Below are 288,358 nucleotides of genomic sequence, written 5' to 3' on the forward strand. Positions count from 1 at the left end.
TCAGAGGGTTGTTAGTCCGCTAGTGGATAAACAAGATCTTATATCACCTGTTCCAATTTTAACAAGATACAAGAAAGAAAGTGGTATGAAGGCATTTGCTAAGAAAAAGGTGGTCGACCCCAGATTGCCTGATGATAGACGTTCTAGCCAAATCAATGTCTTGTCAACATCCAAGCTTTGTGTTCGCCTAAATTCTCTTCATTATGCCATTTTCCATCTGAATGTGCTGAAGGATAGCATTCGAGAACGCTGGGCACAAAAGAAACCTCAGGAAATGTTATGGCAGGGCGAAGCTCAGTTGACTGTGATCTCAAGCCAAGGCATGTTACTGCTAACAGACCAATGGGTGTACTTTCAACAGCTTTTGATGGCACCAGAAAAAGATTAATGCAACCATTGATAAAATATGCGAGTTCACAGGCATGAAAATAATCTTTTGGGATATGAAGGAATCCTTTATCGATGGTTTGTACAAAAACAGTGTCTCACAAGCACGGATGGATATGGTGCTTCAAGGCCTTGATTCGGTGCTGGTAGAACTATGTGATGTTATTGTGGATCCATTGAGAGATAAAGTTGTTAGTGCCCACATTGCAGCTTTTGACTTCTAGGTTCTATGCATAAAAAGCAGAGTCCCTGTAGGAATTATATCTTAACCAAATGCTTCATCCAAGAGAAAATGAGTGGCTGTTGAGAAAATAAAGCTCAAGACAGTCAGAGTTTAGTATTGAAGCTGTTTATTGGTTTGATGCTAATCAAGGTTGCTGTGATATGTAATGACAGAAGCAAGCTTCATCTTTTTAAAACTATTTAGGTTCCTAACAGCTGTACAAATGTCTGAAGAGATCATGAATCTAAGCAGAAAACGCTTCAAGATACATAGGTTCTGTTTTGACATCTACAGCAGTTTCGTAGCGCGCTACGAAACTGCTGTAGAATGCTGTTTTGTGGAAAAACAATGAATTTTGATGATGAGGTCAGCGAATGTTAAAAAGAAGGTCTCAAACACAGGAGGGAGATCATACATGGATTTCATAACAGCTCAAACAGTGACAGGTGTAGGTCTTGAAGGGAAAATAAAATATTTTGTTTATTTTCATAAAGTTTTCTCAAAGGCACTTTATGACCGAGCTACTAGGGTATTGGTAGGGTTACCAGAATGTTCGGTTGGTACACCTGTTTGGTCCACGGAGCATCCAGATCATATGGCATATGGTGATTATGCGTTGTCATTAAAGGTTTAAAGAGTTTGGAGCGTGGTATTTAAATGATGAAGGAAAATGGGAGACAGAGACCGTTAAAATAGGAACACATCTTTTGGTCAATTAATGAGCCATCAACGCTTTCAAGCATCCAAAGTCAGTATTCATTGCATCTGTAGCTCAGCTATCTTAACCCAAGCAGCAAAAGAACATGTGTCAAAAGCCAGAAAAGCATCATGCTACGAGGAGCAAAGATTGTGGATTTTGATTAAATGAAAACCATTTGTAATTTCAGTTTAGCCATGATGTAATTAATAAATTAGTTATGCACTAGATAGGGATAGTGAATAGCCACCTTCGAAGCTCCCCTCATGCTGGAGGAGGAAGCTGGAGGTGGATAAGTTTGTTTGCCTATAAAGGGATCAGATTAGGATGTAGAAAGGGTTGGACATTTTATACAAAAACAGAGTTGTTTTGGGCCGTTGTAAGACTTATGACAGTAATAGAAAAACAGTGTTGATTTCTTCTCAAGATTCTCGATGGATTATTGTGTTCAAATGTAATGGTGGTGTTTTATATCATATGTTATTTTACAGCCTTGTTATAGTACAATCACTCAGAATTCATATCCTATGCTCTGACTTCCTGTGTATTTAGCAAGCTGTGGTTTTGATGGAATATGTTTGGACATGTAATGCAAAGAGCCTTGACTTCCATGAAATGACTTTGTTTCACTTGTTCACTTAGTGTATGAGACTCCATAGCCCAATGAGAACCAGTTTGATATGTTTCCAACCAGCTTTTGCTTTCATGAATGAATAAAGAGTTAGCCATCTATTGTAGTGAAGGATTTTATCAAGAGTTTGTGAGAGAGCCCTCTCTGATCAAAGAGGCTAATCTTTGATCTAAAGTTAGGTTGAAAGAGTTACATGAAATCTTGCTTGGTTGCAGCCCTCAGTAGTGATTTTGTGATAACATTTTGGTGCGTCTGCCGGGAGCTTAAGATTGAATTTCTGAAGGTAGCAGGAGTTCAAATGATTTTCGAGGCTGCAAAACTACCTTGGCGACTCCATTGTTGAAGAATTCAAGGTTTATATATTTATGGTGATTCCACTGGAGTTATGAAAGACCCAGAAGCTGCCCTTCTTTGTTCAAGGTATGCATGCATAGATTTCTCAGGAATTCATGGTTTCCCAAATTATTTTCCCAAGGATGCATACTTTCTAAGGAATGGTCCAAAATTCAACGGGGAGGATTTAAGTTTAACCTTGAATCATATATCAGATTTTTGTGAATTTACACAGCTTCTTAGATTTAAACATGAGGATGTTTGCATTATGTTATTCTATGATTCACTTCAAGGGAAATGCAAACAGTGGGTTGAATGCTTGCCTGCCGAATCCATTAAGTCATTTCAAGACCTTTGGCTCATGTTTTTGGAGGAATGGGCAGATAGGATAGAGGAGGTGGCAGACTCTCCCTCAGTTGAAGGTTTTAAACAATGGAATAATGATCACAATAAAGAAGAAACAAATGAATCTTTTTCTTTGTCCTTATCCTCATATCTGAAATCCTTTGACTGCAAGTCAGAGGATAAGATGAAATTTTTTGATGAATTTGCCAAAGATATTGAGAAAGAAATTGAAGGTTTAGAAGGACAAATTCAGGCATACAGTTTTCATGATCATGATTATTATTCTCAAACGTTTTCTGTGACAGAGCGCAAGGAGACTATGCTGCTTCCATTCTCTTTTACGATTGAGGAACTGAGCACTGTGGTTGAAGATCAGTTTGCACAGTTGGAAAGTTTCAAGGAAGGACAAGCTGATCATGTGTTCTGGGATCCTATAGCTGATTACATGGAAGAGTTTTACTCTCCAGTGTTTCAGTTTTCCTATGAAGATCAGAGACTATTTCAGTGGCAGCGGTCTTTACACTATCAAATTGGCTCTGAAATTCGATACAGTCAGAGAAAATTTCAGTGGCAGAGGTCATTACACTGTCATATTGGATCTGAACTCCGATACAGTCAAAGAAATCAAATAGCAGATAAGACAAATGATTGGCTGCATTGGAAATTTCACATTGATTGAGCTGAAGAAGTTGAAATGGTTAGGGTAGGTAGGTAGAGGTAAATGCAAATAAGCTCAAGGTTAACTGAGCATTTTTCTTTCTCAGTAGATATAGTTTTCTTTCTCCTACAGTCATGCTTGTCAAGCAAATTTTAGTTTGTCAAAAATGGATAAGGCACTAGAGCTGCATGTTCTTAGTGTACCTCAAGGGCACACTATCCCAAGTGGAGCCACTGTTATCACTGAAAATGCTGTTGTCAAAATTTTTTTAGCCTAGCTTAAAGACAGGGTGTTTTCGTAGCGCCAGAATTCTTTTTAGCAGTTTTGCAGCGCTACCTGTTTGAGTGGTTTCGTAGCGTGCTACGAAACTGGGGATTTGTTCGAGTTTTCAGTGGAGGCCCGAATCATAGCATGCCTATTGTACACTGGCTACAACTGCTGTAGATGAGGTTGATCTGCTTAAAAGGTCTAATGTCAGATTTTTCAGATGAGATTGAAGATATCAAGGTTTACAAGGTTGTTCGTGTATTAGTTCTTTCATGTGATTGTATCTGCCAGAGGCAAAGCAACGGTTACTTCTGGCAAGTTGAAGGTACATAACCATTGCCACACTAGCAGATATGAACTGGGGAATATAGGATGTTTGGTTTTTGTCCTTGCAGACATCAAAAGCTTGGTTGTCACGACATATTCCCATATTGTAGCAAGTTAAAGCATGAACAACAATGTATGTTCAGACCTTACAGTTGCCCTTACGTGGATTCTGAATGCTCAGTTGCTGGGGACATTCCAACGCTTGTGACTCATTTGGGAAATGATCACAAGGTAAACATGCACAATGGCTGCACCTTCAATCATCAATATGTAAAACCTAATCCTTATAAGGTGGAAAATGCAACATGAATGCTGACGGTTTTCAGCTGTTTTGGTCAACAATTCTGTCTTCTCTTTGTAGCATTCCAGCTTAGAATAGCCCCTGTGTATATGGCCTTTTTGTGCTTTATGGGTGATGATTATGAAGGAAAAATTTGGCGTGGGGGCAAATGGACAAAAGCTGTGTTGGTGATGGAAGGGCCAGCCTATTGATTCCAGTTAAAGGGAATGTTAAGGAGCGCATTTCCTGGAGTTGATGTAGAACTTTCAAATTATCCCTCCACCATTATCGAAGTGCGTGTTCAGCAAGTTGTGCCAGTGTTACAAATAGGCAGCATTGTGTTTATTTCTGCAGGGGATCACGTTTTTCTTAGACTGGGATACACAGCACCTCCTTCTTGGTATTATTCTCTGAAATAAAAATGTTTTGGAGCTATTGTAACTACCTGGCTTATGCGAAATGCATTGCAGTCGTTTCTTCAAGGCACACGGGCTTTTAAAATGACTGATATAAATGAAAATGTCGTGAATATTATTAAGCACGTTGGTTCATTATTAATGTACATATTGAAGACATGAAAGTGCTCTTATGAAATGCAGCGATTAATGCCAAGTGTCAAGTAGTTTTATAAAGATTTGATTGCCACAAGGCCGCCATGGTTAGTGACACTGGGATAGAGATGTGGCACAAAGGCTGGAATGATATTAACTGATGTCGTTAAAAGATGAGTGTGCATTGAATAAACACAGAAGGAAGGTTGGATTTGGAGGAGAGATAGAATGGCGCTTTTATAGTTTGCAAGGATTAGTTCAGGGTTTTCCAGAATCCGTCTTTCGGGCAAATTGTTGATATTGATGAATATTTTACAGGTAAGAGAGTATCATAAAATCGCTGCTGTCGTCGTGTTGCTCAGGTGCGCGCTGTACATTCCATTCTGTGGAAGTTAATCAGATCAGAGGGTTTTTGTTTAGGTCCTTCGATCTCGTGAAACGCCTCTGGTTAGAGTTCTTTCAGATAGGGAAAAATGAGGCTCGTTTTTGGGGGTTTCAATTGTGGATTGAATCGTGCAGAAGTTGTGAATTTTGATCTTGCAGATTGGTCACCACATGGTGGGTTTGCAGTGGAATTGTATTGGTTGTATCACAAGTTTGCAGTTTTGTTGCATGACGAGTTGTTATATGCTGTGGTTCGTGTAATCAATACTGAGCGCAATCATAGAGAACAATTTTGGAAAAAGGATGTTGCATCTGTACTAACAGTAGCTAAGAGCCTTGATTAGCATTTGTTGAAACTTGTTTCATCTGTGTGTCAAGATGGCCAGGTGTATGATAACTACAAACAACAGATGATGCCCTACCAGGTTGAAACAATATCTGGTATGTTGATTATGCGGTGGATAAACGTGCAACTTGCTAGAATCTCAGAATAGATTGAACGAACAATTCAGCAAGAGAAATGGGAGCCTTCATTATCTCAACATCGACATGGTAATTCTATTGTTGAAGTCTACAGAATTATGGAAGAGACAGTGGATCAGTTTTTCAGTTTACAACTGCCTATGAGGGTTCCGCAGCTAAATGGTCTCGTCAGTGGTCTTGACAATGCACTACAAGCCTACACTCAGAGGGTTGTTAGTCCGCTAGTGGATAAACAAGATCTTATATCACCTGTTCCAATTTTAACAAGATACAAGAAAGAAAGTTGTATGAAGGCATTTGCTAAGAAAAAGGTGGTCGACCCCAGATTGCCTGATGATAGACGTTCTAGCCAAATCAATGTCTTGTAAACATCCAAGCTTTGTGTTCGCCTAAATTCTCTTCATTATGCCATTTTCCATCTGAATGTGCTGAAGGATAGCATTCGAGAACGCTGGGCACAAAAGAAACCTCAGGAAATGTTATGGCAGGGCGAAGCTCAGTCGACTATGATCTCAAGCCAAGGCATGTTACTGCTAACAGACCAATGGGTGTACTTTCAACAGCTTTTGATGGCACCAGAAAAAGATTAATGCAACCATTGATAAAATATGCGAGTTCACAGGCATGAAAATAATCTTTTGGGATATGAAGGAATCCTTTATCGATGGTTTGTACAAAAACAGTGTCTCACAAGCACGGATGGATATGGTGCTTCAAGGCCTTGATTCGGTGCTGGTAGAACTATGTGATGTTATTGTGGATCCATTGAGAGATAAAGTTGTTAGTGCCCACATTGCAGCTTTTGACTTCTAGGTTCTATGCATAAAAAGCAGAGTCCCTGTAGGAATTATATCTTAACCGAATGCTTCATCCAAGAGAAAATGAGTGGCTGTTGAGAAAATAAAGCTCAAGACAGTCAGAGTTTAGTATTGAAGCTGTTTATTGGTTTGATGCTAATCAAGGTTGCTGTGATATGTAATGAAAGAAGCAATCTTCATCTTTTTAAAACTATTTAGGTTCCTAACAGCTGTACAAATGTCTGAAGAGATCATGAATCTAAGCAGAAAACGCTTCAAGATACATAGGTTCTGTTTTGACATCTACAGCAGTTTCGTAGCGCGCTACGAAACTGCTGTAGAATGCTGTTTTGTGGAAAAACAATGAATTTTGATGATGAGGTCAGCGAATGTTAAAAAGAAGGTCTCAAACACAGGAGGGAGATCATACATGGATTTCATAACAGCTCAAACAGTGACAGGTGTAGGTCTTGAAGGGAAAATAAAATATTTTGTTTATTTTCATAAAGTTTTCTCAAAGGCACTTTATGACCGAGCTACTAGGGTATTGGTAGGGTTACCAGAATGTTCGGTTGGTACACCTGTTTGGTCCACGGAGCATCCAGATCATATGGCATATGGTGATTATGCGTTGTCATTAAAGGTTTAAAGAGTTTGGAGCGTGGTATTTAAATGATGAAGGAAAATGGGAGACAGAGACCGTTAAAATAGGAACACATCTTTTGGTCAATTAATGAGCCATCAGCGCTTTCAAGCATCCAAAGTCAGTATTCATTGCATCTGTAGCTCAGCTATCTTAACCCAAGCAGCAAAAGAACATGTGTCAAAAGCCAGAAAGGCATCATGCTACGAGGAGCAAAGATTGTGGATTTTGATTAAGTGAAAACCATTTGTAATTTCAGTTTAGCCATGATGTAATTAATAAATTAGTTATGCACTAGATAGGGATAGTGAATAGCCACCTTCGAAGCTCCCCTCATGCTGGAGGAGGAAGCTGGAGGTGGATAAGTTTGTTTGCCTATGAAGGGATCAGAGGAGGATGTAGAAAGGGTTGGACATTTTATACAAAAACAGAGTTGTTTTGGGCCATTGTAAGACTTATGACAGTAATAGAAAAACAGTGTTGATTTCTTCTCAAGATTCTCGATGGATTATTGTGTTCAAATGTAATGGTGGTGTTTTATATCATATGTTATTTTACAACCTTGTTATAGTACAATCACTCAGAATTCATATCCTATGCTCTGACTTCCTGTGTATTTAGCAAGCTGTGGTTTTGATGGAATATGTTTGGACATGTAATGCAAAGAGCCTTGACTTCCATGAAATGACTTTGTTTCACTTGTTCACTTAGTGTATGAGACTCCATAGCCCAATGAGAACCAGTTTGATATGTTTCCAACCAGCTTTTGCTTTCATGAATGAATAAAGAGTTAGCCATCTATTGTAGTGAAGGATTTTATCAAGAGTTTGTGAGAGAGCCCTCTCTGATCAAAGAGGCTAATCTTTGATCTAAAGTTAGGTTGAAAGAGTTACATGAAATCTTGCTTGGTTGCAGCCCTCAGTAGTGATTTTGTGATAACATTTTGGTGCGTCTGCCGGGAGCTTAAGATTGAATTTCTGAAGGTAGCAGGAGTTCAAATGATTTTCGAGGCTGCAAAACTACCTTGGCGACTCCATTGTTGAAGAATTCAAGGTTTATATATTTATGGTGATTCCACTGGAGTTATGAAAGACCCAGAAGCTGCCCTTCTTTGTTCAAGGTATGCATGCATAGATTTCTCAGGAATTCATGGTTTCCCAAATTATTTTCCCAAGGATGCATACTTTCTAAGGAATGGTCCAAAATTCAACGGGGAGGATTTAAGTTTAACCTTGAATCATATATCAGATTTTTGTGAATTTACACAGCTTCTTAGAGTTAAACATGAGGATGTTTGCATTATGTTATTCTATGATTCACTTCAAGGGAAATGCAAACAGTGGGTTGAATGCTTGCCTGCCGAATCCATTAAGTCATTTCAAGACCTTTGGCTCATGTTTTTGGAGGAATGGGCAGATAGGATAGAGGAGGTGGCAGACTCTCCCTCAGTTGAAGGTTTTAAACAATGGAATAATGATCACAATAAAGAAGAAACAAATGAATCTTTTTCTTTGTCCTTATCCTCATATCTGAAATCCTTTGACTGCAAGTCAGAGGATAAGATGAAATTTTTTGATGAATTTGCCAAAGATATTGAGAAAGAAATTGAAGGTTTAGAAGGACAAATTCAGGCATACAGTTTTCATGATCATGATTATTATTCTCAAAAGTTTTCTGTGACAAAGCGCAAGGAGACTATGCTGCTTCCATTCTCTTTTACGATTGAGGAACTGAGCACTGTGGTTGAAGATCAGTTTGCACAGTTGGAAAGTTTCAAGGAAGGACAAGCTGATCATGTGTTCTGGGATCCTATAGCTGATTACATGGAAGAGTTTTACTCTCCAGTGTTTCAGTTTTCCTATGAAGATCAGAGACTATTTCAGTGGCAGCGGTCTTTACACTATCACATTGGCTCTGAAATCCGATACAGTCAGAGAAAATTTCAGTGGCAGCGGTCATTACACTGTCATATTGGATCTGAACTCCGATGCAGTCAAAGAAATCAAATATCAGATAAGACAAATGATTGGCTGCATTGGAAATTTCACATTGATTGAGCTGAAGAAGTTGAAATGGTTAGGGTAGGTAGGTAGAGGTAAATGCAAATAAGCTCAAGGTTAACTGAGCATTTTTCTTTCTCAGTAGATATAGTTTTCTTTCTCCTACAGTCATGCTTGTCAAGCAAATTTTAGTTTGTCAAAAATGGATAAGGCACTGGAGCTGCATGTTCTTAGTGTACCTCAAGGGCACACTATCCCAAGTGGAGCCACTGTTATCACTGAAAATGCTGTTGTCAAAATTTTTTTAGCCTAGCTTAAAGACAGGGTGTTTTCGCAGCGCCAGAATTCTTTTTAGCAGTTTCGCAGCGCTACCTGTTTGAGTGGTTTCGTAGCGTGCTACGAAACTGGGGATTTGTTCGAGTTTTCAGTGGAGGCCCGAATCATAGCATGCCTATTGTACACTGGCTACAACTGCTGTAGATGAGGTTGATCTGCTTAAAAGGTCTAATGTCAGATTTTTCAGATGAGATTGAAGATATCAAGGTTTACAAGGTTGTTCGTGTATTAGTTCTTCCGTGTGATTGTATCTGCCAGAGGCAAAGCAACGGTTACTTCTGGCAAGTTGAAGGTACATAACCATTGCCACACTAGCGGATATGAACTGGGGAATATAGGATGTTTGGTTTTTGTCCTTGCAGACATCAAAAGCTTGGTTGTCACGACATATTCCCATATTGTAGCAAGTTAAAGCATGAACAACAATGTATGTTCAGACCTTTCAGTTTCCCTTATGCAGATTCTGAGTGCTCAGTTGCTGGGGACATTCCAGCGCTTGTGACTCATTTGAGAAATGATCACAAGGTAAACATGCACAATGGCTGCACCTTCAATCATCAATATGTAAAACCTAATCCTTATAAGGTGGAAAATGCAACATGAATGCTGACGGTTTTCAGCTGTTTTGGTCAACAATTCTGTCTTCTCTTTGTAGCATTCCAGCTTAGAATAGCCCCTGTGTATATGGCCTTTTTGTGCTTTATGGGTGATGATAATGAAGGAAAAATTTGGCGTGGGGGCAAATGGACAAAAGCTGTGTTGGTGATGGAAGGGCCAGCCTATTGATTCCAGTTAAAGGGAATGTTAAGGAGCGCATTTCCTGGAGTTGATGTAGAACTTTCAAATTATCCCTCCACCATTATCGAAGTGCATGTTCAGCAAGTTGTGCCAGTGTTACAAATAGGCAGCATTGTGTTTATTTCTGCAGGGGATCACGTTTTTCTTAGACTGGGATACACAACACCTCCTTCTTGGTATTATTCTCTGAAATAAAAATGTTTTGGAGCTATTGTAACTACCTGGCTTATGCGAAATGCATTGCAGTCGTTTCTTCAAGGCACACGGGCTTTTAAAATGACTGATATAAATGAAAATGTCATGAATATTATTAAGCACGTTGGTTCATTATTAATGTACATATTGAAGACATGAAAGTGCTCTTATGAAATGCAGCGATTAATGCCAAGTGTCAAGTAGTTTTATAAAGATTTGATTGCCACAAGGCCGCCATGGTTAGTGACACTGGGATAGAGATGTGGCACAAAGGCTGGAATGATATTAACTGATGTCGTTAAAAGATGAGTGCGCATTGAATAAACACAGAAGGAAGGTTGGATTTGGAGGAGAGATAGAATGGCGCTTTTATAGTTTGCAAGGATTAGTTCAGGGTTTTCCAGAATCCGTCTTTCGGGCAAATTGTTGATATTGATGAATATTTTACAGGTAAGAGAGTATCATAAAATCGCTGCTGTCGTCGTGTTGCTCAGGTGCGCGCTGTACATTCCATTCTGTGGAAGTTAATCAGATCAGAGGGTTTTTGTTTAGGTCCTTCGATCTCGTGAAACGCCTCTGGTTAGAGTTCTTTCAGATAGGGAAAAATGAGGCTCGTTTTTGGGGGTTTCAATTGTGGATTGAATCGTGCAGAAGTTGTGAATTTTGATCTTGCAGATTGGTCACCACATGGTGGGTTTGCAGTGGAATTGTATTGGTTGTATCACAAGTTTGCAGTTTTGTTGCATGACGAGTTGTTATATGCTGTGGTTCGTGTAATCAATACTGAGCGCAATCATAGAGAACAATTTTGGAAAAAGGATGTTGCATCTGTACTAACAGCAGCTGAGAGCCTTGATTAGCATTTGTTGAAACTTGTTTCATCTGTGTGTCAAGATGGCCAGGTGTATGATAACTACAAACAACAGATGATGCCCTACCAGGTTGAAACAATATCTGGTATGTTGATTATGCGGTGGATAAACGTGCAACTTGCTAGAATCTCAGAATAGATTGAACGAACAATTCAGCAAGAGAAATGGGAGCCTTCATTATCTCAACATCGACATGGTAATTCTATTGTTGAAGTCTACAGAATTATGGAAGAGACAGTGGATCAGTTTTTCAGTTTACAACTGCCTATGAGGGTTCCGCAGCTAAATGGTCTCGTCAGTGGTCTTGACAATGCACTACAAGCCTACACTCAGAGGGTTGTTAGTCCGCTAGTGGATAAACAAGATCTTATACCACCTGTTCCAATTTTAACAAGATACAAGAAAGAAAGTGGTATGAAGGCATTTGCTAAGAAAAAGGTGGTCGACCCCAGATTGCCTGATGATAGACGTTCTAGCCAAATCAATGTCTTGTCAACATCCAAGCTTTGTGTTCGCCTAAATTCTCTTCATTATGCCATTTTCCATCTGAATGTGCTGAAGGATAGCATTCGAGAACGCTGGGCACAAAAGAAACCTCAGGAAATGTTATGGCAGGGCGAAGCTCAGTCGACTGTGATCTCAAGCCAAGGCATGTTACTGCTAACAGACCAATGGGTGTACTTTCAACAGCTTTTGATGGCACCAGAAAAAGATTAATGCAACCATTGATAAAATATGCGAGTTCACAGGCATGAAAATAATCTTTTGGGATATGAAGGAATCCTTTATCGATGGTTTGTACAAAAACAGTGTCTCACAAGCACGGATGGATATGGTGCTTCAAGGCCTTGATTCGGTGCTGGTAGAACTATGTGATGTTATTGTGGATCCATTGAGAGATAAAGTTGTTAGTGCCCACATTGCAGCTTTTGACTTCTAGGTTCTATGCATAAAAAGCAGAGTCCCTGTAGGAATTATATCTTAACCGAATGCTTCATCCAAGAGAAAATGAGTGGCTGTTGAGAAAATAAAGCTCAAGACAATCAGAGTTTAGTATTGAAGCTGTTTATTGGTTTGATGCTAATCAAGGTTGCTGTGATATGTAATGAAAGAAGCAAGCTTCATCTTTTTAAAACTATTTAGGTTCCTAACAGCTGTACAAATGTCTGAAGAGATCATGAATCTAAGCAGAAAACGCTTCAAGATACATAGGTTCTGTTTTGACATCTACAGCAGTTTCGTAGCGCGCTACGAAACTGCTGTAGAATGCTGTTTTGTGGAAAAACAATGAATTTTGATGATGAGGTCAGCGAATGTTAAAAAGAAGGTCTCAAACACAGGAGGGAGATCATACATGGATTTCATAACAGCTCAAACAGTGACAGGTGTAGGTCTTGAAGGGAAAGTAAAATATTTTGTTTATTTTCATAAAGTTTTCTCAAAGGCACTTTATGACCGAGCTACTAGGGTATTGGTAGGGTTACCAGAATGTTCGGTTGGTACACCTGTTTGGTCCACGGAGCATCCAGATCATATGGCATATGGTGATTATGCGTTGTCATTAAAGGTTTAAAGAGTTTGGAGCGTGGTATTTAAATGATGAAGGAAAATGGGAGACAGAGACCGTTAAAATAGGAACACATCTTTTGGTCAATTAATGAGCCATCAGCGCTTTCAAGCATCCAAAGTCAGTATTCATTGCATCTGTAGCTCAGCTATCTTAACCCAAGCAGAAAAAGAACATGTGTCAAAAGCCAGAAAGGCATCATGCTACGAGGAGCAAAGATTGTGGATTTTGATTAAGTGAAAACCATTTGTAATTTCAGTTTAGCCATGATGTAATTAATAAATTAGCTATGCACTAGATAGGGATAGTGAATAGCCACCTTCGAAGCTCCCCTCATGCTGGAGGAGGAAGCTGGAGGTGGATAAGTTTGTTTGCCTATAAAGGGATCAGAGGAGGATGTAGAAAGGGTTGGACATTTTATACAAAAACAGAGTTGTTTTGGGCCATTGTAAGACTTATGACAGTAATAGAAAAACAGTGTTGATTTCTTCTCAAGATTCTCGATGGATTATTGTGTTCAAATGTAATGGTGGTGTTTTATATCATATGTTATTTTACAGCCTTGTTATAGTACAATCACTCAGAATTCATATCCTATGCTCTGACTTCCTGTGTATTTAGCAAGCTGTGGTTTTGATGGAATATGTTTGGACATGTAATGCAAAGAGCCTTGACTTCCATGAAATGACTTTGTTTCACTTGTTCACTTAGTGTATGAGACTCCATAGCCCAATGAGAACTAGTTTGATATGTTTCCAACCAGCTTTTGCTTTCATGAATGAATAAAGAGTTAGCCATCTATTGTAGTGAAGGATTTTATCAAGAGTTTGTGAGAGAGCCCTCTCTGATCAAAGAGGCTAATCTTTGATCTAAAGTTAGGTTGAAAGAGTTACATGAAATCTTGCTTGGTTGCAGCCCTCAGTAGTGATTTTGTGATAACATAACCTTAAATATGTGACAGAAGCTAGAGTTAAATTCATGAATTATTTTTCAGAATTTATTTTAATATTTAACTCATAAATTTTATAAATCTATGCTACAACTAGAATTGTTATCTTGTCACTATTCATTTATGTGATACACGTTATACGATCTCAAATTATCAATGTTATGCCTGTTTATGTTAATGAAGTTTATGGATCCTAGGAATTCTAATGTCAATATCAATTTTATTTACATAGCATCTTCCTGACCTCTTTGCTTTGTTTGTAATGCAGTTCCTTGCTACATTTTCTCATGAAATTCGTACACCAATGAATGGCATTCTTGGTAAGTCTACTATAGTATATGCTTTGAATATGGTTCTTGACTAGAGGTGGCTATCAATTTATGACATTAATTTTTCAATTCTTAGGCTTGCTGGGAATGCAATTGACATTAGATCATTATGCCTTGTGATATATGGAGGTTAACATCTAGAGCTAGGCTCGTCCTTCCTAATGACAAAAGCGCATTAATAATTTTTTGCAAAGAACAAAGAAGGGGTTCATTGTTTAGGATGCATCTCTATTTTTATTCTTATAAATTTTGTGTATAATTCTATGCATATTTAATAAAATCTAAAGCATAAATATTCGAGATATGCTTTAGTGCAAGAACTAATTGAGCAAGGACTTTGAGTGTAGCACAATTTTTAGTTGATTTTTATTTTTATTTTTTTGACAATATCCATTGTTCCACCAAGGGATTGTTGAGGTTTTCCATTAGACCAAATTCTGAAGGTATTCGTAAGTATCCAATTCTTTACCATTATTTTGAGTGGGAAGTTAGTCGCATGTTCCTAGGTGGTGATTAGGCCACGTGATTGATTCCTAGAGGTGAGGCTCTTAGTGAAACACACCCCCTTTGATGTGACTCAGGGGGGTTAAAATTGGGTGAAGGCTCTGATACCATGTTCAGGATTGGAATTACACCAAAAACCTATATGCATTAGTAAATTTCCAAACCCTTACAATTACTTTGAGTGAGCAGTTAGTCTCATGTTCCCAAGGTCTTGGTTAGTCCATGTGATGGATTCCCGGAAGTGCACCATTCATCCAAAAAGGATATATGAGAATGTACCACAAATGTGTTTGAAGAAACCTCTCTATCTAAGCCTACTAGTGTATGGTGGGCGTAATATATCCTAGCATGGGTGATTCAGCCCTAAACATAGAACATATATCAAATATAAATTTGAAAATTTGAAAATTGTTATGAATTTTTCATCAAGGGTTAATGATTGCATAACAAACAATGAATCACAAATAAGTTGCATTAAAAAACAAAAAACTAAAATTATGAAATCAACAACATACCATAGGGTTGAGAAATGGTTAGGTCCAAAAATTTGTGAGTGGGTTTTAGTATTGCGGAAAAAATACATGTGTTTCATGTTTCTAGCTACTATTCCAGCAATAAAGTACCAAAATTCCATTGTTGTCCCTAATATTTCCTACATGAAATTTATAAATAAAGCTTAGAATTCTCCTCAATGATGGCCCATATCTCATTAGTGAAAAGATGCCACAAATTCTCTGTTGTTACCAGTTTCTAGTCACTGCTTAGAATTTAGAAACATCAATCTTGAACATGTTATTTTTGTATTGGTTCAGTGTGGGGCTTATCTGTGTAATAACGCAGGCAGGGTGACTAGTTGTGAGCTGGAATTAAAAAAATTGTGTGTTTATTTTTTAATCGACTTAAAAAAGACCCCAAGAATAGGTGATGAGCTCCAGTATTGCAGAAAGGATGATGCAATTCATATGGCTACCAACTTTAATTCATCAACCCGAGGTTCGTACAAACTTGGAGGTGACAGTGCCGTATACACTAGATGCAATGGTCTACTCTTATCACTCTTCAATTGGGGCGATAGACCACTAGGGTTTTTCAAACTAGTCTTCTAGTGACTAGAAGGAGTCTGACTACTAACAACAAAAGGAAAACTATCTTTAACGCAAAAAGGAAATGTTGCCTACTATAGGAAATGAAAATGCTAGATTGGAAAGTGCTATGAAGTGACATGAAATTATCTAGCTAAACATTTACACATATTACTTGCAAAAGAGACCTATTTTAACCTTGCATTCTACATCTAGTTATTTAGACTAACTAAGCATGGAAATTATCTTAAAACTACTATGACTGTTGTATGCATGTATTAACTAGAAATTGCAGAAAAGAGACTTTTTGATTTTCAATTTTATATATGTAAATGCTAAGTGAACCAATCTGATCTTTTGTAGGGGAGAAAGGCATGGGGAAATAGGTCCAAAATGGTACAAAGGGTATGGAATAAAAGTAGAGGCCTAACCTAAGCTCAGATGATCATTTCTGCTCAATTCAAGGTTAAAACAAGCTACTACAGGGTTTCCTGTAGTACTACAAGATGTCCTGGTTTACTACAAGAAACAGGCTAAAAGATATAGGAAGGTAGGAGAGGTGGAATAAAGTGTGGGAAAGGTGTGTAAGGTGGAATAAGGCATAGAGGAGGTGTAAACTACCTAAGGCTCAACCCAACTCTTCAATATGGTTGGATTTTCTCAAGGAAGATGTCTACTATGCTACAAAACAGAAATTTGGATTAGGGATTGGTAGAATTTGGCAGTATGGGTGAAGAAGACTTGGATGAAGCTGGTGAAATGAGTTCTTCTTGCGAATCAGAAATTTCTACAACACCACACATTCTTTCCTTTATTTATGCATAACTTCATTTAAATATGGAAAATAGGAGTTGAATTTAGGAAAAACAGAGTTATTGATGGCTAATGGAAAAATCTATGAAATATAATGCTTTCTAGACTACATCAACTTCAAGAAACCAAAATGACAACTGCAAGTACTTCTAAGGAATTATAAACAGTAATACAGTCAATCAAGAATCCTAGCAACACAATGATCTAAAGAGACAAATCTATTTTTGGGGCTGTGAGAGTGGGACCCTCAAACCATGATCCCATGAGGGAGATGAGGAAGAGGCCACTATCACAAGATTTTATGAAATATTCACATTCACTATTGTACCATCGATATAAACTTTTTAGTTAGTGGAAGTAAAACTAAACAATCATTCAAGTACTCGTAAATGAAATAAAGCATAAATAACTTCAGTAGCTAACTATGAATGTAGTCTAAGCATACTTATAAAAAAAGAGGAACCTCTGTTGCTAGGGTTGGGCCCTAACCCAAGAAAATCAACCCTCTGAGTCAACTCAGTTCTGGATCAATGAAATGCTTCTCATTCTCATCAAAATGTCAAAAACAGATAAGAGTAATCAGTCACATTGTCTTAGCTATAAACTTCTTCTTGGATACCATAAAAAGTCAAATCCTAATGAGGCCCTAGGCCTTCTTATTTATACAACTGAAGCTACCAACAACTTCCTTAAAATCAGGGAGGCTTGGTTCCCAAGCTAGAGATTAACCTGTCTTCAACTATCACTGACTTGGCTGCCAATGAACTCAGTGGGTTTGGCTACTTGTAATTATGAGTTGATGAGATTTGGTGGAGGAACCTTTAAGTGATTGAGGAGTTAAGGAGGGAGATCAAATATCCTAAAATCCCTCTTTCTTGTCTACTTCAAGTTCCTGCACTTAAATTAGCCAAAAACTAATCCAAATACTGCAATTAATGCACATTAAGTCACATGACATAACATATCACCTTTACCCTTCTCACTAAGAAAAATATAATAAGATATGTAAAGAAATGTGAGAAACGTTGATTTTAATAAGCCGGAGAGTGGCATTATGGCCCATATAATTTACCTATTGATGATCCTCATTATCACCCCCCTACTGAAAGTGTTGCTCATCCTCTAAGAAACATAGTCTATGTACATGTATTTCATATCTCTTGTGGCCTCTCTGACATCCTAGGTCTTTGTTGATGGATTTTCCTCTTGCGGATAAAATCTTGCATGCTTTTCTATTTCCTCCCATTTCTTTCTTTCCTCTTCCTCCTTTATGCCTTCTAGCATACCCAATAGTAAGGGTGGATTGAGTTTCAAACCAATCCAGTTCATTTTGAGTCTCTGTAGTGCCTTCTTATACAATGGGGTCCTTTCTAGTGCATCTCTCATTCTTTCAGGGGAATGATACTCTATGATACTTAGGTTGTATGTAGGGTGCCCCATCTCCTTTGGAATGCTTGCTGGCTTTCATCCCCTAACAATCTCAAGGTGTCCTCAAAATGTGTGACTGCTTTCTCTTGTGTAGCTAGGTATCTTGGTGCAAGCTGGGGATCATTGGAAATGATGTTGTGGGTGCTAATGACAACCATATAATTGATCTGTTCTGCTCTGATGTAAAGGGGCTCTTTTTCTTCTCTTTCCAACACCCTCTTCACCTCCTTAGCCCTGGCCTCCTCATGACTCATCCATGATGCAAGGGCCATTAGTTGTAAGTCCCCCAACTTTGCATTGGGGTCCCACACATTCAAGTCTGTTAAGGCCAAGTTGTGCAAGTAGAATTCAGATATCTTGGCCTTATCCTCTAGGGTTCTTTGGTCACATAGCTCAATGAAATGCCTATAGTCTTGGAAAGGAATAGTCCCCTTGTTGTGCTAGTGTATTTGTCCTAGTGGGTGTTTGTGGTTTCCCCTGTTTGATCTTAGTGCTCCTCCTTGTTTTGAAATATAGGGGAGTCTACCTCTATCTCTTCCCTTTTGCTTTGACATGTGTGCTTAGGGCAGTCAAGGAAGCAACTACCTCCCTCTCAGTTGGTTCAAGAGACAACCTTGGAGATTCCTCCCTTTCCTTGGTGTGTTCCTTAGGGCTTGCTTCTTCCTCCTGTTCTTTCTCTTCACCTTTCTCCTCTTATCCTTCTTCTTTTTTTTCTTATTCCTCTGTTTTCTCTGTTTCTGCCTCCTCTTCTTCCTTTGGTTCTTCTCCTTCCTCTTCAGGTTCTTCTTCTTCCTCTTCTTCAGCACTAGAGGTATTGTCCCTATCATATTCAAGGGATTCTATATCAATCAAAACCTCTCTATCCATGTCTTTGAATGTGGACCATTGAATGGGGATTCTGAGCTGGCTCAGGGCATCCTCTAGTATTAGTTTAATAAGTCCATGGTGTGCCAATTGCTAATGTTTTCCCTCTTAGACTTTTAATCTCATGTCTATTATTCATTGCAGAAATAAGTAGGGTATACTGAGTCTTCTGTCATTGGGCATCCCCTCTCCAAATCTCAACTCATGGATGTAGGTTTTAACCCCGTACAGAAACTACCTGCATATGAATTCTAAAACACAGAAAATAAAAAATGCGAGAGCATAACACATAAAAAACATATACATAAATATTTTCCCCTGGATCCCAAAACCGAGACTACCAGCTTGATTTTTCATTATGTTCCTTTCAATGTTACAATACATATTTATACATGCCGAATCATCCAATACCATGGACCGAAAACCATCGCGTCCAAAACCATGTGTGAAAAATCATGTACAAAACCATAGGTAGGTCTGCCCAACCTAATATAGGGTCCAAAACAAAATTTCCTGGGGTGCTACCTCAGACCCCATAGAGTGGGGTTACCTGTACCCTCAAACCCCATGTGACCTCCCCTGCTACACAATCGATGCAACGAAAGGGGGGGCTCCGCCCTCCTTCTAACCCCCCGGTTAACTACGTGGGCTAGTCATGGAAAGAATATAACACAACCCAACATTCTCCCACTTGTTGTTTTCTTTCCACAGGAGGCCACAAGAGAGCTTAGTCATTTATCCAACCCTGCAAAACCCATTGTTTCTCTACACCAAGAGAACTTCTCAGAGCTCACAGATTTTGTCAGTGCATTTGCAGTATTCTTCAAAATGTCCACCTTTACCAGCAACACCTTTTTGTCTTCTATCATATCCCTCACAAAGTGATACTATACATCGATGTGCTTTGTATTTGAATGATATGCAGGGTTCTTTGCCAAGAAAATTACACTTTGGCTGTCACAGTCTATCCTTATAGCTCCTTGTACTAACCCCATACTTGAACACAATATCTACAACCAAACTGCTTCCTTGCTTGCATGAGTAGCTGCCATGTATTCTGCCTCTGTAGTTGATAGTGCCACTACAGATTGTTTCTTACTCATCCAACTAAATGCACCTCGAAATAGGTTAAACACATACCCACTTGTAGATCTTCTTTGAGCCATATCTCCAGCCCAGTCTGCATCAACAAAGCCACAAATATCCAACACTTTGTCCAATCCTAGTCTTCTTTGGTAGCACAAACCATAATCACTAGTGCCACACAAATACCTGAAAACTCACTTCACTGCTGTCTAGTGCCCCTTCCCTGGTCTTGACATAAACCTGATCAATACTCCCACTACATGTGCAATTTCTGGTCTAGTGCAGACCATTGCATACATCAGGCTACCGACTACACTTGCATATGGAACACGGGACATGTCATCTTCCTCTCCTTGTGTCTTGGGACACTGTTCAACAAATAACTTTACACCTACAGGAATAGGAACCTTCACCAGTTTACATACTTCCTCTGGTTTAACTAGAGCTTCCTCTTTGTCCGATCTCTTTTAATTTCCATGCCCAAAATATAGTTTGCAGCACCAAGATCTTTCATGTTGAATTTGGAGGACAAATGGGTATTCAAATCCTGGATAATTTCTTTGTCATTTCCAACCAACAACATATCATCCACATACAAGACCAGGTAAATAACAAGGTCACCAATTAATTTAAAATACACATAGTGATCTGCTTTGCTTCTAGTGAAGCCAAGTCCCCATATAAATGTATCAAATTTCTGATACCACATCCTTGGTGACTATTTTAACCCATACAAAGACTTCTTTAACTTGCATACCAGTTATTTCTTACTCTTCACCGCAAAGCCTTCAAGTTGCTTCATGTCGATCTCCTCTTCCAGATACTCGTGAAGAAATATTGTCTTCACATCCATCTGTGCTACCTCAAAATTAAAAGCAACAGTAATAGATAAAAGTAATCTAATATAAGTTACCTTGGAAACAGGAGAAAAAATATCACCAAAATCAATTCCCGGCACCTGGGAATAACCTTTTTCTACCAACCGAGCTTTGTATTTCTCCACGTTTCCTTTTGTATTTGTCTTCTTCTTGAACACCCATTTGCTGCCAATGGGTTTCCTTCCAGCTGGAAACTCCACTAGATCCCAAGCCTCATTTTTGTGCAAAGATGCCATTTCATCAACCATGGCATCTTTCCGGAGTTTTCCATCCTCTGAATCTACTGCTTCCTTCACAATTCTGGGATCATCATTAGTAATAGATAAAACAAAATTTGAACAGAAAGCAAATGGACTATACCTTTTTTGCTGCCTTCTTTCTTGAAATAATCTTCGCACACCCGGAGTTTGTGGCTCTTCATCTTCTGACCCCTCCTCTACTATAGAGTCTGAGTCTTCCTCCTTTATCTCAAACTCTATCTTCTTAGGTTCCTTTTGTTGGACTTCATGTTTAATAACATCTTTCACCTCTCTGAACACCACATCTCAGTTGTACACAACCTTCCTTGTTACTGGGTTCCAAAGCTTATAGCCCTTTAAACCATCCTTATACCCAATAAATATGCACTTTTCAGATTTACTATCCAACTTGTTTCTTTTCTACTTTGGAACATGTACATATGCATCACATCCAAATACACTCAGATGTGAAAGAGAAGGTCTCTTACTAGCCCATACCTCTTGTGGAGTCTTATCTTCCAATGCTGATGAAGGTGATCTGTTGACCAGGTAACATGCAGTCTCCATCGCCTCTGCCCATAATTCCTATCCTAACCGGGCACCACTGAGCATGATTCTTTCTTCAACTCCATTTTGCTTAGGTGTATATGGAGTAGTCTTCTACCATGCTATTCCACACTTCTTACAGAATTCTTCAAATTCCTTATTGCAAAACTCTCCACCATTATCTGTCCTCAACACCTTTATCTTCTTCTCTGTCTGGTTTTTCACCAGAGCCTTAAATTCTTTAAACCTATCGAAGACTTTAGATTTATTCTTAAGGAAATAGATGTTGGAAATAATACTGAGAGGGGGGGGGGGGGGGGGTGAATCAGTATTATCTAACAATAAATTTTTTTAATTTTCATACTTCAAAACCATATATGCTACTTCAGTTAAGTATACCCGCATATATACGCAACTATGTCTATTGCAACTAGCGTATGACCATTAAACTCATGATTAAGTTATGTGATCTTCAATGGATGCATCAGAACATTATTAGCCATATTAACAGTCAATAGTAGTAGTAAAACAGATAGATCAACACACATAAGCAAGACACATGAACACCATGATATAAGGTGGAAACCCAATGTGGGTGAAAACCACCTACTGCAATTCGTTTCTATCTTCCTTTATTAAGAAACTTCTTTTACAATGTACTGGTGCAGTCCTTTACCAGCATGCAGGCTACAACCTTCTCTCGTTCTCCAGATTCTCCTGGAAGGGAGCTCCAACCCCCTTTGCTCTTGTACTAGCTAAGATACTAGTACGTAGGCGCTGGCCTACAATATTTTCTCCTTCGGGTACCATGTTTCATACATTTTTAAACTGGATACTCCTGAAGCACAACACATAATATGAAGGCCACGTTTCATCCAATTTTCATACTGGACCCATAACTATCATTAAAGCTCAAAACAATCACTACTAGCATCATCAATCTCTGAATCACTGAAACACTGAAACCCTGTCAATCAACACAGTCACAGAACTTTGCAAAATCAATCAGAACCAACTGTATCATCAAAAACATGCATCAGAGTGCATACGCTACTTGGAAGTGCTGAATCTGCGTGTATACGCAACTTCATCAAGGTGAACCAGCGTATATGTCATTAATTACTTATTGATAACTTCTCTACACTTCCTGACTTCAGACATAACCAGATCAAGACATATACAAGTATAATATATGTGTTAGCACCCAGATCTAGTCCATCGGATCACATAAATATGAGTCATTATGATCTTGATCCATATTAGTTTTCATCCATCAATACAAAATCATCCAACCAAGATATGCAGAATACTGACACCATTAAACAGTCATCAGAACTCATCAACAGTCAGAACCACCTGTAACTTCAGACATCATAGCTCAAATGGTATACGCTACTATGATGAATCAAACCTGCGTACATACGCGCTTTTTCCAAGGCCAACCCGCGTACAGATCTAAAAATATTTTCTTATAACTTTGCAGTTGTACCAGACATCAGTCATACTCATAACATTTATATTACATGCGTCAGTATGCATATATAATCAACCATATAAAGATAGTTCATTTCAAACCATTTGATCTCGATCTCTCCTTAGATCTTGTTCTCCATCAACCAATGTGATCCCTCCTTAGCTCAGATCAAGAAATGCATCGTCAACCCATAACCTGCATACTGGATCTCATACTTCATCAGATATTCAAGACTTTCTGAATACCTTTGCCTAATGATCTTCCTCTCCTTTTATAGTCTTAGGCCTTTCTCAATACCACGGACCAAAACCATAATAAAACAATACCATTGACCCAATACTTGGGATCAACACTTATGGGTGCAATACCACAGACCAAAACCATAGGTCTAAATACCACGGACCCAAAAATAAGCTTTTCGACATGTACACACTTTTTCGTGCATGAAACTGCATGTATACCCTACTTGGTATATAGCAAACCTTCGTATACACGACTTGGTATATAGTGAACCTGCGTATACCTGTGTGTATACCCTACTTGGTATATAGTGAACCTGCGTATATACTCTTCTTGCATATATACTCTTATTTATTCATTCTCTGACCATCAAATCTTTGCTACTGATCTGCTGCACTATGATCTACCATCTGTGTGAGTTGCCATCAAGGACAACACTTGTCTCATAATGCCAACAATCTCCCCCTTTGGACTTGATGGAAAAGCTAACTTGTCATACTGAAAACTGTCATCTGATTTACTTTGAGCTGTCCTGCATCCCATGCATTCAGTCACATCTGATATCTCTTTTGATGATTCATTAAGTGAGATGTTCTTCTATGAGAGGGTTGCCATCAAGTATAACACATGCATCATAATGCCAACAATCTCCCCCTTTGGACTTGATGGCAACAATACCAAATCACTCTCCCCCTTTGACATCAACGGCAAAGTGTGAACCAAGATATTCTCTTTCCAAGATAAGCATTCCGCTGTTCATACTCCCCTGAGTGCCTGCTGAAATTTCTGAATGAGCTCCCCCTTTGTATATGCCAAGGTGTACCAATCTGTCCATGCTCCCCCTGAGTACATGCTGAGTCTCTGCACTGCTGAAGGGTGCTAATCATGCTCCCCCTGACTGTAGGCAAGATCTGCAAAAATATGTTCTAAGAAGAACATGACTCTATCATAAATGACCTTCCTATCACCAAAGACTCATACATACATTCATCTCTAAGTGAGGATATACAAAAATTGACTCATCCACCCAACCAAGTGGGGATACATCAAAAGTTTACACATGATAAAACAAGAACATTACATTTTCATCCCAAGCATAGTGGGGAAACCAATATAGGCCGTTATATGACCTTGACACCATAAAAGAGATACATGACATAGAGACGAAATATCTAGAGCAAGACTTATGAAAGACACCAATAACTGATAGCATCATCATCTGTCAAACACTTTTCATATCAGCAACCATGAGCTCCTTCTGTTCTCCATCTGCCTCTGTTCCACTTGAAACCAACAACAGCTAGAACCAAAATCTTCTAAGGTAATGCCAACAATGCATTATTAGAAGTTAATCTGCTCCCCCTAAACCTATGCCAGATGGTCTCTGTCAGACCCATATCAGACTCTTCTCACCCACAGTCTGGCCCACTGATTTTATTCAAACCAACATATACGCGACTGTATCCATAGAAAATAGCTTATATACGCGGATACTCCTTGTGAAACTCGCGTACAACCAATTTTAGATCAACAACCTGTAAATGTCCTGTAGAGTATAAGTCATCAACCTATAACAAGGTATGTCTGCATCAATTCATCCCTTTGAACAGAATTTAGAGTCATTCACATCATATCATGTGTGAAACCACCATAGCCATTTCATCAACATCAAGATCTACATGATCCAAGTATCATTACTTGGGAACATCTGCATCAATCAACATATGTAAGTATCATATAGATAAGAACTCATCATCGTGTCTCCAATAAAGAAACTTTGAGTAGTCATCCATGTATCAGCACTATGTATCTTGAGCTCAACCTCATTTGTCAAAACTTCTTTATATCATCAAATATGAGCACCAAGAGCTATAGGAACCTTGCATCATGATCTTTATGCATATGACGACAACAACATATGAGAGACTCATCATCAAGTAATGAAGTTCTATATTCAAGCTTTGTACTTATCCTGATCACCATATATATGCACCATCTAAGAATCAATCCACAAATATGATTTGAACATCAACTATGTAACCCCAAGAATCATATGAGATTTTATCATGGACAACTCATAACCACATCATAGCAAGATATATCATTTAGCCATATAAGCATCATCACCAAGGACTATTAACCATAATGCCAACAATGAATTATTAAAGGCATATGCTCCCCCTCAACCTGTGCCATCTGTTAGATCTGATCATGCATATATCAGCAATAAGCATCAAGACATCATCATCATCAAGTTAGGATCAAAACACTTCTAAACATCTTACAAGTATCAAAAACATTTTCACACATCCTCAGCAGACTGTGACTATTAACCAATAGAGCAAATAATGGACTGAATCATATCAGATCCTTTTTCTGAGCTTGTCCCCACTGCTTTTCCTCAGACTGACATATACACGACTTTGCAGTGTCTAACTCACGTATATATGCGACTTCCCTTTATGAAACTTGCGTATGAGATTCAGGACACTGAAGTTTTATACTTTCAGTTCCCTCTGAGTCTGTTATGTCTGTGCTGTGCTGTATCTGAGTACATTGTGTTGTGCCACATCTTTCTGACTGTACTTCCTTCTTCTTCCATATCTTCAAGTGTGAGGATTTTTTCTCCTTTTGGTGTGATGTCCGTACTTTGTTCATGCATTCCTTTGCCATATGTCTAAGCTTGTTACATGCATAACATCTTACATGTTTCATATTCTTCCTGTAACAATCAGCAGCTTTGTGACCAAACATATTGCAAGAAAAACAATATCCATTGAAGTACCTGGAATGTGATGATCTTTCTGTGTCATGGCCTTGAACCATTCTTCTTTTGCATCTAGCTGCAACATGTCCAAGATTATGACATTCATAACATTCAATATTATTCATCTGAGTAAATGGCCGACTATTACTTCCATAGTTATGAGAAAAAGGTTTTCTTTGAAGAATCTCTTTCCTTGATTGTTGATGGGGTTGACCTCTCATCTCTCTTATCTCCTTGTTGATCATTTTAGATTTCTCTTTAGAGTTCCTTGCCTCACCTTGTGAACTAGATTCACCTTCAACAGATTCATGAAAACCAAGACCAGTCTTGATAGCAGGAGACCTTTGACTACTAAGAAGATCATCTAAGGCTTTAGTACTATCTTGAAATCGTAACAGTTTATCCTTTTCTTCTAATTTACCTTTCAAGATATTTACCTCCACTTGAAGTTGTTCTTCCTTTTCAAGATACTGCTTCTTCACGTTTTCTTCAGCATTTCTTTCTTCTTCCAACTGATGCCTTAGTTTGAGAATCTCCTTTTCTTGTTCTTCATTCAGATCCTGCTGCATTTGACGAATTCTGAAGGCACATTCCAGCTGAGATTTTAAGCTGATAACTTCGTTTACCTATTTTTCAATAGCTTGGAGTAGATCTTTATTATGCTTCTTTGATTCTTCAAGATCTTCCTTTAGTGAGTGGTTCGTGGCTTCAAGACTTTCATAGTAACTGGATCTATCTCTGAGTTTCTTGATGGTTGTGCTTCTTTCATTGACTTCATCTCTTAGTGATGTTGCTTCATCTTGCAACTTTTGATATTTGTCCTTGAATAACTTCCTTACCTTGTTTCCTTCCTCTAGTTGGGCCTTTAGTTTGGTAGCTTCTTCTTTGAAGTCACATTCCCTTTTGTTCAAAAGATCTTGTTGATCTCTGATTTTATCTGAAAGCCTTTTAAATTCTGCCTCTATTTGATATCTTTCTCGTTCACCCATTAGAGAAAATTCAGTTGTTTCGCTATCACTTTCATCTTTTCCAAATGGATAGATAGCTGGAACATCAGAGGATAGCAAATTCATACCTGATAGTTCATTATGAAATGATTCTGAATCTGAAGAGCTTCTTATACCTAATCCCCAATCGATTCTCCCATTGTCATAGTTCTTCTGAGATGTATTCTTCTTCTTAGGTGCTTTCTTCTTAAGCTTCTTTCCCATAGTTCCACGGATCTCCTTCAAGCGATCAAGCTTCTACCAAAGGACCTGCTCTGATACCAATTATTGGAAATAATATTGAGAGGGGGGGTGAATCAGTATTATCTAACAATAAAACTTTTTCATTTTCATACTTTAGAATCATATACGCTACTTCAGTTAAGTATACCCGCGTATATACGCGACTGTGTCTATTTGAGCTAGCGTATGACCATTAAACTCATGATTCAGTTATGTGATCTTCAATGGATGCATCAGAACATTATTAGCCATATTAACAGTCAATAGTAGCAGTAAAACAGATAGATCAACACACATAAGCAACACACATGAACACCATGATATAAGGTGGAAACCCAATGTGGGTGAAAACCACCTACTGCAATTCGTTTCTATCTTCCTTTATTAAGAAACTTCTTTTACAATGTACTGGTGCAGTCCTTTGCCAGCACGCAGGCTACAACCTGCAGAAGGCTACAACCTTCTCACGTTCTCCAGATTCTCCTGGAAGGGAGCTCCAACCCCCTTTGCTCTTGTACTAGCTAAGATACTAGTACATAGGCGCCGGCCTACAATCTTTTCTCCTTCGGGTACCATGTTTCATACATTTTCAGACTGGATACTCCTGAAGCACAACACATAATCTGAAGGCCACGTTTCATCCAATTTTCATACTAGACCCATAACTATCATTGAAGCTCAAAACAATCACTACTAGAATCATCAATCTCTGAATCACTGAAACACTGAAACCCTGTCAATCAACACAGTCACAAAACTCTGCAAAATCAATCAGAACCAACTGTATCATCAAAAACATGCATCAGAGTGCATACGCTACTTGGAAGTGCTGAATCTGTGTGTATATGCAACTTCATCAAGGTGAACCAGCGTATATGTCATTAATTACTTATTCATAACTTCTCTGCACTTCCTGACTTCAGACATAACCAGATCATTACATATACAAGGATAATATATGTGTTAGCACCCAGATCTAGTCCATTGGATCACATAAATATGAGTCATTATGATCTTGATCCATATTAGTTCTCATCCATCAATACACAATCATCCAACCAAGATATGCAGAATACTGACACCATTAAACAGTCATCAGAACTCATCAACAGTCAGAACCACCTGTAACTTCAGACATCATAGCTCAAATGGTATACGCTACTATGATGAATCAAACCCGTGTACATACGTGCTTTTTCCAAGGCCAACCCGCGTACAGATCTAAAAATATTTTCTTATAACTTTGCAGCTGTACCAGACATCATTCATACTCATAAAATTTATATTACATGCGTCAGTATGCAGATATAATCGACCATATAAAGATAGTTCATTTCAAACCATTTGATCTCGATCTCTCCTTAGATCTTGTTCTCCATCAACCGATGTGATCCCTCCTTAGCTCAGATCAAGCAATGCATCATCAACCCATAACCTGCATACTGGATCTCATACTTCATCAGATATTCAAGACTTTCTGAATACCTTTGCCTAATGATCTTCCTCTCCTTTTATAGTCTTAGGCCTTGCTCAATACCATGGACCAAAACCATAATAAAACAATACCATCGACCCAATACTTGGGATCAACACTTATGGGTGCAATACTATGGACCAAAACCATAGGTCTAAATACCACGGACCCAGAAATAAGCTTTTCGACATGTACGCGCTTTTCCGTGCATGAAACTGCGTGTATACCCTACTTGGTATATAGCAAACCTGCGTATATGTGACTTGGTATATAGTGAACCTGCATATACCTGTGTGTATACCCTACTTGGTATATAGCAAACCTGCGTATGTACTCTTCTTGCATATATACTCTTATTTCTTCATTCTCTGACCATCAAATCTTTGCTACTGATCTGCTGCACTATGATCTACCATCTGTGTGAGTGCCATCAAGGACAACACTTGTCTCATAATGCCAATGATCTCCCCCTTTGGACTTGATGGCAAAGCTAACTTGTCATACTGAGAACTGTCATCTGATTCCTTTGAGCCGTCCTGCATCCCATGCATTTAGTCACATCTGATTTCTCTTCTGATGATTCATTAAGTGAGATGTTCTTCTATGAGAGGGTTGCCATCAAGTACAACACATGCATCATAATGCCAACAATAGATCCATGTATTCCTTGAGAAGTCATCTATAAATGATACTTAGTACACATGCTTACCCAGTGATGGAACCTTCATAGGTTCAAACACATCACTGTGCACAAGCTCTAATATCTGTTTCGCCCTCTTACCACCAGAGGGGAAACTCACCCGATTCTACTTCCCATATACACAATTTTCACAGAAATCAAAATCTAGAGAGCTATTACTCATACCTTCTACCATACCTTTACCATGAAGTATTCAAAGGCCCTTTTCTCCAATATGTCCAAGCCTTTGATGCCACAACATGGTCTTCTCTCCAGAGACCACTAGATTTTCTGCTCCACTTTCAGGAACCATAGAACTGTTGCACCCATCAACAACAGTGCTACCTTCCATCTTGTACAAAGTTCCAATCCAAACTCCCCACATCAATACTAGTGCTCCCCGCACCATCTTGCAGGTATCCTTCTTGACCACTATTTTTACACTTGCATCATCCAGCTTGCTTACAGAAATCAGATTTCTGGCCAATGCAGGAATATGTAGAACACCCAGAAGTGTTCTAACCCTTCCACCTTGCAACTTCAACTTTACTTTTCAGTGACCAACGATTCTAGCCTTCCTATCATCCCCTAAGAACACATCACCACCATCGTATTTCTCATACTTGCAGAACCACTCTCTATGGGGAGTGAAGTGAAAGGATGCAGTTGAGTCAATCAACCATGCCTCATGATCTACATGTGTACTTGAAGAAGCCAAGTACACATCCCCACCTTCATCTGAGGTGGTTTTATCCTTTGCAGAAGGAGCATCATCAAATCCCTTTCCTTTGTCAGGAGCTTTAGATTTACAGTCCCTTTTGTAGTGCCCTTCCTTTCCACATTTCCAGCAAACCACCTTTACAGGTTTTCTTGGAGATTTAGATCTCCCTCTAGATTTAGATCTCCCACTAGATGACTTATTTTTGTTTCTGTTTTGGGATCGTCCTCATACAGACAAGGCATCATCATTCTAGCTCTCCATATTTTTCCGTCTCATTTCCTTCGTCAACAAGGATGAGACTATTTCATCAAACTGCAAGGCAGTTGCATTGCTACCTATTGCAATAACCAGACTATCCCACGAATCTGGTAGAGAACACGACAACTTGATTCACTTATCTTCATTTGAAATTTTAATATCAATAGATAATAACTGACTTACCACAGTATTAAATGCATTCAGATGCTCTGTCACCGAGTCTCCATCTTTCATCCTTGGGTTATACAATTTTTTCATAGGAACAATTTATTCACTAGAGACTTAGATTGGTACAAAGTCCCTAACTTTTCCCACAAAACCTTCGCCGTAGCTTACCTTGATGCATTCAACAATACTGAATCTGAGACACATAATCGTATTGTGCTCTTTGCCTTCCAATCCAATTTCTTCCATTCTTCATCGGACACTCCCGTTGGTTTAGTATTTGGATCTACTGCGACCCACTGATCTTTGTCCACCAACAGATCCTCCATCTTGAGTTTCCATAACTTAAAACTCTGACCATTAAATTTCTCAATCTCTATCTTTCCACTGCTCACTATCTTCTTTCACTACCAGAATCGATTCCGCAGATCTCCCATTGAATAGGGTCTACCACAGGCCCGAGCGAAACCCTTAGCAATAAAGGCATCCCCTTGAAGCCAAAACGACTTTGATACCAAATGTAGGTCTTAACCCTGTACAAAAACTACCTGCATACGAATTCTAAAACACAGAAAATAAACAATGTGAGAGCATAACACATAAAACACATATACATAGAGATTTTCCCCTGGATCCCAAAACCAGGACTACCAGTTTGATTTTTCATTATGTTACTTTCGATGTTACAATACATATTTATACATGCCGAAGCATCCAATACCATGGACCGAAAACCATCGCGTCCAAAACCATGGACCGAAAACCATCGCATCCAAAACAATGTGCAAAAAATCATGCACAAAACCATAGGTAGGTCCGCCCAACCTAATATAGGGTCCAAAAACAAATTTTTCCGGGGCGTTGCCCCGAACCCCATAGAGTGGGGTTACCTGCACCCCTCAATCCCCCTATGACCTCCCCCGCTACACAATCAGTGCAACGAAAGGGGGGGTTCCGCCCCCCTTCTAACCCCCTGGTTAAATACATGGGCTAGTCATGGAAATAATATAACACAACCCAACAATGGATGAGCCTAAATTGATATCCATAGAATATATTGAGCCTCCCTTCACAAGAGATATATTTGGGAATATGATAGCGTACCTCATTCCAAGGGTAGGGAAGGATTTCCCTTCTTATCCCATTTTTATCCTTAATTGTATCTTCATCCCTTAAGAAGAAGTTCTTCTTTGAAAAAGTGTTTTCAACACTATCCTTCTTTCTCCATGGCATTTCTTGAGGAAGTGTGGTGATTCTGCTAATTACTTCGGGAGTAATTGTGATTGACAGTCTTCTTATCACTGTGGTAGCACTGATCCTAGCCTAAGAGTTAAGTGCCATGGAAAAATCTTGAGCTACATCATCATCATACCATCTAAGTAGCTCAAAGAATCTCGATCAATTATTTCTTTTGAATATTTCTACCACATGGGGACGGAGGTGTGCCCTGGATGTCTCTATGGGTTCCCTTTTGTTAAACCCTCCTTTAATGTTCCTTTTCTAGTTGGCTGACTGTAAGGAGTATGGTAGGATTAGCTTTAGTTATTAGGGTGAGGGATGGTGGTGAATTTCTGTAATTTTCCCTATCTCCACACACTTTAAAACTGTTCAAAAATATTTAAACTCCCAGACCCATTGTAATCACTTAAAAACCCAATTTTTTTTGTTCCTAGCTATCAATTCAAAGCATAGGAGATATGGGCCACCTACCTTTCACTGTGATGCTTTGGATGAGGATAATTTTTGAGAAGTTGGACCCTATGCACCTCCTTTTAGTGTTCTTTGTGAATTTCCACTGTTTCCTGTAGCTCCCTGCGTTTCTTGTAGTTGTTGTTTCCTATAGGTTGGCTGAAACAAGTTTGGCTCCTTGATGGATCTCAAATTTGGTCCTAGCCCTATATGATCTTGAAATGAACAAATGGTGCATGAGAGTTTGGAATATTTTCTTTTTTATGGTAATTTCCTTGGAGTGCTGTATTGGCTGGTAGTGTACAAGATTTCCTTTTATGGACCATTGGCCCACCGTTAGCTATCATGTAACCTATCGCACAACTTAACTCAACCACCTCTTCAAATAATTCCTCTTTTATGTGAGGATGCCATGTGTCAGACTGAATAGGAGTTCAATTTTTGTTTTCGATATGACGGTTTCCAAGTTAACTGGCCACCTCCAACTTATAAAATCGGCTTTTTCATTTTCCTACACTTTTACTATATCGTACCTAGGGAAGAACTTGGATTAGGTGACATACCTGTGCCTTCCTTTGCTTGATTTTTGCATGCTGGAGGATGGATTTGATGTGCTTATTTTTGTTTAGGTAAATGCTTTTCCTTTGGTATTTTTCTGTATATTTCTTCTTGTTAATGTGGTTGTCCTCTTTTTTGCTGTGTGCAAGTGCTTGGTCTTGCTGTTGCTATTGTTGAGCTCTGGGTGGGAGTCATAGTGTTTGAAGGGGTGCTAGAGCTCCTTGCTTACCTTGGTTATGAAGGAGAGTGTATGGAGAGATGCTCCAATGAGAGCATAGGCTGCTACATGGTTTCCTGTAGTTACTACAAGAAACCTGTAGCTACCTTTTTCATCATTTTTTTGTTTTTGTTTTTTTACTTGGAGGAGGAATAGGTGGTGATGTAGGAGTGGCAAGGGTGCAAATGGGGGATATGGAGTGGTAGGTGAGTGAAGCCAATGATGGCATGAATCTTGGACTTTTCTATTTTTTTTTTGTAAATCTATTTTTGATATATATATATCTATATATATATATATATATATATATATATATATATATATATATATATATATATATATATATATATATATATATATATATATATATATATATATATATATATTTATTTATTTATTTATTATTTTTTTTTTTTCTGAGTGGTTTTTGATGGACACAAAGGGTGGTATGGTCATGAGTTGGTGTTGGGTGAGAGGTGGTGAGGTGTATGGTCCCCTATTTCAACCCATAACAAGCCTGAATCATAAATTTCCAACCAGAATTCCATTCTTGTAGACTTTCAGGACATCCTATAGTACTATAGGAAACTCTTGTAGTAACTACAATAAATCTTGTAAAAGTCAGAAAATTGCCTACTAACTGGTTTTTGATGCCTGGAAGTGAGGATGGATGATGGCGACATGGTAGGCATGGGAGATATGAAGTGAATGAAGGAAGAATGGGGCGTTTCTTGGATTGCTATCCTCTAAACTTTGTGACCTCTGTTTCCTTTAAAAACATGCAAAAATCACATAATTTTATTAGTGGGCGGGTTTGAAGTCCCTGCCACGTTGTTTTGTTTGTTTGTTTTTTTGAAAGGAACATAGGTCACATCAAAGGAGGTTTTCAACTTGTCTTCCTGCCCTAGGTGCCTCAAGGGCGGTTTTCACCTAGGGATATTTTTATTTTTCCCCTTTTTTTCACTCTTGGGCTGCATCAAGGAGGTTTCCAACCACAAAAGATGGCCTCAGGTGCCTCATAGAGGTTTTCACCTAAGTCCCTATTGTTTTTTCTTTTTTTTCCAAAAATAAAATAGTATTCAAGAATTTAGTGAGCTGGAAGCCGAGACACTTCCAAGCACAATCACTTCCTTACCAATGGTATTGATGAACTCTTCCCTTGACAAAGGTCTTTTATAGGCTTTGAATCTATAGCCATTGACCAGCAAGGGGATACCTTCTTCATCAATGGTCCTTACTTGCACAACCCCATTGTCATGGCACTTCTCTATTAGATATGGGCCCATCCCTAGTCATAAATTTTCCTTTGAGGTCCTTGAACCTAGAATCATATAGTAGAGCCCAATCACCTTCTTGAAAAGAATTGCTTTTGATGTTTTTGTCATGCCAAACCTTTCTTTGTACTTGAGTCACCTTTGTGTGTAGGAGGGCTTGCATTCTGAATCCATCTAAACCATTTAGCTGGAGTAGACTCTCTTGCTGTGCCCTCGTAACATCCAAATCCAACTGTGCTGCCATTCTCAAAGTGTTGTAATAAAACTCAATGCATAGCAGAGGCTTCTTCCCATAGAACAAATCATAAGGGGTGAAGCCAATGGTTGTCTTCTAGGTTGTATTATAGGCCCAAGTGGCCTCCACTAGTCCGTCAACCCAATATTTTCTATTGCTGCTCAAAAACTTTGTGAGAATGATTTCTAATGCTTTGTTGGTAACCTCTACTTATCGATTGGCTTGAGGATGGTCAGAATTTGACTTCCTATGCTTGATCTTATGCTGACTCAACAGATTCTCAATCAGGTGTGAGGTGAATTGAGTGATCTAATCAATGACTAACTCTCTAGGGTACCCATATTTGTAAAACACATTCTCTCTTAAGAAACCAACCACTTTCTCTTTTGTTGCTACCTTGACAACCTTGGTTTCAGCCCACTTTTTTAAGTAATCAGTGCACACAGTTATGTACTTTTTTCCCTGAAGGTGGATCAATGGGCCCAATGAAATCCATGCCCCACTTGTAAAATGGTGCAAGGGTCACTTGAGGTTGCAAAGGAATTTCATCCTTAGAAGTATGTTTCCCCATTCTTTTGCATTGGTCACATCGACTGATATATCTTCTTTCATCTTGGTGGTGAGTGGGCCAATAATAGCCAGCTTGCAGTAGCTTGAAGGTTGTCCTCTTGGCTACAAAGTGACTGCCACAAGGCCCATCATGATAGGCCATAAGGATGTCAAATACTTCCTCATCTCTGACACATCTCCTCAGAATTTGATCCGGGCCTATCTTGAAGAGATTGCCCCAAATCCAAGTGAATGGTGTGCTCTTTCTTATAATTCTGCTCTTTTCCTTAGAGAAAATATTTGGAGGGAACTGTGCAGTCACTAAGTCATTGAATATGTCAGGAATCCACGGAGAGAGAACTTAAATAGAAAATAAAGGCTCATCTGGCAGCTGATCATCAACCATTCCTTCCTCACCTGCAGGCAAAGCAAGTCTAGACAAAAAATATGCAACTACATTTTCTCTACTAGGCTTATCAATGATAGTTAGATCAAACTATAGTAATAAAAGAAACCATCTAATAATTTTGGCATTCACATCAAGCTTGTTCATCAAATATTTAATAGAAACATGGTCAATATGTACAAAGGTATGGTAACCAATGATGTAATGTCAAAATTTATTCAAGGAATGGACAACAACTAGGACCTCTTCTTTAGTCACAATATAGTTCAATTTAGCCTTGGACAGATTTTTGCTAATGAAATAAATGGCATAAGGTAACTTGTCATCTATCTGGCCTAGATATGCTCCTATATCTTTGTCAGAGGCTGATGGGATGGGGTCCCTTGGGTTAGTTGGGGTTAAGATAACCCAAAAGTTGTTACAATTTTGTAAATAATTTAAAGTCTCCCTGATTTGTGGATGCGGAGCGTGTAGATGAATAGGAGTCAAAGGGGCTTAGCCCCTCATTTTGGATAAGTTTTGAGTGGGTTTTGAGATTCATCCAAGGTTCGCAGACCATGGCATTGTATGGAAAAAGTCTATAAATAGCGAGTCTTAGAAAAAGGAAAAAGGAACTAGATGGTAAGTAGAGTCGAAGAGGGTAAGGGAGAAGAGCGAAAGGCTCAGGAGGACTTAGAAGAAGAAAGGCTCTGCATCTAAGTGCGTAGAGGTCTAGGTAGAGTCTGCAGCTGAGTGTGCATATGCCTGCAACTATGTGTGCAGGGCAGTTTGAGTCTATAAACTATGAATTAAGATAAAAAAGACAAGTTTCTAAAGAATTATTGAGTATTTTTGTTTATCTCTGTTAATGTTATATGCTACTGATAAATGACATGTTGTATGAATTATTGATAAATGCTATGTGATTATCTTGAATCTATCTTAATAATGTACGCAATACATGTTTAAATACTTTCGCAAAGACTCTGGTGATTTTTCTTATGTTTACTAATGACTTAAGTAGATCTGCATGAACACTAATTTAGGACTGCTTTCTGATGCACGTAAATAGGTGTCTGTTAAAGGTTTACAAGGACTGATCTTAGACATTCACGAAGGTCTGAAGGATGTTTTAATAGAGTTACATTAACGAGCCCTAGGGGTTACCAATCTTCTCAAAGGACAATCTGAGGTGTTGGAAGACATCACGCTAGTCTCTAGATGCATAAACTTGGTTCTTGCATCCCACCATATTGCTTCGGGTGAGACTGTAACCTACATTATGCGGTATGTTTCCGAAAGGGCCAGTAATGTAGGGTTTTATTGGTTGGCACAACCAACTTCGAACCTAGGTCAAGACCCCTTAAGCCAAAAAATGGTTCCATTGCCGGGACCAGGATCTGCTTGAGATAGATGTGTGATGTCGCATCATTTGAATCCGACTAAGAAAGAAATTGAAAAGTGGTTGGATCGAAATATTCACGAGTTTGTAGTGCAAGAAAATAGGAATCCACAAGTGCCAAAGGAAGAGTGGTTGAACAGGTATTTGTATACAAAATACACGAGATCTTCTTCTACACTTGCCCCATTGAACTGTATGAGTGGTTAGCTAAATTGACAGACAATCAAGGAAGGTGGAAGCTCGATAGTCCTATAGTGTGGACTCTAGAATTAGTGCGACGACTAGAAGCCTCTGAAAACAAGATCGCGTGGCTTGTCGATCATTGGCTCGATCAGATTCTGGGAGGATTTGTTATAGAATTTGCAGTTGATACCTCAGTCAGCTATAGTGAAGCAGAGTGATGATTTTTCAAAGGACCACGAGGTAAGTATTTAAGATCATTGAATACTTGGATTAAAATGTTGTTACGTGAAAAATGGGTGATGTCATTACCTTTATGTTCGAAGCTATGTGAAGTGGACGATTCTTTATAAATGATGAAGGATCAAGACCAGAGTATAGTCCATTGATTGGACCTCCTTCAAGTGATGACAAAGGGGTGGGGCAGACTACGTCACGAAGCGTTGTTTAGCTAATCACTTAGGGGATTCCTCAAGAAAATCATCCTTCCACTCCACCTCCGCCTCCACCTCTACTACATACACCTTCGCCCACACCTCCACCTCCACCGCCACCATTCAACATGGGGAATGCAATGAAGATGCCGATCTTCAAGGCCATAGGAGGTGAAGATGTAGAGAAATTCTAGTTTGTTGTGAATTATTTATGGACAATGTAATAGATTACTGATGACAATAAAAAGAAGGCGCATTTGGGTACCGCTTTGTAGGATCACGTGCTAACGTGGTACATTAAGTATTGTTCTGATAATCCTATTGAAACACTAGCAGAGATTAAGATGACTTTAAACAAAGAGTTTAGTAAGCCTAAGTTTGACTCACAGTCAGTAATTAGATTTAAAGAGATCATGATGAGGATCAATGAGATGTCTTGGGAATTTGATCAGAGGTTGAAGTGTCAAATCAGAGAGGCTAACATGCAGATCACAGATAGGCATCATCACGAATGGCTTATAGCATCGATTTTGCACACTTGAGAATTACTTTATCACAACAAAATATAGAAACATAGGAAGAAGCCTTGGATAGCGCAATGAGGCTGCAGGCATCACCTATTCAGGATACGAACCTGGGAGTACAACAGATCCACTCACAATTAGCAAGCTTACACCTAGAGTTACATAGTTTTAAGAAAGATAAGGAGACTAAACCAGAAGTGTGTGCAGAAGTCTAGTGTTTGAAGTGCAAGGGCCATGGGAATGATAAAGATCACTGTCCCGTGTACGCGAATTATATTACAGGAGGGGGGCCAATTCCCCTGAAGCTAGAAGCCCCAACAAGGCCGAGCATGGGGGTTGTGCTATGGTGTGCTATTTGTCAAGTTGCTAGACAACATGTGACAGATAATTTCCATTTACTTCAAAAGTTCATCCAGACACCCTAACAGTTGTTCTGTAACTTTTTCGAATTTGTGGGCCACGATGAGCGTCACTGTTGAAGCTATGAGATGATGATGGAAAGAACACCTATGTACCGTATGTAAGTAGAAACTTGGCCTCCAGATCAAGGTGATGGTGGAGCGTGTAGAGGATATCAGGGTCAAGGAAGGGGCTGAGGAGGAGGAGGACCTGGTAGAGGCCGTGGTCAGATTATCTGCTACAATTGTAGAGAGTTGGGGCATTATGCACGAGAGTTCCAGCATCCTACACACTCAACATGTCAATACTATATACAATTTGACCATACTATAGAAGAATTCTCGATACTAATAGCTAAAATGCAAGAGAAGAAAACGTAGGCTCAACAGCCTACACAGAATTTACAGATGATGAGGGCTGAGACCCGCGAAGAAGATCAAAGCGATAATATTATGCTGAGAAGTGGAATGACGACTGGCACTGATAAAGGTAAACAACCTGAAGAAGAGGGATGGGTCCATGAAGCGTTGGAGAAAGAAGCTAGGTGTGATTTGGATTGTGCTAAGGAAACATTTATGGAATCTAAGAAGAGCTTCGCTGAGGTCTCCACCTAAGGAAGGTAGGAAAATGTACAATAAATTAGCGTGCCTGTAGAGGTTGATCCTTCTGTACTCACTACGTTTTTGGAAACTTGCATGAAGCTTCTACGCGATAGCAAGGTTGTGGAAGGCTTGCTAGAATTAATAAATAAATGTGCCAACAAAGAGAAAGACCCTGATGGACACTGTGTAGTTAGAAATATTGGTAAGCATAAGGCACGAACAAGGCGAGAAATGAGGCTAACCACATAGATAGGATATTATGAAATGGATCAAGTCATCTTGGATCTAGGGTCATTTGTGAACGTTTTACCGAAACATACATGGGAAAGGATGGGGAGACCTTCACTGCAGTGGTCTTCAATTCAGCTCAGAATGGCGAACCAACAGAAAATAATCTCCATGGGATGGTTATATGGAGTAACAATTGATATTGAAGGTGCGAGTACGGTAGCAGACTTTGAAGTTATAGAAATTTTTGATAACAGTAATCCCTACCCCGTGCTCCTGGGAATTAAGTAGGATATTGATATGAATGAGGTCATTAATCTAAAGAAGAGGACAATGTCATTTGAAAGGAAGTTGCCTCGGGTTATAGTGCCACTGAACCCTACAGAAGGGGTGCGCTATACTGAACCAGTCCACGATTATGAAGAAAGTGATCATGAACTGGATCAAATTTACAAAATAACAGTGCGAGATCAGGATTGGATCAATCCTATGGCAAATGGGCAGATTGCATGGGACCGGGAGAGTTCCTGCACCTCTGATTCAAACGAGGAGTTAGAGAATTGGCATAATTAGTTACATGAATTTTCTAGATTGCGATGCAATATGATGATGAAGTCGTTGCGTTGTATTTCATCGGAGGTAAGAAAATTACCTTATTATGATGGTTTAACTAATGTAGATGTGTTTTTGGATGAATTTGAGTGTGAAGTCCCTAAAGACCACCGCTTCGAAGCATAACTGGTGCTGCGTGCTATGCTTGCACGATGGTGGAGTACGCATGAGGATAGTTTTGTTGGATGGCAAGATTACCAAAGAATGATGAATCTATGGTTTGGGCATGCTAATACCAGATTGACTGAGAAATACAATGGAAGGGATGATTTGCATGATCACTTAGCGAAGTGGACTAAAGCATGGGGATCAAAACCACAACCAGAGTGGGTACACATATTTTGTCATACCTTGGACACAATTTCGATGAACTGGTATCTGGAAACAGAGCCCCACCATGGCACGAAGGAATGGGATGTATTGAAGGAAGGGTTCTTATTGACTTTTAGTTTTGAGGGCGAGCTTGCAAGCATCAATGAAGCACTGCAAGAAATTAAAGCGGTTATCTTCAGAACACTAATGGAACATATGGAATGGACCCAACCAGATTGGAGCACCTAGCTACGCCATGCTCTAGAATGATATTATGTGACTGCCGAAGAGGAAGAAGTAGACCCCAAGAACATCAATATTCCGGAGGTGGAATGGCATCATGAAGTCGAAGGCCCACAAATAGAAAACCTGAACATCTCTGCACCTTTGAAGACGAAGCAAGTAAACAATGGCACTAAAGAAGAACCAAAGTTCGCGAAAGTTGGAGATTATTGGGATGACACTACAATAGATAAGGTTTCTGAATTACTTTTCAAATACCAGGATCTTTTCCCCACTAAGTTTTTGGATTTAAAAGGCATAATTGGTGATTTGTGGATTATGAAGATCACATTGAAGCCAAATGCGAAGCCTATTAAACATAGGCATTATCACCTTAATCCTAAGTATAAATAAAAGGTGCACCAAGAGTTGGATAAAATGTTAGAGGCAAGCATCATAGAACCTGTTGAAGAATCCGATTGGGTGAGCCCAATGGTGGTTCAAGAGAAGAAACAAAATGGTGAAATAAGGATTTGCATAGACCTGTGGAAGCTTAATGATGCATGTATTCACGATCCATTCCCAACGCCATTTACAAACGAAGTGTTAGACAATGTTGGAGGGAAGGAGGCCTATTCCTTTATTGTTGGATTTTTCGGGTATCATCAAATCAAGATTGTGCTAGAGGATAGGAGAAAAATGACCTTCGCGACAGAGTAGGGTTGTTTTTAGTACACTGTGATGCCATTTGGACTCAAGAATGTGCCTGCGATATTTTCTTGCGTAGTCATAGCAACGTTCAAGGAGTTCATTCATAAGTTTCTGTAGGTATACTTTGATGACTGGACGGTGTTTGGATTATTGAAGCACCATGTAGCAAGTCTATGCCTCATGTTGGATACATGTTGCAAATACTAGATCGCGTTGAATTTGAAAAAATGCATATTTTGTGTTCCTTTTGGGATCTTATTGGGTCATGTTGTGTCCAAGAAAGGATTGATGGTGGACCCTGCAAAAATTGTGGTAATTATTGTGAATTTGGAGGCCCCTAGGAACGTCAAGCAGCTGTGTGTGATGCTGGGACATATGGGATACTATAGAAAATTTATCAAAGCTTATGCTCAAATTACTGCGCCCATGGAGAAACTACTAAAGAAGGACACAACATTCTGTTGGGATGAAGAATGTCAGCACAACTTGGATGTGCTAAAAAAAAATATGGTCATTGCACCAATATTGGTATTCCCAGATTGGAAAAAGGAGTTTCATGTACATGTGGAAGGCTCTTGCATTGTGTTGGGTGCAGTGCTAACATAGGCCAATGAAGGAGAAATGGACCATATTATAGCCTTCGTAAGTAGGAAGTTATCGAAGACTTAGAAAAATTATTTAACGACTGAGCATGAAGGGTTGGCCATGGTGTATGCGCTGCAAAAATTCAGGCATTATTTGTTAGGAGGTCATTTCAAGATGTACACAGATCATTCTACCTTGAAATACCTGGTCAACAAGCCTGTGTTAAGGGGGAAGATCCACAGATGGTTTCTATTATTTCAAGAGTATGAATTTGAAGTCATTGTGAAGCCAGGAAGGATAAATGTGGGACTTGACCATCCGTCATGGATTAAAACAAGAGAGGAGCCTAGTAATTTGGAGGAAGGGTTTCCAGATACACAACTCTTTGAAGTGTGTGTAGTGGATGACCATTTTGTAGACATTATTCACTTCTTGACTACAAGGATGGCACCATAAGGATATACAAGTTAGCAGAAGAAGGAATTAGTAGTGCGTGCGACCGGTTTTTCAGTTATTGTGGGAAATTTGTATAAAATGGGCGTAGATGAAATATTGTGAAGATATGTGCCAACTTTGAGCGAGACATCATTCTCGCTGAAGCTCACGAGGGAGCTGTGGGAGGCCATTATGTAGGAAAATAAATTGCATAGAAGATTTTGTGCACAGGTCTATGGTGGCCAACATTGCATAAGGATTCCAAGGCATACTGTAAGGTGTGCGATGCTTGTCAAAGAACTAGCATACCATCGCGAAGGGATGAGTTACCCCTACATCCTCAAGTTTTCTTGTGGGCATTTGAGAAGTAGGCGATTGATTTTTTTGGGCCATTTCAACCCCTTGGAAAGAAAACAGGTGCATGCTATATTATCATAGTGACATAATACCTAACCAGATGGGTGGAAGCACAGTCGGTTAAGAATTTTACAGGGTCCACGACAACAAAATTCTTGTTTGAGCATATCTTAACAAGATTTGGCTGCCCAAAAGTGTTTATGAGTGATAGGGGTATGCATTTCTGAATGAAATGATCAGTGTGTTGACTGAGGAATTCCAGGTCTACCATCAGAAGAATACACCATATCACCAGCAGGCGAATGGACCTGTTGAAGCCTTTAACAAGATTTTGGAGAATGTGCTGACAAAGATTTGTAACACACAACAGAATGACTATGATGTGTGCGTACCTGTAGCACTCTGGGATTATAGGAATACTTGTAAGAAGCTGACAGGGCAAACTCCGTTCAGATTAGTATATGGGCTCGAAGCCGTAATGCTGATGGAGTACATTGTTCCTAGTTTGGGTGTAGCAGCTCTGACGAATATGGTGGATTGTGAGGCCTTTGAGAAACGACTCGCGTAACTGATGGAGCTTGAAGAAGATCGATTTTTGGCAGGATTCCATCAACAAGTACAAAAGGAACATGAAAAGGCATGGCATGATCGCCATATCAAGCTTCACACATTCAAGGTAAATGATCTTGTCCTGTTATATGATAGTAAATCCACTAAATTTCCAAGTAAATTCCAGATGCATTGGTTAGGGCCCTACATTGTCAAAGAAATTACAGATGGAGGCACAATTTAGCTCATGAAGCTGAATGGGGAACCCTTCCCAGGAAGAGTGAATGGGAGCAGGTTGAAGTTGTATACAAGGGACCCTACACAATGACTATATGGAAACAGGATAATATTAGTGCTCCAGGCAGTTGTAAGGGAGCGCGAGACTATAAACTACACTTCCAAACTTGGAGGACAATGCATCAAGTAGGCTGTGCAGAGAATGATGAAGATGGAACCAATGAAGTTGCGATCAGGAAGCTGCGCCATGGGGGAAGGTACCACGCAACGCAATAGGAAAATTATTTTTGGAGTTACTAGTCATGAATTGATGATGAGAAGACGGTTAAGTGGAGTGGGGTGGCAAAAATTAAGGCAAACATCTTTGAGGATATACTGCCAAAACAAAATTTATTATCAGAATTTGCGGGGGATGGTCAGATTTGAATTCAAAACCCCCTATAGATTACACGTGCCGGTCCAACAGAGAACACTTTTCACTCTGATACTTGTTGTTGAATTTCACTGTCTATCGCCTATGAGCCAAGCATTTTGGGAAGATTTGGTTGTGAGCCCCGTGTTTGCCGAATTGCCTGAGATAAACCATAATCTTATTCTTGAGCAAATTTCTACACCAAGCCCTACTGAAACTGTTAGTGATGGCAATGCTGTCTCTGACGCAAAAGCCTCAGAAGTTGTAAGTGTGGAAGCTCCAGTTACTGTGCCTACGACATCGAGGTCGCCTAGGCCGAAGCACACCCCTACCAGAAAAACACAACTAGCCAAGCCAAAACAACCCATGAAGGATAAGCAGAAGAAGGTGCCAGTGCACGCATCACCAAGGAAGCATACCAAAACATAGGAAAAGAAGAAGAAATATAAGCAGCCAGAGAGAGTAGTGGACCTGGAGGCAAAATAATTCCAGGGAATGGAGATATTGATGCCGAAGGAGTGGAACCCATGACGAGGCTGCCAAAGTATGTCCCTCTGCGGAAGGGAAAATCAAAGGTAACGAAGGACCCTGATACTGGGAAGTTTATAGTATCCATGCCCCTGCTGCCTGAGAAGGTCCCCTTTGAAGGTCTTCAGCTCGCGCGGATCCCGTTGTTAAAAATGGAGGATTGGGACCTCGCGGGCCACACTAAGTTTCCACATTTGGTGATGGAAAAATATATGAGAAAGATTTATTATGAAGAAACCTGTGTTACAATGTTGGAGCCGATGGCATGGGTCCACACAGTTTAACAGTCAGGATTGTTGAACATGCTATTAGTGCCACATTATCACCACTCTAACATAAATACTGTGTGTGTGCGCCAGCTCCTCGTGTTAGTGCATGATGGGTGCTTATGGCTAGGAGAGCCTATCCCCATCATGGACATGTTGATTCACAGAATCGCGCATCTACCTTACAAATGCATGAACCCTGCCAAGGAGTTTGGAGGGAAGACTGGGAAGAAAGATCTTGCAAACAAGATGAAGAAGGAATACGATCTCCTTAAGAAGTCACGAGGGTATTCCATTATCTCTATTACACACCAGGAAGTTCAATTTGATGCCTATATTTTAGCAGGGAAGGTTATGAGAAAATGTCGCGCAGATGAAGTTCCAGTGGTAGTGGTTTCACTGGCTATGCAGTGTGTGAAAGGCGTACAATTTAATTGGGCTAGTTACCTTTGTCATGAGTTCCTAGAAAACTGTCGCGAGGCCCAGGAGGAAACTAAGACGTTCCACTACACTTGGTTGCTGCTATTAATTGTGCTCATTGCATGGATATTATCGGAGGATAGCCAATTTCCTCCTCTCAAGGAAGGATTGTTGAAGGCCGTGCATTACAAAAACAAGGATATTTTGGAATTTTGTGGAAATGGATCTCCATATGGAAATCAATCAACATCCAAGGTTGTCCCTAGCCTTGTTCACATAGTTGTCAGCCTACGTGGCATTCAAGGCTGACTTCCACAGAGTCTATATCCAAGCACAGAAGGATCCAGAGCAGAAATGACACCAATTTCCCTATTTGGTGTTAGAAATAGTTGTACAGGAGATTGTAGGGTTATGGCCTAAAGAGTGGTGTGCCCCATCAGAGTTAGATGTTGGAACAAGCACAAGTGTGGAAAGTTTTCCTAATCAGAAAAGAAATGAGGCCAGTAAGAAAGTTGCATGTACCCTAGAAGAACATAAAAAGAAGGAAGATGTAGAAATGGATCGCATAGAGAAAGAATGCACTACTATGAAGGAGGTGGAAAAAGAACAACGTGAGTCGCAGAAAAGTGATAAGTCGCCTTTGCTAGAGACATAGGAAGAAGAGATTTTAGGCCACGGAGGAGGCGGTGATGAGGGGAAGAGCATGCCATTTATTTTGAAAATATGTGGCACAAAGAAAAAGGGCGGAACACGAAAAAACATAAATCTGATAAAACATAGGTTGATCCCATGGTATTAACATAAATCTATATCGACAAGATCAATGATAGAATTAGGGATAACGCAATATAAGTGCTACAACAGTTTGAGAAGCAATACATGCAGATGTTGGGGAGCGTCCAGAAGGATCTGCATGAGCTGCAGATCCAAACAAGAAGAATATAGGTGGGCATTGGGCAAACAACACAAAGAAAGCAAGCCTGACACTCGGGACAAGGCAAGTAGCAGAGCTAGTAAGGACCCTGGGTCTCCGAACTATACCATTTCCAGAAGGGTCTGCTCGCGTAGAGTCAGCCGATTATCGTATTATACTTAGTACAATCAAGGATATAGTATTGAATATAGCAATGCTCTCTAACAAAACCCTCCACGCGTTGCAGAAAGGGGTGGCAGATGAATTGAGAACTAGGGAGCAGTGCGCCCTCAACCTCATAAGTGAGTACAAAGTCAACAATGAACAAATGTTCATTGAAAAGATGTGGGATTTGAAGGAAAAGGGGGCACTTTAGGCATGTAGTTCAAGTCTGGAGTCATCCATAACAGAGGCCTATAAGATAGTGCTTGAACTTCACATCCTAGAGGATGCATAGCTTGAAGCCAAAATCAGACAATTAGTCACCGGTGTGTGTGACGCTAGAGCAGAAGTTGGACGAGTAACTTTCGAGTTCAACATGAAGATTGCAGAGCTGCAGTTGAAGTTGCAGCCCATGACTCTGCCTGAGGTCTAGGAGTAGCACAGAATCACGATTAAGGAGGGAATGGCTACTTTGGATACCATAGTCACTGACTGTGCAGCACTGTTTAATCAATATATGGAGCTATTGACCAATATGTAGGAGGATCCGAACCTACAAACATTAAACATAGAGGTAAGGGAGATGCAACGCCAATATGATGAGGTTAGGGTGACTGTGCGCACCTTAGCACTAGTGCAACGCCTTGCCAAGTTACAGGAAGGAAAGCAGCTACTGGCATAGGTAGAGGAAGCACAGAAGAAAGAGGCCTTGCTAATGGCCAGGTTGCAGCCTTGGTTGGATGAGGCTTATCAGGTTACAAATTCCATTCAAGATAAGATTAAGGGACTACAACAAACAAAGTAGACGATGAGGCTAGCAGTAGAAGGACCGTCCACTTATAAATAGGTCGAGGATGTTCGACAAGAAACAACACATAGCGCTGCTAAAGTTGCAGTGATCTAGGTGGAGTTGCGGGATCTTCCAGTAAGATCACGACGCCAGAAGAGTGACTCAAGGGTGAGTCACAATATTTGTGTTGGGGGCCTGTTGGGATGGGGTCCCATGGGTTAGCTATGGTTAAGATAACCCAAATTTTGGTACAATTTTGTAAATAATGTAAAGTCTCAACGATTTGTGGATGCAGAGCTCGTAGATGAATAAGAGTCAAAGGGGCTTAGCCCTCATTTTGGATAAGCTTTGAGTCAGTTTTGAGATTTACCCATGGTCCGCGGACCATGGGATTATATGAAAGAAGTCTATAAATAGTGAGTCTTAGAAAAAGGAAAAAGTAACTAGATGGTAAGTATAGTAGAAGAGGGTAAGGGAGAAGAGTGAAAGGCTTAAGAGGACTTAGAAGAAGAAAGGCTCTACAACTGAGTGCGCAGAGACCTAGGTAGAGTACACAACTGAGTGCGTGGACCCCTGTAGCTGTGTGCGAAGGTAAGTTTGAGTCTGTAATCTGTGAATTAAGATCAATAAAGACAAGTTTCTGAAGAATTACTGAGTATTTATGTTTATCTCTGTTAATGTTATATGCTACTAATAAATGACATGTTTCTATATTCAAGCTTCTGTGATCCATAATGAATTAAACAAAGTCTTTCGGTAGAAATCACATGAGAGATTTTTTTTGCCGACGCGTCCAACAAGTGTGATCGTTTTAGAAAAGCCAAATCTATCTTCAACTTGGAAACCCTTACACGAGACCGTTCAAAGTGATGAACTTTAATAGCAGTGGCCCTTCTGTATAGGGTAGTAATTGTTGTATTCAAGCTTCTATGATCCATAATGAATTAAACAAAGTCTTTTGGTAGAAATCACATGAGAGAATTTTTTGGCCGACGCATTTTGAACCAACAAGTGTGATTGTTTTAGAAAAGCCAGATCTGTCTTCAACTTGGAAACCGTTACGCGAGACCATTCAAAGTGATGAACTTTAATAGCAGTGGCCCTTCTGTATAGTGTAGTAATTGATGTATTCAAGCTTCTATGATCCATAATGAATTAAACAAAGTCTTTTGGTAGAAATCACATGAGAGAATTTTTTGGCCGACACATTTCGAACCAACAAGTGTGATCGTTTTAGAAAAGCCATATCTGTCCTCAACTTGGAAACCCTTACGTGAGACCGTTTAAAGTGATGAACTTTAATAGTAGTGGCCCTTCCGTATAGGGTAGTAAGTTCTGTATTCAAGCTTCTATGATCCATAATGAATTAAACAAAGTCTTTCGGTAGAAATCACATGAATTTTTTTTTTGGCTGATGCATTTCAAACCAACAAGTGTGAAACGCGTCAGCCAAAAAATTCTCTCATGTTATTTCTACTGAAAGGCTTTGTTTAAATGACATGTTGTATGAATTATTGATAAATTTTACGCGATTATCTTCAATCTATCTTAATAATGTACGTAATACATGTTTAAATACTTTCGCGAAGACTCTGGTGATTTTTCTTATGTTTACTGATGACTTAAGTAGATTTGTGTGAACACTAATTTAGGATTGCTTTCTGATGCGCTTAAGTAGGTAAATTGACTGTTAAAGGCTTGCAATGACTAATCGTAGACCTTCATGAAGGTCTGAAGGCTATTTTAATAGAGCTATAGTAACAAGCCTAGGGGTTACCGATCTGCACGAAGGAATATCTGAGGCACTGGAAGACATCACACTAGTCTCTGGATGTAGAAACTTGGTTCTTGCATCCCCGCATACTGCTTCAGGTGAGACTATAACTTGCACTACATGGGTTGTTACCAAAAGGGCCATTAGTGTAGGATTTTTTTGGTTGGCGCATCTAACTCCGGACCTGGGTCAGGACCCCCTAAGCCAATAGAGGCATCAACATGGATGTGGAAAGGAAGAGCCCAATTTGGGCCTTAAAGTATAGGTGCAATAGTCAACTTGTCCTTTAGGGTTTCTAGGGCCTCTTAGTAGATCTCTGAGCAGAAAAATTCAGAGTCCTTGGCAAATAGTCCAAAAAAAGGTGAGGCTACTTTGCTGAAGTCCTTTATGAATCTCCTATAGTATACAACTAAGCCCAAGAAACTTTTACATCCCTATGCTTCTGAGGAGTAGGAACCCTCTTTATGATAACACTTTTATCTCGGTCTACTTGTAGTCCTTCCTGGGATATTGAGTGACCTAGAACAATCCCTACATTCATCAAGAACTCACACTTCTCAAGACTAAGGGATATGTTCATTTCAATGCATTTGTTTAATAATTTCCCCAAGTTAGAGAGATCCTCCAAGAAATCACACCCATAGGGAGTGAAATCATCCATATAAATTTCTATAGAGTCATGGAGTAGCTATGCAAAGATGCTCAAGACTGCCCTCTGAAAAGTGGCAGGGACACTACATAATCCAAAAGGATGGAACCTATAAGAAAATGTACCCCAAGGACAAGTGAAGGTGGTTTTATCTTGGCCATCTGGGCTGATATGGATCTGATTGTAACCATTGAATCCATCTAGGAAAGAGAATAACTTCTTTCCTACAAGACCATCCAAGACTTGGTCAATGAAAGGTAGAGGGAAATGGTCAGTTTTGGTGGCTTTATTTATCTCTCTGTAGTCCACATAGATCCTCCATTTTCCATTCTTCCTTGGGACTTGAACCAGAGGAGACACCCACTCACTATATGAGATGGGGTAAATGAACCTTACATCCAACAACTTCTACAATCCTTCTTTAACTATATCCTTGAGGGCTGGGTTCATTCTCCTCTAAGGTTGGTGCACTGGCTTGTGGCCTTCCTTGATGTAAATGTGGTGAGTACACACTGAAGAGTGCACTCCCTTCATTTCCTTATAACTCCAGGCAAAGGCATCCAGATGCTCTCTTAGCATGTTCCATAACTCCTTTTTCTGATGTGTAGAGAGAAGGGTTGATTTTCAATGTTCTTTTTGGACCAAATTATAATATCTTCACATGAGTAGGACTTGAGCCAGCTAGGCAGAAATTAATCCAAGGGCTCTCTTTAGCTTTCTTTACTAACTCATCAAGAGACATGGTGTTTGGGGGCTAATTCTGGAGGATTTGATCAATCGAGTTGTCTTCATTAGGTTTCCCCCCTTCTATAGTAGCATCTAGGATATAGACTGGGTAAGAGGTGGTAGAGTAGACTTCATATTCCTCCTCGTCTTCCAACCATAAAGGTAAGTCATTCTCTAGAGATGGTTGCGGAGGAGGGTACATGACCAATTGTTTGACAAATGCCCATTTTTAATGGTCATATTCCTAGCCCTGAAACTTATGTAAGCATCAGCAGTGGCTAACCATGGCCTTCCAAGGATGAGATGATAAGCATTGAACATGGTCTTAGGTTGGATAACTAAGAAGTCAACAAGGTATTCCTAGGATTCAATGGAGACCATCACATCCTCAACAACTCCCTCAGGAGCTACTATGGATCTGTCTGCCAGCTGCAAGGCTATTGTGGTCTTCCTTAATGATCATTGGAATAGTCTCCTTAGTCATCAGATTGATGGTAGCCCAAAGATTGATCAAGGTATGGGGGAACATGTTGGGATGGGGTCCCCTGGGTTAGTTTTGGGGTAAAAACCCAAGTTTTGATGTAAAGTTTGATAAAAAGACGTAAAGTCTCCACGAATTATGGATGCAGAGTGTGTAGGTAGACATGAGGCAAAATGAGTTTTTACCCTCACTTATGTAAAAGATTGAGTCGGTTTTTAGATCTACCCTTGGTCCACGGACCATGGGATTGTATAAATAGGTGTGTCTTAGAGAGTCTAAGGTAGATCTATGATTTTGTCTATGGGTACGATGAAGGGAGTCTTAGGGAGTTAGCACAGAGAAGTAAGTCTTATAGGGGGAAAGGCTCTACAACTAAGTGAGCAGAGGCCTAGAGTAGAGTCCACAGTTGAGTGCGTGGACCCCTACACTTTAGTGTGCAGGGAAGTTTTGAGTCTGTAACCTTGTATTGAAGATCAATAAAGAAGACTGTTGGAGAAATTCATATGCATTATCTATTTCCTTCTGCCGTTTATGTTTGTGATATATGTTGTGATGAGATAATGTCTTTATGAAATAATGATGTATTGATGCACGAATCTATTGGATAAGTCTTATTAATCGAACGCAATGCATGTTAAGTATTTACAAGAAGGTTATGATACTTTTTGTTAAGTTGATTAAGAACTTAAGAAAATTTGTGTGGACTCTGATCTAAGGCTAGTCTATGATGTGTGTAATTAGATAACCTATCTATTAAAGGTCCACATAAGCCAATCATAGACCTTTGTGGAGGTCTAGAGGCCATTTGAAGGAAGCTATAGTGCCAGGCCCTAAGGGCTTAGATATCTACGTGAAGGCAAATCTATGACATAAAGAGGGCATCACACTAATCTCTGGATGCGAAAACTTGGTTCCAGCATCCCCACATACTACTTCGGGTGAGACTTCAGTTCACACTAAGTGGGTTGATGCTGAAAGGTCCAGTAGTGTAGGGATTTTTTTAGTGCAACTAACTCTGAACCTGGGTCAGGACCCACTAAGCCAACAAATGGTTCCATTGCCGGGACAGGGATATGCATAAATATATATGTGATGTCACATCACTGGAATCATACCAAAGGAAATTGAGAAGTGGTTGGATAGAAAGATCCACAAATTCGCGGTGTAGGAAAACAAGAATCCACGCCTGTCAAAAGAACAGTCGTTGGAAAGATATTTGTATACAGAAATACACGAAAGTTTCTTCCACACCTTCCTGATTGAGCTATATGAGTGGATAGCTAAATTGGCAGATGGCCAAGGAAGGTGGAGACTTGATGGTCCAATAGTGTGGACTTTGGAAATAGTGCAGAGGTTGGAATCTTCTGAAGATAAGATCACGCACGTTGTTTATCATTGGATTGATCGAGTCATAGGGGGATTTGTAACAGAGTTCGCAGTTAATACCTCAGTCAGCTATAGTGAAGAAGAACGATGCTTCTTCAAAGGACCGTGAGGTAAGTATCTAAGATCTTTGAATACCTAGATTAAGATGATGTTGTTTGAAAACGTGTTATGCCATTGCCTTGATGTTTGGAGCTACGTGAAGTGGAAAGATTTTTAGAGATCAAGGAAAAATAGTTCCTGAATATAGCCCGTTGATCGAGCCTCCTTCTAATGATGACAAGGGTATGGTACAAGCTTCACCACAAATTGTTGTACAACTAATAAGGCAGGGTTTTCTGTGAACTCATCATCCATCCACTCCACCTCCACCTTCACCTCCACAACATACAACTTCACCCACACCGCCACCACCACTACCACCATTCAACATGTCAAATACAATGAAGTTGCTAGTTTTCAAGGGTATAGGGAGTGAGGATACAAATCAATTTTGGTTTGTTGCGGATATTGTGTGGATAGCACAACAAGTTACTGATGATAATATGAAGAAGGTGTAGTTGGTTACTGCTTTGTAGGATCACGCACTGTCATGGTATATCAAGTACTGCACTGATAATCCTTTAGCATCATTAGCTGACACTAAGGTTGCTCTGAACAAGGAATTTAGTAACCCTAAGTTTGACTCACAATTAGTAGTTGGATTCAAGGAAATCATGATGAAGGCTGGTGAAATGCCCTGGAAGTTAGATCAAAGATTGAAGTGTGTGATCCATGAAGCTAACATGCAACTCATAGATAGTCATCATCACAAGTGGTTTATAGCCTCTCTCCTACCCCACCTAAGGATTGCTTTATCGTAGCAAAATATAGGGACTCAGGTGGAAGCTTTGGAAATTGCAATGAGATTGCATGAAATGCATATTTAGGACGTGTCTTTTGGAGTTCAACAAATTCACTCGCAGTTGTAGAACCTCTACTTGGAATTGCAGAGCTTGAAAAAAGAAAAATACGCTAGGCTGGAGGTGCATGAGGAAGTCTGGTGCCTCAAGTGTAAGATCTAGGGGCATGATAAATATCATTGCCTTGTCTTTGCAAATTATATCACGGGGGGGGGGGGGGGACCAATGCCCCTAAGGCAAGAAGCTCCAGCAGGATCAAGTGCGGGACCCACGCTATGGTGCATTATCTATCAGGTGGCCGGAAAGCATGCAACAGATAATTGTCATTTGCTGCAAAAGTTTGTGCATACACCACAACAACTATTCTGTGATTTCTATAAATTGGTGGGCCACGATGAGTGCCATTGCCATAGTTATGAAATGGTGATCGAGAGGATGCCTACATATTGAATGTAAGTAGAAGCATTGCTTCCAGATTAGAGCATTGGGGGAGTGTGCAAAGGATATCAGGGGCATGGATGGGGCCAAGGAGGAGGAGGACCTGGTAGAGGTCGTGGACAGGTCATTTTCTATAATTGCGTGATGCCAAGGAACTATGCATAGGAGTGTCTGAATCAGACACGCCTGTCATGTCAATACTACACCCAGTTTGACCATATGATAGAAAAATGCCCTATGCTGATAGCCAAGATGCAGGAGAGGAAGGAGTAGCCTCAGCACCCTACGCAACTTGCAGATGATGAGGGCTAAGCCCCGCGAGGAGGATCTGAATGTGAATATAGTGCTAAGAAGTAGAGTAACGACTGGGGATGACAAGGGAAAGCAACCTGAAGAGAATGGATGGGTCCACAAGGCTCCAGAAAAAGAAGTCGGTTTCGACCTATAACATGTGAAGGAGACATTTATCGAAGTGAAGAAAAGCGTCATTGAGGCATCTACCTTAGGAAGTTAGGACAAACTACCAGAGACTAGCGCTCCTATAGAGGTTGTTCCTTTTGTACTTATCGCGTTCCTGGAGACTTGCATGAAACTTCTGCACGATAGTAAGGTTGTGAAGGGTCTACAGTATTTGATAAACAAGTGTGCTGGTAAGGAAAATACTCCTAATGGAAACCGCGAAGTCAGAAATATCAGAAAACATAAGACAAGAATTGGGTGCGAAATGAGGCTCACTATGCAGATAGGAGATTATGAGATGGACCAGGTTATTTTGGATCTAGGGTTTGATGTGAAAATTTTGCCTAAACAGACATGGGAGAGAATGGGGAGGCCTGCATTGCAGTGGTCTCAGATTCAGCTGAGGATGGCGAACCAAAAGAAGATTATCCCTATGGGGCGACTACATGGAGTCACTGTAGATATAGAAGGTGCAAGCGCGTTGGCTGATTTTGAAGTGATAGAAATTGTTGATGACAACAATCCATATTCGTGCTCCTTGGAATTGATTGGGCCATTGATATGAACGAGGTCATCAACTTGAAGAAGTAGACAATGTCGTTTGAAAGGAAATAGCTTTGCGTTGTAGTACCATTGGACCCTATAGAAGGAACACACTATATTGAACCGGTCCGTGATTATGAAGAAAGTGATGATGACTTGGATCAGATTTACAAAATAACAATTTGAGACCAAGATTGGATTATTCCAACAACTGATGGATGGATTGCATGGGATCGTGAAATCTCCCGTACCTCAGATTCGGATGAAGAATTGGAGCACTGGAAAATAGGCTACATGAAGTATCTAAAATGCGCTACAACATGATGACTAAATCGCTGCGCTGTGTGTCATCGGAGGTAAGAAATTTACCCTATTATGATGGTTTAACTGATGTAGATAAATTCTTGGATGCTTTTGAAAGAGAAGTCCCTGAGGATCATCGCTTTCAAGTGCTAGATATAGTGTTGCGCACTACGCCCACACGGTGGTGGGCTACACACAAGGACAACTTTGATGAATGGAGCGATTATAGGAGGATGATGAGGTTGCGATTTGATCACCCTAAAATGTGATTAACTGAGAAATATGATGTGAGAATTGATCCTCGAGATCATTTGGAAAATGGACTAAAGTATATGGAATGGAGCCACAATGAGAGTGGGTGCACTTATTATGTCATACTTTGGATATAATCCCTATGAATTGGTACCTAGAAATGGAGCTCCGCCATGGAACCACGGAGTGGGACATATTAAGGGAAGGATTCTTGATGACCTTCAGTTTTGAGGATGGGTTCTGTTAGGTTCCTATACCAATAGGAGTCATAATTTTGAATGACTAAGGTGAAACCTTGTAATATTGTACATACCTTTTCTTTCTGCAAATGTTTACCATATTAAGAAAATTAAAAAATTTAAAGAGGGTATGTCCTAAAAGAATAATCAAAGGACAAAAAGAATGGAAAAGGTAAAAAATTAAAATATATGAACCCCAAAGGAAAAAAAGAGACCATGAAAGTGGGCAAGTCAAAATGCCATTGCTATTTAATTTTATGCATAATAATGATTGTGTGCAGCTTGTTACTTATGCCACAGTCCATAATAGTCAAAATGATTAAACTTGGCTATTCCATGTTTTGAATTTTATGTTTATAGTCAGTGAATAAAATCTGACCAAACAGTGTAATCTTGGTAGATCATTAGATAGGTAGAGTGAATAAAAGGAGCTCATCTATTTAATCTGAGCCCTTGGATGTGATAAGGTTAGAATTAGATAGTTTACTTTGTAAAAGAAAAGAAAAAGATTGATAAGGGTTTGCTAGCCTAAATGCACCCAAATAGAGTGAAGAAACAATGGTAGGATGAGTAAGTGGGTAAGTAGTAGAAAGGTTGCAGAAATATCATGTGATTATACAAAAGCACTTATGTCATTATCTTAAATGCAATTTTCAATAATGTATAAGTAGTGGACAAAGAAAAAAACAATGGTTCACAACATCGTTTATTTAACAACCCCTCATTTATTTCACTCCACTTTACTAATTTCCATTTCATAATAAAAATATTAATACCTATAGTTCTTTAAGTCAAAGAGGCTCATAGCATTTCTTTGACTTCTGGTGGGACCAAACCCTCAGCTTGATGAATTAAGAAGGAAAGGTGTTAAAATCCCTTATAATTCATTCATCCCCCTCACCAAACCCCTTTTCCTAAGGTTAAATTATTTTTACCTAGGAAGACCCCATGATAAATATATTTTATGCAAAAACCCATCAAAATACATTTATCCTAAGTACTAAGTGTATGGAAAACGCATAATGTTTTGTATACCTAAGTACAATACTGCTCATTTCACCTCATATTAACTTTTTATTAAATATATAAAATTCCCAAAAACCCCATTAGCCTGTATATGTTTAACTCCTTTACATAAATAATCCCACCCCTTAGTTTATTTATAAACTATATAACTACTCCATATCCCACAAAATATATTAAAACCCCGCCCACAATCCTTAATCCCATATTAAAGCACCCCCGATGAGATTAAGCTTTAATTTAATCCTATACAATCGGTCATTAGACCCAGGGGCCCCCTGAAAGCTTTTTGCATAAATCACTGTGCAACTCCATCGCCCGACCACCGTTGATTGTCCCTCCCCTGCATCCAACGACTCACGTCCATATTGGCCTGGCCTGATGTCTATCCTTTACCCGTTTGATAAGGTGGTTTTCCTCCTAACACCCAATGCTACATGTCAAACGATGAATGGAATCAGTTGACCCCTCCCGAATACTGCCCGCACCACAAAAGTGGTGCGATGGCCCTCCAAACCGCTTCCCCCATTTAACTGAAAAACTGCCATTGTTCATCAATCAATGAACCTGTCAAAATTAACCTTTTTTCTATATAAACCCAATTACCCCTATTTTCACTCTTTTCGCACATTTGCTATTGAGAACTCAGAAAGCTGTTGTGACCCCTGCAAACAACAAATTTTCTCACAGACCTTTGCCATTGCTCCATAGACGTTGCAGACAACCCAACTCATTCATCAGTCCATAGCAGAGCCATACGAACCTCTGTAGCTGCCATCAACCACCATATACAGTCAATTTCACCTAATTCCAGGTATTTAACCATGGAATACCAACTCCATTGTCAAATTCCAACTAAATTCACCCTCATAACACTGTTAATTAAGTAAAAAATATCAAATTTTACTTTAATTTTAACAGTCTGAGCCATAACCATCTGCAAGACCTCTGTTTACCTAAAAACCCTTTAAAAATTCCAAAAAACCTTTGCAGAAACCCCTAGAGCATAATTCAAATCCACAAGAACTGAATTATGGCTGCCCCCATCGCCATGGACGTTAGACCAATTACAACTCCCCATCTGGACCTGGACCACCTTCCCTTGGCTGACAGGGACTTTCAAATAAAAGATACCACTGCCCTAGAGACCCTGCTCAAAGTGCATTGCCAAAGTAGGGATAGATACCTTAACCAAGCTGATGAAATTGGCCTATGGGAGTCACATTTGCCCAAATACCAGTTCCCCCAAGTTCACATCTTTCCAGAGATTGTACATATGTGATATGCTTGCTATGTCACTAGCCATAGAACCATAATGTCTCATGACCAGAAGGTCCTATTCACCATCACAGCTGAGTCCATAAACAAAATGCTGCAGTTCCAACCAGGGTCAAACCTAACCCCACTCTCAATTGGAGACCTATTGGACCACTATCCCAAGATTAGCCCTGAAAAATTGGCCCAGCTATTCCAAACCTTCATCAGGGAGGAAAAACACATCCCTAAAGACTCCCCTCCATATGTAGCAGCTATTTTCTCTCCATGGGGCCAGAACATTGTAACCATGATATCATGTGCTTTAGGTTATACCACAAGTGAGTACATTGATGAAATCATCCTTGCTTTCATGTCCATCTATACTCCAGGACAACCCACTGCAACCATATATGAATTTTCCACATTCATAGCTGATAGAATGCATGAGAAATTCAAAAGAATTGGAAATGAGAGGGTGTTCAAATACTCTTCTATATTATACCATCTATTTTTGTACTATCAGTCAGAGAAGTTTCCTTTTACCCTCCAAAATCTTGACACCAGGGGCCAACCCAAATTTGTTACCTTTTGGACCCCACTTTTCCATGAGTTTATATCACCATATACCTACTCAGACTTTATGGATTCTTTTGTGAATCCAGTCATGACCATGCTCATTGGGAATCCTCCACCTAATATAAGCTCGGAAATAAAAAGAGTCCTCCATCTTTCCAAGCAGACCAAAGTGGGTGACTGGTACCTTTATTAGAACCACACATAAATCAGAATATATGGTTGCATGCTTGCACCATACAAGTTGCCAAGATACCTCCCCATGAGGTTGTTTGCCTTAGAGTACTATAGATAGATCATCAATGCAGGTGAAGTCAACTTCATCAATGCCAAGAAAAAGGCCTATTTCACAATCAAAGATCAATTAGGTCCCTTCATATGCAATTCCAGAGAGGCAGACCTAATTCTACAAAGCATGAAGTTCCAAAGGAGTTTTGTGTGGAGATATGACCCTTGGAATTAATTACCAAGAAAAGGCAAAAGGTCAAGCTAGGACCCTTCATCCACCACCCTGTTAGGCGTGGAATTCCCCCACAACATGTTTTGGGGCTCAAAGCCCAAGTTTTGGTTAAAGGTTTTGTAAGACTCCGCGAATTGTGGGCGCGGAGCGTGAAGTATAGGTTAAGTCATAGGGTTGTCCGCCCTAAAGTAATGTAATGTAATGTAAAGTCATGTTGGCCTACCCATGGTCTGTAGACCATGGGATTGTATAAATAGAGCGAGGCTCTAAGTTGTAAAGATAGCTAAGGAATTAGAAAGAAGAATATGAATGGTTCGAGCTTAAAGTAGGATTCTAAGTGTATTGGGTCGTAGTAGTAGGAAAATGCTTTGCAGCTGAGTGCGCAGAGGCCTAGTAGAGTCCGCAGCTGAGTGCGCAGAACCTTGTAGCTAAGTGCGCAGGGTGATGTCAAGTATGTAATCAGGATTGAAGACTAATAAAGAGAAGTTGATTCTTATTTCTTTGTGTTTGCTGTACATTGCCTTCTTTATGGTTATATTGGTTTATTTATCGCACGCACTGGCATGATTGCTGAATACGCTGTAATAACCATTAATATTACACACACAAGTTAAGTAATTGGGTAATAATAGATTAAATAGCAAGGGAATTGGGTATTATACAGGTTGTGCCCCGAGTATGGGTGCGCGAAAACAACATCATAGGTTGCAAAGGAATAACAAGTGCATGTAGCGATGTGCATGCAAGGTCAAACTGCGGACCTCCAGAAGCCCATCAGACATCTCCAGGGTGCAAAAACCTGGTTCTAGAACCCTCCCATACTACTTCGAATGAGACCTCAGTCCGCGCTCCGTAGACTGTTGCCGAAAGGGCCAGTAGTATTGAAATTTGCTTGGCTAAATCCCTCTGAACCTGGGTCAGGCCCATACAAGCCAACAAATGGTTCTGTTTCTGGGACTGGGATCTGCATAAGGGATGTCTAATGTCGTGCCACTGGAATCCAACAAAGAAAGAAATTGGATAGTGGTTGGATAATAAGATTCACGAGTTTAGCGAATCCACTAAATTTTCTTTGCATCCTTTCCTTCTGAACTATATGAGTGGATCGCGAAGTTAGCAGACAGCCAGGGAAGGTGTAGGCTCGAAAAACCAATAGTGTGGACTCTGGAAGTAGTGCGCAGACTAAAAGCATCAAGAGATAAGATAGTGTGCACTGTGGACCATTGGATCGACCGAATAATAGGAGGATTTATCACTGAGTTCACAGTCGACACGACCATCAGCTACAGTGAGGCGGAATGATATTTTCTCAAGGGACCGTGAGGTAAGTATATTAAATCTTTGAACACTTGGATTAAGATGATATTGTGTGAAAAGCGGGTTATGCGAATAAATTAATGTTTGGAACTACGCAAAGTGGGAATATATACAAAAGTGTAAGTAGTGAAGAGTTGGAAAGCAGTCCCTTAATTTTACCCTCACGGGAAAGAGAGGAAGAGCTCACAAAAGTTTCCCCAAGAAGCGCAGTTAGTCTGATAAGGCAGCGAATTCCGCATTTACCACCTCCACCCACACTGCCACCTGTCTCACCCTCTTCACCTCCATCTCCACCCACCCCACCTCCTCCACCACCACAGTTTAGTATGGTGAAAGCGATCAAACTACCGATGTTCAGAGGAGTAGGGAATGAAGATCTAGACCAATTCTGGTTCATGGTAAGAGCAGTATGGGAAGCACAGGGCATCGTGGATGATAATATTAAAAAGGCTACACTGGTGAGTGTGCTATAGGATCACACATTAACATGGTATATCAAGCATTCTAATGACCACCCGAATGCAGGGATCACAGAGATCTAGGCCACGCTAAACAGGGAATTTAGCAGGCCAAAATAAGAAACACAATCAATCATCAGGTTTAAGGAGATCACGATGCTCCCAGGTGAGACCCCCTGGGATCTGGACCAAAGGCTGAAGAGTATGATCCATGAAGCCAATATGATGTTAACAGATGCACAACATCGTGCATGGTTTGTGGCCTCACTTACACCACATTTAAGGACGGTGCTGTCACAACAAAAAATTTCCACCCAGGACGAAGCGTTGGAGATGGCAATGAGATTGCATGAGATCCCTATACAAGACCCTGGGTTGGGAGTCGAACAAATCTACGCGCAACTGTAGAATCTATGTTTGGAAATGCAAAGTTTGAAACACGATAGGACACCTCGGCCAGAGGTGCATGAGGAAGTATGGTGCATAAAATGCAAAGGCCAAGGGCACGACAAGGACCACTATCCAATATTCGTGAACTACTTGGCAGGAGGGGGGCCAATGCCGTTAAGATCGGATGCACAGGCAGTGCCAAGCGCAGTGTCTACATTATGGTGCGTGATCTACTAGATAGGAGGAAAACACACCACGGATAATTGTCATGTGTTGCAGAAGTATACGAAGATGTCCCAAAAATTGTATTGTAATTTCTGCAGGTCGGTAAGCCATGATGAATGCACCTACCAAAGCTATGAACTAATGATGGATCAGACTCCTACCTGCAGGGTGAAAAGTGAAACGCAAGCCCTTGACCCAAATATAGGGATGGCGCGAGCTGGGTTACAGGGGCGCAGTCGGGGTCGAGGCGGAATGGGGCCAGGAAGGGGTTGCGGACAACTAATTTGTTATAATTGTGGAGGGCCAGGGCACTATGCCCACGATTGTACAAACTCGAAAATAATATCATGTTATTTGATCATGAGGTAGAAGACTTCCCTTCGTTGATAGCGAGGATGCATGAAAAGGGGGTACTCTAGCCCCCTCTGACTCAGAATTTATAGATGATGAGGTCTGCGCTGCCGAAGAAGACCCAAATATAAACATGATACTTAGGAGTGGTATGACCATGAGACATGATAAAGGGAAGCAGCCAGAAGAAAGTGCGTGGGTTCGAAAGGCTCCTACAACTCGAGTTTGATTTGGAATGTGCGAAGGAGACATTCATGGAAGCTAAGAAGAGCTTCACAGAGGCCTCCACTTTAGGAAGTAAGGATCAACTAGGACCAGGGATGGATCCTTCAATGCTCACTACCTTTCTAGAGACATGCATGAAACTGCTGCGCGACAGCAAGGCAGTCAAAGGACTACAGGAACTTATCACTAGGTGTGCGGGGTCAGGAGAACCACGCGTGGTCGGGAAACTTGGGAAGCATGCATTGTGCACAAGAAGGGAAATGAGATTAACTGCACATATAGGTGAGTACGAAATGGATCAAGTAATCCTGGATCTAGGTTCAGACGTGAATGTACTACCAAAGCAAACATGGGAATGCATGGGCAGACCCGTGCTATAATGGTCCCCTATTCACTTATGAATGGTGAACTAGTTTACAAAAGATTTTTCGGCGAAAATCACATGAAATATCATTTGCCGATGCGTTTCGAACCAACCAGTGTGGTTCATCGTCAGGACAAGTTCCTAACAGAAGATTTTTACCATGGGAAGATTACAAGGGGTAACAGTCGATATTGAAGGTGCAAGCACACAGGAAGACTTTGAAGTAATAGAGATTATCGATGACAGTAATCCCTATCCCACTACTAGGAATATGTTAACACCCAGGTTGTTCCCTATGACTCCCAAGGGAATACGGCCGGGGTAACCACTAACCAATCTTTTGATCACTGTTTCTAGCCAAACTATGATCAGAGAGGGCTCTCTCTTTATGATTTGTAACTGTTTGCGATAGGGTTTTAGGCTAGCTATTATGCACTAGTTTTTGTTTATCTTTTGGTTGATGAAACTCCTTTTAGATTCTATTGATGTAGTTTTCAGAGAGGTTGAGTACCATTGGGCAATGGAGTCTGTGGCTATATGTGTTTGAAACTTTGAGATAAAAGATGGAACTTACAGGGCCATTTGAGTGCTTAATAGAACAGATTTTTGATTAAATGACTGGAAACAGGTAACACGAACAGTGAAAGCATTTAAGAATTTTCACTTATTGTTTATATATTTCCAACAGACAACTTTAAGAGGAGAAAGACGGAGGTCTCAGGGGCATAAATTGAATCCCTGAGAATGCCTATCACAGTAAAAGACACAGTTTTGAAATGCAGCAATTAAGAATTACAATTCTGTCACTGTATCTGAGGAAAACATGTATAATAGCTCAGTTTGAGTCCAGGGTAAACATGGTTAAATCCTGGGACTATCCTTTCACCTTGCTATCAAGTGTAATGCATTTGAACAACAAAAGAGAACAAAAGACTCGAAAACATATAACAAAGAGATGTGAGAATACTTGCTGTTTTATGCAACACCCTGGAATCCTGTAACATTCATCCTTCACCACAATACATCAAAGAACACCAAGCCTTGGAAATTCCATTCTTCCTTTGTATTACTTCTCTGAAAATATTACAACGAGCAAGAGCTCTTCAAAAGAAAATTGCAACAACCCCTTCAACTGCTGTGAAGGGTCAATATATACTTGCGGTGATTTACAAAATATCTGAGTTCTGAGTTATCTCAGATTTTACATTCTTACCAACTACTTAAGATATTAAGATCAAAATTTAATGCAGCATTGATTACAGAGTACAGGCATTTTAATGCTCTGTCAGAAGATATTTTAGCCTTTGGGAACAGCTAAGTCGGTCGAGATATTCTGAATAAATGCTGGAAGATCTGTCTTTAAGGCTTTGTACGCTGTATCCTGGACTTGTCACCTGTGATTGTGACTGCTGCTTGTGGCGAGTTAATGGTCCTGCTGAGTTGGCTCAGCTTCTGCCTCTTCCCTGTAGATCTCTTTCTTCAAAATTGTGCCTGCGCATGTATGCTTATTTGCCTGTAGAAATGGCGTTACTGATTCTGGCCTGACAAAACTGTCTGTGTCAAATTTCTCCAGGCATCCTGTGTGGGCAGTTGGTGTGCTAAGATTGCCCCTAGAGTTTCATCTGCTTCTGTGAATTTGAAGAAGTTAGGTGGTGTATCAAACAGATGGTCAACTTCATTCATGAGGAAAAACAGGTTCTCCACTCTGTCATACATACTCTGCCCGGTGGCTGGCCCTGGTTCTGCTGAAGTGCTGGGCGGTTGTGCAATCTCTGCTACTGCCTGGGCATCAATTCTCTTATTGTAATTCTCTAGGGTGAGCAGTCTTCCTACACTGCTTAAAATGCTGGGGAGGCCTCTGTTCTGTAGTGCCACGAATTTCTCCAGGAATCTGTTGATTTCAGTTTGCATATCCTGTGTCCTCCTCTCCAGTGTTCCAACCAAGTTCCTCAATGTAATGACTCTTTTGGCTACAGCAATTGTTTCTGTCCTGTTGGTGATTCCCATGACAGCTAATTGAGAGCTAGTCTTATAGTTCAGAGTATTGATTATCCTAGTAGCAGCTTCTGGCATGTGTCTAAGGCTCGCCCTGGCTCTCTGTATTTCTTTGTTTGCTTTAGTGATGAGCACCATTTGCTCATCCATGGTCTCAATATATTGCCACTGTTTGGCAATGGACCTTCCAATGTTGCTCCATAGCACTGCTTTCATTTCAGCTGTCACCTTTTCTAGTGCAAGCTCCTTCTCTAGTTCAGCAATTCTTCTCTTAAGAGCTTTTAACTCTCTGTCCTTGGCTGCCTCATTCTGTTTGCTCTTGTCAAACCTTTCATTTACCTTAGTCAAGGTTTTCTTAAGCTCATCCAGCTCTTTGATTTGAGATTCCATGGCTTGGATCTCAGCTTGCAGCTTTTGCATGTCTAAGCTAGCAGCCTGTTCTGATGTTGTAGTTGTTGCTGCTGTGGATGGTGCTGTAGTTGGTGCTGTAGCTTCTGTTTGTTGAGGAGGAGGAGTAGTCTTTGGAGGGATTTCCTCAAGATTTATTATCACAGGAGGAGGCTGGGAGGGTTGGCCCTCTTCTCTTTGCTTCAGTGTTTCCTGTAGTGCTGCCTTTGCAGCTTCAGTTTGTCCCAGCTGGTCTTGAGTCCTAACCAGCTCTTTGTATAGGGATACCAGCAGATCTGTAGCATCCTTTTCTTGCCTTTGCTGGGCAACTTCATCTGTTTGTGGATGGATGGTGGCCGGGAGTTTGATTTTCTTTCTTAGGGCTGCCATATCTGCATCCCTTATCTTCAGGAGCTCTTGGATGCCTTTGACATCTTTAGGATCATGCCCTATCTCTATAATTACCTCTTCCAAGGACTTGATCCTATTGTCCTTGGCTTGTGATGAAGCTCTTTCTAACTCCAGCTGAGAAGCTGTGTTGTCCAGGCTGCTCTTCAATTTATAATTCTCCAATGTCTCATCTGCCAGGGAGGCATACACCATTTCACCAGTCTGCTTATGTAGTTCAATCTTGTCCATGGGGTGTATGTCTTTGGCAAGAACCTCCATGTTGGTTCTTAGATAGTCTGAGGTGGACTGAGGCTGCAAATTTGTAGGCATGAAGTGGCTCATTATCATTTTGCCTTCGCTCACATCGAAAGCAGACATGAGTCTCTGCTGGTTGCTAGGAGCTAGGTTCAACAAGTGATCGTACAGCTGCACTTTTATTGGATCACTCCTCCTCTTGATGTCAATGAATTGCTGTTTTATACTTGACTGCCCTTTTCTAGTTTGACCGGAGGAGCTGACCTCTCCTCCCATAGTCATGTCATGTCCTCGCTGAGATGAGCTGGCCGAAAGTTCTCCACTGGGTGGGCCCATGCCCATGGCTTGCCTTACTGCTATGTCCTCCTCTTGGGAGTCATTCAGTCTTTGTCTCTTCTCTCCTCTGATGAAGGATGAGGTGTGGGGGGTCTCTCTCTCCCTTTTCCTAGTCACATCCTCCTTCTGTGGTGTTTGGAGGACTGAGGTGTCTATATTGGTGTCTGTCCTGGGAGGCACCTCTGTTTGAGGCTGCTGTTCAGTGTTACTAGGTAAATCTGTCCCCTTTTCCTGCTGCAAGGGCTGCTGTTCGCTGGACTGTGCTTTTTCTTGTTGCTGTCCCAGTTCTTGCTGTTCCATTTCTTCTTGCTGTTGTAGCAAGGTGTCAACTTGTTCCTCTGTCAATACAGGTGGCTGTTCCACCTGTTTACCTTTGTCTTTGCCTGCTGCCTGGGATGTCTTCTCAGTGGTTTGCTGCTGTGCTGCTGAAGATCTAGCAGCTGTTCCGATTTGCCTTCTGTAGGAGAGGGGCACCTGTCCACAAGTTTCCAAGTCAGCTTCTTTTTGCACATTCCTAGCTTCTTTCTCAAGTAATTCTACCTCAGTGACTTGTTCTACTAGTGTACCCTCTTCCCAATCTAGTGCATTGGCATACTGTTCAATTTCAGGTTGTCTTTTATGTGCATAGTTGCCCAATTTGTATCTAATTCTCCTGAGGGAGATAGAATGATTGGGGTCATAGGGAATCCATTCAAAACTGGTCTGCAATCTGAGGCCTTCCAGGATGCTGTGTGCCTCTTTCCACCCTTCCTCTTTCTTGTTATACAGGAAGGAACCTAGCTGACTTCTTACCTTCAATTGTGACTTCTTGTTTCTACTCTGAAAGTGAAGGTAATCTGAGTTCCCAAACTGCCTGAAATACTCTAAGGCAAAAAGCCTCATGGGGACATACCTTGGCAATCTAAATGGGTTCAATTCACAGCCATATATCCTAATGACTGTGTGGTTCTGGTAGAAGTACCAGTTGCCAATATTGTAAGATTTGTTCAAATGTAGAATCCTCCTCATTTCATCGGTTAATCTAGGAGGAGGAGTACCTTGCAGAACTGTTAGGGCCGGATGAACAAATAAATCAATAAACTCACAGTATGTATAGGGTGATACTGAGGTAAAATGAAAAACAGAGGTCCAGAAAACAACTGATCTTGGGCTTCCTTGGGCATTGAGTGGCCTCAAAGGAACAGAGAAGGTAGCTGGCTGATAGAAAAGGAATAAATGATATATATAGGAGGAGTACCTGAACAGTCTCTCCCTTTTCAAATTCATGAACTGATCATGGATTTTCTCTGCTATGTAAGTTGCATAATCATACTGCACAGCTGGAGGCTTACCAGGGGCAAATATGGACAGCATTGCCATTATGCTTTCATCTACATCTTCCAGCCCCCTGAATCCTAGGACATAGCCAATTAGATCCACCAACATTCTGCCCAACTCATTCAGACAATGGTACCCAATAGGAGGGGTTCTGACTGTTTCAGAGCCTGGTGTGACAAACAGTTGGTTGATTTTGACAATCTGGTCACTGGAGAGCTTGATCCCTGTGTTAATCAGATTCTGCATGGATAGAGGGGTCAATTTCTTGGCTGTATTGAAGCACAGCATCTGGTTTATGCTCTCTGGGGTGATCTGGAACAGGACTAGGCCTGTGGGGCTTATGACTGCTCTTTGGCTGGGGTCATAGCGTTCCTGACAGCTATAAATAAGCTCTGGCATTGGATTGACTTGGGGAAGGTTGTATATGGGCAAATTTGACTCCCAAATCCCCAAGATATCTGCCCCACTGAGGTGCTGGGCTCTTAATTCATTCAGCATTATCACATTGTACTTGGTTCCCATGGGGAACCAATCCAGCATTTGGTAGTCCATGTCCCCCAGGGCTTTCCATGCTAGTTCTTGGTGAGGTGCATTGATGGGCTTAATATTTAGTGCAATAGGGGTCTCCATAGCTCTCCAAGTTGCAAGAATTGTAAATAGACAGGTGGAATGGTGAAAACACAGTCTGGAGGCAGTCTTCTGTGGAAATAGTTGAGGTTTTGAGTATTCAAGGGGAATTCTCTCAGTAGCAATTGAAATACTACTGGAGTCTAGTGATAGAACCTCTCTGTGGTGTAACTGAACTCTCTAACAGGGTGAATTATGTCTATTAGCAATTCTGCCGGGAAAACGCAGAATTACAGAGGTTTAATGGGAATTGCAGGTTTCTAGAGCTCTGCAGGTACTTCTTGGCCCTCACAATGACAATGGTGGATGAGTGAAGGGGAATGAACGGTGTAAATATAGTTTTTATGGTTCTGTTATCCCTCTGAGCAAATTTAAGCTTAATGAAGGTCGTATGGAGGGCGAAATGGTCTAAATACCTGTAATTCGACGAGCAGAGGTTGAGGCAAAGGTGCACAGTCGCTTTTTGAGGAGGTCGCCCGGGCTAATCGACTGGTTGGCGAAAATTTGAGTTCAAACGGTCGTGCAGAGCGTTCAGCAGAGTTTACAGTAAAAATGGTAAAAATACGGGTAAAATTGGTAATTATGGGTTATTTTACCAATTTGGCGCTTTTTCCTGCTGACGTCAGCATGACGTCATTGGTGGGTCATGGTGAGGTGACGTCAGCTGACGTCATTGGGCGACGTGGCAGTGGGTGATTGGTCAAAGGGGCGGCGAGGTGGCAGCCCAGTCAGCAGTGAGGTGGACCAATAAGAGATGCAGGTACGAGCAGGCAATGACGTGGCGGCGAGTCAGCGGCGGGTAGGTGGCGGTCAAACGGCAGCGGTCACGGTTAAGGCCTTAACCGCCGCGGTTTCTCGGGGCGGTTTAGGTACGGCGCTGAGGATGTCAGAGCGGGCTCCGAGATGGTTCAACGTCTGACGCGTGGAGGAGGCGTGACAAGGCGCAACGTCACTTTCCCGGAAGTTAACGTGCAGCCACGGGAAGCGCTCCGATATTGCTGTGGGCCGTCGGATCTGATGGGCTTGATCCGACGGCTGGCGGAGGGGAAACATGCGCCTTTAATACTGCGGGCGGAAAAATCAAACTTTATGGGTTTTATGTGGGTTTTTGCAAATGTTTTGGGTCAACCACAATGCGGTAGGATTGGGAAACGTGCCAGAGGCGGGCATTAACCTTTGCAAAGGTTTTATGGGCAAAATGGGTTTGGAAAGGGGGTTTTAGCAATGCAGAGGTGATTTGAGGGCAAATTAACTTGCAGCAAAGGGGAAAAAGGGTGGAATAGGTTCACCAAAGTGGCCAGATGCCATTTGGTCCCTTTTGCGAAATACACGGCTATTATGCCTAGGGGAGGGAATATACATAAGATTTGGGGTTTTATACACCTTAGTGTTAATACTATTAGGGGTGGGGTAAGATAAGGGAGGTTATATAGTAGAATTAGGAGTTAATATGAATGAAGGAGGGGAATTAGAAAGGGGGTGTTAGTGATAGACTAGAGAGGGAAAGAAAAGAAGTTAGTGATCCTCTTTGCTGTAATTTCATGGAATTCACCACTTTGTTTGCTGATAGCTTTATTGCCTTGGCAAGAGACCTATTGATGCCTGTGTAATGGTGATCATATTCTTTCTGCAACCACAACTGCCTACCCAACTATCTTCCTAGTATTTTTTGTTTCTTCTTGGAGGGGCACTTGGATTTGCAACCCTCAATTGCCCTTTCTTTTCTTTGGCTTTTTCCTTTTCTCTCTATCTACTTCTACCCTTATGTCTTCCAAGGTCCCAGATTAAACTTTTGGGAACCTTTGCTTCTCTACCTGAACTACTTGTCTGCCAAGATTAAGCTGTTTGGACAGACCTCTTTCTCTATTCTTCAACACAAAATTGAAACATGGCATGATCCAGATTAAACTGTTGAATCATCCACAAAATTTGAAATAAGGTCCTCAATACTTGAAACACTTTACCCAGCTCTTGCTTTCTAGGAAATATGGGATCTTTGGGATACCAAAGCAGAGCATATTTGGCTTTTCTCTTGCTAATCATGAAATATGAAACCTATTACTATAGGTATCCAACAGTGGCTCCACATGGGGATGGTTTTTCTTTTGAAAGACCAAGAACAGCAGGTCAGATTGCCTTGTTCCTTGACTGCCCATTTTTGTCCTTGAAACCTGCTGCATATAATCTGTCAAAATAGTGTGCTTCTTTCTTGGAGAACCTCTGATTCTATCTGCCTGTTGCTGCTAGGTGCAGCATTTGGGAAAACCTCTTTATACAATTTAAATCAGAAAAGAATATGTACAACTGCATATATACAATGAACCTCTGAATTTCTATCATAGTGAATAGTCAAAATAGTGCTTCAGCATCCTGCCATTGACAGGACCTTCATCCATTTCAGTCACAGTCAAACTTTTTAGGAAGTAGGTGTTATTACCTTGTACTGCTTGGACAGCAAATGGTCCTTTCCATAAAGAATCAAACTTTCCATGTTTTCCTTTCTCTTCTCTTCTTGCATCCCACTTTAAAACTTTGTCCCCTACATTGAAATCTTCAGCTTTAGTTCTTCTATCAAAGGCCCTTTTCAGTTTCTCTTGTAGTATCTGCACTCTGCTGAAAACTTGTTCTCTGGTCTGCTGTAGACAAATTATCTGGTTAATCCTTCTTTGCATGTCATTTGGCTCTGCTTGGCTTTCTTGTAGGAGTTTCATAACCGGCACTGCTAGTGATGAAGGAAATCTGGCCTCTAATCCATAGACTAACTCATATGGGCTGGTCCCAATTGATCTTTTGGTGGTTAATCTGTCTGCCCATAAAGCATTTACTAGTTTCTTATGCCAGTTCTTTTTGTTCTCTTCCAGCACTTTCTTTATGATGTTTATCAGGCTTTTGTTTGATGATTCAGCAAGGCCATTTCCTTGAGGATAGTAAGCTGTAGAATGGCCCAAAGTAATGTGAAATTTATGGCAGAAGTTCACCATCTTCTTGGATCTGAAGGCAGCAGCATTGTCTGTTATTATTTTGTCTGGGCAGCCAAATCTAGCCAGTATATTGTTCTCCAAAAATTGAATGATTACTGAATCATTTGCTTGTCTGCATGGGGCAGCTTCAATCCACTTGGTGAAGTAGTCCGTTGCTGTCAAGATCCATCTGTGTTGTCCTGAAGATGAGGGGTGAATTTCTCCAATGAAATCCAAGCCCCATTGTTGAAAAGGTCTCTCTGTTGCAATGGGCCTCAAAGGAAGTGGCAGCAACTGTCTTTTGCCTTCAAACAGTTGGCACTTGTGGCATGATGTTGTGAATTTCTTCATATCAGAGAACATAGTGGGCCAGTAATAACCAGCCCTTAATATTTTATCCACAGTGGACTTCCAGTACAAATGTCCACCACAGTCTCCAGCATGGAATTCTTGCATGATATTGTCAGTTTCACTCTCAAGAAGACAGTGCAGCAAAATACCTTCATGGTTTTTCCAGAGTAGACTCTCATCTATCACACAAAATTTAGATGTTTTCATTTTTAGGAACCTAGACTTAGTTCTGGACAGTCCTGGGGGAGCACACAGGTTTTGTAACACATAACAGATATCAGAGTACCATGGAGATTGTTCAAAGGCTACATTGATCTTTGGAGTCGCCAGCTCTGTTTCACTGTCCAGTTGGTTGATATCTAAGGCTTGGAAATTTGCTTCTGTCATTAACTTGGCCAAACCTTGCCCTTTTATCAGCTTTGTAGGCTTTATTTCAATGTCAAATTCAAGTATATTCGCAATCCATTTTCCTCTTCTTCCCTCTAAGTTTTCTTGTGTGAGGATGTCTTTGACAATAGGACTTGGTACATAAGCCACAACATGGGAGTAAAGGATGTAAATCCTAAAGTCTTTGATAGCTTTGATTAAGGCATAGGCTTGTTTCTCCATTATTTGGTACTTTAGGGGGGCATCTCTAAGAGCTCTGCTGAAAAAAGCAATGGGCTTTTCATTCCCTTGGTCATCTTTCTGTAATAAAACAGCAGCAATAGTATGTTGGGAGGCAAAGGAGAAAATGATGAAGTCTCTGTCAAACTGAGGGTTAGTTAACACTGGGGTTTGAGTCAAGGCCAATTTTATACTTTCAAAAGCTTGTTTTGCTTCAACAGTCCACTTGACCTTTGAATCTTTCTTTAGCATATTGTTTAGTAATCTGATTAGCTCTGCTAAATTTGGGATGAACCTTCTCAAAAAGTTGATTTTTCCTAAGAATCCTTGCAGCTCCTTGACATTCCTTGGGTGAGGCATTTGTAGGATAGCTTGTATCCTATCTGGATCAATTCTTATGCCATCTTTCGAAATGATGTGTCCTAAAAGTTTCCCTTCTTCCAAGCCAAATAATGACTTCTTGGGGTTTAAGGAAATACCATATTTCCTGCATGTTATGAAAATTTGTCTCAAATGTTTCAAGTGTTCTTGGTCAGATTTTGAAAAGGGTGTAAGATCATCTAAGTAAATGACCAAGAAATCATGAATTTCCTTTGCAAAAGCAATGTCCATTGCTCTTTGAAATGTTGCCCCTGCATTTTTCAATCCAAAGGGCATCTTCACATACTTGAAAGTACCCCATGGGGTAGTAAATGCAGTCTTGTCTTGATCATCAGGGTGTACCAGGATTTGATTGAAACCTGAGAAGCCATCCAACAATGATATTCTTGAGGCTCCTACTACTCTTTGAAGGATGTGGTCCATTTTGGGTAAGGGGTAGTTGTCTTTGAGTGACACTAGGTTCAAATTCCTTAAGTCTACACAAAGTCTAATCTCACCAGTTTTCTTTCTTGTAGGGACCAAATTTGAAATCCACTCAGAAAACCTGATTGGTGCTATGATACCAGCTTTGAACATTTTTTGTAATTCCTTTTCAATGGAAGGAAGAAGCACAGGATTGATTCTTCTCAATTTCTGTTTGAATGGTTTTTGATTAGGCTTGAGGGGAATGGTGTGCTGGATAACAGAGGTATCATAAGACTTCAAGTCTTCATAACCCCAGGCAAAGACATCTTGGAACTCTTTAAAGAGATCAATATATTTGGGTTTTTGGTCAGGGGGCAAAGCAGCAGATAGCTTTATTATTTTAGGCTTGTCAGCGGTACCAATGTTACATTCTTCAATTGTTGCATCTAATGGCTGCATCTTTGGTTTCCTGGGGACATCATTTGAGTCAAAAATATCCTCTAGTGGGGTAAGACCTGCTGGAAGAAGATTGTCTTTGAGTTGTATGATTTCATCTCCAGCGTTGCTCAGCTCTTCACAGTCAATTTGGTGAATTTGCTGAATGTTTTCTTTGTTGAAAATGGTTGGACTGAGTAGTTGTTTGGCTGTTCTAGGTGACATTGGGTGGGCAGACTGTTGAAACTGTAATTGTGATTGACTTGCTCCATCAACTATTTGAGATTGACTTGCTGTCTCAAGGTCAATATTTAATCCTGTAAACTCTTGTTGCAAGGTTAAAAAGTTGTTTATTTGCCTGTCATTCTCAAATACTTGCCACTCTTTGACATTGTTTGGAATAGAAGGCCTATATTTGACCTCTGCTGTGAAACAATTGTTGGGTTGTAGTGGGAATTTGAAGGTGCTGGCAAATGTTGCCAAGCTGTGAGCATGGAGATTGTGGCCCCTTGGAATCTTTGTGAGAACAAACTCGGAGAAAGTTTCTAGTATTTCAATTACAGCAGACCTATAGGACCTTAATCTTTTGTCATTGGTGACAAAATCCCCTTTTACTTGTTGAATTACTAGATCAGAGTCCCCCATGATTGAGAGGCTATGTGCTTGTAATGATTTTGCAATCTTGAGGCCTAGTAGCAGAGCCTCATATTCTGCCATGTTGTTAGTGCATTTAAAGTTCAATCTATAAGCCCGGCCTTCTGCACAGCCTTTCTCTTTGTTATGTATCCATACTCCAGCTCCTGCCCCTAACTTGTTAACTGAGCCATCAAACTCTAGGACCCACAGACTATCTTGCTGGTCAGGAGATTTTAAATTCTTTTCATGGGATGGCAATGTGAGCATGAGTTGAGGTTTCTTTTCCCATTTGTCTCCTAGGATAATTTCATCATTTGTTTGACAATCTTTGACAACTAGAGGAGGGTTAATGGGTATTGTTGGGCTGATTGAAATTTGGCAGGTGCCACTTGTTTGATCAATGTTTTGTTCTCGTATGGGTGTTTCGGTTTTAATGTCATTGTTTGAGAAGCTTGCGCTGTCATTGAAGAGGATGAAGGAGTCTATGTCCGAATGGACAGCATATATTGGAAAATTTTGAGGCTTTTCTTCACTGCTGACCATATATTTCATGAGTGTTTCCCTATAAAGTCTCTTTGGTTGTCCAAAGACAGAGATGGTTGCATATGACATGTCTAATTGCAGGGAGCCTTGGAGCTTGGCTCCCCATGATCTTGATAAGAGCATCCCATATTTGGGTGGGATATCAGCAACAACAACATCCATTAAAATGGTTTTGTTGGGAAATTGAACCAAGGACACACATAAATCCTTTATTAGGCCCAAGCATTTGACTTGACTAGAATCAAAAGAAAACAGGTCTTTGTATGGTCTTGTTATATCCAAGTTTAATCTTTCCATGACAGCTTTTGGCATAAGGTTGTGAGAGGCACCTGAGTCAAACATTGCATTATGCAGTATTTTATCATGAACATGCAAGCTGACATAAAAAGGTAAAACCCCTGTGACTACTGTTTTTCCATCTACCTCTGGGCCAAACAGTAATTCTGGAGTGTCATCTAGCACATTTACATCATCTTTGTTGTTGGTGAGCTGAAGGGATTTTTTGATCTGTTGCTTATATATGTCATGCTTGGCTAGCTCTGACAGGGGAATTGCTATCTTTAACTTGCCAATCTCTGTTCCTAGGTCAAAGGGTTTATCCACCTGAATTTTAAAGTCACGGATAGCAGTCCTTTCTCTGTTCATTGAATCTTCTTGTTGGATTTCATCTTGATTTTGGAACCTGCCCCTCATGTTGATGTCTTGAGGGGTAATGTTCGGATTTGGGTGGGAGGATGAGGTTGCCAAGGGTTGTTGTGGTGTGGACAGTAATTCAGTGACCTCCTCAACCACTACTTCTTTTGTAGGTAAGTTTGTTTTGTCATTAGGTTCAGTGACTAAGGTTTCTTTAGATTGCTGTTTCTCCTTTACCTTCTCAGGCTGATTTGCATTTACAGTCCGACTTCTTAGTTTGTATTGTTTATGGACTTCATAGACAGCAGTATCATACCCTTGTTTAAAGTCAAAAGACTCTCCTGATTGTGTTTGGAATGTTTTGTTTTCATCCTCCTCATGGTCTTCTTGTGTTAAGAAAACATGGCTTTTACCATCCAGACCTATTAAGTTGATGTCAGGATCTTCATTGAGCTGATTAGCTGAGGAAGTTTCTGCATAATTTTCTTGAAAAGGGGGTCTGATATCTTGGTCAGCACCTGTCTTTCCTATATTGGGGTTCTGTGTTCTCCTAAAATTTGGGTTTCTAGGAGGATTGTTTTGTGGTGCCTCCCATGATGACTTTCTTTCAACTGATTCCACTCTTTCACCTAGTCTTTTCATGCTGTTTAGTATTGCATCCAACTTTTGATCAAAGCCTGAGGGCTCTTCTTTGAAACCAACCTTCTTTTCAAGCTTTGCCCTGTTTCTTTTGGCAATTAGGTTGGCCTCTACAGTGACTGCAACTCTTTGGGCTTCTGCGAGGGTTGGAGGGTCTCTTTCTCTCAACTGATAGGCCATATCAGAATCAAAACCATCAGGGAAGTTATAAAGGGCCAAATCAGGAGGGGGCCTTAAGTTCTGGGGGATAGCATTGTATATGTTGTTAAACCTAGCACAATACTCCAAAACCGTTTCTTGGGGACCTCTTTTAATAGTGTTATATTCACCAAGTATATGGTGCGGATCTCTCTTTTTCTCCCATCTGTTGGTAAATTCCTGGTATAGAACTTCAGGGGTTGCAATGGAATTTGCATTTAAGGATCTAAACCAAGTTCTGACATCCCCAGTTAAGCTTTGAACAAAAATTCTCATCCTAACACTGTCATCATCTATTTCATAGGTCTCAAAGTGGTCTTGCATCTTTTTAGCATGCTGGATGGCTGTCAAAGGGCCATGGGAGTCAAAAAATGAGAGTCTAGTTTGGTAGTCTTGGGGTAGAGCTGGAGCATTGGCTGGTATCTGCAGAGGTGCATATCTGTTAGCCATGTTTATGGGATTTATAGGGTTAATAGGAACAAATGGGACAACAGGGATTACAGGTGTAACCGGGTTAAGAGGATGGGTAATAAGTGGGGAACTGGTTGAGGGAGTGTGTGCAGATGGTGAAGATGGGAGAGAAGGGCTGTGAGGTGTTGATGATGAGCTAGGGGAATTAGGTGTGGAACGGAAAAGGACTTTACAAGGAGTTGGAATGAGGATAGGTTGGTCTAAACTTATATCTGAATCAGCAAGCTTCTCCTGCTTTTGCTGTCTCCTTATGTTCTTTGGTATGATATTTGGGTTATCGACGATGATGGGTTGATTAGGGTCAGGGTTTGCCCTAGTGTGCCTTGGGTTTCTTTTGGGAGCCAGCTTCTAAGTATTCTTTAGAACTTTATACAGAAAGTTTTGTATGTACAAGGACTAGGTAAGAATTCTGGAATGACTATATATTTCTCAAAGCTAAGATGAAGATTCCCTAGTTAGCTCTTCCCTAAAGCTGTCCCTGTGTTTACAGAAACAGTCCTAAGGCCTCTTGGCTAGTTTCAGGCTTGATGGTAGCTTTTGAAAATAGATAGTAATTGAAAAAATCTTAAGTCCCCAGTGGAGTCGCCACTTATGTTAACACCCAGGTTGTTCCCTATGACTCCCAAGGGAATACGGCCGGGGTAACCACTAACCAATCTTTTGATCACTGTTTCTAGCCAAACTATGATCAGAGAGGGATCTCTCTTTATGATTTGTAACTGTTTGCGATAGGGTTTTAGGCTAGCTATTATGCACTAGTTTTTGTTTATCTTTTGGTTGATGAAACTCCTTTTAGATTCTATTGATGTAGTTTTCAGAGAGGTTGAGTACCATTGGGCAATGGAGTCTGTGGCTATATGTGTTTGAAACTTTGAGATAAAAGATGGAACTTACAGGGCCATTTGAGTGCTTAATAGAACAGATTTTTGATTAAATGACTGGAAACAGGTAACACGAACAGTGAAAGCATTTAAGAATTTTCACTTATTGTTTATATATTTCCAACAGACAACTTTAAGAGGAGAAAGACGGAGGTCTCAGGGGCATAAATTGAATCCTTGAGAATGCCTATCACAGTAAAAGACACAGTTTTGAAATGCAGCAATTAAGAATTACAATTCTGTCACTGTATCTGAGGAAAACATGTATAATAGCTCAGTTTGAGTCCAGGGTAAACATGGTTAAATCCTGGGACTATCCTTTCACCTTGCTATCAAGTGTAATGCATTTGAACAACAAAAGAGAACAAAAGACTCGAAAACATATAACAAAGAGATGTGAGAATACTTGCTGTTTTATGCAACACCCTGGAATCCTGTAACATTCATCCTTCACCACAATACATCAAAGAACACCAAGCCTTGGAAATTCCATTCTTCCTTTGTATTACTTCTCTGAAAATATTACAACGAGCAAGAGCTCTTCAAAAGAAAATTGCAACAACCCCTTCAACTGCTGTGAAGGGTCAATATATACTTGCGGTGATTTACAAAATATCTGAGTTCTGAGTTATCTCAGATTTTACATTCTTACCAACTACTTAAGATATTAAGATCAAAATTTAATGCAGCATTGATTACAGAGTACAGGCATTTTAATGCTCTGTCAGAAGATATTTTAGCCTTTGGGAACAGCTAAGTCGGTCGAGATATTCTGAATAAATGCTGGAAGATCTGTCTTTAAGGCTTTGTACGCTGTATCCTGGACTTGTCACCTGTGATTGTGACTGCTGCTTGTGGCGAGTTAATGGTCCTGCTGAGTTGGCTCAGCTTCTGCCTCTTCCCTGTAGATCTCTTTCTTCAAAATTGTGCCTGCGCATGTATGCTTATTTGCCTGTAGAAATGGCGTTACTGATTCTGGCCTGACAAAACTGTCTGTGTCAAATTTCTCCAGGCATCCTGTGTGGGCAGTTGGTGTGCTAAGATTGCCCCTAGAGTTTCATCTGCTTCTGTGAATTTGAAGAAGTTAGGTGGTGTATCAAACAGATGGTCAACTTCATTCATGAGGAAAAACAGGTTCTCCACTCTGTCATACATACTCTGCCCGGTGGCTGGCCCTGGTTCTGCTGAAGTGCTGGGCGGTTGTGCAATCTCTGCTACTGCCTGGGCATCAATTCTCTTATTGTAATTCTCTAGGGTGAGCAGTCTTCCTACACTGCTTAAAATGCTGGGGAGGCCTCTGTTCTGTAGTGCCACGAATTTCTCCAGGAATCTGTTGATTTCAGTTTGCATATCCTGTGTCCTCCTCTCCAGTGTTCCAACCAAGTTCCTCAATGTAATGACTCTTTTGGCTACAGCAATTGTTTCTGTCCTGTTGGTGATTCCCATGACAGCTAATTGAGAGCTAGTCTTATAGTTCAGAGTATTGATTATCCTAGTAGCAGCTTCTGGCATGTGTCCAAGGCTCGCCCTGGCTCTCTGTATTTCTTTGTTTGCTTTAGTGATGAGCACCATTTGCTCATCCATGGTCTCAATATATTGCCACTGTTTGGCAATGGACCTTCCAATGTTGCTCCATAGCACTGCTTTCATTTCAGCTGTCACCTTTTCTAGTGCAAGCTCCTTCTCTAGTTCAGCAATTCTTCTCTTAAGAGCTTTTAACTCTCTGTCCTTGGCTGCCTCATTCTGTTTGCTCTTGTCAAACCTTTCATTTACCTTAGTCAAGGTTTTCTTAAGCTCATCCAGCTCTTTGATTTGAGATTCCATGGCTTGGATCTCAGCTTGCAGCTTTTGCATGTCTAAGCTAGCAGCCTGTTCTGATGTTGTAGTTGTTGCTGCTGTGGATGGTGCTGTAGTTGGTGCTGTAGCTTCTGTTCGCTGAGGAGGAGGAGTAGTCTTTGGAGGGATTTCCTCAAGATTTATTATCACAGGAGGAGGCTGGGAGGGTTGGCCCTCTTCTCTTTGCTTCAGTGTTTCCTGTAGTGCTGCCTTTGCAGCTTCAGTTTGTCCCAGCTGGTCTTGAGTCCTAACCAGCTCTTTGTATAGGGATACCAGCAGATCTGTAGCATCCTTTTCTTGCCTTTGCTGGGCAACTTCATCTGTTTGTGGATGGATGGTGGCCGGGAGTTTGATTTTCTTTCTTAGGGCTGCCATATCTGCATCCCTTATCTTCAGGAGCTCTTGGATGCCTTTGACATCTTTAGGATCATGCCCTATCTCTATAATTACCTCTTCCAAGGACTTGATCCTATTGTCCTTGGCTTGTGATGAAGCTCTTTCTAACTCTAGCTGAGAAGCTGTGTTGTCCAGGCTGCTCTTCAATTTATAATTCTCCAATGTCTCATCTGCCAGGGAGGCATACACCATTTCACCAGTCTGCTTATGTAGTTCAATCTTGTCCATGGGGTGTATGTCTTTGGCAAGAACCTCCATGTTGGTTCTTAGATAGTCTGAGGTGGACTGAGGCTGCAAAGTTGTAGGCATGAAGTGGCTCATTATCATTTTGCCTTCGCTCACATCGAAAGCAGACATGAGTCTCTGCTGGTTGCTAGGAGCTAGGTTCAACAAGTGATCGTACAGCTGCACTTTTATTGGATCACTCCTCCTCTTGATGTCAATGAATTGCTGTTTTATACTTGACTGCCCTTTTCTAGTTTGACCGGAGGAGCTGACCTCTCCTCCCATAGTCATGTCATGTCCTCGCTGAGATGAGCTGGCCGAAAGTTCTCCACTGGGTGGGCCCATGCCCATGGCTTGCCTTACTGCTATGTCCTCCTCTTGGGAGTCATTCAGTCTTTGTCTCTTCTCTCCTCTGATGAAGGATGAGGTGTGGGGGGTCTCTCTCTCCCTTTTCCTAGTCACATCCTCCTTCTGTGGTGTTTGGAGGACTGAGGTGTCTATATTGGTGTCTGTCCTGGGAGGCACCTCTGTTTGAGGCTGCTGTTCAGTGTTACTAGGTAAATCTGTCCCCTTTTCCTGCTGCAAGGGCTGCTGTTCGCTGGACTGTGCTTTTTCTTGTTGCTGTCCCAGTTCTTGCTGTTCCATTTCTTCTTGCTGTTGTAGCAAGGTGTCAACTTGTTCCTCTGTCAATACAGGTGGCTGTTCCACCTGTTTACCTTTGTCTTTGCCTGCTGCCTGGGATGTCTTCTCAGTGGTTTGCTGCTGTGCTGCTGAAGATCTAGCAGCTGTTCCGATTTGCCTTCTGTAGGAGAGGGGCACCTGTCCACAAGTTTCCAAGTCAGCTTCTTTTTGCACATTCCTAGCTTCTTTCTCAAGTAATTCTACCTCAGTGACTTGTTCTACTAGTGTACCCTCTTCCCAATCTAGTGCATTGGCATACTGTTCAATTTCAGGTTGTCTTTTATGTGCATAGTTGCCCAATTTGTATCTAATTCTCCTGAGGGAGATAGAATGATTGGGGTCATAGGGAATCCATTCAAAACTGGTCTGCAATCTGAGGCCTTCCAGGATGCTGTGTGCCTCTTTCCACCCTTCCTCTTTCTTGTTATACAGGAAGGAACCTAGCTGACTTCTTACCTTCAATTGTGACTTCTTGTTTCTACTCTGAAAGTGAAGGTAATCTGAGTTCCCAAACTGCCTGAAATACTCTAAGGCAAAAAGCCTCATGGGGACATACCTTGGCAATCTAAATGGGTTCAATTCACAGCCATATATCCTAATGACTGTGTGGTTCTGGTAGAAGTACCAGTTGCCAATATTGTAAGATTTGTTCAAATGTAGAATCCTCCTCATTTCATCGGTTAATCTAGGAGGAGGAGTACCTTGCAGAACTGTTAGGGCCGGATGAACAAATAAATCAATAAACTCACAGTATGTATAGGGTGATACTGAGGTAAAATGAAAAACAGAGGTCCAGAAAACAACTGATCTTGGGCTTCCTTGGGCATTGAGTGGCCTCAAAGGAACAGAGAAGGTAGCTGGCTGATAGAAAAGGAATAAATGATATATATAGGAGGAGTACCTGAACAGTCTCTCCCTTTTCAAATTCATGAACTGATCATGGATTTTCTCTGCTATGTAAGTTGCATAATCATACTGCACAGCTGGAGGCTTACCAGGGGCAAATATGGACAGCATTGCCATTATGCTTTCATCTACATCTTCCAGCCCCCTGAATCCTAGGACATATCCAATTAGATCCACCAACATTCTGCCCAACTCATTCAGACAATGGTACCCAATAGGAGGGGTTCTGACTGTTTCAGAGCCTGGTGTGACAAACAGTTGGTTGATTTTGACAATCTGGTCACTGGACAGCTTGATCCCTGCGTTAATCAGATTCTGCATGGATAGAGGGGTCAATTTCTTGGCTGTATTGAAGCACAGCATCTGGTTTATGCTCTCTGGGGTGATCTGGAACAGGACTAGGCCTGTGGGGCTTATGACTGCTCTTTGGCTGGGGTCATAGCATTCCTGACAGCTATAAATAAGCTCTGGCATTGGATTGACTTGGGGAAGGTTGTATATGGGCAAATTTGACTCCCAAATCCCCAAGATATCTGCCCCACTGAGGTGCTGGGCTCTTAATTCATTCAGCATTATCACATTGTACTTGGTTCCCATGGGGAACCAATCCAGCATTTGGTAGTCCATGTCCCCCAGGGCTTTCCATGCTAGTTCTTGGTGAGGTGCATTGATGGGCTTAATATTTAGTGCAATAGGGGTCTCCATAGCTCTCCAAGTTGCAAGAATTGTAAATAGACAGGTGGAATGGTGAAAACACAGTCTGGAGGCAGTCTTCTGTGGAAATAGTTGAGGTTTTGAGTATTCAAGGGGAATTCTCTCAGTAGCAATTGAAATACTACTGGAGTCTAGTGATAGAACCTCTCTGTGGTGTAACTGAACTCTCTAACAGGGTGAATTATGTCTATTAGCAATTCTGCCGGGAAAACGCAGAATTACAGAGGTTTAATGGGAATTGCAGGTTTCTAGAGCTCTGCAGGTACTTCTTGGCCCTCACAATGACAATGGTGGATGAGTGAAGGGGAATGAACGGTGTAAATATAGTTTTTATGGTTCTGTTATCCCTCTGAGCAAATTTAAGCTTAATGAAGGTCGTATGGAGGGCGAAATGGTCTAAATACCTGTAATTCGACGAGCAGAGGTTGAGGCAAAGGTGCACAGTCGCTTTTTGAGGAGGTCGCCCGGGCTAATCGACTGGTTGGCGAAAATTTGAGTTCAAACGGTCGTGCAGAGCGTTCAGCAGAGTTTACAGTAAAAATGGTAAAAACACGGGTAAAATTGGTAATTATGGGTTATTTTACCAATTTGGCGCTTTTTCCTGCTGACGTCAGCATGACGTCATTGGTGGGTCATGGTGAGGTGACGTCAGCTGACGTCATTGGGCGACGTGGCAGTGGGTGATTGGTCAAAGGGGCGGCGAGGTGGCAGCCCAGTCAGCAGTGAGGTGGACCAATAAGAGATGCAGGTACGAGCAGGCAATGACGTGGCGGCGAGTCAGCGGCGGGTAGGTGGCGGTCAAACGGCAGCGGTCACGGTTAAGGCCTTAACCGCCGCGGTTTCTCGGGGCGGTTTAGGTACGGCGCTGAGGATGTCAGAGCGGGCTCCGAGATGGTTCAACGTCTGACGCGTGGAGGAGGCGTGACAAGGCGCAACGTCACTTTCCCGGAAGTTAACGTGCAGCCACGGGAAGCGCTCCGATATTGCTGTGGGCCGTCGGATCTGATGGGCTTGATCCGACGGCTGGCGGAGGGGAAACATGCGCCTTTAATACTGTGGGCGGAAAAATCAAACTTTATGGGTTTTATGTGGGTTTTTGCAAATGTTTTGGGTCAACCACAATGCGGTAGGATTGGGAAACGTGCCAGAGGCGGGCATTAACCTTTGCAAAGGTTTTATGGGCAAAATGGGTTTGGAAAGGGGGTTTTAGCAATGCAGAGGTGATTTGAGGGCAAATTAACTTGCAGCAAAGGGGAAAAAGGGTGGAATAGGTTCACCAAAGTGGCCAGATGCCATTTGGTCCCTTTTACGAAATACACGGCTATTATGCCTAGGGGAGGGAATATACATAAGATTTGGGGTTTTATACACCTTAGTGTTAATACTATTAGGGGTGGGGTAAGATAAGGGAGGTTATATAGTAGAATTAGGAGTTAATATGAATGAAGGAGGGGAATTAGAAAGGGGGTGTTAGTGATAGACTAGAGAGGGAAAGAAAAGAAGTTAGTGATCCTCTTTGCTGTAATTTCATGGAATTCACCACTTTGTTTGCTGATAGCTTTATTGCCTTGGCAAGAGACCTATTGATGCCTGTGTAATGGTGATCATATTCTTTCTGCAACCACAACTGCCTACCCAACTATCTTCCTAGTATTTTTTGTTTCTTCTTGGAGGGGCACTTGGATTTGCAACCCTCAATTGCCCTTTCTTTTCTTTGGCTTTTTCCTTTTCTCTCTATCTACTTCTACCCTTATGTCTTCCAAGGTCCCAGATTAAACTTTTGGGAACCTTTGCTTCTCTACCTGAACTACTTGTCTGCCAAGATTAAGCTGTTTGGACAGACCTCTTTCTCTATTCTTCAACACAAAATTGAAACATGGCATGATCCAGATTAAACTGTTGAATCATCCACAAAATTTGAAATAAGGTCCTCAATACTTGAAACACTTTACCCAGCTCTTGCTTTCTAGGAAATATGGGATCTTTGGGATACCAAAGCAGAGCATATTTGGCTTTTTCTCTTGCTAATCATGAAATATGAAACCTATTACTATAGGTATCCAACAGAATAGACTGGGCTACCGATATGAACAAAGTCATAAATCTGAAGAAGCGCAAAATGATCTTTGAGAAAAAGTCACTACGCGTAATAGCACTGCTAGACCCAGCCAAAGGAGCGCAATGCACTGAACCAGTGTGCGACAACGATAGTGATGACGATCTCAACTGTATTTACAAGATAACTGCACGAGAAGAGGATTGGGTGAATCTGACTGCAGATGGAAGGATTTCATGGGAGCGTGAAAACTCCTGCACTTCAGATTCAGACGAAGAGATAGAGCGATGGTAGAATCGGTTGCAAGACGTAACAACGCTGAATTGCAACATGATGATTAGATAATTGTGTTGCGTGATAATAGAGGCAAGGGAGCTGTCGACATTTGATGGATTGTCAGCGGTGGATGAATTCCTGAGCAAATTTGGAAGTGTAGTTCCAAAACAGTAACGATTTGATGCGCTAAAGTGGGCACTATGCACCACACCCACACGATGGTGGGGTACACATCAAGGAAATTTTGAGGACTAGCATAGATGTAGAAGGATGATGGGCCTACGTTTTAGAAAATCCCAGCTCCGAATGAAAGCCAATCAACAGGGGCAGAACAACCTGTGTGCCCACCTTTCCTGATGGGTACAGACATATGCTGTACAATCTGCACAAGCACACACCACCACTAGAATAGAGAATCAGAACAAACCACAATAGTAGGAAAGGCAATGTGCACTACCAATTCTCCACGATGAAGCCTTCAATAGGGTGTGCGAAGTATTGAACAAGGTTCACTAGGTGAGGTGAAATGATTGGGACCTGCGCATGCCAGTGGTTCAATGGGCCTACCAGACCATGTGCAAAACCATGAACGTGAAGACGATTCAAAAGGTATGGAACAGAGTGGAGACCGTAATTACTAAATAAAATACAAAAAGTAATCCGCACATACTAGACCCTATAGTGGTGACAGTGCGTGAAGACCAGGAGGAAGAAATCACACATCTACACGAGGTCAAACAAATAAGGATTTAGGAAGCCATATGGCAAGGGAACCTTAGACTTCATGAACTCGAAAAGGATCGGGTACGATTGAGGAAGAAAAGAATTTTGATGGATGTTGAGATCACGAGGCTAGAAAACGAGATCTCGCAAGCATGTCCCCTGAAGAAAAAAGGATAACAGGGCTAGATATGGATGATCATACCACTACATTAGATGAGTGCCACCAAGAATTTATGACTCTGCTGCCATGGCTATGACCACACCTCACCAAACATAGTAACCAGGGGAGTGCACTACATACAGTAGAACGTGCGGCACCGGCGGTCGCATAGAAAATTGAGGAGTTTTCGCGGACTATGCTGGAAGGCGAGTTGAAGTCTCGCACAGGTGGTGCGACCACCTGACTAGCTGTAGGGAGCACAGTATCAACGCTCCAGACAGTTGAAAGAGAGTGTGGGACTCTTAAAGAGTCTATTTGGGAGGTGCGTGATGAGGGAGGTGCGCGTAGAATCAGCATGGCACAAGGTTCACTCCTGCGCACGGGGGGTTGCGTTGCTGCACGGGTAGGCTGGGAAGTAACTGTTGGTGTCACTATTCATGATGAGATGTCCAATTTAAGGCAAAAGGGAGCGGGTGGTGAGAATTTAAGACACAAATTAAGAGCCAAATTTAGGGCAATCTACTGCCAAGAAAGCATTGAAGGCTCAGAATTGGGGGGAACGGTTGAATTTGAATTCAAAAGGTGCTATAAAACTCCAGGGGCTAACCATGAGACAAAACTTGTTCATTTCATATTTGAGCAGTTGATTAGAGCACAAAATGTTGAGCGCTGAGCAAGATTTGAGCCTTGAAGTCCGTGAATGACCACAAATAACTCAAATAGGATGACGGATAGCAGGAGAGGTTTGGGCTCAGTATAAAGCACTGCCAAAGAAGTCGCACAGAACCTTGTGGTGAAGGAAATCCCCAGAGATGCCGGGGATGTGCCAGAAATTCCAAAATCGCCTCAGATGCCGAGACCTAAGAAGGATAAGTAGGCAGCAGGACCAGTCTGCATGTGCCCGCAGAATTCGCGGTTCGGTAAACTGTCCATGGAAGAAAAGGGCAAGGCTGTCAACATTGAGACAGATGATGAGGAGGAGGACCTACAGGCTCTCATCGATGAGATAGAGGCAACCGAAGACATTGAAGAAGACATCTAGGCAGTGCGCGCTGCAACAAAATTTCTTGAGTACGTCCCTCCTCGAAAAGGGAAAGCTAAGATACGCAAGGATTTGGATTCCGCGAAGAGCGCACTCCAAACCCCGCTCCTCGCCGAGGGAATTGTGTTTGAGGGCTTGCCCCTGGGCCGCATGTCCACAATGAAGTTTGAAGATTGGGACCTCATGGATAGTGAGAAGTTACCACATTTAGAAACTGAGAACCTCATGAAGCAGAGCACAGAGGGGTTAGTTACAACACTAGAGCCACGGAAATGGTTGCGCAATGTGGAGAATGCCAGGCTACTTCATCTACTATGGATTCCACACTTTCACAATGCGCCTATCACAATTATCGTCATCAGGCAATTACTTTTCCTGGTGCATGATGGGTACTTATGGCTGGAGGATCTTATTCCCATCACGGTGGATCTGATCCACATGATTTTTCGGCTCCCTTGTAAGGGAAAGGACCCCGCAACGATAGCAGGCAAAAGCAGAGATTTGGCGCTCGCAAAGGCCATGAAGAAAAAATAAAAACTGGAGAAGAAAAAGAGAGGTTACGTAATCAACAACATTAAAGATAAACGGGTGCACGTAGCCACCCAGCTCCTGGACGAGAAGGTAATGATAAAATGCCATGGAGATGAGGTACCAGCGCCGGTAGTTGCGCTGGCAGAACAATGCCTAGAGGGGGTCCAATTCAATTTGGCCGAGTTCCTCTACGAGGAGTTCCTGACTAACTACAAGGAAGCCTAGGAGTAGGGAAAGACCTTCCACTACACGTGGTTGCTCTTGTCTATTCTACTAGTAACAGGGGAATTTCCTGAGGACAGTCAATTCCCTAGTATTGAACATGACTTACTAGAGGACGCAAAGTACATGTCACTCTGGGCCACCAAGGACAACAAGAAGATTCGCAAGACCAAGATCTTATGGGTGCTTATGGAGGTGAGCATCCGGATGTGGATCAACAAATGATCGTGCTTGTCCCCCACAGTGTACAACAGTCTGCAGAGCTTTGCAGACTTCAAAGTGGACATGCATAATGTATACATCAAGGTGCGTAAGGATCCGGCGCAGAACTAGACCAAGATCCCCTTCATCACCATTGATGATGCAAACTTCTTAGTGCTAGAATCATGGCCTCTCAAGTGGTGCGCCCCAGATCTAGTGGAGATGGATAGACCAATAGCACAAAAGAAAAAGGATGCAACTAATTTGTGTATCACACAGTTGGCCTAGAAAAGGCGCAATGAATAGTTGACCGTGGAGGTAAGGACTGCCTGCAAGGCAGCGAAGGTAGCCGCAGAGCAGGAAAAGGCCACCGAAAAAGCAGAAACAACATAGGCAACAGGGGCCACCATGACACAGGAGGAAGAGGGCCAGAACTTGTCTACAGGATAGGGAGCAGAGGACACAACAGGTGGTGCGGACCCGAGCACAACATCCACCTAGCTAAAACGGTCGCACGTCACGGAGAGATTGGGTCCATGAAAAAAGGTCAAGGCATCCAAATTGGACATCGAACCGATTACACTAATAGAAGGCGACCTCTATGACATCGGCGACATGGTTCGCTAGGTCACCAAGGAAGTGCTCTAGGAAGCCATGTCAAAGCAACAGATTGTGTTGGGGTCCCTAAGGGCGCAATTGTAGGAACATTAGGTGCAGCCCCCACAGGAAGGAACAATAGTTGCCCAGGTCGTTGTGGGTACATTAGCAGTGGAGCAGCTGCTACGTGCAAAGATGGCCAACACCATAGCACTACCATAAGGAGAGCTAACAATGGAGAATAAGGATGACAGAGCCGTGGTAAGTAGGATCAAGGGAATGGGCCTTAATTTGGCTGCCCTTCCATGCAACACATTGTATCAACTATAGGATGGCATCACAACAGAACTCCGTGCCAGGGAGGGCTGCATGATCCAGGTATTGAGAGAGAAGAAGATCAACATCGAATAGCTCAGCCTGCAACGTGATGAGATAGGGTCACAGAATCAGCAGATCGCGCAAACAGTTGATGAAGCCTACCAACGCGTCCTAGAATTGTCCATCACAACAGACCTACCCACAAATATGTAGATCCACTATCTGGCAAGTGGAGTCCGAAGCGCGTGCGAGGAAACAACATGAGTGCAACTAGAGCTAAACCTCTAGATTGTTGAGCTGCGAATGAAGGCACAACCTTCCACTCCTTCGGAAGTTAAAGAATAGCGCGTTAGTGTGATTCAAACAGGACTCGAAGAAATTGGACGGGTAGTGCAGGACTGTACCAGTATGTTGGACCAAGCTTTTGACGTCCTCACATCCTTGCAGGAAGACCCCAACATACAGTGTGTGGAAACAAAGGCGCGCAAACTACAGGAGCAGTATGAGAGTGTAAGGGGAACTGTGCAGATACTCGTCCTCACCCAACAACTGGCAAAAATGCAGCAAGCAAGGGCACTGAAGGAGCAGGTGGATGCTGCAAGACAGAAAGAGGCACTTCTCAAGGTGCGCATCCATCCTTGGATTGATGAGGCCTTCACCATTACAACCAACATTAAGGTCAAGCTCGCACAGATGCAGGAGATATATGCGCTAACGTAGGTAGTGGATCCTCACAAAGAAGCATCGAAGGAACGTATGCAACAGGTCCAACAAACCACAGAATAGTGCGTCGCGGACCTTCGAGCAATACAGGACTAGCTGGAGGGAGTTTGCACCAAGGTCGCTGCACTAGTAGAGTGACTCAGGACGAGTCACGATGATTATGTTGGGGGCTTGTTGGGCATGGAATCCCCCCACAGCATGTTTTGGGGCTCAAAGCCCAAGTTTTGGTTAAAGGTTTTGTAAGACTCCACGAATTGAGGGCGTGGAGCGTGAAGTATAGGTTAAGTCATAGGGCTGTCCACCCTAAAGTAATGTAATGTAATGTAATGTAAAGTCATGTCGGCCTACCCATGGTTCGCAGACCATGGGATTGTATAAATAGAGTGAGGCTCTAAGTTGTAAAGATAGCTAAGGAATTAGAGAGAAGAATACGAATAGCTCGTGCTTAGAGTTGGATTCTAAGTGTATTGGGTTGTAGTAGTAGGAAGAGGCTCTGTAGCTGAGTGCGTAGAGGCCTAGTATAGTCTGCAGATGAGTGCACGGACCCCTGCAGATGAGTGTGTAGGGAGGTGTTGAGTCTGTAATCAGGATTGAAGATTAATAAAGAGAAGTTTATTCTTATTTCTGTGTGTTTGCTGTACATTGCCTTCTTTACGGTTATATTGGTTTATTTATCGCGCACACTGATATGATTGTTGAATATGTTGTAATAACCATTAATCTTACACACACAATTTAAGTAATCAGGTAATAATAGATTAAATAACAAGGAACTTTGGTATTATATGGGTTGCGCCCTGAGTAGGGCTGCGTGGAAACAACATCATAGGTTGCGAAGGAATAAAAAGTGCATGTAGCGACATGTGCGCAAGGGTCAAACCGCAGATCTCCAGAAGCCCATCAGACATTCCTAGGGTGCGGAAACTTGGTTCTATCACCCTCCCATACTACTTCGGGTGAGATCTCAGTCCATGCTCCGCAGACTGTTGCCGAAAGGGCCAGTAATACTGGGATTTGCTTGGCTAAATCACCTCTAAACCTGGGTCAAGCCCATACAAGCCAACACACCCCATACTAGAAATAGAGGCATATTCCAATCAAATAGAATGGGTTGAAGGTACTCTAGTAGACCAAGACAACACAAGAGTAGATGTAGAAGATGCTCTTATTGATTTAGAAAAGCAACTTGATGACAATTATTTTCTACAAGTACCAGAAGAGCAAGAAATAACCATGAGTACCATTCCATTCATGCAGAATCCTCAAAATGAGGAGAAAATTCCAAAAAGAAATAGAGAGGGAGCTTCCACATCAGGGGTGGATACCTCAAATTTGCAACAGGAAACAAGCAAGAGGCAAATGCTCAATCCGACCTCTGAACATGAATACACAGAGGAATCAGCACAGGTTACCAACACAAGAGCAGAAAGAAGTAGGCCTACTACTCCATCTGAAGGAATGCAAGAGCCTTCCACATCACAGACTCAGATGTTGGAAAGGCAGCTTAGTGTGGAAGTGTCTTCATTCAATAGGCTTGCTGATAGAGACCAAGACATAAACGAAAGATACAAGGAAATCAAAGCAAGAAATGAGAGGCTTAAGGCCCAAACATATGCTCAATACCAAAAAATGACTCCTACCAATGAAACAAGGCCAATGTCAGCCTTTGACATTAAAGAGGGGAAGCTGTAGATGTCTTTCATCAAACCTACAATTCATCAACCCAAGACAACATCTGATTTCAAAATGGCTGACTTTGAAGTGTTGTCCAGGGATATTCATCCCATAGAACAGATTGAACTACACAAATAGGCTAGAGAGATGATATAGTCCACCCTAATAGGTAAAGCCATAGCTTCTCATCAGCTACAGAACTCTTTGAACAACATTTCTACACAATTTTAGTTAGAGAAGGCCTCCCCACAAGCCAAGGATACAAGGATCAAGTCCTTAGAGGACTTAGTGATTGAATTGGGACACGATCCCAAGGATATAAAAGATACAGAGAAGCTTATAAAGAAGAAAAATAGTGATATTGCTGCACTTAAGAAGAAATTGAAAATACCACAGCTGCAACATCCTCAAACTCTAGAAGTTGTAGAAGGCCAAACCAGAAATGAGGAGTTGATGGACTTGGTCCTAAAGCTTAATGATCAATTAAAGGAGACAGAAAGGGAGTTGGATGCTTTAATTCAATTGAAGCAAAGTGACATGGCCACAACTTCCAAATATGTCATCCCAACAATATCCACAATAGTCCCTTCTACACTGGTAGCTTCATTGGAACCTATAGCTCCACCTGCCACAACATTGCCAGTCATAGCAGAATCTACAACAAAAGGTGCATCAGGAGAGAAAGCAACAGAAGTGGTTAAAGCCATGGAATAGATGTCTATCCAAGCCACATAAATGAATAGATTTAGAGAAAAGGTTGCAAGTTTGGAAACTGAATACAAACTTGCCCAGCTTAAGCAAAAGGAAGAAGCACAAAAGGCCCAAATAATGAGTGAAAGAATCAAAGTCTTAGAGAAAGACTTAACATTAGAGAAACCCCTTGGGAAAACCAAGGAAATGTTGTGGGCCAATATAAATGACTCCTTCAAGGATATTTGGCCCTCAATTCAAATTATTTTTGAGGAGGTAGAGTTAGTAAAGATAGCTACATAAGCTATCCAAAAGTTCAAAGAAGAATTAGGAGACATGCCTGAGGATGCCAATAGACTCATACACTTCCTCAACAAAAGAAATGGGTATGAGCTCCAAGAACTCAACATAGAAGACATGATGGAGACCATTTTGGAAATAAGGAAGGTCCTTTCCAAAAGGAACCTTATTCTTAACTTAGACGAAAAGTGCCACAACATGCAGATAGCCATTGATAGGTTCATGGCTAAATTCCAAATTTTGAGGGAGAAAGGTCTGCCCAGTCCTTTGGTTATCAATGAAAAAATCATGACACAGTTGGAATATGATAACAGACTCAGACAGTTGGCTAAGGAACAAGTAAGAACTTCATCCATAAAAGCCCTACCATCAAGAAAGTTCTGTACAACACATTTGAGAACTTGTTTTTCCTTGAACATGAGATAAAACATTTATTCCTCACCAAGACCACTTTTGCCAAATATACTAAAGCTGACCAGATCTATAGGAGGATGATGAGTGTAAAGTTACCTGATGCAGAATGGTGGGAAACAATGACTAATTTACTGTGATAAATTTACAGCAAAAAAGTTACTGCGCAGTAAAAGTGAAAGTAGCCAGGTAAACAGATGAAAATAGGGTAGCATGGTCAAAGAGTATCAGGGTCGAAGAGTATCAGGTGAAAGATAAAAATTGAAGAAGATTCCAGCGTGAAAGATCACAACTAAAAGCCAGCATAAAGGGCTATAAACTCAACCATAAAAGCCAGCAGTACCAAATAAAAAGGGCCATCGTGAAACAGTTCATTAGTTGTCTCTATCTTCTTGCAAGAAGATATTTTTTTTTTCCTAGAATATATCTCAAGTTTGTTTTGAGATATTTTGTAATAATTTTTTGTATAAATACTTCACAATTCGAAGTATTTAGGGTGGATTCTTATACATTTCTATAGACTTTCTTGATCAAAGACTGTAAGCTATTGTATCACTGTTTGGACCAGCAAGCTGGATAAATGAATAAAGCCAAGACATTTCACTAGATTCATGTGTAGTGTGAAGTACAAACACGTATTTTCTCTCGTGTCATTATCTTTCTCTTAAATTTTTCCACAATATTTAATGTATCTGAAATCTAAATGATATAATATGGAATGATATTTTAGAATTTTCTTCATTGCACTCTGTTTTAACTATTATGCATTTTAATGTTTTCTGCTAATTATCTGAGTTAAGGAATTCTTCATTGCTCCTTAGTTTAGGTAGTTTCCCTCTGATCTGTAGTAAAGGATTCTTAATTTCCCTTTGCTCATGATTAACCTATGTTCCTCATTTTGATCCTGGTTTGAGGATTCTTAAGTGCCCTCTCACCTGGTTAAGATCATTTCACCCATTCGACCTAAAGACCTGTACTTCACTCTGCTAGCCTGCCCTTTGAACACTCCCTTTAATGAGTTAATTCTAGTTTTGCTGCCCTTCTTTGGCTCCATAGCCCAATGGTCCAAAGACATCAGTTTATCCATCTGTTATAAGGATTCCACCATCCAACATTCAATACAAATCCAAAACCCCCTGAACTTTAAGAACTAGCCTAAAATCCCAACAAACAAAGATAAATCATATAGAGAGAGCCCTCTCTGAGTCATAGGCTGGCTAGATCCTATACTTAAAATATTGGTTTGTGGTTACCTTGGTCTTTTCCTTCTTCTGATAACTTATAGGGAAAATTCTAGCTGATAACATAGTGGCGACCATACTGGGGATCTCAAACCCCCAGTCCTAATAAATCTTTAAGAAATTTTGAATCTGTATTTTGAGCCTCTTAAAGTAATTTATTAGAAGTTATTTTAAAAAATCTCACAAAAAGAAAACAATTAGAAATTTTTTGAAATTTTGGCTTCAAGGAAAACTCATTATACTAGAGCTAACCTAGATCCAAACTATGCCCCAATATTTGATAATCCCAACCCGATTTCAAGAAAATCCAAAAAAGAAGAAAGTTTGGTTAGTCACATACCATTGACTAAATATAATTCATGTCCTAATGAGTGGTTGTTTTTAGAAGATCTTCCCTTTGATGACCAATTTGATTTGTCATTATTTAAATCCTATTCTGAAAATGAAATACATGATACTATTCTAGACCCTAATTTCATTGCAGAACTTGAAGTCCAAAAAGCCAACCAGTGAATTAATGAATACATTATGAATTCTCCACAATCATCCCTGAGTACTGCTAAGATCCTTGAGCTTTCTGAACAATTGTCCACCACTTTCAATTCACCATTGTTCCCTTCAATTTCTGAAGTCCATTCTCCACCACCATTTATACCTTCACTCCCTCACCAACCTATCATATCCAAGTTACCACCTACTAGTCCTGGTTCTTCATCCATTCTTCATCCACATCTTAATCCCTCCTAGTCTACAGCCATGGAAAACAGATATGCTCCTCTTTTTTTACCTACCCCACTTGGTGCTATGCCAGTAGACTACCAGAGTAAAATCATTCAATTTGATGGCACAGGACACTACACTGCACAACACCATGTCAATAAGATGACAGATTACTTTTAATTACATGAAATTGATATTGTGGATGTTCAAATGAGACTATTTTCCCAGACTTTAGCTGGTGATGTGTTACACAGTAATTTGTCACTGACCTCATATCCCCTGATCTCGGATAAAGTCAATCCTTGAGCGACATCTCCGCTGTGTCATACATCAAATAAATGTGTCCACATCTTTCCAATCAATCAAGAAGATTAACAAGTGCTCTTTAATCCTGAAGATTGACCCTTTTTACCCATGTTTCTGCATCGTCACAAGTGAACCTCATTATGCTTGTGACCATTCTCTGTGATGAACTATAACGTCGCAACGTCATCGCAGGGGTACATCTGTTACCTGTGACGGTTGATTTTTAGGGCTCGGCGCAAGTACTCAAGATCTTTCTTGCGATGATGACTTTGAATGCACTGCTTCCTTGCGATGTCGTCGCTGAGACCTAGTGTATGACTTGCGATGACCCAGATATGGCAAATTACTTCAAACATAATGCTTCTGGGTGTTTCTAGAACTGGTTGTTGGGTCAAGGAGTTTGCCCTTCCTCCTCTGGGATGGTGGTTCCACCTATTGAGAAACCTCCCTTAAGGATAAGATCCCTCTCCCTCGTTTTATAGAGGCTCCTCCTCTTATAAAAGCACTCCCCATTGCTATGATCAACTAGTTTTTTTGGTATTGAGAAAATTAGCTAGCTTTGGTGTGAGTTTGATAGTTTGTAGTGTGAATTGTTGATAGTTTAGCAATTGGTTGTGGATTTCCTTAGCCTTGTACTAGTGTTTATGAGTGAGAGAGAGAGTTATCATATTCTTGGGAGACCCTTTTGAGAGTGAATTCTTGAAGAAACATACCGGCTGGACCCTTCGAGAAATCTTGCGACATCAAGGCTTGGTTGTAAGCTTTGCTTTTATTCATTTTAATACAATCAATGGTTATTTCCTATGTCTCGTGTAAAATGTACTTGATAGCTTATGGTTCCTTGAATCTGTAAGTAAATAGATCATTGTTGTACTTTGTTACATGTTCTGTTGTTCTCTTGTGTTGTTTTAGGTGAATCACTCATCGAGGAGAAGGAAACGATAGCTGAAGCAGTGAAGCTCCATCGAACACCGGTTTGAGGTAGGCTCTTCCAACAATGACTGTTTAAGGAAATTAGCTGTTGTTTTGTCTTGCTGTGACTAGACCCACTCTAGGGCTAGAGGGGTTGCCTCTGTCCACAGAGGGAACATTTCCTACATCACAAGTTGGCGACTCCACTGGGAAGTCCTTTGTGTGTTGTCTCTTGGTTGTTGTTGATTTGTTTTTGATTTAATGTCTCTTGATTTTGGGGATGAGCCATCAGTGTTCTGGGTTACTTGAGTCAATCTGGATGTCCCTCTCACTGTCTGAGATATTAGCCTGGTGTCCTTCAGGTGTTTTTTGTTTTTTTTTTGTTCTCTTAATTGAGATCATCGTTGTTTATAGCTTAACAACTACGACGACGTCCCACCTATCCTCTTTGGTTAATATGCACGTTGTGGATATCCCATTGTACAGTTGCAACGATTCCTGAAATCAGACCGTCACAGAAGACAGGTGTACACCTGCGACGACGTCACCCAGTTGCTAGCTCTATGCTTGCGACGATTTGCCTTTCGTCTCAGGTTGCTAGTTAGAGCCCTATGACAATTCTTGTACAAGTTGTTTTTTATAACTTTACCTCTTGAATCAACCAGTGTTGCTTGTCCCCTACTGTCTTTTGTCTCTCATCAACTTGTTTTGGATGTATTTGGTTAAGGCACTTTTTCCTTGGTTTCATTTAAGTGAGTCTTGTGTTTTCATACCGTGTGACCTAGCTCTTTTCGAGGTTTCATTAAGAATTCGTTTGTTTGGGTTACCCGTCTATCCAAGATTCTCCCACAACCAGCTGATTGATTTGTTTGACGCTGTTTTACTGCTTGTTTTCTTCTGATTGGTCTTTAGTGTTTGGTTATTGAACCATTTCCTCATATTGATTTTATTTCCACACTATCAAACATAGATCACATTTTTTTGGATCAGTTAGGTTTACTCTTTCTTGTTTGTCATTAAAATTCCAAAAATAAAAAATATTACATTCATACAGCATGCGAAAGTGAAAGCGCATTTGCATTACTGAATTGTCATGATTTAGAAATTGGAAAGCAAAGTTTAAATCTTTCATTAGTAGTTGTGAGATAAGTGTATTGATGCATTGTGTTTCTTAGTGCTTGCATTTGCTTGTCTTGGTTTGTAATTGCTTGGAAATGAACTCTTTACCCTCCTTTAGGTAGTTGTTCATCGAAACAAATGATGTTTTACTCATTGTAGCTGCATCCTAGGAATTGTTGAAATACATTCAGTAGGGCCTGAAAACCAAAACTTAATCCAATATTAACTCTTAAAATCTATTGAATGAACCTAACAATGCATTGGAACTTAATGCACATTTATCTAGAGGTCTAGGCTAGAGATGTGCTCTGGCATCGTTAAACCTAGTCACTATTGTTTTCACTAAGGTTGGGTGATTCCTCCTTCTGTGATTCAATAGCCACTTGTACAGACTTGTGATCCCCGTACCATCGAGTATATATCAGGAGACCCCACTAGGTTATCATCCTATCATCCATAGGAAGCCGAGTCTGCTGCCTTATGAACCTAACACACCGAACACAACATTTGGGAAGATTGATTGCCGTACAGAAAGTCCTTGGTCATTTCTCTTTCATTTGATCACTAAGGTGTATATGCAGTTTTGCGGTTTGTTTGGTAAACCTCTTGTTTAGAACTCCAAAGTAGTCACTTTCGTTCCTTTTCAACTCCTTAAAAGAAAAGGATCATCTGAGCACTTGTCCTTTCAGGCTCATTAAACATTTGAAGGCGACTAGAGTCATCTTTTGTCCTTTTTCTCGACTCTTTAAATATGAAAAGGTCAAGTTGCATTCCTATGTCTTAAAAAATTTATTTGCCCATGCTCACATTTTCCCTGTTAATCTTGACTGTGTTTTGGTTTGTGTAGAGTTGTGACCCTACTCGATTGTCTCTTTTCCTTGGATTTTGAGTTAAGTCATCCTGGCGGACTCACCGATCCTGTCCCCCGTACCAAGTGACCAAGACTTCGCATCCCCTGTCTCTTATGAGGTATCGGTTGTTAGTGATACCCTTCCTATTATCTCGAGCATTCAACCTCTTGACTCTCGAGCTCTGGGAGGGGAACCTTACGATATCAATTGGAATCCTCTTTGTGAACCTTCAGAAGAGGACTTCCCTTTTACTCCCCCTGGTGTTTCAGTTGCAATGTCTTCTTCTGACATGGATGAGACGAGCCCCGTTACTAGTGAAGAGAACCTTGTGTCAAGTGGAGAAATTCCTCTTTCCATAGAGGGTTTCCCCCTTCACTCGAGTCTTGGCGTGACATTGCCTCTACGCTGTCGCGCCTTGTCTGACATCATGAGTCCCATGTCTCTAAACCAGAGTTCTGTGTGGTCTCATACCATAGCCCCAACCTCAAAACCTTTCATACCTCAGATTCATAATGTATCAGTCACATTTGTTCCGTCAATGCCTACTGTCTGTGTGGCCTCTACAGCTCTTGCTGTTAGTGCCGTTATTATGTCTTCAGTGGTAACCACTGTTACTGGGCCTTCGATTGAACCCACTAGTGGTGGTCCTTCAGCCTCGGTGTTCAGAGTCATAAATCCTACAGGTAGTATTCCACTCTCTTACGGTTCCATTCTAGCAGGGTGGTCATATGAGCAATACATGTTTGCTCTTCAAAACTTGGATCTGCATAATCCATTGCATTATTTTGATCCTCGAGGGGCTCATATTTATCATACTGGGTCCCTCCCTCTTCAACCCATGATTGAAGTTTCTATTCTGTTATCCGTTGCCTGGGCTCAAACTACCTACCGTGTTGTCCAAGGGCAGCCTTCTAGTTTCCCAAGACCACCATATCAAGGGCAGCCCTATCAAGGGCAGCCCTATCAAGGGTAGCCTTATCAAGGGCAGCCGTATCAAGGGAAATTGTATCAAGGGCAACCTGCATGCCTACAAGGACAACCCTTACAGGGACAACCTTCAGCCCTTACAGGTTCCTCTTTTGTTTATTTAGAGCAACCTTCTGGTCAACCAGGTCAACTTCAATTCCACCGAGGCCAACCCGTTGCTCAGCAAGGTCCACCCTCTGGACAAGTAGGCCAACCTCAATTCCAAAAAGGTCAACCTACTGTCTAGGTAGGTCCACCCTTTGGACAAGTAGGCCAGCCTCAGATTCAGCAAGGGTAACCTACCATTTAGCCAACACAACCCTCTGGTCAAATGGGCCAGCATCAGTTTCAGCAAGGTCAACCTACTACCCTACAAGTTCAACCTTCTGGGCAAATAGGTCAACCTCAGTATCAACAAGGCCAGCTTTCTAACCAGTTGGGTCAACCCCAGTTTCAACAAGGACATTAGCCTGGTCAAATCAATCCATCTCCTAGTCAACTGGGTTCTCAAGCACTCATTGTTTCTCAAGCCCCACTCGGTTTCTAGACTTAGGCTGGACTCTAGACCTAACCTGGTCTCCAAACTCAAGTTGGATTTCAAGCCCAACCTGTTTATCAAATGCAACCTGGGCCTCAGGCACAGTTTGGAGCTCAGCCGCAATACGGTCTCCAAGCACTTCAGCAACCCCAAGGGCAACCTTAGGCTACTCCGTATCAAAATTATCAGTAAGCGCAGGTCAATCCTTATCAACATTTTCAGCAGCCTTATGCTGCTCCTATTGGTCAAGCCGGTAACCAATGGGTTGTTGGTAGTCAAAACTTGAGTCATTCATCCAGTTATACTTATAATCCCTATGGACAAAACCCTTATGGGAAAAATCCTTCTGGCCAAAACCCATGGGGGAAACAAGGGGCTGGATGGAACCCTAATGCTGACTCTTATCAAAAACCTATGATGTCCTTTAATTCTCAATTACCTTTCCTGGCAACCTTGGAACTGCCTGATGTGTCTAAGCTCATGAATGATTCAATCCTCCATAATCCGTATTGGCCATCGGTTCCGACCAAAATTCCAGGTGATTGTCCTAAATTTGATGGTAAATCTGGAGAGGACCCTCAAGCGCATGTCATGACTTATCATCTCTGATGTTCATCTAACTCATGGCTTGACTATTCTATCTGCCTCCATCTTTCCCAACAAACTCTCACTGGTTCCATTGTGAAATGGTATATTGAGCTTGCTCGTGGAACTTTCCAGGATTTCAATCTGCTTGCAATGGCATTTCTTACTCACTTTCAGTTACCAATTCGTTATGAAATGGGCACTCACCTCCTTACATCTTTGAAACAGGACATGGCGACACACAACTCCAATTATATTCATGATTGGAGAAGGAGACGTCATTTGATTATGTTCTAGATCCCTGATCAGCTTCTGACTGACTGGTTTACAACCTTGTTTGTCGGTCTGATAGCCTGCGATATTGCCATGGGGGCATGTGTTACTGAAGAGAAAGCTATCACGCATGCTTAGTATCTTGATTTGGTTTCTTCTCAGTCCGGACGCTGTATGATTACTTGTCTAATGCTCCACAACCTGGAACTACTAAGGCTCCATCCATGCCATCCATCAACGATGTCATTGGTTCCATTACTTCATCCTCCCGAAAGTCTTCCATGACCCATGCGAAGAAAAAATCTACTTCTCCAAATGAAAATGTTTCTTAGGCCCCGTATAATACTGGTAAAACATTTGAAGTCAATGCCGTCTAGTCTACTACGGCATATAAAGCTTCGAAAGGTAGGAAAAATGGCAAAGGAAAAAATAAAGCCAATCCACTGAAGCAGGACCCTCCTAAACCTTCGGCCAATGATGGTACCAAATGTTACAAAAAATATTGTCACCATGACTATTTGCAGTCAGTATGGGTCTATCATCATTCGTACTGTCCTCCTTAGCAAGTCTCAAACCTCAGCTCTTCATGTCAAGCTTTGAAAATGAGAGAAAGGCCTTAAAAATCAATAAAGTTCTGGTTCCGCACTTTCTCTCACTGTTGCCTGCGGTCCCGCACCCCTTGTTCATGTTACCTGCGGACTTGCCCGCTTTGTCTCTAAAGGAGTGGGTGCGGACCCCTGTGAAAGTTAAAAAGGCACAAGTTTATTCTTAAAAACTCACTTGTGGTTAATTCTGGATGATTCTAGAAGGAATCTTGACGTGGATGGTTCGCTCCTAGGTGGTTCATGCATCACAAAACTAAAGGAGCTAATCCCTTGATGAGAGGAGCTTATCCCTTTGAAGGAGGGCTTTATCCCTTTGAAGGTGGACCTAGTAACTTCCCTCCATTGCACTATAAATTAAGGCATTGGGCTGGTTGCTAGGGAGGTTAGAAGTTGAACATTTTTTAGGGTAAATGCTGTTGGAATTGAGACTTCCTATTTAAGCTTGAGAGGAGAGATTACATACCTTTTGGCTTCATTGGGAAGAGAGTGAAACTTGTCAAAGTAGAGGAGATTCTTGCTGGACCCTGGGAGGAGCTTGTACAGCATCAAGGCACCAAGGTTGTAAAGTTCTTATTTGATTTAAGTTAATACAATCAGATTCATTTTTCTCAACAAATTGTCTTATGTGATTTGTTTCATGAATTCCTTGATCATCATGATAAGTATGCTTTATTATATTGGCTTTTCAGGTGCTATTTAATGTGTGTGCTTGTTTGTGTTTGCAGATTCTTTACAAGGGAGCTCATTTGGATCAATGGAGCGTGGCTTCTACAAACTTGCACTAGACCTAAGGTAGGCCTAAAACACTTGTTTGCCTTTATCTATAAATTGCATATTTAGAGAAAGATAGAATTTGTTTGGTTTGCTTGTCACTAGATATCATTAGATACTAGGGAGGTCGATCTTGTCCGCAAGAACGACTTATTCGGCCGACAAAATGGCGACTCCACTGGGGACTTGAATTTTTGATTTTTCCTTTACTTTTACTTTGACTTGAGAAACTGTGTTTTGTTTCTGTTTTTGGCTTGATGTGTGTGGGATTGGGTAGGTTTAGTAGATCTTGAATTATTTTTTGTTTTTCATACTTTTGGGAGAGGACCGCACCCTCTTCTTGTAACACAGTGCAGACCTATCTGCACTTTTGCTTTACACACAGAGCGGTCCCGCACCTGGGTAAACTGGGAGCCTGCGGACCCTGTCAAAATTTTGAAAAACTTAAGATTTTCTCTTTCAGTCAGCTTAGGATTTGTTTAGGTGCTTTTAGCCTCTGCCCAGATCTGCATGTGACTTGTCAGGAACTTTTCTTAGGTTAATTCCATTGGCATTAGGGTTTTAGGTGAAATTCCTAGAAGTTTTGGTTGCCAGGCTTGATTTTCATTTTGGTCTTGTAGTAGCTCAGAGCTTAGAAGCCTTAGAAGCCTCAGATCACCTTGGTTTTTACTGGCCTTCTTATGAGTCTAACCATTTTGTAAAATCTACCTTTGTTGAGGAATCCATCTTGTTTTTCTCTTTGCGAAACTTCGAAAGGACTTGTGTTGAAAGTTTTGGATTTCATTTTTAGAAAAGAAAACAAAAATTGGTTGTTTTTTGACTGATTTGTGATTCTGGACAAATTAGTCCTTAGTTTGCTTATAGCTAAGTAAAACATCCTTGAAAAGAAATCTTGTAAGCTTTTACTTCAAATATTTTTTAGAATTTATAGATCTCAAGATTAGATTTTTCCATAGTTTTGAGTGTTTTATAAAAATAAAAAAATCTCTTTTGAAAAAGTTTGTTTTAGTAGTATTTGAGTGTTTGAAAAGAAAGGGAAATTTTCATGAGCATAACTAGTTGTCTCGTTTTTGAGTGTATTGGAAAAGATAAAAAGCTCTTCTTTTGATTTGTTTGTTAAGGAAATATTTGTTTTTACAAGCATTTGCATTCTAAACTCTTTCCTAGCTAGAAATTCATTGAAGGGAAAAGATTGCTTATCATCTTAAGTGCATTTTTTAGTGATTTGGAGTCGAGTCTTCACACCATAAGTTTCATCTCCGCACCTTTTGACTTAAGAAAAAACCAATAAAAATAACGCTTAAAGTAAAATCTATCTAGTAATCTTTTTATTTCTAGGGCTCTTTATCACCAACATAGCTTAGGCTAGTATCTTGGAGTAGGGAGTAATTAACTCTCCAAGATAGTAAAACAAACAAGTAGCTGTATCTTGTGGTAGGAGATAAATTCAATTGTTACATCTATGCTCTGGGAAAGCTCCTCTTAAAGGAGAAGCACGTGATCATATCTGAACCAGTGTGGGAATAAGTCCTTCCTCATTGGGAACGATAGAAGATATTCATGTATTAAAGATGGTAAACCTCGGATTAACCATTGTCGAGGAACCTGGGGTCACTTGTTGGTAAACCTTGGATTATGTCAAGGAGCCTTCAAGGGGATTGAGGTTGTTACTCTGCCCTTGCGTGCGTATTGGATCGTAGACTGTTCCCCTAGGTATATTTGTTTCTGTTGGTAACCATAGTGACCATATTCTATAGGATTCTTTCCTAAGGTGACGGTGGAGGGAAGATCCCACTGTACCTGGAGCAGACGTCGGCTAGACTCACTTGGATTTTCTGGGGGGTTCTCTTCACTCGAGACGGTTTAGTGGAGAAACTTGTGCCAGTCTATTCATTAAGCAGGTTTCTGGGGTAACTGTTCCAACCGCCATTTCTATATTGAATTCTGCGACGTTGGATTTCATCACCAACTAGTGTTTTCGGTACAGAAAGTTACTGTTTGTGTGTGGTTTGATCTCCTAGATTCTTTAGGCGTGTGATTCAAAATTGTTTGGTTCTTTAGAGGCTTTAGGTGGTTTTCATTGAGATTTTTTCTTTGTTTGCGTGTGAAGTAGTCAAAATATTTAATCATGTTTGAATTATCGAGGAAGTCCCGTAGACTTCGGGGCCAACCTCTGAAGTTTTCACCAAGCCAACTTGAAGGGCTACGAGTCCTTGTAACTCCTAGTGATAGTAGAGTTGGGTCACTTGAAGAAGGAGAGTCTTCATTGGTTGTACATCTTGATTATCAAGCTTTAGTAACAGATTATAATCCACAATCTATTTCATTTTCTGAAGTTACTGGTAGTTTTTCATCTACTAGTGATTTAGCTGAGGAACCCGAAATATCTGAACCTGAAACTGAATCTGCTGCTACTCCAACATCAGGATTTGCCTCTCCAACTTCCAGTGGTCCTGGTTCACCCAGGGTAGAAAGAGCCATTACCCAAAATCTTCCTTCTGGACTTATTGCTATTGAAGAACTTGTTACTCTGGAAGAAAGTATTCCTATCCCTAAAAATCAACCAGTTATAGAACTTAGGGAGCGTGAATCGATCTTTTACAGTCCACCTAGGAGCGACGCTTGGTATCTTTCATTGACCAATTTTTTGGAAAACCCGGGACTAAGTTTTTCACCACCTCGCATTCCTTTTCACCCAAAACCTAGAGGTTATTATCCTCCGTTAAATATGTCAAGACAATCGTCCATGTTTTCTCAATCTCCAGAAACCTTTTTATATGGCGGTCCTTCTGTTCCCTCTGGGTATCAGTCACTTACTGGTACTTTTTCAGGAGCATCTCCTCAACCTATTGAACAAGGGTTATTAACTGGTAATAACAGAACTAAGCCATTGAGTGTAGAAGATATTCTTATGATGTCAGGTACTATTCCTAATCCGCAACCTCAAGGTGGCCAGTTACCGCCTTGGGGGCAGCCTCAAAGTCCTCAATTATCACCTGGGGGGTAACCTCAAGGTACCCAATTTCCGCCTAGGGGGCAACCTCAAGGACAGTACATACCTACGGGACAATACATTCCTCAAGGTCAACCCCAGACTCAGTGTGTACCTCAAGGTCAACCCCAGTATCAATATGTACCTCAAGGTCAACCCCAGTATCAGTATGTGCCTCAAGGTTATCAACCTCAAGGTCAGTACTCAACCCAAGGTTTCCAACCACCTTCCGGTCAATCATTTTTCCAAGGAGCTGGAAATGTACCTTTGAATTATCAACCCTACCCTCAACCCGGTTATGGTCCTCAATATTCTCAACCTACTATGGGTCCGTACCCCGGAATGAATTTAGTGTGGGATCCATCTCAATCTCAACAGATCTTGCAACCGAATGTGAAGTTGTCATCTCAATCTGGACAACCCTTGGTTTCTGGTTCAACCCAGCAACCTGTCCAGTCTACTATTCAAACTTCTGCACCTTCTGTAGTTTCTCAGCCTAGGCCTAGTACACCTCGTACTTCACCTCAAATGATTGCTGCAACTGCTGCAACATCTGTTCAATCTACCCCACCTACTTCTAGAGTATCTACAGCTTTGGTTTCTACTGTTCTTGTATCAACTCCTCAAGCATCTTTACCTCAGTCTGGATCCACAATTCAGACATCGGTTCAAATTCCTGTAGGACAACCTGGTCCAAGTACGGTTGTCACAAGTCAAACTCAATTTACTTATCAACTGTACCAGGGACAGTACCAATTCGGTCCTGCTGTGCAGCAACCAGTCTATCAGTATCAACCGTACCCTAGATATACATATCAACAACCTCAACAACCCCAGTACGGTCCGGTTAATCCTGGTTTTCCGGGAGGATATAATATCCCAAATGCAATTCCAATTCCTAGTTATCCTAGATATCCTCCACCTGGGGCTGGTCTCATGACCTAGGGTTTCAAGGACCCTAATCGTCAGTTACCGTTCATTGCAACTTTGAACTTGCCTGACTTGTCGTGCCTTACGAACGATCCAATTAACTATCTTCCGTTTCGGCCGCCAATGCCGAATAAGTTGCCTCGTGATATTCCTAAATTTGAAGGCAAATAAGGAGAGGACCCATCGAACCATGTGATGACTTATCACCTCTGGTGTGCGTCTAACTCCATTTCAGATGATTCAATCTGTTTTAAGGCTTTTTCAACACACTCTAATTGGTCTTGCGGCCAAGTGGTACATTGAGTCACTGCGAGCCACTTTTTATAACTTTAGTCAGCTAGCTACTTTATTTTTAACTCATTTTCAGTTGCCAATCAGATATGACAATGGCATGGAATTATTAACTTCATTAAAACAATCAACATCCATTTACATTTCAGATCATATTCATGAATGGAGACGTCGACGACGTTTAGTGAAAGTTTTTATTCCGGATCAGATCTTAGCTGAATGGTTTGTCAAATCTTTATTACCGAAGATCACTGAGGATGTAGCTAAGGCAGGAGTCGTTACTGAAGAGTAAGTAATTTCTCAAGCTCAGTACCTTGATTTAGTTTATACGCAGTCAGGTACGTTACACGAGAAAATCCCTAACCTTCCTAAACAAAATCAAATAACTGCAGCTCCTTTAGGGTCTCATGCCACTGATGGTATGATTGGTATGGTTAATACCAAGAGTAAGAAGAAATCTTCCAAGAATTCTTCTCCTATCATAACTTTACCAGATTCCTCGATAGGAGATTCTTCCGCGGAAATTTCTGCCGATATTCATGTTGTAGAGTCATCTACGGCAAAATCAAAATCCGGCGGTAAAAAGAAAGGGAAGAAGAAAAATAAAACAGATAAAAATTCAAAAGAGAAACCAAAAAAAACAGAATCTACTGATGAGAAACGAAAACCTCGTTATCCTTGTCTCATTTGTGACGAAGAGAATTTTACAAGAGACTGCCCTCATCGTGTAGAGGTTGTGAAAATCGTCAAAGGTTCCCAAACACCTGCTGTTTTGAAGGATCCTTTTCCTAGTCAAGACAGTAACATGATAGGTTCTTCCTCAAATGCCTCTGAAGAACCCATAATGATGATGTCCCATGTTAGGATTGCGACTCGATCGCAAGATTATGGAAGTAAAAGTCCTGTTGGTGGTAAGGAAGCAGAATCTTCTAATTCGAACCCATCAACTTCAACTCCCGGTTCCGATCCACTACATATCGAGAAACCTAACCCAGAATTAGTAATCAAACCGCCCGCCAAGGGTATACTTCGAAAGTTAGCTTTCAATCCACATGCGAGAGTGGCTCAGAACTATAACATTGTTGAAGATTTGGCTATTTCATCTTCAGCAATGTCGGCTTTGGAGGTGTTGCAATCATGTCCATCACAACGTAAATTGCTATTGTCGGCTATAGGAGTTGTTGACGTTCAGTACTCGAAGCTTGTAATTTTTGATCTAGAAAATAGTACACCTCGCTTACCTCATCAAATGGCTTTGCAGATTCCAGTGTTAGTCAAAAACAGACCTTGTTATAGGACTGTGATTGATGAGGGAGCCTCAACGTGTATTATGTCGATCCAGTGTTGGAGATTGCTTGGTTCTCTTACACTTAATCAATCCCCGACGATTCTAAAGGCCTTTGATGGCTGTGGGTTCCATCCTTTTGGCATTCTATAGGATTTACCTATAGGGGTTGAAGGCAAAACTGTTAATCTAGATGTGGAGGTGGTTGATGCCCCTCTAGATTACAACCTTCTCTTGGGTCGTAGTTAGTCTTACGCTATGACAACTGTTGTTTCATTGGTCTTTCGGCTTATAAAGTTCTCTCATAATGGAAAGACCATAACTATAGACCAGCTGACTTACTTTTCATCCAACCCAGCCTCTTCTAAAAGTATTCAGCATGTCGGCAAAACAACTATCCCTTATAAGGATGTTGGAGTGGGACTAGTTAAAGATTCTGGTTTACTAGGAACTTTTCCTTTTCCTCCTATCAACACATCGTATTCTACTGCAACCATTCATATGATTTCATCCAACACTATTGTTTATGATGATCCTTGGATCGTACCTTCCGAATCTGAGATAGATTCATTTGGTGATGTTATGCCTTTGAGTCCATATGAAATTGCGTATCAGGCCGTGCAGTCATTTTCCGACCCTTCTTCAACCGAAATTGACTTAATGAATGTGGTTCATGAAGAATCACTTTCAACATCAAACTCAGATTCAACAACATTTTCCGAACTTATTTACACTGATGAGCAAATTCGTGAAATCCTGTGTGTTGATGATTTACCATGGGAAGATCTTCATCATAGATCTTCGTTTTTACCTGAGATTGATCACTTTGAAAATGATTTTTCATCTATTTTTACGACTGATTATGTCAAGGAACCTCAGAATCCAATGAAAAATCCTGATTCCGAGTTAAATTTGGGAAATATTTCTCGAACTATTCCTATTGACATTGCGGTTAAGCCTGGAATTGTTCAAAACATTCATATAGGTGCCTCTTGTACGGAAGATGAAATTCAAACATATAAGGCCCTATTTCAAGAATTCTGTGACGTGTTTGCCTGGTCATATGAGGAAATGCCAGGAATTGACCCAACAATTGTTGTTCATGAAATCAAAACTTACCCAGATGCTAAACCTGTCCGGAAACGTTTGTGTCAGATCCACCCGCGAAAAGCTGCTGCTATTAAAGCAGAAGTTGAAAAATTACTTAAAGCAGGTTTCATTTATCCAATTCCGTTAACAGATTAGGTATTGAATATTGTTCCTGTTAACAAAAAGCAAGGAACAATAAGAATATGTATCGATTATAGGGATATTAATCGAGCCTGTCCAAAAGACAATTACCCAACTCCCTATATCGATCAAATCATTGATGATTGTGCTGGCAGTGAAATATTCTCCTTCATGGATGGTTTTTCCGGATACAATCAAATAAATATTCTACTTGCTGATCAACCAAAAACAGCTTTCATTTGTCCATGGGGGACATTTTCTTATTTCAAATTACCTTTTGGGCTCAAGAACACCGAGGCAACTTTTCAAAGAGCCATGTCTTACGCATTTCATGACATCAAGCACATTGTGCAACCCTATCTCGATGATTTACTTGCTCATTCATTACATCAAGCTGATCATCTCATCCATTTACGAGCAATCTTTATGAGGTGTAGGCATTATCAAATTAGGTTGAATCCACACAAGTGTGTTTTCTGTATAGAAATGGGTCAGTTACTGGGGTTTGTTGTTTCGAAAGCCGGCATTCGCGTCGATCCCTCGAAGGTTGAAGCTATTGTCAAATTGCCTCCTCCTTCGAGTCTTCGCCAACTCCAAAGTTTGCAAGGGAAAGCAAACTTTTTACGTCGATTCATTCCTAACTACGCCGAGATCACAAAGGGTTTTACCCGGTTGTTGAAACAGAATACTCCATTCTTTTGGGATGAGATAGATGACAAATCTTTTGATGCACTAAAACACGCGTTGACCCATGCACCGTTATTGCATCCTCCCAACTACAACTAGGACTACTTCTTATATCTCGCCGCCTCGCATTCCACCATTGGAATGGTGTTAGTTCAGGAAGATGAATTCGGTAGTGAACATGTGATATATTACCTTAGTCGAACTTTAAATCCAACTGAGCTAAAATATTCACATGTGGAGAAATTGGCATTGGCAGTTGTTCAAGCTGTCCAACGTTTTCGTCATTACATTTTACTACGCAAAACTACAGTAATTTCCGATTGCAACCCTATGATCTATATTTTGACCAAACAATTGCTAGGGGGAAAGTACTCCAAATGGATTGTGATCCTACAGGAGTTCGACTTAGAATTTGAAAAGTCTAAGTCAAAGAAATCTTTAGTTTTTTGGAGTTGATGTGTGACTTCCCGTGTGCTGACACGGAAACTGTGGCGGAGGAGCCCATTGCGGATGAATCGTTGTTTTTAATCAGCACTTTAAATCCATGGTATGGGGATATCATAGTTTATCTCCAAACCCAATCCCTTTGACCAAAAATTTCAAGATCAGAACGTCGGAAAATAAGATTCCAGTCCCAACAATTCAAAATTATTGGAGATACACTTTATCGTCGTGGGGCGGACTCTGTTTAACTCATGAGGAAGTTGAAAGGGTTCTAAATGACTGTCACTCTGGAGCGTGTGGCGGTCATATGTCTGGGTTTGCCACAACCCAAAAGATATTGTGTGCTGGCTATTTCTAGCCGTCTTTGTTTAAAGATTGTATTAACGTGGTCTGAAAATGCCACAATTGCCAAATTTTTGATCGAAAGATGCGTGCTCCACCTGCTCCTCTCCACCCTATAATTGTCATTGGTCCTTTTGCGAAATGGGGTATCGATTTTATTACATGTAACCCTCACTCGGCCGAGGGGCATGCATATATCATCCTTGCGGTAGATTATTTTACCAAGTGGGCCGAGGCGATGCCTACATTTGAGGCAAATGGAAAAACTGCTTCGATTTTCGTGTTCAATCATATAATTGCTAGGTTTGGTGTTCCACAAGCGATTATCACTGATCATGGGCGTCATTTTCGAAACATTATGATAACTGAACTTACAGACCAACTTGGCCTGCATCACGATAGTTCAACTCCATATTATCCACAGGCTAATGGTCTGGTTGAAGCCATCAACAAAGTTCTAGTCATCATGATCCGATGAATCATTGGGATTCATAGGTCAAATTGGCATAACATGATTTTTTCAGTGCTTTTGGCGTATCGAACCTCAGTAAAAACGTCAACCGGTTTCACTCCTTTCCAACTAGTTTATGGTCTGGAAGCTGTGTTACCCATTGAATGCGAAATTCTGTCATTTCAAATGGCCATCGAATTACTTCCAGCCACTTCCTAAGAGGAAAAATGTTTGTTATACTTGGCTCAGCTAGATGAGAATCGACGTGATGCTGCATTAGCAATCGAAACTCATGCCAAACATATTAAAGCTCAGTATGATCGAAATGTTACCCCTCGTAATTTTTCGGAAGGTGACCTAGTCTTATTGTACGATCAAGAAAATGATAAATTAGGCGTTGGAAAATTCGTACCCATGTGGCATGGTCCTTATGTTGTTAAGTGAAAGCTGGAAAAAGGGGCCTATGAATTGGTAGACTTTGACAGGGTCTCTTTAGGTAAACCCAGAAATGGTCTTTGCCTGAAGAGGTATTATGCTTAAATTTGGGTGTGGAGATTTTTAGTTAGGTTAGTTTTCTTTCTAGCTGGTGTGTTTTAGATTAAAAAGTGTGCTTAGCTTAGAGAGTGTTTTTTGTCATTATTCCTGCTTATCTTGATTTTACTCTTGATATTGCAGATGTCGATGCCTCTCCAAACATATATTGGTTTTGCTGATGGTGCTTGTCGTAATACACGGAACATTTCTTCCGCAGCTTGCGTTATCTATTTGCCCTCTGACGAGTTGGTATCTATGCATGGGGTAAGCCTCGGTCAAACAACGAACAACATTGCCGAGTATAGTGCAGTTATTGAGTTATTATTTGAATCTATCTCATTTGGGATTCAGAGTTTGATAGTGAGGTAGATTCTGAACTCGTTGTATTACAGCTTAATAGAGTATATGCCATTAGAAATCCAGTGTTATTGAGACTATTTTTGAGAGTTCGTCTCTTGGAACGTGAATTTGACTATATTGAATATCAGCATATTCAAAGATATTTAAATACATTAGCAGATGCAATTGCTTCTCGAATGTTAAGTAGACATTTGCAATAATCATACAAGTAAATTTAAAAACATTCCATAACATGTTTTACAAGATAAGCCGGTAATAGTGATATAGTATAGCATAGAAGTGTGTCAAATATACATCGTCTTCGATCATAGGTTGAAAAACACCTTATGATCAGCAAAAATGACAGTACAAAAAGAAAAAATGTCATATGTGTCTACAACAGGCGATCATCTTATCACTGGTGATGATCACGATAAGAAACCACTGTATGGGCCACCCTACAAAGGAACCTCCTGAAAGGTCTTGGGACCCCAATCACATAGCACTGTAGCTAAGAGGAATGTCATCTATGCTAGTCTCCGGAATGTCTGTTGTCAAACGCTCTAGATGACTCTCCAATTCGGCCAAGGTCTTTGTAGATTCGTCCTATGGGGCTGGTGTTGCTGCAACTGGTTATTTCCTCTCATAGGGCCAGAGAGTGGCTGGTCGCCGTGGACCTACATCTGCATTTGAAACTTTTACTATCAATTTTGGGACGAAAAGTTTTTTTTTTTAGAAAATGTTGAAAATGATTTTACCTGAGTCATCCCATTGCTCTCCTGGTGGAAGAGCCATGTCTGGGTCACCACGATAATCTACCCCAGCATAAGGAAAGTCTTGAATAGCAAAAAATTGGTTCTCCAACCAATGAAAATACTCAGGAGTGAATCGAACGACTTCTGTTCCCTCCTCAGGATGACGGGCCATAACTGCAACCCAGCGCATCAGTTTGGGCTCTCGGGGAAGTCCAGCTCCAACGGTAAGATGCTGTGGGACCAACATTGGGACCATCTCCAGACCAAAGCTCACAACTAAAGCACCATATCCAAAGGTCTTCAGTTGTCCGTTCTTTGCTCTAGTCAGTTGGCCTTTTGTATTAGCCAACACAGCCTCACACCAGTTGAAGATGGTGCCTCGAAAGCAATCTACTGCCATCCGCATTTTGGATCCAGTGGCTATATGTAGTGTTGTGCTTCTGCAGAGCCTGGTAATAGTAAACGAAATCACTTTGAGCTCAGGAAGGGATATGGTTTTGATATCTATCCCTTTGTCTCTAGTTTGGTCGTTACAAAACTCTAGCCAGAGGTTATCGATAGACTGGTCACCTAGCCTAGTCCCGAATAGAGTCAAATGTTCACCTCTCTTAGGAAAACCAGTCAAAAAGTAAATGTCTTCCGGCTCCATTTCGAGCTCGTGACCACCAATAAAGAAGCACTGGTCATGTATATTCCATCTTTCTACCAGCCACTGCAAAAAGTCCACCTGGGCCCTCATGCCAGGTATGGCCCAGAATTTGTATAAGCCGCATGCCTTCAATGCATCAATTGAAGGTTGATGATTAATCATGGTGAGATCTACATCCTCGTGCTCCCGTTCCTGCCAATCAAGCATGATGTATACCCTACATTCAATAAAAAAGTGGATTAGAATATCTAAAATCAAAATTTTTAGGTGGAATTTAAAAAATTTGGGTTTAAAAACCTTTGCTGCAGGGACCGCACCCTCTCTGTTAGAGACAGTGCATGGGTCCGCACTTTGCCTTCACGGTAGGTGCGAACCCTTGAATTTTTTCCTTTTACGAAAAAGTCAGGGTTCGCATGTTTCCTGTGCTATGCCTATGGACCCCCGTGCGCGGGTTTTAACCTAAAAATTTCCTAAAAAACAAAATAAAGCCCTAAAACAATTTTCAAACGGATGAAATGAAAGAGTAGGATGATGTGGATTACCTGGAGGAGACGGCGTTCGATTCCAACAGACGGATTTTCCGCAATCTTCACGGGAAGCTCCTGACCAAAAGCTCTCTTTTCTCACTCTGAAGTCAAATGGTAAAAATGAATTTACAAAAGCCATTTTATAAGCTTTTTTGAATAAATGAGTTTTTAATTTGTTTATTTTTCACTTTAAGGAGGTAACTTTTGAAGCATTTTTATCCATTTTAAATAGGTATGAGTAATGTTTGAGCTTTTGTGCAGGATAACGAATTTTTCAGGCAAAGTTGGTCATTTTTGACGAAAAAACATTAGAGTCACCTTTAAGCTCTTTTCTGACTCTTAAAACATGAAAAGATTGCCGAGTTTTTCTTTTTAAGCTCGTTAAAACGGAACTAAAAATACGGTCCACTTACAGCCCTTTTCTGACCGTAAAGAACATGAAAAGATTGCTGGAATTTTGTCATTTCAAATTTGATATTAGTTATAAAACGACATGTCATTGATCGCTTTTTTACTTTTTCGGATCAGGGGCATTAATTATGAAAATTACTCCTTGGTCGTAATGATCAAGCGGTTCTCTCAAGTATTATTTTATACTTTTTCGGGCTTGGGAGACACAAATTTATGAAAAAGGACAACCATGGAGTCTTCTTAAGTTTTTTCAGACTCTCTAAAATTGAAAAACGCTGAGTTTCTCCTATACTGGGCTCCTTAAAATTTAACAGTAAAGGACGTGTTCAGTTACAAACAGGAATGAACCACTCCTTCTTAGGGTTCGAATTTAAACTAAGTTGGACTCATCTGAAGGATGAGCTTATAATCAAGCAAATGTTATCCTCCTCAAGCTTGTCAAAAAATAAAGAGGTACTTTCCAGAAATGGTGGGGGAAAGAGAGAAAAATGAGCCTGTTTGTCATACTTTGTAACCACTCTTGAACACAACACTTTTATTCACCTGGGTTGGGAAATCCTTTGCCTAACAGTTGATCAAACCATATTGAAAGTCTTCAGCTGGTTTCTGGGTATTAACTTTGGGTCAATTGTCACCAAGCCATCTGCTGTGTCATTATGTGTTCAAGAGGTTAGTGCAAATAAACCATTCATATGCAAAATATCTGTCATCCATCTTGACCATCCCTGAGTCAGTCCTTGCAACTAAATTTCTTCAAACTTGATCTATGATTTCGTGTTTTGGGCTTGCCTACGACGGATCACTTTCTATCGACTTCAGCTCATTATCTAGAAAGATGATCTAGAAATCGTCAGTACCTTGGGATCTGCATGCCTTAATGGCAGGTTTCTCGGCCTCGACGATAGGTTGCATCATTGACCTTCGATCAAAGGATTCCGTGACATGTTCGACATCAACACATCTATTCACATCCCATGTATTGTACTGAGTACTTTGAGAGCCATTGACATTACTGGTGGTTTCTCTCACACTTGTTAACAGTTTACATCATTGACTGGTAATCAAGTGGTTTCTACCATGTTTGACTTCGACACATTCATTCACATGGTTAGAATCGTACTATTTCGAGAAGTAGAAATCAAGACCCTGGATCTAGTTTCCACCATCCAGGCTGCGAGGAATTTTGTATTCATTATACAGTGGACTATTAATAAACAGATGGTTGCATCCATACTGTGTCTACATGTCTCTATACTTGTGATGTATTACAAGATCATTCCTATATCAGAGCAGTAGTTAGTTTTCTAGTCAGTTTTGATCTGAGTATGGGAATGCTTACCTCAGCGATGATATGTTCTCATATATATATTTTGCATTGAATGTTTTTACAGGTTCCAACCGGGCTCTCCACAAGATGATCCTCGAAATGATAAAGTACTTCACTCTTCTTAGATGATAAATGAAATCCTCATCTACTACAGACTTCGCACTTTAGGGGGCAATCTGTTACACAAAATATTGTCACCATGACTATTTGCAGTCAATATGGGTCTATCATCATTCATACTGTCCTCCTTAGAAAGTCTCAAACCTCAGCTCTTCATGTCAAGCTTTGAAAATGAGAGAAAGACCTTAAAAATCAATAAAGCTCTGGTTCCGCACTTTCTCTCACTATTGCCTGCGGTCCCGCACCCCTTGTTCATGTTAGCTGCGGACCTACCCGCTCTGTCTCTAAAGGAGTGGGTGCGGACCCCTATGAAAGTCAAAAAGGCGCAAGTTTATTCTTAAAAACTCACTTGTGGTTAATTCTGGATGATTCTAGAAGGAATCTTGATGTGGATGGTTCGCTCCTAGGTGGTTCATGCATCCCAAAACTGAAGGAGGTAATTCCTTGATGAGAGGAGCTTATCCCTTTGAAGGAGGGCTTTATCCCTTTGAAGGTGGACCTAGTAACTTCCCACCATTGCACTATAAATTAAGGCATTGGGCTGGTTGCTAGGGAGGTTAGAAGCTAAAATTTTTTGAGGGTAAATGCTGTTGGAATTGAGACTTCCTAGTTAAGCTTGAGAGGAGAGATTACATACCTTTTGGCTTCATTGGGAAGAGATTGAAACTTGTCAAAGTAGAGGAGATTCTTGCTGCACCGTGGGAGGAGCTTGTAAAACATCAAGGCACCAAGGTTGTAAAGTTCTTCTTTGATTTAAGTTAATGCAATCAGATTCATTTTTCTCAACAAATTGTCTTATGTGATTTGTTTCATGAATTCCTTGATCATCATGATAAGTATGCTTTATTATATTGGCTTTTCAGGTGCTATTTAATGTGTGTGCTTTTTTGTGTTTGCAGATTCTTTACAAGGGAGCTCATTTGGATCAATGGAGCGTGGCTTCTACAAACTTGCACTGGACCTAAGGTAGTCCCAAAACAATTGTTTGCCTTTATCTATAAATTGCATATTTAGAGAAAGATAGAATTTGTTTGGTTTTCTTGTCGCTAGATATCATTAGACACTAGGGAGGTCGATCTTGTCTGCAAGAACGACTTATCCGGCTGACACCAAACGCAAACCCAAGTACCCTTGTCTCATCTGTGATGAGGATCACTACACTAAAGACTGTCCTCGATGGTCTGAGGTTAGTTGTTTGCTTAAAGGGACCCCTGGAACTCCTGCTGTGCTTAAAGAGCCTTTTCCCTCTCAAAAAACCCAAATGGTGTTCGATAAACCTCAGTCCTCTTCCACTTTTGCCTCTCAAGTTTTCATGGCTAGGACTATTCCCATCCATATCAGTACTCGATCAAAAGAATATCCTCCACCTGCCAAAAAGGAACCCGAAGTCTCTTCAAATGTTCCTTTGTCTAGTACTGGCCCTCTCCACATTGAACGACCTAGTATTGAGTCATTAATTCGACCTCCTTGTTATAGACATTTTTGGGCCCTACAACCCCAAGCATGAAATGTCCATAAACCAAGGGCTCCTAAGTCCCTAAAAGTGTTGTTCTAACCCCTAAAGGAACAAGGCCAACAGATTACAACTTCTCCCAGAAGTTCTCCATGAGAAACTGCTCAGAATTGGTCAAAATAGGATCATTTCAGCTGCTCCACTGGCTAGGTGCGTTGCATCTCACCCAAATACACTGTGAGGGTGCGTTTCATTTCAAAAGTCCCTTCTGTGGGGTGCAATGGGCGAGAAACGACAAATGGCAGTGTCATTCCGCGAGGTGGAGAGGAAATGGAAGCTTCCAGAATCTTCTCCTGTGACACTTGCCTCACTGAATTCGACCAAGGATGAGTAAGAGGCCATCAGTCTCCAAGTGGAAGCAAGAACTATCAGAGAGAAGACACTAATCAAATCACAAGCTGACTCATCCCCCTTACAGATATCTATATATGGATCCCTCATCCCAGAGATCCAGAGGCTGGAATTTTGCATATTGTAAGGAATTGTTGTTGGTCTCTTGAGACAAACATCAGATTGTTGGGTGATCTAAGCTTTGTTTGAGGTGAAGAGGGGCTTCTTTGATGGGAGGTTGATGCTGGGTCAGAACAACTGGTTGTAACTCCTCTTGGCTCTTTTCTTTTTTATCAATAAAAGCTATTTGAGTTTTCCTCCATGCTTTTGTGTCATTGATGCTTGTTACATTTGTATGGTCAATTTACATCTGATCCTAGATTGTTTATGCTTATAGATCCATGTCTTTGTGTAGTGCTATGCTTCTGTGATCTTACAGGTACTTTGTGAAGTTGGGCGTGCAAGGGAGCAGGTAGCTGAGGACTATCAAAGAAGAGAGGGATCAAATCAGGAGATTAGCGCAAGACAGAGGTTGGTCTTTCTGTTCCTCTCTATCTATAATTCATAAAGGAAAAACAAAAGTAGCTTTTCTCTGTTTGTTTCTAAGGCAACTGTCACACCTTAGTGGGATAGAGCAGTTCTATATAGACACTTTTCCCTGCAACAAAATGGTGACTCCGCTGGGGACCTAATTAGTTTGTTTGTTTATCATTCTTTGTTGTTTGTTTCATAAACTTACAAGTAGCATTCGAACTGCATTTGCCATAACAAATGCAAAGTAGACAACTGATACTTCAATCCATCTACTGGATCTGTTTATGATTTAAACAACTGATTCACAAACTATCTGATTGCCCTTGTGATAGCTCTTAGATCCTCCTTAGATCTACCCCTGATTGTTGCATTACTGATTGCTTTTTGCTCGGCCAAAACCCAAGAAATGAACTGCAAACTGTGACCCGGAACCCGAACAGAGTCTCGTTTCTGGCCCAACGTAGGTACTGTTCAGAGATTATGAATTTCAGCGCACTTCCTGAGTGGAAAACCTGCGCTGCATTTCAGATTCTCTGTGTTACAGGTACGCTGATAAGACTAGCTCTGTGCAGTTGTGGCTTCTGTAGTTCATTCTTTCTATTTTTATTCTTGAATTTTGCTGCCTGTGATCAGTATATGTCTGTTTGAAGCCCCTTTTCCTTGCTGTTATTCTGCCTCCTTTGTACAAAAGAACTGTAGGTGTTTTTGTGTGTTTGTTGAGTCATTTACAGTTCTCCTTTGCAAAAGTAGTGTAATCGTACTGTCGTCCTTTGATTTGAAACTGTCGCAAGTGTCGATTTCAATCGTAGGAAAGAGTTTAATTGCTGTTGATGGTTGATTATCCTGTTACTATTGCTTTTGGTCTGAATTTGTAATTTTCTAGTGTAAAGAACAAGTATTCATTTCAAAATTGTAAGGTGTTGTGATTGTCTCCATTTTTTTGATTTCGAAAAGAAACTTGTTGATATTTGTCGCTTGAAAAGAAATTTAGATTTGTGCATCAACTTTCTTTTTAGCATTCATATACTAAGAAAGTCGAAAAACAAATACATGCATGTGCATTTGCATATAGACAGTCTGATTGGCTTGATTTAGGAAAGTGCATTTAGAGTGTGCTCTTTTCTCTTTGTGAAAAGATTCTGTCTTTCTTTTCCCTAGTAGCTAGGATTTTCATTGCATAAAGGAGATAAAAAGTTTGTTTATCATCTTAGATTTCATTTTAGGAATTACATCTACATCTCGTGGTGAACCCGAAAGGAAAAATTCATAAACAAGATCAACTTAAAATAAATTCAATGAATCTAACAACGCTTTGGAACTTAACGCACAACATTTAGAAGTCTAGGCTAGAGATGTATTCCGGCGTCGTAAAGCCTGGTAACTGTTGTTCTCACTGATGGTTGGGTGATTCCTCCACTTTGAGATGATAAGTGCCAGTACGGATTTGTGCTCCCACGTACTGTCGAGTATATTTTGGGAGACCCCAATAGGCTTAATCCTTTATCCATAGGAAGCCATGTCTGCCGCCCTATCGATCGCAATGCACTGAACACAGCATTCGGGAAGATTGACTGTCGTACCGTAAAAAGTATTCTGCAATTTTGCAATTGGTTTGGTAATCCCTCTACCTAGATTTCCAGAGTAGTCCCTTTCATTCCTTTTCAGACTCCTTAACGGAAAAGGTCCATCTGAGCACTTGTCACTTCAGGCTCATTAAAAATCGAAGGAGACTAGAGTCATCTTTTGTTTTTTCTCGACTCTTAAAAATTGAAAAAGCAAGTTGTGTCAAAGCGTCTAAAATTCATTTAATTCAGAAACATACTTCCCCTTTATTTTAGTTGATCGAGTAATCTGCAATCGTGGAAGAAATTCAATTGAAACCCCATCGTTCGCGAAGGCTTATGAGTCAACCGTCTTTGTCTCCGGAATCGAAGCCAGTACGGACAAAGCGAACTCATTTAACCGGTTCCAAATCTCCTGTTAAAGTTAGAACAAGTGTTCCAACAACATCAGAGACTCCGGTTACTCCAAACATTTCTGGAATCCCTGCCTCTACAGAAGAAGTTCAACAGCCACAGAAGGACAGTGATACTGATCCTAGTCTGGGAGTAAACACTTGTATTACCGAACCAGTTACATTTTCAACCGGCTCGGAGAGTCTTGCTCTTCAAACATCTGTCACTGCCGATTCCATACCTTCTTCGGCACCAGAAATATTCTACGGACCTGACGGTCTTCCCCTTCCACTTGGTCTGATTGCCATAGAAGAGATTGTAGAAGATCCTCCAACGAGTACTCCATCGCAATTTGGAATCGGGATCACTCTATATCCTTCTTCATCAGAAGTTAGTTTACCACCAACTGAAGTTCCTGTAGAATCGCTAGGTAATCTTTTGGATAGACTACAAATGTCTGAACAACCGTCAACATCTAGGACTGTGTCGTATGACACAACGACGGCAGAACTCCCTGCTATCACTTCGACAATGTTTGCCGGTATACCATCTGTCCCGACTAGCTCTCAACCGCTAGAAGGAGCCCACTCAGGGGCCATTTCGACAGTATGGTCTGTTCCTGTTTGTTCATCCGAAATAATATCCGGAAACTCTTATGTTGAGTCTCAACAAATTGATCCATTTGGAGGTCAATTTGGGCAGTCCGGCCCCCAAGGGAAAACCATTCCCTTGAGTTCTGCATTACCACCGTATGGGGGGCAGTATACCCTTTCATTATCCCCTCTGGGAGGATATCCATACGGGAGTTCACAACAACATTCAGGTTATACTGGAATTACCTCAAGAGGTTGGGTACCTATACTACCTCAACAACCAAGAGTTGTATACTCGATGCAACAATGCTTACCTATGTCAAATATACCAACTACGCCAACTATTGTGACGGTGTCGCAAGTTCAAGCGCTGCCTGTCGTATGCCAACCTCAGGTTTCTCAGGTTGTAATGCAACAACCCCTTGACCCTGTGACTCAACCACAATCGCCGACTGGTAGAATGACACAGGTTCAGACAGGTACAATTACCCCTCATCTTGGTCAAACTGTTAGTATCGGGCAACAACACATGGCTTCACAACCATGGCTAGTGCAATACCAACAACTGCAATTCCAACAAGTTACCAAGGTTTTGAGCAACAAATCTTTGCTAATAGTGGACAACCGTACATTCAAAACGGTCAAAATCAACCATTTTACAATGGTCATGCCCACCAACCTTACCAAAGTTACCAGCATCAAATGCATTATGCCGGTATGCAAAGACCAACTGCTCAGGCAATCCCATCTTATCCTGTGTATGCTTCACCTAACCTGAATCAACAGTTACCCTTTGTGGCAACTTTAGAGTTACCTGATTTAAATAGGTTAACAAACGATCCAATCGCTTACGCCCCTTGGTGGCCAGCGATTCCGCATAAACTTCCATCATATATTCCTAAATTTAATGGAAATCCAGGTGAAGATCCATTGAATCACGTGATGACCTTTCATCTATGGTGTTCATCAAACACCCTAAATGATGATTCAATAAGACTTCGCCTCTTTCAGAGGACGTTAACGGGTCCGGCGGCATAATGGTACATCGAATTGCCTAGAGCTTCGTTCAACAACTTCAGTACCTTAGCCACAACCTTTTTAACCCATTTTCAGTTACCAATAAGGTACGAAATGGGAACAGAACTTCTTACCAATTTAAAACAAACAACGGCCACTCACATATCTGATCATATACATGAGTGGCGACGTCATCGTAGAATGGTAAAATCGTATGTCCCCGATCAACTCTTAGCTGAATGGTTTATCAAGTCATTACTACCTTCCATCACGAAAGATGTGGAAAAGGGGGGAGTTGTAACAGAAGAGCAAGTTATCGCTTGTGCGCAATATCTGGACTTGATTTACACTCAGTCTGGCACGCTCTACGATAAAATACCTGACGCCTCTAGACCGGAATTCTCAATTCCTCCTCCTCCTCAATCAAACAATGACTCTCATGCCGGCGATGGCGTGATTGGCACAACAGACACGAAATCGACAAAGGCTGCATCCAAAAAGGCCCGTAAGATTTCAGGTCAAAATGCAAAAGATGAACTTCTTGCTTCGGAAGTAAATGCCGTATCAACAGATAAAGGCAAGGAAACCAAACAACCAGGGAGAAAGAAGAAAGGCAAAGGGAAGAAGAAGAAACAGGAGGAGTCATCACCTGAAAAATCTTCTTCAAACCCTCCTGGAGATAGGAAACCAAAAAATCCATGCCTTATATGCAATGAGGATCATTGGACTGCAAATTGTCCACACAGAGCTGAGGTTAAGAAATTCTTCAAGAATTCAAAAACCTCCGCAGTGTTAACTGATCCGTTTCCAACTCCAGGAACAAATCTGGTTGAAAGTGAAGATGCTTCCCGGTGTCAAGTGCTAATGTTGTCGGTTTCAAAACAGCAAAATGATGCTTTGATATCGACAAGGAACAAAGATTATGGGAATCCACAGCTGTTGAACAACAATGATAAATATCAACCTAGTAGTTCGACAACAACTTCAACAGAAGTTGCGCCACCCATCATTCCTGAATTGACAATAAAACCGCCAAAGGGAGTAGTACACAAGTCGACGTTTAATCCCCGCACTAGAGCGGCACAACATTATAATATAGTGGAAGATTTGGCCCAATCACCATCCGCTATGTCGACTCTTGAAGTACTACAGAATTGCCCATCCCAAAGGCAGGCTTTATTATCAGCCATTGGTGGGATAGACCCAAAGGATTCCAATATTGTATCCTTCGATCATAAAGGATACGATCCTCAATTACCAGCTCAACTAGCTTTCCTTGTTCAAGTGAAAGCCCTCAACAAAATTGTTCATCGAACAATTATTGATGAGGGAGCATCTACATGCATTATGTCGATGAGTTGCTGGAAAACTTTAGGATCTCCAACCTTGTCGTGATCTTCGACGACATTAAAAGCATTTGACGGAAGGACATATACCCCATATGGTATTCTAAGTAACTTGAAAGTTGAACTAGGAGGGAAAATGGTAGAAGTAGATGTTGAAGTAATCGATGGCAATATTGATTACAACATCCTACTAGGAAGGCCATGGATATATGCTATGGCGGTTGTTGTGTCGACCTATTTTAGGAAGATTGCATTTCCCTTTCAAGGAGGGATTACAATCGTCGATCAACAAAACTTCCTCCCCAATGGTTCTCAAGTTACAGGAAGCATTCCCATGATCCATGGAAGTCCCCATTCGCTTCAAAATATCGGAGTAGGCCTACTAAAAGATCCTATATTAATGGGAACTTTCGCCCTTCCACCTCCAATCAACCTGGCGGAAGTAGTGTCAGTAGGAACCTGCAATATGATATCTTCTAAAAAGATCTCAGAAAACGATATCAACATGGATCATGCAATGGTTTTGCCCCCGAGCCCAACGGAAATATTGTAGCAATCAATGTTCCTAGCTTGGGAGGCAAACCCAAATCAACGCTCATCAAGCGTTTGGATAGATAGGTCTAAAGAATATGGTACCCCTTCAGATCCTTGGTCGCGAGTGCATGTCACCGACGAAGGAATTGTCCGATCAATGGTAATTGAAGGGGCACCATGGAATGATTCCCACCATCGTTCCCTTCTTCCGGATTGTGGAGAAGATACTCAAGATGACCTTTTTCATCCTTCAGTTTTTGATTTCCTATCAAATACTGTAAACACGGTGGATTCCGAGCGAAACTTGTCCAATATTGAAGAGACTATAGCCATAAATATCTCGACCAAAACAAATGTTGTAGAGAATATTTATGTTGGCAAATGTTGTTCTCCTTCAGAACTCGAAATATATAACGCTCTTTTTCGCGAATTCAGAGATGTCTTTGCTTGGTCATATAATGAAATGCCAGGCATCGACTCGAGTATCGTTGAACACAAAATTAAGATGTATCCAGATGTCAAACAGGTACGACAATGGCTACAGCAGGTGCACCCCAAGAAAGCCGTTGCCATTAAGGCAGAAGTTGAAAAACTTCTCCATGTTGGTTTCATCTACCCGGTTCCTCTAACCGATTGGGTATCGAACATTGTCCCTGTTATGAAAAAACAAGGAACAATTAGAGTGTGCGTCGATTATAGGGATGTAAATCAAGCTTGTCCAAAAGACAACTACCCTACACCCTTCATCGACCATATAATTGATGAATGCGCCGGATGCGAAATCTTTTCATTCATGGATGGATTCTCTGGGTATAATCAAATAAATATCCGCCCACAGGACCAGTCAAAGACTGCATTTATTTGTCCATGGGGCACATTCGCATATCGAAAATTACCCTTTGGTTTAAATAACGCAGGGGCGACGTTTCAGAGGGCAATGAATTATGCCTTCCATGACATCAAAAACATCGTTCAACCATACCTCGACGACCTTCCGGCTCATTCGCGAAAGCGGACTGATCACCTGCAGCATTTAAGAGCGATATTTCTACGTTGCCGACACTACAAGATACGACTCAATCCACACAAATGTGTATTTTGCGTCAGTTCTGGTCGTTTTCTTGGCTTTGTTGTCTCGAAGGACGGGATTCGTCTCGACCCATGTAAGGTCCAGGCAATCATAAATTTGCCTCCACCTTCGAATTTGCTTCAGATTCAGAAACTCCAAGGGAAAGCAAACTTTCTGAGGAGGTTCATTCCAAATTACGCCGAACTTGCTAAAGGTTATACACATCTTTTGAAAAAGGAAGATCCCTTTGTCTGGGATCAAGTTGCGCAAGCTTCGTTTGATGCTTTAAAAGAATCACTAATGAAAGCATCATTAATGTACGCTCCTGATTATCAAAAAGATTTTAACCTGTATCTGGCTGCAGCGGATACGACCATCGCAATGGTTTTAGTTCAAGAAGTCGATGGAATTGAACATCTTATATATTATTTAAGTAAAACTTAAATGATACAGAAAGCAAATATTCTTACGTTGAAAAGCTAGCACTCGCAGCTGTTCAAGCGATACAGAGATTTCGACACTATGTCCTCTTTCAGAAAACTACCATTCTGTTAGATTGCAACCGCATGACTTATATATTGTCGCAATAGTTGCTGGGGGGAAAATATTCAAAATGGATAGCAATCCTACAAGAGTTTGATATGGAATTTGTAAAATCCAAGTCAAAGAAAGCTCTAGTTTTCGCAGAATTATTGTGCGATCTCCCATCGTCATCCAACGATGAAATATCCGAAGAAACAATCGTGGACGAAAGTTTGTTTCTGATATCTTCAAGCAATGAGTGGTATGGGGATATAATTATTTATCTCCAAACCCAAAAATACAGGCCAAACACCTCCCGCTCTGAACAAAAATGTATTCGATACCAAGCAAAAGACTACATGATTGTCGGTGATACACTTTACCATCGTGGTATTGATAAAGTTCTGAGAAGGTGCCTCACCCATGAGGAGGCCAAAAAAGTCCTGAATGATTGTCATTCAGGCGCGTGTGGGGGGCATCAGTCTGGATATGCTACAGCGCAAAAAATCTTACGTGCAGGATACTTCTGGCCAACAATGTTCAGAGATTGCATAACCGCAGTCAAAAGTTGCCATGCTTGTCAAATTTTCGATAGCAAAACCAGAAGACCACCCGCACCTCTGCAGCCAATAGTTGCAGTTGGGCCATTCGCCAAATGGGGCATCGATTTCATGACATGTAACCCCACCTCGACCGGGGGGCATGGGTATATCATAGTCGCAGTTGACTATTTTACCAAATGGGCTGAGGTGATGCCTACATTAGATAATACTGGTGAAACAACTGCCCTCTTCTTTTTCAATCATGTAGTCACCAGATTCGGCGTACCACAGGCTATAGTCACAGATCATGGATCGCATTTTCGCAATCACATGATGGTCGAATTAGCTGCCAAACTAGGGTTGTCTCATGACAGCTCTACTCCATATTATCCGCAAGCCAACGGACAAGTTGAAGCAATCAACAAGGTCCTAAAATGCATGCTGCAAAGGATGATTGGAGTTCACAAGAGAACATGGCACCTAATCCTGTACTTAGCTTTGTGGGCTTACCGGACATCGGTAAGGAATGCAACTGGGTTTACACCTTTCCAACTGGTATATGGCCTGGAAGCAGTCTTACCAATCCAGTGCGAAATCTCGTCTCTCAAACTCGCAATTGATCTCCTCCCCAGAACTTCAGAAGAAGAAGCTCGTTTCTTTGAATTAATCCAATTGGATGAAACTCGTCGTGATGCCGCTTTGGCTAACGAAGCCCATAAGAAACGAGTCAAGGCACAGTTCGAAAAAAATGTCAAACCCCGTGTCTTCTCAGAAAGTGACTTGGTCTTGCTTTACGACCAAGAATCCGATACATTGGGAGCAGGTAAATTTAAGTCTTTATGGATGGGCCCCTATATTGTTAAACGAGTGTTAGCAAAAGGAGCCTACGAGTTAATGGATTATGACGGAATTCCACTGGCGCAACCTCGTAATGGGTTGTACCTCAAGCGTTACTATGCGTAATGGTAACCTGTATGCTTTTGTTATGTTTTTGTTTTCGCTAAAGTGTTTATTTTGGTCAAGTAATCCACTTTTTACATTTGTTGTAGATGTCAAACCTATTGGAGTCATGTGTTGGATATGCCGACGGAGCGAGTCGTAGTTCGCGGAACCTATCTTCTGCAGCCTGGGCTATTTTTGATCCAAGCGGCGAGTTAGTAAGTTTCAGAGGGGTATGCATTGGTCAATCAACAAATAACATCGCTGAATATAGCGCGTTGATAGAACTTTTCTCTGATGCCATCACACATGGTATACGCCGACTAATTGTCAGGCTAGACTCACAACTCGTAATACTACAACTCAATGGTATATATTTCGTCCGAAACCCAGCTATTTATCGCATGTTCCTAAGGGTTAAGATTTTGGAAAGACAATTTGATTTTATTCAATATCAACACATTTCCAGAAACTTAAACACATTAACTGACTCATTAGCAAATTATGTGTTAGATAGACATTTGCAACATTTATAAAAAGAAACATACCATCAATGTTTGCATGTGGATCATGTAACTTAACCAAAATAAAACTCCGAAAATCAAAAATATATATAACTGTTTATGGTTTACACATAATGTTCTGTAACCAAGACAAAATCGGTCAAATGACCCAAAAAACTCAAAATTCTAGGGGGCACCCTAGTCTAATGATGCTCGTGATAGCAAGTCACAGCCTATGCGATCATGCGTAAGAGTGAGTCCATCGTCTTGGCACACCAGTAGTATGCCACTGTAGCCTCAAAGGTAGCTCGTCAGTCCTCACATCTGGAATACCAAGAGTGAGGCCCTCAACCTGATCCTGTAACGTTGTGAGAGTCTCAGCCACATCGAGGTCACGAAGGATAGCCCTTCCGACAGCCTCTCCTACTGGGGCGGGAGCTGGAACTCTCAGGCGAACTACTGGACGAACAGGAACAACATCTGCATGTACACATGAGTTTGATTAAAGTCTTGATAGAATAAAGCACAAGAACATTATAAATGAAAAACGATAAACAGGAATATGGTCAAAGATTTTACCAATGGCGCCCCACTGTTCGCCATCAGGCAGTACTAAATCTGGATCACCCCGAAAGTCCATGCCAGCATATGGATACTCGGAATAAACCATCTCCTGATGATCAAACCACCTAAAGAAGGTATCAGAAAATGAAATCTGAGACTGACCAGCATGCCTAGACATATGGTCAACCCATCTCTGCATACGTGGTTCAGTAGGTGAAGGTAAATCGAGTACAATATATTGCGGCTGCATCAGTGGTATCTTCTCCAAGGCAAAGGCGGTCAAAATAGAGCCATACCCAAAGTTCTTCAACCTCCCGCTCTTTATCTTGGTCAACTGTTCTTTCATCACAAGAAGTACTGCGTCATACCAGTTGAACACCTTCAGTTGGAGGCATTCCAAGGCATACTGCATATAAGATCGGTTGGCTACGTGAAGAGCCGCACCACCGGCCATCCTACCAAAAGTAAAAAGAATTGTCCTGAGGGACCTGTCAGTGACATCACGGATGATGATCTTGCCGTATTTACTCGGCTGAGATCCCTCTCTGCAGTACCGACGAACATAATCTCTCACAGAGTCACCTCCTCAGGCCGAACCTGATAAAGAGATGGGGGCACCCCGCCTCGATAAGCCAATCAAGAAATAGATGTCTACTACAGTCAAGGGGATAGATTTGCCCCTGATCTGGAAAACCTGGTTGGTAGGATCCTAAGCATCGAGCAAATACTGCAGTAAGTTGATCTACTGTCTCATGCTAGAAATGCGGAAGAACTTCAGCAAGCCACAGTTCCGCAGTGTGTTTACTGTAACCGGATCATGTAGGGCAAGCATGTCCTCTTCTTCATGCTCATGTTCTCGCCATGTAATGGTCATCTTACTCCAAAGATCTCTGAAAAACAAACAAGAGAAGAGTTAGATCCTGATTTTGGTAAGAAACAGGCAAAATTTCCATCAAAAATTGTGCATTGAATTCCTTTTCTGCGCCCAACGCACCTACAACAGTGTTCTGGGTGCGTTGCATGTCAGATAGCCTTTAGACAGGCCAACATTCAACACACCTTTCGATACACAGAGGGTGCGACGAAAGCAGAATGAGTTTTTCAAACCCCAGGGGCTCAGAAAAACTAGGAATTGAGCTCAGAATGTAAAATGGAAACCATGAAATGGAAGAGCTCAGGTTTAGCTCCTACCTGGTCTAGACAGCGCCGAGAATCGTCCACAGAATCTCCCGAAATCAGCTGATGAAAATCAAAGGGGGAAAGCACCTCCAAAGCTCCAACAAACCAAAGTTCAAATGAAATGGTGAAATGAGAGGTAAAAACACTTTTTCATTACTTTTTACGTAGTTCAAAGTAAAATATTAGTGTTCTGACTCGTTTTCAAGCATATATTGTTCATTTCTGACTAGTTTGATGAAGCATCTAAAAATACAGTACAATCTTTGAAAGAACAAAGCTATTTATGGTAAAATAAAAAAGAGACCATTCAATCGAGCAGTTTTAGCACATAGTTCAAGCTCGTTAAAAAATAAACATAAGCCATGAGCAAATGTTTCCTCCCGCATTTAAGCTCGTTAAAAAATGAACTATTCCTCAGTAAATAACCATCGTGAATGTAGTACTTCAGCCATTAAAGCCTTGGTCGTGTTTGCACCGTCACATCCACTTTTTCATTGGCCGATCATTCACCTCCATTTGATTGTTTACCCATTTTGAGGAACAGCTGCGAAGAGTGATTTCACTAGCCATCCTTGTAACACTGCCGTGATTGGAAAATTCCAAACCTTACCTGGAATCAGCTGCTACCCATTTTATCACTCGTTCCTCAAAAGACGAGTCTCCTTTAAGCTCTTTTCAACTGACTCGTAAAATATGAAAAGATTGCCGAGCCATTGGCCTCTCCAGCTCGTTAAAGGGACATGAAGTGCTATCCCTCCTCTAGATTTTAATCTTTTTAGACCTGAGGGATTATTACACAAAAAGATCGAGCGCTTGTTTTGTTCGGCTCGTTAAAAGTATCGAAAATTCATCCCTTCTATATTGTTTTATACTTTTTCGGACTTAAGGGATTAGATGACGAAAAAGGAATTTTGGAGTTACCTTTACGTTCCTTTTCAGACTCTCTAAAATTGAAAAGGACCGAGTTATCTTTGTCGTTAAACTCGTTAAAAATATTAATAGCGACAAACTTGTCTATAGATGAGAACGAGTTTCACTGTCGCTAGGCTCGTTAAAACATAGCGATGGGTTTGCCCGAAGGGAAAATTATAGAACAAGCATATGTTATCCTCCTCAAGCTTGAAAAAATAAAGAGGTACTGGTCAGCAATGATCGGGGAAAATTGGGAAGAAAACTTAAAGAAACTTTGTTGGTAGCAAGTCGCTCTTGAACATGACACTTCCACTCTGTGTCCGAGTCGGGTTGGGTTGTTTCATTCACCGGTCACATCACCATGGTCACGCCATACCATCCACATTTGGGGTTAATGCTACCAATCCATCACATCAGTGTCGCCGATATGTTCAAGAGAAGTCATTCAGAGAGTTCACCTGTGTCTCACCCACTACCATACATTATACTCCATTCTTTCATGACCGCCACCCTGAACCTTATATCACCAGATCGTTTTCACTTCCATTAAAATCATTTGCTCCGTTCCGTGTCATTGATGTGGGATTCATTAAGGCCCTCCTGTGACGGATCACTTCTTGTCGACATCAGCTCATTATCCAAGAAGTTGATCTAGGAACACCCCATTCAGTACTTTGAAACTTGCATGCCTCAATGGCAAGTTTCTCACTTCCGGCGACAGGTTTACATCAATGGCCTTCGACCGAAAGATTTTGCGTGGTGTTCGACGCCAAGTCCTTTATTCACACCACGCGAATTGTACTGCAGTGCCTTGAGGGTCATTATCATTATCGGTGATTCCTCTCGCGCTTGTTAACAATTTACATCATTGACTGGTAATCAAGCGATGTCTTTCCATGTTCGACTTCAGAACATTTCTCACATGGATCGACTTGTACTTCGAGCGAAGATCGGACGAGATTGAAGACCCCAGATCTAGTTTCATCCATCCGGGCTGCGATATATATTCAGGGAAATAAAGAAATTAAATGTACATCATTGCTGCACAGATAATCATCCACTCAAAAGGATGATGGCTCTATCAGAATCATCAGTCTAGACTCAGACGATTGTCTGTCCTATGTACATGAAAATGAATTTATAAAGCTGAGCATGGGAATGCCCACCTCAGCCAGATCATGAAAATATTATGAAGATAATGTATTGTATTGTATCTTATTACAGGTCTCCTCCTAGCATTGAAAGAACTTCGGATCCTCATAATAAAGAATTTCACCTGACATCAAAAGATTAACGACCTCATGCTTTAGGGGGCAACTGTTATAGACATTTTTGGGCCCTACAACCCCAAGCATGAAATGTCCATAAACCAAGGGCTCCTAAGTCCCTAAAAGTGTTGTTCTAACCCCTAAAGGAACAAGGTCAACAGATTACAGCTTCTCCCAGAAGTTCTCCATGAGAAACTGCTCAGAATTGGTCAAAACAGGATCATTGCAGCTGCTCCACTGGCTAGGAGCGTTGCATCTCACCCAAATACACTGTGAGGGTGCGTTGCATTTCAAAAGTCCCTTCTGTGGGGTGCGATGGGCGAGAAATGACAAATGGCAGTGCCATTCCGCGAGGTGGAGAGGCAATGGAAGCTTCCAGAATCTTCTCCTGTGACACTTGCCTCACTGAATTCGACCAAGGATGAGTAAGAGGCCATCAGTCTCCAAGTGGAAGCAAGAACTATCAGAGAGAAGACACTAATCAAATCACAAGCTGACTCATCCCCCTTACAGATATCTATATATGGATCCCCCATCCCAGAGATCCAGAGGCTGGAATTTTGCATATTGTAAGGAATTGCTGTTGGTTTCTTGAGACAAACATCAGATTGTTGGGTGATCTAAGATTTGTTTGAGGTGAAGAGGGGATTATTTGCTGGGAGGTTGATGCTGGGTCAGAACAACTGTTTGTAACTCCTCTTGGCTCTTTTCTTGTTTATCAATAAAAGCTATTTGAGTTTTCCTCCATGCTTTTGTGTCATTGATGCTTGTTACATTTGTATGGTCAATTTACATCTGATCCTAGATTGTTTATGATTATAGATCCATGTCTTTGTGTAGTGCTATGCTTCTGTGATATTACAGGTACTTTGTGAAGCTGGGCGTGCAAGGGAGCAGATAGCTAAGGACTATCAAAGAAGAGAGGGATCAAATCAGGAGATTAGCGCAAGACAGAGGTTGATCTTTCTGTTCCTCTCTATCTATAATTCATAAAGGAAAAACAAAAGTAGCTTTTCTCTGTTTGTTTCTAAGGCAGCTGTCACACCTTAGTGGGATAGAGCAGTTCTATATAGACACTTTTCCCTGTAACACTCCTACCAAGGGAGTACTCCGAAAATCTTCTTATAACCCCAATGCTCATGTCGTGCAACACTATAGCATTGTTGAGAATTTAGCCCAAGCCCCTTCGGCTATGTCTGCTTTGGAAGTCCTCCAGAGTTGTCCCTCCCAAAGGAAGTCTCTATTATCAGCCATTGGTGGCATTGACCTGACCGATTCGGATTTAATCACCTTCAATCTTGACAATCATGTACCACGATTGCCTCATCAGATTGCTTTCCTCATTCAAGTCATCATTAACTTGAAAAATATTCATCATACTGTTATTGATGAGGGTGCCTCCACTTGCATCATGTTGTTTCTTGTTGGAAGGTCATCGGTTCCCCGACGTTGAGTAAATCTCCTAATACTTTGGAAGCCTTCGATCGAAGAGATTCCCATCCTTTTGGTATCCTCCCGCATTTGCCTATCACTTTGGAGGGGAAGACGGTTGAAGTTGAAGTCGAATTTGTTGATGCAAATTTGACTTACAACCTTCTATTAGGTCGAAGCTGGACAAATGCCATGTGCGCTGTGGCCTCATCTCTCTTCTGTGTGATTTGTTTTCCCCACCAAGGGAAAATTGTCATGGTTGATCAATTATCCTTCTTCGCCTCTTCTTCTTCGGATGGCAATGTTCCTTTTGTGGAGCATACCTCCGTTCCCTATGAAAGTGTGGGTGCTGGAATTTTCAAAGATCCTGCCCTTATGGGTGTCTTTTCACTCCCACCTCCCAACATCACCCCCATTAACATGATTTCTATCCGTTTTTATCCTTGGGTACTCCCTCCTGCCGATTAGGTAGACTCCTGGGGTGACGTCATGCTGTTGAATCTTGCCGAGCTCAACTATGTTGTAACTGTGTCCGCATCAGCTTCATTCTCCGATCCTGCTCCATCGTGCAGGCCTCTCGACATGTATGTACAATCCCCTTGGCTCAGAGATATTGTTTCTTCAGATCCATTAAAGGAAATCTTTCCTTCTGATGAAGTGATTTTAGAGACTATGTCTTTTGAGGAGCCTCCCTTGTTCAATCATCACCATCGCTCCTCATTTCTCCCAAGCCATGGGCCATGACCACCTGTCTAGGGAAGTTTTCTTCCTATATCTGCTCTCAGCCTCTTCTGACGCCTATTTAGATTCATGAAGTTTTCTCTGAAGGAAATATGGGGAATATTACACAAACTATGCCCATTGACATCTCTGCCAAACCAGGGATTGTTGAAAATATCCACATTGGAGTTACCTGTACTCCAGAGGAGAATCAACTTTATACCGATCTTTTTAGAGAATTTCGCGACGTGTTTGCTTGGTCATATGAAGAAATGCTCGGTATTGACCCTAGTATCGTGGTATATGAGATTCCTACGTATCCTGGTGCCAAACTTGTTTGACAACGTTTACGCCCCGTGCACCCGAGAAAATCCGCGGCTATTAAGCGAGAAGTTGAAAAACTTCTCAAGGCAGGGTTTATTTACCCTATCCCACTGACTGACTGGGTCTCTAATATTGTCCCTGTGACCAAAAAGCATGACACTATTAGGGTTTGTGTTGATTACCATGATATCAATTGTGCGTGTCTAAAGGATAATTATCCTATGCCATTTATTGACCAGCTCATTGACGATTGTGCTGGGAGTGAGATTTACTCATTTATGGACGGCTTTTCTGGTTACAACCAGATTAATATTTCGCCTGCTGATCAACAAAAAACTGCCTTCATCTATCCGTGGGGTACCTTTTCTTACAAGAAGCTTCCTTTCGGCCTTAAAAACTCCGGTGCTACCTTCCAGCGAGCAATGTCCTACGCGTTTCACGACGTCCGTCACATTTTTCAACCATATTTGGATGATCTCTCGGCTCATTCAACTAAACATTCTGACCATCCAAGCCACCTCCGCAAGATTTTTCTTCGCTTTCGACATTATTGTATTCGTATTAATCCACATAAGTGTGTCTTCTGCATCGTGTTAGTGCCTAAATCTACCTCAGGTTGAAGGAAGGCAGGTCTAGGGTAACATCAAACCACGCTTAACCTAGTAGCTAGCCTTACTAGGTCAGGAGAGGGCTCTCTCCTTATCAATCTCAGGAAAATATAGTAAGTGAGGCTTGAGATGATTGATGTAAAGACTAATTTTAGGCTTGGTATATGCTCAAAGAAATTTGATTGAGTTTTATGGTTGATTGCTGGATCAAATGTGAAAGGCAGTTTTGGGTCTGGGGAATGAACTCAGTCTTGCAGAGGTTTCTGTGGGGTGAGGTAGGAAAGTGCTTTAGTACTTTGAATTAGGTGAAATGGAGAGTCTTAAGACTAGTGAGGAGTTGGAGAGGGCACGGAAGCGTCATGAGGCCTCTTCAAACAGTAGAAAACATGTAAAACTAAAGAAACCCTAAGGTAGAGCATTGCAATATCAATGATTTCCACATAAACATATGATAACTTGAATCATAGAAGGAATAAAAATACTAAGTCACCTTTCCACAAGAATCCCACAAAATGCTACAAACCCTCGTCTATTTCCTTGCCAAACTGCAGAAATGATGTACAATAGTGCTCAAAGCATTCACAAGAGTCCAACCTTTACAAATGACTGAAGGAACGCATGATATAGACCTCCAAACCACCTGTGCTATCCATAAGGGGTTGAATCCATGAGAAGAGGGGTGGTTTCAAGTTCAACCATATCTAAACTAGGAACACAAAAATAGGCAGTGGAATAGCTTGCCTCTAAAACTTAGGAAATTGATTCATTCAACTCAAAACCACCTACAACTGATGTATCTACCTTATCAAGTCAAATTTTTATAATTTTTACATCATAGTACATCAATTTACATCACGTCACATCATGAATTTGACCATAAGAGAGAAAAAGTCAAACTAGAAGAAAACTAGGTGAAAAACAGAGTTTTTGAGCAAAATTGGCACTTTTTCATCCTGTGCATAGCACCATTTTTTTTTCCTGTGCATAGTGCTTTTTCCAAGCTACTTTTGGAAGGCTTTCCAAGGTCCAAATCAGGTGCAGGATATCTCGTTGGAAAGACTTGTGAGTCTACTTTTTTGAACAACTTGAATTTTTTGATTTGGAGTCCATTTTACTCTCCAAAATTGTAATCTCCCAAGATTGCTTCCTGTGTGGCCAAAAAGTGGCAGAGAGGGCATTTTTGGGTGTTTTTGGCCTTTTTGGAGGTCCAAAACTTGTCAAAATTTCCTAGTAATTTATGAGCATGCATAAATTTTCATAAGGAATCCAAAAATGCCAAGTTTTCTTCAAATGGAGGTCCTCATCAAAAGCGAGCGCTAGGTGGTGCCACGCACCTGTTGGAAAAACCTATTTTTTCCATGAAAAATTCAAAAATGTAAAAAAGTTCACCAAATTTCTTGAAATTTGGCATGAATGATCTATGTCAAGTGCTATACTAGGCCAATGAAGCTTCAGCGAATATCTTGAGTTTTTCTTTCTCTTTCTTTCTCCTCAAAACTCTTCTTAGCTTGGCCTTTAGCCTCTTTTTCCTTGCATTACAAATCTTGTTCCGGGTTAGGTAGTGGTAGGCTAAGTGACGAAGCATTTTCTTCTCTTTGTTTGCCTTCTCAAGCAACCTCTCCAAGTGCATGTTCATCTTCTCCAACCAAGACTCCTTGTCATTCTCTATCTCTTGTTCAATGGAAGTCAAAGTGACATGGTCCTCTTTGTCATTTTGCCTCTTTAGTTTCAACATTTCTAGCTCCATTAGGCTTTGCTTATCCTCCAACTGTTTGTTCTCTTTCTTGTTCATCATCTATATTATCCTCGTGCATCTTCTCTTTGCCTTTGCTTTGCTGCTTATCATAGTCATATTCACTGTTTCTTTCCATTGTTTTCCCTTGGTTTTGAAAAATGTGATTATATATGATTGGTTTGTGGATAATAATATGGAATAGGATGGCGGAATGAAATGGGTAGAGTGTATGGGGGAGGGAGTGTGGAAATGTATGTGTGAACAGGGTTTAGGGATGTGAGTAGGGTTTAGGGAGTGAGTAGGATAAGTGTGTAGGGTTTTAGGGAGAGTGTGTAGGGTTTGGGAAATTTGTATGTGAAAGTGGGATTTAGGGAGAATATATGAAGAAAGATGTTTGGGGAATTTATATAAGGGAATGAGGTTTAGGGAACAACAAAAGGATGAGGGAACTTTAAAAGTTATGAGAGAGTTTAGTGAAAACTAGGGTTTGACTTCATGAGTAAAAGTGTCACCAAAGATTGATGCAAAACCCTTTTCAATAACACGGATTGATTTGCTTACTTTCCAAGAGATAAATTGAGATATTTGAAGCAAATTGAGTGATTTTGGGCTTGGGTTCCAGGTGCATAGCGCTAGTGCAAATTAACAAAGGAAAACCTTTCCAGGTGCGTAGCACCTTTTTGCAGACCAGTTTTGGAGCCCTTCCCGATGTCCAAATTGGGCATGGGATAGCTCATTGGAAAGCTTATCGAGTATACTTTCCAAAAAAGCTTGAATTTTCCAATTTGGAGGTCATTTGTCTTGTCAAAAGTCCAATCTCCCAAGACTGTTCAAAATGTGCAAAATGAGGCTGCCTAAATGCAAAGTGCTATTGCAGTCAAATTTTGAAGGTCTTACTCAACTCAAAATTGAGCTCATGATAGCTATTTGGAAAGAGCTCTCTATCTAGATATCATTTCACTCATCAAGAAATTCATTTGGCCAACCAAGCTAGGATAAATCGTGATTTTCCCAAGGCCACTCTAGAGGTGCAGCAACCCTCCTAAGGCAACTTTATTTTTGACATTTATCGACAACCATGACACCTGTGTAAAAGTGAAGGATTTTTTTCTTTCTTGGCCTATTTTGGACAAAAACCTCTCTCACTTTTTCCAAATTCATTTTTTCTTGCTCAGAAACATCATTTGAGCCAGAGGAGATCTGGGATGGGTGACCTCCCGGGAAGTCCTGGTTACCGGGTGCAAGCCCCGGGAGTGATGATTGATGCTATGTGATTCATTTCGCTAGTTTCAATCCCACTTCTTCACCCCTGTGAGCATCACCCGATGCAATGAGTGCTAAGTGAACTATTCAAAAATCCTGAGAAATTAGTCAGTTACGACTACCTCTCATGGAAATGGTCATACGTGAATGACTTACTTAATGCAGTTGAATCCCAAAAATGATATCTAATATAATGCACTGCGTAAACCCCCATACTTAAATTCAAAAAAGAGTTAAGGGATCTCTACTTGAATGGTTCATGAGGCACAATACTTGCTAAGGTTTTGCAAATGGGGTAGCAAGCTAAGTGGGCTTGATTGTGGGGAAAACTCCACAGTTAAGCGCGCTTGAGCCAGAGGAGATCTGGGATGGGTGACCTCCCGGGAAGTCTTGGTTACCGGGTGCAAGCCCCGGAAGTGATGATTGATGCTATGTGATTCATTTCGTTAGTTTCAATCCCACTTCTTCACCCCTGTGAGCATCATCCGATGCAATGAGTGCTAAGTGAACTATTCAAAAATCATGAGAAATTAGTCAGTTACGACTACCTCTCATGGAAATGGTCATACGTGAATGACTTACTTAACGCAGTTGAATCCCAAAAATGATATCTAATATAATGCACTGCGTAAACCCCCATACTTAAACATCATTTGAGTAAAACCTATCCTGATGTGTGGAACAAGGGATTTGTCGAAATGAAGTGAAATGAAAGGGAAAAGGGGCTTCTAAATTCTTGAGAAATTTTTGGGAGCTAGGGAGGGATGTTAGGAAGTAGGAGAAAGTGGAATTTCAAAGATTGAGTGAGGGGAAGGGGTCCAAAAGGGAAAAACACAGGCCTAGCCTAGAAAATTGTCAAATTGTAGCAAGAAACTAGGGTTTGTGCAAAAATGAGGAATTTAAGGGATATCAGTGGAAGTGTTTAATAAGGTACATCAAGGAGGTGTATGAACATCAGGATACAATTTTTTTGATGATTTGACCATCCAAGAGAAATTACCTTCAAAACCCTAGGAGAGGGAAATGAACCTTACCTAGGCACAAATGAAGCATGAACAATGTGTAAAATGACCCATTGGAACCTGGCATGATGATGACAACCCTCTAAATGATTACACTCAGATTAATGGTGACATGTACTGATATTTGGACAACTTTGAAAGGAGTGAAAACAAACCCTTGACCTAATACCTAGTGACCAAATTTTACTTGAAGACTCACTGAAATGACAAAATTTGACCTTGACACCTTAAAATCACTTTGTAAGAGCATTTTTGATCACTGGATGAAGGATGCAAAGACTGACACTAACACGTCGAATCCAACAGATTTCTAGAGTTTTTTGTCTCTAAAGAGGGCATTCGTCTCGATCCCCTCAAAGTTGAAGCTATACTGAATCTCCATCCTCCTGCTTCTTTGCCGTAATTGGAGAGTTTGCAAGGAAAAGCCAATTTTATACGTCATTTTATTCCTAACTATGCCAAGATTTCTAAAGGTTATATATGACTTCTAAAGCATAACACTCCCTTTGTTTGGGATGCCATTGCTCAAGAGTCCTTCGAGCAACTCAAGGAACTCCTTGTTTCTGCTCCCTTATTACATCGTCCTGATTACCATCGAGACTATACTCTTTATCTCGCTGCTGCCGACAACACTATTGGCATGGTTTTGGTTCAAGATGATGACGTTGGTTCCGAACATGTTATTTATGATCTTAGCCACAACCTTCTTGACACTGAGACTCGATATTCTTATGTTGATAAGCTCGCCTTGGCGGCCGTTCATGTTGTCCAATGTTTCCGTCACTATATTTTGTTGTGCACGATGACAGTGATTTCTGATTTCAACCCGATGACGTACATCTTGTCATGTAAATTACTGGGGGGAAAGTACTTGAAATGGATCGTTATCCTTCAAGAGTTTGATTTGGAGTTTACTACTGCCAAGTCCAATAAGTCCCTTGTCTTTGCTGAATTGATTTGCTCGTTACCATCTGCTACTGCTCCCTCTTGGATAGAGGATCACATTCCAGATGACACCCTTTTCTTGATCAGTACCCTCGATACTTGGTACAGCGACATTATCATCTACCTCCAGACGTCCTCCTTCCATCTTGATTTGTCTAAGGATGCTTGGCGACGTATTCCTTATCATTCTCAGCCTTATCATATTATTAGAGACACCTTGTACCATCTTGGCGTTGATTTAGTTCTCTGCCATTGTTTGATGTTCGAGGAAGCTGAATGAGTCTTGAATGACTGCCACTCTAGTGCCTGTGGTGGTCATATGTCTGGTTATGCTGCTACCCAGAAAATCCTCCGCGCTGGTTATTTTTGGCCCTCTATTTTTAAGGATTACATTCTTGCTGTCCGTTGCTGCCACACGTGCCAAATTTACCAATGAAAGATGCGTGCGCCCCCATCGCCTTTGCATCCTGTCATTACCGTTGGCCCTTTTTCTAAATGGGGCATAGATTTTATGACCTATAACCCTCACTCGGCTGGGGGGCATGGGTATATTATCATTGCCGTCAATTATTTTACAAAATGGGCTGAAGCGATGCCTACATTATCCAATGACGGTAAGACAGCGGTGCAATTCTTATTCAATCATGTGATTACTCGATTCGGAGTCCCTCAAACTATTGTCACTGATCATGGTTCTCATTTTTGTGGTCATATGATGATTGAGTTAACAACCCAGTTAGGCTTGCGTCACGATAGTTTGACGCCTTATTACCCTCAGGCCAATGGCTAAGTCGAAGCCGTCAACAAGGTGTTGGTTACGATGCTTCAGCGTACCATTGGAATGCACAAGTCTAATTAGCATTTAATGTTGTTTTCCACCTTATGGGCCTACCGTACCTCAGTGAAGGATGCCACCGGATTCACACCGGTTCAACTCGTGTATGGTCTGGAGGCTACCCTTTCGATTGAATGCGAGATACCTTCTCTCAAGTTAGTTGTTGAATTGCTCCCAAATACTACCCCTATAGAAGAATGTCTTTTTTACCTAGAGCGGCTAGACGAGACCCATCGGCTTGCTTTTTTAGTCATCGAAGCATAGAAGAAGAGAGTGAAAACTCACTTCGATCAAACTATCACTCCTCATTCTTTCATTGAGGGAGATTTATTCCTATTGTACGATCAAGCGAATGATAAGATAGGGGCAGGAAAATTCGAACCTATGTGGCATGGGCCTTATATTGTGAAACACGTTTTGCAGAAAGGGGCCTATGAGTTAATGGACTATGAAGGAAACCCTTTGGATAAGCCCCGGAATGGGCTTTATCTTAAAACATATTATGCATGAGTTTTTCGTGCATCTTCTGTGTACGTACGTGTGTTTTTAGTGTGTGCATGTTTGGCTTGGTGTGTAGGCATTATTGTCGCTTATTGTGTCTTTTACTTCTTTTGCAGATGTCGGTTGCACCTTATATCGGTTCACTGATGGTGCTTGTCACAGTACACAGAATCTCTCCTCCGCGGCATGGGTGATCTACGATCCTCACAGTGAGTTAGTAGACCTTCAAGGTGTTTGTCTAGGGTGTACCATGAACAATGTCACTGAATATAGCGTCGTCATTGAATTATTGGCTGAGGCTGTTAACCTCAATATTCGTGCATTGGTTGTGAATCTGGACTCTCAACTTGTTGTTCTTCAACTTAACGAGCATTATTTCATCAGAAACCCTCAAATTTTAAGATTGTATTTGCGTGTTCGCTTACTGGAAAGACATTTTGATTTTATTACATATCAACACATTCCTAGAAGGCTAAACATGTTAACTGATGCATTGGAAAATCATGTATTAGACAGACATTTATGCAATTTATAAAAAACATTATATGCAAGTACTCAGACACAATAGTAAAACATAGATAGTTATATATATCGTGTAGCGCACCGAGGCACTCAAAAAATAATGTATATGTCAAAAAATAATGTATATGTTCAGGCTACTTCCGAGACCCATGTCTCTCAAAACATCAGACAAGGAAACCTAGGTGACTACTGTGGTGGGTTCTGCTCTCTGTAGTAGACCACTACCTGAACAACTCGTCTAAGTAGCCTATGAAAACTGTTTGACACACCTGCAGTGTGTCACTGGTACTATGGCGAGATCCCCTCGAACCCTCTATAGTCTGGGATCCCCTCGGTCAAGCCCTCTAAGTTCTGGGCTATCTCCTCTTCTGCATCACGACCTGGAGGTGGCAGAGCAAGCTCTCTGTTCTCTCCCCTAAGGACCATAGGAGCGAGACCCACTGGTCTCTTAGGTCCGATGTCTGCAAAATTGAACATAATTATTATGAAATACACATTTAGAATCCAAAAAAAAACAATATAAAATGAAAAACTGAAATTTAACAGTGTAGCAGTCTATCCAAGTGTGTTACCTCACTCATCCCACTTCTCTCTAGGTGGAAGCAACATATTTGGATCTCCTCTGAAATCTATACTTGCATAGGGCCAGTCCTTAACAAATACCTGTTGATGATGCATCCACTCCATGAAGACAGGACCCCATGATATTGGCTGGCCTCCACCTCCTCGTGGCATCACTAGGGCCCACCTAGTGATCCTGGTCTGTTGTGGTCTCGGCAACGGGACTTCCATATCCTACAACTGAGGTATTGGTACCCACTCTAGCATGAGTGGTACTAGGATGGACCCGTATCCAAACTACTTTGTCTCCCCTCGCTGGCACTTGGTCAGCTGTTTCTTCATATTCAGAGACACTGCCTTGGCCTAGTCATACATGGTAGGGTTGAGACAATCTAAAGCCAACCACAATTGGGTTTTAGTCGCCTCGTGCTGAGCCTGAGAGCTTGCTGCTTTCGTAATCATAAACAATAAAACACGTAGTGACAAGTCATTCACTGTTGGGATCTGTAGCTTCCCGCTAGTGGGTGATTGCTTGTGCAATCAACATATCTAGAGACTCTTCGAGGACCTGCACACCACCCATGCGGGGTCTCTCTCTTGTCGAGATAAGCCAGTGAGGAAATATATGTCTGTCATGTAAAACTCGACCTCCTGCCCCCGGATTATAAACTTACCCTCTGTTGGGTTCCATGATCGAATCAAAAACTCTAGAAGGTCCAATTGCACTCATAATAGTGGCGTGAGGAAAAATTTGAGTAATCTGCAGTTCTAAAGAACCTGCATGCATTGGAGGTCAGTTTCCCCTCTTTAGTCATTGGCATCGTGCGTGCGTTCTTGCCATGCAAACACCATTTTACACCCTACATACACAAATATAATCTGATTAGAACTTGTTTGAGTCACTTTCATATTCTAAAATGGTGTAAAAATTAAATTTTTATGTTTTCTGCACTTGTCGTAGTTGTTTCTAAAACAACTGCGACGGTTAGATTTAATAGTTCACCATTTTTCAGATCATTGCAGGGGTACATGTGTTAAAACAACTGCGACGGTTAGATTTGATAGTTCACCGTTTTTCAGATCGTCGCAGGGGTACATGTGTTTCTTGCGACGATGCCGATTTTGGTGTGTTTAAAATTCACGGTCGTCGCGACCCCGCGAGGGACTTCTGCGACGACCGAGGTGATTTTTTGGAACGGAAAATCCTTCCAAACTCAGCCAAAATGCATGAAATTAGAACTAAAAGCACTAAAAACACAATGGCAGAGGCGAGATACCTACTTGGAGAAAGATTGGCGCGGAATGAATGACACTAGCTATAGAAATCGACCTCCAAATTTGCACAGGTACACGTTGTTATGAAAATTACCAAGGTTAAAAAACTAAAACAATGTAAATATGTTTTTACCATAAGTCTTATATAACCTTTTTCTTTGAAATTTTAGGGTTTTAAACTATAGGCTTTTGGGTTTTACTATAGTTTTTAGTTTTTCCTTATGGTTTTAGGGTTTTTGACTTAGTTTTTCTAACATTACACGTGTATCCTTGTCGAATGGATCTTACGCTTGGGTTTTTTTGTGTAGATACAGGTGTGTCAGACATAAGTTCTGGTCGAAGCATGCTTGGTAAATTTCGCAAAAATTTCCTACGAGTCCTCTTTAAGCTCTTTTTTGACTTGTAAAAGATCAAAAGATTGCCGAGTATTTTCCCTTTTTTGACTCGTTAAAGTGAATAAAAATGGAGGTCTGCTTTCAACTCTTTTCCGACTGTTTAAAAATGAAAATATGGCTGGGATTTTGTCATTTCGAGTTTTTTTTTGGTTACGAAACGTCGTGTCTCCAGTAAGTTTTCTACTTTTTTGGGCTGGAAACACTATTTATGAAAAGTACTCCTTGATTGAAATGGTTAAGCAGTTCTCTCGAGTATTGTTTTATACCTTTTCGGGCTTGAGAGACACCAACTTACGAAAAGGGCCCCCATTGAAGTTTTCTTTTCTGTGTCTTTTTCAAATTCTCTAAACATGAAAAAGACTCCAAGTTGTACCTATGTCAGACTTGTTAAACTCTAATGACATTGGACTCATCAACATGATGAGACCCAAGTTTCTCCTCCTTAGGGCTCATTAAAATTTCACTAGGTTGGATTTGTCAGAAGGTTGAACTTATATCACAAGCATATGCTATCCCCTTCAAGCTTGTCTTTCAAAAATAATTGGGGTACTTGCCAGCAATGGTGGTGGAAAATTTAGACATCTTCCATTGGTTACCTACGACAGCTAGTCAGTCTTGAACATCGACACTTTTCCTTCTCGCTGGGTTTGGGATATCCTCTCATTGTCATTAGACTTCCGAGGTTTGGGTTTGTCATTTTTCCTCGTTCCATTTGATCATTGTTGTCTCCGTCAGAGTTCCAATCCATTGCTACCAAAATGCTGCCGCATTCCAGAGTCATGTCGCCGATATGTTCAAGAGTAGTTTAATCCTTCTGCAGTTTGCACCCTTACACCCTCCTCTGATTCTGTATCTCATTCATCTTCATCTTGTTCCTTGTCTCATGTCGTTGATGAGGGAAACATTATGGCCCTCCTGCAACGGATCATTTCCTATCAAAACCAACTCATTATCCAGGAAGTTGATCTAGAGATTCATTTCGGTACCTTGGAGCTTGCATGCCTCAATAGCAAGTTCTTCGCGCTCGATGGTAGACTTACATTATTGGTCTTCGATCGGGTGATTCATGAGTGTTCGACTCCAAATAATTCTTCACACTTTGTGGACTGTAATAGCAATACCTTGAGAACCATTGACATTACTGGTGGTCTCTCTTGCGCTTGTTAACAGTTTACATCATTGGCCGGTAATCAAGCAATTTTCTAGTATGCTCAACTTTAGCACATCTATTCGCATATTAGAAATTGTACTATGATCGGTTGGGATTCAAGACCCTGGACTAAGATTACATAAGTTCGGGTTGCATGGATTGGTTCGTGATTGCATACATGACTCTTTGATTGGATGGCTGCGACCATACCTGAGTCTTTCTGGATGGCTGCGACCATACCTCTATCTTTATATATGGTCTTATCGACTGGGTGGCTACGTCCATACCACAGACCAAGTTTTATATGTCTTTTGGATGGCTGCGCCCATGCCTAGACTACATGTATTTCACTGTCAGAGATATCAATTGTACTTGTGCCTGCAGGCTCTCAACGATGGTGTTCCGGTTCGGTTATGATTTTGTAAAGCATTTCACCCCTCCCACTCTCTCAGGCTTCATGCTTTAGGGGGCATCTATTACACAGTAATTCGTCACTAACCTCATATCCCCTAATCTCGGATAAAGTCAGTCCCTGAGCGATATCTCCGCTATGTCATACATCAAATAAATGTGTCCACATCTTTCCAATCAATCAAGAAGATTAACAAGTTCTCTTTGATCCTGAAGATTGACCCTTTTTACCCATATTTCTACATTGTCACAAGTGAACCTCATTCTGCCTGTGATGATTCTCTGTGATGAACCATAAATTTGCAATGTTGTTGCAGGGGTACATCTGTTACTTGCAACGGTCGATTTTTAGGGCTCGGCGCAAGTACTCAAGATCTTTCTTGCGACGATGTCTATGAATGCACTGCTTCCTTGCGATGTCATCGCTGAGACCTAGTGTATGACTTGTGACAATCCAGATATGGAGAATTAGTTCAAACATAATGCTTCTGGGTGGTTCTAGAACAGGTTGTTGGGTCAAGGGAGTTCGCCTTTCCTCCTCTGGGATGGTGGTTCCACCTTTTGAGAAACCTCCCTTAAGGATAAGCTCCCTCTCCCTCATTTTATGGAGGCTCCTCCTCTTATAAAAGCACTCCTCGTTTCTATGATTAGCTAGTTTTTTTGGTATTAAGCAAATTAGCTAGCTTTGGTGTGAGTTTGATAGTTTGCAGTGTGAATTGCTGATAGTTTAGCAATTGGTTATGGATTTCCTTAGCCTTGTACTAGTGCTTATGAGTGAGAGAGAGAGTTATCATCTTCTTGGGAGACCCTTTTGAGAGTGAATGCTTGAAGAAACATACCGGCTGGACCCTTCGAGAAAGCTTGCGACATCAAGGCTTGGTTGTAAGCTTTGCTTTTATTCATTTTAATACAATCAATGGTGATTTACTATGTCTCGTGTAAAATGTACTTGATAGCTTATGGTTCCTTGAATCTGTAAGTAAATAGATCATTTTTGTACTCTATTACATGTTCTGTTGTTCTCTTGTGTTGTTTTAGGTGAATCACTTGTCGAGGAGAAGGAAACGATAGCTGAAGCGATGCAACGAAAAGTTCCATCGAACACCAGTTTGAAGTAGGCGCTTATAACAATGATCGTTTAAGGAAATTAGTTGTTGTTTTGTCTTGCTATTACTAGACCCACTCTAGGGCTAGAGGGGTTGCCTCTGTCTGCAGAGGGAACATTTCCTACATCACATGATGTTAGGAAATGGTTTAGAGCATTGCTTGATAATAGTATTGATAGTTTAGAAGCATTTCATCAGCAATTTTTTAACAGATGGAAAAAGAAGAAAAATCCCCTACAAATCCTTTTAGAATATGAAAATATTAGAAGGGAACCTAATGAGACTGTTCAATATTACTGCACTAGATTTAACAGTATATATAACACCATCCCAGTTAATCTTAGACACCCACCTGAATTAGCCTTAATCAAATTCCCTGATTGTTTTGAAATAGATATGGCATTCCAACTTAGGGAAAGAAACCTCCCAACATTAGAAGAAATGCAAAGTGTAGTTGTTAGTGTTGAAGCTAATTTGTTAGCTAAAAGAGCTAGAATTTGAGATGAAAAGAGATGAATTGCTAAAGATGAAGCTTCACCATCTGACATCAAAATAGATAGTTTAGCCAAAAGTATGGAGAGACTAATGGATAGAATAGATAACATAGAAAGGAAACCCCAATGGGATAATCAACAAGCACCTCCAGTTAGAAACCCAAACTTTAGAAAAAACCAAAACCAAATCACTGGAAAAAATGGCCCTCATCAGAATATTAGGCCTCCTTTTCAAGAAAATTATGCAGAAACATCCCATCCTGAAGACCCAGAGCAAGACACACAGATTAACCTGATGGGATTAGATGATGAAGATGCTGTTTTTCTAACCTAGGATGATCGGGAATTGCACATGTTGCAACAATTGCAAATCTAGTCCGGAGATTCATTTAAATATAAACAAGGTTATGATTCTACCATCTTTGAAGTGCATAAATAGTATAACCTAAGGAGTAAAAAGAATTCTGATATCCCTGACCAAACCAAGAAAAAAGTGCCAAATCAACCCAAGAAAATCAAAGAAGCCTCGGTTTCTAAAATCCTCCAGATTCTCCCCAGACAAAACTAGAATCCTTCTAGCCCCACCATTGTAGATATAACCCTAATCAACCTTCTGATGATCATCCATCCACTTCAATTCCCTCTAAAGAACCAGTGGACAAACCTCAAAACTCCAGATTTGAAAACCCACATAAAGGGGTCCCCAATAAAGGAAAAGAAGACCATCCTACTCAAATCCTTGCTATGAAAAATCAAAACCCTCAAATAGAAAAAGCCCCTTTTCCATTCAAACTAGGAGCAGAGGTAGCTAAGCTAAAAATTTCAGTCCCTTTAATGGAACTAATCAAGAATGAAACTTACAAATCACAGATAAACCTAACCTTAAAATTTTCTAAAATTGAGGATTCCGTTAACCTTTTTGATGACCAACCATAACTTATATTTGGTCCAGATGTTAATGGAAAACTAGTAGAAGGAGGAGTACCACCTTTCTACATTAGCCTTAGCATCCATGACAAAATCCTACACAATGAAATGTTGGATTTTGGAGCCTCCCACAACTTAATGCCCAAATCAGTAACGGAGAAATTAAACCTAGACATTACAAGGCCTTACAAAGACTTATTCTCATTTGTCTTAAGTTAAGTAAAGTGTCTAGGATTGCTTAAAGACCTGTGTGTTACCTTCGTTCAATATCCTACCAAAAGCATCCTTATGGATATTGTGGTTGCTGACATCCCACCGAAGTATGGCATTCTGTTATCCAGATCATGGCGAGCCAAACTTCAAGAATCTTTACAACTTGATGTCATATGCAACAATCTCTGTTTTTGGACAACCTAAGAAGCTGTAACGAGAAACTTTAATGAAATACATGGTAAGTAGCCAAGATCGGCCTCAAAACTTTCCTATCTAATCTATACATTCAGACATTGATTCCTTCATCTTGTATAATGCTGATCAAACACAAGAAACTCTTTTAGAAAGTATTGATACAAAACCAAAAGAAATTGCAGTTTCTATTCAAAATGAAACTAACCAAACTTTAGAACTTTCCAATAAACAAGGTAGCCAAATTTCTTTAAATGAGGAAAATTTTGTTGCACCAGATGATGAAAATTATGAGCATGAGATATTATGGCATCTTGAATTTGATGGGTCAGTCAATAAGTTTGGAGTAGGAGCAGGAGTATGGATATACAATCTGGAGAATAATCACTCAGAAGGCCATGCATACAGATTGAATTTTAAATGTACTAACAATATGGTTGAGTATGAAGCACTAATTTTAGGTCTTAAATTAGTTAGGAATCTAGGAGCTAAGAGAGTTTCTGTCATGGGAGACTCTGAACTAGTTATAAAATAGATTGATGCTATATATATGACAAAGGACCCTATATTAAGTTGTTATAGAGTAACTATTGTAGAAATACTTAACACTTTCTTAGAAACCAAGCTTGCAGTAATCCCCAGAAAACACAATATGCAAGCCCATAGTTTAGTAATGTTTTCCAGCACTTGCAAGTTACCCTTCCAACCTAACCATCAATACACTGTTGAAGTTAGGCACAAACCTACAATTCCAGATAATTTGAAGAACTGGCAAGTATTTTCTAATGATAAACAGATAAATAACTTTTTAAATTTAGAAGAAGAGTTTGCAAATCATAACATAGATACTGATACATCCATAGATCCTGACTCTAGGGATGAGTTAGAAGTAAATGAGATAGAAGGTGATGAACTAGATAGATTTAACCCAACCAAATTTACTAAGTTAGAAGTAGAAAACCTAGAGCAAGTTGCGATTGATGAAATAATTAATGAAGACACTGAAGTAATTAATCTCAAAGATAATTTCTTACATAAGGGATTAACCCCTTCGAAAGATTTATTTGATTCAAATGATGTTCCTAGGAAACCTAAAATGGAACCAATAAGGTCTGATATAGAGGAATATAATATAGGCACTGGTGAAAATCCAAAATTGATCAAACTTTCAAAATCATTACCTCCCATTGAAAAGGTAAAATACATTAAATTGTTGAAAGAATTTCAGGATGTCTTCGCTTGGAGTTATGAGGACCTCAAATCCTATGACACCAACATCATCCAGCACAGAATTCCTATTAAAGAAAATCAAAAGTCTTTCAGACAAAAACTTAGAAGGATTAATCCTATCTTATTACCTTCAATTGAAAAAGAAATTCAAAGGATGTATGATGCTAAAATAATTGCACTAATGAGATTTTCTGATTGGGTCTCAAACCTGGTGCCAACTAGGAAGAAAATTGGTGAGATCAGACTCTGTGTGGATCTCAAAAACCTCAACAAAGTGTCACTAAAAGACAATTACCCTCTCCCCAAAATGGATCACATTTTACAAAGGGTAGTTGGATCAACCATAATCTCATTATTGGATGGGTTTTCTGGTTACAATCAGATCTTAGTTCATCTAGATGACCAACCCAAAACTACCTTTACTACTCCTTGGGGCACATTCATGTATGTGTGTTGGCTTGTTGGGGCTTGATCCAGGTTCAGAAGTGATTTAGCCAAACAAATCCCGTAACTACCAGCCCTTTTGGCAACAGTCTGCGATGCGCGGACTGAGGTCTCACCCGAGGTAGTATGGGAGGGTGCTGGAACCAGGTTTCCGCACCCTAGGGATCTCTTGATGAAATCTAGGAAGTTCGCGAACCAAACCTGCACACTTGCACTGCTCCGTGCAGCCGTCTATCCTTTGCAGCTTGTGCAACTACTTCCATGCAGCTCTGTAAAGAGAGTGGAGAGGTGCTGTCTAGATCCTTTATCCTTACTGTGCTATTATTATAGATCTTAATTGTGTGGGCCCAATATTCTCATTAGTCATTCAACATTTATAACAAGTGCGCGCAATCATAAAACTGTAAAGAGATGCATAAATATAACAGAAGCATAGACACACAATATTTCAGAATCAACTTATCTTTTATTAATTCTCTGTCCAAGTACAGTCCCAACTCTGCCCTGTGCACTCAGCTGTAGGGGTCTGCGCAATCAGCTACAGACTCTACTAGGCCTTTGTGCACTCAGCTGTAGAGCCTCTACCTATCACTACGACCTAATACCTTCAGATCTACTTCTAACTTCTAACCATGCCTTCGCATCTATTTGTTACTTCTCCAAACTTAGACTCACTTTACACTTAGAGCCTCGCTCTATTTATACAATCCCATGGTCCGCGGACCATGGGTAGGCCTACACACTTTACATTAAATTACAGTATCTTAGGGCAGACAACCCTAGACTCTCGCGTTCCACGCCCAATTTCGTGGACATTTACATCACAATTGACCAAAATTCGGGCTTCAAGCCCCAAAAACATGCTATGGGGGGATCCGCTGCCCAACAACCCCCCAACATAATCATCGTGACTCGTCCTGAGTCACTCTGCTGGTGTGGTGATCTTTGCGCAAAGTCCATGCAGCAGGTCTTGCGCAGCTTGGGTGTCTGCAACACATTGTTCCACCACCTATTGTACTTGTTGCATGCATATCTCTGAACTTTCATGAGCAAGGTCACATTCCTGTCCAACCGTATACAGTTCTTGCATCTATGCCATCTTCTCTTCAATGGTAACTGTGACTATGAATGCTTCATCGATCCATGGCTAGATGCATGCTTTAAGTAGGGTTTCCTTTTGGTGTGCAGCATCTAATCGGTCCTTTAGTTCCCTTGCTTGCTATAGTCTGGCAAGTCTTTGAGTAAGGGCAACCATCTGCATGGTACCCCGAACACTGTCATACTCCTACTGCAACTCGCGCGCCTCTGTCTCTAGGCGCTGTAGGTTCAGGTCTTCCTGCAAGTGCATAAGTATGGTTAGTTCTTGCTCCAACATTTTGGTGCACCCCTGTGTTGCCTGGCCAATTTGTTCCAACCCCATCTGGATAGCGCAAGCGTGCTACTCTCTGACTTCTAGGGGTGTTGAGGGCTGCGCCTTTAATTGCAGCTCGGCAATTTGCAGGTTTAGCTCCAACTGAACCTTTGCTGTTTCCTCCCGAGCCTCGTGGACTCCTGCCACCAATCTATGGACCCGCTCTGCTGTTGGTAGCTTTGCCAGCATGGCCAACTCTGGAATGCTCCTGCATGTATCCTCTAGGACTTGCTCCAATATGCTAGCCTATGCCACCAACTCATCCCTCTAGATTCTGAGCTGGTCCATGTTGATTTTCTGCTCATGCAGGACCTGGATCGCTCGGCCTTCCCGGGCACGGAGTTCGGCGATGACCCAATCCTGTAGCTGGTACAATATTTCATGCGGCAGGGTAGCCAAGTTCAAACCGACACCTGTCATGCTGCTCATCGTAGCCTGGTCATCCTTTCTTGCTGCTACTAACGTGCCTTCGGGAAAGATGAAGGTGTTACCCATACGGGTGCGCAGCGGCTGTTCGACCTCCTCGGTTCCTGCTGCGACATGCTGAGCCAATGTGCTTGTTTGGGGGTCTTGTACCTGTAAACCTTGTAGCTACATGCTGAGAACCCCCAACACAGTGCTCTGCTCCATCTGCAATCCCTGGAGAGCGTCCTCCATGACTTCCCAAATTGTTTTACTGATATCAAATAGATTACCTTCTGTGAGCGTGATCGGGCCACTAGATGTCTTCGTGGCTTTTCCTTTCTTCAAGGGGGCTGTTTTCTCTGGGTCGCACAGCTGCTTGAGTTGTGCTAATTTTGTACTCGGATCTGTTCGGTCCTCCTCCTTGTCCACTTCCCTAGTCTGCTACCCCAAGGAGCTCTTGTTATGAACAGTGACACCAACGGTCACCTTCCAGCCTACCCGCGCAGCAGCGCAGCCCCTTATGTGTAGCCGCGACCCTTGAGACATCCCGATCCTATGTGCAACCTCTGTCTTACGCATCTCCCATACAAACTATTTTATAGTCCCACACTCTCTTTCAACTGCTTGGAGTGTTGAGACTATGCTCCCTACGAATAGTTAGGTGGTCGCACAATCATTACAAGGCTTCAATTTTCCTGCTAGCCGGGCCATGGGCATCCCTCAATTACCCTTGCGTCCATCAGTGCATCACGCTCTTCTTGGTATGGTGCACTCCCTTGTTTACTTTGTCTAGTAAGGTGTGGTCGCAACCATGGTAGCAGGGTCACAACTTCTTCTAATGCAGTAGTATGGCTGGCTAGACCTTGTCCCATCATGCTTAGTTTTTCGGCGCAACATGATTGTGCGACTTCAGTTTCCATTTTTCTAATTTCTTCATCCAATGTCATGCTTTTCTTTCTCAGTTGTACCCAATCTTTGACGAGTTCGAGAAGTTTCAAGTTCCCTTGTCGAATGGCTTCCTGTAACTGCATAATTCCTTTACCCGGGTCCTCAGGTACTATCCCAACTGCGGGAGATATTGTATGGGGATTCTTCTCTACTCTTATGGTTTCATCTCTTCTCGTCAGTGTTGGGGTCATTTCCATGCTCTGGATTTTTCTTATGGCCCTATAGGCCCATCGAACCGCTAGTACACGTAGGTCCCTGTCAATTCGTCTCGCCTGGTGAACTCTATTCATGATTCCACATAGCTTTTTGAATGCTCTATCGTGGAATGTTTGTGTTGTGCATCGCTGGGTCTGGTTCTGATTTTTAATCCTTAGTCTAGGATGTGCTTTCATAGAAAACGTCTGTACCCATCGACACAGGTGGGCGAGCGCGCTGCTTTGTCCTGGCTGCTCTGTTCTCATTCAACGCTGGGGGCTTCCAAACTGTAAGTGCATATGCCCTCTACATTTGCGCCAGTTTACCATAGTCTTCTCATGTGTATTCCACCATCGTGGGGATGTTACACACAACACCCATTCCAACGCATCATACCATTGTTTTTCTGGTACTGCACTTTCAAATTTGTCCAGGAATTCATCTACTGCTGTTACTCCATCATATGTTGGCAGTTCCCTTGCCTCTGTCACCACACAACATAGTGATCTAATCATCATGTTGCAATTCAACATTGTCACTTTGTGTAATCGGTTCTGCTAGCATTCTACTTCTTCGTCTAAATCTGAAGTACAGGAACTGTCGCACTCCCATGAGATTCTCCCATCTACAGTTAGGTTCACCCAATCTTAGTCTCCTGCCGTTATCTGGTAAATATAATCCAGCTCATCATCGCTTTCATCATCACGCACTGGTTCAGTGTAGTGCGCTCCTTCAGTTGGGTCTAGTGGAATGACTACGCGAAGGGAATTTTTCTCGAATATCATCTTCTGCTTCTTTAGGTTGATGACTCCATTCATATTAGTGGCCCAGTCTATTCCTAGCAACGTGGGATAGGGATTGCTGTCATCGACAATCTCTATTACCTCAAAGTCTGTCTGTGTGCTTGCACCTTCGATATCAACTGTTACCCCTTGCAACCTTCCTATGGGAAAAATATTCTGTTGGTTTGCCATTTGTAATTGAACAGGGGACCACTATAATGCGGGCATGCCCATGCTTTCCCATGTCTGCTTTGGTAACACATTTGCGTTCGAACCCAGGTCTAGGATTACCTGATCCATTTCATACTCGCCAATCTGTGCCATCAATCTCATTTCGCTCCCAGTGCGCAATGCATGCTTTCCCAGTTTTCAGACTACGCGCGGTTCCCCTAACCCTATGCACCTAGTGATCAACTCCTGTAGTCCCTTAACTTACTTATTGTCACGTATCAGTTTCATGCATGTCTCCAAAAAGGTAGTAAGCATAGAAGGATCCATCCCTGGCTCTGTTTGATCCTTACTACTTGAAGTGGAGGCCTCCACGAATCTCTTCTTAGCTTCCATGAACATCTCCTTTGCGAATTCTAAGTCAAACTCAGGTTCCTTTGTAGGAGCCTTGCGAACCCATGTATCTTCCTTGGGCTGCTTCCCCTTATCCTCCCCTTTGGTCGCACCGCTTCTGAGCACCATGTTCACATTTGGGTCTTCTTCGCGAGGTTCATATCTCATCATTTGGATATTTTGAGTCGGAGGAGGATGGAGTACCCATTTCTCGTGCTCTGTATGATCAACATAGGACAATATACCATTTCATGATCAAACTGAGCATAGTATGAACATGATACTCTCGTTTCGTACAATCACGGGCGTAGTGCCCTAGTCCTCCGCAATTGTAACAAATTAACTATCCACGGTACCTTCCTGGTCCCATTCCTCCTCGTCCTCGACCTCACCCTTGAAATCCAGTGCGCACCATCCCCGTCACTGTGTCGAGGGCTCGCGTTTCTGTCTGCATCCTATATTCTAGGGTCCGGTCCATCATTAACTCGTAACTGCAACAAGTTTGCTCGTCAAGGCCTAATGAACTACAGAAATTACAAAACAACTGTTGGGGAGTCTATGTATACTTCTGCAACAAATGAAAATTATCCATCGTGTGCTTTCCTCCTATCTGAAAGATCGCACACCATAATGCGGGTGTCGCACTTGGCCCTGCCTATGCCTTTGGTCTCAATGGCATTGGCCCCCCTCCTTCCAAGTAGTTTGGGAATACTGGACAGTGATCCTTGTCATGGACTTGGCCCTTGCATTTTATGCACCATACTTCCTCGCGCGCTTCTAGCCGCGGTGCCCTATCCTGCTTCAAGCTCTGCATTTTTAGGCAGAGATTCTGTAGTTGCTCGTGGACTTGTTGAACTCCCAGCCCTAGATCTTGTATTGGTGTCTCATGCAATCTCATCGCCATTTCCAACGATTCGGCCTGGGTAGAAAGTTTCTGTTGCGATAGCGCCGTCCTCAGATGCGGTGTCAGAGATGCCATGAACCATGCGCGATGCTTCGCATCCATGAGCGTCATATTAGCCTCATGGATTGTACTCTTTAGTTGCTGATCTAGATCCTAGGGGGTCTCATCTGGAAGCATCGCGATTTCTTTAAACCTGATGATTGACTGTGTCTCTGATTTCGGTCGGCTAAACTCTCTATTCAGTGCATTCTGGATCTCTGTTATTCCTACAATTGGGTGATCATTAGAGTGCTTGATATACCATGTCAACACCCTATCCTGCAGCGTGCTCACCAATGTAGCCTTCTTAGTGTTGCCGTTCATGATCCCTTGCGCTTCCCACACTACTCTTACCATGAACCAGAACTAGTTCAGATCCTCGTTCCCTACTCCTATGAATACAGGTAGCTTGATCGCACTCGCCATGCTGAACTGCGGGTTTGGTGGAGGTGGAGTGGGTGGAGATGGAGGTGAAGGAGGTGAAGCGGGTGGTGGCGTAGGTGGAGGTGGAATGTGCTGCCTTATCAAACTGACTGCACTTCTCAGAGAGACCCGAGCAAGCTCTTCCTCGCTCTCTCACAAAGGTGAAATTAAGGGACTGTTTCCTAATCCCTTGCTAGCTTTGTAGATCTTTCCGCTCCGTGTCGTTCCAAACATTAATGTATTTGCATAAGCCGCTTTTCACATAACAACATCTTAATCCAAGTATTTAGATATTTAATGTACTTACCTCGCGGTCCCTTGAGAAAACGTCATTCTGATTTGCTATAGCTCACAGTTGTGTCTATCACGAACTCAGTGATAAATCCCCCTATTATCTGGCCGAGCCAATGGTCCACAACTTGCGCGATCTTATCTTCCAATGCCACTAGTCTATGCACTAACTCTGGAGTCCACATTATCGGTTGGTTGAGATTACACATTCCTTGGCTATCGACTAACCTCGTGATCCACTCATACAGTTCAAAAGGAAAGGATGCGAAGAAGATCTCGAGGATTTCCGTATACACGTAGTGATCTAGCCACCCTTTCTTGAATACCTGTGGAGTTCTATTTTCTTGTGTCACGAACTTGTGAATATTCTTGTCCAACCACTCTTCAATTTCCTTCTTTGTTGGGTTCCAGTGGCACGACACAGGCATCTCTTAGGTAGATCCCGGTCCCGACAACGAAACCATTTGTTGGCTTGTTGGGGCCTGACCTAGGTTCAGAAGTGATTTAGCTAAACAAATCCCAAAAATACCCGTCCTTTCAACAATAGTCCATGGTGTGCAGACTGAGGTCTCACCCGAGGTAGTATGGGAGGGTGCTAGAGCTAGGTTTCCACACCCTAGGGATGTCTTGATGAAATCTAGGAAGTTCGCGAACCGAACCTGTGCACTTGTGTTGCTCCGTGTAGCTGTCTGTCCTTCGCAGCTTATGTAACTACTTCCACACAACTCTGTAAAGAGTGTGCAGAGGTGTTGTCTAGATCCTTTATCCTTACTGTGCTATTATTATAGATCTTAACTTAATTATGTGGGCCCAATATTCTCATTAGTCATTCAACATTTATAACAAGTGCGCACAATCATAAAACTGTAAAGAGATGCATAAATATAACAGAAGCATAGACACACAATATTTCAGAATCAACTTATCTTTTATTAATTATCTATCCAAGTACAATCCCAACTCTGCCCTGCGTACTCAGCTGCAGGGGTCTGTGCACTCAACTACGGACTCTACTATGCCTCTGTGCACTCAGTTGCAGAGCCTCTACCTATCACTACAACACAATACCTTCAGATCTACTTCTAACTTCTAACCATGTCGTTGCATCTAACTGTTACTTCTCCAAACTTAGACTCACTTTACACTTAGAGTCTCGCTCTATTTATACAATCCCATGGTCCGTGGACCATGGGTAGGCTGACACACTTTACATTAAATTACATTATCTTAAGTGGACAACCTTAGACTCTCATGCTCCGCACATGCATTTCGCGGGGTCTTTACATTACACTTGACCAAAATTCGGGCTTCAAGCCCCAAAAACATGCTATGGGGGGATCCACTGCCCAATAATATGAAAATTCCTTTTGGACTAATGAATTTAGGAGCCACTTTCCAGAGGGCTATGGATATAGCCTTTGCAAAAGTAATTCATGATTTCCTTGTAATATATCTAGATGACATCACCGTATTTTCAAAATTTGACAATCAACATCCGGATCATCTGAGGCAAGTTTTTATTAAATGCAGAAAATACGGAATTTACTTAAACCCCAAGAAGTCTTTGTTTGGGTTAGAAGAAGGAAAGTTATTAGGTCATATAATTTCAAAAACTAGCATCTGAATAGACCTTGCAAGAATAAAAGCCATCTTACAAATACAACATCCGAGGAATATTAAATAATTTCAAGCTTTCTTAGGGAAAAGTAATTTTCTTAGAAGATTTATTTCTAATTTAGCAGAGTTAATTAGATCATTGAACAATATGCTGAAAAAATATTCGACCATGAAATGGACTGTTGAGGTAAGAAATCCTTTGAAGACATTAAACTTGCCTTAACTAAAACACCAGTGTTAATCAGTCCAAAATTTGACAGAGATTTCATCTTATTTTCCTTTGCTTTTGAGCACACAATTGTTGCAGTTCTACTGCAGAAAAATGACTAGGGCTATGAACAACTGATTGCTTTCTTTAGCAAAGCCCTGAGAGATGCCCCCTTGAAATATAACATAATGGAAAAACAAGCCTTTTCTTTGGTCAAAGCCATCAAGGATTTTAGGGTATACATCTTATATTCTCATATAGTGGCCTACATTCCTAATTTAGTAGTCAAAGACATCCTAACTCAGGAAGGTCCAGATGGAAAGAGAGGAAAGTGGATTGCTACTATTCTAGAATATGACATAGAAATCAAACCAACTAAGTTAATCAAGGGCCAAGGTTTAGCCAAACTCATGGCTGAATCAAATTGTCAGGCCTTGGATATAAACTTTATTGCAAAAATAGATGATGGAGAGGAGATGGCGACTCCACTAATCAGCTAGGCCTTTATTCAATCACCATAGTATGCGTATATTATTTATGTTTTACAAAACTTACAAGCTCCTCCCGGATTATCTAGAACTAAAAGCAGGTTTTTAAGGATGAAATCCTTAAAATTTTGTATATTAGACAATGCTTTGTTTTGGAGAGATCATGAAGATATTCTTCTCAATTGCCTATTAAAAGATGAATCTGACAAAGTATTGCAAGAGTTTCATGTAGGTGACTATGGAGGACACCTTTACTAGAAGACCACTGTAGATAAAATTCTTAGAGCTAGTTTCTACTGGCCTACTTTGTTTTCTGATGTCAAGAAATATGTGATCTCCTGTCACAAATGTAAAAATTTTTAAGGAAAGAAAAAGATTTTACCTTTACCCCACAAGCCAATTTCTGTTGAAATACCTTTTCAACAATGGGGTTTCGACTTCATTGGCAAAATTCACCCGCACTCCTCTGCCCAACACAAATGGATCCTTACTGCCACAGATTACTTCACAAAATGGATAGAGGACATACCTTCAAGGTAAGCCACTGACACTGTTATCATAACCTTCCTTGAAACAAGCATTCTATGAAGATTTGGATGTCCAACTAAGCTCATTACTGATAATTCAGCAACCTTTAAATCCAAAAGTATGATAGATTTCTGCAACAATTATCATATAACACTGGGACATTCCACAACCTATTATCCTCAGGGAAATGGAATGGCAAAATCCTCAAACAAAAGCCTGGTAAACATCATCAAAAAGTTGCTAGAGGACAATAAGAAAACATGGAACAAGAAGCTAGTCAATGCCCTATGGGTAGACAGACTAACCACTAAGAAATCAATTGGTACTTCTCCCTATCAACTAGTTTATGGGATAGAAGCTGTTTTTCCATCTTCCTTGGGAACACTAGTGATGAAGTTGCTTCAAGAAATGCAGGTTGAACCAAACAGTATCCAGAGAAGAATCAACCAAACAATTCATCTTCAACAAACTAGGGAAGAGGTCCACATCAGGTCTCAAGTTGTGCAGGAAAGGGTTTAAAAGATTTTTGATAGAAGAACCAAGGCTGAAGATTTCTACCTTGGGAACAAGGTGCTCAAGTGGGATTCAAGGAGGGAAGATAAAGGTAAACATGGGAAATTTGGTTTCCTATGGAAAGTCCCATATGTCATTTATGCTTTCAGAGGTAATAATGATTTCTTCCTAAGAGATATGGATGGTACAGAAGAAGAAGGTGGATGAGTGAATGGTCGAATGCTCAAACACTATTTTAAACCTAATTACTAATTTCTCATTTTCCATTTGTACATATTCTATTTTCAAATGTCTAGTTTGGATTGGATAGTGATTTTTTGAAGTTGAAGCCCAAAGAGAAGGCCCTAAGCTTTAAGGATTCATTTTCATAAGTATTAATAATGCAGAGGCATAGAGGAAAATTTTGCAAGGTAACATCAACAACAATTCAAAGGCTACTGATCTACAAAGTTCTTGACATTTCACTAGAAAATGCCATCCCCAAGTGGAGCCATTGTTAGGTTCCTATACCAATAGGAGTCATAATTTTGAATGACTAAGGTGAAACCTTGTAATATTGTACATACCTTTTCTTTCTGCAAATTTTTTCCATATTAAGAAAATTAAAAAATGTAAAGAGGGTATGTCCTAAAAGAATAATCAAAGGACAAAAAGAATGAAAAAGGTAAAAAATGAAGATATATGAACCCTAAAGGACAAAAAGATACCATGAAAGTGGGTAAGTCAAAATGCCATTTCTATTTACCTTTATGCATAATAATGATTGTGTGCAGCTTGTTACTCATGCCACAATCCATGTTGAATTTTATGTTTATAGTTAGTGAATAAAATCTGACCAAATAGTGTAATCTTCGCAGATCATTAGATAGGTAGAGTGAATAAAAGGAGCTCATCAGTTTAATCTGAGCCCTTGGATGTGATAAGGTTAGAATTAGATAGTTTAATTTTTAAAAGAAAAGAAAAAGATTGATAAGGGTTTGCTAGCCTAAATGCACCCAAATAAAGTGAAGAAAAAACGGTAGGATGAGTAAGTGGGTAAGTAGTAGAAAGGTTGCAGAAATATCATGTGATTATACAAAAGCACTTATGTCATTATCTTAAATGCAATTTTCAAAAATGCATAAGTAGTGGACAAAGCAAAAACAATGGTTCACAACATGGTTTATTTAACACCGCCTCATTTACTTCACTCCTTCACTTTACTAATTTCCCTTTCATAATAAAAATATTAATACCTATAGTTCTTTAAGTCAAAGAGGCTCAGAGCATTTCTCTAAATTCTGGTGGGACCGGACCCTCGGCTTGATGATTTAAGAAGGAAAAGTGTTAAAATCCCTTGTAATTCATTCATCCCCCTCAAAAAACCCCTTTTACTAAGGTTAAATTCTTTTTTCCTAGGAATACCCCATGATAAACATATTTTATGCAAAAACCCATCAAAATACATTTATCCTAAGTACTAAGTGTATGGAAAGTGCATAATGTTTTGTATACCTAAGTACAATACCCCTTCCACTCATTTCATCTCATATTAAATTTTTATTAAATATATAAAATTCCCAAAAACCCCATTGGCTTGTATACGTTTAACTCCTTTATATAAATAATCCCACCCCTTAGTTTATTTATAAACTATATAACTACCCCATATCCCAATTAATATATTAAAACCCCACTCACAGTCCTTAATCACATATTAAAGTGCCCCCGACAAGATTAAGCTTTAATTTAATCCTATACTGCGGTGATTAGACCCATGCCCCCTCCGAAAGCTTTTTGCGTAAATCGTCGTGCAACTCCATCTCCCGACCACTGTTGATCGTCCCTCCCCCCCATCCAATAGATCATGTCCATATTGGCCCAGACCGATGTCCGTCCTTTACCAATCCGATAAGGTGGTTTTCCTCCTAACCCCTGATGCTACGTGTCAAACAATGAATGGAATCAGGCAAACCCTCCCAAATACCGCCAGCACCACAAAAGCAGTGCGATGGCCCTCCAAACCGCTTCCCCCATTTAACTAAAAAACTACCACTGTTCATCAATCAATGAACTCGCCAAAATTAACATTTTTTCTCTTTAAACCCAATTACCCCTCTTTTCAATCTTTTCATGCATTTGCTATTGAGAACTCAAAAAGCCATTGCGACCCCTGCAAACAACAAATTTTCTCACAGGCCTCCGCCTTTGCTCATAGACGCTACAGATAGCCCAATTCATTCATCAGCCTGTACCAGAACAGTACAAACCTCTGCAACTGCCATCAACCACCATATACAGTCAATTTCTCCCAATTCCAGGTATTGAAGCATGGAACACCAACTCCATTGTTAAATTCCAAGTAAATTCACCCTCATAACATTGTTAATTAAGTAAAAAATATTAAATTTTACTTTAATTTTAACACTCTGAGACATAACCATATGCAAGACCTCCGTTTACCTAAAAACCCTTTAAAAATTCCAAAAAACCTTTGCAGAGACCCCCAGAGCATAATTCAAATGCACAAGAACTAAATTATGGCTGCCCCCATTGCCATGGATGTTAGACCAATTACAACTCCCCATCTGGACCTGGACCACCTTCCCCTGGCTGACAGGGACTTTCAAATAAAAGATACCACTGCCCTAGAGCCCCTGCTCAAAGTGCATTGCCAAAGTAGGGATAGATACCTTAACCAAGTTGATGAAATTGGCATATGGGAGTCAAATTTGCCCAAATACCAGTTCCCCCAAGTTCACATCTTTCGAGAGATTGTACATATGTGCTATGCCTATTATGTCCCCAGCCACAGAACCATAATGTCTCATGACTAGAAGGTCCTATTCACCATCACAGCTGAGTCCATAAACAAAATTCTGCAGTTCCAACCAGGGCCAAACCTAACCTCACTCTCAATTGGAGACCTATTGGACCAGTATCCCAAGCTTAGGCCTGCAAAATTGGCCAAGTTCTTCCAAACCTTCATTAGGGAGGAAAAGCACATCCCTAAGGACTCCCCTCCATATGTAGCAGCTATTTTCTCTCCATGGGGTCAGAACATTGTAGCCATGATATCATGTGTTTTAGGTTATACCACAAGTGAGTACATTGATGAAATCATCCTTGCTTTCATGTCCATCTATACTCTAGGACAACCCCCTGCAACCATATATGAATTTTCCACATTCATAGCTAATATAATGCATGAGAAATTCACAAGAATGGGAAATGAGAGGGTGTTCAAATACTCTTCTGTATTATACCATATATTTTTGTACTATCAGTCAGAGAAGTTTCCTTTTACCCTCCAAAATCTTGACACCAAGGGCCAGCCCAGATTTGTTACCTTTTGGATCCCACTTTTCCATGATTTTAGATCACCATATACCTACTCAGACTTTATAGATTCTTTTGTGCATCCAGTGATGACCATGCTCATTGGGAATACTCCACCTAAGATAAGCCCAGAAATAAAAAGAGTCCTCTAGATTTCCAAGCAGACCAAAGTGGGTGACTGGTACCTTTATCAAAACCACACAAAAATTAGAATATATGGTTGCATGCTTGCAACATACAAGTTGCCAAGATACCTCCCCATGAGGTTGTTTGCCTTAGAGTATTATAGACAGATCATCAATGCAAAAGTCAACTTGATCAATGCCAAGAAGAAGGCCTATTTCAAAATCAAAGATCAATTAGGTCCCTTCATATGCAATTCCAAAGAGGCAGGGAAAGAGGTAGACCTAATCCTGCAAAGAATGAAGTTCCAAAGGAGTTTTGTATGGAGATATGACCCTTTGGAATTCATTACCAAGAAAAGGAAATAGGTCAAGCTAGGACCCTTCATCCACCACCCCATACTAGAAATAGAGGAATATGCCAATCAACAGAATGGGTGGAAGGTACTCTAGTAGACCAAGACAACACAAGAGTAGATGTAGAAAATGCTTTGATTGATTTAGAAAAGCAGCTTGATGACAACTCTTTTCTGTAGGTACCAGAAGAGCAAGAAAGAACCATGAGTACCCTTCTAGTCATGCAGACTCCTCAGAATGAGGAGAAAATTCCAAAAATAAACAGAGAGGGAGCTTCCACATCAGTGGTGGATACCTCAAATTTGCAATAGGAAAGAAGCAAGAGGCAAAGGCTCAATCCGGCCTCTGAACAAGAATACACAAAGGAATCAACATAGGTTACCAACATAGAAGTAGAAAGAAGTAGGCCTACTACTCCATATGAAGGCATGTAAGAGCCTTCCGCATCACAGAATCAGATGTTGGAAAGGCAACTTAGTGTGGAAGTGTCTTCATTCAGCAGGCCTGCTGATAGAGACCAGGACATAAAGGAAAGGTACAAGGAAATCAAAGTAAGAAATGAGAGGCTTAAGGCCAAAACATATGCTCAGTACCTAAAATTGACTCCTACCAATCAAACAAGGCTAATGTCATCCTTTGACATTAAAGAGGGGAAGCTGCAGATGTCTTTCATCAAACCTACATCTCAGCAACCCAAGACAGCATCTGATTTCAAAAGGGTTGACTTTGAAGTGTTGGCCAGGGATATTCATCCCATAGATAAGATTGAACTGCACAAATAGGTTGGAGAGATGATATACTCTACCCTGACAGGTAAAGCCATAGCTGCTCATCAACTACAGAACTCTTTGAAAAACATTTATGCACAATTTCAGTTAGAGAAGGCCTCCTCACCAGCTAAGGGTACAAGGATCAAGTCCTTAGAGGACTTAGTGATTGAATTGGGACACGATCCCAAGGATATTAAATCTACTGAGCAGATTATAAAGAAGAAAAATGATGATATTGCTGCACTTAAGAGGCAACTGAAAATACCACAGCTGCAACATCCTCAAACTCTAGAAGTCGTAGAAGGCCAAACCAGAAATGAGGAGTTGATGGACTTGGTCCTAAAGATTAATGATAAATTAAAGGAGACAGAAAGGGAGTTGGATGCTTTAATTCAATTGAAGAAAAGTGACATGGCCACAACTTCCAAATATGTCATCCCAATAATATCCACAATAGTCCCTTCTACATTGGCAGCTTCATTGGCACCTACAGCTCCACCTACCACAACATTGCCAGTTACAACAGAATATACAACAACAGGTGCATTAGGAGAGAAAGCATTAGAATTGGTTAAAGCCATGGAAGAGATGTCTATCTAGGCTACAAAAATGAATAGATTGAGAGAAAAGGTGGCAAGTTTGGAAACTGACTACAAACTTGCAACTTAAGCAAAAGCAAGAAGCACAAAAGGCCTAAAGAATGAGTGAAAGAATCAAAGTCTTAGAGAAAGACTTAACACTGGAGAAACCCCTTGGGCAAACCAAGGAAATGTTGTGGGCCAATATCATTGACTCCGTTAAGGATATTTGGCCTTCAATTCAAGTTATTTTTGAGTAGACAGAGTTAGTAAAGATAGCTACAAAAGCTATCCAAAAGGTCCAAGAAGAATTAGGAGACATGCCTTAGGATGCCAATAGACTCATCCACTTCCTCAACAACAAAAATAGGTATGTGTTATAGACATATTTGGGCACATCAACCCCAAAGTTGTATGTCGATAAACTAGGTCTCATCAACCCCTAAAAGAGTTGTTTCATACCCTAAAAGAGCTTAGTCATCTTATTACATCATTCCCCAAAAGTTCCATCTAAGAAACCATCTTGAAATTGCCTAAACTGAACCATACTGACTACTCCACTGGCAAAGTATGATGCATACTAAGTGGTACACTTCCAGGGTGTGATACATACTATTTAGGCCTTCTATAGGATGCAATGGGTGAGGATGGACAAATGTCTGGGACAATTTGCTAAGTGGATGCTCATGCAATCTTCTACTGTGCCACTTGCCTCTTTGAATTCGCCCAAGGATGAATAAGGGATCTTAAACCTTTAGTTGTCCCTTCTCAAGTGGAACCAATTGTAACAAGTGGAATGACACTAATCAAACCCCATAAATGACTCACACCCTTGCACACATCTATAAATGGATCCCTCATCTAAGAGATCTAGAGGCTGGAATGTTGTGAATTGCAAGGAAGTGCTGATAGTTTGTAATTGAGGAGAGAGCATTGTATTGTTGGTGTGATCTTGCTATTTCATGAGGTGAAGAGGGATTGAAGTTGGGAGGATGATGCTGGATCAGACAACTGGGTTGTAATTCTCCCTTCTATTAATAAAGTTCTTCAAGTTTTCTTCCATATGATTGTGCGATTGTGAATGTTATCAATTGTGAATGCTATCATTTGTTCATTATATATCTGATTCTATAATGTTTATGTTGTAATAGATCACGAAGCTTTGATGGTTCTCTGTTGCTGTACTTGTGCAGGTACTCTCCAAGAGTGTTAAGTATGGAGAGGAGTTATGGGTTCTGTCAAAGGGGAGAGAGATCAAGTAAGGGATTAAGTGGAAGTTCTAGGTTGGTTCCATTATCTTTCTCTTATCTGTTACACATAGAAGAAATCGTTGAATTGCTTTAAACTATTGTTTCTAGGGTAGCTGCCAAACCTAGAGGGCTAGTCGTTCGACAAGACACTAGTTTTCCCAAAAACAAATTGGCGACTCCGCTGGGGAGCGATTAGATGTTTGTTTGTTGTTATTGTTTGTTTTATGTTCAATTTGATAAGCTATAGACAGAGCCTGAAGTCAGCCAGATAACCTTCGAATTTCTCTTGCATTGCAATTTCATAGTAGATGAATGCTGCTTCAGTCAATCTTTGGTTTAGTTTATGAATTGAACATCTCACTTGCAAGCACATCTAGATGCCCTTTTGGTAGCTCAGTAACCTCTCAAATAGACAAATTTCAATTCAAACTACTTAACAAGTCAAGAAACATTAATACATGGATATGTAATATTAAAAAACATGTAGGAAATCAATCGACAGTTTTATATATTAATATCAAAGAGATATTACAACCATTCATCTTGACGTTGCAGTCTTCCTCTAACAAGACCAGGTTCCCACACACTTCTGCTGACATTCCATAATGGCTTCAAACAACAATAGTTTAAAGGTTCTTCCATTTAGGCTTCACTCCAAACCAAAACACACTTCTCCCTCACACAACTAGATGGCTACAACTAGTAATAGCTTACTTGTCTACTCCAAAATAGCATCAACACTTTGCAACTATAACACTCACACTCAGCCAAAAGTATCAACTGTGACTAGTTTGTGCTTGGGAAGAAGGTAGCTTTATATAGGAAATATGGATGGGAGATGGATCCTCTTCTCATGGGAGAAGGACTTATCCCTTGAGGTAGTTCCATCATTATAGGGGAAAGGATCCCAACTTTCATCCTCGACCCCATCCGGCCAAACCATTTACCAAACTTCCGTTAGAGCTTCTAGAGCTGGAAGCTTTGGCTCTAATTTAAAAAACTTTCCATAACAGGACCAACGTGAATAAAACACAACTCAGTTGCTTCGATCGGCACGAGGAATAGTGCTAATATCTGCACATAAATGCGGGGTAGACAAAGGCCATTAGCGTTGATCTTGTAAACTGGGAAAAACAGAAGTTTCAGGGGAAATGGTGGAAAAGGGAAATGGTCTGCTCATGAAGAGGGACATAATGGGAGTTCCTTCATGAAGGCAAAGCATGTGGGGTTCACTGTATAGGTCCTCCATGATTGAGGAATGGGGAGTACAAGAACAATGACAAAATGTTGTGTAACAGTCTATGGGTACGATAGAAGGAGTCTAAGTTAGCACAAAAGGTAGAAGAAAGGCTTTGCAACTGTGTGCACAGAGGCATAGAATAGTGTTTGCAGAAGAGTGCGTAGACCCCTGCAGCTGAGTTCGCAGGGAAGTCTTGAGTCTCTAAGCTTAACTGATTATCAATAAAGAAGATTATTATAGAATTTTTTGTGTTTATCCATTTACTTCTGTTATAATGTGCTTTATGTTGTTTTCAATGATGGGTCTATGAAATAATATTGTATTGATGCGCGACTTTAATAGATCTATATTGTTATGTGAATGCAATTGATGTCAAGTATTTATGCAAAGATTATATCATTACATGTTAAAGTTATCTAACACTTAAGCAGATATGAATAAATACTGGGTCAAGAATAATCTTGGATGCCTGTAAGTAGCTAATTCACTTGTTCAGGGTCCGGGGAAGCCAGTCATAGACCTTCGTAGAGGTGTAAAGACTGATTAAAGGAAGTTATATTGATAAGCCATAAGGCCTTATTGATATGCACGAAGGCATACCTATGGAACAAAAAGACATCACATTGTTCTCTGGGTGTGAAAAATTGGTTCCAGCATCCCGCCATATTGCTTCGGGTGAGACTTCAGTCCACCCTTCGTGGATTGATGCCAAAAGAGCCAACAGTGTAGGGATTTGTTTAGCGCAACTAACTTTGAACCTGGGTCAGGACTTGTGATGTAGGTAATGTTCCCTCTGCCGACAGAGGCAACCCCTCTAGCCCCAAAGTCGGTCTAGTCACAGCAAGACAAAACAATAACTAATTCCTTAAACAGTCATTGTTGAAAGAGCCTACCTTATGCTGGTGTTCGACGGAGCCTTCGTTACGTTGCTTCAACTATCATTTTCTTCTCCTCGATGAGCGATTCACCTGAAACAATACAAGAGAACAACAGAACACATAATAGAACACAACAATGAACTATTTACTTACAGAGTCAAGGAACCATAAGCTATCAAATATATTTTACACATGACATAGGAAATCACCATTGATCGTATTGATATGAGCAAAAGCAAAGCTTACAACCAACCCTTGACGTCACAATCTTCCTTGAAGGGTTCAGTCAAGATGTCTCCTCAAGCATTCACTCTCAAAAGGTCTCCCAAAAGGCTGATATATCTCTCTCTCACACAAAAGCACTAGTATAGGGCTAAGGCAATCCACAACTGATTGCTAGACTATTAGCAATTCACACTGCAAACTATCAATCTCACACCAAAACTAGCTAATTTGCTCAATACCAAAAACTAGTTGATCATAGAAATGGGGAATGCTTTTATAAGAGGAGGAGACTCCATAAATGAGGAAGAGGGAGCTTATCTTCAAGGGAGCTTTCTCAAAAGGAGGAACCACCATCTCAAAGGAGGAAAGGCAAACTCCCTTGACCCAACAACCAGTTCGAGAACCACCCAGAATCATTCTGTTTGAACTAATTTGCCATATGTGCCTTGTCGCGAGTCAAACACTAGGACTCAAAGATGACGTCGTGAAGCCACAATGTATTCAGAGCTATCGCTTCAATAATAATAGGGTGGAAATTGATTCTATTATTTATACATATACCCACACCCCCTTTCATAATGGCTCGACCTACTGCGGGATGGATGCATAGTCATCAACGATGTAACATCCATAATATGCATGCAAGTAGGATATTGATGACTTGCGACGATCTCTGAAATCCGACCGTCGCTGAGAATAGATGTACCCCTGCGATGGTGTCGCGACATTCTAGTTCATTCTAGGAAATCGTCACAGGCAGAACGAGGTTGTCTTGCGACGATCTTGAAACATGGGTAAAAAGGGTCAATCTTCAGGATTAAAGAGCATTGTTAATATTCTTGAATGATTTAGGAAGGTGTGGACACATTTGTTTGAGGTATGACACAGAGAAGATGTCATTCAGGGACTAACCTTATCCGAGATCAGGGGATACGGGGCCAGTGACAAATTACTGTGTAACAGATGCCCCCTAAAGCATGAAGGCTGAGAGAGTGGGAGGGGTGAAATACTTTACGAAACTATAACTGAACTGGAACACCATCGTGGAGAACCTGCAGATGCAAGTACAACTGGTATCTCTAATAGTGAAAGAAATACATGTAGTCTAGGTATGGGCGTAGCCGTCCAAAAGACAAATAGATTTGGTTTGTGGTATGGACATAGCCACCTAGTCAGTAAGGCCATATGACAATATAGGTATGGTCGTAGCCATCGAGAAGGACTCAGGTATGGTCACAGCCATCCAATCAAAGAGTCATGTATGCAATCACGAACCAATCCATGCAACTTAAGATTATGTAATCTCAATACATGGACTTGAATCCAGCCTGATTATTGTACAATTTCTAATATGCAAATAGATTTGTCGAAGTCAAACATACTAGAAAATCGCTTGATTACCGGCCAATGATGTGAACCGTTAATAAGCACGAGAGAGACCACTAGTGATGTCAATGGTCAAGGTACTGCTAGTACAATCCACAAAGTGTGAAGAATGAGCTGAAGTTGAACACTTATGAAATCACTCGATCAAAGACCAATAATGCAAGTCTATCGTCGAGTGCAAAGAACTTGCCATTGAGGCATGCAAGCTCCAAGGTACCCGAAAGGAATCTCTAGATCAACTTCCTGGATAATGAGTTGATGTCGACAAGAAGAGATCCGTTATAGAGTTTTAGTGAACCCAACGTTTCAGACTACCAAGTGAGTCCATCATCAGGGGATGCGTCAATAAATATTCTTCAGATATTAATGATGATCTACACAAAGTGTTTGAACTAAATGGCTACAATAGAAATACCATTAAGAAAGCCATGCACCTATCTCTAATGAAGAATAACAAGGACATGAAAAATCAAAATTTATCAACTCCTAAGGTCCCCCTACCTTACATAAAAGGCACCACTGATAAAATTACTAAAATTCTTAATAAACATAACATCAATGTAGCATTCACCCCTACTAACACCATTAGTCAATTAATCAGCTCAGTCAAGGATCCCATAAACCCTAATCTACAAAAAGGTGTTTATGTGATTCCTTGCTCATGTGGTAAGGAATATATAGGTGAAACTGGTAGGTCTCTTAATATTAGGATTAAAGAACACATAGCTAAGAAGAGATAGGACCTCTAAATTAGCCTTAGCAGAATATGTTCACTCTTCCTCTCATTACATCTGCATGGAAGAGGTCAAACTGGTTAGAAAAGACGACCACTATCTTATAAGGAAAGTCAAAGAAGCCATAGAAATAGAGAAAAGGAAGAACAATTTGAACCGGGATGATGGACTAAAACTAAGTAACACGTGGAAACGTTTACTTGAAAATCTTAAAAATCAATAATTAACCCTTATCCCTTAAATTAACCTATTCCTTCCTCTCTTAAAAATATTAATATAATAATCACCAAAAACATCAATCCTCATATCATCATCATAAACATAAATTAGTAGTGATTAATTCACCCATAATCAATTGATAACATTAAACAATGAAAATTACATCTAGGATTGATAGATAATATTATAACATTAACTCACCAAATCTTTTAGGATTTATTAATTAAAAATTAAATAAATTTATCAAGTAAATAAAATCAATAAATAATTAAACACAAAATAAATACATAAAATTAGAGACATATTAACAAATAATAAATAATTAAAACTAATAAATTAATTTTAATTAATCAGACAAATTAGATTAGTAGTTAAAAACATTAATAAAAGTAATTAATCTAATAAAAAAAATAAAAATAAAAAATTAATCAATTATTTTTACATTAAAGAAATAAACATAACAATTAATCAACAAACTAAAAATTAATCAATTAATCAAACTAACAAGTGAATAATACAATAAATTTAATAAACATATTAATAAAGAATAATTAATAAAATTAATTAATTAATAAACCCTTTTAATTAATTAATCAACCTTAATTAATTAATTAATCAAATTAATAAATCAATTAAACCATATATTTAAATAAAATTAATAAACATAGTAAGTAAATAATAAAATCAATTAAGTTTTTTTTTTTTTTGATTGATAAGTGGGTGAATCCTGAATATCACGCTTACCCTGTGGCTGAGAGGCCATGACTCAGGGGCATCTAAGCCGTCAAAGTCACCCGGGAATCGCACCCGGCCTGAGCCACACCAGCGGAAACCATGCTGGATTTTTGGTATCGACGATACTAGAACCGGTGACCTTTGCTTACAGAGCGCCTTAATAGCGCACTCCTTCACTGACTGTTCTAAATCTCTTTGATAAATCAATTAAGTTATAAACCTATTAATTAGTTAATTAAAAAAAAATCATAATAAATAAACTAAATAAAGAATAATAATTAATTAATTAAATGAAAATCTAGCCGACCTATTTTTTTTTTTTTACATATTTTCTTCAATTTCCTATATATATATAACCTAAATCTAGCTCCTGGATACATCATTAAGATCTGAAGAATATCTATTGATGCATCCCCTGATGATGGACTCACTTGGTAGTCCGAAACATTGGGTTCACTAAAACTCTATAACAGGTCATTCCTCCTATCTAAAAACTATCCTCACCCGTATGGATTCATTATTTAAGAAGAGATCTATCGCAGGAGGGCCATAATGTTTCCCACGTCAACGACGCGAGACAAAGGAACAAGATGTAGACAGATGAAACAAAGAAGTAGAGGAGGATGTAAGGGTGCAAAAGCATTAAGCTCTTGAACATATCGACGACACGACTCTAGAGTGTGGCAGCATTTTGGTACCAAGGGATCGAAGGTCTTGCGGAGACAACAAGGATCAAAGGGAATGTGGAAAAATGACAAACCCAAACCCCGGAAGGCCAATGACGATGTGAGGATATCCCAACCCAGCGAGAAGCAAAAGTGTCGATGTTCAAGAGTGACTAGCTTCCGTAGGTAACCAATTGAATATTTCCAGATTTTTCCCCCACCATTGCTGGCGAGTACCCCAATTATTTTTGAAACACAAGCTTGAAGGGGATAACATATGCTTGCAATATAAGTTTGTCATTCGGACAAATCCAACCTAGTGAGATTTTAATGAGCCCTAGGGAGGAGAAGGTCGGGTCTCATCATCGTGACGAGTCCAATGTCGTCAGGGTTTAACAAGTTTGACATAGGTAAAACTCAGAGTCTTTTTCATGTTTAGAGAGTTTGAAAAAGACACAGAAAAAAACTCCAGAGGGGCCCCTTTCGTAAGTTTGTGTATCTCAAGCCCAAAAAGGTAGAAAACGATACTTGAGAGAACCACTTGACCATTTCAGTCAAGGAGTAATTTTCGTAAATAATGCCTACAGGCCGAAAAAGTAAAAAACTTACTAAGGACACGACATTTCATAACCATTAACGAGCTCAAAACGATAAGGGCTCGGTAATATTTTCACATTTCAAGAGTCAAAAAAGAGCTTAAAGTGGACCCCCCATTTTTATTCTCTTTAACGAGTTAAAAAGGGATAAAATACTTGACAATATTTTCATCTTTTACGAGTCAGAAAAGAGATTAAAGGTGACTCATCTTGGAGGAACGAGTGGTATAAAGGGTAGCAATTGGTTCCGAAAATGGTGGAACTGCTCAAAACACATAATGGTCAAGAGATTAGCTAATAAAACCACTTATCGCCGCGGTCCCTCAAGGAAGGAAAAACAACTAAGTGAAAGCATATGATCAGACAAAGAGATGGTGATGATGGAATGAAACAACCAAGGCTCATCTAGCAGAAGATAAAAATGGAGATCGTGAGGGTGGGTTCATTTTTACACAAGCTTGAACCATGGAGAACTCTGCTTGAATTCAGTTTCATGTTTACACAAGCTTGAAACAAAAAAATATGCTTGTTATAAGTTCGCATACCCCCAGCATAATGATTCAATTGAGGTACATGCCCCCCAAGCTTCATTGCATTCAACTAGGTGGATGTAATGAAGGTTCACTTTCGAGATCCAGGAAAGACTCGACTGGGATTTCACGAGATCTCAATCAAAGACTTGATTGGGAAAAGAGAGTTGTTTCATTTTTTAACGAGGTTGACACAGTGAAAGAACTATCCTCAAGACATTTGTTTCATTTTTTAACAAGGTTGACACAAGATCAAGAACTCTCCTCAAGACACCTTGATTCATTTTTTAACGAGCTTGACACAAGACAAGGAAATATGCTCCATATTCCTTGTTTCATTTTTTAATGAGGTTTACACAGGAACAAACCATCCTCGGTACTCCTGTTCATGGGCCATACGAGAACATGACTCCCAAAAGGTCTTCACTAGAGGGAAAAACCACGCTCTGGGAGGAATACATGTCATTAGGCACTAATGATAGATCGGGTTCCAATTCCCCCAGTACATGATGTACGAGACCATATGAATGATCATCAACAGATGCAGAGACGGAACGGGTAGCCACATAATTGACCTATGGCAGGGAAGGTGCTGCTGGAAAACAAGAGCCGATAGGGGATGATGGTTCCATAGGAGGTACCTGGTGACCAAAGAATGAAAAATGATCTATAGTCACAATCCATCCGTCATGTGGAAAACAAACTACATGGAAAAGTGAAGAAACAAGATCCCCCATGACATAAATATAGTCGCGGCCAAGGAGAAGACTGAAATCCAACACACCTTGGACAACCATCACGTCTATATAGACGATTTTGCCTCCCAAAGTAATAGGAAACTTTGGAAGGATCCCTAAAGGTTGACTAGTTCCTTTGTCAAAGGCCAATAGATTCTGGGTGACAAGCACAAGTTGTGGGGAGCCCAAAGCTTGCCATGTAGTGGAAGGCATGAGGCTAATAGACACACCTTCATCCAAGAGAGTGCCAGGTATTGCCTTATTATAGGCATGTACCGTAATCTAGAAAGGCACATAAGATGGGAGGAAAAAAGCAGTCAAGTGACTCCAATCGAAGGAAACAATAGAACTACTTGGTGGGGGTATTGTATGATTTCCCCCATGCTCTACAAGAATCGAAGAAGGACTCTCTTGATCAGCCGGGATAGGAGGGTCATTCTTGGACTCAGGAGAATCTGAAGAGACAAGAAGAACATGAGCAGTATGATCATTATGCTCTTTTGGAACAGAGTGAACAACTGGTGGTGAAACCGAGTCGACACTCTTTTCGACCAATGGTTGGTTGGAAATAGACACAACACAGCCAGGCTCAGGAAGAGCAGGATGGACAAGAGATGAATCCAAGTCAATCTCTTTGTCAACTGAGAGAGGGTCAGAAGAAAGCCTCTAATAACCAACTGGAAGTTGGGGTGAAGGAGCTGTAAGACTTTCTAAAATGGCGGAAGCTTTATCCATGAGTGGACAAAGGTGAAGGATATGGTTTCATTCACATAACCTACAGGGGAATCTAATCTTCCCTTTCTTCTTACAACTACCCGTTGAAGCTGTAACATTGACATGATCATCAAAGGGTGATGAGGGACGAGCCATATTGTGAGACCATACTTCTAATATCCTAGGAATACCAGGACAATCATGAAGAAGATGGTCACCCTTGCATAATTTACAAGGAAATTTAACCCTCCGTGGAGGATCAGAAGGTTTGCTGACCTAAGAAGTACTCAGAGCAATAGTTGCATGGGTGGCCTATCGCTTATCTAACTTCTTCTTTTTCGAATTCCTATTCTTCTTCTTAGCCTCCTGGTTACTGGATTTGGAACTTTCACCAGGTGAAGTAGGATAGGAGGGTGAAGAAATGGGGGAAGAAGGTGAAGGCTCAACCTTAGAATCATTGTGTCGTGATTCAAATGAAGGAGACGACGAAACAGGAGTCATGACGCTTGGGACCACCGAGGTTGAAAACAACCAAACAGTCAAACGGATGGTTAACCCAGGCAAGGATAATGTTGCCATATATGGAGCACTAGCATTTCCAAGAGAAGGAAAAGGACTAGGACTCCCATCTCGGGGGAGACCTTGACTAGTAGATTCTGGGAATGTTGCCATTGGGATCAATCTTGAAAGGAACTCTAATTGTAACCAGGAATATTTCGTGGGCAATAAATTTTATGACATTGAAACAAAACCGCGTCTTTTCATATTTTAAGAGTCGAGAAAATGATGAAAGGTGATTCTATCTCTTTTGAGGTTTAATGAGCCTGAAAGGACAAGTGCTCCAATGATCCTTTTACTTTTAGGGAGTCACAAAGGAATGAAAGTGACTGCTCTGGAGTACTAGGCAAGAGGTATACCAGACAAATTGCAAAACTGCATATACACCTTGGTGATAAAATGAAAGAGAGATGACCAAGGACTTTCCGTACGACAGTCAATTTTCTCAAATGCTGTGTTCAGTGCATTACGATTCATAAGGTGACAGACTCGGCTTCCTATGGATAATAGGATGATAAGCTAGTGGGTTCTCCCAATATATACTCAATGGTACGGGGAGCACAAATCTGACTAGTACCTATTGGATCAAAAAAGGAGGAATCACCCAACATTAGTGAACACAATAGTAACTAGGTTTAACGATGTCGGAGCACATCTCTAGCCTAGACCTCTAGATAAGTGTGTGTTAGGTTCCAATGCATTGTTAAGTTCATTAAATAGATTGTAAGAGTTAATCTTGAATTAAGTTTCAGTTTCTAGGCCCTATCGAATGTATTTCAACAATTCTTAGGATGCAACTACAATGAGTAAAAAACCATTCCTTTTGATGAACAACTACCTAAATGAAGGTAAGGAGTTCATTTCCAAGTGAACAAAAAAAATAAAAAGCAAATGCAAGAACAGCAGTGCACACAAGCAATCCAATCACTAGGAAACACAATGTATCAATGCACTTATCTCACAACTACTAATGAAAGATTTGAACTTTTCTTTCTAATTTCTCAATCATGAAAAATTCACTAATGCAAATGCGCTTTCACTTTCGTATGTTGTATGAATGCAATATTTTTTATTTTTGGAATTTAATGAAAAACAAGAAAATGCAAGCTTGATTGATCCAAACAAATGTAATCTATGTTTGATAGTGTGGAAATCAAATCAACATGAGAAACTGGTTCAATAACCAAACACTATAGACCAATCAAAAAGAATACAAGCAGTGGAACAGCTTCAAACAAACCAATCATATGGTTGTGGATGAATCTTGGAAGGAAAAGAAACCCAAACAAATGACTTCTTGACGAAACCTTAAAAAGATTTAGGTCACACAGCCTGAAAACTCAAGACTCAGACAAATGAAACCAAGGAGAAAGTGCCTTAACAAACACAGTCAAAACAAGTTTGATAAAAAAACTAGAGACAACAGGGGACAAGCAGCACTGGCTGATTCAGGAGGTAAGGCTATGAGAAAAAACCTTATAGGAATCATTGTAGGGGTTAAACTAGCAACCTGATATGAAAGCCAAATCGTCATAGGCGCAATGCTAGCAACTGAGTGACGTCGTCGCAAGAGTACACTTGTCTTTGGCAATGGTTCAATCAAGAATCGTCGCAGCTATATGGCAGGATATCCATGATATACAACGTGATCAAAGAGGGCAGGAATGACTCATCACAACTGTTAAGACCTAGACAACGACGATCTCAGTTAAGAGGAAAAACAAAGAAAAACACCTAAAAGACACTAGACTAATCTCTCAGAAAGTCAGAGGGACTACTAGATTTACTCAAGTAACCTAGAACACTGATGGCTCAGTACAAAAACCAAAAGACACTATGTAATTCAATCAAAAAAAAATCAAGAGCAAAACAAGAGACAACACACAAAGGACTCCCCAGTGGAGTTGCCAACTTGTGATGTAGGTAATGTTTCCTCTGCAGACAGAGTTAACACCTCTAGCCCTAGAGTGGGTTTAGTCACAGCAAGACAAAACAACAACTAATTCCTTAAACAGTCATTGTTGAAAGAGCCTACCTTATGATGGTGTTCAATGGAGCCTTCATTATGCTGCTTCAGCTATCGTTTTCTTCTCCTCGATGACTGATTCACCTGAAACAACATAAGAGAACAACAGAACACATAATAAAGCACAACAATGAACTATTCACTTATAGAGTCAAGGAACCATACGTTATCAAATATATTTTACACATGAGATAGGAAATTACCATTGATTGTATTAATATGAGCAAAAGCAAAGCTTACAACCAAGCCTTGACATCGCAAGCTTCCTCGAAGCGTCCAGTCATGATGTCTCCTCAAGGATTCACTCTCAAAAGGTCTCCCAAAAGGCTAATATCTCTCTCTCTTTCTCACCCAAAATCACTAGTATAGAGGCTAAGGCAATCCAAAACCAATTTCTAGACTATCAGCAATTCACACTGCAAACTATCAATCTCACACCAAAACTAGCTAATTTGCTCAATACCAAAAACTAGTTGATCATAACAATGGGGAATGCTTTTATAAGAGGAGGAGCCTCCATAAATGAGGGAGAGGGAGCTTATCATCAAGGGAGGTTTCTCAAAAGGCATAACCACCATCTCAAAGGAGGAAAGGCGAACTTATTTGACCCAACAACTAGTTCTAGAACCACCCAGAAGTATTATGTTTGAACTAATTCACCACATCTAGGTCATCGCGAGTCAAACACTAGGACTCAGAGACGACGTCGCAAAGCCACAGTGTATTTAGAGCTATTGTCGCAAGCAGGATACTGATGACTTGTAATGATCTCTGAAATCCGACCGTTGCTGAGAACATATGTACCCCTGCAATGGTGTCGCGACGTTCTAGTTCATTCCAGGAAATCATTGTAGGCAGAACAAGGTTGTCTTGCGACGATATTGAAATATGGGTAAAAAGGGTCAATCTTCAGGATTAAACAACATTTTTCATATTCTTGAATGATTTAGGAAGGTGTGGAAACATTTGTTTGAGGTATGACACAAAGAAGATGTCGTTCAAGGAATGACCTTATCCAAGATCAAGGGATATGGGGCCAGTGAAAAATTATTGTGTATGTTATGTGAACGCAATTGGTGTTAATTCTTTATGCAAAGATTATATCATTGCATGTTAAATTTATCTAACACTTAAGCAGATATGAATAAATACTGGGTCAAGAATATTCTAGGATGCGCGCAAGTAGCTAATTCACCTGTTCAGGGTCTGGGGAAGCCAGTCATAGACCTTTGTAGAGGTCTAAAGGATGATTAAAAGGAGTTATATCGACAAGCCATCAGGCCTTATTGATCTGTGCGAAGGCATATCTAGGGAACAAAAAGACATCACATTGTTCTCTGGGTTCGAAAAATTGGTTCCAACATCCCCCCCATACTGCTTCGGGTGAGCCTTCAGTCCATGCTCTGCGGATTGATGCCAAAAGGGCCAGTAGTGTAGGGATTTGTTTGGTGCAACTAAATTTGAACCTGGGTTAGAACCCACTAAACCAAAAAATGGTTCTATTGACAGGACCAGGATCTGCATAAATATATGTGTGATGTCACATCAGTGGAATCCAACCAAGAAGGAAATTAAGAAGTGGTTGGACAGAAAGATCCACAAATTCATAGCACAAGAAAATAGAAATCTATGCCTGAGGAAAGAATAGTGGTTGGATAGATATTTGTACACATAAATACATGATATCTTCTTTTGCACCTTCCCGATCGAACTATACGAGGGGATCGCTAAATTGGAAGATGGCCAAGGAAGGTGGAGGCTTGATGGTCCGATGGTGTGGACCCTGGAGCTTGTGTAGAGGCTAGAAGCTTCGAAAGATAAGATCGCATGCATAGTTGATCATTGGCTTAGTCGAGTCATTGGAGGATTTGTTACAGAGTTCACGGTTGATACCTCAGTCAATTATAGTGAAGTAGAGAGGCACTTCTTCAAGGGGTCGTGAGGTAAGTATTTAAGATATTTGAATACTTGGATTTATATGCTCTTGTGTGAAAAATAGGTTATGACATTACCATGATGTTTGGATCTACGCGAAGCAGATGAAGTTTCAAAAATCAAGGGAGAACAGGTAGAAGCTTCACCATAGAGCGTTGTGCAGTTGATAAGGCAGGGCTTTCCACGGATACCTCATCCGCCCACACCACCTCCACATTCACCTCCACAACATAGACCTTCACCCGCACCACCACCACCTCTGTTGTTGGTCAGCATGTTGAATACGATGAAGTTGTCGGTTTTCAAGGGCTTAGGAAGTGAGGATCCAGATTGGTTTTGGTTTGTTGCAAAGGTTGTGTGGACAACACAACAAATTACGAATGATAATATAAAGGAGGCGTAGTTGGTTACTGATATGCAGGATAGCGCGCTGACATGGTACATTAAGTACTGAACTGATAAGCCACTCACATCATTAGTGACACTCAAAACATTCTGAAAAAAGAATTCAGTAAGCCTAAGTCTAAATCGCGATCAGTAATTGGATTCAAGGAAATCATGATGAGGCCCAGTGAAATGCCCTGGGGTTTAGATCAAAGATTGAAGTGTAAGATCTATAAATCTAACATGAATCTCGTAGATAGTCAGCATTGTGAATGGTTTTTCGCCTTGCTCCTACCCCACCTAAGGGTTGCTTTATCATAGCAAAAGATAGGAACTCAGGTGAAAGCCCTGGAAATTGCAATGAGACTACATGAAATGCCTATTTAGGATGCTTCTTTGGGGGTTCAATAGATTCATGTGGAAAAGCAGAACCTCTGCTTGGAGTTGCAAAGTTTGAAGAAGCAAAAAGTGGCTTGGCTAGAGGTGCACGAAGAGGTTTGGTGCCTCAAGTGTAAAAGCTAGGGGCATGATAAAGATCACTACCTTGTCTTCACAAACTATATTACAAGGGGAGGGCCAATGCCCCTAAGGCAGGAAGCTCCGACAAGACTACGTACGACGCTCGTGCTATGGTGCACTATCTGTCAGGTGGCTGAGAAATATGTAACGGAAAATTGCCACTTTCTGCAAGAAATTTTATAGACACCCCAACAATTATTCCGTGATTTTTGTAAATCGGTGGGCCACGATGAACACCATTTCCATAGCTACGAATTAATGATGGACAAAACGCCCATGTACCAAATGCAAGTAGAAGCTTGGCCTCCGGATTAGGGCACTAGGGGAGCACGCATAGGATATCAGGGCCGCAAACGAGGCCGAGGAGGAGGAGGACCTGGGAGAGGTCGAGGGCAAGTTATTTTCTATAATTGTGGAACACTAGGACACTACGCACTGGAGTGTACAAAATAGACATGCACGTCATGTCGATACTGCACTCAGTTTGAACATGCAATAGAAGAATGCCCTATATTGATAGCTAAAATACAGGAGAAGAAAGTGTAGCCTCAGTAGCCTACCCAAAATTTACAGATGATGAGGGCCAAACCCCAGGAAGAGGATCCCAATGTGAATATTGTGCTATGAAGTGGAATGTGTTGGAAATAATACTGAGAAGGGGAGGGGGGGGGGGTAAATCAATATTATCAAATTAGTAATCTTTTCATTTCCATTCTCAAATTCATATACGCTACTTAAGTTAAGGCAACTCGCATGTATACGCAATTGTGTTAAATGCAACTAGCGTATATTCAGTAAACTTATGAATCAGTTAGTTGATCTTTAATGAGTACATCAGAACATTATCAACCATATAAATAGTAAGCAGGTGCAATAAAAATAGAACAAATCATCACACATGAGAAGCACACATGAACACCATGATAAAAGGTGGAAACCCAATGTGGGTGAAAACCACCTGCTGCAATTCGTCTCTAACTTCTTTTAATAAGAAACTTCTTTTTACAATGGTTCTGTACTGGTGCAGTCTTATACCAGTATGCATGCTTCTACCTGTAGAAGGCTACAACCTTCTCTTATTCTCCAAACTCTCCTGGAAGGGAGCTACAACCCCCTGAGCTCTTTTACTAGCAATTTACTAGTACGTAGGTGCTGACCTACAGAAGGCTACAACCTTCTGTTTTTCTTCCAGGGACCACGTTTCATAAATTTTCAGACTGGATCCATAAATACAAAACAATAACCACTACAATACAATCATCAACTATACCTTCACCATCAATCTCTGAATCACCCAATACTAAATCACTGAAACCCTGTCACCAGAACATAGACCAGAGCCCAGAACTCTGCAACAATCACTAGAACCAACAACAACTTGAAATATCAAGTCTCATAATGTATACGCTACTTGACTGAATCAAACCAGTGTGTATACGCAATTTCACCAGAGAGAACCCATGTACAGATATGAAAATAATTACTTATACTTTCGCTGCAATTTTCAACTTCAGATATACCTAGAACATAAGATATAAAGGATAAGACATGCGTCAGTATTCAGATCTATTCATAATCATTCCATATAATGATAATGCATTTTAGTCTTCATGATCCCAGTCCATCAACCTTTGCCAACTGCATAGATGCCTTAGTTCAGATCAAGCAAAGCATCACCAACCCATAACCAGCATACTAGATCTTACACTTCATCAGATATTCATTACTTTCTCTCTTGCATCTCTTGTCCTAATGATCTTCTCCTTATATAGGTTTAGGCTTCTCTCAATACCATGGTCCAAAACCACGTAGAACCAATACCTTGGACCCAATACCTGGGGTCAATACTTCGGACCAAATACCATGGACCAATACTAATATACCATGGACCCAATAGCACGGGCCAAAACTTAGTTTTCCAATAGGTACGCACCTTTCCTTCTGTAAACCTGCGTGTGTACATATACACACCTTTTGTTATGCTAACCCGCGTGTATACGCACTTTCATCAAGGTTAACCTGCGTATACCTCTCTCTTGACCTGCTGCACTTATCATCTGTCATTTGAGTGAGTTGTCATCAAGGGTAACACCTGTATCATACCTCTGAGTGAGTTACCATCAAGGACAACACTTGTATCATAATGCCAACAGAATGATGACTAGTGATGATAAAGGGAAATGACTAGAAGAAATTGAGTGGGTCCACAAGGCTCCAGAAAAGGAGGTTGGGTTCGATCTAGAGCGCGCGAAGGAAACATTCCTTGAAGCGAAGAAAATATTTGCTGAGACCTCCACCTCAGGAATTTGGAACAAACTGTTAGATACCAGTGCGCCAACAAAGGTTTACCCCTCTATGCTTACCACCTTCTTGGAGACTTGTATGAAACTATTGCACGACATCAAGGCTCTAAAAGGGCTACAAGAGTTAATTAACAAATGTGTTGGTAAGGATAATTCTTTTGATGGACCCCACGTAGTTAGAAAGATCGCTAAGCATAAGGAAAGAACAGGGCACGAGATGAGGCTTACCATGCAAATAGGAGATTATGAGATGGACTAGGTTATTCTGGATTTGGGGTCTGACGTGAACGTATTTCTTAAGAAAACCTGGGAGAGGATGGGGAGACCTGTGGTGCAGTGGTCTCTGATTCAACTGAGGATGGAAAACCAATAGAAGATTATCCCTATGGGACTATTGCAGGGGGTTACCGTAGTTATATAAGGTGCGAGCACGCTGGCTGATTTTGAAGTAATATAGATTCTTGATGATAAAAATCCATACCCCATGCTCCTAGGAATTAATTGGGCTATCAATATGAATGGGGTCATCAATTTGAAGAAGCGGACAATGTCATTTGAAAGGAAATCGCTGTGCATTGTAGTACCATTGGACCCTGCAGAAGGACCATGCTATACTGAACCGGTCCATGACTATGAGGAGAGTGATGATGATTTGGATCAGATCTATAAAATCATAGCATGAGACCAAGACTAGGTTAATCCGACAGCCGATGGATGAATTGCATGGGACTACAAAATTTCTTGTACTTTGGATTCAGACAAAGAGTTGGAACATTGGAAAAATAGGACGTTTCATGAAGTATCCACATTGCACTGCAACATGATGACCAAATCATTGCACTGTGTGTCATCGAGGTAAGAAATTTTCCTTATTATGATGGGTTAACTAACGTGGATAAATTTTTTGATGCTTTTGAAAGAGAAGTTACAGAAGATTACTCTTTTCAGGCATTGGACTAGGCACTATGTGCTACACTCGCTCGGTGGTGGGGTACACACAAAGACAACTTTGATGAGTGGCACGATTACAAAAGAATTATGAGAATGTGGTTTGGTCAGCCTAAAGTATGAGTAACTGAGAAGTATGATGGGAGGAATGTTCTGCACGATCACTTGGAAAAATGGACTAAGGTATATGGAATGGAGCCACGACCAAAATGGGTGCATCTATTCTGTCACACTCTGGACGTAATCCCTATGAACTGGTATTTGGAAATGGAGATCCACCATGGCACTATAGAATGGGATGTCGTAAGAGAAGGGTTCGTGACGACATTCATCTTTGAAGATTGGTTCGAAAGCATAGATGAGGCACTATAGCAGGTTAAGTCAATGATCTTCAAAATACCACGGGATCATTTGGAATTGATTCAACCAGATTGGAGCACCTAGCTACGCCATGCGCTAGAGTGCTATAATGTGACTGATGAAGGAGAGGATGCAGATTCGAGGGATATTAACATTCCAAAAATAGAAGGACACCACGAGGTAGAGGGACCATAGATATAGAATCCAGAAATCACCATCCCATTGAAAACTAGGAAAGTAAACACTCGTACAGAGGCGAAGCCAAAGTTTGCAAAGATTGGGGATTACTAGGATGATGCTATAGTAGATAAAGTCGCTATGTTGCTTTGTAAATATCAGGACTTGTTCCCTACAAAATTTTCGTACTTGAAAGGCACCATATGTGATTTGGGAGTGATGAAAATAACTCTGATACTGGACACGAAGCCTGTTAAGCAGAGGCCATATTGCCTTAATCCCAAATACAAGGAAAAGGTTCGCTTAGAGTTGGACAAGATACTTGAAGCAGGTATTATTGAACCCATGGAGGAGTCTAATTGGGTGAGTCCAATGGTAGTTCAGGAAAAGAAGCATAAGGATGAAATAAGGATTTTCGTAGATCTCAGAAAGCTTAACGATGCATGTGTCCATGATCCCTTTTTGACACCATTTACTGATGAAGTACTGGACAATGTGGGAGGACAGGAAGCGTATTCCTTCACTGATGGGTTCTCTGGGTACCATCAGATTAAGATCGCATTAGAGGATAGGAGTAAGACAACATTTGCGATGAAATGGGGTTGTTTCTAGTATACATTAATGTCGTTTGGACTTAAGAATGCGTTGATAATATTCTCTCGCATAGTCATCACAATGTTCAAAGAGTTCATTCACAAATTCTTGGAGGTGTATTTCGATGACTGGACAATGTCTGGGATAGTCAAGTGCCATGCACAAGGGCTTCACTCAATGAACCTATGACATAACACGTGTGTTCATGGCATACTAAACAATACCCTTAATTTGACTACATATTGGAAAATACCTCTAAAAATCACTTTATTTAACCCTCTACCAATACTAACCCAATACACCTTCCCAATTTAAAAAACCCCTAATTTCACTATATATTGTAGGTATACACTTTTTCATTAACATTTTTTGTACCCCTTTATATGTGTATCCCTGGTATTCCATTCAATTGCACCTTCTCATGTTCTTATTCTTCTTTTGATTCCAACTTTTAAGAATTCAAGTGAAATGCATATCTATCCTTCCTTGATTTCAAGAAACACTCTATGAAATATATCCCCTCAGGCACATGGTATCCTGTGAAACTAGAAATTCAACGTGATGGGAGTGTTAGGGAAATGTAAACATGATAAATATTTATCATTTGTGGCCTCTAATCCAAGGCCCATAAGTTATTTAGGTTTGAGATAACTAAAATGGAAACTTCTTATCCTTTCATTTTTAGATGAGATGAAGTTCAAAGTTATCATGAGGCTTCTACTAGCATTAGATTTTGCCCATTGTACTATGTCTTAGTTAGTACTCTGTCAACGAAACTATAAGTGGTTAATATAAGTGTGCACATAGGTGTGTGCATGTGTGTATATAATTTTTTCATGTATTATATAAATTTTAAGTTTAGATGTTATCCCATTTAGTGTGGTTAAATCTCTTTACCATCTTATTGCATTTCAAAAAGTCACAGATTGACAAACAAATTACCTAATATTAATGATACCTAGAAACAAACAGGTCATGTGATTTTAAGGCATGCTTGGGTAGATATGTTAGACAAGTCTCCTATTAATATGGTAGTATTTTTTTATTGAGGGTTATTTTTTTTAACACGCAGTTGACAGTGGACACAATGAGTTGAATGAAGAACACAATATATTTTCAATATCTTCAGGAAGCATTACTCAAGGTTGGAGAAGAAAGTGTGTCCTAGGTTTTTATGGATGGTGATTTAAATTATGTGGGTGTTAAGAAGCTGATCATGGATGGATTTAAAATAATTGATGACATCTCTTGTGTCACAATGCCACTCATTGTGTGGATTTATTGCTTCATGATCTAGACAAATTTCCTTGGCTTAATGGGGGATTTGTAGACAAAAAATAATTATGAATTTAATCATCATCCATTACTTTTCAATGATAATATCTAGGAATCATGATAGCAAGAACTTAGTGAGGCCTTTTGACAACATTTTCCCTGTTTACATCATTTCTGTAGAGAGCGGTTGAGCAGAGGTTGACAAAAATATCTCTTCTCCATGCCTATATCTACATGGATTAGTTTACTTATATAATGCACATTTATGGGCAAAGACAATGTAAAATTAACCCGTTTAAATTTACCTAGGATTACATTGTTCAAAAATTTAACTAGTTTGTGACATTTCTGCATTTGAAAATATTTTTATTTTGTGTTCAAAACGAAAATTGATTCAACCTTTATGGAACAAAAGCCACTAACCATTTTATCTAACCAATTCTAGATTATTCTTGTGAATAATATCAATAAAATTTCTTTGGGTCACTTCATTAGTTGCAAGTTTAACACACTAATGTTAAGCCAAATCCATTTTAGATTGATCAACTGGTGCATTAGTTAGGATGTGTAGCCCACTAAACTCTAAGCCAAATGTGTTTGTAGAATAAACATCAGGTGTAATCCTGGAAATTCCATTCATATCACTTTATTAAGCTATGATGCCAAACCTATTTCATATAGCTTGCTATTGTATATTTACAAAAATCACCCCGACACTTCATCAATTACAAATCACTCACAATTGAGTCTTTCCTGAAGTGTTGCAGCCTTGTAGTAATATATTTATAGAGGTTGTTTTTCATTGCTCAATATGTTATAGTGTCATGTCAAACATTGATTAAAATATCATGCAATAGTCTATTGGCCTCTTGACGTGTATCTTCCCTTGCATGGTCCATTTGTAAGGATAATATATGTAGTCATATCAGGGAGATGCATGTTACCTTTCATCAGTTTAAACAAATTTATTTAGTAGTTAAGAATCTTAAATAATTTGTGGAGAATTTCCCTCATATTCACAACCACCTCTATCCACCAAGCTTTGTAACATTCAGTGCTATGAAAGGTGATATACAAATTGTTTGATTTGAATAGTTGAATGTGATGGTGTATATATAATTTATAATGACATTCATTAAACCTAACAATTTGTATACCACTGAAAATAGCATTGAATATTGCATAATCAGATGGATGGACGTGGCCACAACACAGTGAGGTCGATTGAAAGCAAGGTGGGGGTCAATGAAAGTGAGGTGGTATTATTGTATTTAGTAAGATTTCATTTCCATGTTAAATTGTAACATGAAATCCCACCTTTTGATTGGTTGTGGATGCTAAACAATCAAATATCAAGCATCTTACAAAATCTCTGAATCTTGAAATACCTCCAAATGAGAGAAAATAATGTGTCACAAGAGATGGGATGGGTTGAATCATTTTGCAATATCTCCAAATGGGAGAAAACAATGTGTCACCAGAAATTAGATGAATCACTTTCAGAAGCGTTAGATAGCATTCAAGATGAACATGTCCACTGCAAGGTTACGAAGAAAGGTCGATTGTTTCGTTGTCCAACATATTAGTGGATCAGGTCGATGTCTATACAATGACCTGCTTGAGCCTATGATCATTCTTGTGTGCCCCTATGTTTGTAGAAGACATTGGGTCTAGGTGCATGTCCTAGGCAACTTTGGCAGAAAGATAACCGCCTTAGTAGCCTCGTAGTAGAATGGTGATGTATGTAGCATGGAAAGATGTTTTTGTCCATTAAAGATAAAAAATAAGGCAATTGTAGTTTTCTCATGTCCATCAGAATAATAAATAAACCAACCAAAAAAAACAATGGGTGGGAATTAAAGCAGAGTACTAAAGAGGGATTTAACATTGAACTCTTGAAAAAATAAAATTCTAAGGTATGAAATAAATACAAAATTTCCAACCATTTCAAACCCATAAAATTCTAATAATGGCGTTGAAACAATACATAAGATACAATATATTATAAAAATCATGTTATGCCCTAAGAGGCACTAAACATGCACAAAAGAAAACAAAATAAAAACACATGATGTTTTCATAGATGTAGCATTTGAAATGTCATCATCGTTGGGCTTAGAGAGTTATCCAACCATTATAGGTTGCTAATTGACAACCGATGACACTAAACCATCATTTTATTTTTTTGGTAGCTTAACCACATCATAAATGGCCAAGGGGATACAAGATGCCTTATCATCTATAAGTGATGTTGGTGCATCATCATGTCAGTCATGCAACCAAATTTTGCCATGCTCACTAACCTAAATGCCTACTTTGTGTCAAGGAAAATATTGACTTGAACTTTACAAACTTTTAAATAAAATGTCTATTTAAAAAGTTAGAAACACTCACCTTTATGTCTATAACTTCTTATGTGTGGGGACCACTACAAATCATTATTGCTAAACACAATCTCCAATGAAATCACTAGCTCAAACCAGTATTTATCTATACCAATGTTGGTTAATGAAACATAAACATTCACAAGAAAGAGGGAGAGGAATGCAAGTGCTGTAAAATTTTATTAACATAATGTACATTGATATCAAACACGTATTGATTATCTTGTCCAGAGGTTATTAAATGGACTCGGAATTGACCACCTAAACCAACATTCCATGTTGGCTAAATGTTAAGTCACTAACACTAACAAATTGATGGAAATGTCACTCATTTGAGTATTGATAGTAATCTAACCATAAGAAAACAATTATAGAGCAATTTTTGAATGCTTCTTTCCAATACTATTATGATTTATTTAACAACTAGGAACTGAAACTCATATAATAATTGGAAAGCTACATAGAAAGTTCCTCGAGCAAATAAATATCAAGATGTAACATTTCCAAATAAGTAATGCTTCCAACTTAAAATTTATATAAATATTGGCACACCTTTCTTGGAAAAGAAAATGATAGAAAACGTGACTTTGAGATAAAATCGAGATGTTATCATGATGTTCACAATGCTACAAATAACAATTTTGAATGGAAGGCATTGAAAATTGAGATTGTCAAAGGAAAGAGGCATTGCTCACATTCAAGTGATGGGGGGCCCAAATCTGGTCATTGATTGGGTAAGTGGACTCATTGAGATGCAAAACCCTATCTTAAGGCTTTTACTCAAACAAGTAAAAGCCCTGGAAATCTTCTTCTTGGTCATTTTATAAGCACACATCTATAAAGAGCTCGACTTGGGAGCAGACACTCAATCGAATAAAGTAGTAGAGATATCAGAGGGTACATGGGAGATTGATGAATAGGAATTTGGGGCATCTCCTCCAAATTCTTTAGGATCCCTATATGTTGATGGATATACATGTTTTTCTCTCTCTTCTGTTGTTCACAATATTGACATACATGTTTTATCTGATGAAGTTAATAACGAATGGGTTTAAAGCTCTATTTCTTTTGATTAGAATCATGGAAGAATGCATGTAAGGGAATCTTATGCAATCTTTGGGAATAAAAAGGGCAAATTATGCTCATGGGCATTTTAGGAATGTTTAATAGTTGTGTATTTTTGAGACCCGAATTTAATTTTTTGTTGAGGTTCAATATCATAGAGTTGTATGCTCTTCATGAATGTATATTTTTTTCATACTAATGTAAATGCTTACAATTTTTTCCTAGGAAAAATTAAATATAAACAATACAACCCCTTGGTCATCAAAATAGGTTGTCGAATGATGACTCACATAAATAAAAATTAAAACATTCTCATCAACAAAACTATTGACAAAAACTTCAACGATAATCCTAATGATCAATAAATCAAATTCCCAAGTAATACCATAATCAATCATTCAAGAATATGGATTATAAGTTACAAAACTAAAGAATTTAAGATATCTCATTCATAATAACTTATTTGATCTAAAAATGCTCAAGTGAAATATGCTTACTATATATTGATTCTATTGAAAGTTCACCCCATGAGTATTTTATTTCTCTCACATTTCGTTTTCTTTGCTTAAAATAGGATAATAGGAAATAATAGCACAACACTCCTATAAAAGTTTAAAAGAGCATACACAATTAGAAAGGTCAAAAAGAAATAATCCTTGTGAGCAGATCCACAACGATTGATCCATAGCCAGCCTTTAGAGAATATAAATCTTTGTTACAAGATGGGAATTGCATTCCATTACTAAGCAAACCGAAACCAAATTCAAAATGGGTGGGAGTTTTTAATAATACCCTAATGACATTTGGATGAACATCTATAAGAACAATTCGAGCCCTTGAAAGACTTGGGAAATTCATATCCTGGAACTGCCCTGAAACCTTCCATGACATTTGATCTCTAGAAGTTTGATACCCATCACTCATACTTTTTAACACTGAATCCTTTGATATTTGTCCCTCTAAGCAAACCTACAAAATTTATAGAACTATTGTCATGCCTTTCTTGGAAAAGAAAATGATAGAAATTGTGATTTTTAGATAAAATTGAGATGTTATTAATATGTTCACAACACTGCAAATAACATTTCTGAATGGAAGGCATTGGCAATTGAGATTTTCAAAGAAGAGAGGCATTTCTCACATTCAAGTGCTGGGGGGTCCAAATCTGGTCACTGATTGGGTAAATGGACTTATTGAGATGCAACACCCTATCTTGAGGCTTTTACTCAAATAGGTAAAGGCCTTGGAAATCTTCTTCTTGGCCATTTTATAAGCACACATCTATAAAGAGCTCAACTTTGGAGCAGAGAATCAATTGAATAAAGTACTGGAGATATCAGAGGGTACATGGGAGATTGATGAAGAATAATTTGGGGCATCTCCCCCAAATTCTTTAGTATCTCTATATGTTGATGGATATACATGTTTTTCTCTCTCTTCTGTTGTTCACAATCTTGACATACATGTTTTAACTCATGAATTTAATAACGAATGGGTTTAAAGCTCTGTTTCTTTTTATTAGAATCATGGAAGAATGCATGTAAGGGAAAATAAATATCAAGATGTAACATTTGCAAATAGGTAATTCTTTCAACTTAAAATTTATAGAAATATTGTCACGCCTTTCTTGGAAAAGAAAATGATATCAGCCACTGTAGCTGACCATATCATGCATACCTCATTTTCATGACATGGGTGTATTGGCTTAATAAACGTGTATAGGTCAATTGATAACATCACGAGTTCAATAAGAGATGATAAGTTGAGTTGACAGAAAAAATTGGGATAGATTATGCATTAATTGAATACTTTTTAAACCCTTTTAAGAAAATGAATTTAAATCAAGGTCAAATCTTGTAAAATATGTCATCTAGTTAGTTTTGACTAAATATAAAGATATAAAGAATGATTTAACCCACATATATGGAATGTATATGTCCAAAACCACAATTTAAGGAATTGCTATTTTTTTAAAATAGAATTCTTGGAAACAAACACCCTATCAATTCAATGCAAATATCGCCAGAGTGAGGAAAATACTAACATTCAAATGACGTCAAGCTTTCAGTATCTATTGAAAGCATTGACAAGGCATATGCATGTATGGTTGCTCGTTGAACTGAAGGAATGACTTGCTTTGACAAGGGATCCAAAAGTTTCTCCTGGAAAATGATTCAAATAAACAATGTCAATCACCATTACTAGTCCCAATAATTTTTCACAACTCACATTAAATATTTCAAAATACAATATTTGCACAAAAAATAATCTAAAATAACAAAGTTCGAGTCACTTTTTTATGCACATAGCATGCTCTGGTGATTTTTTTTTAAATATTATAAAGAATTTACACTCTAAAAACAAAAGTTAGGGTGATTACATATTAACAACCTTGTGTCAAAAACTACCTCCATCATACAAAATGTGACCTTTGATGTAAAGTCGGGCAGGTAAGAAGTGTGTTCCTAGTGTGAAAACCAGGGGCCTTAACGGAGAGATTCTTTTGAACTCGAGTAATAGGGTAGATCTCATAATGAACCATTTTTCATCATACAAGTAAGCCAATTCCTACATGATCAGAGCCTGTTCTTTCTTCAGGGCACATTGAGCGGAACTAGTAAGATTTTAACACTCACACCCCTTCTTTTGGGATTCATGGCCTTATACCTCAACATGCCAAGAAAATGAAACCAGTTTGATATAAAATTATAATGAAAACAACCATTTTTGTTCGGTGATTTTGGTGAATTGGAAATATCTTAAGTCTCTCAAAATCACTTAATTCATTAGTACAAACTATCAATCTTTTTATCACTTGGTAGACTCCTGAGTCCGAAGTTTTTGTTATTAATTATGACAGGTTTTTAAACTTCATCTCATGTCCAATGTTTTCTTCACAAAATGGGCTTTACCTATGCAAAATATTAATATGAAAAACATATTCAATACCATACAGAAATAGACAAGAGAATTCAATTCTCAACCAAATATTGCTTCACATAAGTGCTCACATTTGGTACCTTTTGCACATAATGAAAATGTAAAAGATGGAAAACGAAGATCATACACATTTTTATAACTTCAAAATATGGTTTCAGGGATAGGTTATTTTAGAAGACCTTTAGGATTTTTTGACCTTACTTTTGAGTAATTTTGGGGTGGGAGATTCCCATCGCCCTAGGGATGTCCCTGAATCCATGAGGTACGTATCCCCAATTGAATGGGAACATATCCAAAATTGGTGGCATATCTTGAGACTAGCTCAAGCAGTTGAGTCCTTTGAGCTTCATGTAAGGGGTCTTGATATTGATACCCTAAGATCATAGTCTATGTTTTTTGCCTCACTCAATGTCCCTATAGGGTTAGACATTGAAATCAATGCCAAAAATTTTTGCATTAGGTACCATCTATGAATTCGAGGGACTGTACAAGGGTTTCCCAGTAAGGATTTTCCTAGAAACAATACATATAGTACTATATGTAGTATGTATATTAAGAAAACATGAAACAACAAGGAGGTGATAAGGAAAATAATAAACCTGATCTTGAGGAAGATGTAATAAAATGAAAAATAGAATGTTACCCTACGCTTCCACCAAGTGGAGAAGAGGGTAGTCTTAGTAATTCATTTATCAAAGACAAGGATAAGGAATATAGAAGACAGAACTAGAAGAGGACTCATGTCTTGATCATGGAGTGGTTAATAGGTCAGGGGTCTTGGTCCTGGTATTTGTCAATTGGAATCTCTATAAGAATAATTTGTGTGGGTTTTCCTCTCAAAGGTGAGAGATTTTGGCCCTAGATCATAGCCTACATGTTGTGTCTCTTGTCTATTTATGTTCTTGCATTGGTTACTATCTGATGAAGAAGAACAATAAAAATCTAACGTAAAGAAGATCCTAACCTAATCATGTAAAAAGCATTCACAAGTAGTCACCAAAGAAGAGAAATAATATAATACTAATGCCCTAGATATCTCAACACTAGCAAGGGTTACACCCTCTATTTCTACTACGCATCGTCTTGTACATCTATAGCTTAGAGAGAAGGCATTTTCTAGGCCTCACAACCACCCAACCAACCCTCTACACAAGCTAGTGTAGCAGTACTTTTTGTGGCTCGAAACGGAGTACCAAAGCGCATAAAAACAAGTACAAAAACCCTCACTCTTACCTCCGAATCAACAAATTTATATGCAACAGAATTCATTGTCTTACACAATGCTATCAAGCCTCCACGCTGTCTATTTTAGACCTAACAACAGACTAGTAGCACTAGCCCGAATGCAGCATATAAATTAATTGATTCAACTAAAATGAAAATGATCAGAAATAGAAAGCAGTTAGGATGCTTGCAAGTAAGTCTTCCGCTAGTTTGAGAATTTCCCTCTCAGCTTTCTCAAAATTCCATTCAACTCCATTTTCAACAACAATTTATTTAAAAAGACATAATTTTATCTCTGTGCTCGGTTCTCTGGTTGATAATTTCTCAATGATCTATGATAAAAAATTAGCACACTATGACAAAGTTAATATCAAATTTTCAACTAAAAAAGTGAAGCCTGGATGAGTTAATTTCTTTAGAAGGATTGAAGTGATAATATTTACTTGCCTTCCTATTAACCTCGCTATCAGGATGTAGCTCAACTGTAGCTGTAGTGAACTCAGGACCATACTTTGCAAAAAAAAATGAACGAACTTCTTGAAGCACTGGAAAGTTTGCACACCTTGGTGCAACAAAAATTAAACTTGATATGGCTCCTCTCAAATCATTAGGGCATGTCCTAAAATAGTCAGAAACCAGATAAACAAATTCAGTTATAAGGTCCAACTACTTTATAAATAACCATAATATTTTTGGGTTTTTGTGATATACAAAAGCAGATAATAGGTTAAAATTCAAAAAGGCATTCAAGGAATCACAAATCCATTACTTTTTATTTTCAACAGCCATGATTCTTTTAGTCATAAGATAGCAAAAACCTTCAATGAGAAAATATGCATCCAATATGTTCTTCTCCTTGAAGACATGCTCCACCTGCATTAAAAAATTGTAGCTTCAGATTGGAAAGACATTGCATATGATCTAATCATAGTCCACATACAAAATCACAGATGACAAATATTTTTACAGATCTTTTTAATCAGATAAATTACACTGATTTTGATAACCCATTATTGCTTCTAAATTCTAATGAACCATATTCTCTAAGTACTTGTAGATATTATGCAAAATTGGTATTGGGCGTGCTAAATCAACAATTAAGTCAACCAGAAAAAATATTATATATCCAAGAGAGGCCCTGCGATGAAAATAGAAGATCCAACTACCAATTAGAGTAGATCTGGATCTTAATTCACTGTATTTAATATAGATGAGCTAGGTGCAAAATTTGTTAGCAGATAAACAGTGACAAGGTAAGATTGTGAACAATCTTACTAGATACAAGAAAGATTGTTTAGGAAAATCAAATATCTCCTTGGTGAGCTTCTGTGAGTCAATTCCACTTGCCCCTTTGGTGAGTTGAGTTGACAAATTCTATAAATTTTGTTGAGTTTTGACCAAACTCAGAAAATAAAACCAAATTCAAGTTTCCTCAAACTTGGTGAGTCCACAGTGCAGTGAACTCAGCCATCAACACTATATATTATAAACTCAAAACTGATTTTTGTATATTCTTCACGTTTGTCTCTGTTTCATATTCTCAGTGAGGGTTTTGGGCTGTCAAATATTTTGGTGCATTTAGAGACCAAAACTTCACTGGGGAATACAAATGCTACATTTTTATATCATAACTTTCTTTGGGTAGCCTTTTTTTGCAAGGGAGGCACTTTGGGAAATAGATTCTATAATATTCCTAAGAAAAAATAACATCAATAAACAAAGCATGCATAGCAAAAGCAACAAAAAATATTCACACAAAATTAAATACTCGGAAATATCCCAAAAACTTTGTAGGCGAAAGGTGTGGGTTGGCAGACCTGCACTTATGAACTAATTTTATATAATACATAAAACTTGAGCTATAAAGGAAAGGGGAGGAGAAGATTAGGGTAGATTTTCTCATGAAAGAACTTACCAAAGGAAAAATATTGCAGAGATTACCAAGCTTGTGCTAGATTTGTAGAGTTAACAATTTGAGAATGTTATATGTATTCATAATCCACCAAGATCATAGTCTCAGAGGCCAGGGATTTGTATAGAATCCTAAGGTTGGCAGGGGTACTAGTGTCACAGACCTAGTCCCTAGATTTGCTTTCAAGGGTAGGTAAATTGGAAAAAATTTAGTGCTTACCATAACCACAGTTGAGTCAAGAGAAGCCTTAATGACAACGTACTGTGCCCAAGCTGAATTCAAAGAGAAAGTTAGAAGATGACAAACCCCACTCTCTTGTTTCTCTAAGATGTAATCTAGGTGGAATCTCTGTCATGGCTACCAAGAATTTTCTGGACTCTAAACAAGGTCTTAGGACCCAGTGATTTGTTTTTTATCCACCCCTCATGATGCTCAGGAATTTTCTAAGATTTCAAACTCAAGATGAAACCCATCTTCTCCATGCTTAATGTCAATAAATTAAACCTTCTCCACCATATGTCATAATTCTCATCATCAAAGCCTTGCTTGGTTGAAAATAATAAAACCCTAATTATTATATAAATCACAAGAATAATTCTCTTTAGCCCACAAAATGAAAACTATTAAAAATACCTGGAATGCTTGTCCAAATTCATATTCGGTAAACAAACCCTTCTCTATTATATGCCAGGCCAATATAACAAAGGTTGTGATCTTGTCGAACAGAATAGAAGTTGTGCTCTCGATTATTGGCAATGATAGTCCCTTCCTGAGGTTGTGAACAGAAGTTGTGCTCTTTCTCAAAAAACTAGAGTTTGCACTCTAGATTACTCCCACAAACCACAATACTTCATGGGCCACAATACTTCCTGCTTGAGGTTGCAAATAGAGGTCTTGCCGAACATAACAAAGGTGATCTCTATTACTTAGAGGTCTCGCCCAATAGAATAGAGGTGCACTCAATTACTCCTATGGCTGATACTCCCCACCTTTTTGGCCTCCATGTGGCCAATATTTCGTAAAGAAAACACCTTATAATATATATATTATTATATAACATAGAAAACCCCTCTAACCCCTTGTTATATAGTCAACATATTATTTTATGTTTTTCTTATTTTTTATGCCCCAATATGAACGCGCGTGATATCATATTGGTTCCTTAGTGAAGCCCCCGTAGTGCCATGTAGATAGTTTGCACTTAATGTTGGATACTTACTGAAGGTATCAGATTGCACTAAACCTAAAGAAGTGCTTGTTTTTTTCCCCTTTGTAATTTTGCTGGGTCATGTGGTAAGCAGGCAAGGACTCATGGTTGAACCTACTAGGATCGTGGTAATCATCAACTTGGAAACCCCAAGGAGTGTTAAACAGCTACACACAGTGTTGGGCCATACTGAGTATTATCGAAAGTTCATCAAGTCTTATGCTTAGATTACCATGCCCATGGAAAAGTTTCTAAAGAAGGATGCTACATTATGTTGGAATGAAGAATGTCAGCGCAGTATAGACGTCTTGAAGGAGAAAATGGTTACCGCGCCAATCTTGGTCTTCCCAGACTAGAAGAAATATTTCCATGTGCACGTTGATGCCTCATGTATTTGGTGAGCTCCAGTAATGCAGCAATGATGTTGCAACTCCTGGGACTCCCTACTTTATCTTTATCAACCCGGTAGTTCGTAACAAACTTGGAAGTGACGGTGCTGTATGCACAAGTACTAGCTCTTACTGCAGGCTATCACTTGACCAGCTGGCACAAGTTTGCTAGGAGCTTAAGCCAACTTCTATGAGTTCTTAGAAGAAGATTTTAACTGTGATGGATGGAAGCTAACTCAAAATAGGCTAGTCTACTTGCAGGAAGAGTGATGAAAGTTGAAAGGAAATGCAAACCCTAGCAAACCCTAACTTTACCGACTAACCCTACTTGTGCAAGAAAAGAGATGTAAAACTACTGAAATGGATGCCATGGACTATTACAGAGGCAAAATACATGTGTTTAAGGTACTTCTAAAGAAAAATAAGGAAAAATCATATTTTTTTATTATTTTTGAGCAATTTTATGCATAATTATTATGAATGTGTTTTAACTATTTTTTACTATGCAGAGGTTTATTAGCGAAAGAAAATGGAGTGGGTGTTTGCAGGGGGTTAGGACAGTGTGGAGAGGACCTAAGGGGTCCCTAGCACCCTTCTAGATATTTCCACTGCACTCAAATCTCGAAAAATTGCTTGCGTTATCTTCTACAGGAGGCTGTAGGGGATCTACAGGAAATTCTACAGGAAGTTCTACAAGAACAGGCCGAAAGTGGTTTTTAGAGGATTGATGGTGGAAAAATGGTGGGAAAGTGGAAATGAAGGATGGATAATGATGTTAAGAGGTGTAGGACCTGGTAAATGAAGCTCAGAGTGATGAAGATGGTTGGATTTGTTCAAGGATAAAGAAAGCAATGTTGCACAAAAATGTAGAAATTAGGGCAAGTTAGGAAAGTGTGGTGAATGAAGGGAATAAATCTTGAGTGAGGGATTGGAGTAGGTTGTATGATGGAGGAAGGGTAGGTAGGAATGGATTACAGGTGTTCTGCACACTACTTTCCAAAACTAATCCAAACAAAGTCTAAAAAATCAAAGATCTATCTATTTTGACCTAATCTGCTCTTAAAAACCAAAAATATGATGAACAGAAGTTTATAGAAAGAAATTCATGCAAGAGAGCTATAGGAACTGAGCAAGAATAGATATAAACATGGAAGCACAACTAATATCAAGTTTTCCAGCTCAAAATCTAACACTAGCAATTGCATTGGAAGGCAAAAACAGTGTTTTTGTGGCAGCAAGTGTACTTTGGCATCAATTCATGGTCCCAAGGAGGGAGAACTAAGATCAAGGACTGCTTGGTAGCCTTTTTGTGGATCTTTTCTATTACCAAACTATCAAATCAACCTGAAGCATGAAAAACTATCTTAATCATCAAAAACAACCTAAGTACTAAAGAAAGATTTTAACCTAAATAACATAAATTATTCTATGGATGCAAGAAAAACACATAAAAGTACACAAAGGAGGTACTGGCACTTGGGTTGGGCCCAACCCCAAGAACTACAACCTCCTAAGAAATATCATAGATGGTGCAAAACTAGATTCATCTTCATTGATAAAAAATAATAGTTACATCCCAAAACTGTCTACAAGAAGAAGCTCAAAAATGTGCTGATACAGGGCTGCACTAAAGTGCGAAAATAGACTAAAAAATGACTAAAATACTAAGGATTTAAGCCTTCCTACTTATGCAAATGAGGACCCCCTACAGTCCTACTTAACTTTAGGAGTTTGGTTTCCCAAAACTGTAGTTAATCAGCCACTTCACTAGACCTGCTTGGCTGTCCCTTGAAATCGTCTTTGGTGGGCTGTAGAACTCCAAGCTGATGGTGGAGAACTTGAGGAAGGGGTCATTTATTGCAGTAGACATCCCTCCTACAAATCCTCAGCCTTGTTTCCTTGTATTTGGCTGCCAATCTACTTATGAATGCCTGATCTTGGTCCAAAAATGTCCAAAAATCTGCAATAAGCACGTATTAGACCTTGTGGTAAAGTGACTATTCCCATTCACACAATTAACATAAATATATTCAAAAGCATGCATAAAACTATGGAAAATGGTGGCTTAAATGAGAATATTAGGCAAAATGAGCCGATATAGTTACCCATTTCCGGGGCTCATCATCACCCCCTGCTGAATGTGTTGCTCATTCTCTAAGCAACTAATCCAATTCATCATCTTTGATTGCTTTGACTGCCTCTTTGACATCCTAGGCCTTTGAGGTGATGTCCTCTTCCCTATCATGAAATCTCGCCTTTCTGTCTACCTCCTCCCATTTTCTTTGCTCCTCTTCTTCCTTGACCCCTTCTAATAGCCCTAGCAGTAGTGGAGGGCTGAAATTAAGGCCAATCCAATTGGCTTTCAAGTTCAGCATTGATTTTATTTATAGGGGTACTCTTCTCATGGCCTCCCTCATTCTAGTTGGGGAGTGGTATTCTCCTATTTTTAGACTATGGGATAAGGTGTTCCATCTCCTTGTGCAAGCATGAATTCAATTATCACCAAATAGTCTTTCCATGTCCTCAAAGTGAGCGATAGCATGAGCCTACCTTTCAACACAGTCAGGTGCGATGTGAGGGTTGTCTACAAGGTATCGATGGGAATATATAAGAGCTAAGAGATCTTCTGGTTCTTCCCTAATCATAAGTGGCTCATTTAGTTCCCTAGCCATAATCTTCTAAATCTCTACTCCCCTCTTTTCCTCATGGCTTAACCAAGAAGCCATGGCCATAAGTTGCAGATCTCCTAATACTGTGTTTGGGTCCCATGTATTCATGTTAGGAATCTCCAAGTTGTGTAAATAGAATTCTGTTAACTTGGCCTTGTCTTCAGCTGAGCTACTGTTACACAATTGCAGAAAATGATTGTAATTCTGAAATGGAGTGGTGCCCCTTTGGGCCAATGTTTTAATTGAAATTGCAACCATTGGTATTTAAGGTATAGTGCATAAGATTTAGTAGGTTGTCTGCATTGTAAGGCTTCTATTGCCCAACTGGCCATGCAGGCCATTTGGGCTTCTTTGTCTTGAAACTACTGTTTTAAAACTTGTATTTCTTTTGCTGCCTGAGACTCCTGTTCTTGTAGCAATTTTGTTTGCATCTACAAATTAGCTTGTAGCACTCCCTCTTTCTGCTATTTCTTAGTTGTGTCCTTGTCTGCTAGAGGTCCTTCTTGCTGCTGTTTCCCTCCCAAAATGGACGACCTATCTTCCTTATGGACTTCCTGTAACTGCTTTTTCAGCAGTTCATTCTCCTCCTGTAACTGGGCTCTTTTGCAGCTTTCTACGTGCCTTACCATGGCCGATGATCCACTTAATTCTTTTAACTTATCCTCCATGTGGCCTATGTCCTCAACTCCTTTATATTTGGTGATTTGCATCCATGTGTGTGTTCTGATCGTCTCCTTCTCTAATTTGAAGAATAATGGTACAACAAATTTATGTGGGATGATTTTCCCACCCTCCAATAGATTGTAATATGAGCCCAAATCAGGCTGAGGGGTAGGTTCAGGTATTTCTTTGGCCTTGATCTCCCATTGTGATTGTTTGGCTACCTTCTCCTCCAATTCCTCAGTCTTTTTTAACTTGGCTAGAGTTTCCTATAGAGATGTTTCAGCTTCCTGTAGAACTACCTTTGAGTCCATCAACTTAATTTTCTCTTTCCATGTAGAGGTTTTTGGGCTTCCTCTTTCATAGGTGATGGATATCTTAGAAGGAGACTCTTCTTTTTTTTTTAGTGGGTGAGTCCTCAATGACAATTGGTTCCTTGGACGGTGGCTGAGGTTTGCCCACTTTGATCCTTGTGCTTTTTCTAGCTTTAAAGTACATGGAGGTCTGCCTTTTTCTTTTTCCTTTTTGTTTTGTAGGTGTGCTTAATGCAGCAAGCACAACTGCTGCCTCCCTTTCCAACATTTCATGGGATTTCTATTTCTGTTGTTCTTTTTCTGCACTTCCTGTAGAAATCTCTATGCCCCCTGTTTCTGTTTGTGTCCCTGATATCTCAGGGTGTGTCTCTTCTTTCTCTTGCTGGGTGCCTGCCTTGGCTGTGGTAGCCTTCTTTTGGGCCTTCTTGGCCTTTTTCTTTCCAATCTTTGTCTTTTTTCCTTTCTCTATTTTTTCTGTTTTCTCCTTTTTTGTCTTAGGTTCAGTGGTCTTGTCAAATTCCTCTTTTTCGTTCTGTTCTTCCTCTGTTTTTCCCTCTGCTTGAGTGTCCTGTACTCCCTCATCAATGTTCTTCTTAATTTCTTTAGTTTGCTTCCCCTCATCACTGCTGAATGGGCTAATGTTCTCAGCCAAAGTTCTGATGTTATCATCACTAGACATATTTCTTAAGATTTCCCAAGCTATGGGGACAGTATAGGTGTATAAAGCATCTTCCACCAATAGTTTGGAGTCCATGGTGGGCTAACTGATTTGGGACTCCTACATTTAGTTTTGTACCACATTCAATTAAAGACTGAAGGAGAAAATATGGGATGCTCAGTTTCTTAGCTGGTGGCAAGTCCATCCCATACCTCAATTCATGTAGCAACCTGAAATGATATCCATAAATGATGCTAAGCCTCCCTTCACATGTGATATACCTCATGATTTGATAACTGACTTCACTCCAAAGAGGAGGCAAGATTGTCATTCTGATCTTGTTTTTGTCTTCTACGGGATGCTCCTCAGGGAAAAAAAAGGTTTTCTTAGCTACTTGTCCCAATGACTTCTCCTCTTTTCTCCAAGGGAGCCCCAGTGGTAAATCGGTAATTCTACTGATGAAATCAGGGGTAAGTTCTAGGGTCAAACCCCTAAAACTAACTGTGGCATGTGTCTTCGAATGTGGTCTCAGGGATATCAAAAACTCTTCAGTCACCTCCTCATCATAACCCTGAATTCTATAAAAGAAGGATATCCAGTTTGCCCTGGTGAAAAGGTCCACCACCTCAAGGTTCTCATACAATTTGCTAGAGTTTAAGGGTTCTTTCCTCATGAATCCTCCTGGCATGGTGTTGAGTTTGGGCTTTAACCAGAAAAGAAAATGCTCAGGTGGGAAGAAAACACAGTCAATCACTGAGACAGAGGATAGCTGAATTCGGTTTTTTTCTGAACCCAAGAAGGAATTTCGCATGTGCTCCTTACAATATCGAATGGCAATAATTCCCCGGTTTGAAACTACTGTCACCCAGAATTTGACTGTCTGTTTATGAAAATTTTTTTTTTTTTAGAGAACAGAGCATACGGACACATGGTCTCTTCTCAGCACATAGATAGATATCTAAATTCGGGGTTTTTTTCACACACATAGGCTGGCCTCTATTGTTGCATGTATCTTTCTTACAAGAGAAATTGAAAAATGATGAGGAGGTTTCGGATGCAGAGAAAAAAACTGGGTAAACTTAGTGAAATATGCAAGTAGACTTTCACTTTTTTTTCAATACACAGGCAGACTTTTACTCTCATTTTTCAATCTAATGCCATGTTCAATTCACCACCTTGCACACACAAATCATGCGCAGAGAAGTTTTCCTGAGCCTACTTCGTTTTTAGCTTGAAATTCGATGAAAGTTTTGGGTTTTCTTTCTGCAGAGTTGTTCTTTGTGTTTCCTATAGAACCCTTCCTGTAGAAGTCACCCGACTCCTGTAGAATGAAACTGTGCTTCCTGTAGAGTCCAATAAGCGGGAGATTTTCAAAAAATAGGCAGAAATCTGGCGGAGAATGACTGGTTAGCTGCTCTAGAAGTGGTAGATGTGTACTCCAGTCGAAAACGTCGTGAGTGCAGAGTAAACAAAGGGTGGTTAATGTCTTAACTGAGTTGTTTTTTTATCCGCGGGCGTCATTCGTGGTGAGGTGATGAGGTGGCCGGACCGGACCGTTGATCCTACGTCACGGACATAATGTTTTTGCATGCCATTTGACCTCCATCACCTCCCTTACTCCCGTTATCTTCCGCCACCACTACCAGTCCCGAATATGTCATCTGGAATGGACATTCCACACGTGTTGGCTGCATATCTGATCAGTAGTCTTGAACTTGACGAGCCTCGTTTGGATTCCACGAGGACGTGTAACTGACCGAGGATGGCCAATTAACTAGCCACCAATTCCATTCAATCCAAACCATTCCCATAGTTACGCAGCCTTGAAATATGTTTCATGTAATTGCGGAATAAGTTTAGGCACTTACCTGTGCAGTCGTGGCCGTGTTATACACATTTCAGATTTTGGAACCCATTCCTTTATTACTGTTGTTGCTTGTGTTGTGCATGCTTGACCTCGAACTGTTGTTGATGTTTACACATTCAAACAGAGCTCATGCATGTTTCATAGGCTATACTTTGCTGTCCCTGGCTCTGTAGTATGTTTTTTAGGGGGATCAGTTGCTACAGGAATCCTGTAGGATTTCCTGTAGCTGCTTCTCCTTCTGAGATTCAAGCTAAAATGAGTAGGGCTACAATTGTTGATGAGAGTCTCAGCTGGCAATGAATCTCAGATGGAGGGTATTAGGTATGGTGAGTGAAAAACTGTTGTTTTGATTTGTCTTTAAAATTTTGTTTGCCGCATGAAAAACAAGATTTTTGTGTGTGATTGTACAGGGACATGGAAACAAGTTGAATGGAGGTGTACGAAGATGGAAAAAGGTGACATATGGTGAGGGATGAAGGCGGGGAGATTTATAGGCCTCATAGATAGGTTTCAAACCCTCGGGTCCTCTTCTAAGATCGGTTTTGGCTTGTCTGTAGTTTCTACAGGATCCTCCTATAGAAGATACAGAGCTTCCTGTAGGATGTGGAATTTTGGACCAAATGAGACCAGATCTTGGGAAAGGGTAACGATGATGGAGGAATGGATTGTGAGGGATGCATGCATCCTGGTCATGTCCTCTGTCTTTAACTTGCGCGATTCTCCCAAAACCTGTAATGACCTTCCTACAACCTGCAATTTATTCAACAAAAATTAGATTTATTTTTCTTTTTTCTTTTTCTGAGACAGCTGGGGCGCCTCCAAGAGGTTTTCACCCTCACTGTCTACCCTGGGTGCCTCCAGGAGGTTTTCACCCAAGGATCTTTTATTCTTTATTCTTTTTTCTGTGTTTTTTTCTATTTTTTTTTTCTATTTTTTTTTTTCTTCATGATGTAGTTAGAGTGGAGACAGGTACCTGCTCCATTACCAATACTGATTTTCCAAGAGTCTCAATGAACTCCTTCTTGGAAAGGGGCTTCTTGTACATTTTCAATCTATGCCCATTGACGAGCATGGGGATGGCTTCTTCATCAATGCTCTGAATAAGGACTGAACCATTGTCATTGCATGTTTCTACTATATATGGTCCCAACCATCTTGTCCTCAGCTTTCCCTTGAAATCCTTGTACCTTGAATCTTACAACGCCCAATCCCCTCGCTGAAATTGCTTTTTTTTGAGGTGTTGGTCGTGCCATATTTTTCTCTGAAGTTGGATTACCTCTGAGTGGAGAAGGGCCTGCATTCTTTGTTCATCTAATCCATTCAACTGAAGCAATCTTTTCTATTGTGCATGGCTGAGATCTAGGTCCAGCTGAGCTGCCAACCTCAATGTGTTATATTCAAATTCTATGGACAACAAAGCCTTCTTCCCGTAGACCAACTCATAGGGTGTGAAACCTGTTGTAGTTTTCCAAGTAGTGTTATAGGCCCAGCTGGCCTCAACCAAGCGATCTGCCCAATCTTTTCTGCTGCTGCTCACTACCTTAGTCAAAATCCCTTCCAAAGCCCTGTTAGTAACTTCCACCTATCCATTTGCTTGCGAATGATAAGGAGTGGAAGTTCTGTGCTTAATCCTGTGATGAGGGAGAAGGTCTTCGATCAAATTAGAGGTAAACTAACTTCCCTAATATGTGACTAATTCTCTTGGGTAGCCAAACTTGTAGAAGATATTTTCCCTAAAAAACTCAGCTACCTTTTCTTCTGTTGCTGCTTTGATTACCTTTGTTTCCACCCACTTTGTCAGGTAATCTGTGCACACAATGATGTAGGACCTTTCTTTTGAAGGAGGGTTGATAGGACCCACAAAGTCCATGCCCCACTTCTCAAATGGCTTGAAAGTCACCTGAGGTTGCAAGGGAATCTCATCCTTTGGAGTAGGTTTCCCCATCCTTTGACATCTGTCACATTGGCTGATGTATCTACTGGCATATTGATGAAGAGTGGGCCAAGAGTATCCTGCCTGGAGAATTTTGAAGGCGGTTCTCTTTGCTACAAAGTGACCTCCACAGGGTCCATCATGACAGGTTAGGAGGATGTCAAAAAATTCCTCCTACCTGACACACCACCTCAAAATCTGATCTGGGCCAAGTTTAAAAAGATTTCCCCCAATCCAAGTAAATGGGGCACTTTTCCTCACGATCTTGCTCTTCTCTTTTGAGGATAGGTATGGCGGAAACTATGCTGAAACCAAATAATTTTCTATATCAACAAACCATGGAGAGAGTACTGAAATAGAAAACAGGTGTTCATCTGGCATTTGATCATCCACCATCCCTTCTTCACCTGCATGCAAATCTAGTCTAGATAGAAAATCAGCAACAACATTTTCCTTACCTGGCTTATCAACAATGGTCAAATCAAATTGCTGCAATAAAAGTAACCATCTAATGATACAAGTGTTTACATCAGGTTTGTTCATCAAATACCTAATTTCAGCATGATCAGTATACACGAATGTTTGATAGCCAGTGATGTAGTGTCTAAACTTGTTTAGGGAATGGACTACAGCCAGGAGCTCTTTCTCAGTTACAGTATAGTTTAACTCTACCTTGGATAGGTTTTTACTAATAAAATATATAGCATACGATAGCTTCTCCTCAACTTGTCCTAAGGCTACTCCTATGGCTTTGTTCGAGGCATCTGTGTGAATGTGGAAAGGTAGGGCCCAGTTTGGACCTCTTAAGATTAGGGCAATTATCAGCTTACCTTCAAAGCATCCAGAGCCTCTTGAGAGTTGTCAGTCCATATGAACTCAGCATCTTTTCCCAAAAGACCAAACAATGGAGAGGCTAGCTTACTGAAATATTTAATGAATCTTCTATAATATCATGCTAAGCCTAGAAAACTCCGAACATCTCTTACTTTTTGAGGAGGCGGGACCCTTTGGATGATAGCAATCTTACTGGGATCCACCTGTAAACCTTACTGAGAGATTGTATGACCTAGCACGCTCCCTTCAGTCATTAGTTATTCACATTTATCAGGACTGAGGGACAGGTTCATCTCAATACACTTGGCTAAAACTTTCCTTAGGTTAGTCAGAGCTTCTTGGAAGTTAGAACCATAAGGGGTAAAGTCATCCATATAGATCTCCACTGAATCATGAACCAGCTCAGCGAATATACTCAGTACTGCTCTCTGGAAAGTGGTAGGAGCATTGCATAACCCAAAGGGAAGGACTCGGTAGGCAAAGGTACCCCATGGACAAGTGAAAGTGGTCTTATCTTGGTCTTCCGGGCTAATTTGGATCTGATTGTACCCGCTAAACCCATCTAGGAAGGAAAAGAACTTCTTCTCTGCCAGGCCATCTAACACTTGATCTATGAAAGGAAAAGGGAAATGGTTCTTCTTAGTGGCTTTGTTAAGTTCTTGATAATCTACATAGATTCTCCACTTCCCGTTTTTCTTAGGCACAAGCACTAAAGGAGAAACCCACTCACTGTCAGAGGGGTAGATGAATCCTGCATCCATCAATTTTTGCAGTTCTTCTTTGACAATGTCCATAAGGGTTGGATTCATCCTCCTTTGAGGCTGCCTGACTGGTTTACAATCCTCTTTAATGTAGATGTGATGGGTACAGAATGAAGGATGGACTCCTTTCATCTCCTTATAGCTCCAAGCAAAAGCATCCAAATGGTTGTTCAATAAGCTACACAACTCTTTCTCCTGAGAGGTGGATAGGGATGAGTTGATCTTCAAGTTTCTTTCAGGGCCAAATTCCACATTCTTAACTCAAAAAGAGGTCGGATCAGCCACACAGAGATCAACTAAAGCACTGGCTTGGGTTTCTTCCACCAATTCTTCTAATGGTAGCACACTAGGGGGTGGATTTTGAATCAATTTCTCAATAAGAAAATCCTCAGTTTGAGGACCTCCCCTGGTGGCTTCCACTATGCACAATGGGGCAGAGTAAACTTCACCCTCATCTTCCTCCTCCAACTAGAGAGGTAAGTCATGTTCGAGCAGAGGTTGGGCAGGAGGATATAGGACTAGCTGTTTGGACATATGCCCATTCTTGATGGTCATTCTCCCAGCTCAACAACTGATGTAAGCATCTGCAGTAGCTAACCAAAGCCTTCCCAAGATGAGGGGATACCCATTGAGTTTTGCCTTTGGCTAAAGGAGCAAGAATTCAGCAGGGTACTCCAAGGAATCAATGAAGACCATGACATCTTCCATAATCCCCTCAGGAGTCACAATGGAGCGATCTGCCAACTGCAGTACTATTGAGGTCTTTCTTAGGGAACTCTGAAGGTTGAGTTTGAGCATAGTGTCCCTGGTCATTACGTTAATGGCAACCCCTAGATCAATCAAAGTGTGGGGGATTATGGTGCCATTTACGTGGACATCGACTACAGGACTCCTAGGGTCTAGATATTTTGGATAGATTATCTGTCCCAACATCAGGTCAGACAGTTGTCCTATGACATTGATAGTTGAGGCATCTCTCTTGCTCCTGCCTGGGTGCCTGAAACACTTCTCTTTGATCAACTTATTGTAGATTGGTACATCTTTTATGGTCTAGAGAAGTGGTATTTTCATACATAACTATTTAAGTTCGCCCAGAACTTCAGTTTCTTCTGGGTTTGGTTGCGTGGTTCCAGTTAGTCTCTTAGGAAAGGGTGGAATGGCTTTGGGTTCACTTTCCTATTTCTCTTCCTCGTCCTACTTAGGAGGAGGTTGGCTATCTAGGAGGACCTTCCCAGATTGTAGGTTGATCTCCTGAATCTCCACAGAATAGGTAGGGCATGTGGTTTCTCCAGTATATGCCTGCTAGGCCTGTTTGTTATTGGGGTTCGGGTTCGGTTGAGCAGGTATCTAGGGTTGTCTTGGAGGAGCAGGAGGTAATGGTTATGGTTGAGCAGGTGGTAGAGGAAAAAGAGTGGGAGGAGAGTTGTATTGGGGCCTCCACCCTTGATGAGGTGCATTCCACTGAGGTTGTGGCTAAGTGTGAGAATGAAATGAGTGAAAAGCTAGTTGAGTATGGTATTGAGGAGGATATGACCAAGGAGGGGGTGTGGACCAGGAAGGATGCACAGGGGGACCCCAAGAAGGCATGGAAGTGGCTTGATTTGGGTTGTAACAAGTCTGGGATGTCCCTTGCATTCCCTGCTATTAAGGTCTGGGTCCATGTGGCCTCCTTTGGTTCATGAAGTAGAGTGGTTCAGTGGCTCCTTTAGCCCCTTGGTACATAGCTTTAAATCCAGGTAAGGAAGGGCACTAATTTGTAGGATGGTCTTCTTCACAAACAAAACACACTTCTACAGAGTGCAGTGGACATTCATTCCTAGGATGCTTTTCGGTGCACCTGGGACAAAAGATGGCCAAATCCCTCTCAGCTTCCTCTTGCTTCTTTTGGATTCACAAGGTATCCATTTGCATGGAAATGGTCTGTCTCATCTCGCTCTTGAAATCTTCCATTTGATTTGCAAAATCATTTTTAAGGAATGAACTAGATAAGGGGGTACTGGCTAAGAGTTGACTTCCCCTACCTCTCTTTCCGGCTGCCCTAAAATGGTTTCTAAATATAGTCTTTATGTCATCATACGATAGTTGGTAGATGTCTCCCCCGACCAACAAATGGAGGGTATCTAGAAGGTCTTAAGGGACTCCTTTGAGCAGAACCAACTTTAGAGATTCGGGGTCAAGTGTGCACCTGGCCCTTTTATAACTGAGTTGAAACCTCTCTTCATAGTCTTCTAAAGATTCATCACTTCCCATGGTCATTCGGAAGATTTCTTCCTTTGTATCCTTTGACCTACAATAGTCCCGGTATTTGTTGTTAAAGGCTTGCTACATTTGAGCCCAAGTTGTGACACTATTTCCAGGTAGCCCCATGAACTAGCGGAGTGCTACATCCTTGAGAGTAGAAGGAAAGAGTTTCAACTTTTGCTCGTCTTCTGCATAGTCATAAGTTTGACAAAGGACAGCAAACTCAAACAAGAAGTTATCAGGGTCTTCAATAGTCAATCCATGGAAGTGAGGTAAGGTTGAGGGACTGATGTTTTTCATTTTTTTGTCCCCATTGGTCTCTTGAATGGGAAAGGTACCTTATACTCTCTCCCCATTCCCTCTACAGTTTCTGTTTTCAACCATGGTCTCAGGAGGAATGGTTTCTTGCTCTTCTTCTATTATAGGATCTTTGTATATCTCTGGAGGTTCACCTATAGGTTCTTCCGGATCACTGCCACCAAAGAATAGAGAAGGGTGACTCAGTGATGTGGTGGGGGTGTTGGGTAGGAATTTTCCTTAATTGTCTCTGTTCCTACGAGGCATGAAATGAAATCTCTTTTTTTGGGTGATTTTTGTTGTTTTTTTATGCTTGTACCTGCAAAAACTGAAATAGTTTGAACTGCAACTAGCTAAAATCTATCTTACTGAAATGAAAATACAGAATTGAAATGAAAGCAGGAAAGGACTAATCTATGTTGCTGAAATGAGATTACAGAATTGAAATGAAAGCAGGAAATACTAATCTACACTTGCTAAAATGAAATTGCGAAATTGAAATGAAAGTAGGAAATGTCTAATCTATGCTTGCTGAATTGAAATTGTGGAATTGAAATGAAAGTAGGAAATGTCTAATCTACGTTTTCTAAATTGAAATTGCAGAATTGACAAGAAACAACTACTCTACTCTTGTTGAAATAAACTACTTAGCAGAATGTTTGCAGTAGAAAATAGAAGAAAAGCAGTAATCACAAAATACTCTGATGCTTCCTTGGCAACGCCGCCAAAAATATGGTGAGCTCCAGTATTGTAGAAATGATGCTGCAACTCTTGGGACTCCCTATTTTACTTTTATCAACCCGGTAGCTCGTAACAAACTTGGAAGCGATGGTGTTGTATGCACAAGTACTAGCTCTTACTGCAGGTTGTCACTTGATCCGCTGGCACAAGTTTGCTATGAACTTAAGCCAACTTATATGAGTTCTTAGAAGAATATTTTAACTATGATGGATGGAATCTAACTCAAAAGAGGCTAGTCTACTTGCAGGAAGAATGATGAAAGCTGAAAGGAAATGCAAACCCTAGCAAACCCTAACTTTAACGACTAACCCTACTTGTGCAAGAAAAGAGATGTACAACTACTGAAATGGATGCCATGGACTATTGTAGAGGTAAAATACATGTGTTTGAGTTATTTCTGAAGAAAAATATGGAAAAATCATCTTTTTGTATTTTTGAGCAATTTTATGCAGAATTACTATGCATGTGTTTTAATTATTTTTTATTATGCAGAGGTTTATTGGCGAAAGAAAATGGAGTGGGTGTTTGCAAGTGGTTAGGATGGTGTGGAGAGGACCTAAGGGGTCCCTAAAACCCTTATGGAGATTTCCACCCAACTCATATCTCGAAAAATCGCTCGTGTTATCTTCTACAGGAGGCTGCAAGGGATCTACAGGAAATTCTCTAGGAACAGGGAAAAAGTGGTTTTTAGAGGATTGATGGTGGAAAAACAGTGGGAAAGTGGAAATGAAGGATGGATAAGGATGTTAAGACGTGTAGGACCTGGTAAATGAAGCTCGGGAGTGATGAAGATGGTTGGCTTTGTTCAAGGATAAAGAAAGCAATGTTGCACAAAAATGTAGAAATTAGGGCAAGTTGGGAAAGTGTGGTGAACGAAAGGAAGAAATCTTGAGTGAGGGACTAGAGTAGGTTGTATGATAGAGGAAGGGTAGGTAGGAATGGATTATAGGTGTTCTACACACTACTTTCCAAAATAGATCCAAACAAAGACTAAAAAAATAGAGATCTATCTATTTTGACCTAATCTGCTCTTAAAAACCAGAAATATGATGAACAGAAGTTTATAGACAGAAAATCATGCAGGAGATCTATAGGAACTGAGCAAGGATAGATCTAAACATGGAAGCACAACTGATATCAACTTTTCTAGCTCAAAATCTAACACTAGCAATTGCATTGGAAGGCAAAAACAATGCTTTTGTGGCAGCAAGTGTACTTTGGCCTCAATTCATGGTCCCAAGGAGGGAGAACTGAGATCAAGGATTGCTTGGTAGCCTTTTTGTGGATCTTTTCTGTTACCAAACTATCAAATCAACCTGAAGCATGAACAACTATCTTAATCATCAAAAACAACCTAAGTACTAAAGCAAGATTTTAACCTAAATAACAGAAATTATTCTATGAATGCAAGAAAAACACATAAAAGTACACAAAGGAGGTACTGGCACTTGGGTTGGGCCCAAACCCAAGAGCTACAACCTCCTAAGAAATATTAAAGTTGGTGCAAAACTGGATTCATCTTCATTGATAAAAAATAATAGTTACATCCCAAAAACTGTCTACAAGAAGAAGCTCGAAAATGTGTTGATACAGGGCTGCACTAAAGTGAAAAAATAGACTAACAAATGACTAAACTACTAAGGCTTGAAGCCTTCCTACTTATGCAAACGAGGACCCCCAACAGCCCTCCTTAACTTTAGAAGCTTGGCTGCCCAAAACTACAGTTAATCAGCCACTTCACTAGACCTGCTCGGCTGTCCCTTGAAATCATCTTTGGTGGGCTGTAGAACTCCGAGCTGATGGTGGAGAACTCGAGGAAGGGGTCATTTAGTGCAGTAGACATCCCTCCTAAAAATCCTCAGCCTTGTTTCCTCGTATTTGGCTGCCAATATACTCATAAATGCCTGATCTTGGTCCAAAAATGTCCAAAAATCTGCAATATGCACGTATTAGACCTTGTGGTAAAGTGACTATTCCCATTCACAATTAACATAAATATATTCAAAAGCATGCATAAAACTATGGAGAATGGTGGATTAAATGAGAATATTAGGCAAAATGAGCCCATATAGTTACCCATTTCTGGGGCTCATCAATATTCCATTGGGAGAAGTACTGAGACAAACTAGTAAAGGAAAACTGGATCACCCTATAGCATTTGCAAGAAGAAAATTGTTAAAAGCTGGTAAGAATTACTCAACGACAAAGCACGAAGGGTTGGCTATGGTGTATGTGCTCTAGTAATTCAGACATCACCTACTAGGTGGACATTTCAAGATGTACACAAACTATTCTGAATTGAAGTATCTAGTCAATAAGCCTGTATTGGGGGGGGTGGGGGGAATATGCAGGTGGATGATGTTGTTTCAAGAATATAATTTTGAAGTAATTGTGAATCCAGGAAGATTGAATGCAAGGCCCAACCACCTGTCATGAATTGAGATAGGAGAAGAGCCTACTAATTTGGAGGAAGGGCTGCCTGACGCACAGTTCTTCATGGTGCATGTAGCAGACAACCACTTCACGGGACAACCCCAGAAGGGTAAACTAGTCAATAGAAGAAAGAGTTGGTAGTGTGCACGACAGATTTCTCTGCAATTGCAGGCCATTTGTATAAGATGGGATCAGATGAGATACTTCAATGATATGTGCCCAATTTTGAAAAAAATAGTGTCCTCACTGAAGCTCATGGAGGAGCTACGTGAGGACATTATGCAGGAAAAGCAACAGTGCAAAAAGTTTTGGGGGCTGGGTTATGGTGGCCAATGCTACATAAGGATTCTAAAGCATATTGTAGGGCATGTGATGCATGTCAAAGGATGGGCAGGATGTCACAGAGGGATGAGATGCCACTGAATCTGCAGATGTCATTGCAACAATTTGAGAAATGGGCAATTGATTTTGTAGGACCGATTTAGCCCCTAGGTAAGAAAATGGGTGCATGCTACATCATCACCACGATAGAATATTTGACCAGGTAAGCGGAGGCACAACCTATGAAAGAATATATAGGGGAAATAGCAACAAAATTTTTGTTTGAATATATGTTTACCCGGTTTGGTTTCCTGAAGGAATTAATGTGTGATCGCAGTACACACTTTCTTAATGAGACGATTAGCGCACTAACAAAAGAGTTCCAGGTTTACCACCAGAAGAGTACACCATATCATCCTCGGTCCAATGGAATGGTTGAGGCTTTTAATAAGATATTGGAGAATGCATTGAGAAAGGTTTGCAACGCTCAACAGAATGATTTGGACATGTGCGTACCGGTAGTATTGTGGGCATACAAGACTACTTGCAAAAAGCTCACAGGTCAAACACCTTTTAGGTTGGTCTATGGCATAGAAGATGTGATGCCCATGGAGTATATCATGCCTAGTATATGCATAGTAGCTTTCACAGGAATGGCGAACCACAGAGCCTTAGAAGAATGGCTCGTGCAACTAATGGAGCTCAAAGAAGATAGGTTTTTGGCTGGATTCCATCAGCAGGTTCAGAAGGAGTGTGAAAAAGCTTGGCATGATCGACACATTAAATTGTGCACCTTCAAGGTAAATGATTTATTTTACTATATGACGGTAAGTTTGCTAAATTTCTATGGAAGTTTCAGATGCAGTGGCTGAGGCCCTATGTCGTCAAATAAATTACAGATGGTGGCGCAGTTCAGCTCGCAAAGTTGAATGGGCAACCATTTCCAGGAAGGGTAAATGGAAGCTGGTTGAAGCCATACATGGGGGATCCGACCCAATGACTACATGACGACATGACAACCTTAGTGCTCCAGGCAGTTGCAAGGGAGTGTGGGACTATAAACTACACTGCTCAGTTTGTAGAGCTACATGACAGGGGGGCTACGAGAAAAAAAGAGATGTCACAGTACTAGAATAGGTGTGAAGGGAGCTACGCTAAAGAGGGAGGTACTACATAGCACAACCATAAAATGACCATTACAGTGACTTTTCATGATTTGGTAGTGAGGAGACGGTTAAGAGGAGTGGGCAGTGGCATTTAAGGCATTTAAGGTTGAAATATTGGAAGATCTGCCGCCAAATCAGAATTTACGGATGGATTTTGGGGGGAACGGTCAAATTTGAATTCAAATTCACCTATAAATTATGCGTGGGCATCCAGTAGAGAACACTTTGCATCCTTATAATTTTTGAGCTATGATGTCCATTGTTTATGAATCCTCAAATTTTCACAGATTTAGTCACTAGCTCTGTATTTAATAAATTACCTGAGGCTACCCAGCAATTTATTCTCATCATGATGTCTCAACCAGGTGAAACCACAAGCACTATAGGAGTTGTCGCCTTTGAGGGAGCTACTCCAAAGGTTGTGAGCATGGAGGCTCTGGCTGCTGTGCCTATGGTGCTAAGGTCGCCTTGGCCGAAGCCTACACTAGTGAGAGAAGCCCCCAAACTCAAGAGGGACAAGCAGAAGAGGCCAATGCCAGTGTGTGAGTCACCGAGGAAGCATTCTGCTACCTAGGCCCAAACAAAAGACAAACCACGACAAAGGATAAAGGGAAAGTGGTATATTTGGAGGAAGAAGAGGGCACATAGAATATAGATGCTGAGGGCGTGGAGCCTATCTCCAAGTTTCTGGATTATATCCCTCCATGTAAGGGAAAAGTGAAGATAACCAAAGACCTAGATGTAGGGAAACTCCTCCTAAATTTGCCCCTGCTGCCAGAAGGAATCACTTTTGAAGGTCTGCGCTTGGCGCGGATTCCCCATTTAAAGCTAGAATACTGGGATTTGGTGGACCACGAGAGGTTCCCCCACCTTGTGACGGAGAATTATATGAAGAGGGTATATTACAAGGAATCCTGTGTCACCGTGTTGGAGCCAGTGGAGTCGATTCGCGGAGTGAATCAGTCGGGGTTGTTGAACCTGTTATGGGTGCCCCATGTATAAATTTTGAATAATTTAACACATATTCAATGCAGATTATCCTGATCATGTACTATTGCGGAAAACATACACAATACATAAGCTCCTCTATGTTGATCATCAATATAGCAGCATCAATAACAATAAAACATCAAGAGCATTCACACATTAACACAGTATGTATCCCGGGGAAAGCATCTCGCTAAAAACCCCAACTATCTGTATATTAATGATTGAGTCATGTAACATTACACAGCATAATACTTCTCACAAGTATCTCCACCTCTGTTACACACAATACAGCTCAGATCTGATCTCCAAATCTCTTCCACTGCTTGCCTGCCTCCACTGCTCAATACCTGCTCAAGAACTGATGAGAATGGCTTACCAAACTCGTTTTTCACCTGCAAAATAGTCACTCACTCTTTGTTGGACGTGAGCACAAGCTATAATGTGGGCAAATACGTGGGCAAACTCATTGGCATACTCAATCCCTTGATTGTGCAAGATCTGGTGCACAACTATAGTCACAACTGATAGCAATCTGATTCTCTACCACCTGTCCCTGTTGAACTGAACATGCACTGACATGCAACTGAGTTAACTGATGTATTCATTAGTTGTATTATGAGTTAATAACTTGTGAATTAATTAATAACTAATTCACCCAACTCATCTCTAGTCTATTTGTCAGTTAGACTAAATACAACCAGTTTAACAAAGCTAAACTGAACACAACTCCATCAACTCCACAATCAACTCCACCAAACTCAACTGATTGAGTTCTAACTGAAGTCATGCATACAACAACTCAACTGACTCATAAGAAAAGCGTATTTCCTTCTGACAGCTACATGTGCCACTTCTGTAGCTCAAACTGAAGTGCTCCAAGAGAATAAGATTAAGTTTATAGTCCAAATATTATTGTGAGATAATAATATTTGACTTTTCTATTTTTGACTTTGATCACTCACACTGTGATCACTCACACTTTCATCAAAAATAGAAGTCCATCTATTTTTTTCCCAACTTGATCAATCATCCATAAACAGCAACCTGCAATCCATAGACATGATCCATATGTCTAAAAATAGACATAGTCTAAAAATAGACTTGCGCCAAAAATAGCTTGCGGGCCCACTTAGTGAAGGCGACTCTTTTCACTAAGCTCCATCATCTTGTTGCAATCTCAACACTCCCTCTCGACAAGATATGGATTATTAGCAACCGCTATCCTGCCTCGGTGGTACTCGAATTTGCTCCTGGTGAGAGCCTTCGTCAGAATATCAGCATCCTGATCCTCCGTTGGAATGTACGAAAGTAACATGATCCTCCGCTGCACACAATCTCTGATATGATGGTACCTGATGTCAATATGTTTAGATCTATCATGAAATACAAGATTAGCCGAGAGTTTAATGCAACTCTGGTTATCACAGTAAATCACAGTAGGATCCAAATGAGAACCGAACAAACCAACTAGGATCTTCCTCATCCATATAGCCTCACATGCAGCCAAACTTGCTGCCATATACTCGGCCTCCGCTGAACTGAGTGCCACGGATCTCTGCTTCCTGCTGTACCAAGAAACTGCTATCGATCCGATACTGAAGACCCCTCCTGATGTGCTCTTTCTGTCTGTTGGGCTCCCTGCCCAATCTGCATCCGTGAAGCCACATAGCTTCACCTCATCCTCCTGTCTGTACCACAAACCATATCTCGATGTGCCTCTCAAGTAGCGCAATACATGCTTGCCCGCCTTCCAGAAGAGCTTGGTAGGCTTAACCATAGCTTGTGAAAGCTGGTTAACTGCATAGCATATATCAGGTCGTGTATTGACCAAATACATCAGCGACCCCACCAACTGTCGATAAACAGTGGCATCCACTTCTTCTCCCGAAGTGGCATCCTCCTTCCTCCAACCTCCAGGAAGAGAAGTATCAACAGGCTTGCAGCCATGCATGTTGAACTTCTCCAGTATCTCCCGAGCATACTTGCCCTGAGAAACAAACAGTCCACCACTGCGCTGCCATATTTCCAATCCCAGGAAATAGTGAAGGAGGCCCAAATCCTTCATCTCAAACTCTGTAGCAAGATCCTTCTTGCATGACAGTATCAACAGCTCATCACCCGTTAGAATCAAATCATCAACATACAGTACAATGATAAGCAACTTACCCTCCACCACAATCTGGTATAGGTTCGGATCCGCCTCGCTCTTGGAGAATCCAAGTCCTGTGAAATAGCTGTCTATCCGTGTGTACCAAGCACGTGGTGCTTGCTTCAACCCATACAGCGCTCTCTTGAGCCTGCACACATGCGACTCGCTGCTGAAGACTTCAAAGCCTTCGGGTTGCTCAATGTACACCTCCTCCTCAATGACTCTGTTGAGGAACGCAGTCTTCACATCCATCTGATGAATGTGCCATCCCATCTGCGCTGAGAGAGCAAGAATCGTCCGTATGGAAGAATACCTTGCGACAGGTGCAAAGGTCTCCTCATAATCGATCCCCTCAATCTGTGAAAAGCCTCGGGCAACAAATCTTGCCTTGTACTTCTCCACACTCCCGTCAACTGCCTGCTTAACTTTGTAGATCCATCTCGAACCCACCACTGATTTCCCTTCCGGTCTAGGAATAATCTCCCATGCACTGTTTCTGACAATAGAATCATACTCTTCCACCATGGTGTCTACCCATGCGGGATCCTCCACAGCTTCCTCGAAAGAGGATGGCCTAGTCACAACACACTTGCTCATAAGAGCCATGTATCCAGTGTACCGATCAGGTGACTGTCTCTGCCTACGTTGGGCTGTAGGTGGTCCTACAACTTTCTCTGCATCTTGAGCCAGTCGCTCAGCTTCTGTCAAGCGCTTTCACCGTCTGATGGTTGGCGCTGCATGAGTGGTCTCTTCCACTCCATGAACCTCGTCCTGTGGCTGATCCATGTCCTGAAGCTCATCCTTAGGAACTAATAGCTCCTCATCTGCATGCAAGTGTAGCTCCCTCTCAGGCGAACACTTCATGGCTTTCTCCTCCTGAAATTTTATATCCCGTCACACAACAGTTTTACCACTGTCTGGCAAATACACACGATAGTTGTGGGGCGTATCAGTGTACCCCACAAATATCCCAACCTCTGCGGTCGGCTCCAACTTCTTTCTGGCATCCTTCGTCACATGCATGTAAACGTTAGCACCAAAAATCCTCAAATGAGAAAGATCAGGCTTCTTACCAGAATAAGCCTCCTCGGGTGTACTCATGCCAAGTATCCTATGAGGACAACGGTTCTGCACATAAACTGCTGTATTGCATGCTTCCGCCCACAAGTGAAGGGGTAGGCCCTGATCATGCAACATTGCCCGTGCAGCACCCACAATCGTTCTGTTCTTCCGCTCAGCTACCCCGTTCTGCTGTGGGTTATGGGGAGCTATGAGCTCTCTACGAATCCCTTCTGCCTTGCAGAAATCCTTGAACTCGTCCGAGATGTATTCACCACCATTATCGCTCCTAAGAGCCTTCACCTTCTTCCCCGACTCCTTCTCGACCAGTGCTTTGAATTCACAGAACTTTGAATATGTCTCGCTCTTCTTCTGCATGAAGAAGATCTAGCACTTACGAGAGAAATCATCAACAAAAATCACATAATACCTGTGTTTTGCTGTCGAAGAAACTGAGAAAGGTCCACACACGTCTGTGTGAATTCTCTCAAGGATCGTCATGGCGCGACTATCCTTCTCGTGAAAGGTGGCTTTCACAAACTTCCCCAAAGTACACCCCTTGCACTGATCTGACTGCGCAAGTGTGCCTTTAGGAAGCCCTGTAGTGATCTGCTGCAGTATCTTCAAGGCTCCATGGTGAAGGTGACCCAATCTCCTGTGCCACAACTCGCCATCATCCCGGCTCACCAATCCTTCTGCCTTGCCTGCCATTGCTGCGCATCCATCTACATGCAACTGATAAAGGTTCCTCACTCGAACCCCTATCTTCCGGGTCTCACCAGTTGTCTTGCTGCGCAGGAAGGCCTTTCCCTCGCTGAAAACAACATCATACCCCTTATCTTCTAACATCGCCACTGGGATGAGATTCTTCTTCAATCCTGGAACATGCATGACTTCCTTCAATACAAAGGGTTTACCAGACTCCCTCTCAAAGGAAATGGTACCGATACCGGTCGCACTGTATCTACCATCATCGCCCATCTCGATGTGCACTCCAAGATCTTTGTCCTCCAGATAAGAGAACAAATCTCTATCTCTCGTCATGTAAAAAGATGCACCACTGTCCAAGAACCACACTGATCCCATCACACTTGAAACCAAGCATGCGATCAATGAAAAATCAAGCTCAAACTGAGAAGCTAAGGCCTCTCCCCCTGCAGATCCAGCAGCTTGCTTGTTCTTCTTCTTCTGCGGACAATTTGTGGCATAGTGTCCGTGCTGGTGACAGTGAAAACACTTCACCTTGGACATGTCCTGCTTCTTGCCTTTCGCACCGGAATGAGAAGCTTTCTTGTTCTTCCCCTTCTTTGCTTTGGCAGCCAAAGCGCAATTCTCTTCATCAGATACCTTTGATGAAGATCCATTCTCACCTTTATTGTTACTGAGTTTATCCTTGAGCGCCAGGTCGCTCTTGCTTTGGAATAACATTTGAAATCCGTTGAAAGACATTTTCAACAACACTGCTACAAATTCGAATTCCACCAGCAACCAACTCAACCGCTTCCGATCTAGAATTCGTGAGAACACAATATTTCTCGTACAGAGATTGACTGTATGGGCATTCACCGGATATCTCACCTTCCAAAGGAAGGATGAATCCAGAGGCTACCTGGCCCGATTATCGACTCTGCCTGAAGAAATAGAATGTAAACACTTCCTGAATAGTAGATCTGATGATCAACAGCTCCGATACCATGTAGAAATTTTGAATAATTTAACACATATTCAATGGAGATTATCCTGATCATGTACTATTGCGGAAAACATACACAATACATAAGCTCCTCTACGTTGATCATCAATATAGCAGCATCAATAACAATAAAACATCAAGAGCATTCACACATTAACACAGTATGTATCCCGGGGAAAGCATCTCGCTAAAAACCCCAACTATCTGTATATTAATGATTGAGTCATGTAACATTACACAGCATAATACTTCTCACAAGTATCTCCACCTCTGTTACACACAATACAGCTCAGATCTGATCTCCAAATCTCTTCCACTGCTTGCCTGCCTCCACTGCTCAATACCTGCTCAAGAACTGATGAGAATGGCTTACCAAACTCGTTTTTCACCTGCAAAATAGTCACTCACTCTTTGTTGGACGTGAGCACAAGCTATAATGTGGGCAAATACGTGGGCAAACTCATTGGCATACTCAATCCCTTGATTGTGCAAGATCTGGTGCACAACTATAGTCACAACTGATAGCAATCTGATTCTCTACCACCTGTCCCTGTTGAACTGAACATGCACTGACATGCAACTGAGTTAACTGATGTATTCATTAGTTGTATTATGAGTTAATAACTTGTGAATTAATTAATAACTAATTCACCCAACTCATCTCTAGTCTATTTGTCAGTTAGACTAAATACAACCAGTTTAACAAAGCTAAACTGAACACAACTCCATCAACTCCACAATCAACTCCACCAAACTCAACTGATTGAGTTCTAACTGAAGTCATGCATACAACAACTCAACTGACTCATAAGAAAAGCGTATTTCCTTCTGACAGCTGCATGTGCCACTTCTGTAGCTCAAACTGAAGTGCTCCAAGAGAATAAGATTAAGTTTATAGTCCAAATATTATTGTGAGATAATAATATTTGACTTTTCTATTTTTGACTTTGATCACTCACACTGTGATCACTCACACTTTCATCAAAAATAGAAGTCCATCTATTTTTTTCCCAACTTGATCAATCATCCATAAACAGCAACCTGCAATCCATAGACATGATCCATATGTCTAAAAATAGACATAGTCTAAAAATAGACTTGCGCCAAAAATAGCCTACGGGCCCACTTAGTGAAGGCGACTCTTTTCACTAAGATCCATCATCTTGTTGCAATCTCAACACCCCACTACCACCACTCCAACATCAACCTCATTTGTATCAAGCAGTTGCTGACCCTGGTGCATGATGGATATTTGTGGTGGAGTGCACTGATCCTGATTATAGATATGCTAATCCATCATATCATGCTATTACCGCACTCAGGCTTGAATTTGGCCAAGGAGTTTGGCGGAAAGACAAGTGAGTGTGACCTGACAGAGAAGATGAAGGAAAAGTTCAAGTTGGTCAAGAAGCCATGTGGGTATTCCATCACATTTATCACTGGCCCTGCGGTGCAAGTTTCTACACATATCTTAGCTTGAAATGTTGTGAGAAAATGTCACGTGGATGAGGTTCCGACACTTGTAATTTCATTGGCTACACAGTGCGTGGAGGGCATGCAGTTCAATTGGTTGTGCTACCTCTATACCGAGTTCCTCATGAATTGTTGCGAAGCTTAGGATGAGAGCAAAGCTTTCCACTACGCGTGGTTGTTTCTCTCGGTCATGCTAGTGGCTTGGGACCTGCTAGAGGATAGTCAAATACCTCCCCTCGAGAAAGGATTGAGAGAGGCTACCAATTTGCCTCCCTTTGGGCCACAAAGGATGTCACATGGGTCATGGAGACTAAATTTTTCTGGGCGTTGATGGAGGTGGGCATTCACATGGCCATCAACCAGAAGCCACAGTTGTCCCTAATGGTGTTTGAGCAGCTATCAGAGTACGTGAAGTTTAAGGTAGACTTCCACCACATATATATTAGGGCACAAAAGGATTCACATCAAAAATGGTTTGACATGCCTTACCTTGCTACAGATGATGATATTCAAGAGATTATCAAGCAATGACTAGTAGATTGGAATTCTCCATTTGATATGGCTATAGGCACCAAAAAATCCATGGAAATGAAAAAGAAGGAAGCAACGAAGCAGGGGGTCCAACAGTTGTCCGAGAAGCGAAGAAAAGAGGTCCAGGAGAAGGCCTAGCTAGAAAAGGAGTGTGTTGTGAAGCAGTAGGCCGAACAAGAAGAGCACGACTCTGAACGAAGTGGTAAGTCCCCTTCACCCCAGACAGAGGAAGAGGAGGATTTAGACCAGGGCGGTGGTAGTTAGGAGGAATAGAGAACTCCCTTCCAGGTAAAAAGGTACAGGGATCAACAGAAAGAGGGGCCCTGGAAGAATTTGAAAGCGAAAAATCCATCGTTGGATCCAATCACACTAATGAAAGGTGATCTCAATGAGATCGAAGATAGGGTGCATGATACGACAGTTGAATTGTTGCAATAGTTCGAACAGTAGAAAATGTAGGCACTAAGTACTATCCAAAAGGATCTGCGCGAGCTACAGATCCAGACCAGCAGGATCCAGGTCAACTCAAGGTAGGTAAGCGCTGCACCAACGAGCTTGGCACCCGGGACCAGTCAGGTAGCAAAGATGGTTAGATCACTAGATCTCCGAGAAGTCACACTACAAGAAGGATCATTGAGCATGGAGTCAGCTGATGATAAGGCCATCGTGAGTTCTCTAAAGAACATTGACCTCAACCTCGCCACGCTCCCCAATGAGTATCTTCACACACTGCAGACAGGCGTGACAGAAGAATTAAGTGCACAAGAAAAATGCGCCCTTGGCCTCATAAGCGAATATTTGGTGAACAATGATTAGATGTTCATTTAGAAGTTAGAGGTCGTGAAAGAAAAATAAACCATCCAGGTGCAGAGCGCTCAGTTAGTTGTCACGGTGGTAGAAGCATGTAGGACAGTGCCAGAGATGTACATACCTTAGAAAGCACCATTGGAGGCCAAGATCAGGAAACTTGTTGTGGATGTGTGTGATGCCAAGGAAGAGGTGTCCAGAGTTTAGCATGAGCTGAACATGAAAATAACTGAACTAGAGCTGAAGTCACAACCTTCAACCTCGCCAGAGGTTAGGGAACAATGCGAAGCCACTGTTAAGGATGGAGTCACTACGGTGGATGTCGTAGTTGTGGACTACACATGTTGTGTGAGCAGGATATGGAACTAGTGATGACCCTGCAGGAAGATCCCACCCTACAAGTATTCAATACAAAGGTCCACGAGCTCCAGCAGCAATGCGATGAAGTGAGGGCAACGACATGCATTGTTGCTACATCACAACACCTCACCAAGCTATAGGAGGTTAAATAACTCCTTACATAGGTGGAAGCGGTGCAGAAGAAAGAGGCATTCCTAAAGGACATGTTGGGGCCTTGGTTGGATGAAGCCTACATAGTCTCAGCCAACATACAGGAAAAGTTGGCAAACTTGGAAAGTACGTAGCAGCAGATCAAGTGAGCTAGCAAAGGACTAGCCACAGAGTAGCTAGTAGAAAAAATCAAGAAGGCAGCCACACAAAGAGTGGCTGAAATAGTGGTTACGCAAGTAGAGATGGGGGATCTTCATAGCAAGATATTCACATGAGCCGAGTGACTCAAGGGCGAGTCACGATCTTTGTGTTGGGGGCCTGTTGAGATGGGGTCCCCTGGGTCAATTTTGGGGCAAAAGCCCAAGTTTTACGTAAAAAGGATGGAAAGTCTTTGCAAATTGTGGTCGTGAAGTGTGTAGTTAAGTAAAGAGTCAAAAAGGGTTTTTACCATCTTTTATGTAAGTTAAGTCATCTTTGTGAAGATCTACCCATGGTCTATGGACCATGGGATTGTATAAATAGGTGTGTCTTAGAGAGTCTAAGGCATGATAATAGAAGAATAGAAGTTGTCTATGGGTACGACAAAAGGAGTCTAAGTTAGTGTAGAAGGTAGAAGAAAGGCTTTGTAGCTATGTGCGCAGAGGCCTAAAGTAGTGTTTGCAGCTGAGTGCGTGAACCCCTGCAGTTGAGTGCTTAGATAAGTCTTAAGTATGTAAGCTTAATTGATTATCAATAAAGAAGATTATTACAGAAATTATTGTGTTTATCCATTACTTCTATTATAATGCCCTTTATGTTGTGATGAATGATGGGTTTATGAAATAATGTTGTATTGATGTGTGACTTTAATGGATCTATATTGTTAGGTGGACGTAACTGATGTCAAGTATTTACGCAAAGATTATATCGTTGCATGACACTTAAGCACATCTGAATAAATACTAAGTTAAGAATAATCTTGGATGCACGTAAGTAGTTGATTAGTTTGTCCAAGGTCAGAAAAATCTAGTCATATACTTTCGTGGAGGTCTACAAGTTGATTAAATGGAGCTCCATCGATAAGCCATAAAGGCTTCTTGATTTGCGTGAAGGTAGATCTAGACCGCAAAAAGACATCAAACTTCTCTGTGGGTGCGGAAACTCGGTTCCAACATCCCCCCATACTACTTCGGGTGAGACTTCAGTCCTTGCTCCACGGATTGATGCCGAAAGGGCCAATAGTGTAGGGATTTGGTTGGCACAACTAACTCTGAACCTAGGTCAAGACCCACTAAGCCAACAGGGACAACTCCAGAAGGCTACACCAGTTAGCAGAAGAAAGAATTGGTAGTACACGCGACTGATTTCTCAGTAATATCCAGACATTTGTATAAGATGGCCATTGATGAGATACTCTGACGATATGTGCCTGATTTTAAATGAAATAGAATCCTATTTGAAGCTCATGGTAGAGATGTTGGAGGACATTATGCAGGAAAAGAAACAGTGCAGAAGGTTTCGTGCGTTGGGTTGTGGTGGCCTACACTGCATAAAGATTCTAAAGCCTATTGTAGGGCATGTGATGCATGTCAGAGAATGGGCAAACCATCACAGAGGAATGAGTTGCCATTAAATCCTCAGGTGTCCTTATAGCCATTTGAGAAATAGGAAATCAACTTTGTGGGGCCAATTCAACCCCCAAGCAAGAAAATAAGTCTGTGTTATATCATCACTGTGACAAAGTATCTGACTAGATGGGTAGAGGCACAACCTGTGAAGGACTGCACAGGGGAATCAACAACCAAGTTCTTGTTTGAATATGTGTTAACTAGGTTTGGTTGCCCAAAGGTATTAATGAGTGATCGTAGTATGCACTTCCTCAATGAAATGATTAGCGTGCTAAAAAAAGAGTTCTAGGTGTATCATCATAAAAGTACACCATATCACCCCTGGGCTAATGGAATAGTGGAGGCCTTTAATAAGATATTGGAGAATGTACCGAGAAATATTTGCAACATGCGGCGGAATGATTGGGACATGCGCGTACCGGAAGTATTATCGGCGTACAAGACTACTTGCAAAAAACTAACAGGCCAGACACATTTCCAGTTGGTCTATCGCATAGAAGTTGTGATGCCTATGGAATATATTGTGCCTAGTCTACACATAGAAGGCTTCACAAGGATGACAGACCACAGAGCCTTGGAAGAATGACTCGCATAGTTGATGGAGTTCAAAGAGGACAGATTCTTGGTTGGATTTCATCAGCATGTACAAAAGGAATGTGAAAAGGCATGGCACGATCGACACATCAAGCTGCACACATTCAAGGTAAATGACTTGGATTTATTATATGATAGTAATTTTGCTAAAATTCCAAGAAAGTTTCAGATGCACTGGTTGGGGCCATATGTCATCAAGGAAATCATAGATGGGGGTGCAGTTCAGCTTGCAAAGATGAACAGAGAACCTTTCCCGAGAAAAGTGAATGGGAGCCAGTTGAAGCCGTATGCAAGAGACTCGGCTCAATGACTACATGACAATAGCACACTCTTAGTGCTCCAGCCAGTTGCAAGGGAGTGCAAGACTATAAAATACACTACCCAGTTTTGGGAGCTATGAGACATAGGGGTTGTAGAAATTCTCATTGTAGATCACCTGATAATGCAATATACTAAAGCAAAATACTTGATCTACTTCTACAAAAAAACTTGCAGAAGCTTAATCGATTTTGAGTAAGATCAAATAGAACACATATAATAGATGAAGAGAAATCAATCACACATGAAGAAAGAAGAATACTTTGGGGAAAGCCTCAGCTAAAAACCCCACTATCTCCAGATTACACAAATCTTTAGCTCACAAGCTATCTAGCTCTCAGTACAATTCATCAATGCTACTCATAGACAGTCAAAGGATTCTCGCAAACCTTCTCCTCTACCATCCAAGCCTCCTATTTCCTTGCATAATTTCTCCTAGGTCCTCAAGCTGCCACCTACATGTAATCACCTCATACACTGCTCACTAACCTCTGAAATAACTGCGCAATCCTGAAGGAGATAATTCCTTATGCATGGATGAGTTTCCTACATAGGAAAATTCCTCCAATTGATAGTACACTTTCCCATCCTCTGATCTCAACTGGGTCTCTGACTGAACTGACATGCATGAGTTATTTATGAGAGAATATTCAGTTATCTGAAGTACACTAGTTACATGCATGCATGCATTAACTAACTGAGCTCATAGTCAGTTTCACAAACTCTTGGAACTAATCTAACTGGACTTAACTCAGTTAACTGAGCTAACTAATTACAACTCAAAGTACAACTCATCATGTTCTCCTTAATTAAGGGATAACTTCCTCAATCAAAAGGAAAATTGTTGCATGTCTTCACATAGACTTCATGTTTGATTTTCTCCAACTAATTAACTCAAGATGAATTAATTAATTATTTTTCAAATAGCTTCTAAGATCAAATTCAAATTTTAATTCTCAATTTTAGTTCAGGGACTAATTAAATTGGAATCTATCCTGAAATGATATTCATAGCAATGCTATTTTTATCATTTCTATTTTATCATTCCTTGTTGATATTTCCAACACTGGTACCTGAAATGCTATTTATAGCATTTCTACTTTTATCATTTATTTTTGCTATTTTCAACACTCCCTCTCAACAAGAAAGGAATTCAACTCGAACTCGATCCTAAACCTTTGGAATGTTCTGCATGCAACACTTCTCCCAAGTGTTCTTGCTCTAGCAACTCTAGAAATAAAAAAAAATATCCAACCTGGATCAGAATGATGCCTCTGTCATCAAAGTCTATGATTGCTATTACCTCTGTCCACTGAAAAACTCTACACCTCTATGATGTTCAGTATCGAATTTCTTTAGCCTTTGTCACTTTGATCTCTGACCGCATCAATCACACTGATTCCTCCAACTGCATCTTTGTTACTGCTAGTCCTATCTCCCAGCACTACATCCGCACTGCATCTCCTCTCATCATGTTGCATCGTGCTGCCCACTATTGCACTGCAGCTCAGTTACTGAGAAGTAAGTAACTGATCTCCCATTTGACCTCCCCGTTGGGCTAGAAACACCCTATAATGCTGAAGCTGCCTCTGCTACTCCATCCACATCTGTCTCTACCCACTCAGCCAATCCTGCTACTCCTCGTTGGGGCTCCCGTAGCAAGGTCTAATCAAAGAGGTTGCGTACCTCAAGGATCCTACTCCTATTTCAGCTTTCTTGGGACTATCACTCCACATCGCCCCACCTCCCACCTGGAGGTATGGATGCATGTGATCCCTTTGCTCACTTGGCTCAAAATAACCCCCTACTAGAGGTATCTGCATGAATGGATGCCTCCACTCGGTCTCCTCTCTACTTCTCTAGTTGTGGCTATTCAACAACCTCCTGAAGCTGCTTCACCAATTATGGCTCCTTCAAAATTATTTGAGACTTCTTCTGGCACTACATGTTGAGAGGTAATGTACTCTCCCTCTCAACTGCCAAGTCTCCAATAGTTTCCTTGCTCCTCAAGGCTTTGCATGCATCTTGAACCTCAATATCATACAGGTTCTTGAATCATGAATCGATCTTCTTCACCTGTCTCATGGTGACGTGTCTAAGGAAAACCTTTTCCTTACTAAAGACTACATCATAGCATTTGTCCTCTAGTTCTTCTTCAGTCCTGGAACATACTTCACATTTGTCAAGGTAATGCGAGCTCCATGCTCCCTCTAAAAAGAAACTATGCCCACACTGGAAACACTATACTTTTCATCATTACCCATCACTATGAGTATCTTGAGGTCTTTCTCCTCCAAGGTACTGAACAAAATTTCTATCAATAGGCCGGCTAAAAAACTGATGCATAAAATACCTAATAGTATGGGAAGTACTTCAAGAGTTTATGCAAGGACATCCCATATTGTTGAATCGAGCACCTACCTTACACAAATTGGGAATACAAGCATTATGGGACAAAGATACAAATTTAAAGGCTCATCTTTTCAGATTCATCGATATTGAATTATTCAAACGGGCTTTTGACAATTGTTCAACTTTAGGAAGGCCTTGAATTATATCATTGGATTTGAACCTTTCATATATCAATGTTATCAATGTAGAGGAGCATGTATGCAAGAAGGAAGTTTTAGTTTAATGCAAATGGATAAAATAGCTTGGAAATAAAAGAGAGAGAATTAAGGAATTCCGGAATTTGGATTGAAATGTGGAAGGCCATAACCTCAAGGACCTTTTAGAAGTTCATAAAGGTCAATTTACAGGGGCGGGCCATAAAGTTTTTTACGAGGGAGGGAGGGAGGGGTGGCGGGGGGGGGAAGACGTTTCTATTTGGCCACAATACACTACGAGTAATTCTATATTTCTGATGAGAGTGAAATAATTGAGGAATCTCTCATTTGACAAAATTAATTTCTTTTTATCGTCGGTCATGTGGAATGAGGCTCCACTGTCAAGAAACCAACCACAACCCATCATCAATGAAACCATGCATGCGATGAGGGTAAAATTCAATTCGAACTTTGAGGCCAGTGCCTCACCATTTGATCCTTTCGAGGATCCCTTCTTGGATTTCTTTTGTGGAAAATTTGTTGCGTAATGGCCCACCTCATGACAATTAAAGCATCGCACTTTAGATTTGTCAATCTTCTTCCCACCATGGGAAGAACTCAATTTGGAATGGGAAGCCTTCCCTTTCCCTTTCCTCGCCTTACTCGCTAAAGCTAGATTTTCTTCATCATCATGCTTTGATGAAGATCCATCTATGGTGCTTCTTCTGATCTCCTCCTGCATCATATCCAACCACAGTCATTCCTAATCTGGCAGTTTCTCTCTTCCATTTACTGAGTCTTGGTAGCTATGCTAGCTCTTAGGAAGACCGAGGAGACAAAGACTCACCATGTCATCATCAACTATCATGATTCCTACAATTCCAAGCTCATCCCTACAGGAGGTGAGCTTGATCAGATATGTAGAGATCATGTCACCCTTTTCACACTTGATTTTCTGAAGCTTTTCTTTCAGTGCCAACTTCCTCTGATCATTTTTGTTCTGATATAGATCCTATTGAGGGACAAAGTCCCCTAGGGTCTTGGGTCAATACCCTAGTAGAGCGGGGGTTATCTACAATGAAAAATAAGCATTCCACACAGTCATGATACTAATATAAGCAAACTACACGAAGAGAGGTGCACTTGGGGGTCCAAACCATCTTGGAGTTCCTTTCAATCCTTCAACCTACAAAATAACTAATTCAAAGAAGCACAGTAGTATATGGACCAAGCATCATAAAGAAATCAACTTCATAACATATTGAAAGGTAGTTATTTATATAATTGAAACAACTATTCATATGCAAACCATAATAAGAACATCATAATCATGAAGAAGATTGATTTCAAGAACAAGACAAATGTTTCTTTATTGCAAATAACTAAAGTAAAACAAGGAATGATATCACCTGAATCTTCCTCTTGCAGGCTCCAAGCGGAACTGTCCTCCGGATTCATCCAATCCCAAGTCTTCAAAAGGCTCCTTCCATGACTCACACAAGGATATCTCAACTAATGAAAAGACATCATAACTCAAGGAAACAAGGGTTTCCTGTAATGGGGGAAGTGTTGGAAGCACAAGGATCTTCAGACCTAATCAGGGATAATCTCAGCAAAGTGATTTTTCTCTCTATTCTCTCCTCCCTTAGGCCTTCCCATTGAAGCCTTTTTATACTTCTCCCAAAGTAGTTTTTTAGTTTGGAATTCGTTGGGAACAGTTGGGCCACGGGCACTAATAGGTAATCAACAGGTAAAACCCGTGATCTCCACCCGAAATTAAGGAGATTTAATTTTTTTTTAAGTGTTTTAAGACATATACGCGGGTTGGGTATACACAGACTCGCGTACACATGAATTTAGCTCAAGGCAATGTCGCATATAGGGAGTAAAACATTGTTTTTTAAGTATTTGGACCAGGTATAGAAGGAGGGGTTGCCCTAGGCCATGAGTGCAGCATCACAAACATCAAGAGTGAGATATGGAGCTATAATAGATGCCCCTAATATATGAGGTCAGAAGGGGTACATGATGGCCGAAATGTATTAAGTAAGTACATGGAAAGGAACTTGTCAAAAACTGAGAAGGACTTCACCAGAGTTCAGCTTGCCAAGCCACAAAAGGAGATCAGAAAGAAACACTATCTGAGGCGGGCATACCCATGCTCAGAGAAAGTAAAGCATGTCCACATATCAATTACAAGCGGATCCACTAAGTATACAAGTATAGAAGACTGGAAAATACATAATGGATCATCTGATCACGATCGAACAAGTACATGTCTGAATATCACATATAATAATGTCAATGATGTTGAAGGACAAAGCTGATCACTGATATCAAATACTGATCTCAAAAGTACCAAATGAACATGATGGAATAAGATGGTACTACACAGCAAACTCAGGTGCCAACATATAGAATGTCGCCATGAATGACTGCAACATATAAGGTGGAGTGGTATCAACTAGCAGCAATAGGAGCCACTGTCAAGTGAACCAATGAATGTTGACGCAACCGAGGTCTTCACCGACTACCGTGGTACATTTCTACACCATGGGAATAAATGATCTGAAGTCGATCATGTGATAAATTGTTTGATTACCGGTCATTGATGTATACCATTAACAAACGTGAGACCACTCATCGATAATGATAATGAGCATCAAGGTACCCAGTACAATCTAACAAGTGTGAATAGATGAGTTGGAGTCGAACACCTGTAAGAATCTATCAATCAGGAGACAATGATGGTTTCCCACTATCGATAGCGAAGGATCTGCCACTAATGACTGGAAACCCTGAGGTACTACCAAATGGACTCTAGATCTTTGCCCCAGAGAAATGAGTCGTAGTCGATGGGGAAAGATCTGCTAGAAGGAAGGAATTAAGGCATCCTTCATCAATCTAGTGTGAGTGTAACCCGTAGGCCAATAATGTGGAAGGAATCGAATGAAAAAGATGTAGTAACCCAACCGAAGCACGTTTCCGACGTACAGAAGATGTGGCTAGCACACAACAAAAACCTTCTAAACTAACCAATAATGAAAGCTGACACAAAGGTGAGGTATCCACCAATAGGATCAAATGGAAACCAAGCTACTGCATGAATCCCAATATGTGATAGTCTAAGTTGATGTCGAACACAAGGGAAACCACTCAGTTAATGACTCATGATACTGATCGATGTTGAGCACAAGGAGACCTATGAATAATGAAAATAGGGCCAGGGTGCGGCTTTAGGCCTATCCTCAGAGCAAGATGTCGTCGTCGATAATGGCAAGATCCGCCAGCAAGAAGTTAATGGAGACCTTCTCAAACTGGCACGAGTAAAGGACCAATATAACTGATGTGATGATAGACAAGACACTGACAACCAGGGATGGTCGATTGAAAAATGAGTCAAGAGACACCACAGAGAGGCCGACTCGAGCTAACTTCCCTTGAACAAAAGCATGACTCAATGTGACTATGTGGCAGCATATGATGACTCTGTATAAGTTCGTCATGCAAGAGGCATGAACGAGCCCTCCATATGATTGGAAGAGATAACCAATCAAGGGAGAATTGACTCAATAACAAGGTTAAGGCATACCTAAGTCAAACTAAATCCCACCCAAATGGAGGAGACTTTGTTTTGAGTGCTTTGTTCAAGGGCGACACGACTAACTCTAGCTGCAAACAATAAGTGGAAATATTGTCTCGTTCCCACTCTTTTTTGGAGTATATAATTTTTTTGTCATTTTCTTTAAGCTGGAAAAAGAATAAAAGAATGCTATAGTACAGTGGAAAGAACAAATGTCGGTGAAACAGATGATCTAGTTCCTGGGATTAGAACAATCCTATGCTCAATGCAGGGAGGTAAAAACTGGTCAAAGACACTCAAAGGTGTGTTCCTTCCACGGGTCAGGGTGTGTCAAGTTGCAAAAGTCAAGGGGATGCAAGTTTGATTTTGCATATTTCATGGTCAAAATTTGGCTTAAACATGAGTCCAAGTGAAGCCGGCTCAAGGCCAAAAGGTGCAAATGGTCAAAATGCAATGCAGTAGTACAACTCAACACAAAGGAGCCTCTAGGGTATAAGGCCAAAACGAAGTGAAGAAGAAAAGAGGAATGATTCTTCATCGCATAATTCATGGCATGACTACAGAGGACTCCCGAGCCTACTCAAATCGAAGCAGAATGGGAAACAAATGTCAATGAGGTGCTAACTATGATGCCCATGAAAATGATGTCTCTACCATTGCGTCATGATTTAAAAATCGGCAAGTGAAGATGGTTTACGAACCATAACATGATGGGATCGACCCTATGGCGAGTGTATCGACAAATGGAGGCTAATATGCATAATGCAATGGAAAAATGGCTTCCATAACCTATATGCCAGTAAGAAAATGATACCTGCCATAACGGATCAACAATCATGGAATCGCCTCGAAACTGTCAAAAAAGCGTCCAAAATGTCTTGAAAATCAAACCATTCTCAACATTTCAAGCTCCCAAGTTAAAAATTACATGAGACAAAACAAAATCGAGTTTTGAAAAAATTTTACATTTCCAAAGCTTATAAAATAGTTTTTTTGACTCACCATTATCACCATTTGAGTTGAGAGCACAAGGAGTGAAGAAAAAGAAGCAAGCTTTGCCATTCGCCAAATTCGACCATTCAAATCTTCCCAAAATCACCAGGTAACCCTTAAACCCATCTTGCATTCATTTGTGATTGGTTTTAAAAATTTTAATTCAAGTTTCACTGTTGAATTTATGTCAAAAAATTTGTCGCGGTGTATACGCGGGTTGGATATATGCAACCCGCATATACGCAGGCCCTAGACGCAACTGTGTATGAAACAGACCCACGTATACACTGTGAAAACTTCAAAACAAAAAACTAATGGTCCAAACTTGTTTTTTCCTCAGGATGCCAGTCACATGGAGGGAAAGAGAGCATGCCACAGTGGATGATGAGGTTATGAACAATCCTCAGGCCCTGGATGCCTTAAGAGGATGTGGTTTGCTAAAGTTCTTCAAAATGCCAAACATGAAAGAAAACACTCGCTTGCTCGAAATGCTCATTCACTACTGGAGCATCGATGATGACTCATTCATGATTGATCAAATGCCACTCAAGATAGAGATTGAGGATATTTATTTCATCACAGGCCTTTCCTGAAGGGGAGAGGTAGTACATTCCACAGGCAAATCACGAGGTAGTCTCTCTATCGAGGACTACGTGCATATATATTGCCCGGGTCATCCAGAAAAGGTTGGAAGTAAAATTCCAATCAAGCATGTGGAGAGTTTATCATTGAGGATCATCCTGTTCACTATAGCCAGAGTGAACAAATTAGCTTCCTTACACTAGGCTTCATGGCTTGCCATGAGCTTGGTGGTAGACTGTCTCACCACAGTATTTGATTGGTATACTCCTCTTCTTGCCAACTTGAAGAGCCATCTTACATCTATGAAAAAGGGCCAAACCAAAAACTTCAGGTATGGTAATATTTTGTGCTCTTTCTTCTTTGAGAGAGTCCCAACACTCCGCCTTAGAGTATTAGTTTCGATCAGCACCCCACGAGATCCACGAATGGGCAGCTGGGCTGAATTGATGAAATGACTAGGAGGTGGGGGCGCTCCATGGACTGGTTTCGACGATTACTTCTTCTCCTAGTGGGAGCAGCAGATCATCACAGTGGATGATTACCCCTATGCTGGCTTGGACTTCTGAGGAGATCCTAATCTAGCTTTACCACCAGTCGTGACATGGGGCAATATAGGTAACAAATTTTTTTGATTTTATGGTTTTTATGATTTTTCAAATATAAAAATGAACTTTGAAAAATATTTTTGATAGGATTCAAATGACTAATATGATGATCATGTTCCAGATATTGGGCCAGTACGACCAAATGGATTCCCACGGCATGGACGTCACGACCAAGGTGTCGAAGAGGTGGCTACTGATACAGAGTGACTCCTACACACAGTTCATCGACACTTGGTGATTATAACTCACCGAGTACTGATGGAGGCTGTAGAGGATCTCCTTATAGACATGCAGCGTCACGTGGTCGGCATGCCATGAGACTAGGTTTGGCCTCTTAGGCGTGTGGCCAAAGTAGTAGTTGCATACTTAGTCGCTCATCCTGAGCTAGGGCATTAGATGTACTAGACATGATTATGGGCATTTGGGTCCCAATTTTTGTATATTATTTTGGACACACTTATGTACACTCGAGATATTTGATGATATATATATAGTTTCAACTTTTTGATGCTTGATTTTATTGTGATGAATGAATGATGTGGCAGTCTAATGCTTGATTAGCGATAGAATCAGCTAACCAATTATGAGATCTTGGAATGTGAAAATAATTAATGTAAGTAAATGATCTTTTCAACAACCTCACCCTTAAATACTGGCGATATAAACATGGATCTCTTACCCGATAAATGTTATTCAATTGTGACACTATCAGTTGTGAATCAAGATAGACTACCAACGAATCGATTCCATAAGAAATTGCTTCAAATAGTAAATTAATAACGGCAATATACTTAGCCATATTATTTGAAGTGGGACCAATGCATAATCCCCTTGACACGATCAATTGACCAGTTGGATAGTAGATTACCCAAGCTGCGGAAGTGAGGTTTCGAGTGTGTCGACTAGCACCATCGGCGAATCCAAAATATACCAAGTCATCCATCAACACCTGCCACAACAAACCAAAAAATGTTGATATCAAAAAAATCCAAATGAGATATGTAAAAAAATACAAAATGTACAAAGAATTCATTGCCTAGCTACTACTTAAGCAAAGTACTTCTTAAGGTAGAGCCCTGAAACCCAACTTGTTTCCTTCAAAATTGACTAACTCATATGTCCCCTTTTCTAAAACTTATTTAATTATAAAGGGACCATACCACATAGGCTTGAACTTGCCTGCCCCCAAGGCGTCCTTATCTTGGTCATAGACCAAGACAAGGTCACCTTTAGAAAAGACTCGAGGATGGACAACTTTATCGTCCTGAGTTTTAACCCTTTTCTTATGAGCCTCATTGATTCTGGCGGCATCTCGATGCTGCTCATTGAGATGTTCCAAATGAATGAGGCGCTCTTCAGGACTAGAGGTCTCTGGAAGGAGCTCAACAACTAACTTAAGAGATGGAATTTTGCATTCAACAGGGAAGATAGATTCCATCCCATAAACTAAATGAAAAGGTGTAAAACCTGTAGCAGTCTTTATGGAGGTTCGATATGCCCAAAGAGACGAATACAACATAAGACGCCAATTGGACCAATTTTTGTAGATATTCATTTGCAGGATTGTCTTAAGGGTTTTATTCATAGCCTCCACCTATCCAGGGCCTAAGGATCATTCATAATCTCATCATCCACTGTGGCATGCTCTTTTTCCCTCCATGTGACTGGCACACTAAGGAAAAAACAACTTTGGACCATTAGTTTTTTGTTTTGAAGTTTTCACGGTGTATACATGGGTCTGTTTCATACACAGTTGCGTCTAGGGCCTGCGTATACACGGGTTGCATATAGCCAACCCACATATACGCCATGAAAAATTATTTGACATAAATTCAACGGTGAAACTTGAATTAAAATTTTTAAAACCAATCACAAATGAATGCAAGATGGGTTTAAGGGTTACTTGGTGATTTTGGTAAGATTGAACAGTCAAATTTGGCGAATGGCAAAGCTTGCTTCTTTTTCTTCACTCCTTGTTCTTTCAACTCAAACGATGATAATGGTGAGTCAAAAAAACTATTTTATAAGCTTTGAAAATGTCAAATTTTTTCAAAACTTGATTTTGTTTTGTCTCATGTAAATTTTAACTTGGGAGGTTGGAATTTTGAGAATGGTTTGATTTTCAGGACATTTTGGACGCTTTTTCGACAGTTTCGAGGCAGTTCCATGACTGCTGACCTGTCATGGTAGGTATCATTTTCTTACTGGCATATAGGTTCAGGAAGCCATTTTTCCATTGCATTATGCATACTAGCCTCCATTTGTCGATACACTCACCATAGGGTCGATCCCATCGTGTTCTGGTTCATAAACCATCTTCACTCGCTAATTTTTAAATCATGACGCAATGGTAGAGCCATCCTTTTCATGGGCATCATAGTTAGCATGTCACTGACATCTGTTGCCCATGCTGCTTTGATTTGAGTAGGCTTAGGATTCCTCTGTAGTCACGCCATGACTTATGCGATGAAGACTCATTCTTGTTTTCTTCTTCGCTTCGTTCTAGCCTTATACCCTAGAGGCTCCTTCATGTTGAGTTGTACTACTGCATTGCATTTTGAACATTTGCACCTTTTGGCCTTGAGCCGGCTTCACTTGGACTCGTGTTTAAGCTAACTTTTGACCAGGACATTTGCAAAATCAAACTTGCATACCCTTAACTTTTGCAACTTGACACACCCTGATCCATGGAAGGAACACACCTTTGACTGTCTTTGACCAGCTTTCGCCTCCCTACATTGAGCATAGGATTGTTCCAATCCCAGCAACTAGATCATCTATTTCATCGATAGTGCTCTCTTGAGAGGGAAATTCAGATCCTATCAGAGGAGGATATTTTAGCTCCAAAGGAGGAGCCTCAAGATGTTGTGGAGTATCCATAAGTTGAGGAGTAGAGAGTGGAGACAACCACTCAAGAAGAGTCGTCCAGAGAAGGCAGGAAGAGAACTAGAGAAGTTGAGATACTTGTGGAGGATGTGAGGGAGAATGTGGGTGCTCCTTCAAATCAGCGTAGATAGAGAAGGTCACCAGATCAATACACTGGATACATGTATCTTATGACTGAGCTAGTAGAGACTGAGCCATCCTCTTTCGAGGAATAAGTAGAGAAACCAGTATGGGTTGATGCAATGGTGGAAGAGTACAAATCCATTGTGAAGAATAATTTTTGGGAGGTGGTACCAAGACCAACAGAGAAATCAGTTGTGGGTTCGAGATGGATCTTCAAAGTGAAGCAGGGAGAAGATCGAAGCATAGAAAATTACAAGGCTAGATTTTTGGCCAAGGGGTACTCTCAAGCGAATGGGATTGACTATGAGGAGAACTATTCTCTTTTAGCAAGGTAGGCATCCATTAGATCCATCCTTTCTTTGATTGCATAGATGGGGTGGAAGATCCACCAGATGGATGTGAAAACAACATTCCTCAATGGATTTATTGAGGAGAAGGTGTATATCGAGCAACTAGAAGGCTTCAAGACTTATGTACAAGAGTCTATTGTGTGCAAAATCAAGCAAGAATTGTACGGTCTCAATCAAGCACCCCTTGCTTGGTACACTAGGATTGATAACTATATCACCAGTTTGGGCTTCACCAAAAGTGAAGCAGATGCAATCCTCTATCATATTTTGGTAGAAGGTAAATTGTTGATTATTTTTTTATATGTTGATGACTTCATCCTTACTGATGATGAGACATTGATTAGATCTTGCAAGGAGGACCTTGCAAGAGAGCTCGAGATGAAGGACATGGGTACCATGCACTGCTTCCTTGGTTTGAAAGTATGGCAAGGTGATGGGTAACTGTTTTCCTCTCAGGGAATGTATGCCTACAAGATACTTTAGAGGTTCCACGTGGACATGTGAAAACCCATGGAGACTCCTCTAGTATCCAATTGGAGGAAAGAGGATGCCACTTCAAGTGAGGAAGTGGATGCGATTGTTTACCAACAGTTGGTGGGTTCACTCATGTATCTTGTGAATACATGGCTAGACATGTGTTATGCAGTCATCCAAATTAGTAAATGAATGGCTATTTCAACCAAACTATTTTGGAGGGAAACTAAACATGTTCTACAATGCCTCATAGGAACCTCCCCATTTGGACTTTGGTACAAACATAAAGAGGGAGTGAATTTGTGTTGCTTTACCAATGCAGATTGGGTGGGATGTCCATAGAAAAAAAGAGTACATTATGTGGAATTTTCATTGTTGTGTCTACAAAATTTTCTTGGTATAGCAAGAAGCAGAGATCAATGGCACTCAGCTCAGAAGAATCAAAATACATGGTTGCAATTCAAGCAACATGTGAGGTGATTTGGATGAGAAAGATACTTGTTTGCTTGTTTGGTCAGATGATGGATCCTACTGTGATTTACTGTGATAATCAAAATTGTATCAAACTCTCTGAGAATCTTTCTTTTCATGATCAATCCAAGCATATTGATATCCGATATCACCATGTATGGGATTGTGTGTAGAGGCAAATTAAGTTGTTGCAATACATTCCAATAGAGGAACAAAATGTTGATATTTTTAAAAAGGCCTTGTCAAGAGGGAAGTTTGAGTTCCATAGATTCAGGATAGGGGTGGCCGATAATCACTTTCTTGTTGAGAGGGAGTGTTTAAAATGCAGCAAGAAAATCTAGTTTTGACTTTGCCTTGGTCAAACTAGATTAAAATTCGAATTTCTATTTCAGCAGAATACTTGGAGGTAGTTAAGTGAGGTGACATAACACTTGTCACTCAGTTAACTCAGTAAATTCGAGTTGGGGAAGCTTGAATTCAGTTTTACATAATTGATTGCTAATTTGTTGCAATCTATTTTAGTTAATTTGAGTTATTGTCAGTTTAACTAGTTCTAAGTATTAGAAAAACTAGTTGAGGTCAATTTGTGGAAGTGTAACTTCAAGCACACTCAATGATCGACTAGTTAACTGATCAATCAACCCAAAAAAATTATTGCATGCAAATAATTTGAGTTACCCAATTGAGATGGATATTCCAAGGTAGTATACTATCAATTGTAGGATATTCCCATGTGTATAGGTGAAGCATGTAGCCCGAGAATGACCTAAGGCTATTATGCAATTCTAGAGTGTAAAATTCCTAAAACATAGGGGAAATTTCTCAAGGGAATAGCGTGAGGAAATAATAGATAGGGAAGGCTTGAAAGTGACTAAGTGTTGGTCAGGTTCAGTCAATTAGGCAAAGAGATAGGCTATACACTTGAGGGTGTCCTCAAGATAGACTATAGCACTATTTGCCACTCTTGGTAGATTTGGTGCTCTGGTTATGGCCTAGGGCAACCCTTCCTTTCCAGACTTGGTCCAAAATCTAAAAACCAGTGTTTTATTTCCTATACACTACTTTACCCTATGTTAAAACCATGTACACATAGGTTAGGCGGAGTTTACGGGTTTTACCTGTTACTCACCTACTATAGCCCATGGCCCAACTGTTTATAATTTGGAGAAGTATAAATAAACCTCCATGGGAAGGCCTAAAAGGAGAAGAGATGAGATATTTATATTATAGTTGATTGATCCCTAATCGAGTCAGAAGAAATTCTTGTGCCTCCTGCATTCCCCAAGCTTTAGGAAACTCTTGTTTCCTCTTTTGAGACATCCTTCATCCCTCTTTTGATATCCCTGTGTATGTTGATGGAGGAAGATTACTAAGGCCGGGATAGGATAAATCCGAAGGACGGTTCCACTTGGAGCTGGAGGAGGACTCGGGTTGTAGTTTTCCACCTTTCATTTAGCTTACATCAATAAAGAAATGTTGTTATGTTCTTGATATTTATCATGTTTATGCATTGATACATGTTGTGATTTGTTTATAAATCTTATATTAATGCATAACCGTTCATTTTATTATATGATCTAACGTATATATATCATGAATGTGCTTTCTGTTATTGCTGTTGTATTGGTTTTGCATGAATAATTTACAAGTTTCAAAAGCATCGGAAGAAGCAGCGGGTTCAAACCCTGCGGGTCTACCCAAACATAGGACCTCCGGGTAAGGCCACTTCTTACCAGTTCAGTAGTATAAACATTTAAATTGTTTGTCTATCCATTTCTTAGTGTTGTTTCCCCTCTGCTCTGTTGGGGTTTTCAACCCAAGACCCTAGGGTGTTCCCACCCGCAACAAAATTGGCAACTCCACTAGGGAAAACATTCTTGTTTTTCCTAGTTTGGGTTGTTTGTTCTCAATCAGGGTTTGTTTTCTTGATTGCTTTCTTTTACAACGTTATTTGACTTATTAGCTTCCCAAGTATCAAGTCTAATCTTCTGGATCAGGAGTTGATTTTTGTTTTTCTTGATTGAGTCATTTATACGTTTTTTTCTTGAAGTACAGTCATGTATACACACTAGTTTCCTGAAGTAGACTCCCGTATACATGAGTTTCATGTGTTTGAAACGTGTGTGCATGCCTCTGTGTCTTTACACAGTTGCTGGCTTGTGGGGGCTTGACCCAGGTTCAGCGTTAGTTAGCCGAACAAATCCCTACACTACTGGCCCTTTCGGCATCAACCCGTGGAGCACGGATTGAAGTCTCACCCGAAGCAGTATGGGGGGATGTTGGAACCAAGTTTCCGCACCCTTGAGATAGTTGTGATGTCAGTTTATCCTAGTTATGCTTGCCTTCATGCAGGTTTCTTAGCCCTCTGTTCCACCCTTTAGTACCTTCACAAAAGGGTACAATCAGCTTTCACGCAGCCCTAACTAGGGGCTAATATATTTTCGCGCTGCTACGGTAGTGAACTACGATATCTCCCAAACTAGGCTAAGTGTCTTTCTTATCTTATTAACAAACCTTAGTTAGATTCACGTAAATGGATGTTCTTACTTGTTGATACATTTACATACATTCGCGCATCATATAAGCATTATAAGTGAAATTCATACCCAATATGACAGATGCATAAACAAGAAATAAAGACGTAGAAATTATAGAATACTTCTCTTTATTGGTAATTCTAAACAATTACAGATTCGACCTGCCCTGCGCACTCAGCTGCAGGGGTTCGTACACTCAGCTGCGGACTTCTAGGCCTTTGAGCACTCAATTGCAAAGCCTCTACCTACACTACGACCCAAACATAGACTTTTGCTCTAAAGCTATGGCTCCATCCTTCATGATTATTGATTTGTCTTGTTTTTTTAAACTACTTAGAGCTTATCTCTATTTATACAATCCCATGGTTTGCATACCATGGGTAGATCCTTTAAAACCAACATTACATTTTCAAAATAAGGGCAGACAACCCTATGAATCTTTAACATCTACGCGCTCTGTGACCACCAAATGCAGAGTCTTTACACTTAGAATACAAAATTGAACCAAAATATGGTCTTTTAGCCCCGAAAATTCCCTTGGGGGATCCTGCGCCCAAAAGGCCCCTAACACAAACATCGTGACTCACCCTCGAGTCACTCTGTAGGTGTGGAGATCTTAGCGTGAAGACCTCTCAGCTTTGTTTGGATCACCGCAACTTCAGCAGCGCACTGAGCGGACGCCTGTTGGACTTCTTTCACTCGTTACTTAGTGATTGCTGTTGAACTGCTGCCCTAAATATTTTGCTGAGCTGTCTGTAGTTACACGAGCTTTTCTTAAATGGAGGCTATGATCGCATAAGCCTCATCTATCCATGGCTGTAAGCGTGCTTTTAAGACCACTTCTTTATGCCGAGCAACATCCACCTATTCCTTGAGTGCCTTTGCCTCCTGCATCCGTGCGAGCTCTGTGTAAGGGCAACCATCCACACGGTTCCTTTGACCTCGTCGTATTTTTTTTGTAGCTCATGCGCCTCTGCCTCCAAGCGCTCTACATTCGGGTCCTCGTGTAGGATGGTTAGGACCTCGAATGACTGTTCAAAAAGCTCCATGAAATCTGCCACTACACTGTTGGCCGTCGCTATTGTTGTTGTAATAGTGGTGGTACATTGTTCCCTGACTTCCGGTGGAGTTGAAGTGTTGGGTTGTTTTATATTCTTTCCACGACTAACCCACGTAGTTAATTGGGGGGTTAGAGGGGGGCCAGAGCCCCCCCTTCATTGTGCTGGTTGTGTAGCGAGGGGAGTTACAGGGCATTTGAGGGGTATAGGTTAGGTTGGGCGGACCTACCTATGGTTTTGTGCATGTTTTTCTCACATGGTTTTGGATGCGATGGTTTTTGGTCCATGGTTTTGGACGCGATAGTTTTCCGTCCATGGTATTGGATGCTTTGGCATGTATAAATATGTATTGTAACATTGAAAGGAACATAATGAAAAATCAAGCTGGTAGTCCCAGTTTTGGGATCCAGGGGAAAATATCTATGTATATGTTTTTTATGTGTTATGCTCTCGCATTATTTATTTTCTGTGTTTTATAATTTGTATGCAGGTAATTTCTGTACGGGGTTAAAACCTACATGAAGGTTGAGCCCTCAACTGCAATTCTGCAATCTATAGGTTCAGCTCCAGCTGAACCATGGCCATCTCTGCTCGAGCATCGCACACCCTTGTGGCCAACTTACGAACGTGCACCTCCATCAGTTCTTTTTCCTGAATGTCCAACTCTGGGACCATCCAGTAGGCTTCTTCCATTACCTGCATAATTTGCTTATTCTGCTCCACTACCTCGTTGCACTGCAGGCACAACTGCTTGATGTTGATGTGTTGCTCACTCATCACCTGTAAAGCACGACTCTCCTAGGCCCGAAGTTCCATGATGACTCCATCCTGGAAGAGGTAGAGCATCTCTCGAGGGAGTGCAGCCATATTCAATCTTACCACTTTCAAGCTGCTGACTGTGGGCCTATAGGCCACATTCTCTGTAGTAAGTGCCCCGTCTGGTAGCACTATCATGTTGGTCACCCTTGTGCCCAACATATCCTCAGTAGCTGAAGTGTCGATCGCGAGGCTGGTGGACACCATGTCAGCCTGTGGAGTGCGAACCTGCAACTCCTACAACTCTATTCAGAGAGGCCCCAATACCAACTGCTGCTGCTCTTCGAACTGTTGGAGGACCTCCGTGGTGACACCCCTCACTGTCTCTCCAATATCATGCAAATCCCCCTCAGTGAGGGTGATTGGGTCGAAGGATGTCTTTGATGCCTTGGTTTTCCTTCGTGGCACTACCTTCTCTCATGGTCGCGGACGCTTGAGTTGGGTGGACGTCGTCTACGGGTCTGCGCCACCTTGTTTTGTCTTTGTTTCTACCTCAGTTCCAGGTGAAGGTGACGTCTGTCCTTCATGCTCTTCTCCTCATATTTTTGTTGTTCCACCAATTTCACGACGTCGCGCACTGCCTGGGCCTTAGCCTCTGCTTCCTCTTTTTAGTGCTTCTCTGCCAGCTGCACCATTCAAAGCTTTGTTTCTTCCTTCTTGTGCTGCGCGACAGACTTGTCCATTTCCACCACGGAGTCAGCTAGAGTGCGCCACTCCAGAAGCCAAGACTCGAGGACTATGAAAATTACATCATTAGTTGCCAGATATTGTAAGTTATCCCATGTCTTCGCGGGTTCCTTCCACGCCCTGATAAAAACATGGTGGAAATCCAATTTGAACTCTGCAAAGCTCTCCAAACTGGCATATATTGTGGGTGACAACCGCGGCTTGCAATTGATCCCCATCCAGATACTCATCTCCATTAAGACCCAAAAGATCTTACTTTCATTGATACGTTGTGCATCCTTGGTCACCCACAGTGAAGCATACTTCCCTCCCTCTGGAAGGTCTGGCACAACTGAAGGGAATTGGCTATCTTCTAGCAGTTCCCATGCCACCAGTATGATTGACAACAGAAGCCATGCATAGTGAAACATTTTTCCCTGCTCTTGTGCCTCGCGACAGCTCGCAAGGAACTCACTGCATAGATAGTTTTCCCAGCTGAACTGGACTCCTTTTGTGCATTGGGCTGCTAGTGCAATCACAGGCATGGGCACCTCATCCGCACAACACTTCCACATCACTTTTCCTTCTAAAATTTGTGTTGAGACCATGACTTCAGGGTTGTTAATGCTAGAGATGGCATATCCTTACTTATTCTTCTCCAACTTGAACTTCTTCTTCATCTCTTCCACGAGGGCCAACTCGCCACCTTTTCCTTATGATATATTGGTTGGATCCTCCCCTGAGTAGGTAGTCGTGTGACCCGATGAATCAAGTGGTCTGTGATGGGAATGGGCTCCTCCAACCACAAACACCCATCATGAACCAAGCAGAGCAACTGCCTGATAACAAAGACGGTCACTAGGGCACGGTGGTAATGCAGCACCCAGAGTAGGTTTAGCAAGATGGCTTTCTCTACACCCTTGAGCCATGTGCATGGCTCCAATTCAATCGTTTTGACCATCGCGTCAATCCACCGGTGCATTAGCTGCTCAATCGCTAAATGCAGGAATTTCTCATGATCTGCGAGGTCCCAATATTTGAATTTCTGTACAGGAACTTGCTCCAAGTGCGGCCCCTCAAAAACAATGTCATCTAGGAGCAGTGAAGTTTGCAAAGAGCACCTTGGCTTTACCTTTGTATGGAGGAACATATTCTGGTAACCAGGTAATAGGGTCCACACTTGGGTTTCAACTTCCATTTCCACGTCCTCTTCATCTGCCAGGATTTCTACAGATTCTTCACTGTTGGCCTCTAGATTAATGGCCTTCCCCTTTTCCTGCAAGGTGATCTTGGTCTTCTGTGGGTTTCTTGGTGAGACGCACACTGGAATCATAGCCTACTTATCCTTCTTAGGTCTCAGTATTCTGGGTGATCTAGGGACCTCAACTATCACTCTGGCGCTCTCTGGGGCTTCTACTACCACAATTTCTTGTTCGGCTTCCTTAGGTGTCGACATCATTCTAGTCAGGAGGTCCTGCATCTCCTTTGACAATGTTTCAAACACTGAACTTGCTCTCAAAGCCTCAAAATTTGAAACGTCCATACACACTTGATAGTGCAACAACTGAATTTTCAAAGTGTCAAGTATTTTTCATTGGACAACCACTTGTAATTTATAGGACCTTTTGAATTTGAATTCGACCATTCCCCCCACATTCAGTCCATTAATGCTAGATTGACAACAGATTTTCAAGAATCTAGCCCATAGATATTGCCTTAAATGTCTACTGCCCACTCCATTTGGCCTCAAACCAACCATCAAATTTTAAATAGTGACTTTAACGGTCACCTTTCAACAGAACTGTGCACTAGTGCAGCTGTCTTCATGCTGTCATGGACCCTGTGACACTTCGCTGCTTCGCACAGTCCTGATATCGCGCAGATCCCCAACCCGGGCAGTGTAGTTTATTTTCCTGTGCCTCCTTTCAGCTACCTAGAGCGCTAAGACTATGCTTTTATCGCCTAGTGAGATGGCTGAGCCACTTGTATATGGCTTCAATCAACTGCCATTCACCTTTCCTGGGAAGGGTTCTCCATTTAACTTAACCAACTGGACTGCGCCACCATCAGTAATCTCCTTAATAACATATGTCCCTAACCAGTGCATCCTGAATTTTTTGGGGAATTTATTAAACTTACTATCATACAAAAAAATTAGATCATTTACCTTGAATGTGCGGAGCTTGATGTGTCGATCGTGCCATGATTTTTCACACTGCTTTTGGACTTGTTGGTGAAATCCAACAAAAAATTGCTCTTCTTCAAGCTCCTCCAACTGCGCGAGCCTCTCTTCCAGGGCTCCATGATCCATCATACTTGTAAGCTCTGCTATGTGCATACTAAGCATGATGTATTTCATAGGCATCACTGCTTCAACCCTATATACCAGCCTAAATGGTGTCTGTCTCGTTAACTTCTTACACGTCGTCCGATAAGCCCATAATGCTGCAGGTATGCATAGGTCCAAATCACTTCGCTGAGTGTTGCAAACCTTGGTCAGTGCGGTTTCAAGCACTTTGTTGAATGCCTCCACTATCCCGTTAGCCTGTGGCTAATAAGGTGTGCTCTTCTAGTGATACACCTGAAATTCCTCCGTTAGTGCGCTAATCGTCTCATTCAGGAAGTGTGTACCTTGATCGCTCATCAAGATCTTTGGACATCCAAATCACATTAGTACATGCTCAAATAGAAACTTTGCGGCAGTTGCGCCTCTGCAATCCTTCACCAATTGCACTTCTACCCAACGAGTTAAGTACTCCATCACAGTGATAATGTACCTTGTGCCTGTCTTACCTTGGGGCTGAATAGGTCCTACAAAATCTATTGCTCACTTCTCAAAGGGTTGCAACGTTATTTTTTGATTCAAAGGAATTTCATCCCTCCACGATGGCCTACCTATTCGGTGACATAGATCACATGCCTTACAATATGCTTTTGAATCCTGATGAAGGGTTGACCACCACAACCCTACACGTAGAATCTTTTGTATGGTTGCTCTCCCTACATAGTGTCCTCCACGGCGCCCCCATGAGTGTCCGCGAGGATGTCACTTCGTTCAAACTCAAGTACATACCTTCACAGTATCTCATCAGTCCCCATCTTGTATAGTTGCCCAATAATGATAGAAAAATATGCTGCGTGCACCACTAATTCCTTCTTTTGCTTGACAGAGTATCCTTCCGGCACAGTTCCTGTAGTTAGGAAGTGTATTATATCCTCAAAATGTCCATCTGCGATGTGCACAACAAAGAGTTGCACGTCAAGTAATCCTTCCTCCAAATTAGTAGGTTCCTCTCCTATTTCGATGTGCGACAGATGGTCTGGTACCGCGTTCAATCATCTAGGCTTCGCAAAAACTTCAAAATCATACTCTTGGAACAATAAGAGCCATCTGCAAATTCCCCCCCCCCCAACACAGGCTTATTAACCAGGTACTTCAGTGTAGAGTGGTCCGTATACATCTTAAAGTGGCCTCCTACTGAGTAGTATCATTACTTCTGGAGCGCGTACACCATAGCTAGCCCCCCACGGTCAGTGGTGGAATAGTTCTTCTCTGCTTTAGATAATCTGCAGCTTGCAAACACGATAGGGTTGTCTAAGCCTTCTCTGCCATCCTGTGTTAGTACTTCCCCTAGTGTTATACACGACGTGTCGACATGTACATGAAACTATTTCTTCCAGATCGGGAAGACTAGAATTGGTGTAGTAACCATGTTTTCTTTCAATATATCCAATCTTTTCTTGCAGTCATTGTTCCAGCAAAACATGGCATCCTTCTTCAACAATTTTTACATTGGCATGATGATCTGGGCATATCCCTTGATAAACTTCCTATAATATCTCGTATGTCCCAGAGTAGCGCGCAACTATTTCACACTCCTCGGCACTCCCAAGTTCAGAATCACCGCGATCTTCATGGGGTCTACCATCAACCCTTTTCTACAAACCACATGCCCCAATAGGTTCCCGAAAGGAACACAAAATAGACCCTTCTTAAGGTTGAGCGCGATCTAGTATCTTCGACAGGTATCCAAGATCAAGCGTAAACTCGCTACATGGCGCTTTACCAGCCCAAATACAGTCTAGTAATCAACATAGACCTTAAGGAACTTATGAATAAATTCCTTTAATTCTGCAACAACCATGCTCAAAAAGATAGCAGGGGCATTATTCAATCCAAACGGCATTACAATATACTGAAATCAACCACACTTAGTCATGAAGGTTGTCTTGCTCCTATTCTCCGGTGCGATTTTGTTTTGGTGGTACCCAGAGAACCCATTAGTGAAAGAGTATGCTTCCTAACCACCTACATTATCCAACACCTCATCCATGAACGGAGTTGGGAAAGGATCTGGACACAAGCATCATTTAGTTTTTTGAGATCCACACATATCCTTATCTCATCCTTCTGCTTCTTCTCTTGCACCACCATTGGGCTTACCCACTTGGATTCCTCCATAGGCTCAATGATTCTTGCTGCTAGCATTTTTTCTAGCTCTAAGAAGACCTTCTCCTTGTATTTTGGGTTCAGGCGGTAAGGCCTCTGCTTGATTGGCTTCGTGTTGGGCTTTAACATGATCTTCATCACTCCTAGATCTCTGATTATTCCTTTCAAATCCGTAAACTTGGTCAGGAATAGGTCCTGATATTCGTCGAGTAATTTAGCGACCTTATCCGCCGTCGCATCATCCCAGTAGTCTCCAATCTTTGCAAATTTGGGTTCTGCCTCTATACCAATGTTCACATGTTTATTTTTCATTGGTGCAGTTATATCTAGGTTCTCAATCTATGGTCCCCGAACCTCATGGTGGCCTTCTGTTTCTGTAATGTCAATTTTTGTGGATCCTCATCCTCCTCTTCAGCAATTACATTATAACATTCCAACGCGCGACTCAACTGAGTAGCCCACTCAGGCTGAATCAGGTCTAAAGGATTCAGTGGTATCCTAAATATGGTTGCTTTCACCTCTTGTAACGCTTCATCAGTGCTATCAAATCCATCCTCAAAACTGAATGTCATCATGAATCCTTTGTGCAGGATATCCCATTCACCTGTTCCATGGCAGAGCTATGTTTCTATATACCAATTCATTGGGATAACATCCAGGGTATGAAAAAATAGGTGCACCCACTAAGGTTGAGGCTTTTCCCCATAATCATGCGTCCATTTGTCCAGATGCGCGTGCAGATCATCCTACCCATCGTACTTGTCTATCAGTTGCATCTTAGGCTTCCCAAATCATGCTCTCACCATCCTCTTATATTCGCACCAATCATCAAAGCTTCCCTTGTGCATACCCCACCATCTTTCAGGCGTAGCACGCGATACCCAATCTAAGGCCTGGAAGTGTTTCTTTTCCAGTACCTCCCTTTCAAATGCATCGAAAAAGGTATCTACCTCAGTTAGACCATCATAAGTAGGTAGATTTCTTGCCTCTAATGACACACAACACATCGATCGGGTCATCATGTTTCAATTTAGCATAGTTACTCCATGTAACTGATTCTGCCAACGTTTTATTTCTTCGTCGGAATCTAAAGCACAAGAACTCTCGCGATCCCACGTAATCCATCCATCTGTGGTGGGATTCACCCAGTATTAGTCTCACACTGTTATCTTATAAATGTAGTCCAGATCATCATCACTCTCATAGTCGCGGACTAGTTCCGTATAGAGCGATCCCTCAGCAGGATCTAGGGGTATTATTACGTGCAGTGATTTCTTCTCAAAGATCATCTTTTACTTCTATAGATTGATTACCCAATTCATATCAGTAGCCCAGTCAATTCCCAAGAGCATAGGGTAGGGATCACTATCATACACAATCTCTATTACTTCAAAATTTTCCAGCACAATCGCTCCCCCAATATCCACGGTTACTCCCTACAGCCGTCCCATGGGTATGACTTTCTCTTGATTCACCATCCTTAGCTGAATCGGAGACCATTGTAGCATAGGTTTTCCCGTTCACTCCCATGTCAGTTTCGGTAGCACATTCACATCTGATCCCAAATCTAGAATGACTTGATCCATTTCATATTCTTTGATATGCACAATGAGTCTCATTTCATGCCCCGTCCTTATCTTATGCTTTCTGATCTTGCTGACTACGTGTTGTTCACCTGGCACGGTCCAAACACATCTATTGATAAGTTGTTATAACCCTTTCACAGCCTTACTGTCATGTAGTAACTTCATACAGGTTTCCAGGAAAGTTGTGAGCATAGAGGGGTCCATCTCCAGCTCAGGCTTATCCTTTCTTCCCAAAGTGGAGGCCTCAACGAAGCTCTTCTTAGCTTCCATGAATGCTTCATGAGCGTGCTCCAAATTGCTCATCTTCTTTCATCAGGGCTTTGCGAACCCATGTATTGTCTTCTGGTCATTTCCCCTTGTCATCTCCCATCATGATTCCACTCCGGAGCACTATATTTACGTTCAAATCTTCCTCGCATGGCTCAAACCTCATCATCTACAGGTTCTGAGTTGGGGGAGGCAGTAGTGCCCCTTTGTCATGTATCCTAGCTATCAGCCTAGGACAATCTTCTGTTTCATGATCAAACAGTGTGCAATACTTGCATGATGGGCGCATTGGATTAGTGAAATCATGGGCATAGTGTCCTGGCCCTCTGTAATTGTAGCAAATCAACTTTCATTGACCTCTACCAGGTCCTCCTCTGCCTTAGCCTCATCCGAGCCCTTAAAATCCTGTCTGCACCATCCCTGCATTTTGGTCAAGGGGTCGTGTTTCGGTCAAAACCCTGTAGGCGGGAGTTCTATCCATCATCAATTCATAGCTCCTACAAGTACGCTCATCATGTCCTACCAACCTACAAAAGTTGTAGAACAACTGTTGCAGTGCTTGTAAAACTTGTGTAGCAAGTGATAGTTATCTGTGGAATGTTTTCCAACTACCTGACAGATAGCGCACCATAAAGTAGGTGCCACACTAGGTCCTGCTTGAGCTTCTAGCCTTAAAGGCATCAGTCCTCCTCCTGCAAGGCAATTTGTGAGGACCGGACAATGGTCTTTTGCATGACCCTAACTCTTGCATTTTAAATAGCATACCTCTTCAAGGACCTTTGGCCGAACCATCCTATCCTGCTTCAGACTTTGCATCTCGAGGCACAAATTCTTCAACTGTGCGTGGATCTGTTGGACTCCTAGATTAGGATCCTGCATCGGAATCTTATGTAGTCTCATGGAAATCTCCAAGACCTCTGCCTGAGTTGTTATCTTCTACTATGACAACGCACTCCTTAAGTGTGGTAGTAGTGAAGCCACAAACCACTCGCGATGCTGTCCATTTGTTAAATTCATGTTGGCTTCACGAATTGTACATTTCAGCCTCTGATCTAGTTCCCAAGGCGTCTCGCATGGTAGCATCACGATCTCTCTGAATCCCACAATAGACTGCGCTTCAGATTTAGGCCTACTAAATTCCCTATTCAATGCTACTTGGATGTCCACTACTCTAGCATACGGGTTATCACTGGAGTACTTAATATACCAGGTTAGCGCGTGATCTTGTAGAGAATTAACCAGTGTTGCCTTCTTTATGTGATCATATGTAACACCTTGAGCTTCCCATACAACCCTCACAACGACTAGAATTGGTCTAGGTCCTCATTTCCCAAGCCTTTGAACAAAGGAAACTTAACTGTGTTTTCCATAATGAATTGGGTGGAGGTGGTATGGGTGAAGTCGGAGGTGATGGCGGTGAAGACAGAGGCGGTGTGGGTGGAGGTGGTATTCACAGAAATCCTTGTCTTATCAACTAAATAGCACTTCGCGGAAATAGCTTCGCGATCCCTTCTTTGTCCCCTCATGGAGGTGAAATTAAGGGGCTATGCTCTAGGCCCTTATTTCCTTTGTTTCTGTAAAATGTTCCGCTTCGCGTAGTCCCGAACATCAAGGTAGCTGCATAACCCATTTTTGCACAACAACATTTTAATCCAAGTATTCAAATATTTTATGTACTTACCTCACGGTCCTTTGAAAAAGTGTCACTCTACCTCGCTATAACTGGCTGAGGTGTCGACCATGAATTCAATCACAAATCCTCCTATGATGCGATCGAGCCAATGATCGACAGTGTGGGCAATCTTATCCTCTGATTCTTCCAACCTTTGTACTAGCTCTGGGGTACACACAATAGGATCATCAAGTTCCACCTTCCTTGGCTATATGCTAGCTTCACAATCCACTCATATAGCTCAGTAGGAAAGGAGGAGAAAAAGATTTCGTGGATCTCCGTATATAGGTACCTGTCTAGCCATTGTTCTTTCGATGCTCGTGGGTTTCTTTTTTCCTATGCCACGAACTCATGGATCCTTTTTTCCAGCCAGCTTTCAATTTATTTCTTATTTGGATTCTAGTGATACGACATCACACATCTCTATGCAAATTCCGGCCCCAACAATGCAACCATTTGCTGGCTTGTAGGGGCCTGACCCAGGTTCAGCGTTAGTTAGCCAAACAAATCCCTACACTACTGGCCCTTTCAGCATCAGCCTAAGGAGCACGGATTGAAGTCTCACCCGAAGTAGTATGGGGGGATGCTGGAACCAAGTTTCCGTACCCTTGAGATGGTTGTGATGTCAGTTTATCCGGTTATACCTACCTTCATGAAGGTTGCTTAGTCCTTTGTTCCACCATTTAGCACCTTCGTGAAAGGGTACAACCAACTTTCGCACAACCCTAACCAGGGGCTGATATACTTTTATGCTACTAGGGCAGGAAACTGCGATATCTCCCAAACTAGCCTACGTATCTTTCTTATCTTATTAACAGATCTTAGTTAGCTTCATGTAAACAGATGTTCTTACTTTCCGATACATTTACATATATTCGTGCATCATATGAGCATTATAAGTGAAATTGATACCCAATATAACAGATGCATAAACAGGAAATAAAGACACAGAAATTGCAGAATACTTCTCTTTATTGATAATTCTGAACAATTACAGACTCACCCCACCCTACACACTTAGCTGCAAGGGTCCGGGCACTCAACTGCAGGGGTCCATGCACTCAGTTGCAAGGGTCCGTGCACTCAGTTGCATACTTCTAGGCCTATGCGCACTCAGTTGTAGAGCCTCTACCTACACTACGACCCAAACTTATACTTCTGCTCTAAATCTATGGTTGAATACTTCATGATTATTGATTCGTCTTGTTTTTTTTAAACTACTTAGAGCTTAGCTCTATTTATACAACCCCATAGTCCACAGACCATGGGTAGATCCTTTACAACCGACATTAGATTTTCAAAATAAGGGTGGACAACCCTATGACTCTTTAACATCTACATGATCCACGACCACCAAATGTGGAGTCTTTACACTTGGATTATAAAATTGGACCAAAATATGGGCTTTTAGCCCCTAGACTACCCTTGGGGGATCCTGTGCCCAACAACAGTTGCGTATACATAATTTTATATTTTTTTTCAAAATCTTTTGCTCAGTTAGGTCTGTTTCCTAGTAACTTCTACTATTTTTTGGTCATCCACTATCCATAGAACTCTATTCTCTTACAATTTTTCATTTTCAAATCTCCTTCTCAATGCAAAGCCTAGTTGGCCTAGGATTGCTTTTTGAGAAAGTTTTTGGTCTGTGTCTTGGGTTCAAAGCTTCCATATAAATTTCTTCGATGTTCTGGTTTTCTAGAACAAGAAATTGGTTTCGATTTCATTTATAACCCAGATTGAAAATTGTGTTGCTTAGCTTTCGTTTTTGTTAGGCCTTGTTGCTTTTCATGCTTTTTTAGTGTCTCTTTGGCAATATTGAGAGTTTTTATTTCTTGACATTCTGTCAGTTTGCCGAAGCATTTTACTACTGTCCGTGTCGGTTTGTGTGAGTTTGTAGTCCTTCTTGTTTCAAGTTTCATTTATTAATGAGTTTTATAAGTTGCAAGGTATAAGGGCTCCTTGTGCTTGTTTCTTGATCTTTGGAATTTAATAATTCTTTTTGTGACCTCAAAAGTTTCTTTAGTTTCCTTAAAAGAAAAAGACAAAAACATAGCTTTTTCCTTTCTTTTCCTGTCCAAGCTTTTGGTTCTTAGGTTTATTTTGGTTTTGTTTTTGAGCAATTGTGATCTTTTTGTCAATTTGTTTTTCTTGGTTTTGAGGGAAATTTGTTTCTTAATTTTGTGCCCTCTTCATTGTCAAGTTGGCTTATTGACCTTATGAAGAAACACTTTCTCTTATATTGTGAGTATTAATAGGATCTTGCATCGTCATTTAAATTTTCATTAGGATAGTTTGCGTCATAAGCATTCTTAGTCTTTTTAGATTTTGAGTGTGTGTGGAGTGTTTATAAAAAGAAAAGAAAAGTATTTTTCTTATATAAGTTTTTCGTAGAACCAAGTAGAAATCCCTCTTCATTGAAAGAAAATAACTGCATGCATATAGTTAAGCTTCTATTGGTTTCTTTTGCATCGAAAACATCATCAGTTTCACTCTCGTTATACCCTTGAATTAAGTAACAACCCTCTAAAATCAAGCGATCTAATAAAAATAACTAGAACATTTTTATTTTGTCATTAACGAACACCAACAAGTTTAAGTTCTTTAGGGCCTTGGAATAGGTGAGTGGAGAGTTAACTCTCCAAGGCTGCTCAAATTATCAAACATAGAAGTTGAATAACGAGCGAAATCCAATATCGTTAGAAAGACTGGGAAAGCTCCGTGGCTGGGAGTTAAGCACAATGGAGAGTGAAGATAAGGAAGAGAGATACCCCCTCTCCTACTTGTTGGATCCTACCTCACGACTGTTCTGACTGGATTTTGATATGAATTGGTGCCCATATTTGCCTTTCCTGGGGATCATATAGGTGGTTGTGGAGGGGAATCCAATGGCACCTGAGGCAGACGTTGTATCACATTCATCAGTACTTCTGGAGGGTATCCTTGCAAAGCTTGGGTGCTTGCACCGGCAAAGGCTATTGTCTAGAGGTCACCGTAACTGTTTCTGTTACCTTCGCTAGTAGGCCTGGGCCGTCGTTACCCCAGACTATTTTCAGAAGGTCCTTATTTTTCACTATCTTGTATTTTCGTGTCTGGTGCTCATCACCCAAAGTAGAAATACTTTGAAGTAGTTTGATTGACTGTATCTTTAGGGATTTTTGGAGAGTTCTCTTTGCTCCTAGTTGGCCTAGATTTTTGATTCTTTAATTAGATTTATTAAAAATAATTAAAAGTGGTTGATCGACCAGTTTTTCAGTCTAAGAGGATTCGTGGGTTTTCACCTACGAGTGCTGAGCCTTCTCCTTGAAGGTGTAGGAGAAATTCTTCCAGTGATTTTCAATCAGTGGCAATAGACACAGTGGAGATTGATCCTCTGGTTGGATTTATTGATTTACAAGATAGACTTGTTACAAGTAGATAGTTGGAGAGGAACACTCCAGTTCTTTCTAGAGTCCTCCTTCAGTCGGAAGATGTTATTGAGGTCCAAAAGCTTCAAGAGTCTCTTTTGACTCCTAATTCTCCTCTTCCTCTTGATCACCCGAATTTTTTATTAGACATCGGGACTCCTACCAATAGGCCTTCAAGCCTAGGTTTCTTTCAATCTTTTCCTTTGATGACCACTGTTGGAAGCATGGCATCCACCATGAGTGATACTAGTATGCAAACTCTTGTATCCATACAAGGAGGAGGAACGATTTCCATACCTTTCGTGACTCCTAGCATTGCTATATTTGGCTCTACTTCCATTCCATCTTCGAGTGGTGGTACTCAAGCTTTTGCCTCTAACATTGGATTTTTCCCTTCTGGAATGCCAACTAGTGCTATTCCTTTGGTTCTGTTAAGTATTCCATCAGTTTCCTCCACATCCATGACTTCCATGGCAAGTGGGTCAGCTTCCTTTCAAGGCTTCCATTTTGGGAGTGATCATACACCACATTCCAACCCATCTTTAGGATTAGTACCTTTTCCCTCTACGGGTCAAAGTTATAATCCTTTTCAAGGTTGGACAAACCCTACGATTAGTGGACTTGGAGCTGGGAATCAATCTTACTTTGTCCAATAGGGGAATATGTCGTATTATTCTGTTAGTTCATTCCAGAACGTTTCTCCATACACTCATGCATGGAACCCTTACCAAGGGCTCTCTGCTCCTTTTAACACCTCTCTAGGGGAAAATTTCACTTGCTACGGAAAATTTTCGGTAGGAGTTGGTCAAAATCCAGTTTTTTCTAGACCACAAGGAGCTCCTTATGGTTTAGGTGGGTCTATGAATTATTTTAGGCAACCTGGTGCCTTCACAAATCCAGGGCATTCTTTTCAGAATGTTGGGAATTCTGCCCACACTAGGTGGAGTCCTTAGGGTCCTCCGCGACTACCCTTTCTGGCAACGTTAAACTTGCCATATCTTTCTAAATTGACTAATGATCCGATTAGATATAACTCGATTTGGCCTCCAGTTCCAACCAAACTTCCCTCAGATATACATAAATTTTAAGGGAAGACTGGTGAAGATCCAGGTGACCATGTAACCACTTTCCACTTATGGTTTTCATCAAACTCCCTGATAGATGATTCAATCAAGTTGAGATTATTCCAACGTACCCTAACTATAAATGTGGCTAAGTGGTACATTGAACTCCAGGGGGGAACCTTCACTTCTTTCGGTGATTTTCCTACAATATTTTTGAACCATTTTCAATTGCCTATCCGCTATGATGTTGGAACTGAGCTATTGGCTAATTTTCAATAGGTTGAGGCAACCCACATTTCAGATCACATCCAGGAATGGAGGAGAAGGAATAGGATCATTAAATATGATATTCCACAGTATGGTTTCTTAAATCTTTACAACCTCAGATATCTAAGGATGTGTCGCTCTCCGGTGTGTTCACCGAAGAACAAGCTATTTTTAGGGCCTAACAGTTAGAACTTATATATTCTCAGTATGGGGTTCTTCAAAAAATTATGCCTGATGCTCCTAGGTACAACATTGATATAGCCAAGGCGAAGCCAGGTCCCCATGCTGACTAGCTAGTCAGATCGATCGATGCTAATACAGCTAACCTAATAAATCAATTATCATTTGTCTTTACAAATAATGTCTTCTATGAAGGCATCACCATCAACACCTATGCCTTCTCAACCTATGTCTATAAATGCATCCAAACTTCTAACCCAAAAGGAAACCAACAATCCAATGGGAAGAAGAAAGGACGAGGTAAGAAAAATAACCAGGATGGTAAGGGTGACGCAAACAAACCCGGCAATGATGTTGGAGGGGGTAGGAAAGAGTCTAAGAAAAAAGTAAAATTTCCATCCAAGTTGTGAAATGGAGATCATTTGACTCATCCTATCCCTAAGATCTAATATGCTCAGCGCTTATTAGTTCAATAGGGGTCTTTTAGCTCCTAGGCTATCCTCACTAATCCTTTTCCCCAGGGGCAGCAGTTACTTGCTGGCACGAACTTTGTTAGGCCCCTATACTACTAGTGTAACCCATTATTGTTATTATTACAACCCCATTATTATATTGTTGTAACCATGTAGTCCCCATATTGTTACTATTGTGCCCCATAGAAGCCCACTATTGTTATTATTGTGCCCTTACATTATTATTGTTATGTTAGCTCTGATTATATTATGACCCCTTAGACTCCTATTTATAGAAAGGAGGTATTGTCATTTGTATCATCCAAGAATTATTCATTTGTGTAATTTAAAGGAGGTTTCCCACTCGAAGAGGCTGAATTCTAAGGCGTTGATCTATCTTTTTATCTTTTTGCAAGCTGGTTTCTTAACATTTGGTATCAGAGCTTTGGATTCTAGGGTTTTCTCTGCTCCAAACAGGTCATCGTGGCATTTTCACGATAACTTTATTTTTACGATGTTTCAGAAGCTAAAACTAAAATGCATTTGAGATGAAATCTCTTTGAACCTCGCATCCAAATTTCAAAGCTTTTCTCGCTGTATTGTCGAAGATATGATCTGAGGAAGTTATAGTTTTTGCAAGCTCTAGAATTTCATCTAAAATAGGTCATCATGGAATTTGCACTATAATGTTTTTGCTATGAAGTTTCAGAAGCTAAAACAAAAAACCATTTGAGAAGAAATTTGTCTAAACCTCGGGTCTAAATTTGAGAGCTTTTCTCGCTATAATTTCGGATGTATGATCTGAGGAAGTTATGGTTTTTGTAGACTCCTGAATTACATCTGAAACAGGTGATCTTCGGAAAATCATCATAATTTTCTCTCTGAGCATCAAATTGAAATTTTGTAAGAAGTTACAGAAAGAGGATGGACTGTAGTCTTTTGTGCATATTTTTCAGATCCCAAGGTCAAAACAATGACACGTGGCATGTCATACAAGTTCGCTATTTTGAAAAGGTGTATAATCAGGTCATCTTGGGATATTGTGTATAACTCTTTCTTGGAGAATCCAATTTTGATCAGACTGGTGGCATTGGAAAGAGGACGTAGAGGAATGCTGTAGTTTGTGCTTTCAGAACTAGAAGATCTGAAATTAGAGAGTTACAGTCGTTTCAAGATCGAGCTCCTAAAATCAAGAAAAAGCGAGATGAGGAAATTTTATGGCAAGGATTTGGTAAATTGGATACTACAAATGGAGAAATATTTTGATCTACATGGTGTACCACTATTACAAAATGTATGTATTTCATCTAATTATTTAGAAATGAATCAATTTTTATGTAATAAAGGGCTTTGTTCTCAAAAACCACTTGTCACGTGGTTAATTTTTACGGAGGAAATGATAACAGATTATGAGGATACAAAGAGAAACACCTTCTTTAGCCAATTGATAAATCTCAAACAAAAGTGTTCAATGGCAGAGCACATTGAGGACTTTCAAAAGTTGAATATAAGGGAAAATGATATTCTAGAGAAGCAAAGGATTGATGTCTCCATAGGGACTTTAAAGGATAACATTCAACATGAGGTTCATCTTTGGGAACCTAATTCATTGGAGAAGGCATTCAGGTTGGCAAGAAAAGTGGAAAGAAAACTTATGAAAACAAGGAATTCTACCCCTCACAACTATATACATGGAAGTGTTGTTTCTCCTAGCCTTCCACAACCTACAAGGGTGACACCACAACAATTGGAAGAAAAAAGAGAAAAAGGGCTTTGTTACAATTGTGATAGAAAATGCACTAAAGGTCATAAGTGTGCTAAGAAGAAATTATTTTACATAGATTATGAAGAGGAGGAAGAAAAGGATCAAGAAACATCATAAGAAGAGGATATACACTAGGAACCAACCCCAGAGAAAGAAGAAATGAATCTGACCATATCTTGTAAAGAATTGGCAAGAATTACCACTCCTCAAACTCACAAGATAGAAGGACATATCAAGAAGAAAAAGGTTCAAGAAGTGAAAGATCACATCAGAAAGAAGAAATGAATCCAACCATATCTTGCAATGCATTGGCCAGAATTACCACTCCTCAAACTATCAAGATAGAAGGACATATCAAGAAGAAAAATCTTCAAGAAGTGAAAGATAACATGAGCATCAAGAAATGAATCCGACCATATCTTGTAAAGCATTGGAAGAAATTACCACTCCTCAAACTCTAAAGATAGAAGGACATATCAAAAAGAAAAAGGTTCAAGCAATGAAAGATCACATCGAGCATCAACAACAAGTTCTCCAACTTTTAAAGGATAACGCCACTTTGGTGCAGAATCGAATGAAACAACAAGTAGATCAACATCAAAGTGAAAAATGTTTTGATGTAGGTGATTGGGTATTTTTACGGCTACATCTCAAGCAAGCTATTTATGAGAAGGAAATGTTGGCAATACTACATGCACTTAAGAAATGACGACCTTACCCAATGGGAAGACACTTCAAGGTAAAAATGGATCATGATAGTTTTAAATAATTTTTAGAACAAATATTATCTTTAGAAGAACAGAAAAATGGGTCACAAATATGTTGGGTTATGACTTTGACATCATCTATAGAAAAGGGAAGCAAAATTTCGTTGTGGATGCACTCTCAAGAAAGGATGAGGATGTGAAAGCATTGTTTTGCGCTATTTTTATTATCCAACCCGATTGGATAAATGAAGCAAGGGATGAATGGAAGAAGGATGAAGAAGTGTGGCCACTCGTTCAAAAGTTGCAAAAGATCCCAATTCAAACAATATTGCGAGAACTTGAAGAGGAAGGAAAAATATATTGGAACCTGGAGCAGTCACAGAAATAAGAACCCGACAGCTACGAAATTGATCAATTTCAGAGTATCTCATCAAGTGGAAGAACTTACCTACTGAAGATTCCACATAGGAGGACAAGAATTTTATACAGAAGCATCAAGAACTACTCAAGTGTTGAGGACAACAACTTTTGAAGGAGAGGGGAATGTTAGGCCCCTATACTACTAGTGTAACTCCTTATTGTTATTAGTACAACCCCCTTATTATATTGCTATACCTATGTAGTCCCCATATTGTTACTATTGTGCCCCATAGAAGCCCACTATTGTTATTATTATGCCCTTACATTATTATTGTTATGTCGGCTCTAATTATATTATGACCCCTTAGACTCCTATATATAGAAAGGAGGTCTTGTCATTTGTATCATCTAAGAATTGTTCATTTGTGTAATGTAAAGGAGGTTTCCCCCTCGAAGAGGATGAATTATAAGGCATTGATCTATCTTTTTGTGAGATGGTTTGCTAACAAACTCTAGTACTGGTACTCCCACAGGGCGCAACCAGGAAGGGGATAATACATCAAATGTCTACATGATGAGTTCACATATTGACATTGCTACGCAATCACATGATTATGGTGAATCAGAGTCATCTAAGGCTAAGTCTACTTTTGATGCTTCAGAGCCACTCCATATTGAGAGGCCCTTTGTTGAGTCTATACCTCAGATGCCGAAAGGCTCCACAAAATGCTCGACCATTAACCCTAATGCTAGGGTAGCCCAGAACTACTCGATTGTAGAAATTCTAGCTGAGAGTCCTTGTGCTATGTCGGTGTTAGAGGTACTCTAGTCGTGCCCCGCACAAAGGAGTGCATTAATCACTGTGATCAGAGCAGTTGATCCAAAAAATTCTCTTGTGCTTACATTCGATATGTAAAACACCAAGAAAAGACTCCCACATCATACGACTTTCTAGATAAAGTCTACAAATCGAAAGACCAATATCTTTTGAAATGTAATCGATGAGGGAGCTTCCACATGTGTAATTTCCATGTCATGTTGGAAGGCTATTGGATCGCCTCAAGTTGTCCCTTCACCTACTTTTTTGACAGCATTTGATGGTCATTCTCATAGGCCGCACGAGATTATCCCATCCTTTCCCATCTGTGTTGGGGGAAAGGTGGTGAATATTGAAGTAGAGATAGTCAATGTGAATCTAGATTACAACCTCCTTTTAGGTAGTAATTGGATTTATGAGATGGATGCTATTGTATCATCATTATTCCGCATCCTTTATTTTCCTCATGAAGGGAGAATTGTAAAGGTTGATCAAATGGATTATTCTCTGGGAGACTCCCACGCATGTTCTGAGTCCACTGTTCCATTAGTGGACAATCCCAAGCAACCTATAGATAATTTAGGAGTTGGAAGGTACTCTTCCTTAATGGGTACTTTTTATCTTCCTGTTCCCATAGCTATAATTAATTCTATTCATCCTCCAAGGGACCTTCTCGAAGAGAATTCTTTAGAACTCATTATTTTTCAGACCCTTGGCCCTTACCCTCATCTACCACGACATTAGGTGAGGGGCAGGTAGGTTGAATGGCATGTCCAATGTTTGCAGTAGAAATTGCTTATCAGTCTAATGCTAACTCTGTAGACTCCGACCGTACTGCTTTTTCACCAGAGGAGCTAGATGGAGATGTGGCTCTGGCCTGGACTCTCAATTCGACTTCTTCTTGGGATTGCTTAGATACTATCTTACCATCTAAAGAAGAAATTATAGAAGAATTGATGGGTGTTGAAAGACCATGGAATTATTTGCATCATCGTTCGTATTTCCTCCCTCATTTGTGGGAAGTAGAGTCAAGTTTTTCCAGTCCTTCTACTAGTGATGTTAATGCAGTTTTAAACGCTTTGGCCCCAACACATTTTTATTCAAAGGTAACATGTCTATTATCTCACAAACTATACTGGTGAACATCTCTAGGAATCCCAACATTATTGAAAATGTCTTCATTGGAGCTGACTGTTCCCCTGAAGAAATTTAAACTTATACCGATTGCTTTAAAGAGTTTCATGATGTATTCGCCTGGTCTTATGAGGAAACTCCTGGAATAGATCCATTTATAGTCCAACATGAGATCAATATGTATGAAAAGGAAAAACCTATTCGTAAAAAACTTCAATCAGTTAACCCTAGAAAAGCAGCAGCTATCAAAGATGAGTTCGAGAAGTTGCTTAAGGCGGGTTTCATATACCCTGTTCCTTTAACTGAGTGTGTCTCTAATCCAGTCCCCGTAGACAAAAAGAAAGGAACGATTTGTGTATTCGTTGACTTTAGGGACCTAAATAAGGCTTGTCCTAAGGACAATTACCCCATGCCCTTTATTGATCAGATTATTGATGAATGTATGGGTAATGATATTTTTTCATTTATGGACGATTCTCTGGTTATAATCAAATTACTATCCATCCAGAAGATGAGCACAAGACAACTTTTGTTTGTCCTTGGCTTACATTTGCGTACAAAAAGATGCCTTTTTGGCCTCAAAAATGCTGGAGCTACTTTTCAGCAAGCTATGTCATATGCTTTTCACGACATCAAGCACATTATCGAAGCTTATCTAGATGATTTAGTTGTTCGTTCTCGAAAGAGAATTGATCATCCTAAACATCTTCGGTTGATTATTGAATGATGTCATTTTTATAAAATCCAGTTGAATCCAAATAAGTGCATTTTTGCGGTCATATCCAGTCGGTTGTTGGGATTCATCGTGTCAACAGAGGGGATTCATTTAGATCCCTTCAAGGTTGAGGCAATACTTCAGTTGCCTCCCCTATCTTCTATACGTCAACTTCAGAGTCTCCAATGAAAAGAAAATTTCTTGAGGAGATTTATAGCCAATTATGTTGAGATCACAAAAGGATTTATGTGATTGCTTAAGAAAGAGGTCCCATTTTATGGGATGATTTCGAGAAACGATCTTTTGATGCTTTCATAAAAGAATTAACATCTCCTCCTTTGTTGATTCCACCGGATTATATCAGAGATTTCCTCTTGTATCTCGTTGTAGTAGAATCAATTATTGGTATGGTTCTGGTTCAAGAAGATGATGCCTTGTGTGAGCATGTAATCTACTATCTGAGCCAAGGCTTGGTTGGTCCTAAAACGCGTTATTCTCCCATTGAGAAATTAGCTTTGGCAGTTGTTCATGTTGTCCAGTGGCATCGAAATTATATTTTGCTTCGAAAAACTTTCGTCTTAGCAGTCGTCGATCCATTTCAGTTTGTTCTTAGTAGGCAAGTGATTAGGGGAAAATATAATAGATGGATTGTCATTTTACAAGAATTCAAACTCGAATTCATGTGGGCTGAATCTAAGAAATATTTAGTATTTGCAGAGTTGATCTTAGATCTTCCTTATGAGGAAGAAATCATTTACAAAGAAAATTTTCCTGATGAGCATCTATTTCTTATTTCCTCACAAGATCCTTGGTATGGAGATATCATTATATATCTCCAGACTTCGAAGTTTCCGCCCGCTTTTTCCAAGGACAAGCGTAGAAAATTGTGTCACTTCACTAAAAATTATATTATTATAGGTGACACTTTATATCATCATGGGATTGATTCAATCCTTAGATGTTGTTTAACCTTGGAAGAAGTTGAGTCAGTGCTTAATGATTGCCACAGTGGAGCTTATGGTGATCATCTATCTGGGCTTGCTACAGCCCAAAAAAATTTGCGAGCAGGCTACTTTTGACCTTCGATCTTCAAATATTGTATTGAAGCGGTCAAGAGATGCTATCCTTGTTAGGTTTATACTTGCAAAATGTGCGCAGATCCACCTCCACTTTCCCTGTGATCACCGTCAGTTCTTTCACACAGTGGGGCATTGATTTTACTACTTGTAATCTACCTTCGGCAGGAAATCACAAGTATATCATCATAGTCGTAGAATACTTTACTAAGTGGGCTGAGGCTATGCCTACTTTCAAGAATGACAGTGAAACATCAGCCTTATTTCTCTTCAATCAAGTTATTTCCCAGCTCGATATTCCTAAAGAGATTGTCATTGACCATGGCAATCATTTCCAAAATCAACTAATGTTTGAATTGGTTCTCAAGTTGGGTTTCCAACAGGAGCATTCATCTGCGTATTATCCTCAGGCCAATAGGAAAGTCAAAGCCATGAAAAAATTCCTTAAAATCATCTTGCAAAGGAAAATTAACAAAGCTAGATCCAATTGGCACATCATGTTATATCCGGCACTTTGGGCATACCGAACATCAGTTAAGACTACCACTGGTTTTACTCCCTTTCAACTTGTTTGCAATTTGGAATCTACTTTTCTTGTGGAATGTGAAATTCCTTCCCTTAAACTAGTTGTTTAACTTCTTCCTAAGACTTCTAGTCTCGAAGAACCCCTCATTCATTTGGAACATCCTGATGAGCAGCGTTGAGATGCTTCCACAATAAACGAAGCTCATAAAAAGAGGGTAAAAACTCAATACGATAAAACTATCCATCCTATAAATTTTCCTGAAGGCAACGTTGTCTTGGTCTACGACCGAAGCAAAGATGCCTTGGGGGAAGGAAAGTTTAAATCTATGAGGTACTATCCCTTCATTATCAAGCGAGCTTTGAAAAAGGGAGCCTATGAATTTATTGATTTTGAAGGAAACAAGTTAGCGGAGCCTGGAAATGGGCTCTACCTTAAGAAGTACTTTGCTTAGGCTTCGACCGAGCATTTACTTGTCTGTATATATTGTATGATTGTACATATCTATCTATTGGTTTTACTGCTATTGATATTATTTTATCTCCTTCAGTAGGTATTGATGGACAATTTGATAAATCTAGGGTTCGCTGATGGTGCTAGTAGACACACCCGAAACCTTGCTTCCACGGCTTGGGTGACTTTTTATCCATCTAGCCAGTTGATAGTTTTGAGAGGAGTATGTATTGGTCCCACTTCAAATAATATTTCCGAATATACTATCGTTATTAATTTACTATCTGAGGTGATATCTCTTGATATTGATTTGTTAGTAGTTTATTTGCATTCACAGTTGGTCGTATCTCAACTTAATAACATCTATCGGGTACGAGATCCTTATTTTTATCGCCAATTTCTGAGAGTGCGCTTATTGCAAAGATCATTTGGTTACATCACATTTTTTCACATTCCGCGATCAGATAATTCCTTAGAAGATTCTATTGCTAATCAAGCATTGGATTGGCATATAAATCATTCCTCACATTAAAACATAAAAAATAATCGAAGTATCATTTGTAGATATGATCATCATAAAATCTTTTGTATATAGATAGAGTTTTTGTGTCCAAAATAATATACAAAATCAGGACAAAATGCCCTACAAAATTTGGGCTTATGCCCATCATCATGTCTAATCACAAAAATATCTAATCATCTATCTAATGATCCTGCTCAGGATGAGAAGCTAGAAAGAAAATGACAACATTAACCACCCACCGAAATAGTCGCACCCAGTCCTGTGGTACTCCCACCACGCATCGTTGCATATCCTCTGGGAAGTCCTCTATGGCCAACATGGGTATTTGGCGAGTCAATCTCACCAAGTTTCTCTAGACTGCATGGATGACTCTCTTAGTCTCAGTTGTCGCCCCTTCGGCATCCCTTCCACAACACCTATGTCAAGGAAGTCCATCTGGTCTCACTGGTCCCACATCTGAAACATGATTAATAATTTTGTAAGTGTCTTGTCTCATAAAAAATATTTTTAATTCCTTTATATCAAAAAATCCAAAAAATATTAAAATTAAAAAATTAAAAAATCGTTTATACCTATGGCACCCCATGTTGCATCTGGTGGAAATACTAGATCCGGATCTCCTCAGAAATCCATTCTGGTATAAGGGTAGTCTTCGACTATGATGACTCGTTATTCCCACTAAAGGAAAAACTTGTCATCAAAAATCATCCTAGGGACCTCACCGCCCCCTAGGCGTTTCATCAAGTCAGCCCACCTGCCCATCCATGGATCTCTCGGGCTACTGATGGTGGATAGTACCTTGGGACGAAGCCCAGGTACTCTCTCAAAAAATAAAGAACATAAGATAGTTTTGTATCCAAAATTCTTTGTCTGACCCTTCTGGATGGAAGTGAGCTGTTTCTTCATGTTTGTTAGCAGAAGTATACACCAATCAAAGATTGTAGTGAGCCAATCCATTACAAGGCTCATGGAAACACGTGAAGCCTGATGTAGAGCAGTTGAACCATTTACCCTAGCTATGGTAAATAGTAGGATTCTCAATGATCAACTCTCTACATAATTGATTGGAATCTGACTTCTAACCTTTTCAGGGTTACTAGGACAGTGTATACGGACGTAATCTTCTACACTGAGACTACCTCTCATCCTTCCAATTGAGTGCACTCTCTCCCCCTTTGTGAAAGACCTGTAATGAAATAAATGTCTCCTATCTCGATCCTCAGGGGCATCTGATCAATCAAAAATGCATCTTCTTCTGCACTCCAGTAGTGAATTAGCAGCTCAAGCAATCGAGTATTCACCTTCATGTTTGGAATTTTGAAGAATTTTAACAAACCGCATCCTCTCAAAGCATCTAATGCATTTTGATCCTCCATCACTTGGTTATCAATGGAATTGTGCTCTCTTTCACGCTAGGTAATTTTCATCCTGCAAAAAAAAGATTTTTCATATCGTTAAATCCATGTTTAAAATTTTAAACTCGCACACACGCAGGTTCGTTTTTTACATAGTCGTGTATAGGGCCTTCGTATACACAGGTTACCTGTATCCAAACCACGCGTACGCAGAGTAAAATTTTAAAAAATAATTTCTTACAGTCAAATTTTGTGGAAAAACATCTAAAAAGCATCAAAAATTATAACAAGTATGATTAGAGGGTTACCTGGAATATTTGAAGCATTTAAAACGGTTGAATTTGACGGAGGAAGCTTGCTTGAGTTTTTCTCCACAGCGCCTTACTCAAAACATAAATGAGAAAATTGTGAGTCCAAAATTCCTTATATAGGTTGAAAAATGAAAATTATTTTTTCTAAAGTTGGTTTTTATTTTATGGACTTTTTGACCTTTTGGCTTGGAGTCTTGGGAATGAGTTGTTTTTACAGGATATTTTAGAGACTTTTTTGAGAAATTACTTCAGTCGCATGACTACAAACCCGTCATGGCAGATATCACTTTATTATTGGCATATAGGTTAGGGAATATCACTTTCCACTGCATTTTTCATACTAGCCTCCATACTGTGATATTTTTTGCCATAGGGTCGACCCCATCATGTCTTGATTCAAAAACCATTTTCACTCGCTGACTTATATAATCATGATGTGATGGTAGAGCCAAACTTTACATGGGAATCTTAGCTAGATCCTCGGTAACACATGTTTCCCATGCTGCTATATTGAGTAGGCTCGGGAGTCCTCTTTAGTCCTGCCATGATTTGTGCGTTAAAGACTAATTCTCTTTATTCTTCACTATTTTATGTATTTATACCCTAGAGGCTCCTTTGGGTTGCGTTGTACTGATGCATTTCATGTTGACCATTTGCACCTTTTGGCCTTGAACCAACTTCACTTGGACTTGTGTTTAAGCCACCTTTTGACCATGTCTTCTGCAAAATCAACCTTGCAATCACTTAGCCTCTACAACTTGACATACCCTTTTACCCGTGGAAAGAACATTCCTTTGAGTGTCATTGACCAGTTTCGCCACCTTGCATTGAGCATAGGAATGTTCCCCTCCCAGGAACTAGAGCATATGCTTTTTAGACACTCGTTCTTTCCACTGTACTATAGCATTATTTTATTCTTTTTCAAACTTCATAAATATGAAAATGACAAAAATATTATATATCCTAGAAAAGAGCGAGAACATGACATTGTTTCCATATTTGATGGCAGTTAGAGTCAGTTGTGTCGCCCTTGAACAATGAAATCAAAAAAATAAGTCTTTCCTCCATTGGGATGAGCTTTAGTTTGACTTAGGAGAACCTTAACCTTTTTATCGAGTCAGTACTCCTATGATTGGTTATCTCTTAAAATCATATGGAGAGTTTTCTTATGCCTCGTGCATGACAAACTTATACAAAGTCATCATATGCTTCCATGTAGTCACAGTTGAGTCATGATTTTGTTCAAGGGAAGTAAACTTGAGTCGGCTTCTCTGTGGTGTCTCTTGACCTCTTTTTTAGTCGGCCATCCCTAGTCAAAGTCATGTTCGTTATCACATCAACTATTTTCTCCTTTGCTCGTGCTAGTTTGAGAAAGTCTCTATTGACTTCTTGCTGGTGGGTCTTGCTCCTATCAACTACAATAAATTTCTATGAGAGCAGATCTAGAGCTACACCATGGCCCTATTTTCGTTATTGATAGGTCACCTTGTGCTCAACATCGATCAATATCATGGGTCTTTGACTGAATGGTTTCCCTTGTGCTCGACATCAGCTTTCATTATCACACATTGGGATTCGTGCCATGCCTTGGTTTCCATTTGACCCTATTGATGGATTCCTCGCCTCCATGTTAGCTTTCATTATTGGTTGGTTTATAGGGTTTCTATTGTGCACTAGCTACATCTTGTGCACATTGGAAACGTGCTTCGGTTGGGTTACTACATCTTTATTTGTCTGATTCCTTCCACATTATTGGCCTACGGGTTACACTTGCGCTAGATTGATGAAGGATGCCTTAATGCCTTCCTTCTAGCAGATATTTTCCCATCGACTTCAGCTCATTTCTCCGGAATGAGATCTAGAGTCAATTTGGCAGTACCTCAGGGTTCGCAGTCATCAATGGCAGACTCCTTCACTATCGATAGTGGGAAAACATCATTGTCTTATGATTGATAGATTCTTCCAAGTGTTCGACTACAGCTCATTTATTCACACTTGTTAGATTGTATTGTCTACCTTGGCTCTCATCATCATTATCGGTGAGTAGTCTCGTGTTTGTTAACGGTATACATCAATGACTGGTAATGAAACGATTTCTCACATGGTTGACTTTAGATCATTTATTCCCATTGTGTATAAATGTACCAAGGCAGGAAGTGAAGATGTTGGGTTTGCATTAGCATTTCTTGGTTCACTTGTCAGCTATTCTTGTTTCTGCTAGTTGACACCATCCACCTTATATGTTGCAGTTCCTTACAGCGACATCCTATATGTTGGCACCCAAGTTGCAGTGTAGTACCATTTATTCCACCATTTTACTTGGTACTTTTTGGATCAGCTTTATGACTTCAGTGATCAGATTCATACTTCAGCATCATTGATCAGTTCTTTATATGTGATATTCAGACATGTACTTACTTGGATATGATCGGATGATCCATTATGTATTTTCAGTTCCTTTATACTTGCATGCATATTGGATCCGCTTTTGTACTTGACATGCGGACATGCTTTACTATCTCTGAGCATGGGTATGCCCACCTCGGACAACTATTTCTTTCTAATCTCTTTCATTGGTTTGGCATGCTGAATTATAGTGAACTCCTCCTCGGTCGCAACATGATTCCTTCTATACACTTAATACATTTCGGCCATCATGTACCCGTTCTAACCTCATATATTAGGGGGCATATGTTATAGGACCATTTACCACTCTTGGTAGATTTGATGCTCTGGTTATGGCCTAGGGCAACCCTTCCTTTCCAAACTTGGTCCAAAATCTAAAAAAACAATATTTTATTCCATATACACTACTTTTCGTTGTGTTAAAAGTGTGTACACATGGATCAGTATATACACAACCTGTGTATATGTGTTAAAACACTTAAAAATAATAAATCTCCTTAATTTCGGGTGGATTTTATGGGTTTTACTTGTTACTCACCTACTATAGCTCGTGGCCCAACTGTTTCCCAATTGAAAAAACTAATTTGGAGAAGTATAAATAAACCTCCATGGGAAGGCCTAAGGGGAGAAGAGATGAGATATTGATATTATAGTTGATTGATCCCTAATCGAGTCTAAAGAAATCCCTGTGCCTCTTGCACTCCCCAAGCTTTAGGAAAATCTTGTTTCCTCTTTTGAGATATCCTTCATCCCTCTTGTGATATCCTTGTGTATGTTGATGGAGGAAGATTGTTGAGGTCGGGACAAGAGAGATTCGGAGGATGATTCCGCTTGGAGCTGGAGGAAGACTCAGGTTGTAGTTTTCCACCTTTCATTTATTTTACATCAATAAAGAAATGATGTTATGTTCTTGATATTTATCGTGTTTATGCATTGATACATGTTGTGATTTGTTTATAAATCTTACATTAATGTGTAATTGCTCATTTGCTTATGTGATATAACATATATATCATGAATATGATTCCTGTTACTACTGTTGTATATGCTTTTCTTGAATAATTTACAGGTTTCAAAGGCATCGAAAGAAGTAGAGGGTTCGAACCTTGCGAGATCTACCCAAACTTAGGACCTCCATGTAAGGTCACTTCTTCCCAGTTCAGTAGTATAGGCATTTAAATTGTTTGTCTGTGCATTTCTTGTTGTTTTTTTCCTTCCACTCTGTTGGGGTTTGCAACCCAAGACCCTAGGGTGTTCCCACCTGCAACATACATGTAGTCCAAGAATGAACTAATGCTATTGTGCAATTCTAGAGTGTAAAATTCCTAAAACATAGGGGCAATTTTTCAAGGGAATAGCGCAAGGAAATAAGAGATAGGGAAGGCTTGAAATTGACTAAGTGTTGGCCAGATTCAGTCAGTCAAGCAAAGGGATAGACTATACACTTGAGGGTATCCTCAAGATTGAGCAAGCATTGTATTTCTTCTATATTATCTAATTAATGCAATATATATAGTAAGGGGTTTTGATCAGTTGCTTTGCCCTAGATAAATATTTGTGCATGTGTGATTTTTCCTTTTGCATGTCTATGATTCTTGTTCTAGATGGTCAATTAACTTCCACAGATCAGTAGAGTAGATTCATGTCTTGTGATTTAACAAATTTCATGAGCAGTATTGAATCTACACATTAATTTCTACAAGGATAAAGTTGTAATAACTTCTCCAAACTAAAATAATCATCTATAGAAAATCCTAACCATTTTAGCTACGTTGTCCATGAACTTCTCATTTGACAGTTGAACTAAATTTGACCACATACTTTCCATATCGTTCTTAATAACTGATTAAGGGATATTAGCGCATCTAAAATATAACTTTGTGTGTAACAACAATGCTTAGTCAATCCTTGTCATTTACTTGGCAAAGAAAAAGAAAAACCTCCAAAATTTTTGCCTACATCCAAATTTCAGAGCCTACTTTGACTTTTTATGCTATTGTCACAAGTATTAATAATTATCACATGTGTTTGTGCTAATTTCTCTTGTCCCATTTGCAAGAAAATCAAAGTGTTGTCTTCTAGCATGTTAAGTGTTGCACATTGCACAAAACCTAGTTGTGGTTTGCTTCAGGGGGTAACCTGTGTGTAAATGATTTGGTCTTATCATGTTAGAATGTATCATACTAATTTCCAAAGTTTCAAGCACTATTGAAAAAGTGTCATCATTGTTGCCGCAAAGCATATCTATAGTGTCGCACTTGGAGTGAGCCATCACAATGTTGTCGCAATGAGGAAATCATGATTGTTCATGTGTTCTAAGTGTCTTTTGTTGTGTATTCAAGTGATCTAAGTGTGTGATCATGTTCAAGAATTACTTTGGTTCAAATTCATCTCACTAATCCAACACTTATTCAAAACTGGGAAAAATCCCCAACTGGGCCACTCAGCCTCAATCAACCCTTCTAGACTGTGCATTGCATAGTGTCAATCCTCAACCAACAACCTTTCCTCTTGGTGATGGAAATAATATTGAGAGGGGGGGTGAATCAATATTATTAGAGCAATAATTTTTCATTTCCCAAATATATTTATATACGCTACTTGTGTGAAGTGAACTAGCGTGTACACACTATTGTGATTAGTGAAACTAGCATATACGTAGAGAACTTGTGATTTAATTCATTTATCATGTGCTAATCTTTAACTAGTGCATTAATAACTTATTAAAAAGTACAGTAAAAATAAAATAAACCATCACACATAAGCAACACACATGAACACCAAGATTGAAGGTGGAAACCCAATGTGGGTGAAAACCACCTATTGTTGTCATCTCTGTCTTCTTTTAATAATAAGAAAATATGTTTACAATTTTGTACTGGTGCAGACTCATACCAATACATAGGCACTGACCTACAGAAGGCTACAACATTCTCTCATTTTCCAACTTCTATTGGAAGGGAGATACAACCCCCTAGCTCTTGTACTAGCCAATATGTTTACTAGTACGTAGGCACTATCCTATAGAAGGCTACGACCTTCTCTCTTCCTCTAGGGACCACATTTCATAAATTTTCAGGCTGGATGCTCCTGGTACACAACAATACACATGAAGGCCTTGTTTCATCAAATTTTCATACTGGACCCATCAGAACTTTCAAACTGCATCAACCAATAATTAGTTAATCTGAATAGTCAGATCACTATCACCAGAACACTATGTTGAACCCAGAAACCTGCATTATCATTCAAAACCAGCTGCAACCTCAAAAATCATGCATCAGAATATTTACACTACTTTACTGAACCCAACCTGCCTATATACACTACTTCCTTTAATCAAACTTGCGTATACCTTGAAAACTATTGAAACATAAAACTTCTTAATCAAGTCTGTAACAACCAACAATATATTGAACATCTATTATCTATTTACAGAGCTTTACACAGGGAGTAGCAGATATCACCCTTCTCACTTATACAGTCAATCAATCAGATATCAAATTCCTTATGCATTCAGTTTTACATTCAGATATAAGAAGTCTTCATTGAAAGACAACAGTAAAACAACAGAACTAATCAGATAGATCAATCAGATCTTGAAGAATAGGCTTTTCTTTTGTATACGCTACTTGGAAGAGTAGAACCTACGTTTGCACACACTTTTACTAAGACAAACCAGCGTATGGATCTACAAATATTAACTCATAACTTTGTTGTTATTACAGACTTCAGACAAACTCAGATCATGACATTTAATACACAATTAGATCTGGCCAAACCAATATCAAATCATTCAATGATAAGTCATTTCAGGTCTCATGATCTTGATCCAACGTTGAATTCAAGGTGCACAAAATATTTCAGATCAAATCACAAACATACCCCCTACAACATAAAATATACTTCATATAGAAGTTTTCCTTAGAAACCATTTTCACTTGCACACTCTGGCCTTATGAGCTTCTCCTCCTTATATAGTTTTAGGATTTTCTCAATACCTTGGACCAAAACCACTTAGGACCCATGGTAATCTTAGACGAGATCAAATAGTCATTACTCCAATCAATATTGTGGGCTAATACCATGGTATTGACCTCTAGTATTGTCTCCTCTTGAATTTCCTTGATTTTTCGAGATGTACGCGCTTTTCTTCTTGTGAACGTGCTTGTATACGTATATGCGCTTTTTGTTCTATGAACCAGTGTGTATATGATTTTTTGACTAAGTGGACCTACGTATAGATCTTAAACTACTTTTCACCATTATTTACCTTCAACTCCTTAATTCTAATTAGTAGACTTTAGTTCCATCTTCCTGTTCTTTTGTACCAATGCTCTATTACATATGAATGGACCATTTATATTATGGGTTGCTTTTGACAAAGATGAACTAACCTGTGAGTGAGTTTCCATCAAGGACAACACTTGTGTCATAAGTCAAACAATCTCCCCCTTTGGACTTGATGGCAATCATGTTGGTGTTTATTACTGCAAGCTGTAGAAAGTGTTAGAGATAACAAGAAACCCCAAAATACTCTCCCCCTTTGACATCAACAGCAAAGGGCGGACCAAGCTATTCTCCCCCTTTGATATACATTATGTTGTCCATGCTCCCCCTGAGTACATGCTGAGTCTACAAAGATATGATTCAAAAGAATAACATGAATCTATAACTCAACTAAGTGAGTATGAGCTCCCTATGACCAATGACTCATACATACATCAATCACCCAACCAAGTGGGGATTTACCTATTGTTTATACATGACATAAATACAACAATTATTACATCATCCATCCCATGCAAAGTGGGGATACAAATTACATCATATGTCCAATAGGAGTCATTCAAATATAGACCATGACAGAAGAAGTCATATCACACCCTAGATCTTTACATGACTTATGCAACAAATGATCACTACAACAAAACCAGCGATTTGCGCCAGATTTAGCACCAGATTTTAGTGCATTTTTTTTGTAATTGTGATGAGCAACCTGGCGCTAAATCTGGCTCTATTGTACAATTTTTAAATCGTCCTTTTTTGCACCTGATTTTGCATCCTTTTTCACGCTAGATTTTGCATCATTTTTTACACCAAACTATGCATCATTTTTTGCGTCAAATTTTGAACCAAGATTTGCATCTTATTTTATGACAGGTTTTGCTTCTAGTTTTGTGTCATTTTTTGCATCTATTTTTCATTCTCTTTTGCTTCCTATTTTGTGTCATTCTTTGCTTCCATTTTTGCACCATCATTTGCATCAAGTTTACACTATATTTTGAATCCAATTTAACGTCTTTTTATGCATCCATTTTGTGTCAGTTTTTGCATCTAGTCTTACGCCAGGTTTTGTATCTAGGCTTACACTAGTTTTTGCTTCTATTTTTGCACCAGCTTTGGTGCCTATCTTTGCACCACGTGTTGAATTTGATTTAGCACCAAATTTTGCATCCATTTTTGTGCCCATTTTTGCATCTTTTTTTGGACCATTTTTTACATCCACATTTACGTTTGATTTGTCTCCATTTTTCCCATCTCATTTTGCACCATATTTTGCGTCATTTGTTTCATCCAATTTTGCATCATTTTTAACACCATCTCTTGCATCTAATGTTACATCATTTTGAGTATCCAAATTTGCATTTATATTTGCATCTTATGTTGAGTCATGTGTTGTGTCCACCTTTGCATCTTATTTTGTGTCTAATGGTACATTCAATTTAGAGCCATTTTTTACGTCTACTTTTGTATTTGTTTTTGCACCAAGTTTTGCATCCAATTTTAAGCTATTTTATCCCCCTTTTTGCACCATTTTTTGTGTCTACTTGTGTCGAATGTTGCACCATTATTTACACCGACTTTTTCATCCAATTTTGCATTTTTTTGGTGTCTAGTTTTACATCGTTTTCACCATCCAAATTTGCATCTTTTTTTGACTCATTTTGTGTCCACATTTGGATATAATTTTGTGTCTGAGTTCGAGCCTAAATTTGCATGTGACTAGGAATCATTTTTTACATCCAATATGGCATCCTTGGTTTCACCTTTTTTCAGCCCCATTTTGCATCTTGTTTTATGTCTTTTCTTACATCTTTTTTTTTCCTTTTTTGCACCCAAGTTTGCATCCCAAATTTACAACATTATTTGCATCATCATTTGTCATATTAATTTGTAATGTTTTTTGCTTCTTTTTAACGCTCAACTTTGCATCTTATTTTACATCTAGTTGTTGTCTTTTTTTGCGTCTAATTTGGTGCCCATTTATGTGTCCTTGTTTTTGCCCAATTTGATATCCTTTTGTATGCCATGTTTTGTTCCCTTCTTTGTGTCAACTATTGCACAATTTTTCACTTCTAATTTAAAACACTTTGTATGTCAATTGTTTGCATTTTGTATTAATTCCTAGTTTAACATCCAATTTTACTTTCAATTTTGGATCCATGGTTACATCCGCATTTGACTTCTTATATAGAGTATATTTTTCTTTACATATATGACCCCCTTTATAGATTCATAGTGAAATATATGATAGTTTCTAAATATCATTAAAGCAGATATCACAATTCAAAATCATTTGTAAAGAAATTTAAGAGAAATTGACAACATCCATCCAAAAAAATAACAATGTGTCATTAACAATTTTCAAAACATGTATAAAATAGCAACATAATACTAATAAAATCAGTATTATTTTTAATCAAAACAATTAAAATTCAAATATGATTAACAAATCAAAATATTTCATGAATATCGTTATTCTACGATAAATTAACAACATACATAAATCAAACTCATCGTATGATTACAAAATCAAAATGTCTCATTGATATAGGGTAAATTCACAACACCCATCTAAACATAGCAATGTCATTCTACACAATAATTTCTTCATAAAAAACAATGCATGTGCATGCCTAGCTACCACCACCAAGATCATCCTCATGATCATCTTGACCATCCTCATTACTCTGATCCACATCATCACCAACACCGCAACTATCATCATCATCTCCTCCTTCACCACCATCATCCTCATCCTCATCCTCATCATCTCCTGATATATGTTGAACATAATTTGGATCATCGTCTTGGCAATCATTACCTATAGCATTTTGACAAAAAAAATCAATATTACATGTTAGTATTAATTACATAACACAACACATGTTTTTGTTATACAATGTTAACCATAAAATGAGGTAAGATATAATATCTAATAGTACTAAAAAATAAAATGAAAATATGGTTTAAAAGTATATTGGAAATCCAACTAAGATTACATACCATAGAGTCCATCCAAACAACAAATTCAACCCATCTCTTTTGCTGCAGCACCTCCTTTTCCAAATGATTTGGGGGTCTTCCATATTTTAGTTCCTATCAATCAGTAAATAGGGAGAAATTAGATAACAATGACTTTCTTCTAGTACAAAATTTATTAAAAAAATATCACATGTTTAATATACTTACAAAGGTTGTTATCAGTGCTTTTAAACCTTTCTGGCCACTACGATGAGTGACTTTTGTCTTGGTTAACCTCGCCTTGGATGCCTTGTCCTTAAACATAAACCAATTCAATTTATTTTCACACAAATACATGTCTAAGATACTTATAAGTATTAATACATTCTAAATAATGTTTAATGAAAAATTCAATACCTGAATGCTCTCATTGCCGGCTTTTCTTTGTGCATCCAACTTCTCATATGATTTTACAAGTTCTTTCCATACTTTAAAAGGTATGTCAATAGGTCTTTGTTTCAGTCTTTGATCTTGAGGCATTTTTTTAATTTTTCTTGTTTGGGTAAAAATGTTGGTTAAAAAAAACCAAACAAGTAATTCACATCAATGGCATGGGGACTCTATTGATATGGGTAAAAAAATGGCTATAAAGAAAACATCCAAAAAACATATGAGCTCTCCCTTTGATGGTCACTTGGGGCATATGGCTGGAAAGGAACAACTCCATTTTCGAAAATCAAGGACAATCCTTTCTCAAAGTCCTTCCTAATATTTGCTCCAAATGTCTTAAAATGAAAAACAAAATTCAAACGTCATCCTTAAACATCTCCCTTAAATATAACGTTGGACCATAAACTTTTCACTTTTATTGTTATCGGCTCTGGAATGATTTTTCTATATGCAATTATATAATGAAATATGTGTGCACTAATGAAAAAACATTGAGTTTCATTTTTCATAATCACAAACAATGAAAAAAGAATCACACGTAACTAGCATCATTTTGGAAATTTTATATTTATTAAAAATCTTTAACATGTTTTCCTCCCATATCTCATAAAAAGGTGTGAAATTTTTTATATACTCTCCAATAAGCACTACAACAAAACCAGCGATTTGGAGGTTTTACACTAAGTTTTTCAACATCGAACTTACTAGGGCTTGCACCACCGGGGTTATTAGTAAGAATCTCATGAGGTTTGTATAGCCATGATTATTAGAATCAAAATAGTAGGATTTGCACTAAAAAATAGTTCATAGAGCTTTCCTGTTGGGGAGAAAATCACAAGTTCAACTTCTACAGTGCAGAGCACCGAGAGCTCGTAAGCTTTCTTCAGCAATCCACCTACGTTTGGAAAATGTAGCCTGCCTGCTGGCGATGTTCTCAATCCTCTTCCTCTGCATCTTTCCCCTCACTATTCTTGTATGTCCTCTTTCGTTTTTCCCTCCAAACAAACCCTCTCAAATTGAGAAAGTAGAACAACTCACTCGATGAGAATCCGAATCCAATTATCGCTTCTAACAATAACCCAATACGATACCAGAAGTGATTACACAAAACCTCATTAACTCTTCATTTGTTTGGAAAAGAGCCAAGCATATACTTCTGAAGAGGGTTTCCGTCTCAAGTCTGGCTCACAGGACATCGCTTAGTCAATTGCGAGAAAAGTTTTCCACCTACCTGTCACATTCGGTTTGTCACACTATATATTAAAATAAGGTTGATCATACTAACAATAAGGTTGTATAGTTTAAAAGGAGGGCTCTCCTGACTACATTTGGTTGGTTTATAGAAAAGATTGTTGGAATGTGTAATGTGAATGCTCTGCTAACTGTTTTTTAAGCATTTGGAAGTATTAAAACCCCCTAGGATAATTAATGTAAGACCTATTAATTAATGTGTAAAGATGGCTATTGTCCTTGGGCTACCTTAGCTGTTCGTGTTTAGTGATCTGTGGTATTATGACTCCTCAAGTCACTATTAAACCATGAGAACCATGCCCAGGCAAACTAGTGTGACATTGTGGATGAGAACCAAAACTAGACTCCTATAACCTCCTTTTTCATCCTTTAAATTGCAGAATTAACTGACTGTTCTAGTAATCATTCTTGAGCACCTGAAGATGTGCACCCTAAATAGTAAGAATAATACCCTGTAACATATGAATAGTCTACAGGTTGATATGTATGAATGTTACAGTGTGCAGGAGTATGATTCAATTCCATACGAAAATACAAAACATCTGATAGGATTTCCTTATACCTCATAGGCAAACAACCATTGTCCCTTCTATAGATGAGCAGAATAAGTGCTTGGTTCTCTACACTAAATAAAGACAAAGTATAGTACTTATTGCTGACAAAACAGGATTTAAATCGCGGTTCAATTGCTTGACATTCAGCTGGTCACATAATTGTAGAGTGCATAATCATAAGTGATGTTGCGAGCCTCATTACTCAAAGTCTAAGGGTCTTGCGAGAAATAATCACAGCCATGTATGGCATATCTTGTGATTATGGCATTTTATGAGGTCAATTCTTGTAAAAACAGTTCAGTTTATAATAAATTTTGAACCTAAACAGAGTTTTGGCAAGACCTGGCTGAGCTAGGACATCAACAACACAGCTGATATGAATGACATAATCTAGCCTCAAGAGGGAGCCTCTTTTGTTTCATCACTCTAACAATCTATGAAGTGGTGGAAAGCATAACAACTTCCCCTTGAATATGACACCTAAACTGAGTACAAATCCTAAATGATGCAACCCTTGGTGCATGTCTCTCAAAGTATCGATATTTCAAATGTTGAAAGCTCTTGTGCTCATTTGATATGCATTCGATTGCAGTTCCCCTGAAGAAAGAATCTTATAAAGGTGAGGCCATGGCCAATATGTTAGCCATATCCATTAGAGTTGCCATTGTTTGACAAATTTAGTGTGATCAGTCCCACCATGATTCACATGGGCTTCTACTCAACACTGGCTGTTGCTATTGTAAGAGTCTTCAAGCTCGTTGAACCCATAGTATTGATAAGTGTATTCTTTGGGTCTCTGGTTTTCAAATTTTGCCTATGTTTTCCTCTCAGTATCATTATTTCAAATGCTGAAAGCTCTAATTCCCATTGTTGTGTATTTGATTGTGGTTTCCCTGAAGAAAGAAGCTTATAAAGGTGAGCCCGAGGCCAATATGTTGGCCATATCCATTGGAGTTACTATTTCAGCTTATGGGGAGGCCAAGATGAATGCATGGGAGGTGATTCTCCAGTTAAGTGCAGTTGCATGTGAGACTACCCAATTGGTTCTCATACAAATTCCACGAACATAAAAAGGGATTAAGTTGAATCCCATCACATCTTTGTTGCTCCTTGTTGCCTTGTTTTTCTCAGCACCCCCTGGGCCTTAGTAGAATATTCATTTCTCATAATCAAGGTCTCTTCCTTTGATTTGGATTACATGACATTTCTGCTTGTGCCTTGGCTCTTAATCTTGCAGTGTTTCTTCTGATAGGAAAGACTTCAGCCTTGACTATGAATGTTGCTGGTCTTGTCAAGGACTGGCTGCTCATAGCATAATCTTTGTCTGTAATAAATGAAAAGGTTACAATCATAAACTTGAGTGGGTGTGGACTGGCTTTTCTGGCTGTCTGTTACTATAATCATTTGAAACTTCAAGCTCTCAAGTCCAATGACAACCAACCAAAGTACCTCAGCAGTGCAGCTGATGCCAATGATGAAGGAGAAGGTTTGGTAATGACGAGTGGGAGATTCTCAATCAGAGATTCAGAACCAATAGAGAAAAATCAAACTCAAGCTTCAGGATTAGGTATTTAGATCATTAATATTGTCTTGTGCTAGAGATTATTGTTCTTGGATTGGCTCCTCTATGCCCAGATCTATTTGCAGGGAACAGGCCAGTCATTCACAGTGAAGAAGATAATGACAAGATTAGTGTATAATGATGGACAGGATGGTGCCATGGTGCCAACCTAAATCTCAAGTAAGGAGACATCTGTTCATCAATTTGTCAAGAAGCATGGCCTACAATTCAATTGCTCTAAGCCTATCACTTCTTCCACCTGTCAAATAAATTGTTTCCTGTTTGTTTAGTTGACTATGGTTCTAATAAATATACTATTGTTTGATGTAAAAAGACAAAACAAAACAAAAAATATGGAAAGTTGTGACCCCATTTTCTAACTACAAATTGAAATCGGATTACCATAGTGACCACCTCTGCTTATTGGAATCAAAAAGGGGGTGGGTTAACCCAATACGATACCAGAAGTGATTACACAAAACCTCATTGACTCTTCATTTGTTTGGAAAAGAGCCAAGCATATACTTCTGACGAGGGTTTCTGTCTCAAGTCTGGCTCCCAGGACATCGCTTAGTCAATTGCGAGAAAAGTTTTCCACCTGCCTGTCACATATGGTTTGTCACACTATATATTAAAATAAGGTTGATCATACTAACAATAAGGTTGTATAGTTTAAAAGGAGGGCTCTCCTGACTGCATTTGGTTGGTTTATAGAAAAGATTGCTAGAATGTGTAATGTGAATGCTCTGCTAACTTTTTTTTAAGCATTTGGAAGTATTAAAACCCCCTAGGATAATTAATGTAAGACCTGTTAATTAATGTGTAAAGATGGCTATTGTCCTTGGGCTACCTTAGTTGTTCGTGTTTAGTGATCTGTGGTATTATGACTCCTCAAGTCACTATTAAACCATGAGAACCATGCCCAGGCAGACTAGTGTGACATTGTGGATGAGAACCAAAACTAGACTCCTATAACCTCCTTTTTCATCCTTTAAATTGCAGAATTAACTGACTGTTCTAGTAATCGTTCTTGAGCACCTGAAGATGTGCACCCTAAATAATAAGAATAATACCCTGTAACATATGAATAGTCCATCCTGTGCATGTAGGATATGCACATGAGGTCCAATAAAATCACTAACCAGAATACCAGGTGTTATTAAAGCCTCTACAGGTTGATATATATGAATGTTACAGTGTGCAGGAGTATGATTCAATTCCATACGAAAATACAAAACATCTGATAGGATTTCCTTATACCTCATAGGCAAACAACCATTGTCCCTTCTATAGATGAGCAGAATAAGTGCTTGGTTCTCTACACTAAATAAAGACAAAGTATAGTACTTATTGCTGACAAAATAGGATTTAAATCGCGGTTCAATTGCTTGACATTCAGCTGGTCACATAATTGTAGAGTGCATAATCATAAGTGATGTTGCGAGCCTCATTGCTCAAATTCTAAGGGTCTTGCAAGCTATAATCACAGCCATGTATGGCATATCTTGTGAATATGGAATTTTATGAGGTCAATTCTTGTGAAGACATTTCAGTTTATAATAAATTTTGAACCTCAACAGAGTTTTGGCAAGACCTGGCTGAGCTAGGACATCAACAACACAGCTGATATGAATGACATAATCTAGCCTCAAGAGGGAGCCTCTTTTGTTTCATCACTCTAACAATCTATGAAGTGGTGGAAAGCATAACAACTTCCCCTTGAATATGACACCTAAACTGAGTACAAATCCTAAATGATGCAGCCCTTGGTGCATGTCTCTCAAAGTATCGATATTTAAAATGTTGAAAGCTCTTGTGCCCATTTGATATGCATTCGATTGCAGTTCCCCTGAAGAAAGAATCTTATAAAGGTGAGGCCATGGCCAATATGTTAGCCATATCCATTAGAGTTGCCATTGCTTGACAACTTTAGTGTGATCAGTCCCACCATGATTCACATGGGCTTCTACTCAACACTGGTTGTTGCTATTGTAAGAGTCTTCAAGCTCGTTGAACCCATAGTATTGATAAGTGTGTTCTTTGGGTCTCTGGTTTTCAAATTCTGCCTATGTTTTCCTCTCAGTATCATTATTTCAAATGCTGAAAGCTCTAATTCCCATTGCTGTGTATTTGATTGTGGTTTCCCTGAAGAAAGAAGCTTATAAAGGTGAGCCCGAGGCCAATATCTTGGCCATATCCATTGGAGTTACTATTTCAACTTATGGGGAGGCCAAGATGAATGCATGGGAGGTGATTCTCCAGTTAAGTGCAGTTGCATGTGAGACTACCCAATTGGTTCTCATACAAATTCCACGAACATCAAAAGGGATTAAGTTGAATCCCATCACATCTTTGTTGCTCCTTGTTGCCTTGTTTTTCTCAGCACCCCCTGGGCCTTAGTAGAATACCCATTTCTGATAATCAGGGTCTCTTTCTTTGATTTGGATTACATGACATTTCTGCTTGTGCCTTGACTCTTAATCTTGCAGTGTTTCTTCTGATAGGAAAGACTTCAGCCTTGACTATGAATGTTGCTGGTCTTGTCAAGGACTGGCTGCTCATAACATAATCTTTGTCTGTAATAAATGAAAAGGTTACAGTCATAAACTTGAGTGGGTGTGGACTGGCTTTTCTGGCTGTCTGTTACTATAATCATTTGAAACTTCAAGCTCTCAAGTCCAATGACAACCAACCAAAGTACCTCAGCAGTGCAGCTGATGCTAATGATGAAGGAGAAGTTTTGATAATGACGAGTGGGAGATTCTCAATCAGAGATTCAGAACCAATAGAGAAAAATCAAAATCAAGCTTCAGGATTAGGTATTTAGATCATTAATATTGTCTTGTGCTAGAGATTACTGTTCTTGGATTGGCTCCTCTATGCTCAGATCTATTTGCAGGGAACAGGCCAGTCATTCACAGTGAAGAAGATAATGACAAGATTAGTGTATAATGATGGACAGGATGGTGCCATGGTGCCAACCTAAATCTCAAGTAAGGAGACATATGTTCATCAATTTGTCAAGAAGCATGGCCTACAATTCAATTGCTCTAAGCCTATCACTTCTTCCACCTGTCAAATAAATTGTTTCCTGTTTGTTTAGTTGACTATGTTTCTAATAAATATACTATTGTTTGATGTAAAAAGACAAAACAAAACAAAAAAATATGGAAAGTTGTGACCCCATTTTCTAACTACAAATTGAAATCGGATTACCATAGTGACCACCTCTGCTTATTGGAATAAAAAAGGGGGTGGGTTAACCCAATACGATACCAGAAGTGATTACACAAAACCTCATTGACTCTTCATTTGTTTGGAAAAGAGCCAAGCATATACTTCTGACGAGGGTTTCCATCTCAAGTCTGGCTCGCAGGACGTCGCTTAGTCAATTGCGAGAAAAGTTTTCCACCTGCCTGTCACATACGGTTTGTCACACTATATATTAAAATAAGGTTGATCATACTAACAATAAGGTTGTATAGATTAAGATTCTGAACCAAGACAAAGAAACCAAAAGAATCCAAAATTATCAAATAGAAAACAAGCAAGGGCACTAGAGCCCTACCCACATAACCAAGCTTTCTTGGCCTTTAGGATTCTTGTCATTGATTGGTTTTCTTCCAGTTATTAGCTCTAGAAGAACTACTCCAAAGGAATACACGTCCATCTTCTCATTAACCTTGCCATACATGAAATATTCTGGAGCCAAATACCTGAAATATGATAGCATTTGCATTATTAAATCCATATATTTTTGAAAGAACATATATAACTGATTCAGGCTACCATTTCTGTGAATTTTGTTGGTGCAGGTAATTAAATTGTCTGAGGAGTGCCCTATCTGTGTGCAACACAAGGGCAACCAAGGCTTTAAACTTTCTGCAAGGAGAGATTTACAATTTGATTATTACCCTTGGGAAAGAGAGCCAGTCCCACACCAAATGTGTCGTAGTTATACAAAATATACATCATGATACTCAGCTTGGTCCATTTCTCAGATGGCACCGGGTCTAGCTGGCTCTTCTTGCCTATTCAGGGAGGGGTAATTTGCATACTGAAGCTTTGGTTTGAGATACGATGTAATCTCTTTTGCTAATATTCAAAGAATATTATATTTCATTAATGGAAAAAGAGATTATTGGCAATTGAGGCTTTGAATATTTTGCCATAATCCACCATCAGCATTTAGGGCTAACCTGTTTAAGGGTGATGATTTCACAAATTGAACTACTAAACAAATGTTTAGATTACAACCCTAAACACTAGGTCTAAACACCCTTTACTCTATGTCAGAAGGATATCAACTCGATATTCCATGTGCCATTCTTTGTTATGGGAAAAAACAATTCTAGCACTAACTCCTCACAGGAAAGGAAATGTCTCAAGCAACTAAATTTGAGATCAGAAACTGAAACATATATATGCAACTAATGAGAATAAGAGTGATTACTCTGTTCATTCGAGGTCGAAATTGAGCTGCCTGTCTCAGACAACATGCTGCACAAATGACCATTCTCTTCATCTTCCTCATGTCATAAGCATCTTCCAAAAGTGGATCTGCAAGTTCTTTTACAGAGCCAGCTGCCAGTAATGGCCTTGCCGAAATTTTGAAATTTACAAGAGATTAAGATTCTGAACCAAGACAAAGAAACCAAAAGAATCCAAAATTATCAAATACAAAACAAGCAAGGGCACTAGAGCCCTACCCACATAACCAAGCTTTCTTGGCCTTTAGGATTCTTGTCATTGATTGGTTTTCTTCCAGTTATTAGCTCATAAAATCTCACCATGTTTCTTTTTAGTTTTTAGATGTCAACTGTCTCCCACAACAAAAGCATATACCTGTTTACCAACCACAAGCCAACTACATCCCGGATTCTTTTTTAACCTCCTGGCTTTCATCATTTTTCGCACCTTTCCAATGTCATTCCACATACCAGCGGTAGCATAGATATTGGATAGTTGAACATAAGGTGAAGGGTTTTCGGGATCCAATTCAAAAATTCGTTCTGTTGCATATTCTCCTAATTCTATATTCTTATGGATTCTGTAGGCACCAAGTAATGAACCCCACACAGTAACACCAGGTTCTACTGGCATTTTCTTGATAAGCTCTTGGGCATCATCAAGCCTCCCAGCACGGCCAAGGAGGTCAATCATGCAGCTGTAGTGTTCCATCACAGGTGTAATGTGATAATGCTTACTCATTAAATCAAAGTACTGGCAGCCCTCATCCACCAGCCCTGCATGACAGCAAGCAGACAAAACACCAAGAAATGTGACATGATTTGGGTTCATACCCAACTGTAGCATTCCTTCAAACAGCTCAAGGGCTTCCTTAGCACATCCGTGTATGGCATACCCTACAATCATTGCAGTCCACAAGACAACGTCTCGGTAATGTATGTTGTCAAATACTCTTTGTGCACTCTCTAGACAACCACACTTAGAATACATATCTACAAGAGCCCTTCCCACAAAGGCATCACAACTGTATCCACTTCTAATGATGACTTCATGGATCTCTTTGCCTTCTTCGAGAGCTGCCAAGTCGGAACACACCGGGAGAGTAACAGCAAACGTCTCTGCATTTGGGTTCACAGCGGCCAGCAGCATTTGTTGAAACAGCTTCAGGGCATCCTCTGTGCGCCCAGCTTGTGCATAACCAGCAATCACAGCATTCCATGAGATGACATCTTGTTCGGGTATCTCCCAAAGCAGTTTCAAGGCTTCATCATGATACCCATTCTATGCATATCCTGTAATCATTACATTCCACGATACCACATCTCTTATGGGCGTTTTCCAAAAGACTTTCAGTGCCTCTTCAACATATCCACTCTGAGCATATGCTGCAATCATAACATTCCATGAGACCAGATCTCTTTTTGGCATTTTGTCAAACATAATCAATGCATTGTCAATACCGCCGCATTTTGCATACATCTCTATGAGGGCATTCTCAACATTGACATCATATTGAAATCCACTTCTAATTATTTCTTCATGGATCTCTTTCGCTTGTTCAAGCGAACCCATGCTCGCACATGCCCCTAGAAGACTGGCAAATGTGATCTTGTTTGGCCTAACACCAGACTGCCGCATCTTACAATAAAATGTCAAGGCGTCCAGCCCATACCCTTGTCTGGCATAAGATGCAAGCATGGCTATCCAAGACACCACATTCGGCTCGGGCATTTGCCAAAAGAGATCCAAGGATTCCTGAAAATATCCATTCTGCGCACATCCCGTAATCATTGCATTCCATGAGACGACATTTCTTTCAGGCATTTTCTCAAACATTTTCAGGGCTTCCACAAGCTGGCCATTCTGAGCATATCCAGCCACCATGGTATTCCATGATACCACATCTGGTTCGAGAATTTTGTCAAACACACGGCGTGCAAACTCCAGTTCTCCACATTTTGCAAACATGTCCACCAGGGCATTTTGCACAAAAGCATAAGACTCGAATCCACCCCTAATCACTTCTTCATGGATCTCCTTGCCTTTTTCAAGATCACCCATGTGGGCACAAGAAGACAGAATACTGGCAAAGGTAAACTCATTTGGTTTGGTACCTACCCGTTTCATTTGATAAAACAGATCAAAAGCCTCCTCGTTATGATCATGCCTGCTATAAGCCACAATCATCACTGTCCACGACATAACGTTACATTCAGACATTTGATCCAGAACCGTGTGGGGTAAAACTACTGATTTTACCAGTATTGGCTACGGCATTCGCTGAGGCCATTCCTAAAACAAAAATCTTAGGAGGCTGAAGCTACATTTGGCGCATTTCTGAACTAGATCTGGAATGAAGAAAGAAAATTTTTGTAAAATGCCTAAATAAATTTTTCACCGAAAACAAGTTCTCAGGTGTAAATTTTCAGGTTAGCTTGGAAATAAATATTTCACCGAGCTACATACATTTTCTGGCCAAAGGAAGGTTACACAGCTACATTTGGTGCATTTCTGAACTAGATTGGAATGAAGAAAGAAAATTTTCGGTAAAATGCCTAAATAAAATTTTCACCTAAAATAAGTTCTCAGGTGTAAATTTTCAGGTTAGCTTTGAAATAAATATTTCACCGAGCTACGTACATTTTCTAGCCAAAGGAAGGTCACACCGCTAAAATTTAAAGGCCAGCAAATTATCTGCAAGTAATGCATGTAACTTTGAAAAGGAATAGGTTTTTCAGGTTAAATGTTCGGAAGAATCTGGAACCTGTGCAGAGATGATGATTGCCGTTGTGAAAGATTCAGATTGAAGGCCAAGGAAATCGAAACTCCAGCGAAGCCATCACCACTGTCTGCCAAGGGTTTCGAGCGGGTAATCTCTCCAGCATGATATAAACGGGGAGTTCAACCAGCGCTGATTAAAATTCCAACTATAATGATCTGATCCAACGGCACAATCTCTTTTAATCGTCTAACATATCAGATCAATGGTCGAAAATAGGACACAGTGGCATATAAGGGAATTCTTCCCAGAGGGAAACACCTTACGGCGTAATTATGTTGATATATTAGTTAATTATGTAGTCGTAAGAGTGGATGGTTGACTTTTGTGTGGGAAGGAAAACTGAAAAATGGTTTTATGAATTAAAATATCAATATATTAATAAATATAAAAATGGTTGATTATAGTTATTTTCTTTCATTTGCATTTGTTAATGGGCTTGTGTTAGGTGGTGGGTGGTGTTAGGTGATGGGTGATGTATGTTAGAAGAAATAATATAATTGTGATAACTAATAATTAATGTGGTTATATAAATTAAATGGTTGATAAATTCTGGTATGTGTAATAATTTTAGTTCATTGTACTTGGTGTATGTGAATACAACTATGTAAATTTTGAATATATGTAAATTATGTGAAAATAAACTCATGAATACCTTGACTGCGCTAACATGCAATGAAGTTTGGAATGGGCAGATTGGGGAAGGACATCACCCATATTGTCCCCCTTCCTCATGGAATGTGGCTGAGACAGGACATCACCCATATTGTCCCCCTTCCTCAAGGAATGTGGCTGAGACAGGATGATAGCCTTAAGGGAAAACAAAAAGATGACTAGACAACAAGTTGAAGAGTGTGGAAGAGTAGTCGAAGTGTGTGGAAGAGGCACATAATAATGGGTACAGAAGCTTGCTGCACAAAGAACATGCAGAATGCTAGAGACTGTGAAACAAGGGAGTCTTGGGAGAAGACACTAGAGAAGAAATTTGTGTCAAGTTGTTGGTGAGAAGATAACATGTGTAAAGATGGGTGCGATTGAACCCAATGCTTTGTGAATTAGGAATACATTTCTTGTGACTGCATGAAGGCCATTGAACCATGTGTTTAAGCTTGGAGGGCCAGTGGGAACTCATTGGAGGAATTGGGTCACTATGGTGCTTGCCATGAGGTTGATAAACCACCTGGTGTTATAGACATTTTTGTGCCTCGCAGCATGGAGCATGAAATGTCAATAATTATAGGGATCCTCAGTCCCTAAACATGTTGTTCTTACCCCTAGAGGAACAAGGTCAGCAAACCACAGCACTTCCTATCAGTTCTCCACCTGAAAACACTCAAAAACAGGCTATTTTTGGATCATGTCAGCTGCTCCACTGAGCATCTGCGCTGAATGTCAACTGCTCCTCCTTGTACCTGCGCTGAAAGTCAAAACCAATGAAGGCTGCCTGCGCTGGGCGAGATTGGCCAAGTGGCACAGTGAGTCATTGCTTTGGAATCTTCCAAAAATGACACTTGGATCAGGTATTTCGCCTTGTGATGAGTCAGAGGCTTTGTTTCTCCAAGTGGAAGCAAGGTTCACCAAGTGGACTCAAGAACTGAAGATCAACTAAAGATTAACTGAAGAGAGAGAGGACACAAGGCAGCTACACATCAGTTGCAAGCTGACTCATCCTTTCTCAATTCATCTATATATTGAGCTCTCTCCTATGAGCTCAAGGAGGCTGGAATTTTGTGCAAAGCAAGGAAGTGCTGTTGGTTTACAGTTAGAGCTATTGGGTGATTGCTTTTATAGAGGGGAAGAGGAGATTTCTTGCTGCTGGGGAGGTGCTGCTGGATTGGAGCCATTTATGGTTGTAACCTCCTCAGAACCTTTTTCTTCTATCAATAAAGCTTTTGATGTTCTCCTATATACTTGTATTGCAATGATGTATTGTTTTTATCTGTATATTTGATTCATTCTAATCCATGCATCAGTTATGAGTACATGTTTCTTGTAGTTTCCCTCTCTTGTTTTTGCAGGATCTTTGTGTAGCTGGGCCGGCAAAGGAAGCAAGGAGCTGGGAACAAGAGGCAAAGAGAGAAGACAGGATCGACAAAAGCGAAAGACATCAGTTGGTCAATCTTTTCTTCCTTCTCTGTACTTTCATAAAGGAAAAATATCAAAGCTTTACTTTCAGTTGTTGCTAAGGAACTATCACCCTTAGAGTAGGGATAGGGTCATTCCGAGTCGGATACTTTTCCCCACAACACCTGGACATTGGATTATGGACCCCTACGATTCTTGCCATGAATATGCAACTGATAAACCACCAAAAGCAGTGGATTTCGCCTCTTGGAACTGAGATATAACCCATTTAGCCTTAGGTGAAGTCATGTGTTTTAACCCAAAGAGCAAGTGAATCACTATGGTGGTTACTGCTAGAAAGTGATTGATAAACCACCTAGACAGTGGACTCCTCATCATGGTTATGTGATTAAGCCTTGGGTGTGAATTTCCTTGAATACACATCCCCTCGAACTTTAGATCTGGTTCGAAGGGGCGGGTGGTTAGCTACAATAAAGGCTACAGTGTGACTAGCCTATGGTTGGATGGAGAGTTGAAGTCCCTCCTTCAGTTTCCAACCATATTGAAACACATAGATAAGTGTAACATGTTTGTGTATATTGTCTTATGGACTATGATGACTTTTGTTTTGAAGCAATATCTTGTGTGTTTGTAAATGTGATAATTCCCTGGCTATGAAGTTCGTTGATATGTTCATGAGTGGAATAACATTTGCAAAATTATGGTTTCGATACTTACTTGGGCTATGTTATTTATTATTATGTTCATGATGAAAGTGTAGTTATGTGTTTATGTATACGTAAATGTACCCTAAGAACATGTTGATGAACATATAGTTCAGACCACTCATGCACTGGTTATTTAGTGTGAATCGAGAGTTGGGCTTTAGGCCTTGGGTTATATTACACATTAAGGCCTTGAGTAGTTAGGCTAGGTGAGGTAGCAATCATCCTACTTTATAAGCCCACTACATCCACGTCATTAGGACGGGTAGGTAGTGTGAGAACTGAACTTCATCCCTATGCTAGTGAGCCCGAGACTAAGTGGGCACTGGTGGAACCACATCCCAACAAAACCATGCCGCATGAACTGGCGCCGACCATCACCCATCAGTTGTCGTTTATGTCCTCAATAAACCAATCAAATCAACACAATAACCAACGCAATTTAGTGTAGACAAAAGAGTTGAGTGTGGGGCCTAGGTGGAACTAAGAGCATTGGGAGAGTTGTTTGCCATCCACTGCTCATCACTTGTTGTTGAGTTCTTTGTAACCTACAACATAGTGAGAGCATCAATGGAGGCATGGCTGACCCGATCAAAGTTCCAAAGTGGAACCTTGAGTCCACCTTTACCGCTCGCCTCCTGCCACCCTTCTTCTTGGTTGACACCGAGCACCGTGGGTAGAAATAACTTGTAACGATATGACGTGGGCCTGATGGTGGGACTCACCAAGATGTCTTGTCAAATTTATGCAAAGGCCATAGCTTATATGTTTTCATGGCCTCTTGTGATAGGATGAGCTTTAATCAAGTGTAACTATTGATCTAGGAATATGATTAAGGTAAAATTGGTATTGTCGGAAAGCTCTCAACAAGCTAAATGCAATGGTGATATCGAAAGTTAATTCCATAGACTTACAATAATTAGAGTTTTCTCTAACCCCATCTTCGTAATGGACCCTGGGGATTGGGTTGACGATAAGTAACACCCCCCTCAGCTGGTTGGGAACCTTTAAGGGGGTGGAAGGGAGGTAGTTACATAGTGGTATCAGGGTCCAAGTCCAACACTTGGACTAGATGGGCCTTGAAAGATAAAGTTAGAAGCTTTTTTAAGAGTTATAGAGTGGATCATAAAAGAGCAATCACTAAACCCGAAGAGGCTCACACACACCCACACAATAAAAAAAATTGACTTGATAATTTAATTGTTACATGGTACATGTGTGTTAATGATGACTTTGCATTTGATGTGATTGTTGGTTTGACAGGTTGATTAAATGTTATTTTGATTCCTAATATGCATATTGTTATGGGATTTAAAATTTTAGCTAGTTTCATATCAACATGCCTATTACAGATATGCTGAGGTGATCAGTAAATTGAGTTGATTTATTTTTTATTGGCTAACATTCATGTGTGTGCAAACACACACACACACAGAATAATATGAAAATTCTAGCAAGGATAAAGAAATGAGCAGCAGAATGGTAGAATACAACATGCCCAAATCCTATCATCATTAGGAAGAGGAATCGGTAGGAAAGAGGTTGAAGAAAAATTCCCCTAACTAGATGGAGACCCTCAGGAGTTTGAGAGATGGATTGAGAAGCTACAAAGCAAATAATGAGAATATTGTTTGAGCATAAGAAAGGCATATGATACTCGTTCTCGAGCTCTATACATATTATACTCGTCTAGACATATGATAATCGCATCTCTACGTTTCACTTCTTTACTCTCTTCTCTACCGAGATAAAGATCTAGATCTAGTATAACTTAGCCATTCCAATAGCCAATAGTCTTTAGTCCTATTTAGTACCCTTCTAATAGTCCCCTTGGCATAGTAGGTAGATATTGATTCCTTGTCCATGCATGAAGTTCCATAGCAAGAGATTAGACCCACTTCACCATTGACCTTAGCATATGGAAGGAAGGAGGTGTAGATGCCAGTCATAAGGCCAGGAGGTGCCCTTCTAGATAAGCCCATAGCCGATTATAGAGGAATCCCATGTTTCATCACAGATTGATGCTTAATATTGAATTTTCCAGAATGTTCCTTGCTCTCGACACGACACTGGTGAATAAGAAGCGGGGGGGGCTTGACAAAGCACCCAACCCCTACTTTAGCCCATTGATCGGTGAGGCATCCAACCCTTCACCTTCTCTCTTTGACCCTGCAACGCTTAACTACGGTACTCTCTCACTTCGCCTAGCTAGGTTGTTCCTAAACTTGACCTTGCCTAGCCGGGTTGTGAGCCTAACAATTGGTTGGTCAGGGGAACACCATCAAATACCAGAATTTCTTAGGTAGGGGTTGTGAGCCCTAGCTTTCTATCTTCTTCTATGTAATTTGAATAGAACACCATCAAATACCAGAATTATCAATTCCCATTCTCCAAAACTTTTAAATGTGCGGAACTGAGACAGAAATCATTCAATCAAACCACTCGAAATGCATCT

At 40.3% G+C, this 288,358-nt stretch overlaps 1 pseudogene; it reads right to left on the reverse strand.

The window, feature by feature from the left end:
- Positions 1-280,680: 280,680 nt before the first annotated feature.
- LOC149169098 (pentatricopeptide repeat-containing protein At2g22070 pseudogene) lies at positions 280,681-282,537 on the reverse strand (annotated as a pseudogene).
- Between the last annotated feature and the right edge of the window lie 5,821 nt (positions 282,538-288,358).

This window comes from Pinus tabuliformis, chromosome 4_2 (genome assembly GCF_031772625.1).
Source record: "Pinus tabuliformis cultivar Carrire ecotype Pingquan chromosome 4_2, CPIR1, whole genome shotgun sequence".
NCBI lineage: Eukaryota > Viridiplantae > Streptophyta > Pinopsida > Pinales > Pinaceae > Pinus > Pinus tabuliformis.